Source organism: Tyto alba, unplaced genomic scaffold (genome assembly GCF_018691265.1).
Source record: "Tyto alba isolate M040663 unplaced genomic scaffold, T.alba_DEE_v4.0 Super-Scaffold_20, whole genome shotgun sequence".
Taxonomy (NCBI): domain Eukaryota; kingdom Metazoa; phylum Chordata; class Aves; order Strigiformes; family Tytonidae; genus Tyto; species Tyto alba.
Window position 1 is genome coordinate 9547083 of NW_024881283.1, and position 277112 is coordinate 9824194.

The 277112-nt window shown below is 51.9% G+C and overlaps 14 protein-coding genes and 1 long non-coding RNA gene across 34 annotated transcripts; 6 read left to right on the plus strand and 9 right to left on the minus strand.

Annotated features, from left to right (window-relative positions):
* Positions 1-9688: 9688 nt before the first annotated feature.
* LOC116960722 (gap junction beta-5 protein-like) lies at positions 9689-13439 on the plus strand. Of its 3 annotated transcripts, XM_042793952.1 has the most exons (3): positions 9689-9740; positions 9980-10217; positions 11381-13439. In XM_042793952.1, exon 3 carries the CDS (start codon positions 11405-11407, stop codon positions 12230-12232), a length of 828 nt encoding a protein of 275 aa, XP_042649886.1. In that variant the 5' UTR covers positions 9689-9740; positions 9980-10217; positions 11381-11404; the 3' UTR covers positions 12233-13439. The 3 variants fall into 3 exon arrangements, with proteins under 3 accessions (XP_042649886.1, XP_042649885.1, XP_042649887.1); XM_042793951.1 differs by lacking the exon at positions 9689-9740 and having other exon boundaries at positions 9752-10217; XM_042793953.1 differs by lacking the exons at positions 9689-9740; positions 9980-10217 and adding an exon at positions 10548-11005.
* A 2938-nt stretch (positions 13440-16377) lies between these two features.
* On the plus strand, positions 16378-22922 carry GJB3 (gap junction protein beta 3). Of its 2 annotated transcripts, none has more exons than XM_032988974.2 (4): positions 16378-17012; positions 18220-18370; positions 20686-21473; positions 21778-22922. In XM_032988974.2, the coding sequence occupies exons 3-4, from the start codon at positions 20716-20718 to the stop codon at positions 21791-21793; spliced, it is 774 nt and encodes a 257-aa protein (XP_032844865.1). In that variant the 5' UTR covers positions 16378-17012; positions 18220-18370; positions 20686-20715; the 3' UTR covers positions 21794-22922. The 2 variants fall into 2 exon arrangements, with proteins under 2 accessions (XP_032844865.1, XP_032844866.1); XM_032988975.2 differs by lacking the exon at positions 16378-17012 and adding an exon at positions 17100-17721.
* A 1165-nt stretch (positions 22923-24087) lies between these two features.
* On the plus strand, positions 24088-27702 carry GJA4 (gap junction protein alpha 4). The gene is made up of 2 exons (XM_042793926.1): positions 24088-24594; positions 25519-27702. Exon 2 carries the CDS (start codon positions 25540-25542, stop codon positions 26569-26571), a length of 1032 nt encoding a protein of 343 aa, XP_042649860.1. The 5' UTR covers positions 24088-24594; positions 25519-25539; the 3' UTR covers positions 26572-27702.
* Positions 27703-33415: 5713 nt separating this feature from the next.
* SMIM12 (small integral membrane protein 12) lies at positions 33416-34751 on the minus strand. The gene is made up of 2 exons (XM_042793947.1): positions 34708-34751; positions 33416-34445 (listed from the first exon to the last, which is right to left on the minus strand). The coding sequence occupies exon 2, from the start codon at positions 34432-34434 to the stop codon at positions 34156-34158; it is 279 nt and encodes a 92-aa protein (XP_042649881.1). The 5' UTR covers positions 34435-34445; positions 34708-34751; the 3' UTR covers positions 33416-34155.
* An 894-nt stretch (positions 34752-35645) lies between these two features.
* On the minus strand, positions 35646-64051 carry DLGAP3 (DLG associated protein 3). 5 transcript variants are annotated; one of them, XM_042793837.1, is made up of 12 exons: positions 63857-64051; positions 48321-48406; positions 44408-45491; positions 43255-43460; positions 42670-42736; positions 42310-42544; positions 41484-41824; positions 41269-41354; positions 40130-40554; positions 39711-39802; positions 39348-39491; positions 35646-37779 (listed from the first exon to the last, which is right to left on the minus strand). In XM_042793837.1, exons 3-12 carry the CDS (start codon positions 45431-45433, stop codon positions 37561-37563), a joined length of 2841 nt encoding a protein of 946 aa, XP_042649771.1. In that variant the 5' UTR covers positions 45434-45491; positions 48321-48406; positions 63857-64051; the 3' UTR covers positions 35646-37560. The 5 variants fall into 5 exon arrangements, with proteins under 5 accessions (XP_042649771.1, XP_042649767.1, XP_042649769.1 ...); XM_042793833.1 differs by having other exon boundaries at positions 42670-42784; XM_042793835.1 differs by lacking the exon at positions 63857-64051 and adding an exon at positions 60085-60241 and having other exon boundaries at positions 42670-42784.
* Positions 64052-66666: 2615 nt separating this feature from the next.
* LOC116960717 (platelet-activating factor receptor-like) lies at positions 66667-67671 on the minus strand. The gene has a single exon (XM_032988971.2). The coding sequence runs from the start codon at positions 67669-67671 to the stop codon at positions 66667-66669; it is 1005 nt and encodes a 334-aa protein (XP_032844862.2).
* A 1891-nt stretch (positions 67672-69562) lies between these two features.
* On the minus strand, positions 69563-71972 carry TMEM35B (transmembrane protein 35B). Its single transcript, XM_042793716.1, has 3 exons — positions 71847-71972; positions 70128-70308; positions 69563-70039 (listed from the first exon to the last, which is right to left on the minus strand). Exons 1-3 carry the CDS (start codon positions 71952-71954, stop codon positions 69909-69911), a joined length of 420 nt encoding a protein of 139 aa, XP_042649650.1. The 5' UTR covers positions 71955-71972; the 3' UTR covers positions 69563-69908.
* Positions 71973-74969: 2997 nt separating this feature from the next.
* On the minus strand, positions 74970-90004 carry SFPQ (splicing factor proline and glutamine rich). 4 transcript variants are annotated; one of them, XR_006165422.1, is made up of 12 exons: positions 89227-90004; positions 88671-88859; positions 88275-88576; positions 88057-88152; positions 86550-86746; positions 86170-86254; positions 85762-85879; positions 85489-85537; positions 85288-85409; positions 76245-76289; positions 75880-75954; positions 74970-75051 (listed from the first exon to the last, which is right to left on the minus strand). XR_006165422.1 is itself a non-coding variant. In XM_042793601.1 (11 exons), the coding sequence occupies exons 1-10, from the start codon at positions 89875-89877 to the stop codon at positions 76269-76271; spliced, it is 1830 nt and encodes a 609-aa protein (XP_042649535.1). In that variant the 5' UTR covers positions 89878-90004; the 3' UTR covers positions 74970-75954; positions 76245-76268. The 4 variants fall into 4 exon arrangements, 1 of the variants encoding a protein (XP_042649535.1); XR_006165421.1 differs by having other exon boundaries at positions 76245-82643; XR_006165420.1 differs by having other exon boundaries at positions 74970-75954; positions 76245-82643.
* Positions 90005-102258: 12254 nt separating this feature from the next.
* Positions 102259-145695, plus strand: ZMYM4 (zinc finger MYM-type containing 4). 6 transcript variants are annotated; one of them, XM_032988964.2, is made up of 29 exons: positions 102259-102579; positions 114694-114736; positions 115144-115674; positions 117232-117299; positions 117892-118062; positions 120846-120924; positions 121353-121605; positions 123452-123626; positions 123742-123954; positions 125579-125729; positions 126392-126507; positions 126638-126910; positions 127540-127690; positions 127934-128106; positions 128479-128629; positions 130230-130370; positions 130665-130702; positions 131912-132056; positions 133085-133206; positions 133553-133724; positions 134786-134839; positions 134958-135137; positions 135668-135762; positions 136329-136500; positions 138257-138408; positions 139747-139858; positions 141227-141475; positions 142283-142412; positions 143865-145695. In XM_032988964.2, the coding sequence occupies exons 1-29, from the start codon at positions 102538-102540 to the stop codon at positions 144070-144072; spliced, it is 4560 nt and encodes a 1519-aa protein (XP_032844855.2). In that variant the 5' UTR covers positions 102259-102537; the 3' UTR covers positions 144073-145695. The 6 variants fall into 6 exon arrangements, with proteins under 6 accessions (XP_032844855.2, XP_032844859.2, XP_032844860.2 ...); XM_032988968.2 differs by having other exon boundaries at positions 125582-125729; XM_032988969.2 differs by lacking the exon at positions 117892-118062.
* Positions 145696-150849: 5154 nt separating this feature from the next.
* Positions 150850-152915, minus strand: LOC116960719 (interferon alpha-inducible protein 27-like protein 2B). The gene is made up of 5 exons (XM_042793549.1): positions 152898-152915; positions 152746-152788; positions 152499-152540; positions 151972-152133; positions 150850-151476 (listed from the first exon to the last, which is right to left on the minus strand). The coding sequence occupies exons 1-5, from the start codon at positions 152913-152915 to the stop codon at positions 151355-151357; spliced, it is 387 nt and encodes a 128-aa protein (XP_042649483.1). The 3' UTR covers positions 150850-151354.
* Positions 152916-153076: 161 nt separating this feature from the next.
* On the minus strand, positions 153077-158450 carry LOC116960714. Of its 2 annotated transcripts, XR_006165442.1 has the most exons (6): positions 158300-158450; positions 154637-154806; positions 154299-154370; positions 154007-154048; positions 153552-153662; positions 153077-153192 (listed from the first exon to the last, which is right to left on the minus strand). It is a non-coding gene; the product is annotated as an uncharacterized LOC116960714 (long non-coding RNA). The 2 variants fall into 2 exon arrangements; XR_006165441.1 differs by lacking the exon at positions 158300-158450 and having other exon boundaries at positions 154637-155059.
* Positions 158451-163784: 5334 nt separating this feature from the next.
* KIAA0319L (KIAA0319 like) lies at positions 163785-198896 on the minus strand. 3 transcript variants are annotated; one of them, XM_032997198.2, is made up of 22 exons: positions 198790-198896; positions 197038-197204; positions 190562-191244; positions 183993-184263; positions 181751-181852; positions 180804-180901; positions 179561-179648; positions 178259-178351; positions 177440-177572; positions 176173-176401; positions 175007-175130; positions 174317-174449; positions 173260-173408; positions 172788-172939; positions 172459-172597; positions 171957-172116; positions 169667-169809; positions 168616-168738; positions 167981-168071; positions 167534-167625; positions 166309-166432; positions 165421-165528 (listed from the first exon to the last, which is right to left on the minus strand). In XM_032997198.2, the coding sequence occupies exons 1-21, from the start codon at positions 198795-198797 to the stop codon at positions 166320-166322; spliced, it is 3291 nt and encodes a 1096-aa protein (XP_032853089.2). In that variant the 5' UTR covers positions 198798-198896; the 3' UTR covers positions 165421-165528; positions 166309-166319. The 3 variants fall into 3 exon arrangements, with proteins under 3 accessions (XP_032853087.2, XP_042649542.1, XP_032853089.2); XM_032997196.2 differs by lacking the exon at positions 166309-166432 and having other exon boundaries at positions 163785-165528; XM_042793608.1 differs by lacking the exons at positions 166309-166432; positions 198790-198896 and adding an exon at positions 198319-198537 and having other exon boundaries at positions 163785-165528.
* NCDN (neurochondrin) lies at positions 198729-202503 on the plus strand. Its single transcript, XM_032997199.2, has 6 exons — positions 198729-198897; positions 199293-200279; positions 200474-200700; positions 200876-201100; positions 201321-201463; positions 201772-202503. The coding sequence occupies exons 1-6, from the start codon at positions 198796-198798 to the stop codon at positions 202206-202208; spliced, it is 2121 nt and encodes a 706-aa protein (XP_032853090.2). The 5' UTR covers positions 198729-198795; the 3' UTR covers positions 202209-202503.
* A 6170-nt stretch (positions 202504-208673) lies between these two features.
* On the plus strand, positions 208674-232384 carry TFAP2E (transcription factor AP-2 epsilon). Of its 2 annotated transcripts, XM_042793918.1 has the most exons (8): positions 208674-208823; positions 208938-209384; positions 209693-209744; positions 224437-224655; positions 227263-227491; positions 227778-227896; positions 230635-230776; positions 231174-232384. In XM_042793918.1, exons 1-8 carry the CDS (start codon positions 208797-208799, stop codon positions 231460-231462), a joined length of 1524 nt encoding a protein of 507 aa, XP_042649852.1. In that variant the 5' UTR covers positions 208674-208796; the 3' UTR covers positions 231463-232384. The 2 variants fall into 2 exon arrangements, with proteins under 2 accessions (XP_042649852.1, XP_042649853.1); XM_042793919.1 differs by lacking the exon at positions 224437-224655.
* A 12200-nt stretch (positions 232385-244584) lies between these two features.
* On the minus strand, positions 244585-255119 carry PSMB2 (proteasome 20S subunit beta 2). Its single transcript, XM_042793828.1, has 6 exons — positions 254969-255119; positions 253020-253142; positions 252360-252430; positions 247272-247434; positions 245731-245780; positions 244585-244815 (listed from the first exon to the last, which is right to left on the minus strand). The coding sequence occupies exons 1-6, from the start codon at positions 255057-255059 to the stop codon at positions 244708-244710; spliced, it is 606 nt and encodes a 201-aa protein (XP_042649762.1). The 5' UTR covers positions 255060-255119; the 3' UTR covers positions 244585-244707.
* Positions 255120-277112: the final 21993 nt, after the last annotated feature.

Consider the following 277112-nt stretch of genomic DNA (forward strand, 5'->3'; position numbering starts at 1 on the left):
TCCCTCTGCTGCCCGCCATCATCTGAGCCTCGGCATTTCCCACATCAAGCGTGAACCAAGGCTGACCTTTCTCCGCGTGCGAGAAGCGACAGAGCTGTACGTATATATATATATATATACATAAATATCAGTGTCCACGAGGCGGTCTCTGAGCTTGAAAGCCCCCTTCGCAGGGTCATGCCCCGCAGCGTGGGGCCGGGAGCGGCTCCATCCCTCGCTCGGCGCAGCCGGTCGGTTCCCCGTGCCGCCCGCGCGGTGCCGGGGCTCCGGGATTCAGTTGGAGGAGGAGGAAACGCTTCGCCTTGATCAGGAGGGAGAAGAATAGCGAGCGGCAGGCGGCCGACGGTGGGGTGCGGATGAAAGGCGGCCGGCTCTTATTCTTCCCACACCCAGGGCGATCTGCCCCTTCTTTTTTCGAATCGTAATCGCCCGCCGTGCCACAGATGAGTGTCGCACTCCACCAAAGCCGCGAGGCCAGGACTCCAGGCTCTCCGTCAATGAGCGGGGAGGCAGGGAGGATGCTTTTGATCCCGCTCTTCTTCCTCTGACGTGCTGAAGAATTATTAGGCTCTGAGGGAAGGTATTTCTCTGGCTTGAGCTTTCCCTTGCTCTGCGAAGGAGACCAACTGCCTCTCTGCCATTTCGAGAGGGCAGAGCAGCCCGCGGCGCCGGGCTGTGCCGGTGGCCTGCGCAGCACCAGCCGATCTCGCAGAAGATGCTCACTGGGCTCTGGGCCAAGGTGAGACCCAAACCCAACACCCCTGAACCCTTCACGATGGTGGACGCTCCTGGGGCCCTTCCTGACGGTGGTCACTGGCTTTTGGTGACTTCTGCTCTTGGAGGTTGTGCTGGAGACAGCCTTGTCTGGGGCACCGGGGCCCTTTGAGGTGTTGTGCCATCTCAGCACCGAGATTTCCAAAACCAGAAGCTGCAACGGGCCGCTGTGGCCTCCCACTTCCCTGTGTTTTTTCAGGTGCTTCCTCTGGCTTTGCTTTCATTAATTTAACACATGCACACAGGGCATAAGTGGGCTCGAACCTCCATCTCCAACAGCTGAAATCCAATAATTACCCAGCGTAACCCACCTGGAGAAAGCATTCGCGGCTGGTTGGCAAACTGTGAAAAAGTTCACTGTATCCTTTGGAGCAAGAAATTATCCTGGAGTATAAATTATGACTCCAGCAGCCTTACAGGTGCAAAAAGTAAAATTAAGAAGGTGGGTGGGATGAAGATTTAAATGATGCAGTAGAAAACTCGGAGCAGGTGACACCTCGGTCTGAGATAACTGTAAGTGGGGGTTTCCTCTTGGATGAAGGGTCCTGGCAGCAGTGTCTGAAGGAGATGGAAGGGAAAACCCTGACACTGGTGGTAACAACAAGTGGGGTTGGAGGTAGAAGAACAGTGGGGAAGCCTGTGTTTCCTCGGGAGGTTGCATGCAGGGGGCGATGCCCTGCAGCTCCATCCCCTTCAGCAGCGGGTCGGGGGGCTCCTGGGGGGCTGGGGGCTGGTGCTGGTCACCCCCGTGTCACCCCTGCCCACAGGTCCAGCTCACCGAGGGTTAGAGAGGTGCCGGGTGCTGTTCAAGGGGGATGCCAGGAGAGCCTGGATCCCACGGATGCGTTACACCCGCGGGTGACAGCAGGGACTGTCTTCCCCTCAAAAGCACCCTGCACCCCCGCAGGCTTCACCCTGCTCCCTTCGTTTGCCGTGCCAGCCTGTCCCTGCCTCTCCTCTGGGGACGGTGGCAGCGTGGGGAGCTCCGTGCTGCTGTGCCCCCCAGCCCGCGGGCAGGCTGACGAAGCAGCTGCATCTCCAGCTCATTAAGTGTCCCGTCGTGTCTGCCGCACGTCCCAGCCCAGCGCCTAATGCATGTCCCGGAGCCCTCCGCGTTAATGAAGAGGCAATGAGACATGGTGGGAGCCCTGGGGAGATGCCGGGAGGATGTGACAGGCATGTGGCAGTCGTGGGTGACCGCGGGAGCATCGCTTCATCTCTCCCGGGCAGGAGTCTCGCAGCTGAAGTCCTCTGACGCGTGGCTCCTCGCTGTGTTGGCGTGATGCAGTTTAGCTGAGCACAACATCATCCCTGCAGCTGGTTCGTATTTTTTGGAGGGGTATTTTTGTCCTATTTTTAGAAAATACCAATATGGATTGGGAACTTTTTTTGGGTCTGGAAGGGAAAAGGTCAGCCTGAACAAATTTCTCGACCTGAACTGAAAACACAGAGAGGGGCGAAACAGTTTGCTAGCTGTATTCCAGACAGACCCGCTCCAGCTTCAGATGGCAGCTAATTAAAGTGCTGACATTTTAAGACACGATGATGCAAAATCTCTTGCTTTGAGCCAAGTCAGGGCCCTTTTCAGAGTTCGGTTCATGCATTTGCTGCCCAAAGTCCCCAGGACCAGCATGAGCAAATTAAGAGAGGCGATGGGTTGTTTTTAATGTAGTATTTTTCTCAGAGCGTGAGCAAGTTTTTAGCCTTCGAAAGAATGCTGTAACGCAGAGATCTCCAGAAAAAAAGCTGAGCTCTGTGGCAGAGGTGCCTGTGGGGGTGTTTGGGTTTTGGCTCTGCTGTGTGTTACCCTGCTCGGGCAGGGAGAACAGGGCGGGGCACCCCCAGCCGCCCGGGATGGGAAGCAGGGGCAGGACTGCAGCCCGTGCCCCAGACCCCGTAGCATCACCCCAACAGCTCTCACCTGCACAAACAGAGCAACGCAAAGTCTGGCCGTGCCATTTTCCAGAGGGCTGGAGGGTTTGGGATTATGCCCAGGACGGGAGGAGCGGGGTGGGATGCCGCGGTGCCATGTGCCGTGCCGTCTGGTGCTGCCGGCGCAGGGGGGAAGACGCGGGCTGCGAGGCCGGGGCTGGCTGGAAGGGAGCAAGCTGCAATCAAGAGCTGTATTGTGGCTGTCGGGCTGCCTGCGCGGTGCAGCATCGAGGAGACAAAGCGCCAAAGTCGGCTCGGCTCAGCGGGGATGCGGGAGGTGGTTTGGGGGAAGGAGATGCTGTCCCTGCGGGGCGGGAGGAGGCTGGCGGGTGATGGGGAGGGGGCAAAAGGGGAAGGAGCCTGATCCTGGCTGCTGCAAACAGCTTCTGGCTCCAACCCAGTGCTGCGGGTTGGGGAGGGGGCTGAGCACGCCACCCCAATAAGAACTGTTTGTTCCCAGGAGGGTTCTGTCCACACCAGCCCTAGGGATACTGGTGCACCCAGACAAGGGGGTGAGCGAGGTGCAGAGAGGTGGACAGACACACAGATAAATAGCTCTTGGCAGGCTCATCTGGAGGGAGGGGTTGATCAAGGCAGGGGAGAAATAGCTGGTGGGAAAGGAGGGAAAGCACCCTGCTGAACAGCACGGTCCCGGGGCTGCCGCCGGGCTGACAGCGCTCCCCCTTGCTCCGGACATGAAGGGGCTTGTGTGGGTATTGCTGGGGGATGGTGACCCCCCCCAGAGTGGGTCCAGAGGTGCCAGACTGCCCTCTCCCACTGGCAGGCTGTGCCCAGGGAGGTAAAGAGACACCCCAGCCCCCGGGATGGGAGTGGGGCTGATGGACCCCTCTGGGGGGGATGATCCCCAAGGGGGGATGTGTAAGGATCAGTCCCATGGGTGAGACCGGCAGTGTTGGGGGGAGCTGGCCTGGGTGTCCCCCCCCCAAGCACAGAGGGGTGAAAGGCTCAGGTGTCGGGGTGCAGAGGCCCTATTGCTGTCAGAGCCCTGAGCTGGCTGGAGGCTACAGCTGCAAACGCTGCCCTGGGGAGAAATGCAGCACTGGGATGCAGAGCCTGTCCCTGGCAGAGACCTCTCCAGGCAAACCACCCCAGGGCCAGGCATCTCGGGGAGAGGGATGGCAGGCAGGGTCTGCCTTGTTGGTGTTCCCACGGCACCGAGCTGGGGTGCACTGGGGACATCTTAGCCCCTGTTGCTGCTTTGCCTTCTGTGTGAGCAAACCAGCCTGTTCCCTGCCCTCTCCAGGCTTAATTCTCATGTCTGATCCTTCCTGTGCCTGAAGCTTCTGCCTGGCTGTGGAGCTGCAGCCCCTAAGTCCCCACATCAGATATTTCCCTGCTCCCCCACAGATCCCTGTCTGCCAGTGGCTGGGAAAGCACGTGCCCAGTCGGCAGGAGAAAAAGCTTTTTGCTGTGAAGGGAGCTGGCAGGTTTCTGGTGTCAGCAGGGAAGGGATGGGTCAGCATCAGTGTTCAGCCTTGAACTCTCTTTAAAGCCCCGTTCCTCATAGCCACCCCTTGTGCAGGGTGGTTGGGTGCTGGCTACCCCAGACAGACAGGCACCCACAGAACCCCCAAATGGTTGTACTGGTGCTGGTGGGGACAGCTGGGCTCCAGGCAGCAGCAAGTGGTCGTGGGAGCTCCAGGCCCCAGCTCCTCATTGAAAAAGACAAATATATATATATATATATGTTGGGAGAAGCTATTTTATTAGCTCAGCAAAGAGGCTAAGCGCCGTGAGCTCTGCCACGCCACCGCACTCCCCCCCGGGAAGCCAGAGGCCACATCAGCCTCCCCGTCGCAAAGGTTGGTGCGAGGCTGAAGGTGAGCTGGCAGCCTCTTCCCAGCAGAGACATTTTCTGCTCTGTCATCCTGAGTTTTCTGCTCTGCTTTGCCAGACTGTTCCAGGGAAGGTGGCCGGCACCACGACGCGTTCTCCCAATGCCATCTAGCGTCTGCTCCAGCAGCCCCAGACAGTTATTTTAAGGCATCAAAGCTTATTTATTGCAGAATGATCTTTGAGGACCAACAGGCTGCTCAGGCTGATTATTAGCAGTGGTACCTGCAGCATGGATAGCTAACTGGTAGGTGCACAGGTTGGGTTTGATTATTTTTTCTATTGCTCCCATTTCGCACTAAAAGCCCACCCCGGCAGGATGGAGCACGAGGATGCGATGACATGTCAGGGGTGATTAAAGTCTTTCAGCCTTCAGCCACTTGTCTTGTAGCCCCGACATCACCTGAGGCTTAATCACTCAGCAAAGTGCTGTCATGTCCTATTGTCGCCGTATTGGGAGCACGACCTCTTTCCCATTTAGCTGCCATTTCAAAATAATATAACTTGCCAGGGGACAGGCATGACTCAGGCGACTGGTAATAGGATATAAAGACTTTGACCTGCGGGTCGTCTATTTGAATGGTGCCAAGGTCAACGGCAAGGGCAAAGATGTCATCTGCACAATGATTATTTGGCCAAACTACCCAATACAGGCGTAACCGGGCCCCTTCGGGGCAGTTGTCAGGGGCTGAGGGCTGGGTTGGACCCTGCTCCCACTTTGGGAGCATCCCGGGACCCCAAGCCCTCCCCGCCTGGGTTTTAGGACTGTGTGACTGCCCACGGTCCCCTCCAGCTTACGAGTTTGCCCTCCACGTTCTTCCCTTGCCATCACTGCAGGGGCATGGTCTGTACAGACTGGGACTGCGCTTATTTCTGCCTTCTTAGGGACAAAATGCCACAGCAGCACCTCCCCTCTGTGTCCCACTCGTTTGCTTCCCAGTGCAGAGAAAGGTTTCACGGGACAGACGTGCTCTGGCACGCTGCTTGCCCTGTCTCCTTCTCTGTGCCGTGACTTAGGTCCCTGCTAACCTCGTCCCCATCCTCAGCCACCACCAACCATGTGAATTTGTCTCCTCAGCAGCAAACCATCTCATCAAGTCAGTTTGATTCTGTGATTAATTAAGCTCTCCCCAGAAACGAGGTTACTCCCTGCAGTCTCACTTAGAACCGTTAGCGGATTGATGGGTGCTGGCCGTGTTAGACAGTCGCTGCCAGGCTGGGCTACGGAGGGGTTCCCTGCTCTCACCCAGCTCAGCCCTTGAACGCGGATTTGCCGTAGGAGAGTTTCTAAAAAAACCCAGCACGTCTGCAAACCACCGTCCTGGCCACGGGAAGGAAACCTGCGCCGGGGAAGCATTAATCTCAGGGGCTCTTAGGGCAGCTCGGGCTCGATGCTGACACGAGGCAGCACAAAGTCCTTTCAGCACCTCTGTGCTGGGGGGCTGGGGGGTACAGCACACGGCTGCTCCGGGCTGCAGCCCCCCCTTGCCCCGCCGTACCCGTGGGTCCAACCGCAGCAGAACCACGGTCCCAGCGCATCCGCTCGGTGATGCTGGATCCAGGCAGCACCACTCTCCCCGGGGCCGCAGCCCCCTCCTCATCGGCACGCTGCCTTCTCACCATCCTCCTTTAACCGTAGCCTCCCTCCTTCCCCAGCAGCGCTGCCCGGAGTGCTTTGGGTGAAAACCACCCCAGCGCCCTGGGGGACCTGTTAAAAACAGGGTTCGAAGCCCTCGCGCCCCTCTCCCTTCCTGCTGAGCCCCCGGCTGAGGCGCTGGGGCTGCGCTGGCTCTTCCCACACGTGCTGGGAGGCGGGAGGCCAGTCCCACGGCACGTGGCCCAGAGCCACCAGCATCTGCTGGGAGCTCCCACCACCCTTTGCTGGCACACACACACACACACACCCACACACACACCTCCCCCGGCCAGACGAGGAGGCCAAAAGGGGCTGGGAGCCTCCCCTAAGGCCTGGGGGGTTCTGCAAGTCCCTCAAGGTGTTGGCAGTGTGGGGAGGTGGGGAGCCCCAGGATGTTGGGGTGCAGCTGGGAGCACAGTGGGGGGGGGGGGGGGGGGGGGGGCCATGGGCTGGTGGCTGGGGCCAGGGAAGTGGGGTACCAGGGCCCCCGGGGCTGACCCGGGCACGGCGCAGATGCTCGCACAACTTTCCCGGTGGTTGAGCCAACATCCAGCCTGCTCTGTGCGTTTAGTTTTCCCTAAGCTGTTTGGGTTTTTTTAATTATCTGCAAACAAGGTGCCTTCTTCTTTGAATAGGGATGGTGCTGGGCAAAGGGAGCAGCGAGGGGCTGGGCTGTGCAAACAGCGCTTCCCTGCCGCTCACCACCCGCTCCGTACCTTCACACAGCACCTATTTTTCTGTATTTATCCAGCATCAATAATGGGATTCCGCCCCGCTAACCAGCATCTGCATGCAACATCACTGACAGCAGAAGCGATTCCTGCTGAGTTAGTGTATAAAAGCCTTTGCAATCATCTTGTGCTACCGACCTGAAGGAGGGTTTAAATATAAGGCTCTTTAATAAGATGAAAATAGCCCTTTCCCCACTGGTTTTCTGCATGCTCTTTCATGCTGCAGGAGCCTCAGGGTTGTGCCAGGGCCCGGCTGTCTCTCAGGTTTCCTGACTGCACCGAACAACTCCCCTCCCTGCACCATCAGCCCAATATTGGTAACGTGGCAGCAACCGGAGCAGGTGTGTTTGGGCTCCGTTCCCCAAAACTTCCTCAGATGGACTTTTAAAAAAAAAATAAAAAAATAAAAAAAATTTAAAAATCAAACTTTTCAGCAGAAACCCCAGCTGTCCCTGGTGGTTTCACCTGATTGAAAGTGAAACGGAGACCTCAGGACCTGCCCAGCCTTCGTGGGGTTTGCTGGGACCCTGCGAGTCGCTGGAGCTGGGGAAGCTCAGCAGATGGTCCCGGAGAGCAGCCACGTGCCCGTGGGGTCCTTCTCCAAAGAGAGCACCCAGCCACCTCACTCTTCACAGCACAAACGTAAAACACATATCCTTCCTTGACTATTATTTTTAATCCAAGACAATAATCCCCCCAACGCATGCTGGCCAGCCAGCACACCCCAGCCTGGCTGCTGGCATCCTCAGCAAAGGCACCCACTCCCAGAGGTGGGCTGGAAAAAGAGGGAATTCACGACCTGTGCGGCGTGGGGCAGCCGAGCCAGAGGGAGCTGCTGGTGGAGGGACAGGAGATGCTGTGAAATATCACCCAGCAATGCCCTTGGCTTCCCGGGGAGCAGAGCAGCCTCCAGCTGTGCAGGCGGGGTGAGGTGAGGTGACAAGCGCGAGGGTTGCTGTGCTTCACATCTGCGAAATGCGCCAAGGAAAGGACCAAAAGGACCGACAGAATTCTGAATATTACTCTCATTGTTGGTATTTTACAAAGTGGAAAAACTCTTCTCACAATTCCAAAACCTTCAAGGGAAAAGCAGCATGCCAGTGGCCCAAGGAAGCACTTCTGCTTTTCTACAGCAAGTTCTGTCTGACGGCAGCAAAACTCCCTGCAAGGCGGGTGGGCTGGGTGGAGATGCCCCACGCAGGGCAGGCGGCCCCGTGAGCTTTAGAGCAGTGGCACCCCTGGACGGTGGGCACTGGTGCTCTCACCCGTGACAGGCATCAGCACAAGGCACCGGTGGCCTGGAGGGAACCCTGTGCCTCAGTGTGTGGCAGCAGGAAAATGGGTATAATCCTATTTACCTGCCTCCTCCGGAGCTGGCTGTGGTGTTTGATTCATGTCAGGAGCTTGGCTGGTGACTCCTGGATGAATGACGCTATATAAATGCAAAGTGTTATTAATATTTCATGTTGTAGTGAAAATGTACTAATGGGACTCGTTCCTGGAAGATAAAGTGCTGCCATTAATACACCTCAGTGTCCCCAGCGCTGCAAACTCATGCGGGCTGGCTGGTTTGGGCTGGCGGAGGGTGCAGCCTCCGGCACCCCCCCTTCTGCCTTGGGGAAACCGGAATCTCCAGCACATTTCAGGCGGTGGGATGGCAGCTCTGGCCGCGGGAGCTCGGTGCCTGCCAGCCCAAGGGCAGAGGATGCCCCACGAGCCGCCGGCTGCAGAGCCGATGCCGTGGTTCCCGCTGCCCGGTGCCAGCCCTGGCTGCTGCTTGGGAGGGAGAGATGGTGGCAGAGCAGCCCCTGCCTCTCGCTTCACCCCACTCTGCGGTTTTTTCGCTCCCTATTTATTTGTTTTGTGCCCCCAGCGGGTATTTGCCAGGCAGACGGGGCTGATCCCCGCTCTGGCTCAGCTGGACGGTCCCAACCAGCGTTACGCAGAGTGAAGCTCCGTGGCTGCTCACCTTCCCCTCCTGCCATCAAAGCCACCCGTGCCCACACTCCCAGGAGGGCTGTAGGGTGCTGTGGAGGGGTGGGGGGGTGCTCTGCCTCGAGCCCTGGCAGAAACAGCCCATGACATTTGGCAGCTCCCCAAAAGAAGGGATTTTAACCCAGAAAGCAGCAAGCCACGAGAGCCCCTTCGGACACCCGCAAGCCTGGGGGTGCCTGGGGCAGAGCATCCCCCGCACCCACTGCTGGGTGCTGGCAGGGTGGGTGCTGCCCCGTGCCCTCCCTGCCTGCCCACGGCAGGATGCACCCCCCGGGAAGCCCCTTTCTGGCACAGCCACCGCACAGGCATGTTAAGAAAAATAAAAATGGTCTTGTTTGATTTCAAACTGCAGAACTCTTCCCTGGAGCCATCCGCAAACAGTGGTAATTTACTTTACAGCTGTTTAGATTTGTTTCTCTACATTTATTTTTTTTTTTTAAACCCAGAAGAATTGCAAATGAAATGTGTGTTTGCTCCTCAAATGACTCCAGCCGTACCTCAGCTCTTGTACCCCACACAGCAGCACCCGCTCCTCGGACCCCCACCCACCTGACCCCCACCCCTGTGCCCCTACTCCATGCTCCCTGCCGCACCCCAGAGCTGCAAACTGGGAGCTGAGCCTCAGAGGGGGTTGTCTGAACTGGGAGCTCCCAGGATCTGGTGATGGGATGATGGGGAAGACTTGCACCAGCTTGCAGGTGAAGGGAGCACAGGCAAAGCGGTTAATTAGTTCGCGGTGAAATAATCAACTGCCACCCACTTGTCAGAAGGTGGGGAGAGATAAAGGCTCTTCTTAAGTTACTGCCGTGGTGCAAAGTGTGAGTAAAAAGGGGTTATAAAGGGAGGTGGTCGGCTCAGCAGCTCCTGGTGCCTCGGGCAGGGGGTTCCAGTGCTGCGGCCACATCGTCCCTGCAGGTCTGAGTAAGGGAAGCTGGGCGCAGGGAGGGGCTGGAGGGACCCCAGGCGGTGCTGGGCACCCCGGCACCCCCCACCCCCCCCCCCGCAGCAGCTGAGGGCTGATGGTTCTGAGCACCCGCCCTTCCCCGCACGGCAGCAGGATCGGGCCCCCGCGCGCTGCGGGGCAGCCCTTCGCCCCGGGAGATCTGGCAGCCGGCGAGGACGTGTGGGGATCTGCCCCGAACCTCGTCCCTTCCCCCTGGGAATCTCCTCCTTGCTCCCAGGAGCCCCGGGATGACTCACAGGGCGCCGGCGTCTCCCGCGCCGGTGATGCGATCCTGCCGTGGGCAACCACCCACCCGCAGCAGCGCCGGCCTCGGCAGAGGGACACCCCGCAGGTAAGTGGCATGAAAACAGCCCTGTGCCGCAGCCCCCCTGCCGTGGTAATGGGGGGGGGAGGCTGGGGAAGATGCATCTGCAATAGGGTGCACGCCGCAGAGCCCGACCCAACGCCAGGGTGATGGGCACATCCCGGGCCACCGGCAAAAACGCGCACAGGGAAGGAGAAAAACTGGGGTTTGTGTGTGTTCCCCGGGGATTGACCCAGCAAAACAGGAGCTGCTGAATCCCCCGGGGGAGGTTTGTGCCCCCCGTGGCGCACAGGCTGGCTGTGCGGAGCAGAGGGGCGCGTTCACCCCCAAGAGCTCTGCCAGCGAGGGGGAATCTTGTTATTTTACCCATAGGTAAAACGTTTAAGGAGAGTTGGTGCCAAACGCAGCCCTGGGAGCCCCGCTCGCCCGCAGCCCCACGCCCCGTGGGGTGGGTTTATCTGTCATGATGTAATCCAGGGTCAAACCTTGGGGTCTTGGGGGCCGGGGCGGGCTGAGATCAGTCCGAGCTGATGAAATTTGGTTACCCTGGCTGCCCAGCCCCGGCTCAGCACCTCAGCGTTGCCTTTGGGCTGTGCAGCCCCCCTCCCTGGCTCACCCACTTGCCGTGCTGTGCCGTGCCGGGCGCGTGGGACACGGCGTGGGTCAGCGTGGGGCTCCCCCCACGCGGCCCGGGTGGGAGAACGACGGCAGATTCCAGCGCTGGGAGAGGACGCGGCGGCGGAGCCGCAGAGCTGCCGGGTGAGTCATGCCCCGGCTGCTCCTATTTGTCGTCTGCCTGGGCCAGGCCTGACAACGTAAGGAAAATTAATAACAAATACCTGGGTAACGAGGTGAGGGATGGGGCGGGCGGCGCAGGACGGCGCGGGGCTGAGCCGTGGGCCGTAGCTGATGGTGGTTGAAGGATGGTTTTGCCGCGGCAGAACCGGCCAGCTCCGTCGGGTCCCCGTGACCCCGCAGAAGGGGACGGTGCTCTGCGGAGACGCGTCGCCCGGAGCGGGTCTGTGCTGGGGCTCGCGTTGGTGCGTGTCCCCATGTGCGAGCCAAGGCCAGAGACCATCCCTGAGGCCACGCAGGCAGGAGCAGGGCTCAGTGCTTTGGGGCACACAGGTGCTCCAACGGGGACCTCTTGCTGCTTCTTCAGGGTCACTGTATTTTCTCTCTCCTCCCAGGCTAGCTAACAGGATTGGGGGACCATGAACTGGGGGGTGTTTGAAGGGCTCCTCAGTGGGGTCAACAAGTACTCCACAGCCTTCGGCCGCATCTGGCTCTCCCTCGTCTTCATCTTTCGCCTTCTGGTCTACGTGGTGGCGGCCGAGCGGGTCTGGAGTGACGACCACAAGGACTTCGACTGCAACACGAAGCAGCCGGGCTGCACCAACGTCTGCTACGACCACTTCTTCCCCGTCTCCCACATCCGCCTCTGGGCCCTGCAGCTCATCCTGGTGACCTGCCCGTCCCTCCTGGTCATCATGCACGTGGCCTACCGGGAGGCCAAGGAGCAGAGGCGCCGCGCCGCCGGCGGGGACAGCGGCCGCTGCATCTACCCCAACCCCGGCAAAAAGCGGGGGGGGTTGTGGTGGACCTACCTGCTCAGCCTCTTCTTCAAGGCCGGCGTGGACGTGGTCTTCCTCTACATCTTCTACCGCTTCTACAGGAACTACACCCTGCCCCGGCTGGTGAAGTGCGAGCTGCCCCCTTGCCCCAACGTGGTGGACTGCTTCATCTCCCGGCCCACCGAGAAGACCATCTTCACCCTCTTCATGGTGGTCACCACCTGCATCTGCGTCGTGCTGAGCCTTGTCGAGGCCGTCTACCTGATCGGCAAGCGGTGCCGCGAGTGCCTCCTGGCCGGCAGCGGGGAGTGCCGCCGGCACAGCCAGGACTGCGCGCTCTCCCACGCCGAGCCCGCGGGCACGGGGGGGCAAGTTTTCCACGGGGTGGACTACAAACCCGCCACGGCCTCCAGCCCCGCCATGGCCTCCAGCCCCAGCACGCTGCCCGAGGAGGAGGATCTTTCCTAGAGCTGCGCCAGCGGAAAGCAGGAGCTGCTCTGCACCTTCATCTCCCCTCTCCTCTTCCTCCTCCGTCTCCCCGGCGCAGGAACACTGGGGGCAGCAGCATCTCAGTGTCGGGCTGTGCCCGAGGGCAGTCTGCTTCTCCCACCCTGGGGAAGGCACGTTACATCGTTCTGCTGAATTGGGGGTAAAACCAGGTGCTGTAGGACACGGGCAGTCCCCAAGAGCAAACAGGAGCAAGCAGCTCCGTGACCCGGCAGCGGTGCCCGGAGGTCAGGCCTGTCCTAGCCAGGCTGCCTCAGCTGGTCCTGAGGGTATCCTTGCAAGGAATAACAATTTCTGTCCCTCGGAAGCGATGGCCAAGGCGGTTGTTCTCCTGCTCCTCGGGCACAGCACCCCTGGAAAGGCATCGCTCCCCCGGGCAGCTCCATGCTGCCCCCAGACCAGCCGTGGTGACAAACCACTGGCTGCCGGCTTGGCTCTGCTGCAGAAAAACCACTGAAAACTGGAGCAGCCCCTGGAGCTGGGCATGAGCGACGGCTCTGGCCGGAGATGGGGAGCATCAAGGCCAGGAGGGTGGGTTTGGGGATGTTACGAGCTCTGTGCTGCCAGGGGAAGGGCTTGTCCTTCTGCCCAGCAAGTCAACGGCAAAACTCTTGCTGCATTCAGGCACTGGATGCAAGCGAGCAAGCAGGACAGCTTAATTATCTCCCTGTAATCACAGGCTCTAAAAAAAAATGAAATAAATTCTTGATTTAATATGGGCTGCTGGGCACCGGCGGGCACACCCAGGGGTGTGAATGTCCCCAGGGACCCACGGTGGCCGTGGGCTGGCAGGGACAGGCTGGAACAAATTCGACATGTCACAAGCTTTCAAACCAGCTCGGATGTGGGGGGGCGAGGGGCTGGCCAGGACGGACACCCCAAGGAACCCCTATCCCTCGGCCTATGTAAGCTGCACCGCAGGTGTCGGGGCCAGTTCAGACGGATGTGATGGTCATTAATTACACTCATTATCCGAGTGGGGACAAGAGCACGTGCTTGGTGCGGCAGCCACCCCAGCGAAGTACAGGGGTGAGGATCCGGCCGGGCAGGCAGAGCCCAGCGTGGGCTGCCGGCTCTTCCTGCCCCGCTAGAGGAAAACACCTGAGCAAAACAGCCGAATAAAGGAGAGGAAAAACACCGCAACCATTGATTAAACAATAACATTAAATGGCAGAATATGATCTCGTTTATTGCTGTAATATGTCGTGTTCTGCTGTGACTCAGGCGGCACTGCAATTTCTAAGGCCATCAGCGGTAACTGAGCATTAGCCGGGATGAATAATTAACAATAATTTCATGGCAAATGCACTCATAAGTAACATTAACATTGAACATGCAGCTCGATCTGTTATGGGTTTCGCTTTATTTAGAGGGTGCGATTATTATTTTTCCCGTGAGCACTGACAGCCCTGGCACTCGCTGTCTCTGCTGCGAAGGGGGTGGCACGGGGAGGGGGGGATGCCATCGCCGTGTCCTTTGGGAGCAGGGCCGGTCTCGGGGGCAGCTCAGCGCAGCTACTGCCACTTTGCAGCACACCGAACCCAGTCCCACCCCAGCCCCTCACTGGGCAAAGCTGAGCTCCTTCCCGTGGCCCACCCCGGGGAAAGGGACCCCCACGGCTGCGCTGGAGGGGGAGGCAGAGGGCAGGGACCCAACCGGCCACCCCACAGGGGTGGGGGATAGTGGGGGAGCCCGAGGGGATCCCTGTCACCAGCCTGGGACCCTCTGGCAGGTCCTTGTGCTGACACTGGGGAGTTTGGAGACTTTTGAGGTAAGAGAAGCAGATGGTGAAGTACGGGTGGATTTCTGCCATCTCTTTTTAAGTGAAGCTGTGCTGATCCCTGCCTGCCTTCTGTCTGCTCTCATTGCTGTGCTTGCTGGATAATCCACCTGAATTTTTTCTTTACTGAAGCCTTTAACGTCAGACAATACACCGTGTTCTTTGTGTGCAAGCCATTGCCTCCGACTTAAAGAGCTGGGGCTGGGCTGTTTGTTTTCAAGCAAGGTTGGCTGCTCTTGATCAAGATGGCCCTTGATTAGCAAGATCCTGAGGTGTTCCCCAGCTGCAAGCCCTAATAGTGACAGAGAGGAGACCCAGAGCAACCACCCTGCCCGCTTGCCCCGCTTCCGCACATCAAAGCGGCAGCCAGAGCTGCTGCCCAGTTGGAGAGACCTGACGATCCAGTTGCCGCTTGTTGTTGTGCTGCTTTATCTCGCTCAGAGCAAGAGCAAAGCTCCGGGTGTCTTGCACCATCTGGGCTTGGGACCAGTGGCAGCTGGCTGGATGAACGGGAGCGTTCGGCTGCTTCTTTCTGCTGCGTTTCTGAGGCAGGACTGGTGTTGGTGGGAAAGAAAATAAACTGGGGGGATGTCACAATAAAAGCTGCATCTTTTCCAGACTTTGCATCATCATACAGGGGCTTGTATTTGCTTGCAGGGTGCCCAGAAAGCCCCCTGAATTCTGGGGAGAGGAGATTTAAAACAAAACCATCACTCCAGCCCAGCCAGAGATGTGGAGGGGCCCATGTGTGCAGCAGCACAGGTCGGGGGTAGCCTGTCCTTCCCAGTGGGGGCTTGTTTCTTCCCTGTCTGAAAACCGCCTGTTTGCTGGGAGTTGAAGAGAAACTCTCTGATTTATGTCCAGCGAGCCGGCTCCCAGGCTCCGGTGACTCCCAGGCGCTCGCGGGGGAGTTTCCCCCCCTGGGGACGTGGCCCTGGAGCGGGATGGCCGAGATGCTGTTGGCAGGCAGGGAGCTGGAGATAAAAGGCAGAGCTGGGTCCCAGCCAAGTGCTGCCTCCTGCAATGCCCAGTTTAAAACCCTTTTAAAGACACTTTGATGTTTTCCTGCTGGTTTGGCAGCTGCCTGCTCCGCTGCTTATGTTTTAACTTGATGGAGGACCCAAAGTTGGGCCACTGGAAGTCACTGGGTGTTTTTAGTGTTCCCATGTGGCACTGAAGCCTTTCACCCGTCACCCCACCGAGTCGAGCGGGGTGACAGCAGGGTGACGTACCCCGGGCATGTACCCAAAGTTCCTCCGAGGGCTCCCCGGTGCTGAGAGCTGCCGAAACTCGTTGTCACCTCGTCCCTGTGCCCACGCCGGAGCAGTCGGCACAAGGATGGTGGAGGGGGCCCAGGGATTTGTCCTTTGCTGGGACACCCAAATACCCAGCGCAGCACCACGAAACACTCCGAAACACAGGGTGTTTCTGTTCCCCACCCAACTGCCTTAGGGGAAATCTTCTACTTGTGCCAAAAGGCACCTGAACTTTCTCGCTGTGGCCTCTCCTGAAATTCCAAAATTGCAGGCGAGAGGCTGCTGGCGGGATCCAGCCCCACTCTTCACCAGGCCCTTACAATGTTTTACTGTGGGGCAGGGAGCTGCTGCCTTGGCAAGAAATCAGCCGGGCTGGTGGTTCTCACCATCTTCCCTCTCTCCTGGGTTTTTCACCTCGAAAGCCCCAGCCCCCAGATTCCTGCCCGAGCTCCCGCCACGCCGGCTCTCGACGACATAGCTCAAATTCCTGATCCTGCCGATAGGACCGTGCAAAGGCAGCTCCTGGGTGAGGGGAGGCTCCCGGCTGCTCCGGAGACCTCCCTTTGCTCTCATCCGGGATGCTGGTGCCTGCGGGGGCAGACACAGGCACCCCCAGGCTGTTGCAAGGGTTTGCTTTGGATTTCTTGGCTCCCACCCCCATGGCCTCTCCCCGCCGGACGAACCCCCCTCACACTTTATATTTGACCTCCTGGAGCCAAAAAGCTGCTGGGTGAGCAGCTCCTTGTCCGCCACGAATGTGGGGAGCAAACCTCTCAGAGCATCGAGCACCCGGCAGGGGCTCTTCAAACGCGTCCCCATGGGAGGGGGTGGCCCCGGCGAGGCGCCGCGTGGGGCTCCGTGGGCCAGGGAGCGGCTGGGAAAACACCGCTGCCCTGTGCTCGGCCCCTGGGGTGTGCCGGAGCGATGCCGGGAAAAGCTTTGGTGTGAAACTGTGGAACGGGGGCTGCTCCACAGGGGGAGAGGCTGAGTGGGGCATCCTGGAGCAGGGAGGGGCTGACTCGGCTCTGGGGAGAGGGACACACCCCACCTTAGGGACACATCCCAGGTCCCACTGCGTGGGGACCCTGCTGCCACGCTCTGCCACCCGGTCTGTGGCACAATTTGGGAAAGGTCCCATCCGGGACGCCCCAGCCCTGGCTGGGCGGTGGCTGCAGGTTGCTGTAGGTTGAAGATACCGATGAGGTGTTGCAAAACTATTACTAAGGTAAAACCATTTAAAAAGTAGGTTAGAATTGCGTAATTTGTGATTCTTAGCAACGACTGCTGGCTGACCCATACCTGGGGGGACGGTGTAAGCCCAGTGTTGATCCCCGGCCGCCCTGGTCTTGCGTGGGGTTTGCTGCTGGGCTCGCAGTGCCCAGAGCCACCCGTGCTGGGGTCGGAGCATCACCTGGCAGGGGCTCACCGAGAATTCCGGCTCCGTTGATCTCACTGCAGGATTTGACCCGCCTTTATTGTTCAACCTGAGCGTGTGTGTGCATGTACGCAGGCAAGAAGCTCTACAGGAGCTGTTTGCCAGACTCACCCAGTGACTGGGAACAGCACAAACTACCCTTCCCCTCCCCACACACACGCAGTGCTGCAGAGGGAGCCTGGGCACGCCGGAGGGCTGAGGACAACACAGCTGGGAAAGAGAATCCCGACTCCACAAGCTGCCCGGATCTGGCCCTTCCTGGCTGGGCAGGTACCTCTGGCGCGCCGGGGCGGAGATGTGGGGTGTTGGGGACCCGCAGGTTGTGGGGGGATGGACCCCGTGGTGCTAACGGGGTGCAGGTGGAAGCTGTGTTACTGCTGTGCCCGTGATGGCCAAAGGTGGGGACCCTGACATCGTGCAGTGCCACGCCGGGACCCCATGGGCAGTGTTGGGGTTCCTGGCCGTGGGGGCTGCGCACCCGGGGAGGGGAGTGATAAAGGAGGAAGGCACGGCGTGGCACCCCAAGAAGCAGGAGTGGCCACCCCCAGGCCCTGCTCCTCTGTCCCACAGCCCGCCCCAGGGACTGAAAGAGGCTGAGCAACGTCCCCCCACCCGAGAAAGTGCACAGCCCCACTCTGCTGCGTTTGCACCCCAGGCAGCAGCCGGGCGCTTTCGGGCCCAACACCCTGCACCCACGCAGGGCAGGACTCGGCGGTGACACAGCGGGCTGGCACGCCGGGGGCTGCCGAGGGTGCCGGGCTTCACGGAAAGCAAACCGGCGGTGCAGGCAGAGCCGAGCACGCCTGGAGTGTTGGCCCTGCTCTGCCTGGCTGCTAGCCAGCGCCAGCCGGGCTACGGGGCTCCCACGGTGCCGCACACCACAGCCCGGCACGGGGGCCACGGCCCCTTCCCCCCCGCCGCCACGGGGCCGTGGCCAGAGCTGGCACTGGGCTGAGCTGGACACGTCGGTGCCGGGCAGGTGGGTGCTGGGTTCCACTGTCCAGGGCACGGGCGTGGGGGCACGGGAGAACTGGTGGGCTGGTGAGGGGGCACTGGCCCTGGGGGTGTGCAGGGGCTCTGGGCTCCAGCCGTCGGCACCGGTTTTTGGCTGAGGAGGGGAAAGCAGCAGCTCCCCTCTCCCGGTTTTGAAGCGAAGGGACCGGGCGGGAGCGCTGGGTTTGCTCCCCACCCTGGCTGGCTGCTGCGGGTTGGCCGGGGGGGGGGGAGGATCTCCTGGGCTCCTGCAGGTCAGTGAGCGAAGCTGTGCGGGCACCGGTGCTGCCCTGGCGCTTGGCACACGCTGGCACAGGACCCCGGCTCAGCTCAGCCGCGCTTCTCGCTATGTCCCTGGTTCCAGCGGCGTGGGAGTGCAGCCGCGGCTTCAGGGCATGTTGTGGGGTGGCCCTGGCCAAGGACGGGGTCTCCGGTGGCTTCGGGAGCTCCGGGCAGTGCTCCAGGCTCTGTTCCTTCCCCGCAGCCCCAGGACGCCTCGCCGTGCCGTGCAGCCATCCCCGGACGAGGGGACCCTGATCTCCCGTGTGCCATCGTGTCCCCGGCCATGCCCCACCGTGGGCACTTCCCGCCCCACAGCCCCCAGTGAGTGGGGAAGGAGCCTGAGCCTCCTCCAGGTACGTCTCGGAGGGCACCGGGTGGTCAGTGGGCAGCAGGAAGGAAGGAAGGAAGGAAGGAAGGAAGGAAGGAAGGAAGGAAGGAAGGAAGGAAGGAAGGAAGGAAGGAAGGAAGGAAGGAAGGAAGGAAGGAAGGAAGGAAGGAAGGAAGGAAGGAAGGAATTAGCACTTAGGCTTGAACGAAGCTTTTGATCTGGCCTGAAATCGGAGCTGCCTGTGGGCTCCCGGGTTGTCCTACACTCTCCGGGCGGGCTCTTCAACAGACAGAAACTAAACATTTATCTGAAAAAAAAAAAAAAAAACAACATGTTTTTCTTACACATAAGATCTCTTTTAGAAAATACAGAAATAAAATGTTGGGGCTGGTGATATGTGCGATGCATTGCCCCTGGAAGGGTTTGCCAGCCGCGGTGCCGCCTCCCTGGCCCCGGCCACAACGTGCTGGGCCAGTGGCAGCTCCCACGGGGCTTTGGCACATTCCCTCGGCCGGAGCTGTGCAAGCACCCGGTGCTGCAGACCCGCAGCAGCCCAGCGCTGTAGTCCCGTGCAGCATGCAAGGAGCTGGCCCACGGCGTGTCCTCATTGTCAGGCACAGACCGGTGAAATTTGGCAGTGCAGTGCAAAACCGGATTAATTCTTGCAAAGGCAAAGAGGCTGCAAAAAAGTCTCCTCTGCGTGCTGCTGGTGCTCGGCTCTGCCTTTCGAGGGCTCGGCCCTCCCTGCTCACCCCGGGATCGCAGGATGCTTCACTCTGATCTTCACCCCCACACTGCAAAACCCCCCTGTGCTCGCGTCAGCGCTGTGCATTGCTCAAAGCAACTCTTAAAAGCCAACGGTGCAGGAACAGACCCAGCCCGCCGTCCTGTGAAACCCTCTGCCACCTTTACAGCACGGGGTCAACCGCTGCCAACTCACCTCTGGGTAAAAATCACCCGGGGTTTGTAAATCCAGGCGGCAGTAAAGTTCTGGATCCGGCTTAGCGTGCCGCCCTCCTCGCACCGGGGAAGCCCCAGGCTGAGCTGCGGAGCCGGTTTGGCCGGCACGGGGCCTCGGGGTGCTGGGAGCAGGGTGCTGGGAGCCAGGAGCAGGGTGCTGGGAGCCAGGAGCAGGGTGCTAGGTGCCAGGACCAGGGTGCTGGGAGCCAGGACCAGGGTGCTGGGAGCAGGGTGCTGGGAGCCAGGAGCAGGGTGCTGGAAGCGGGGTGCCGGGAGCGGGGTGCCAGGAGTGGGGTGCCAGCCAAGGTGACATGCACGGACTCTCGCTTTCAGCAGCCCCACTCTCACCCACGCGTGGGCTGCCTCAGGAGTCACCTGCAAGAGAGAGACAGCCGGTCCCTGGCGTGTTCCAGCATCCCAGCTCTGCAGCAGCTGCTTCCCCTTTGGCTCTCGGCGTCACCAGAGCGTGGCGGCTGGTTTAGCCCATTTTACCCACGTAGAAACCGAGGCTCAGGGAAGGCTGGCACCAGGGCTGAGATCCCCTGGGATCTCCCTGATGGTAAAGGTCCCCATCCATCCCCAAACCTGGTGCAGGGCGTGCAGGGGAGCGTGGCTGAGCTGCATGAAACCCTGGGGAGGAAAGAGGACGAGCCCGGGGAGCGCGAACTGTGAGCTGCACCGGTCGGGTGCAGCACCATGGGGAGCCAGCGCAGCCCTGCCCCTGCCAGGGTGCCTTCCCACGGGGTCCCACTGCCCCCCACCCCCCATCCTTCCCACCACGGCTCTGATGCATCAGGGGCACATGAAGCAACCAGTGAGGCTGCGCCTTGGCGCTGGGCAGCCAAGAGGAAGGATGGCAAGGCGCTGGGTGTCCATCCTGGTGGCCATCGGCACATGCCCCTGCGGGCTCTCAGGGCTGGAAATGCTCTGCAGGGTCCCCTCCTGCCCCCGTCCCAAGGGACGTGCCAGCTCGTGGGGCTGGTGTCCCCATAAACTTCTGCTTTGCTGACGTGCCAAGCGCCCCGCACAGCCGTCCCCGCCTGCCCCCCCGGCTTGGTCCTGCCCCGCTCCAGGAAATTGCTCAGCCAATTTACACCAACATGCGCAGTCAGGCCAGGGCCGTGGTGGCGGGGACTTGGCCGGGTGGCTCGTCCCTTACATCAGAAGGAGGTACGGAGAGGTCGAGTCACTGTCACCGGGAGAGTGAGGGGCTGGGCTTTACTGTCCACGGGTAGAACGGTCCCTCCCCACCCCAAATGAGCGTGACACGGTGGGGGAGAGAGTCTGGGGGGTCAATGAGATTAAGCGCGGCGGGAGAGGGGCTGCCCGGTGCCGTCACCCATCGCTCTTCACCCGCCGCTTCTGCTGCTGTTTCTCCAGGTCGGGTGACTCTGGTCTCCGCCGGCCGCCATGGATTGGAAAACGCTGCAGGCGCTGCTCAGCGGGGTCAACAAGTACTCCACAGCCTTCGGCCGCATCTGGCTCTCCGTGGTCTTCGTCTTCCGTGTGCTGGTCTACGTGGTGGCGGCCGAGCGCGTGTGGGGAGATGAGCAGAAGGACTTTGACTGCAACACGCGGCAGCCGGGCTGCACCAACGTCTGCTACGACCACTTCTTCCCCATCTCCCACATCCGCCTCTGGGCCCTGCAGCTCATCTTTGTCACTTGCCCTTCCCTCCTGGTCATCATGCACGTGGCCTACCGGGAGGACCGCGAGAAGAAGAACCGGCAGAAGAATGGGGAGAATTGCCCCAAGCTCTACAGCGACACGGGCAAGAAGCATGGCGGGCTGTGGTGGACCTACCTGCTCAGCCTCTTCTTCAAGCTTATCATTGAGATCCTGTTCCTCTTCCTCCTCCACAAGATGTGGGACAGCTTTGACTTGCCACGGCTGGTCAAGTGCTCCAACGTGGAGCCCTGCCCCAACACCGTAGACTGCTACATCGCCCGGCCAACCGAGAAGAGAGTCTTCACCTATTTCATGGTCGGAGCCTCCTCCATCTGCATCGTCCTCACCGTCTGCGAGATCTTCTACCTCATTTTCAAGCGGGTTGTCCGGAGTGCACGGAGGTGGAAGAAGTCCATCAAGCGCTCTGTCAGCTACAGCAAGGCCTCCACCTGCCGCTGCCACCTCAAGACGGAGGAGAAGGACAGCAAGTCCCAGACCAGGTGTGTGGCAGCCCTGCGGGCCTCGGCTCCCAGCCTGACTGCTGCCTGACGGGGTGCTGGGAGGGGAAGAGGGAGGGAGCAGTGTCCTGGAGTGTGGCCCCAGAGGTGGCCACCAGTGATGCCACCACCCGACCCTTCAGCCAGGACCTCGATGGCTGTAAAGGGAGGGGGACACACCTGTGGGAATTCTCCTGCTTGGGACCACGGGCATGTCCCCGGGTGTCCCAGCAGCAGGGGCACGCTTGGTGGCAGGTGAGTGCTGCCTGCCCGCGGGCATGCCTGAGGGTGTCTGTTCTTCCCACAGAGCAGAGGAGCTGTGAGCTCGCCCATCCCCGCCGGCTCGCCTTCCCCTTGGCCCAGCAGCTTTCCAAGCGTGCCAAGTCCCCAAACCCTCAAGAGTGGACGCGCGTGAAAAATGACTAAACCCAACAAACTCATGTCCCCCGAGAGAGGCCCGTGGGGGCCTGAGCAGACGCAGGTAAGGCGAGGGCAGCCCTGGAGCTCTGCTGGCTGCAGCGGTGCCGCGGGGCTCGGACATCCCACCGACGCACAGACACCGTGCACGACTCTGCCCAGCCTGGCCGTGAGCTCAGCCAAGGGCGGCAGGGATGGAGCCGTCAAGCTGGGAAGGCACGAGGGCCTGGGGCTGGCGGGAGGGAGCAGGGGGGCTCCCGTGTCCCAGCAGCTTCTCTTGGGTCCTCCAGCTCTGCAGCTCCCATGCTGGGTACGAAGGCATCGGTTGGTGCCTGGTCAGGGCTGGTGTCACCCAGCACAGTGACAATCCTCCCGGCTCACTGGGCCTCGCACATGCACAGTCCCAAGCTCTGTTTCATCCTCCTTTCCTTTGTACCAAGAATCCAAAGAGATGCCGGGCTCAGCGCCATGGCCAGAGCCTTCTTCACGCACCCAAAGTAATGACGGAGGAGCCGAGCTGTCGCCAAGTGCTCAGTTGGCCCAGTTTGCCCAGTTCACCAGTGCTGGGGCAGGAGCAGCTTTTCTCACTTCGCTCACGCAAGCGCTGTGCCGGTGTCCTGCCCAAACGCCCTTGCTGGCTCTGCTGCTTCCCCCCTCACCTTGGCCGGACACATCCTGCAAGACAAAAGCTGCGGATCCAAAAGGTCAATAAACGTCGTGTGGTGTATAGACGCTGGGATCTGCACACTGCAAATCAGGGGGACCGGTGAGGGCAGAAGAAATGGATTTGCAGAGGTTCCCCAGGAGCCCGTGGCCAAGTCCCCCTCACTCCCACCCACGCCGGGGCAGCACGAGTTGAGCCCCAGGGCTGGCGTGCCCAGCACCTGCCCCCTCCACCTCCTCCCCGCTTGTCATACGTCATTACACCTTAATTCACCAGAACCGCACGCTGGCCCCCAAGGAAATCAAGGAGGGATCAGCATCAATTATTTACTAAACCTTGATAAATATTACAATAAATAGGAATGATTTCCATTTAATCTCTCCTTAAGCAGCGCTACGGGGAGGGTCTGCCGGCTCTCCAGCCAGCTGTGTTCCCAGCTCTGTTTGGCCCACCCGCGGCTTCCCCACACCCACGAGTGTGTCGTGGTGGGCACTGGCACAGCCGGGGCTCGTGCTGCTGGGAGAGGCTGCGACGGTGATGCCCACGCTGCTGGGAGGGTGATGAGCCTCTGTGCTGGGACACGGAGCAAATGCTTGCAGCGTGGGCTGCTCCCGTGGGCACCCCAGCACCACGTCACCTGTGTCACCTGCAGTGCCAGCCCAGGGCACGGGGCATCCTGTGCCAGAGGAGAGATGCTCCAGGAGGTTGAATAGCCGCCCGGAGGTGATGGTTTCCTCCCATGGAGGGCTGGCAGGACACAGAGCATCACTGGGGACCAGCACAGAGGGGGGACCGTGGGCTTGGGCAGCCACAACCCAGGGGTGCTGGGAGGGGGGAGCAAGGTTCACAGTGCTGAGTGGGAGATGGGCACTGGGCTCCGCAGCACCCTGGTGCCACAGCACGGGGCGACACGTGGGTGTTACCCGAAGCATGGCAATTATTTTATATTAAACATAACGATGCTGTTCCGGCTCTGCCCTCGGCTCAACCCCGGCACTGTTTGTGAGGAGGAAATGCCACGTCTCCGCGTGGGAGAGGAGGCAGCTCCCAGTTGTGTGTGCAGACTGGCCTAGTTGCTGGTTTCAAGAGCCCAAGCCCAAGCCCGTCACGCTCGGCCGGCCCTTTGCGCTTGCTTCAGGACAGCGAGTGGGGGGCACACACGGGGGGGTTCTGCCCCCGCAGCCCGGAAACCAGCAGGACTTAAGCCGGTGCATAAAATATCACCATCCACCCACCCGCTGTCCCCCCCCGCCGCTCCTTGTCGCGGTGCCCCCGCAAACCCCCGCAACGCCCCGTTCGAGCCCCCCGACAGCAAAGCTCCGCTTCCAACCTGGGCGCGGCCCCCGGAGCCCGGAGCCCGGCTCAGCTCCGCCCGGTAGCGGCGGGGGACGCGGGGCTGGGCTCCGGTGTGGCTCCAGCACCACCCAGCGCCCGTCACGCCGCACGGACCCGCGTGGGGACGGGCCGGAGCGGGCAGGGGACGCAGCATCCCCCCGGGGACACCCCGCCGCACGCCCCGGCATCTCCCCGGCTCTGCCTCCCCCCGCGGTGCCCCCGGCCAGGGATGCGGGTACCGAAAGCGCGGTGGCTTTAGGGGAGCGCAGTGGGTTGATCGTGCCGAGGGCCCCACCCGTGGGCAGGGTCCGTACATCCCGGGTGGGTCCTTCTTTCCCCCGCTCAGCCACAAGCAGAGCATGGGCCGCCGGGCTGTCCCCGCAGCAGGGACAGCCGGGCTTCCCGCTGCCCCCCGACGGCTTCACCCGCGGTGGGGCGGGGGGGGGGAAGGGAGGGGGGAGGCCGGGCGGAGCTCCGCGGACCCACCGCCCCCCCTGCCTGCCGGGGCCGCCCCCTCGGCCGTGGGGGCAGCGGGTCGGGGCGGCCCCGCACACCTGCGGCTCGGCGCTAAGCCCCGGCCCCCAGTTTCCTGCCCGCGCTCCTCCCCCGGTTCCCCGGGGCCCCGCACGGCCTGAACCGCCCGGCCCGGCCCGGCCGCTCACACCCAGCGCGGCCCGAGCCCGACGGGACGTGCCCGGAGCGGCGGAGGTGAGTGAGGGGTCCCCGGGACCCCCCCGACGGCACCGGGCACCGCTCGGGGACACCGCGCTTGGGGACGGGGGAACCCCCCACCGCTGGCACCCGCTGGCTGCTTCGGGGCACCCACCGCTTCTGGGTGTCCCTTTAACGGTCCAGCTGGCACCTCTGCCTGTTTAATTAGCAGGGGTTAATTAGGAGCCAGGGCTGCAGCCGCTTCCTCTCTCCCAGCCGGGCTGCGGGGCTGAGCTCCTGCGGGGGGGGGGTGCGGGCTGGGCTCGGCTCGGCGGCAGCCGGGGCTGAGGTCGGGGCACCCCGGGGTCCCCGCGGCAGCACCGGGGCTGTGGATGGTGAGTGGCCTCGGGGGTCCCCGGGCCCGGGAGAGCCCTGGGCAAAGGGGAAATGCACTGGGACTGGGGTGCTGTCACCCCACAGCAAGGGAGCTGGCTGGGGACTGTCCTGTCAATTTGGGGTGAGCCCTGAATGGGTGTCGAGGTGGCTGCTGTACCCCGGGGGGTTGCAGTCCCCTCGTCGCAGCCCTGCTGCTCTCTGTTCTTTGGTAAAGCCGGGGCGGGGGGCTGCAGGAGGAGCAAATTGGGGCTCCCCCTGTGAGCCCCAGCCGTGCCCCCTCTCTGGCTGCTCCAGGCAGCCCCAACCCAGCCAGCCCAGGAGCCCTTGGCTGCGGGCTGTGTCCTGGGGGGCCAGGGCAGCCACGAGCTGGGGGTGCTGTGGGCTGGGTGCTGCTGGGGGGAGGCAAATCCCTGCGCTGCCTCTTCTCCCCATGTTTCCACACTGGGCATTGGGGTGGAGGAGGAGCGCTCCTGGGCGCAGAAATGCTGCCTGGCTCCCTCCCTCAGGTGGGGGATGCTCCTCGGTGGGTTTGCTGGGACCCTCAGCGGAGAACTGACTTGGCTCTCCTCCCCTCTCTGCTGGCAGAGGCACAAGGCTCCCTAAAAGATGGGCGACTGGGGTTTCCTGGAGAAACTGCTGGACCAAGTCCAGGAGCACTCGACTGTGATCGGGAAGATCTGGCTCACCGTGCTCTTCATCTTCCGCATCCTCATCCTGGGCTTGGCTGGGGAGTCTGTGTGGGGGGACGAGCAGTCGGATTTCGTGTGCAACACCAAGCAGCCAGGCTGCACCAACGTCTGCTATGACAAAGCCTTCCCCATCTCCCACATCCGCTACTGGGTGCTCCAGTTCCTCTTTGTCAGCACCCCAACCCTGATTTACCTCGGCCACGTTGTCTATCTCTCCCGGAAGGAGGAGAAGCTGAAGCAACAGGAGAGCGAGCTTCGGGCTATCCACAGCAAGGACCCAAAGATCGAGCAGGCCCTGGCAGCCGTGGAGAAGAAGATGTCCAAGATCTACATGACAGAGGACGGGCGACTCAAGATCCGAGGGGCGCTGATGTGGACGTACCTCATCAGTGTGATCTGCAAGAGCATCTTTGAGGCTGGCTTCCTCGTTGGCCAGTGGTACCTGTACGGCTTCTCCATGGTGCCCCGCTATGTGTGCAAGAGGGACCCTTGCCCCCATCAGGTTGACTGCTTCATCTCCCGCCCCACCGAGAAGAGCATCTTCATCATCTTCATGCTGGTGATGGGCCTGATCTCCTTAATCCTGAACCTCCTGGAGCTCTTCCACCTCTGCTGCAAGAACCTGCTTAGTAACATCAAGAAGGTGTCGGGGCCGGCTGGCCTGAGCCGGGACGCCTTTGCCGACAGCATGGTCTTGGGTCCCTACCCACCCAAGCACTACCCCTTCCTGCCCATGGCTGAGAGCCACACGCCGCCCTACCAGGCCTACAACAAGCTCTCCAGCGAGCAGAACTGGGCCAACTTCCACAACGAGGAGAACCTGGCGCTGGGCAGCGGCAGCAGGTCGCTCTCGGACCCCTACGCCCCCAGGGCTGCCGAAGCCCCCACCCCAGAGGAGAAGCTGTGCAGCCGGCCCGGGAGCTCAGCCTCCAAAAAGCAATATGTCTAGTGCTGGGCTGGCCCCGGGCGGCCGAGGGGACCTTCCTTGGTCCCTCGTGCCTGCGAAGGTGCTGGCCGTGGGCAGGCAGCTGCCTCCCGCCTGGTGCTGTGCCATACGGATGGGTCCCTGCCCGCAGGGACCTGCCTGCCCCTGGGGTGCGGCGCTCAGGAGCCTCCGCTCTCTCCCATTTTCCCCCACAGACCCTGCAAGGAAGGAAACTGCAGAAAGTTCCCCAGGACGGCGTGTGCCTCGCCGTGGGAAAGGGAGAAATCCCTGGAGCCACCGCCGCTGGGAACAGGCTGTCCCCGAGGCTGCGACCCCCTCGGGAGCCGCGGCTTGGCCGGACCCCGGGGCTCGCCGGAGCCCCCGCCGGCGTGAGAGCCGGGCGTGTGGCCGTGGGAAGCCGCTCGCCTCTGCACGGAGCAGGCTGAGCCTCGGAGGACTGGAGGGAACCGGGCTGGGGCACCGCTGCCTGAGGGGTCCTGGCCACCAGCCCCGTCCCGTTCCTGTGACCCCGGTGGGGAGCCAGTGGGGCCGGTGGCTTCTGCCCAGGGTTTGCTGGAGGAGCTGCCCCCCTTCACGTGGGACAACGAGGGGGTTAAGCTGGCGGCAGCTCGCGGTCGGGGCTCTGCAGTGATGGGCTGATCCCGATGGCTGCAGGGTCACTTCTTGGGTGCCCCAGGAGTGTGAGTCCCGCCGCTCCGCCTCCTGCCCCTGGACCCTTTCCCATGTGGTGCGTGTCTCTTAAGTTATTTTTATCCTGCTGGCCTGAGCATGGAGCTTTCTGCCTTAAAGGTGCAGCTGTGAGGGGGATTTGGGGAGCCGTGTCCAGCCTGGGCCCCGCACCCTCCAGCCCTGTGGTTTTTGGGGAGGAATTAGCCTGGCGACTGCTCGTTTGGGGGGTTATTGGTTTTATTACTTTGCACTAGTCATCTCCTGCTGTGGGCTGAGGGGCTGGGGGGGATGGAAGAACCAACAGCCCCCCATAAAAACCGTTGCCCCAACTTCCCCAGCCCAGCGACGCTGTGAAAGGGGAAGGTCCTGCCGTGACCAAAGGGCTATTGATCCTCAATGCTGTTTCCTTTCCCCCTGGCAGACTCAGTGCTGCATCTTGTTGAATAAAGCTGGATGGATGAAAAAGGTGAAGTGTGGTGTGACTGTGCTTCACGCAGCTGCTTTGGGGGGGCAGGGTAAGGGTTGGGGGCCAAGAAAGAGGGAAGGTGCTGTCTTGGGGGGGATGGGGTGAAGGGGAGCGTGGACACCCCCTGAGCTCCAGTTGTGCTGTGGGGGCACTGAAAGCACAAACCTCCCTGCTATAGTGTCCTGTCCCCTTGTACCTGGCCTCAGCAAGGTGCAGGCTCAGGGTAGCCCAAAGCAGAGCTCAGCCCCTCTCCCCCTGCCACCGATAAACCCGGCGGAGGCCAGGGAGCTGCCTGTGGCTGCATAATAGCTGGAAATGAGCTGCAGATAAAGGCACACAATGCAGCTGGGACTGTTGTTTAGTTTCTGCAGCCAAGCCAGCCCAGGGCAGAGCCTGCTCTCGGCCGAGGGCCTCTTCAGCGAGGGTGGGACGGACTAAAAATACCCTGGAGAAAATGAAATATGGGTGATAGGGGGTGATATCGCTGCCATCAGCCACTGGCGGAAGCGGAGAGGGAGGCACCCGGCTGCGGTGCCCTTGGTGCAGAGCCTGGGCTGGCAGCTGAGCCCACCCTTGGTCCCCCTCCCTGCTGGGGCTGAGGAGGGTAAAATCCCCTGGGGTGGGGGTCTGGGGCGCACCCTGCTAGCACTCAGCCCTCTCCTGCACCCTCCAGGAGGATGTAGGGGTAGGTCCCCTCCACAGGGACCCTGCCCTGCTCCCACCTTTGCCCAGTGGGGACCCCACAGAGCGCCCCAGTGCAATGGGGGGACCACAGCCCAGTGCTCACCAGGCATCAGCAGAGCTGCAAAGACCCACAGCTTTCGGGGGGGGGCCATGCTCAGCCGGGAGGAAATACCCGTGTGAAAGGTACCGGTGCAGCCGGGATGTGTGTTTACCCGCCAGCGTTGCTCCCCCGCTCGCCTCCCCTCTCCTGAGCTGATATTTTTGTTGGCACGGGGGGAGCATCACGCTTTTCCGAACGGCGCTGCAAGGTGGAAAACAAGACGGCCGAGAATCCCCCTTGCCTGGACACGGTGCCTGGCCACGGGCGCTGCGCAAACACGGCTCCGCAGCTTGCTATTGTTCCCGTGTTGTGACAAGGTGGCTCGGGGCGGCCGGCGTGACCCCACGCCGCCGGGACCTGCCCGCGGCACACGCCAACAACAACAGCGAGGGGCTCACCTGCACGGCGGGGCCGGGGAGGGGGGCAGCAGCCCCCTAAAAGGCAGGCGGGCGGCCCTTTAGGCAAATAAAAGTTTGAAGCTGATAAGGGCACGGGCTGGCCCGGCGAAGCCCTTTGGCACAGCTTGGGGCCAGAGAGTGGCCGGCCGGACGCGCACGGCCTTTCTCACACCTCCGCGCTCCCTCCTGAGTAAACAGGCCCCTCCGGCCCCTTTCTGGGAACAGCGCTCGCTGCCCCAGCGCCCGGCCCCGTACCGTGATGCTGAGCCCTGCGGTGGCACGGGCGGGCTTGGGGGCTGTGGTGAGGGGGTCCCCATGGGCACCCCTGAGACCCAGCTCTGGGGTAACGGCCAGTGAGCACAGCCCCGTGTATGTGCCGCGATGCACAGGCACCGGGACCCACCGCAGCCGCCCAGCTGGGACGGCGGAGAGCCCTGGGCATGGCCGTGGGGTGGGAGCACCGTGGGGCCTGTTCCCGTGGCCACTCAGGCTGGGACCCCTGCACTGACGTTGCCCTTGGGTTCTGGAACCCCCACCTAAAAGCCCGGTGGGGTTTATCCAAATGCAAGGCTGACTGTACTCCCCACCAACAACCCCATCCCTGCCAAATCACCCTGCCTGGAGCACCCCCTGAGTCAGAAAAGGCTTTGGGGCAGCTCTGCCAGCCCTGGGACCCCAAATCCTGCTGGGGACCTTGGCCTAACACCAGCCATGGCCCCCAGGAGCCTGCGCCAGTGACTGCCCCACAGCCATGGGTTTGCAGGGAGGGTCCTGCCAGCCCCAGTTAGGACCAGTCTGTGCTGGGCTCCCCCCGCACTATCCTGCCTTGGGCTAGGGGAGAGGAGCTGTGAGGGCTGCCACAGCGTGTCGCGCCTGCAAGGCTCTGCCGACGGCACTGGCTGAGCACCAAGGAGTTTATTTTTAACCTTTCCCAGCGTACAGAAAATAGCAAGTGTCTAAATCCAACCAGTGCACAGGAAGAGCCACAGCAGGACCAAAATTGCGGCTGAGCGGAGGCAGGGCAGAGGGCTGGGCAGGGGGATGCCAACCAGGGCCACAGCATGGTCCCACCAGGGCCCCGCGTCCCAGTGCCCCAATTCCCGCAGCCCCTCGGGGGGGGCACAGGCAGGAGCATCCTCCTAGGCCAGACACTGACCCCTCCCAGAGCCCCAGCACCCTGCACCCACAGCCCCCACCACTGAGGCACCACCAAGCCAGGTACAATCCTACCCTTACCAGCACCGCTGCCAGTGCACAACAGAGAAAAAGCAAACCCCCAAAACAGCTCCCTTCCTCCCCCCAGGCCCCGGCCCCGGGTTATATTTAGCCCTCCACGCGTGGGCACGGCAGACAATGCGGCCCAGTGTGAGAACCTCGGGCGGGAGGAAACGCGCTCAATAGCCCCGATGACTTCCCGCATCCTGACATTGTAGCTCCCCTCCGGCCACTTCCTCGCACGGAGGCAACGGGACCACAGTGCCCGGCACCCCGTGCCCACCCCGGGATGGGTCCTGCCCCTGCCAGCGGCTCAGGGCATCATCCCGGTGCAGCACCACGAGGGCAGGGGCTGCCGGGAGGGTTTTCCTGGCGTGGGGACATTGATGCGGTCTAAAAGCAAGGAGCTGCGGTGGCCCTGGGATGCTGGGGTTGGGGAGGGGATCAGCCCTGAGCTGCAAGAGGCAGTGCTGGGTGGGAAGGGGCCCTGTCCCCAGGCTGTGTCACGATGTAGGGCAGAGCTGCCCCGCTCCCCCAGCACTTCGGGGCTTTTGCTGGCTGCAGAAAGGAGCTGTCGGGCGCGGCGTGGTGGGCCTGCGCCGGGGGCCACGGCAGGAAGAGGCGAGCGAGATGGGGAGGCTGGGAAAGGACTTTGCTGCGCTCGGGAAAAGGGCAAAACCAGAGCCTGGGAAAACAGCCTGGGCTGGCTGGGGCAGGGGAGGGAGCAGATGTCCCCAGGGGCTGCGGGGGACGTGCTGGGGGGGGGACACACACACGCCATTTGCTCTCCAGCGCAGCCGGGGTGAGCACCCTCCATGTCCCAGGGCTGCAGGGACACCGCACTGTGTGCAGGTCCTGGCTGCCCCAGGGTGACCACACCACTCCAAGATGGGCCACGGGAGTTTGAGTCCCTGTGGGCCCTGGCTCCCACCCCCCAGACCCCCCCCCAGCACCCTTCCTCTCCTCCCCAAAGCATCATCACCCTGGGCCTTGTGGGAAGGGGACCGATGGCTCTGAGCAGCCCCTGTGGCAGCGCAGCGTCCCCAGCCCCGCGCAGCTGGGGCATCCCTGCTCTGATCTAACCAGCTGCCTGCTGCAGCCACCCGGCCGTGCCGAGTGGCCGGGGGGGTCTCGCTGCCCCCCCTCAGCAGCTGCCCCAGTCCCTTGGGCTGACCTCTCGCGAGCTGGGGCACAGCTCACACCTCTCCTCCATGATCCCACCTCGCTCCCTGCATCCTGCCTCTGGAAACCACCGCCTGCTCCTCTCCCAAGCTGCTCGCGATGGACCCCCAGGAGCAAATCCAGCACTGGGCAGGGCAAAGGGTCACCCCGGGAGCTGCAGCCGCCCTCGCAGCCAGCGGGGAGGAAGCAGCAAGGCAGCAGGGCCATGCCAAGAGCACAGCTTGCTGCCCCCGAGTCTGGGGCACGGCCACCACGTGCTGGGCAAGGACAGGCAGCGCTTCTGCCAGATTGGATCCCTGCTCTGTGGCACAGTACAGGGACTTCCCCAAAGCCGGACAAGCCCTGGGAGGATGCTCGTCAGCAAAACGCCGGTGGCCAGGCACGGGCCCCGCTGCAGCGCCCAGCTGTGCTGTACTGGGAACAGCTGGATTACAAACACACTGGACTGGACCAAGGACTTGCCCTTGAGCAAGTGTGCAGGCTTGGGAAGCCATTTATTCAACAAAGCTTCCTCTCGCTCTTTGTGAGCTACTGCGGCTGCTCGCCCCAGCCCCAAGTGCTTGTCGGCTCCTATTCTTGTCCAGCCGGCGCTTCCCAGGCAGCACATTGTTGGGATTCAATGGGAGGAAGGGTGGGTTTACGGCACCGAGGGTTTAGGAGAAAGGCAACCGGTCTCTGGGAAGCGACTTCACCCCTGCCCCAGCACCTGCGGGGAATCCACGGCCCCGCAGCAATGCCGGGGGGATGGACAGGAGTCCCCAGACAGATGGAAAGCAGCTGGAAACACGGCAGGACCAGCAGGGCAGGGGCTGCCCGGCCAGGTGCCATCAGTGCCCACGCGGGCTCAGCCCTGCCCGAGGACATCGCTCCAGCACCACACCGGAGCAGCCCCCCCCCCCCGACCGGCACCGCGTGGGCCCAGGGGAGGAAACGGGGCAGCGAGGCCCCGACAAAGCCCGATTGTGCCCGGCCGGCCCTGGAAACAGGCAGATCAATGGGCTGTAAACAGCCGAGGGAGCCGCTCCGGCGCGGGGTGAACAAAGACGTTTTGGAAGACGTTTCCGAGCTGGGTCCGGCTGGTCCCAGTTGGAGGAAGGGACGGGACCGTTCCCACCCCAGCACACAATAAGGAAGAGCCGTCACCCAGCATCACCCCGCAGCCAGGCTGGGAAAGCAAGCGGCCAAGGGCAGGGGCAAGCTCAGGGGACAGTGCCAGCCTGCCAGGGGGACCGAGGCGGTGACACGAGAGGTGCTGCGAGCCCCAGTGCAGGAGGCAGCAGCGGGGCAGGGCTGGCAGAGCCTTTGCATCACCCCGAGACTTCCTGCACCTCCTACCCCAGCCTCAGCTGCCCTCACGCGCCGCGATGGCAAAGGCCTGCGAGTTCCCAGCAGTGCCGGGCCCTGAGCCCAGCTGGAAGGCAGCGATCCAGCCCAAGGACAGCAGGTCAGGAGGTAAACACAGCCGGGCAGCACCAGCAGTAAAGCTGTCAGCAGCGCAGGAGCCAGCCCCGAGGAAACGGGACGGAGCGATGCAAAACGCTGAACTGGCTGCTGACCTCAGGGCTTCGCACCAGACACGACAGATTTATGGTCCCCGGGAGGGGAAGGCCGGGGCAGCAGCGAGGCCTCGCTCAGGCACCAGGGGAAAAAACAAGCCGGGAGGCAGCGATAACCCCCAGCTACAGCTCCAGCAGAGAGCAGCTGGCCCTGCCCGGGCAACCGTCACCAGGGTCTGGTCCTGCCATATTGGTGACACCAGAGGCTGGAGGGGACACCAGCCACCGGTGCTCGCTGCCTCTCCTGCCACGCTCAGCAGCCCAGCAGGAACCCGCCTGTCCTTGGGGACCCCACCCGGTGCTGCCACAGCCCTTCTTGTCTAGATAAGGAGGCCGAAGGGAAGCAGATGACGCCGCCGGGGGAGCCGGGAGGGAGGTACAACTGCAGCAGGGGCTGGGATTTCAGTGCCTTCCCCTCCTTCCTGCCCCTCACCCTGCTGCCAGGCCCTCACATCAGTGCCCGGCCAGGGACAACAACAGCATTTTTCCCGTTGTAGAAGGGGCTGCTTCTTGAAAACACGGGCAGCAGAAACACGCTCTGAGCCAGGGCTGAGGCCAGAAGACACAGAGGCCCAAGGACTGGCAGAAGTTTATTCTGACTGTTCCTGTACAGGGCAGAGATCTCCCCGCTCTCTACACACCGGTCCAAAGCCACCACCACGCTCAGAGCTCCACAAGTGGAGCTCCACAACAGAAGCAGGGCCAGGACTTCCACTTCCCCTCGTCCCCCTTCCTCGCTGCGCAGCCTGGGGATGATGCAGAGGAGTTCCCCAGGGATCCCCAGCGCCGCTCAGGCTCCCGGGGGGTGCAACGTGGCAGCATGGTCGGGGCTCACCAAGAGCCTTGGGAGAGCTGTGAGCAAGACAGCAGGTCCTCCCGCCACAGGCAGTTAGCCTGACCCCGACCCCACGTCACTCAAGTCCACGTTTCTTCTACCTTCACGCCATGGGAGGAACCGCAGCTAAAGAGACACGGGTGAAAGGAGGCCGAGGGGCTTTCGTGGTTCCAGGACAGGCCAAGAGGTGATAAGTTTCAGACACGCTCCACCTCCAAAGCGTGGCTCCCTGCCCACGCTCTCATGAAGGAGGGGGTCTGGGTGCTGTGTCTTGAGCACATCCATGGGGTGGGCAAACCCTGACCCTCCAGCGGGCCCCGGGAGGGTGAAGAGCAGCAGTGGGCACAGCATGTGGCCCAGGAGGGAGGCTGGTGAAGGATGTGGAGGTGACAGGGGTGTCCCCAGCACGGTGCTGGGGGACACAGCTCTCTGGCAGCCGAGGACAGTTGCTCCAGGGCACCGCGTTGGCCCAGACAGCTTTATTAGCTCTTTTCCGGGCGGTTCCTGTTCAGCACGGCCCGAGGGGCGAACTCAAGCTTGTCCTTCAGGCTGACCACCTTGGTCAGGTCCTTGCCCGCGATCTCCTGCAGCTTGCGGTCCTCCCGCTGCTCCGAGATGCTCTTCTCCTCCTCGGCCGCGGGCGGGGGGTCGCCACGGAGGAACCACTCCAGGTGGTAGCCCACCAGCCCCACCACGAAAGCCACCGGGAAGGTGACGTACGGGGCCTTGGAGCGCACGGCCGCCCAGACCACGGACCACATGGCGCCGGGGGCTGCGGGAGGCGGCGGTCACAAACCGGGCCCCCCACCCCCCGCCCTTCCCCGCGGAGCCCGAGGCCTGCGGGCTAGGCCGCGCCCCGGCGGGCAAGGCCGTACCAGGGCGGGAGGGGAGGGGGGGCCGCCCCGCGGCCTCAGCACTGACCCACAGGAGATGGGGACCCGACTGGGTCGCGCCGGGACACCCCGCCCGGCCCCTCCCGGGGGTCCCGGAGCCGCAGCCGGAGCCCGAGCGAGCCCCGGGGCGGCCCCGCTCACCTGGGCCCGGCCGCCACCTCCGCCGCCGCCGCCGCCGCTGTCGCCCCGCCCCTTCCGGTCCGCGGCGGCGGGCGGGAGCGCGGCCGAGAGAGGCGCCCCCGCGGCCCGGCGGGGCGGTGCTGCCCCCTGGCGGACGGCGGGGGATCGGCGGCGCTGGAGGAGCGGCGGCGGCGGAGGCGGCTCCGAGGGGAGACCCACGGGGGGAGAGACCCTCGGGGGGAGACCGAACCCACGGAGGGACCGAACCCACGGGGGGAGAGACCCACGGAGGGAGACCGAACCCACGGAGAGACCGAACCCACGGAGGGACTGAACCCACGGGGAGACCGAACCCACGGGGGGAGAGAGCCACGGAGGAGAGCCAAACTACGGGGGGAGAGCCAAAGCACGGGGGGAGAGAGCCACCGGGGGAGACCCAAACCACGGAGGAAAGAGGCACGGGGGGAGAGCCACGAGGGGAGAGAGCCACGGGGGGAGAGCCACGGGAGAAAGAGGCACAGGGGGAAATAGCCACAGGGGAAAGAGAAACGGGGCAGAGAGGCACAGAGTAGAGACCCACGGGGGAAAGAGCAATGGGGGGAGAGCCACGGAGGGAGAGAGCCACGTGGGGACCCACAGGGAGGGACCCCCAGAAAGAGTCCTGGGAAGATACCCACAGGGAGACCTGGGGGAGAGAGCTGCTTGGTGACACCCGTGATGAGACCCACGGAGGGGAGATCCACGGGGAGACACCAGTGGGCGGCACACCTGTGGGGAGAGACCCACAGGGAGATACCCACGGGGAGACCCGTGGAGTGATCCACAGGGAAAAAGCCATGGGAAGAGACAGAGGGAGATTCCCACGGGGAGACCTGCAGACACCCCCAGCTACCCTCTGGGGAGATCTCCCACCCCACGGACACCCCTCTCCCACCCCACAGACACGAAGGGGCAGTAGACAGGGGAAAGGCGAGCCCGGCGCCGGCCACATCCCCACGGGGAGGTGGCCGCTGGCCCGGAGTAACCAAAGTCATCTTTATTAATTGCGGTGGTTCATTACAATAAAAAGGGAGCCACGTGTCACGGTCACTGCACGGCGCTGGCCGGGGGGGGGCCCAGGGGGGGCCCTTCCCAGGCACATCCCTAAATCCGGGGTGCAGGGGAGGGGTGGGGAGCGGGGTGGGAAAGGCCTTTGGGTGGCTGAGTGGGCACTGCCGTCCCGGAGGTGTTTAGCACCGACAGACCCCCCCCTGGAGTGAGGGACCCCCAGCGAGGCGTCCCCCCTGCTCGGCCCCGGCCCCCCCCTGTTCCATGGGGGGCACGAGCTGGGTGCCCCCCCTCCCAGCTGCCTCTGATCCCGCCGCCCTGCCCCCAGGGCCCTGGACGAGGTTTGGCCCTGGATTTTGGGAGCTACCCGGCACCCACCGGCCCTGCCTGGGGGGGTGGCTGGTGACGCTGCGTGGGGCTGCTGGTGTGGCGGGGTGGGGGACAGGGGTGGGGTCCTCCCCTCTTCTGCCACCAAAAGGGGACACTGCAGGGGACAGGATGCTTGGAGAGGGACCGGGGATGGGGACAAGGACGGGGAAGATGCAGCCTCCTGCCCTGTCACGCTGCTCTGCCCTGGAGAGGACTTTTGGGGACGCCCCCCCCCCCCCCCCCACACACACACCCCCTGCTCCCAGCTCTGTGCGCAGCGATGGAGGAGCTGGGAGCAGCAGCATCCCGGGGTGTCCCATCCCCGCGGGGCACCGGGAGCTCGGGGAGAAGGGGTGACCCCCTTGGGGTGATCTCTAGCAGCCCCCCCACTCAAGGGGCAGCTGCTGGCCATGTCCACGCTCCCGTCCCACCCGCCGGCACCGAGCCTGGCCCGGGGCAGAGCCGCCGTGGTCCCCTACACTGCGGGTGCAAGGGGGCTGCAGGCAGGTCTCCCCCCGCTACCGCCTCGCTCGCACACCGGGGAAGCGTCAGCGAGGCACGGGGAGGAGGGGGACACACACACACCCCGTATCCCCCCCAGCCCTAGCGCCACGCCGCAGAGGTGCTCCCGGCCTCCAGGCTGGCAGGAGGGAAGGACAGACGGATGGAGGGACAGACCGGCGGGGAAGGAGGGCTGAGCGGGAAGGGGAGAAGCGCGTCGCGATGCTCCGTGCGAGGGAAGCGGGGCGGCTCGCCGTGACCGGGGGGTTTCTGCTGCTCTGGGCCGTGCCACCAGCCAGAACGCAGCGCTGGTCACGTGTAATTTCTGGTTTATTCCTCAGGTTATATTTATATATGTATAGAGGGGAAGGAGCCCTGGGTGCCCCAGGGCACCCGAGCCGGAGGCAGGTGGGGGGCAACACGGGGGAGCCCCTTGTCCCCACCGCGTCCCAAAACCACGTGCTGGCAGGGCCGGGGAGCGGGGCTGGGGGGGCTCTGACTGGGCGGGGGGGGGGCCCGTCCCCACTGGGCGATTGCACTGAGTACAGAGAGGTGGGGGGGGCCTGCCTGCAGCCCCCTCCCCTCCCCCAGCCCGGTGGGGCCGGGGGCTGGGGGTCGCCTCTCTTTTGGTTGGGATGCAGGCTGGGGGGGTGGTGCGGAAGGGCTGGGGGGGGGGGGGGGAGACAGAGAGGTGGGACACGGCCCCACAGAGGGCAGAGGGAGGGAGAGCCCCGAACCCCGGGAGAGGCTGGCAGGGGCATGCGGGCGGGGGGCGACGGGACGGGGCAGAACCGGGCTTGTGTTCACCCGCCATCGGGTCCACGAAAGGTGTAAAGATAGAAAAGAGAGAAGCTGTGAGTGGGGCCAAGGGCTGCCCCAGGGTGTCCCCCCGCGGCCCCCCATCACAGTGAGCTACGGCCGCACCGTCCAGTCCGGGTAGAAAAGCGGAGGCTGCGGTCACAGCCGGGTCTGCGCCTCGGGGATGTAGATCTCGATGCTGTCCGCGCTCTCGGTGGCCGAGCTCTGGCGGAAGGAGGCAGCTCGCTTGGCTGCCAGGAGCCGCTTGCGGGCCTCCTGCCGCTGCCGGTCCACCGAGTCCAGGGAGCGCTCCTTCACCGGGTGCACCTTGGAGCGCGGCGGCTTCTTTGGTATCGGGGGAGGCACCTTCTTCTCCTCCTGCACAGACAACGGGGGCTTCAGCGCGGGTGTGGGGCCGGGAGCTTTGTGGAACGGGCGTCCCGGTGGGCTCGGCACAGCTGGGGGGCGTGCGGGGCACGTGCACCTCCGTACACGGTGCTGCCAAAGCCACGGTGAGACGGCCCCGTGGACCCTCCTGACACTGTGAGATAGCCCCGTGGACCCTCTTGCCACAGTGAGACAGCCCCGTGGACCCTCCTGCCATGGTGAGACGGCCCCGTGGACCCTCCCATCACAGTGAGACAGCCCCGTGGACCCTCCTGCCATGGTGAGACAGCCCTGTGGACCCTCTTGCCATGGTGAGACAGCCCCGTGGACCCTCTTGCCATGGTGAGACAGCCCCGTGGACCCTCTCGCCACAGTGAGATGGCCCTGTGGACCCTCCTGACACTGTGAGACAGCCCCATGGACCCTCTTGCCACGGTGAGACAGCCCCGTGGACCCTCTCGCCACAGTGAGATGGCCCTGTGGACCCTCCTGACACTGTGAGACAGCCCCATGGACCCTCTTGCCACGGTGAGACAGCCGCGTGGACCCTCCTGCCATGGTGAGACGGCCCTGTGGACCCTCCTGACACTGAGACGGCCCCGTGGACCCTCCCATCACAGTGAGACAGCCCCGTGGACCCTCTTGCCACGGTGAGACAGCCCAGTGGACACTCCTGCCACAGTGAGATGGCCCCGTGGACCCTCTCGCCACGGTGAGACAGCCCTGTGGACCCTCCTGCCATGGTGAGACGGCCCTGTGGACCCTCCTGACACTGAGACAGCCCCGTGGACCCTCCTGCCATGGTGAGACAGCCCTGTGGACCCTCTTGCCATGGTGAGACAGCCCCGTGGACCCTCTTGCCATGGTGAGACAGCCCCGTGGACCCTCTCGCCACAGTGAGATGGCCCTGTGGACCCTCCTGACACTGTGAGACAGCCCCATGGACCCTCTTGCCACGGTGAGACAGCCGCGTGGACCCTCCTGCCATGGTGAGACGGCCCTGTGGACCCTCCTGACACTGAGACGGCCCCGTGGACCCTCCCATCACAGTGAGACAGCCCCGTGGACCCTCTTGCCACGGTGAGACAGCCCAGTGGACACTCCTGCCACAGTGAGATGGCCCCGTGGACCCTCTCGCCACGGTGAGACAGCCCTGTGGACCCTCCTGCCATGGTGAGACGGCCCTGTGGACCCTCCTGACACTGAGACGGCCCCGTGGACCCTCCCGTCACAGTGAAACAGCCCCGTGGACCCTCCTGCACCACGCCGAGCTGCGAGGGCAGGGCTCCGCGTCCTCTCGTCCATCTGCACGGGCGTGAAGGTGTCCGCGGCGCTGAGACCCTGCCCGGCCCTTTGCCAGCAGCACTGCCCCAAAACACCCAGCAAGACCGCGGCGGCGGAACAACCCCTTCTTTACCCTCCTTTTTGCCCAGCTCTGTTTTTCAAGTGTTTGCTAAAAGCAGCCACCGGCGACAGCCCGGCAGCGGCGGTTTGGGTGCGGATGTGCTTGGGGAGGAGGAGGGAGGGAGAGGTGACCAGGGACAAGTGCCAGCCCTTACCTTGGGCTCCACGATCTTCCACCCGTTGGCCTTGAGCTGCTGGAGCTCCGCGAACTTCATGCTGACGTCCTCAATGGAGAGCTGCAGGAGGTCCCAGAAGCCGGCCAGGTCTTGGAAGGTGGGCACGGGGAACGCGTTGGGATCCTGTGGGGACAGAGGGACGGAGTGTCATCCACATCTGCCCGCGGGACAACGGCTCTGCTAGCCACGTGGCCATCCCACCCCCACGCTGCTGGGGAGGGGGGGGTGTCTCTGTCCAGCTCTCCCCTATGGCATTACAAAGTCCCTTTTTCACTGGCTAAGGGTACAAGACCCCCCCGGCCCACCACGGCAGACCCCGCCGCACCGCTGCCCGGCACTGACCATGTTCTGCTGGCAGAGGCGGTAAAACTGCTGCACCTTCTGGGACATGAGGAGCTGGGCGCTGCCCACAGCGCTCCGGATCTTCTCCAGGACTGGTGGGGGGAGAGCAGACAGTCAGTGTTCCCACGGGGCGCAGAGCCTCTCCCCTGCACAGCGGGGACCTGCACCCCCTTGGCGGCAGCGGGACAGCCCGGGCAGCTCGAATCCCTCCCCAAAACCCATGTGGCATTTCCTCCCTCCCCCAGACCCCACTAGTCCCAGAGGGTCTCCCGGTGTTTCTTGCCCCCACCCAACCTCTTTAGCCTTGGCAGGGAAGATGCTCCAAGGTGGGAGCGCTGCAGGACCGTGGCTGTGCCCCCCCCCAGCTCTACAATAGCCCCAGTCCCTCCCAACCCCAGCAAAACCCCCCCCCGACTCACTCTCCTCCGGCAGGTCGTAGTCCTCAGCCTCCCTCTCCATCTGCTGACACCAGCCCTCCATCTTCTCCACCTCCGCCTGCAGCAGTTTGATGAACCATTCGCCGTCGCGGTGGCAGGGGGAGGCACGGCCGGAGTCGGGGAGGCTGCGGGAGCCCCGCTCCATCCAGGCGTCCCGCCGGGGCACCTCCACCGTGTCGTACTGCAGCTGGTAGTCCTCCCGGTACGCCCACTGCCCCTGCGTGTGCACCGTCTTGTACACGGCGTACTGCCGGCCGGACTCGGGCTCCGAGGAGTGCCGCTGGAAGGGGCGCCCGAACTGCAGGGCTTTGTCCTCGGTGGCCACGGCCAGGCCGGTGAAGCCCTCCAGCTCCAGGTCCGCCTGCACGCCCGCCGTCACGCTGTTGGAGCGCTTGAAGCGCGCTCGCCTGCGGAGAGCGAGAGCGCGTGGGGACCCTCGCAGCCAGCCAGGACAGCCCCGCTGTCCCCCTCGCGCCGGGTACCATGGCGGGCAGGGGCAGGGTGAGGGATGCCGGCGGGCAGGATGGGGCTGGGGCACCCCGCTCTGGATCCCGGAGCATTCGGGGCTTGCGAGGACAGCCCTGAGCAGCCACAACCTGCCAGTCCCTCATCTCCTCTGCTCTTAGCCCGTTTCCATGGCTACCGGCGCTGGACCGAGGATGGAGAAGAGCGTGTGCTGGGGCTGCGTGGGCACGTTGCCGGAGCTTCCCTCCCGCGGGCCATGCAGGTCCCCCGGCACATGGCACTCCCAGCCCAGCCAAAACGTCATGTTTAGCTGCAGAAAATCCCAAAGGTCTCATCTGCGCCTGGGCCAGGCTCAAAGCCCAGGGTTGAGCCCCAGCAGAGGAGACCCGAGCTCAGGGCGGGAGCAGGGGAGCCCCTTCCCCGGGCAGGCCACTTGCAGCAGCAAGGTGCGAGGGCAAAGGGAAGGCCAGATCCTGCCCCAGGTGGGGGCAGACAGCCCAGGACGGGGATGGTGCTGAGCTCTGGGGGGTTGAAGGAGAGAGGGAAAAGATGCTGCGGGGCAGTGGTGGCATGTGGAGCTCGGGGAGCCCCAGAGGGACCCAATCCCCCGTTGTAGTGAGTGTGGCAGGTCTCAGCCCAGCCCGGCTGCGCGGTACCTTTTGTCCTCCTCCACCTGCACCCCGATGGAGTGGAACTCCCTCTGGCTCCGGCTCTCCGTATCCGAGTCGGAGATGGCCTCGACCTGCCAAGGGGCAAGAGGGAAAGCGCTGGAGGGCGGCCCCGAGACGTGGCGCGGCGGCTCAGCATCGCCCACGCCGCTCAGGCAGGCTGGGAGCCGGCTCAGGAGCCCGCGGGGAGCAGCGAAGCCCACCTGGACGCCGATGGAGGGACGCCACTTGCGCTGCCGAGCCAAGCTCCTCAGCTCCTCCCGGCCAGGGATGGCCTTGATGATGAGCGTGGAGGGCTTGGGAGCGGCGCGGGGCTGGACCGGGGGCAGGTCGAGGGCCACGGCAGTCACCTTGGAGCTCTCCAGGCTCTCGGCCGAGTTGCAGCGGGCCGCGGCGTCTTTGGACCAAGCGGGGCTGCGGGCGACCTCGCCGGGCAGGTAGGTCTCGTGGGTGGACTCGGTGCTGCTCTGCGCCGTGACGGAGATGAGGGGTTTGGCTTTGGTTCCTGGAGGGATGGGAGGTGGAGCTTTTCTGTAACTGAAGGCTGTTGTGGGAGAGGCGCAGGATGAAAAGGCACGTGAAAATACAGACACTTGCTCATTTTCCGCCACGAATAGGGGGCCCCGGGGGGGTACGGTGCCCATCTCCTCCCGCAGCGCGGCCCCGCGGGGTTTGCGCCTCAGCTGGCTGAGATCTGGGCTGGAGCTCAGAGGGACTGTTTGGCCGGTTTATCCCCAGAAAGGGATTGGAAAGCACCCCAGACCCCGGTGGGACACACCGCTGCAGCACCCAGCAAGGCGCGGAGATGGGGATGGAAGTGGAGGGAAGGAAGGAATGGCAGATGGGTGCCGGGAGCACGGAGGAGCCCCGTGCCTGAGACTGAGTCACGAGCAGGATGCTCCTGCCTTGTGCCGGGGGCTGGGGGCAGGAGGGGGGGGGGGTTAGCAGTAGCCCTTGGGAAGCACCCAGACAGGGAGATGCAGGGGTCCCTCGCGCGGCCGAGCCCCCGCCACCCCCCCCGGGACTCACAAGTGCTGGGCTTCAGGATGCTGCTGGTGATGGGCGGCCCGGCGGGGGCCGACATGGAGAAGAGCGAGAGGCAGTCGTCGTCCTGGGAGCAGCCCGCCTGGATGGCCCGCAGGTAGCTGTGGCTCCGCATGCGGAAGCAGCCGGGCAGGTCCAGCGCCTCCACGGCCTGCGACTCCACCTCGCCGAAAACCGACTCGCAGACGGCCTCGAACTGGTGGTTGAGCTCGTCGTTGATCTGGGGAGAGCGGTGGGTGAGGCTGGGGTCGGCGAGGCGAGCCGGGGCCGAGCGGGGCAGGAGATGCTCAGAGGAACATCCGCCGTCCCCACCCCTGGCCCAACCTGCCCCGTGTGGAACCCTACCTGGCCGGTGGTGAAGGAACGCCCGTAGCCCTGTCCCCGTGGGAGCATTCGCGGTGGCGTGCAGCAGCTGGGACAGTTACAGATATATGAATCAGAATAGTGCCTACTTGCAAACCTAATGAGAGACAGTGGGAATAGAAGGGATCGCACCAAAAGCAACACATTCAAGCAGAGCGTTCGGAAACGCAGCCGCAGCGATGCTCCCGCTGGCCACCGCCGCTCTCCCCACTCCTGACTGCCCCAAAACGCTGGCCTGGGGGTACGGAGGGCTGGTGGAGGGGTCCATGCCCGCCTCGAGGACAAGGAGCCAGCCTGTCACCCACTGCCCCTGGGGCGCATCCCTGTTATCTCCGTCGGGACATGCCTCTTCTCCCCAACCTTCTGCGCGTGGCTGCAGCAGCGGGTCCCACCCCGAAGCCCAGCGCAGCCACGTGTCCCCCCTCCCCGGGCGCCCACCAAGGGCAGCTCCAGCGCAGGGACGGGGCTCAGCGCGACCGTGAGCCAGGACGATGCCGGGGAGCCCCAGCCCACAGCCCCGCTGCTGCCCTCCGTGCTGCCACGGGGCCAGGAGGTGACAGCCCTTACTTGGTCCTGGCCTGGTCGGCGCTGGAGGAGCGGCGGTAGCTGTCTCGCCGCGTGGCCGCCCTGGGCGATATCTTGGCGCTGGCGTCCGAGTCGGCGCTGTCCTCGTCGCCCATGGCCTTGATGTAGCTGCCGCTGCGCATCCGTCGGCAGGGGATCTCCCCGTCCTTGCCCACCGCCGGGTACCCGCTCCACTCGTCCTGCGGCACCTGGGGCAGGAGGCAAGCGTGGGAGGACGCGGTGGCCAGCGTCCCGAGCCCTGGGGGGCATGCGTGGCCCAAACCCCACACACATGCGTGCCCCGAGGCTAGCCCACGTGCTGGCGCGGCTCCCCTGCCCTCCCCACGGCACCCCAGAGCTGCAAGGACAGACCCTGGGGGCTCGGACCCGCTGGGAAAGCCCCAAAATCCAGGAGAGCTGATCCCTCCTAACAGCCACGGCTCCCCGTGTGGGGCCATTCCCCAAAACGTGGGGCAGCGCATCCGCTCTCACCTCGCAGCCCCCCCCGGCTGCTGGACCAAATCCCACCCATGCCAGCGCAGCCGCCCGGCTGATGTTGTGGCCACCAGTACCACGGGGTCCTTACCGGGATGTGGGGAGGGGACAGTGTCCCCCAAACCCCATGGGGAGGGTGGTGGGGCCAGCACCCTGCCCTGACACCCTGGCTGCGGGTGGGGAAGGGCCTTGGCCACCCCCCGCCCCCAGCCAGCGCAGCGTTGCCTCTCCCTGTCTCCTTCCTCCGGGGAAAGGGAGAGACGAGTTAATTAGTTTTTAATTGGAAGGGGCATGACTTAGAGGGGAGCCCGGTACAAGGCAGGCAGCGGCACCCAGCCAGGCACAAGCGGGATAAAAGCTGTGAGGAGGGAGCGGGGCCACCGCCAGCCCCGAGCTGACAAAGCTGGTGTGACCCCAAATCCAGCGGGAACGGGGCAGGAGGTGGCAGATGGGGCTCTGCACTGCTGGTGAGGGGACAGCGGGGACCGGCCCGGGACCCCGGGGGGTGGCACGCAGGCACTGGGGACACAGAGTGGAGCAGGACCATCCCCACAGCGCCCTGGGATGCTGGGGTGGAGGGTCCCAGCCCCGGCTCGCCCCACGGCATCACCAGCTGCAGTTCCCCGGGGTGGCAGCCCCCCCTCCCTGCCCGGCCCCTCACCTGCAGGTACTGGTACGCTCGGTCTTTGGCCTTTGCTTCCTGAAGCATCAAGGTCTTCTCGGTGCCACCGGCGCTGGGGTAGGCTTCGCGGGCCTGGCTGACGGTCATGGTGTGCCAGGCGCTCCTCTTGAGCGTCTGACCATCCAGAGACATGGACATGCCGGCACAGGCCAGGCATTTTCCTTCCCCGCCACCCTTTAGACTCTTCAAGGTCAAGTCTCTGAAGGCACTTTCGGGAGCGTCCACGCAGTACTGGGTGCCCTGGTCGGCGGCGTGCCGGCCGGACACCATGTAGCTGCTGTCGCTGTCCAGGTTGTCATCGGAGCTCCACCAGCCCATCATCTTGGACCGGTGCCGGGAGTCCACCTTGCGGTCCTTGCTCTTGCTCCGCTTGCCGTGGCGGGACTGGTGGTGGTGATGGTGGTGGTGGTGGTGGTGGTGGTGGTGGTAGCCGTCCCCGCGGCCGTCCATCTTGGCGCCGTTGTAGTCCCGCTTGGCCGGCGCCTCCAGGGAGTGGGACTTGGCGAAGAGCTTCTGGACAGAGTGGACAAGGTGACGGATGCGGCTGGGGCTCTCGCTGCGGGGCTCGGCGCCGCCGGCCCGCGGGTACTGCAGCGTGTGGAAGCCGTCGTGGTGCAGCGGCAGCTGCTTTTCGAACTGGTCCAGCAGCGTGGGGGGCAGGCGGTTGATCTTGCTGGCGGGGTGGGCGGTCGCCATGCATTCGTCGCAGGAGTCGTAGGGCTGCTGCTGCGCGTGGTGCATCCTCGGGAAGGTGCTGCTGGCGCTGGCAGAGGGCGGCTCGCTCAGGGGCCCGCCCGGGCACTCGCCGGCCGTGCCGGGGCTCCGCGCCGGGCAGTAGGGATGCTCCAGGGAACACGGCTCGCTGGGGCTGAGGAGGTACGGTGGCCGGCCCTCGGGGCCGTGCTGGACGTAGTCGGCGGGACGCTCGCAGTCCTCTGGGATGCAGCGGCAGCGGTGGCCGGAGGAGGGCTGTGCCTGGCTACGCTCCCCATGGTAGCCCTTCATGGTGTCAGCACCCACCCCGTAGCCTCGGCATCTTGCAGGGCCGTCCCTGCGGGCTCATCTGCGGGGACAGGGACAGGCACGGCGTCACGCTCCCCCTCTGCGCCCCACCGCCGGCGAAACATCGGGGCTGTCCCGTGGGAACCCAGCGAGGGGAGTGGGAAGCTCCCGGGGCAGGATCCGGCCCCGGCTGAGCCCCTTTGAAGCCGAGCTGGAGTGCCAGAAACCTGGCTCTCCATGGGGCGAGGGGGGCACGGTGCCAGGGCCGGGCATCTGGGGTCACCCCCCAGCTCGGCTGCTCGGAGGGGGCAGCGCGAAGGGGGGAGCGGGAAGGAGAAGGCACCGCCGGCAGCGATGCAGGCAGCGCAGGGCCCGCAGACGGTGAGGGAGGACACGCTGCCATCATCAGAAACTTGTTTTCTTCTCCGACACCAAATATTATGAAGTGTTTCTCCATTAGGAAAACGGTTCTGGCTGAGTTTTTCAGCCGTTGCGATTCACAGAGCCGTTAATGAGCTGCCGCGGGGTGCGGCGGGGGGGCCGCGCTCCGATGTCTCCATCCAGCCCGTCCTCCCCGCACAGCCCCAGCCGCGGAGCCCGACTGCGGATGGAGACCCACCACCGCCCACCCCGCCGGCCCCCACGGCCCTGCCGGCCCCCGGGGAGGGACAGCCGGGCAGCGGGGGTGGCTGCAGTGTGGGGGGCATCCCCACGGCAGAGCAGGACGGACGGACGGACGGCATCGAGCCGGGCTGAGCCCCGCATCGGCTGCCGGGACGCCGGAGCTGCGTGCGCCCGTGGAGGTTTGTCTTCCTTACGGTCACTCAAAGGCTCTGCCTTTGCTGTGACTGTAAATGAGGAAATTACTTATTCTCCAGTGTAGCTCAGCTAATTAACAAGCATCGTTAATGCTCTTGTTATCATATCTGGGCAGGGTGCTGCGAGCAGCCCATCGCCGGCACCGGCCGCAGGGAGAGGTGACCGCGGGACAGGCTCGGCAGCGCCCGTTGGACACGTGGGGACTGGAAACGAGGGACACGGGGAGGGCTGGGGACGCGTGGGGAGGGAGAGGGACCGCGTACCCCGAGGAGCCCGGGGAGGGGGAGAGGGGCTGGCGGCCCCCGAGGGGCGCGGGGACGGCTGGCGACGCGTGCGTTGGCGGCGAGCGGCAGACGGGGCCGCGGCAGCGCCTGGGGAATGCGTCTGCCCTAATAAAGCCTCCGCCGCCACCGTCCTTCCCGGCTTCAAGGCTGGATGGCTCAGTCCTGCGCCTCTCCCCCCCCCGCCCCCCCGCCGCCCCCCCCCGCCCTCACAATCACGCTCCTGCTCTAATGAGGCTCCCTAATTGCTGCATCTCAACAGAAGGATGCTGCAGCCTCTTACGAAGAGAAATGCCTCTTCCCCTCCCGGGAGAGCTGCTACGAGTGAGCGGGCACAGTGGTGTGGGAGGGGGCTGCCTCCCCTGCCCTGGGATCGAGCCGGCAATCGGCAGCAGGACAGACAGACAGACGGACGGACAGGCTCCCAGCTCCAGCTCTGCCTCCGCGGGCTGAGCTATCACCTCCTGCTCGGGGAGGGAAGCTCTCAGCTGATCCAAATATTGCCGCTGCGGCGGGAAGAAGGAGTCAAAATAGCTGCGCAGCCCGTCACCACGAGCCCGGTGGGCTTTTGTGCTCGGCAGGTGCGGGAATTAAAACAAAGCCGGGCCCCGTCGGCGCCGCTGCCGCAGCCATCCCGCAGGAGCGGGGGCGATGGCAGAGGATGGGGACACGCCACGATGAAGGGTGCTACGTCCCGGCCAGTGCCAGCTCCCCCAAAGCCACGCGAGCGCCTGCGCCCTTGGCCAGGGACCAGCCAGTCCCCCGCTGCGGGCACCCCGGGGATGGGGAAGGGGTTGGGGGGGTGATCCTGAGGGTCTCAGCACTGGCAGCGCGGCCCGGGGTCCCCGTCTCCATGTCCTGGCGGGGATGGCCACGTGCAGGAGAAGCCACCGAGCCGGCTCCTCGCCCCGGGCCAGGGGAAGCAGCCTGGGCAGGAGGCTGCTACACGGGGCAGGGGCAGCCGGCCGCGGCCGAGAGCCGGAGCCGTGTCCCACTGAAGGCCACTCGTGCCACGCAGCCCTAAGGGAAGGAGGGGATCCGTGCCACCAAACCCCAGGCTCAAAAAGTGGGGGGGGAAAAACCCAGCCCGTCTGAATTTTGTGCCATTTAACACCAGGGTAATTACCACCAGTGGGAACCTACCGCCCACACAATTATGTGCTAGGATAAACTGGAAGAGCATAATTACCATTACAAATAACTCACTTCTTGCCTTTATTGCATCCAAAGCCTGGAGGAACTCCCACCGGCGATTCCCCCACCGCCACCTTCCCTCTGCCGTCGGCTCCCAGCGCGTCTCTCCCCGCCGCGAGGGTCAGCGCCAGGAGGAGAGGGGCCCATAGCCCCCGGCGCTGCGGCCGCGCCGAAATTCAGCGTCCTGCTTAATTTCCCATGGGGACACTTGGCAGAGGCAGTTCTGCTTCCCGGCAGCCACCCGGTGAGATCTCTGCCTTGGAGGCAGCGCCGTGCCGAGGCCCAGGGCTGCCGGGACCTGAGGCAGCCCCGGCAGGAGCCTCAACTCCCCTGGGACCCCATGGGGTCGTCCCCCCCCCAGCTTTGCTCCGGGGCCACCGGCGGGGAGGTGACAGGACAGCAAAATCCCACCACAGTGTCAGAGTCCGGGAAATCGCCGCGGCGCAGGGCGGGATTGGGGTTTTCCAACATTTCCAGGTCAAAGCCCGAGAGCTGGGGTTGATGGCCCCGCACCCGGGGGGGCCTGGCCCCCCACCCTTCCCAAGCAGCGGGCAGCGAGCGCCGGGGTCCCGGTGAAGCCCGTCGGTGGCACTTACCGCCCGGCGCTCAGGGGGATGCTGTCCTCATGGCCCCGGCCGGCGGCAGCTCCTCCACGCTGGGTCTCCCGGGGGGGCAGCAGGCTCTGGGGGGAGTGACACGAGGGGGATGAAGCCCAGGGAGGAAGAGCAAGGGTGTTCTTCCCCAAAACCAGCCTGCCCCAACTCCCCGTGTATTTTTTCAGCAGCCCAGCCTTCCCTCCTCCCCTGAGGCCGCCCCACAGGCAGCGCTGCCCGCACCGGCAGCGACGGGGACGGCTCCGCACGGCTGCAGACACGTGTTTTGCCCAGCTTAGCCCCAAAACCATCCCCAGCCCCATCCTCTTATGCAATTCCCTGCCAGCGGGCGCCCGAGCCGGCCCAGCAGCCGCCTCGCCATCGACTTTGATTCGCTCCAGATCCGGCCATATGCTCCACAAAGCCCCCTCCCGCCACCCTGGCTTTCTGGCGCGAGCAAAAGGATTTTTTTTCCAGCCGTCGGCCCGGCAGAGGTGCGAGCGAGGCCCATCCCGCTTTGCAAATTAGCGCGAGGTTTTGCCAGCGCGGGTCCTGCTGGGGATCTTTATGGCTGGGGATGAAAGCAGGAGAGAACAAACACACAGTGTGAGCACCCGGCACCGCGCGCAAGCTGGAGCCTGGGAAAAAAAAAAAAATAAAATAAAATAAGAAATAAAGTGGTCTTCCCACTTAGGAGCTGAGCAAATTTGATCTACGGTCACTGGAAGAAAATAAATATGGAATACCGCCAGGTCGTTTCCACTGCACTTTTAATCTATTTACTTTTTCCCAACTCATTGTAAGCCAGAGAAGGATTGTAGAAAGCAAACATTTTATTTTATTACTAATTGCTCCGTTATTTTATTAGGCTGTATTAGTAAAATTTACTCAGCCTGGAAAAAAAAGAGGGGCTTAGTAAGAGATCGCCTAATTTAGTATATAATTCTGCACCGAGTCATTATTTTCTTAAAAGTTGAATGAGCTGAAAGCAGCTCACCGACGGTTCATGAGCTGTGTCAGGCAGGGAAGCGAGTGTCACTGGGGAGAGGTTTGTCACCCGGGTAAGTAGGGGCTGGCCGGGGGAAGGGGAGCAGGAAGGGGAAAGGGAGTGAGCAGGATGCAAAGATGGCAGCAAACGCACTGGAAGCAATTGGGAAATCCGAGAAAATTACTGTTAACGAAAGAAAATCGAGCGGGCTGCAGGCGGGCGCTGCCTGGCGAGGGGTGCGCGGGGCAGGAACCAACCGGGCGCTGCTGTAAAGGCGAGATTTTAAAAAAGTTGTGAAGGACAAACACCAGCTGAAGAATTGCGAATGGGAGCGGAGCGAGAAGTGTTTACCGAGGCCGCCGAGAGGGCCCGGCAGCATCGCACTGCCCAGCACGCCCTGACGGAGCCGGGCTGGGGATCCCTGGCACCCCAATGCTGGGGGGATCCCTGGCACCCCAATGCTGGGGGGTTCCCCGGCATCTCGATGCTGGGGGGCATCTCCCCTGGCTCAGCCCTGTCCCGGCACATCCCTCCTCGCCGAGCGCGGGCTCTTCCCGGGCACCAAAGCCACAGTGCCCCAGGGCTGGAGCTCCGCGTGCCGGGGGCTGAGGACAGGCCGTTCGACGGGAGGGGCAGGTTATTAAGCACATGATTAATTTTGGCACCGGCCCCGGCTGCTTGACAGCTCCTTCTCCAGGGCTGGGGAGAGCGAGCGTGAGAGGTGCTGCCTCTGCTGATGCAGCGGTTGGTGGGATGAAAAATCCTGCAATGCAGCACTGCTTCTTAATGAGCCATTTGTCTTTGAGTCTTCTTGACTCATTACCATGCCGGGAGAGGGATGGGAGTTGCCCCAAGTCCCCATCTGAGCAATTACTCCTGGAGCAGAGCGAGGAAATACGGCCGCGACGCGCCCCAGCTGCCAGGGATCCCGGCACAGCCGCCAGCACCGGGACACCCCGCCGCAACGCAGTTGCCTCTGGCTGCCGCCGCGGGGGGGAGCGGGGACCCCCCCCCCCCTGCTCTACACAGAACCCACACCACCCGCCCCGACACCCTGGTCCCCAGAGCCCATTCCCTCGGGGCAAGAGCCACACTCTTGTGCCAGGGCGCGCGAGGGAGCCAGAGCAAAGCCAGCGGAGAAGGGAGCCTGGAGCTCCATCCCTGCGGGGCCCAACCGCGGATTTTGGCAGAAGAACTGCTTCTTCAAACGCCCCGTCCAAGCGGGGAGCGGCCAGAGCTGGCAGCCAGAGCCTGCAAAGAAGTTGGCTGAGAAGGAAAGAGGTGGCCCAGGGAAGGGGCATCCCCGGGTGGGCGCAGGCAGACGCAGGGCGGGCTGCCCCCGGGCACAGGCACCGCCGGCCCCCCTCGGCCCCACAGCGATGCTCAACCTGGCCACGGGAGCCAGGACACGGGCACACAGGACTGCCGGAGGTGGGACCCCACGGGAGCCCACCCCGGAGGGACCCCCCCCAAGCCAGGCACCCCAGCCCACAGCGGCTGGCGCAGGGCTCATGGGCGCTGCGCCGCACGGACGAGCACCCATCAGCAGCCATGCCCACGGACAGCTTTGCGCCCACGGCCACCCTCGACAATCTGCCCACGCTGCAGCAGCTGGTGTGCTCCCCCGGTGCCCCTCCAGCGCGTGGCGGAAAGGGGGGACGTGCAGGTGACCCCCGGGGAGCCCGGTGGGATGCAGAGCTGACGCGAGACCAACACGCCTGATATTCACCTGCAGCAAAGGAAAGGGACGAGCAGGGTCAGCCCCCCGGCGCCACGCTCACCCTGGGATCTCTGCTCACATCCCCACCAGGCTCTAGCACCCAACGGAGCCCCAGGCGGGCGGTGGGCTCTGGGCATCCCCCAGGAGTTAGACCTGCCCCTGGCCCCAGTTAGACCAGACCCTTTCCAGGCTTCTGGGGGCCGTGGCAGCCCCCCCGGCTGGCAGCGGTGCCGGATGAACCCCATTTTCCCACTCATCCCCAGTCTGTGCCATTTCTCCCTCCCCATCCACCCGCTGCCCGCTCCCTCGGCAGGTCGGGCCGTGCTGCCTGTGGTGAAAAAGCCACTTGGCTCCCAGCCCCGGGGTGTAATGACTTAAGCCGGGGATCACTCCAAAGCTGCTGCGGTGACCTCGGGGCCGCCCGGCGTTGGCGCCGAGCGCGGCAGCGGCGATGGTGTCCCCTGCCCGTCCCCGCCGAGCCCTGGGCGGGCTGGCCCTTCCATCCCCAGCCCCGCTCCCACTGGGTGCTCAGCTGTGCCAGGGCTCTCGCCTGCCACTGGCATTTCCCTGCACCCCGCTTCCCCCAGCACCCCCCACTCCGACCTCAAACAACCACCATCCCAACCGGTTCCCTTTCCAACACTCTCCCGTCCCACGGCTCTTCCCGCAGAGGGGCCGCAGGGACCAAGGGTTTCGAGCAAGCAGGATCTGGGAATGGCGAGGATGCTCCGGGCCACCGGGCCCCATTCCCAGGCTGCAACCCCCCCCACCCTCTCGGGGTCCCTCGGGGCCACGACTGGGACGGGCACAGCGAGCCCAGGGCACGGCGCAGCCCAGCTCACCAGCGGAAGACCCGAACTTTAATGGATGGGCTTAATTTGCAAAGCTGATGAAAACCTAAATATTTAAATACATAGTTCTGCACAATGCTCTTCACGCGGGGGCGGGGGGACGGGGGGAGTACACGTCTGGTGAGCCGGGGGCACAGGGGGGATGGGGGTCACTCTGGTGGGACCGTATCGGTCACCCAGGCACTGGCATCCCCATCACACACAGCGTGTGGCTGGCGCACACCCTTGACCTCGTGGTGGTCAGCACGCGCAGGGTGGGTGCCGTGGGGTGCTCTGCCGTGGGGTGCTCTGCCGTGGGGTGCTCTGCCGTGGGCACAGGGGTCCTGCTCCGCCCCCAGCCTCTGAAGCACCCCACGGGGAGAGCGTGGGGAACGGGGAGCACGGTCCGAACTGGGGAGCTGCGAAGGGCAGCGGGACGGGCCCCTGCAGAGATTACACCACTGATATTCCCGCTACAAGATCTGAGAGATAAAAGAGATTTACAGGATTTACCAGCAATACAAATTGAATATTTAATTTTAGCTGCAGGGGAGGAGCGGGGGCTCAGTCCCAGGGGCATGCGGAGTTGTGCAGGCGGTGGGCCCAGCAGCCGCCCTGCCTCCTGGGGAGGCATTTCCAGCTCTCAGGGGAACACTGATGGCAGAGCTGTCACTGGGGACCTGGGGGGGCTGGGCAGCCCCCCACGCCCGTGGGACCAGGCACCCTCTGCCCAACCTGCCCCTAATCCCACCAGCCGCTCGCCGGCTGCCAACCGGGCGGCACAGCCACCACGTGGGACCTCCGGTGGGATCGTCCCCAGATGAACCACACGTGTGGTCCCAGTGCCGGGGATGCTCTGGGGGGGCTCGGGAGGGGTCCCGGCCCCCACATGCTGCCCATGAGCCAGCCCAGAGCTGACGCTTGGCTGCTGCCTGCTTTGCCATGCTCCCCCCCCCCCCAGCCCCAAAGAGGATGTCCCCAACAAGGCTGCCCCTGGACGAGGCCAATTGCCAACCAGGGCACGGACTGTGCCAGAGGCAGCGGGAAGGGATGATGGAGCTGAGCACCCTCTGCAACGGGGTGGAGAAACCCCAAAGGGGACCCGGTCACCCCTGCAAGGCCAGAGCAGGGGGGCAGGGGCTGGACAGCAAGAGCCCCACCCCCCACAGCCGTGGGGATGGGGCGGCCGGCTGGCCCCGAGCCCCAGCGTGGGGGTCCCCACGGTGTCACTGAACCTGGTGTGCGGTGCCAGCGCGGGTGCCAGTGCAGGGCGGGCTGGGGGAGGACAACAGAAGATGAATGAGGGAGCCGGGAGGCTAATGGCATTGTCTGGAAAGTAGGTCGTGTGCTGAGCAAAAAGATATTTATATCAAAGCTCGTTCCCCCGCAGAAGCTCCCGAGCCGGGCACAGGCAGCACCACGAGCCTGTGGCTGCAGCCCCAGCACCCTGTGATACCCCACAGGACCCCCTGCCTGGCCCCACACCCAGCTCTGCATCCTGAGCACCCACAGCCCACCAGTGCCAGGGTGGTGGCACCTGTGGGGGCCCCGTCTATGCCGCTCACGGGGTGGCAGTGCCGGAGGTGAAGTTATCCCGATGGAGCGGGAGCCGCGGCAGCTCTTCGCCTTTTGCTGACCTGGCTGCAGACGCTGGGTGACGAGTGGCACCGGGTTATTTTTATTTTAACGTAACCTCTGCCAAGGTGTAATATTCCCGCAGCACCTCTCCCCGCGCCCAGCCCTGGCGCCAGCCCCAGCCACGCTCCTCGCAGCCCGCACCACCCCTGTCCTGAGCTTCAGCCAGGTCTCAGCCTTGTTGCAAAGCTCAGCCACCTCCTTTCCTGCTGGGGGGGAAGACCCGTGCTCTGGGACCCCTCCCTCACAGCTCTGACCTTCCCAGAAAAGCCAAGAAACCACCCCAGTGAGCCCAAGCAGAGCCAGGATCTGCCAGGAGGTTTTGCCCCTTCCAGCCACGCTGGCACGACCCAGCCAGCAGCCACATGGCCACCAGCCCCGCGCTGCTGTCCCCATCCCTGTCCCCATCCCCGTCCCACACCCCGGCAGCCTCGGATCCAGCACGGGAGCAGGTTCATTTCCCATAATAGCTGTGTCGGCTGAATTTACGGCCTCGCTCCGAGTTATTAATAATAATGGCCTCACTCTTAAGTAGGGCTTTTCATCTGCCTCAGAGCCCTTTCCAGAGGATGTCTGCAGCATTATCACCATTTTATTCTCGTTTCAGCAGGCAGGAGAGTGAGACAGGGAAGGGACGGCCGTGCCTGCGGCCGGGCAGCTGAGTCGGGGTGCGCAGCGTACGGCCCCGTGGGGAGCCCGGCCACAAAAACCCCCGGGGAAGCTGGAACGTCCTGGCCCGGCGAGAGGGAACCACCGTGCCCGGTGATTTACACCGGCAGCGAGCCCACGCCCCGCCGCACGGGTAAATCCACTTCAGGCACCAATAAACTCAGCGTCACCGCATCGGTAACCCGCAGCGCTCCCACCGCGGTGAAAAATCGAGGGGCAAGGGGCTCACACGCTTGAGCTGATAAATCCCGGTCCTGTGTCAGCCTGGGTGCGGGGAAGTCTCCGGGGTGGAAATCCCTGGCAGAGCCGCCGCCGGAGGGGTGGGTGCTGCCGGGCACCCCGGGGAGATGCCAGCGAGGGAGAGAGCCGGGCAGCGGGCTGGGGATGGCCCCGGCGCAGGGGAGCAGGGACCCCCCCGAGCCGCTCGCCGCGCGTCCCCCCGCAACGCCCACCCGCCTCGGGCAGCGCCGACGTCTCCGTGCTGCGCGCCACAGCGGGGCTCCATCGGCAGATTTATTTTCCTGTAAAAGCGCTTTGATCTGAAGTTATTTTTTGTTTACTAGCAACAAGGTATTGTAAATACATCTTTGCCGATAATTATAGAGTCTGGGCGCACACCTTAATCTCCATAAAATATCAGATGCTACAATTTGCTTGATTTAATGAGATTGGAGGCTGATAAGCCGCTGAGGTAAGCTGTAAACTTGGATGGAGGGAGGAGGGAAATGATTGCAAATGTGCTAAAACGCCTTCATCCTCCTCCTCCTCCTGCCATGGCCACGTGCCCAGCCCGGGAGCGTGTGCCCGGGCCTGCAGCCCCCTGCCCAGCTCCCGGGGTGGGCCTGGGCTGCGCCGCAGCAGCTTCACGCAGGGATGGGCATTTAGGGCAAATGGAGCTTTTTATGCAATTTTACCTCATTAAAACTCCAAGAGCTGAGAGCAGCCCTGAGGCCTCGCCGAGCCACCCGCGGGGGCTCTACCTCGGCACACTCAGCACCCCGTGGGCCCCGTGCCGTGCCAGGGAGGGCGGGCAGCGTGGCACCGGGACCAGGCTGGGGTGCAGGGTGGCACCTGGGCACGGTCCTGAGCCGGCGGAGGGGGGAGGACAGGGTCTCTGGGGTGGGGGGGGCACGGCTGCGCTGCCCAGGGAGGTGGGTGCGCTGGCACCCCTTGGCTGTGCGGGGATGCACGCGTGTCCATGAGTGTCCATGTGCGTCCATGAGTCTGCAGCCCTGCCTGGCACTACCGGCCATGCCAAGGACACGCTGGGGCTGGCGGGGGGGGGTGGGGGGGTCTGTGCTGGCCCCCGGGGAGCTGCACACCCAATGCCACCCGCCGGCATGTGCGCGGCCATGTCCCTCCCCGGACACGGGGGTCTGCGTGGTCCCAAGTGCCCGGGGTTGGGGTCCCCCCCTCCCACAGTGATGGGGGGGGGGCCTTGCCTGGAAAGCAGGAGGCTCCTCCCGGTAACGAGCAGCACCGTTTCCACAGCAACCTTAAAGGCCTACAGCTGCTGCCTCACTAACGAACCTGCGCTGGTAGCGTTCCTGGGGGACACCAAGCCCCATCCCACTGCCCATCACCCTGGCCTCAGACCCCAGCACACTCTCCCCCCACCCACCAGCCCCCAATCCATCTCCCCCAGATGGCACCTGGGCTCAACCGTAGCCCCCCTCCCTGCACCGAGACCCCAAAACCACACAGACCCCCTGCACCAAGTGGCATGGGCACCCCCAAACCACCCCTGCTCCCACCTGGACGGGCACGAGGAGCTGGTGGTGACCTACAAATGTCAGGCTGATGGGTTAATTAATTTCCCTCTTCCTCAGGCCGTTATCAGGTAGAATAAGATATCACCTGAGACTGTTAATTGGGCTAATTATGCCAGCTTCAGATTTTAAATAATTAGTTACTGTTGTCTCCAGCCTCACTTGCACAATTTTCTAAAAAGGTCAGGTGGTTCCCAGATCCCAAAACCCGTGAGACAGGGCGGAGGGGCTGCGGTGGGGGCCCAAGCACACCGAGCCCCCCCCGCCACGTTGACTGGGGACAGCGTGGTCCCCACCAGTGCCGTGGTGGGAACCCGCCTCACGCTCGCACTGGAGCTGGCAGGAGGGGGACGTCCTCTGCCTCGACAGCAATGGAAGGAAACCGGGAGAAGCAAGGGGAGATGAAAGCGGAGGGTGATGGATGGGGGGCTGGGAGGAGCCCTCCCCAGCCCCCTCCACTGAAACGTGACTCCTGCTTCAGGCTGAGCTCCCCCCGCCAGACCGAGCCACAGTGAACCCCCCCCCCCCAGAGCAGCACCCCCCATTCCTCCTCGTTCGAGGTTCAGCTCCCCAAGGGGGAAATCTCAGCCTGGCGTTTGCAACGGATGCGCTTTCCCCGCGGGGATTCCCGGCTGTTCGGCACGGAGACACGCGGCGTTCGCGCAGGACGCCCCGCACCCGGGCAGCACCCGCCCTGCAAAGGGCCACGGTGCCCAAAGCGATGTCTGGTGTCCATGGGGACCCCCAGGGACCGCCGGCCACCCCAGCCGGCGTGTCAGCAGAGAGGTGGGTGCCTGCCTGGGTGGCACACGCAGGGCAGGGGGACAAGCAGAGCCAGCTCAGCCCCCCAGCCTCATCCTCTCAAGGAACGCCATGCTTTCTCACAGCCTCCTCCCCCGCTATTAATAGCCTTCACTAGCCTCCTCGGGAGCCATTTGCATATTTGATTGCAACTCCGAGGCGGGGCAGGGCCCTTCAATCAACCGCTCCCGCAGCCTCATTTGCATGGTTTGACATTTTGTTCTGGGAGCGCTGACACCGGCGCCCAGGCTGGGGACACGGTGCGGTGTCCCTGTGCCCCCCACCCCGGCCACCCTGTGCCCACCCAGCTGCACCCAGCAGAGCCGCCAGCGCCTCTCCGGCCTGCCCCGAACCCCCCAAACCTGGCAGGGAGTGACGGAGCCTTGGTGGCCCATGTCCCCGGGTGCCCTAATCCACCCTGCCCCGTTCTGCAGCCCCACTTGGGGCACCCCCATCCCCATCCGACCTGCGCAGCGGGACCATCGGCAGCACCCCGTTGGCTGCCCATCCCACCAGCCCTGTCCGGAGCTGCCACACATCAAAGGTCCAGGGACAGGCCGGGATGTCCCCAAGGGAGTGGGGGGACCCTGAGCACCATCGCGCCCATCAGCACCCCGGGGGGACCAAGGTGTTGGGCCACGGTGTCGCGACACGCTGCCGGTTCTCCCACGCAGCGCCGGGGTGACCAGCACTGCAGATAGCGCCTGCCCCACCCCACCATGGCCACCACCATGGCCACCACCATGGCCACCACCATGGCCACCACCAAGGCCATCATGGCCACCACACATGGCAAACAGCCACCCCGCGGCCCCGCCACCAGCCCCGGGCCAGGGACGCGCTGGGCGGTGGCGGGAGGAGCCGGGCGGCTCCAGGGCCCCAGGGCAGACACGGCCCGGAGCGGTGTCCAGGGACGCCCTCGCCTCCCTCCGGCTCTTGGCATCACTTGGCAGGGAAAAAACAACCCAAGGCGAGGCGTGGGATCCAGCCTGAGGATGACAGGGATTGGGAGAGGGCTCTGCTACTTCCCACCCTCCTGCCTCAGTTTCCCCTCCAAGAAAACGCACCGGAGAATACAGGTTCATTCTGTGGAGAGGCAAGGCGATGGGGGGAAAACCAAGGAGCGGTACAGAGGGACCCGACTGCCACCCTGACTGTGCCAGGGAGTGAAACCGAAGGCAGGCAGGGCTCGAAGCACAGATGTCAGCACCGGCTGTGCTGCTCCCCGGCAGCGGGGCCGTCTGGCAGGCAGAGCTGGGGCTCCCCGGCTCCATCCCCAGGCCAACACACAGACACTGCTGAGGGGACCCCGTCCCTCGCACCGCCCTGCCCCGCTCCCCACACCCCGGAACGGGCAGGCAAACGAACATCCCCACACATACACGGGGGGGGCTTGGGCAAGGCCAGTGCGTCCCCCCACCTCCGAGCACTCAGCAAAGCCTCCCCCGCACCCAGCCCGCTCCCTCCTCGCCCCCACCAGCCGGCCACGGAACCCAGTGCTGCCCAGTTTGGGGACAGCCGGCGCAGCGTGGCCCCGTGCAGAGCTGGGCCGGGAGCAATGGGGGTCCCACCTCCCTCCCCCTGAGCAAACACCCCGCAGTGAGAGCACCGCGTCCCCAGGGCTGCGCGCACGGTGTCCCCAAGGGTGCGACCCACAGCGTGCACAGCCCCAGCGCACCCAGCCCGGGGCTGAAGGGAAAAGGAGGGGAGACCTGTGGGCTGGGAGCTCCCCATCCCAGCCGGGCGAGTTTCAAGGCTGTGCCGGGGCTTGTCTGGGAGAGGGCTGGCCGGGAGCCACACGCTGCACACCGAGATGAGGAGGTGGCTGCCAGCACGGAAGCCTCGGCCAGGAAAGGGTTAGGAGCATCTCGGGGGGGGGGGGGGTGCGAGGTGCCTGGGGGGGCTCCCGCTCTGCCAGGGCTGGGGGGACTGGGCTGCACCGGCAGCGCCGGGCACAGAGAGGGGCTCTCCGGGGAGAGGGGCTCTGCGAGGCACGGACCCCCCTGCCCGGCGCCAGGCCCGCTCCCCTCCCGCCCGCAGCCCTTTCTCTTGCCCCCGCCGCCCCACTCACCCCACGGCGGCCGCTAAGCCATGAAGTTGCCCGTCTGGGCTCGGCGGGAGCCGGAGGACGGGAGCGGCACGGCGGCTGGGTTCGCTCTCTTCCCACGAAATCCCTGCGGGTCGCCCATGGCGCGGCCAGGCTGCGCGGCGAGAGGCCACCGGCCCGGCCGGAGGTGTCCCCCCCGGGGTCACAGCCACCCACGGCCACCCACGGCGGTGGCCACGCTCCCAGCGCCTGGGCCGACACCGGCACCTTCCAGCTGGCGAGAGGCGGTGGCGGAGCCGTCGCCCCCGCACACGCTTTGGGACACACCCCCGCGCGCTCCAGCCACCCCCGCGCACAGCCACGCACCCCCCCCCCCCCGGGGGAGGCGGGGGAAGGGGGCTGCCCACGCCAGCGGCACCCGCACGCCCACCCACGCACCGCCCCGCTGCGCGCTGACGGACGGACAGAAAGACAGACAGACAGCCACACAGCCGGGAAGGCGCCTGGATGGACACACAGAGCCCTGCGTGCCTGGACGGACACACAGCCCCACACGTCTGGACAGACACACAGCCCCACACATCTGGACAGAAAACAGTCCCACACATCTGGACAGACACACAGCCCTGCACGCCTGGACGGACACACAGCCCCACACACCCGGACAGACACACAGCCCCCACACACCCAGACAGACACACAGCCCCGCACACCCAGACAGACACACAGCCCCACACACCCGGACGGACACACAGCCCCCACACACCCGGACGGACACACAGCCCCCACACACCCAGACAGACACACAGCCCTGCACACCCACAGACACACAGCCCCACACGTCTGGACAGACACACAGCCCCCGCACACCCGGACAGACACACAGCCGCTCTGCACCGCTGCACCCCTGGGAACCCGGGCAGCCACGCAGCCCCCACTGCTCCCACCCCCCCCCAGCACCTCCCCCCCGCTGTGCCCCGCTGTGGGGCTGTCCCCAAGCCCCCCCCCAGCACCTGGGGGAGCGCGGAGCAGCCGCACGTTGTGCCATGAAACACCGAGACCGTCCGGCGGCACCGACCCGGGGAGCGTCACCCGCCACGGGGTCTCGCCCCGACCCACCGGCTGGGGACACCCACCCACATCCAAGACACGCACCGTTGCCCCAGTAACAACCAGTTCACCATCCCCAAACTGCAGGAGACCCCCAGTCCCACCGCAGCCCCTCCAGCCCCTGAGGGAGATGGGGGGTGCCCCGGGCCGAGGCCGCAGCGCCGGGGATGGGACCCACGCCCCGCCGGGATTCGGTACCTTCAGCTTTCTCACTCCTCTCGCTCCGAAGCGGCACCCCCACACGCCCACGGCCAGGCTGTTCTCCCGCTCCGCTCTGCCCACCAAAAACTTCAGCTCATTCCCAGCACAAACAGCCGCCGGCCCCGCCGGGGCCAGGCAGGCAGCGAGGCTCCGACCACCGCCCGCCGCCCAAAACTGCTGCTTTAAGGCCAAACAGACACCCCCCCCCCCTCCCCTCCAAGTGAAACACCGAGCGCTGGCAACCGCGCCACAAACATCTGCTCTTCCAACGGCATCATGATTCACAGGCTATTAATTGGGGCTTGGCAGCGCGGGGAAGTGTTTGCATCCCCTGGCTTCGCTCAGAGCCACAACTCGCTGCCGACGAGGGCCGGGTGCCGGGGAAGGAGCCAAACCCAGCGTCGCACCGGAGCCGCGCCAGGATGGGCACGTGGGGCACGGTGCCCGGCTCCCGGCCCCACGGGAGCAAACGCGGGATGAGCCCCAAGGCGGCAGCGGCGCTCCGGGAGCAGCCGGCACAGCACCGGCGCTTGCCGGCCCCGGGTTGTGCGCGGCGAGGAGGCCGCCTGCTTTGGCTCGCGCGCGGCAAGGTCTGGCGATGCTCTTGCAAGCGTCCGGCTCCAAAAAGCGTTGTCGTTTTGGTAGGGTCTCCTGGCTGAGGCGGGGTGCCGGCATCGCCTGCCGCCGCGGCTTCGAGGGGAACCGCTGAGCAGCACCCCTGCTCGGGGCAGCACCAGACAAAGGCTGCGAAAAGCGACGGCCGAGAGAAATCTGAATTCAGAAGCTGATTAGAAACCATGTCATGGCTCCTTCCCGCTCCAGCATTTGGGGAGGAGTGAGCTGGGGTGGGGGGGGACGACGACGACACACACACGGTAAATCTGATTTGGGTGGAGGGCAGGTTGTAGAGGCGCTGCGGGAGCAGAGCTGCTCTCAGGAAGGGGCCACCGACCGCCCGCAGCACCCCCCGGCCCCGCCGAAACGGGGGAAGTACAAATTAATTCTCCTTAATCTGACGGGCGCTTGCTCCGCTGCCACGTGCCGCCGCCGCGGCTGGTGGAGAACAGCCGGGCCTGCCCGCGCCTCAGCTCCCCGTCCCCCCAGGGACGAGCTGCTGGGCGCTGGGCAGGGGCAAGGGGAGCAGAAGGGGCCCAATCCTGCCTGGCTTGAGGGGGGAGGTGAGCACGGGGTGCTGAGCTCAGAGCCTGGCCCCCTCCTTGGCTCCCAGGGTGGTTCCCCCCGGTGCCGCTGCGCGTCCAAGGAGCGGGACATCCCAGCGCCATCGAGAGAGCCGCGGGAACGGCAGAGCCCCGAGGCCACGGTGAAGGGCGCTGGCACCGCTCCGCACATCCCCAACCCCTCTTGCCTTCCGCTGCCCCGTGGGGACGTCCTCCCCCACCTCCAGCCGCCCCACCACCGGGATGTCCCCCGGGACACCTCCAGCCACGCACCCCCCGGCCCTCCCCACGCGTCCCCCGCCTGCCGCCACGTCTCGCCTGCTATTCTTAGCTCTCCAGCGCTGCGCTCTCCCGGCAATGGCACCGTATATTACTATTATTGCTGGCTGCCAACGTCTTGAAGCAGGCAGCCAGAATCGTGGTGGGGCTTCCACACCCCTGGTGACCTGTTATTCGGTCCCTGCTGGGCTCTGGTCTTCAACAGGCTATTTCAGGAAATCCAATTTGATGGGCAGAAGGAGCACAAGCCACACGTTCAGCTCCTGAGCTGGATCCAGGCTCCTCACGGCGCCGCTCAGATCCAGATTTTAGCTTCGCCCATGATGGTAATAAGGGCCAAGAGTCACCTTTGGCTCCAGATCCAAATTTCTGGCTGGGTGGGATCCAGGGTTTCAGATCAGCTTGTCGGAGAGACGCGAGCGTCTGCAAAACCTGGATCTGGAGCCCCAGCGCCAGCCGCAGCAGCACCGCCCCGGGCACGAGACCCCAGCGTGGGGCCTGATCCTGCCCTCGCGGGTGGGCAGACCCGTGGACACTTACACCCCAGCTCCTGCACAGGTTCTGTGTCCCGCAGGTCCCAGCACGGCTCCGAGCTAGTGATGGGGAGGATGAAGGAAGGGCCCCCCACCCCAGGCTCCCTCAACCTGTGCTCCCCACCGCGCTCCGCTCCCTCCCCGTGCCTTGCCCCAGGGTGCTGGGGGCCAGGCCCAGCAGGAGGGCTGGGGAGCCTGGGTGCTGCTCCTCCAGCCCACACGGCACAAGCCCCGGCTCTCGGGAGGAAGATTTGGGCACCGAGGGCTCGGCACCAACTCACCCAGGCTGGGTGGGGATGCCACGGTTGCGTCCCCCCTTTCCCCGCAGCGGGGATGCCTGGAGCTGGTCCCGGTGCCTGGGCTCAGTGGGGTAACAACGCCCAAGGCAGCCCCAAAAACAGCTCACGCCCGCGCCGGCACCCTCACCACCCCCGCAGCCAAGGGGGGCCCCTCCACCTCAGATGCTCCACGTTCACTTTGATGGTTATTTTTTCCCCTCTCAGCCCTGCCGGCACTCGGATAATGCCCAGAAAGGGCTGACGTGCCTCCTTCCAGCCTCCCGAGCGTGGCTGTGCCCGTCTCTCGGTGGCCATCCCCCCACTCCATCCCCCAGCAGCCGGGATCCTGGAGGACTGGGAGCCACGGACGCGTGCGGGAGGACACTGGGAGCACGGAGGTGAGGAACCGAGAGAGGCGGGAGGTACCATCCATTTTCTAAAGGAGAATCTGCGCTGCTGGCCAGATCCTGCCCTGATTTACACCAAGGGAGGCCGCTTGCTCCCAGCCCGCACTCCCACGGGGGCAGTTGGTACCCAGCAGCCCGGTTCTGTCCCCTCCTGCCCACTCAGAGCTTCATGACTGGCCCTGGGGAGCAGGGAGGGACCCACTGCAGGCAGCGTGGCCCTGCGCCCCACGAGGGAGGTGACACGCAGGGCTGGATGTCACGGGATGGAGAGAGAGGAGCAGTCCCAGCACCAACTTGCTCTGCAGGTTTGGCACGGGGCGGAGGGACCAGACGGGCTCCCCCAACAAAACCCAACCACCCGGGAGAAGGAAGGCGACGGGAGGAGACAGACACCCAGACCCGGGGCCCCGAAAAGCTCCCCTTCTTGCCTGGGGGGGCTGGGCTGTGCCATGGAGCCTGGGTGCACGGTGACGGTCACAGCTCGGCTCATGCTCTGCAGCAGCTCCCAGCACCCGCCGGCAGCCCCGGACCCGCACGGGCCCGGCTGGGACACGGCTCCCGCCCCCAGCACCCACCCCCCCGCCTCGCAGGCTGCCGTGGGGGGGAGCGCACCGGGGCTGGGGAGGGGTCCTGGGCCTGCCCAGCCCTGGCCCGAGCCCTCCGCAGCGGCGGAGAGCCAGGATGGCTGGCGTCGCCTTCCAGGGAGAGGCTGGAGGGGCTCAGAGCTTCCAGCCCCCGCCCCAAAGCCTCAGGCAGCAGGAGATGGGGGACGCCCGCACCCCTTCTCCCGCAGCGCCGGGGGATGCTGAGCTGCGCGCCGCGGTGCCGGGGAGATGCCCCCAGCCATCTTGCCAGCTCCCCCCCGGCTCCCCCACCCTCCCCCGCCCCCAGCACCCTCTCGGCGGCGACGGATGGGTCCCCCGGGGCCTGTCCCGCACGGCCTCAGCGCCCCATTGGGGACACCCCCACCCCCCCCGCAGCCCCAAGCACCGCGGATCCCCCGGGACCGGCGCCCCCCGCCCGCCTGGCGATGCCCCGTCCCCCCCCGTGCCCCCCAGCCCGCTGCCCACCCCCACACCCCCCCGTGCTCTTACCGCCTACATCCTCCGGGCGCTGCCGGGCGGTTCCCCGACGGCCCGACCCGGCCGGTACCGGGGCGGTTCGGTGGGGCTGGGTTGGTCCCGGCTCGGTTGGTCCCGGCGCGGCCCGGGCCGGCGCCCCGCGCGTGGGAGCGCGGCGGGCGGCAGCATGCGAGTGGCGGCGGCCCCGCAGTGCAGCGCGGATGGGCGCGGAGCGGCGCGGAGCGGCGCGGAGCGGAGCGGGGCCGCCGCGGCGCAGCCAAGACACGGCGGTGGATTTTCCCCGGGAGTCAGAGCGGGCGGCGGCGCAAAATGGCTCCGGTGCGGCTCTGCCACGGGCACCCCGCGACCCCCCCCTCCTCCCCGGCCCCCAGCGCGGCGGGGGGCACGCGTGGGACCGGGGAGCTACCGCCGGCGGGGAGCGCTGCGTGGGCTCTGCCCCGCGGTGCTGAGCTGGCAGTGGGACGAGTGGTACCCACCCGTGGGCATCCCCCACCCCGGGGGCGGCGGGGGCACCCTGCGACCCGTCACCCACCCCTGCCCGTGACCACGCTGCCCACCCGGGACAGCCCCACGCAGGGTGAAGCCCCCAAGGGCCCAGTCTCCCCGCAGCAGAGCGGGGGCCGCCAGTCGCCGCCCGCCCGCCGAGCCCCTCGCACGGCTGCCGTGTAATTTGCTAATAATAATAATTACGGCGTGCGCGGGTTAGAAACGCAGCGGAACAATCACCTGGTTAAGGCCTTGCTGGGCGCGGTGGCGGCAGCCACGCCGCGGCACGTGCCGGGCCCTGGCACCGTGCTGGCCCTTGTGGCCACCCGCCACGCCGCGTGGGAGCCCCTGCCCAAAGCGTGGGGGGGGGACACGGCCCCAGCAAGCTCCCAGAGCGGGTTTTTAAGCAACCGTGTCCAGATATTTTGTGTCTACCTCCCTTGGCCGGGCCGGCTGTGCCACCGGGCAGGGTCACGCCATCGGTGACACCGTGGGACGGCCGGGGCTGGAGGACACGCGTGTTTCCCCGGGGTGGGGCAGCGGGATTGCAGCACGATGTGGGCCCGGATCCAGCCCTGCTCCCAGCGCTGCGGCTCTGCAGAGCCACCCCCACCTCAGGGCAGCGCTCAGCAGCCCCATGGCCCCCATCACTATCCCCCCCCCCCCCCCCGAACAGCCCCTTCCCCAGGACCCCCTGCCAGAGCCAGCGCTGGAGCTGGGCCTGCTCCAGGCCCTGGTATGCTGAGAGCCCCCCCAAAAGTCCTGCTGCCCCCCGGGGTGGGGGGTGAACCCCAGCTCCAGCCCTCGCCCAGCCCCATGGCACCCCCATTGCCGCCAGCACGGCTGCTCCTGCCCGCACGCGGGGAGCGCAGCTTCTGCCCACCTCCCCGAGCAGTTACATAAAACAATTAAAATTTAATGCGTGCTTCAAAAGGGGAACAAGGGGGTGACGGAGGGCGGCCGGGCCGGGGCTGGGTGAGGAGCAGCAGCACCCTTGGCCGTGCCGCCGGCTCTGCTGGGACGTGGCACCGTGGCACATCGACCAGCCCAGCCCACAGCCACGGCTGCACGGAGCCAGGGCGAAGCGCCGGCGCCCCACGGGCCCCCACGCATCCTGTGAGCCCGCACCCACTTAACTGTGCTGCCGTCTCCCAGAATCACAGCGGTGCACGGTTCCCATGGCACGTGGAGACACCCCCCCCCCCCCATCTCCCCCAGGGCCTGGCCACCTTCGCCTGGCCCAGCATCGCCCAGTCACCCCAGTGCCAGCTGCCACCCTGCCCACGCTGTGCCGGCGGCCCCCCGGGCACCCCATCCCCTCCTGCCCGATGCCTCACGCTTCTTTCCCAGGCACCAGTGGGTTGGAGTGTACCGGAGAGCCACCCTGTGAGACCCCTGGGTGTGTGTGTGGGGGGGGGGGGGGGGCCCAGAGGATGCACCACCCTCCCTCACCACCTTCCCCCCTGCCCCTGCGTGGCTGCGCAGCGCCGGGGAGCGGGGCCGCGGTGACGGCAGGAACCAGCCAGCGCTGGGAAAACACCATCAGCCGCCCACGCAGCCGCCCACGGCCCTGAGCCAGCTCCGCCGCCCCCGCCGCACGCCGAGGCTCGCCGGGAAAGTGGGCGGCAGGCGCGGGGCTGGGGGCTGCGCTGCGCCCACCACGACCACCCACCCGTGGGCAGGGCGGAGGATTGGAGGGGGGGGGGGAGCAGGGCTCAGCAGCCCCCCCCAGCGCAGGAGGTGCCCCGGCACAGGGTCCTGCTGCGGGAGCGGGGCTGGGGGGGGCTGGGGGCTGCCCTGCACCCAGCCCTGCCCCGGGGTGCAGGAGCAGCCGGCGCTGCTCGGTGTGGGGCACAGGCGCCCCCCCCAGCAAAGAGACCGGGGAAGCCTTTGGCTTGTTCGTTTTTAATCCCAGCCGAGATGCAGGCGCAAATCTCGGGCACGCTGCAGGACAGGACCGGCCGCGGGGCCCCAACCAGCCCCCCCCCGGGTGTCTTTGATCACACGTGTCCCAGCAGGATGGAGGGGACAGCAACCCCTGGGCGTCCCTCCCCATCCTGTCTCACCACATCCCCACGGCTCAGCCCCCCCCTCGCTGGGCGAACTGCCCTCCCAGTGCCTGTGGGCGCGGGGGGCAGGATCCGTGCCCAAACAGAAACCGCGGGCCCGTGAGCGCGTGGGAATGCGCAGAGAGCAGAGCGGGGGTGGGAGGAAGAGGAGGGGATGCATGAAGCCAGAGCTCCCCCCATGCTGCTCCCCATCCCTCGCCTGGCACCGGGGACCCCATCCCAGTGGGACTGCAGCACCGGGGCAGCTGGACCCCAGTGCCCTCCCCGCTATGAGGAGGCAAAGGAGGATGCGTGGGTGCTGGGCACGGGCCCGGGGGGGGCCGGCGGGGAGCGTGGGAGGCACCGGCTGATCTTGCGCAGGGTCCGTCCCAGGTCGGCGCGGAAGCGCCGGATGGAGAAGCAGTAGACGAGGGGGTCGAGGCAACTGTTGAGGCTGAGCAAGGCCACGCTCAGGGTGTGCAGCACGTCCAGGGCGGCGGGGGGCCCGCAGAGCGGCACGGCGGGCCGGCTGTCCACCCAGGGGGCCAGCGTGAGGTGGTAAGGGGCCACGCAGACCACGAAGACCACCAGCATCCCCAGCACCATGGCCCGTGCCTGCCGCCGGTGGGAGCCCGGCGAGGCGGCGGCGGGCACCGAGAGCGCCCGGGCGATGGAGGCGTAGGCGCCCAGCACCACCAGGAAGGCGGCGGCGAAGAAGCCCACCACGGCGTAGGCGTACGCCCGCCGCCGCCCCTGCTGCTCGAAGCAGGCGGTGGCCCCGGCGCGGGCAGGGAAGGTCTGCCGGGCGGCCAGGGTGGGCACGGCGCAGCCCAGCCCCAGTAGCCAGGCCAGGGCGCAGGCCAGCGCCGCACCCCGGCGCCCCGGCAGCGGCAGGTCCCGCCGGGCCCCCCGCACCGCGCAGAACCGGTTGAAGCTGATGAGCGCCATGAAGGTGACGGCGCTGTAGGTCGCCAGGTAGTAGGCGGCCCCGGCCAGGCGGCAAGCAGCCTCCGAGAGCAGCCAGTCCCCCCCCGCCAGGTAGTAGGGGATCCAGAAGGGCAGGGTGAGGTTGAAGAGGATGTCGGCCAGCGTGAGGTTGATGAGGTAGATACGGATGGCCTTCCTCACCTTGCCGCTCTGCAGGAAGACCAGCAAGGCCACCAGGTTGCCCGGCAGCCCCACGCACAGCACCAGGCAGTAGACGACGGGCACCAGCACAAACTGCACCGGGTCGCTGGGCACGCACTGGCCGGGGTGCCCCGCCGGCAGCGGCCCCGGCGCCGAGCCGTTCATCCCGGGCGCCTGCAAAGACGAGGGGACAGTCAGCGGCACGGCCCCACGCACAGCCCTCAGGGGACAGGGAAGGGACATTCACCCGGACACGGGATGACCTCTCCGGTTGGTGCCCTCGGGGGATGCCATTGCCTGGCAGAGGGGCTCAGCCCCCAGCAGCTCCGCGCAGGAGACAGGGGGCTTGGGGAGCCCCTCTCAGCCCAACCCCAGCCCCGGGGAGCAGCTGCAGCGTGGCACAGAGCTGTGGCCGGTGGCACCCAGAGGTTCCACACCAGCTCCAACTGGAACCTGCGGGGCTTAACGCCTCCCACGCAGCCGCCCACCTGCTGGGGCCACCGAGGCGCCCCAAATCCCCCCACAGAGCCCACCCGTGGGGAAGTCACCCACCGGCTCAGCGTGCATCGGAGGGGAGAGATACCGGGTATGGACAGGGGGGTACGAGATGGGGCTGGCAGCCCCCCACGCCGCCCCCCCCCACCCGAGCCCTGCGTGAGGCAGGTTTCCCACCCCGGCGTTTGCCGCTCCTGGCCATGGAAAACCACGTTGTGCCGCAGCGGCTGTATCCCAGGGCTGCAGCGATTTCACCTCCCATCACCGCCTGCCCACACCTCGCCGCCAGCACTGAGTCACCCCGCGGGTGTTTTCCTGCGTGGCAGCGCCGGATTCGGCACAGGCAGCACCCAGCCCCGGGCCGAGGCACGGAGGGCACGAGCTGCCGAGCCCAGGGGGGGGATTCAGGGCTCGTCCCAGTGCGCTTCAGCGGTTCTGCAGAGCCAGCGCAGACCCCCAGGATGCTCCTCCCTCCCTCCGCGGTCCCCGTTTCCCTTTCCTTCCCCCACCCCATCTCACCCAGGCCGAGCTGGTTACTTACCCCACCAGGTCGGGCTGTGTCCCCTCTGGCTGCTCCTCGCTGTCTGATCCAGCCAGGCTGGGGAAGGTTTTAAGTGCTGGGGCAGGCAGGGGCTGCCCGATCCGCCCCCCCCCCCCCCCCCCCAAGCCCCTGTGTGGGTTAGTGCCTGCGGGACAGCAGCTGGAGTGAGGAGAGCACCTGCGTGTGTATGTAATGGGGGATTCCCTGCTGGAGCCATGCTAAGACCCCCTGCGCCGGCTGACGGGGCTGGGGGTACATGGAGGGGGGGGCCCAGCCCCATCTAGGGCCATTTCCCAGGGCCGTTTTCCCACCCCTGCCAAGATGAAAGCAGCAGAGGGTCAAGTTTCTGCACCCAGCAGCTGGGGGAAAAGGGGGGATGCCCTGAAAGGGATCAAAGCTGGAATCTGCCTCCTCCCGGCTTTGTGCTTTTGTTGGCTTCAAAGCTGGATTTAAGGGGAGCAGCACCCCAGGGCCCCCCTCAAACTGTGAGCATCCAACTCACTGCTTTGCGTGGCCCTGCAACTTGTGGATGTTCCGTTGGGACACCAAAGGTGCCACCCCAAGGTGGGTCAGGTCCCACTGGGGGCACAGGGGGTGTTGTACCCCCCCCTTGTTCATCCCAAAACGGCCAGTGTCCCCCCACATGCACCCGGTTTAAACGCGATCTTGGGGCTCATCCTGAGTTGGCCATCAGGGGTGGCAAAGGGGTCCCTCTGGGTGCGGGGCCAAAAAGCATGAGCTTGCCTAGGCATGGGGTTTGGGGGGGGTCATGCTGTCACCCCCCTGGCACATTGCTGGGGGGCTCCGGGTGGCTGGGGGGCTCCCACCCCCTCTCAGACTCTCCCCACCGGCTGTCTGCCTCCGCACCAGCTGCCACCGGCTCCCGCCTGTCCCCAGACCTTGTCCCCAGCCACTGCTCCAGGGGACCAGGGCCTCCAGCCCCAGGACATCCCTTCAGCCCCTGCAGCTCAGCACTGGGGGGGGGGGGGGATGACACAGAAATGAACAGGGGAGGCAAAATGTGAAAAATAAGAGGCTTTATTCCCAAATAAAAAAGCCCCCCAGAGAGCAGAGCCAGCCCCAGCCCGGCGTGGCCGAGTGCTGGGAAGAGGCAGACACTTTCTGCGAGTTTAGCAATGGGGCTGCTGGGGCAGCGGTGGTGCCACTGCCACCGTCCCAAAGCACCAGTCTGGGTCCCGCAGCATGGGGACAACCAGCACCAGCATGGGGACAACCCCGGCAGCGGCAGGAGAGGACACAATGCGCCTGAGCAGCGAGTTACCCCACGGGAAGCAATGCCGTCCCCCAAAATAACGTAAGGGCGTGGATTCCTGCCGGCAGAGCCGTCTGTCCTTCCTGCCTCCGGTCACTCGAACTTGGGCTTGGGGGGTTCTGCGTGCCCGCGGATGTTGAGCAGCAGGAGGAGGCCGAGGCAGAGGGTGGCCGGGGCGCACATGGCCAGGGGCTCCCGCAGCACCAGCAGCGTGTAGATGGCACCTGGGCGAGGAGCAGAGCGTGGGAACTGGGGGTCCCCCGAGACCCCGCCGCAGGGTGGTGGCCGCCCCGCTCGCTCGCTCGCTCTCACCGATCATGACGACGCTGAGGACGAAGTTGCTGATCTCCTGCAGGAGCTGGGGCCCGAACGCCAGCAGCAGCCCGGCCACCACCTCCACCCAGCCCACCACCTCCAGGTACCGGCCCGGCTCCGGCACCAGCCCGAACTCTGAAAGGGGAAAGACCTCGGCGAACCGCACGAACTGCGACTTCTGGGAAGGGCAGGAGGGGAGCGGAGCTGCCCTGAGCCCGGGGCTGGGGGGGGCACAGCCCCTCCGGCGGGGTCTGCTCCGCTCCACGTCCCAACAGGCTCAGCCCTGCACCCCAAAGGATTCAGCCCCTTCCCCGGAAAGACTCAGCCCTGCACCCCAAAGGATTCAGCCCCTTCCCTGGAAAGACTCAGCCCTGCACCCCAAAGGATTCAGCCCCTTCCCTGGAAAGACTCAGCCCTGCACCCCAAAGGATTCAGCCCCTTCCCCGGAAAGACTCAGCCCTGCACCCCAAAGGATTCAGCCCCTTCCCCGGAAAGACTCAGCCCTGCACCCCAAAGGATTCAGCCCCTTCCCTGGAAAGACTCAGCCCTGCACCCCAAAGGATTCAGCCCCTTCCCTGGAAAGGCTCAGCCCTGCACCCCAAAGGATTCAGCCCCTTCCCCGGAAAGACTCAGCCCTGCACCCCAAAGGATTCAGCCCCTTCCCTGGAAAGGCTCAGCCCTGTACCCCAAAGGATTCAGCCCTTCCCTGGAAAGGCTCAGCCCTGCACCCCAGAACCCCAAAGGATTCAGCCCCTTCCCTGGAAAGGCTCAGCCCTGCACCCCAAAGGATTCAGCCCCTTCCCTGGAAAGACTCAGCCCTGCACCCCAAAGGATTCAGCCCCTTCCCTGGAAAGACTCAGCCCTGCACCCCAAAGGATTCAGCCCCTTCCCTGGAAAGGCTCAGCCCTGCACCCCAAAGGATTCAGCCCCTTCCCTGGAAAGGCTCAGCCCTGCACCCCAAAGGATTCAGCCCCTTCCCTGGAAAGGCTCAGCCCTGCACCCCAAAGGATTCAGCCCCTTCCCTGGAAAGGCTCAGCCCTGCACCCCAAAGGATTCAGCCCCTTCCCTGGAAAGGCTCAGCCCTGCACCCCAAAGGATTCAGCCCCTTCCCTGGAAAGGCTCAGCCCTGTACCCCAAAGGATTCAGCCCCTTCCCTGGAAAGGCTCAGCCCTGCACCCCAAAGGATTCAGCCCCTTCCCTGGAAAGGCTCAGCCCTGCACCCCAAGGGGCCCAGGCCTGCTTATCCCCAAAAGGCTCAGCCCAGCTCCCCAACTTGCTCATTCCCCCCGAAGGGCTCAGCCCTGCACCCCAGAACCCCAAAGGATTCAGCCCCTTCCCCGGAAAGGCTCAGCCCTCCACCCCAGCTTGCTCATTCACCCCAAAGGCTCAGTCAGCCCTGCACCCCAAAGAATTCAGCCATTTCCCTGGAAAGGCTCAGCCCAGCTCCCCAACTTGCTCCCCCCGAAGGGCTCAAGCCCTGCACCCCAGAACCCCAAAGGATTCAACCCCTTCCCCGGAAAGGCTCAGCCCTGCACCCCAAGAGGCTCAGGCTTGCTCACCCCAAAAGCGCTCAGCCCACCCTGCTCCTTCCCCCCCAAGAGCTCAGCCCTGCACCCCGGGGGGCTCGGTCCTGCACCCCCTGAACCAGCCCCGTCTTTCACCCCCCCCCCGCAGCTCGTCGCCGCGCCCCCCCCCCCCCCCGCACCCCGCGCTCACCATGTGCCGGTGCAGATCGGCCGAGAGCCGGTCCGAGAGCTTCACGGCGCCCGCCAGCAGGAAAAAAACCCCGAGCAGGCGGCGGAGGAGGGTGAAGGCCGCCGCCATGGCGGGGACGGGCGGGGCCGGGGCGGCTCAGCCCAGGCCCGCCCCCCCCCCCCCCCCCCCGTCCAGGCGGGGACAGGCAGGGCCCCCCCCCCCCCCCCCCGCCCCGTCCAGGCGGGGACAGGCAGGGCCCCCCCCCCCCCCCCGCCCCGTCCAGGCGGGGACAGGCAGGGCCCCCCCCCCCCCCCGTCCTGGAGGGAACAGGCAGGGCCCCCCCCCCACCCCGTCCTGGCGGGGACAGGCAGGGCCCCCCCCCCCCCCCCCCCCCCCGTCCTGGAGGGAACAGGCAGGGCCCCCCCCACCCCGTCCTGGCGGGGACAGGCAGGGCCCCCCCCCCCCCCCCCCGGGGTGCTGCTGGGGCAGGGGGTGCGTAAAGCTGCAGCTTCACACACACACACACCCCCCCCCGCCGCGAGGCTGTGATCCCCCAACCCCCAGCCAGCACCGCCCTCCCACCAAACCGCAACGGTGGGAAAAAAAAAAAAAAAAAACAAACAAAAAAAAACACAAACAAACAAACAAACAAACAAAACAAAAAACAAACAAAAAAACACAAAAAACAAACAAACAAACAAAACAAAAAAAAAACAAAAAACACAAAAAACAAACAAACAAACAAAACAAAACAAAAAAACCCCAAAAACCACTAAGTGGAAAAAAAATAAAACCAAAAGCCCCAAGTTGGGGTTTTGCGGGTGCTGTGAGTGGGTCGAGCTCCAGGCGAGCGCCCACCAAGCGCTGCAGGCTCGGGGTGGCCGCGGGGACCCCGGGGCCGGCGGGGAGCCCCTTACACCGCGGGGGGGGGGGGGCGGGGGGGGCCAAGGAGGCGGCTGTCACCGGCCCCACGCTCCCCGAGGCTCCCGGCAGCCCGGGCCCCCGCTGTCGTGATTCAGGGGAAAAAATATATTTTTTTTTAAAGCCCATAAATGATGAAGGAGCAGGAACTGCTTCCCAAGCGCAGGGAAGCACCGGCCAGGAGCAGCGCTGAGCCCGGCCCAGCTTTATTTATGGGGCAGCACTATTTTTACTCCTGGCAGCGAGGAGCTGCTCACGAGGATTTGGAGCGTCTCCCCGCTCCGGCTCACAAGGATAAATTGCACCAGGCCGGGGCAGGCTCCAGCCCCTCTTCCCTCGGAAAGCCCATGGTGGGGGGAAATTGAGTGTAAAAATCGATCAAACCCCTCCTGAGCGCTGGCTGGGGGGGGGGGGGCGGCGCTGCTGGGGACCCCAGTCACCGCCCAGCCGAGCCCCCCCAGGGCAGATAAACCCAACACTGGCCCTGGGGCACCTCGTACCTGCCCTCAAGCTCTTGGTTTTTTTAATAACGGGAGTTACTTAACAGAACTTTACCAGCCCAAGGGCACTACCACACTCCGAGGCGAGGCCAGGTGATGGACACAGAACCCAGGGGGCTCTTTGCCATCCTCCCACCCGCAGCCACGCCAAGGAAGCAAAGCCTGGGTTGCTCATCGAGGCAGCTGTAGGAGGTGAAGTTCAGCACGCTGAATGCTGGAATCGCATTCAGGCTGGAACACTTTCACAGAGGAAGCAGGTGATGCTGCAACAGTGGAAAAGAAATGAGGGCAAGTTACTGGAAAATAACAGAATTTGAGGGGGGAAAAAAAAAAAAGGCTGCATAAGCCTGCAGTAGCTGTGGAGACAAAGACATGGAAACCCAGCCCCTTGCAGTGCAGCTACTGAGGAAACACAAAACCTCTTCGGGCTGAAGCCTTTTCAGAATCCAGACAATCCCACAAAGCTCTCAAATCAGAGTGAAATACCCAGGACTGTCCCATTCCCAAGCGCCGGATTGCAGGAGTGAAAAACAGCTGGCAGGAGCTTTTCCCACAGCACCAACCTTCCCTACCCTCCGCCCGCCCAGCTGCTGCCACCGGTCCCCTCCCTCCGTGTCCCCCCCGCCTCCAGCCACACTTACTGCTAGAAAACACCAGGAGCCAACGGCAGAAACGGTGCTACAGCAGTTGTGACCACCTTCACTTGGTTTTGTCAGGGACAATTCCCCAGAGGGAAGTGAAGATTTAAACCAAAGCAAAACCTATTCCCGGCTGGGATTTAAAGCAGAGACGATCTGTGGTCCAGCCAGGCACTAATCCTGCTCCACTGCCCACCCAGACACGTCGCAAGTAGTTCAGGTGACTTTGCCACATTAAACCCCATTTATTTTGCCCTTCCCAGTCCAGCAAAGGAGTTCCCAGGCAAGCGTTCACAACTTCAAGCCACTGTAAAGGAAAACCCTGTTACAACACAGCTGTATGAACAGAGCCTACTGCTGGTGTATTTTAACACATTAAACTACTTGATACCTAAACAGAGGATTGTATTTAATAAATGACAGCATGAACTATGTATGTGCACAGTACAGCTGCCCAAAGAATCAAACGAAGCAGGATGAACCATGGTAATTCGTGCTGTAAGAGCTAAACCCAGCACTTTTCTGGCTTCCAGAGAACTCTAAGTTTGGCATCTCGGGCTTAACTACTACAGTCATCACTGAGAAAACTATTAAAAACCAACTGGGCACATCTAAACACTCTGAATTCTGTGATCTAAAAATACAGCAGCACACAGGACTTGAGATGGGGGAAGGAATGGGTGAGACTTCCAGAAATACTTGAAGTACCTTAGGTGCAAAAAAGTACCTTAGGTGCAAATGGAACTTACTAAAAAAAAAAAAAAATCAAGCTAATTATTTGGCAAAAGCACCTATGGCTGCTCACTGGCCAGGAATAGAGCCAGCCTGAGGACCAGAGCATTTTCACTACAAGAGGAAGCCCATGGCACAATCCCAGCAGGAGAAAATCCTGTATTACGGATTTGTCCAGTTTTTATTGGTTATGAGCGGTTAACTTTCATGTGTCTGTCGCAGAACAGCACCCCAAGCACGCTCTGCATCCCCTTCTACAGCCTCGTTTGTGGCAGTTCCTCAAATCCATCCACACGGCCTTATGCTGAACAGATTGCTTACTCACTGAATACACTGGAATAAAACACAAGTCATTCATAAAAAAAATTAACTCTTTTATTTCAAAAAATTGTATGTTCCTGGCTCCTCTTCACTGCATTCAGACTTCATCTTCTTCTGCAAGTGCAAAGCACAGTTAGCAAAAACATTAAAAAAGCCAGCAGAAATCACACATGATGACATGGAAAGGGAACCAGTGCATCAGAACAGGCCATGCAGCTGGCAAACGTTCTCTAGGATTGAAAATTCTCAACTTGGGGTTAAACGAGCAGCATTCACATTTTCACCTATTTCATCCAATAGTTCACCAATTGAATCTCGCTGGCTTCACGTCTTACAGGCTCGGTTGTGGCGTTATCTAAGCTGCTACTCACCCGTGACTCGTGAGTTAAGGTACTTTTCGTGTTGCTCCTCGCATAAGATTTTAAATATCTGAAGTCCCCCCTTTAATTTTTAGTTGTAAATTAGAGGCAAAATGTCATTAATTCCAGCTCTGCAAGTTTATTTCCCTAAATAGCTATCTGCTTGTGCTCTTACACGTGCAAATTTATATTCCAGGTTTATTTTGGAAGTTCAATGTTCATTAAAACATTTCAGAAGAATAGCTTAAGAACTTTCAGTTGGATTAACATTTGAGAAGCAGCTGCTCTATTGTTCCTTTTTCCTTGCTGACAATCACCCACCCCAATCACAGGAGCCTGAATGTAGAAATGGTTATTTCTTGTTTGACCACCTACAGCATTCGGACGACAGAGTTTATTTGATGCTGCAGGGCTGAAAAGCCTCAAACAGTGGTTATATCTTGGCTCTACAAAAGACAGATTCAGAAATTTTAGATAAAACCGAGATTAATCAATAGCAAATTTCAGACAAGAACTACATAGTGCGTCACAGGGTGATGGGCCACCAAGTTCTTACAGCAGTCTAAGGACACCATCTACTTACTTGTTCACTTGTTATCTTGGTCCCTCCACATATCACTGGGCACCATGCTGGATGTGCTCATGCTTGGCTCCTGAACTGGAAAAATATGCAGAAGTTATACCCACGGTGATTTTGAAATCCTCTGTACAATCCCACGTTTAGAAAAGTATTTTTAAACCACTGCTGTCAAGATGTGAAGCTCAGAGTCTGAGTGCTTAACCCACAGCCTGACAGCAGGTACTAAGTTCTACCCTACGCATCTCGTGTTCACTCGTACCGATTTCTCAGTATTCACCAATTCAAAAGGTACTGGGCGACTGGACATCAAGTGACCAGAAGCCATCATTATTTCACCCATTCAGAACAAGACTAGAAATTATGCTTACTTCCCATGGATGAGCACTCCGGTTTCACTCAGCTTTCATCTTCACCTAAAGGATAACAATTGAAGTTATTATAGTAATATACAGAAAATTTTGACCATTTCAAAACTAACTTAAAAATAAGGTTTTAAGATACATGGACTGATTAGTTATGAGGGGGAATTTACAAATTATTCCAAAATATTAAGTGGAAGAGTAAGGGGCAGAAATAGGCTAGCCTAAACACTTGTAAAGAGATGAAGGAATATGCAGGTAGTTGACTGAAGAACTGCACCTTGTCTGAGCACAAACCGTAAATCACCAGTCTGAGTACAATGAAGTTTGATTGCAGCCAGAGGTATACTATCCCTTATGTGAAGGCATTAACAATTTTGTCCAGCTACTTCAACTGGTTTACCCTAGTTTGTCTCCTGTAGCAATGCCCTCTTTCTTCCCCTTCATGAAGGAGTGCAATGTCCCTGGACTCCTAGAAGCCCTCAGGTTCAATAGTCCTAGAAGTGCTTCAAAAGCCAAAGGAAGACACTAGAGGTTAGCACTGTCAGTCTCTCAGCAACAGATTCTTCCCTTCTGAAGACCCACCCTTTTACTGTAGCTAAGTTGAGGGCAAAATGCAATGGTCAGCAGCTAGGGATGTAGTACAAGGTTCTGTGCACACCTCTAGTTGGGAGGCAAATCACACCATGGTCACAGTGTGATCTGACCAGGCAGGGCGAAGTTCAAGTTTAGTCTCAAACCCACCACCTGGGTTTTATCATGGCCCTCAGGAGCAGAAGTATAGTATGCACGTTTTGTTTTCTATGCCATAGCAACAAACACCATGCATAAGGGATACTATATCTTTGTGCATCCTTTTAACACTCCAGATTCACTTATAGCCACACTCCTCCCAGCCCTCCCCAGTTAGCTCTTCAGTACTGGTGTTCAGAAGCAACATTTATAGAGATGGGGTATTCACAGACCACTGCGGGATTGCACAGCCAAGTCCTAACATGTCAATCATTATCTAGCAGCAATGACAGAGGTGGGAGAAGGCCAATCCTCCCTTTTTTTTCCTTTTCCGGTAAACAGCTATTTAAGAGCCCCACTAGCTGGTATGGAGAGAAAAAAAATCTGAAGCTAATTAGCTGATTCCAAACTTACTAGTAGTAGTGGAAGAAGCCAAGTAATTACCCAGAACAGCATAGTTTTTATGCATCCTTTCCAGCATGCTTAGCCTCATTTAACACAATGGAACAAAACACTGGCCTTCCTGATCATGTCACTGCAGCTGGCAATGATTAACAGAGACATGCAACCCCATTACTGCTCGAGTCCTAAAACTACTCACAGGCCTCAGTGTTTAGCTATGGGGAAAACTGCAAGCAAATCAACACTTTGTATGCTTAATGTTACAGTAAAGCCCCCATACACGCTATGCTGTGCTCTCTCCTGACAGCACCAGTATCTGGATCTGAGGGCCTAGCAGGTACGCATATGTATTCTGACACCACACTTCTGAGCTTCAGATAAGCTTTTGAGAAAAAGTGTTTTTCACACACAGATAAAACCAAGATGAAACACAATGCAAGCACTTTAATGTCATTACTTGTACCCACTTGTTACAGACTGACTTAGAGCAGACATGACTATTTGCTTTTAAGTTAGCTACCACACCAAGTTTCATTACTGCAGACAATCAGAGCTGGTATGAGACCCATGGTTCAGTCACAAATTGTTTGCTCCAAGAGTGTCAAAAACCTGCTAGTTCAAGTACATAGAACAAGGCAGATGTGCCAATAACCCCTCCATGTCATTCCTGCAGGTCAAGTATCCAGAGCACACTGGAAAAACTAGTCAGATCTGAGCACTGGGTTTAAAGATTAATAATTCAGATTTGCTACATGACAGTACACATACTGCCAGCAGTTCCGCTACTGAATTCTAGTCACAGGTAAGAGTAAGCCATCACGAAAAGCCAAACTGACTTTGTGACAAGTGGTGTCACTGCTTGACTAGCTAGAGTTCGGCTACACTCACTGAGGTGTAACCAAAGACCTGCTGTTATGATCTTAAGGTGCAGCTGCTACTTCAAGCTTTCAATGGAACATGAGAAGGTAGCTAGAGCAGAGGGCAAGGCTGTCCAGCAGATCCCCTCCCTGTTCACCAGCCAGCAAGAGTCTTGCCTGGAAGATAACACAGAAGGGTCCAAATGTGACAATAATACCAGAAACAAGTATGCAAAGCAGAACTTTGCAGAACAAGCAGGAAAACACATTACAACACCTCTGAAATAAACTGAACATCAGACAAGAGCTAGATCACGTGCTGAAACAAGGGAGCTCGAAATTCAGGTTCAAGAGCTAATGCAAAAGAGCTGGAGATCAGCATGTCTGGATGTCTGGAAACGTAAGCATGTTAATCCTGAAACACTACATTCGGTATTTCTAGTAATGAAGAGTTTAGAATTACATCCCCAAGACGGATGAAAAATGAAATCGAGTATTACACTACCAAGATGACTCTACAAGGCAGAAATACAGAATCTCATCACTGTCAATTAAAGGCAGAGGAATGTATTATGCTTGTCAATCAAAGATTAAGACAACTGAAATGTCCAATAAGCTCTACGAAACTACTCACGGGGATATTTATTCAAGCACTCATTTGTATGTCCTCAAAAATATTCCACATCAAGTCTCAGAGCTGACTGTATTAGCAAGCTTTAAGTGATCATCGCGTAGTGCACACAAGGCTAGAGCAGTGATTACTAACGCATTTCCTACCGAGCCAAGACTCTACAGAGGGATGCACTGCAGATGGGCCGTTTTGTCACTACAGAAAGTTTAAACAGTCCTTTTCTAGGCACTGGAAGCACCTAGGTGACTAGTTAAGTGAGTGTAAGATCACGTTCCCTCTTCCCCACAATGCTCATCTGAGAGTATCTTCGTTACATCGGAACTAAGAAAAATCCACACAAGCCGAGTCATATATACAAAGGAATCGGGTCTGAAAATACTTATCTAAGAATCACAGTAAGTTGCTTATTGACTCTGAACAAGACAAAGCTTAAAACCGAAAACCACGCAGCTTTGATGCAAGCTTAACATACAGGTATGAAGAGTGCTGCACTGTAATTCCACAGTCAGAAGTGTGATGTCAGAATACCCACAGTATAAGATTACATAGAAAGTCACCAAGTTATATTATATTGCTTGTTACCTACCTGTACGCAGTCGGCAATGAGAATCTTGGAGCAAGCAGGAATACTACATCCGGGTCCTAATGTCCATTGCCATTTGTGGTACTACGTTCCTCACAGTTATGAACTGCAGAAATGCTGGCTAAGTGCAGTTATGTAGCAGGCCACTAGTTTTAAGTGTAAATTGCAGTCTCAAACTCCAGCAAAAACTTGCTGCCACAGTAAATGGTTGCCAAGGAGAAGCCAAGAGTTTTTCTACCACAAAAATACCACAAAATCTCAAAAGCAGTTTCAGTTTCTCATCAGCTGTATAAATGATTAGTGTAATGTGTCTACACCAGAAGGTAAGATTATTCTGTATTCATTTCTGAGAAAGCGTGAAGATTGTATAACGATACCAGTTTCTACATGCTGCAGTTTTTAGAGATCCAAGTGTCAAAATGGGCTCAATTTTGATAAAGTAAGCTAAATTGCAACAGCCAATGTCCTCGAAGTCCAGTACAAAAATGTGTTATGTGATACAGACCATCCAAAAACAGGTCTGACCAACAAAGCACTTTTCTAAATGTTTTTAAAGATTCAATTATATAAATCTGATTTTATGAAAAAAGTCCAAAACCTCATAGTAACAGATCAAAGGAACATAACTTTCTCACCTCCCACGTTTAGCAACTTTATCAGATTTTCAAGTTGACATGTTTGCCAGCTTTTAAGACACCACCTTTAAAAGGTCTTGAAAAGAAGTTGGCTAGTTAATTTTATGCCTGTTTAATACATGCAACTCAAAGCAGAACTTGTTTTAGAAATTCTGCTTATGCAGCTACAACAAAGCCAGATTTAACCAAACTTTCAGATGTTTTGAAAACTGCCAAATCTTTCAGTATATTTACTAATCATGGGTTTGCAACTCAGCTATTTTTAATACCTAGCAACAGTAGCTTACGTACAAAACAGGGGTACCAAAAGACCACCTCTGTAAGGTACAAGGACATCAGCATCCTTCACTCTTCCAAGTTACAGAACTACAAAAGAACATACTTTAGAATATGCACCAGCATCTCTTTAATAAAGAATGACATGTAATCTGAAAAATAAACTGAAAAAAAATTAATTTAATGTTTACGTTCAGAATTTCCCACATCGGACACCTTCACCTTTTGCGGGTGTCCCATGAACACCCTCCAGAAGACATATGCATCATTCAATACTACTTCAATAAAGCAAATTGCATCGGTACTGCTGATTTTTAAACTAAGTATCCAATACAAGTACTCCCAAATACTTGGTCTGCAGTTTAGGAACTGCCAATTCGGAATTTCCTGAAGAGCAATTCATTGTTGTAGCATGTTATCAACCCCTAAACTTTTCTGGGAAAGAAGCATTCACCAAACAAGCTGAGTCGCTATTTAGTGCGCTTAACATCCCAAGTCAGCGTTACTTGGTATCAGCATTTCACAACATGCTATTTTTTTCATTTAAGGAGTAACAGCACTTACAGTGAGTACCTCAAGAGGGAATATCTGCACTCTAAAATACTGCAATCTGACACTAAACTTTTAACCGCAGAGAAAATTTAGCATAGAATTTAGAATTAGCCAATGCTTAGCACAAGGAATGGAAAGATCTTTGGAAGATTAAAGCTACTCACAGAATGCTTGGTAGTTGGGGAATCGTGTGAAGGTACAGCCAAAATGAGTTTACCTACTTTGTGCCAAGCAGGTTGATGTATCCTGCATCAACACCAAGGTATTTTACACTGGGAAGTCATGTTCCCAGCTTATCTGGTACAGTGTAGTAATAAGCAAAGCAACTACCTTATCAATGAGTCCAGAATGCTTTGAAATTCTTCTGGGGCTTAATGAAATGAACAGCAAGCTAACGAATTCATCAAATCTTCTACAAAAGAACCTTAAAGGGAGTTTATTTGTACTGTGCAGTATTAACTATTAAGCTCCAGATTCAGATACTACTTTTGATGCATTATCTCCAAACATCAATAATAAAAGAGCGATAACCATCATGCAAGCAAGCTAATTTCTGTATTTTACATACAGGTTTTTAGGATTTGCCCACCAGCTACACGATTTAATAATAGTTCCTGCAGTGCCCGTAATACAAATGATTGTATTCTGGACTATGCAAATTAGCCCACTCAGTTAGCAGGAGGACATAAATTAACCTTAATCACTCAAGTAACACTTCTGGACTTTTTGCCAAGCAAATTCAGGTAAGTATACAATACGGAGCAAGGCCAGATCCTGTAATCTCAGAGATCTTAAGAGCATATAAATATCACATTAACAATCCTTTAGTTAGGAAGTCAGCCAATACAAGTCATTCTATGAATTTATTTTAACATAACCATTTCTAGTCTTCTGCTTAAAGTCTTTAAAAGATTCCAAGCAGTAACTGCCAAGGTGGTTAAGTGCTACCATCCCACCACCCATTATCCGTAGCTAAAATAGGAAATTCATTACATACTGCACTGCTCGCAGTGGATCTTTATTATCTTACAGCACTTGCAAGATTTCCATTTGCTTCCTTATTGCAGCACAATTAATGCTTAAAAAAAAAAAAAAAAAAAAAAATCGGCACCTACTAGAAAGTTAGGCTACTATTTGACCCAATCTTAAGTTAGAGGCATTACGGGAAGAGATCTCTCTTCACTACAGTTCCACACCCTGGTCTAGTTTGACCTCTACTCAAGACTCTTGGTTTACTGCAGAGGGTGTGGTATTTAGCCTCCTATGTTTAACCACGAATGGCAAGAAGAGTTACTACATTTAGTTTTCTATTTATTTGAAGCACAGTAAAAAAAAGTTGGTACACTTTGGGAATTCAGTGGCACAAGGTACACTGCCATCAAGTTAGGGACGTTATACATCAAAAAAACAGCTAAATTTGTTTTGAAACACTGCATTACATAATTAAATTGTACTCGCCCAAACAGACCACTTACAAATATTAGGTCAGTAAGTTTCTAACATCCATAAAAACGTAGCTTTCTTACTAAAATGCAAGAATTAAAAAGTTGGTGTCTAAACAAGACAGACAAAAACAAACTGGAATGAAACTACAGGTCACATCTAAAATCGGGGCTTTTTGTTTGGGCCTTCATATTCTTCTCTCCCTCTACCATATCCTGTTGGTGTTCCAGGCCCCATTCCTCTAGGACCCTGGCCACCCACAGGCCCCGCACCTCCCTGCCCAAAGCGTTCAGGACGCTATTGGAACAGAATTAACAGTTCATTATATGTAGTTGATGTCCATGTGTGTTAAGTATATATTTTTAGAAGGTTCCGTAGTCAAGGTTCGTCGATACAATCACCATTGAGCCGATCCACAGGTACCGGGAACATAGAAAGGAAAAAAGGGTAATTTAAAAATTAGTTTATTGTAATACATGCCTTGAGGTATGTTCCCACTTGATGCATTCTCATACATCTGTTACAAAGAACAGATCCTCCCTGCAGTGCTAGAAATGTAAGCATTAGTGCAGATGTGAATTAACAACTTTTCCAAAAGAGCTCTAGCAATTTTCAACCAAGTTAATGCAAATAGCTTGCAAACTTCTCACCTTTAGTGCAGTAAAAGCTTAGATTACATCACTGTCATTTCCAAATAAGCCTAGCCAGAGAACGAATCTTCAGTTCACTGAAGTATGAGCTGACATTCAGAAAATGTCATTGTAAACAGAATGCCTACTCACCAGTTAATGGCATGTGCTGCAATAGAGACCATGTGCTTTTCAAGATGGGGTTAAGACTACGGTCTGCTGACTAAACTGCAGAGGCCTTAGGCAGTAACCAAAACTGATTGTGAGCACTACTGGATTGCAAGAAGAAAAAAAAAATGTGAAAAAAGCTAATGACCAGTGATTTACCTAACCAACGCAATTGCTCGATCAAAAGACTTGCATTTGTTAAAATCCCACATACTCCGGAACTGCTGCTGTATAATATGCAAAACATGTTCAAAGAACTACAATTTATTCAGTGTTTCTAGTTAGAACTATGCACAAAGGGTTGTGTGCATCCAGGCAGTATCACCCTTCCCACCCCACCTTCACCACAAGCTCTTGGAAAATTCACAACTTCACAGCATTGAAAGGTTTCACACCAAGATGTAAAAGCTAAATTGCCCTGCGATAAAGCAGAGACTTCAGCTATTTTTTACTAGTACCTCTAGCTGCACGTACTTCATTCAGTTACTGTATCAGTAGGTGTGATCAGCAATCTACAGAACTGACAAATTATAAAGTCAAAGAGAGCTTTAAACTTTCATTTTAAGCAAGTTTTCCACTAACAAGTAACAGAACAATGGTAGATTGTTTGTTACAAAAAGTATCTGCAACTGAAAGTCACACCTCAAGTTCTTGACTTCTGAAAGTCAGTTTCAATTCTTCCAAGAGAGGAATTTCAGAAAGATTACCTAGGTTCTTTCTGCCTAAATCATGGCAGTTTAAGCTTAATCTCCAGTTCTGTTTAAAAGATCTCAGCCCAGTAACTGTGACAGCACTGTGTGGCAGAGATCTCCATCCTAACAAACTCGAGGCAGTTAAACCATCTTACTGTCACACCTTTTGACCACATCACGTTTTCAAGTATTACACAAGTTCAGCATGCACCTTGTACCATGATTTTTAGGAGAAAAAAATGTACACAGCATTCACCACAGACTGCCTAACTGTTCACGGGAAACTTAGAAACTGCTTAAATATCAGTAGATTATATAGATACATTAAGGCCAACGGCACTGTCTACTGAATCAATGATGTTCTTGCAAAGTTATCATTCCAAAGGATATGGTTCCCAAAAAAACCCCAGAAGATACCTAACAAGCTACTACGGTAGCTCACCACATTAAGCCAGAGGCCTAAACCCACCCAAAAATCATTTAGTGCGGCTTGTTCTACAGTGTACACCCTTCCAGGAGGGTGAAAGCACACCAATATTGCCACCTAAGTCAGCATAGATTTCCATCCTACCCATTAAGCATTTCTTTAATCTACATCCATATTGCTTCAGTGTGATAACACCAAGCAGGCTCGAAGCCCATTCACACTTATAGTGTGCCAAAAATAGTACAGTTTGGAAACATACCTCGGAACAGGAGATATGCCGTAGCTTTAACAAACTCTACCTACACAGTCATGCCCAACACAGAAAAACAAGAACAGGCTTTCATTCCTTTGTGAGATAGGAACCACAAAATGGCTACAGTCAAGGATCGCTGGAACATGCCTAAGCTAAAAAACAGCATTTCTGCTTTTGTATAGCAAACATCAGCATACAGAGTAAGTGATATGCTGTTTACCATTGATTACTTAAGTTAATCTGCTGCTTAAGTAGATGTGAGCGCAGATTTTTGAATTAACAGCATACCCATACCAACATGCATCAATCCTAACTAGGCTTGGAAGGGCAAAAATAAATGCAACGTTACACATTGAAAAGAACAACAAAAAAATCTCATCCATGAACACGGAATGTCAAATTGCTGAAAAGCTACTACATTATGTATTTTAATTATGAAATTTGTCAGATTATCTACAATTTATAAAAAAAATCCTTCCAAGCCTAACAGTGACGCAGAATTTCCGAAGTCCAATAGTCAGAATTAATTGCAAATATGCTTAAAAGCACATCTGAGTTCACTTACAGCTTCCAACTGTGTAAGCTACCATAACAGTTAAGAACTAATCTAGTACTACATACTGCCACACTAGACTTCGCATTAAATACCTGACAAGAGAAGTCAGCAGTTAACAGTGAAATTCACACAACCATCCGAACACAGGTAGAGAACTCAACCCCCAACCACAACATTTCCCTTGTGCTAAACTAAAGCCACCACAGGATACATTACCATGTCACTTCCCATCATAGAACCACTCATGGCTGCTTGGCCAACTCCTGGATTAGCTTCATAACCTATGCCGCCACCACCTCCAAGAGGTGGAAATTTCTGGGCTGCAGAAGCATAAGGATCTAAGAAAGAGAAATATATAATCATATTCTGACAATATATAAGTTAATTGCACGAAGTAATTATTTAAAAATTCTTTACCTCCCATGTTCATTGTGGTGGCACCACCCATTCTCATGTCTCTCTCCCTCTGCATAGAAGAAACAACTTTTAGCACAGATAGCCAACTACTGAAATCCACCTTTCAGGAGATAAAAGCACATGTACAGCCAGCTACTACCATTTCACCTACACAAAGACATTACATTATCTAACCTAAAGGAAGCAAAACACATCAATCTTGAAAATGCATCCAAAAATTCTTGCACATGGTAATTAATTAATGTTTCCAAAAAGCATCATAATTTCACTTACTGGATCCATGTAACCCATTCTACTATAATTCTCTTCCCTCTGTCTTCTCATTTGTTCTTCCATCTCCCGCTGACGTATCATCATTTCCTCTTCCCGCCTGCGGCGCTCCTCCTCCTGCCTGATCATCCCAAAGCAGACTGTTAAACCCCAGGAGTGTCACACGTACAACACTTATCATCAACATCACTTGCATGAGCAATTTAAAGAGCACTGAATGATCACATTTCAGCAAAGATACGGATATTCTATGATGCTCAAACACTGGTGGAAAAACTTACGCTGCAGTTCAGTTTCTCATACACAAATTGACACAATGTTGTTTCTTGAAAAATAAACACTTCCTTCTACAAGCCATTTAAAAGACCCCAAATGTAACCCTGAAAAAAATCCCATGGAATTCAAACCAACCTCAGTTGAATTTCCTTGCGTTTCTGCATTTCTTGATTATGGAGTTCTTCCATACGTCTCAGCTCTTCCTGACGCCTCATAAGGTCTGCAGAAGTTGAAGCTTGTCAGCAGCCATTTCACAAACACACATCAGACTTAAACTCAAACTTAAATTAGATCAACCTCATCTGCTCTATGGCAGACAGCTACTTTCTGAGTGTCACTATTCTTAATACTTCATTTAAATAAAAATTGAAAAATTAGCAGTTGCTCTTTTTTCAGCCTGAAATTCTCAAGTCAGCAGTAGGAAGCATGAATTTATTCAGTAAACCATTAAAACAGCCATACATTTAAGACAGCATTTAAAGCAAAAAGACGACACAGAATTCAGAGCCCATTACCTTGACGCAAGAGGTTTGCCTGATGCTCATGATAAGCATCTTCCATCTCACTTTCAAGTTTGTCCTTGGCATCTTTCATGTTTTTTGCCACTTGCTCCCTTTGCTGTTTTTCCATTTCATCTAAAGATTTCCACCTTTGGGAATATTCAAATTCAAAACTGCCAGGCTGAGCAAAACGGGGAGGAGTCTCTCTTTCCCTGCAGTGAGAAAGATGCTCATTCAGACTGGGTAAACCTAGAAACTGAAGGTCAGTATCACGAGCAGACTAGCAGAATTACCAGGGAATATCACAGGATCCCTGAAAATACTACCACAAAACTTGCTGTGAAAGAATGCTGGTAACTGTACAGCATTTTACATACTTAAACAGTAGCATGTAACGAATTCTACAACTACCATAGCAAGTATTTGAGACTCCTGGACTATCACATCCAAGCAAATCTAAATCTTCCCACTTACAGTTCTATTGTATGTTTATCTTGGTCTTAACTTCTTAAGACACTCCACTGCTGGCAACTGCCAGGTGCAAAATCCTCAAACAAGACAGGCCTCTGCCCAAGTAGATACAGCTGCTCAAAACAACTGCATATAGAGAGATGGATTTTTTTCAGTGACAACTCACCAAAGCACTATGTGTCAAAGGCAAGTAATAATCTTCACTAACTTAAAATGCCCAAGGGCCAACAGCTTATTCTGTAATATAAAGAAACTGGAGTCTAAGATTCAATAATTAATAGAATAAACCTAAGGAAGTTCAAAAGCTTTCTATACATTAGCAGTGTAAAGTATTTTAACATTTTAGGAACACTATACGAATCTACACTGTTTTCAAAGATGCTGCTTCTAAAACTGTTCATAGTTTTTGATCAAAGCAAGTAATTTTGAACACTTTCTCATACAAACAAGACTGCCTGGATCTCCCCCCCGCACTCCCTTTTGTGATCTAGAAAACACATTTCTACAACAAACATGTTTAATATACAGATCATAAGCTGAAACCACTACTTAGGAAAAGACTCCTGTAAACTCTTATCTACTCTTTTATGACTCATGGTCAGCTTCGTAAGGCAAATCCACAGACACCTAGTTTTTCTTAGCCATGGAATGAATTATGATTTTGCTTCATTTCATATCACAAATATAAGTTCATGAATTCCCCATGGGATCATCAACATGACATGTGCATTAACTGAAATGACAGTTGTCAGCAACAGGATAAGCAATTTTCAAGAGCTTTTACATATACCAAAAACCATCTGTTACTGGGCTGCTATTTAGGCTTTACTGTTTCTTTGTGATATGATATAGAAACTTGCTTATGTAGTGAATATACTGAACAAATCAGTATGTTACATTAATGAGAAACTGCTACCAAAAAAACCCAAGTGAAGCTACTAAAAATTCAAAGCCTGTTTCTGAAAACTTACTTGGATCTCCTTCAGAGACAGCGACAACACTATGTACATCATTTACATACTCTTTCTTTATACCAAAAAACAGTGCCTACTTTTGATACATTGGATTCTTCTGAGCAAGCTTTTCTGGAAGACCATCTTCATCATCCAGTTGTTCCAATGGTTCCACAATAACTGGCCTAGGAGTGCTGAACAAAAAAAAAAAAATACTCATTTCACTTTTCCACAAGCATTACTGTTCTGAAAAAACTAGACGCTGACAATTTTATTCAGTTTAAAACTAAAAATCCTAAAACAACAAAATACTTACGTTGTCAACAAAAACACTCCTTCGGTACACCGTTCAAACGCTTTTCTTGCAGCCGGCTTTGATGCAAATTCAACAATGCCCTTTCCTGTTGATCTACCTCGATCATCTACAATCACAACAGCTCTTTCCACTGGACCAAACTGGGAAAAAGCTTCCTCCAGCAACTCGTTGGACACATAGGGTGAAAGATTACGCACTGAAAGAGCAGCAGCATGTGTGGCAAACCGAACACGAAGCTGTCGACCCCTCATGGGGGTATCATCCAGTTCTGCCTTTGCAATTTCTGCAAGGGCTCTAGATTCCTGAGGAAAGTTTAAGATCCAGTTTTAGAAAACCAGGTTGTAAATTACTATTTCACGAGAATTAAACGAATGGATGTACAGTACGAAAGCCTACCAATTTAATGAATCCAAAGCCTTTCCCCTTGTTGATGAAAACCTCTCCCGGCTCCCCATATTTGGCGAACAGTCTTTTAAAGTCTTCGTCTGTTATATCAGCGGGCAAATTCCCGACAAACAAGCGGCACCGCTGAGTGTAGGTCTTCTCCCCGGGTCGCCTCAGAAGAGAGAGGTTGGCTTTAAATCCCTACGAAGAAGCAGACCAGTTCGAGCCATCACTGCGTGCGGCCCCTCCGCCCTCACCGCCGAGCTGCTGCCTTCCTCCCGCCAAGACGCCCGGGGCGTCGCGAAGGAATACAACCCCAGGCTGCCACCAGAGCCCCTCAGGCTGCAGCCGGGAGCTGCCCAGGCACCCGGGGAACACGCTCGTTATGCCCAGGAGTCCCCGCAGCCCGCCCGCGCTCGCCGCCCCTCCCCGGCTCCCCCTTCCCCCGGGCCCCCCGCGCTCCTCCCCTCAAGATGGCGGCGAGGGCGCGCGGCACCGCCGTTCCCGGCCGCAGCCGCCGCCATCTTGTGGCTGGGGGGAAGGGGGGGGGGAGGCCGCCATGACTCACCTCGTCCGAGAGCTTCTCGCCGCCGCCGCCGCCGGCCGAGCCCTGCTGCGAGGAGAGGCTCTGCTGTCCCTGGTGCTGCTGCCCGCGGCCCCGCGGCTCCCCGCCCGGTCCGCCGCGGTGCCCCGGCCCGCCCTTGTGAGGCCCGCCGGGCCCTTGCTGGGGACCGCCGGGTCCCTTGGGCCCGCCGCCGGGCGACTGTCCTTGTCCTTTCTTAGGGCCGCCGGCTGGGGTGGGGCTGGGGCTCGGCTTGGGCTGCGGCTGGCCCCCGGGGCCGGAGGGAGCCGAAGAAGGCGCCGACACCGGGGGCTGCTGCTGCGGCGGCTGCCCCGCGGGCAACGTGGACGGCGGAGGCGCTCCGGGGCCGGGCTGGCTGCCGGCGGGCCCCGCCGTGGTGGCAGCGGCCGACGAGGACGAGGAAGGGGGAGCGGAGGTCGACGCGGGCGGCTTCGGAGGCTCGGGCTTCGGGCCTCCGCCCGGCGGGCCACCCGGACCCTGCGGGCCGCCCCCCATCGGGCCGCGGTTCTGGCCCATGCCCATGCCGGGCGGCGGAGAGCGGAAATCGTGGTTGGGGCCGCCGCGGCCACCGCCGCCGCCGCGCCGGTGGAAGCCGCCTCCGCCACCGCCGCGACTACGGAACCGATCCCGCGACATGGTAGTGGTGGCGGAGAGAGGAGGAGGAGGAGGAGGAGGAGAGGTGCTCCGGCCGCAGCTGCTGCTTCTCAGAGCCCGCTGCTCAAAATGGCGGCGAGCTGATCGGCCTCGCCGCCGCCTTTGTCCGTCCCTAATATAGTTTCCCCGCCTCCGGAAACCACCCGCCCCCCTCCGCCAGCCATCCACCGGCCTCGGCGGCCATGACCGACAGGTGGAGTCACCAATAGCACGACTTCACCCCGCTCATTCTTTGAGCTCATTGGGGAGGGCCCTACCCTCCGCCGATTGGCTGGTTTGACCGCCGACGTTCGCACGGGATGAGCCGTTAGCCTCCTGTATGCTGATTGGGCAGTTTGATCGGCGGGAGGCGAAGTCCCGGCGGAAGCCCGGCTTGCGATTGGCTGCCGGAGCAGTCAGTCGGGCGGGAGCTCTCCGGCCGGCACCCCCGGCTGAGCGGCCACAGGCTTCAGCTGGAAAAATTTCAAATAAATGTATTTTCAAATAAATAGAGCTGGCTACTTTTAGCACGGCCGGCAGACCTTCGCTTCTACTTTGAAATCAGCTATAAAAAAGTGTCCTATTCATTCCAGGGTTGTAGTGGAAACCCAGCTCCAACGTGGGAGCTCACACTCACTCCATTTCGTTTGAAAAGCCGGACAGGGAAGCCCCAAAACTGAGCTCCCACTCGAGGGAACAGCAACCCGCAATTCAGAAAACTCCCTGTGGGTGCAGGATAACGGCTCTGTGCTCCATCTCCTTTTCTGACAAGAGAATAGATGTCAATTCACCGAAACGTAAAAGTGTACTCTCAGTAGAAAAATAAAGCAGCTGTAAAAAGTCATATAGTCACTATATTCCATGGTCTAATACAGAAAAAAGGCTCAAGGTCCTTTCCATCTACTTAATGTCTCTGGTTTCAGCGGTGTTGCACTGGAGACATGCTACCCTTCGAAACACATGACGTTTTCGTACTTCCACTTCATGAGAGTTCCAATCCAGCACGCCCCAGCTCCCGTTGGTGTTTCGCATTCAGTTTCAGGTCTGAAGATCCAAACCCCATGTGAAACCCAAGCGAAAGCCACATGCTTGTTTTATTTGCACAGAAACTGTAACTGGTGCATTGGCGTGATAAAATACTATATATGAAAATATAAATATTATCAATCAATCTCATAAATATTTGTGAAGCCCTGGGCAGTCAAAGGCTGACTTCATTCTTAAAATTTCTTTCCCTGTGGCTTTACACTTTTAAAATAAAAATTTGCTATAGATGGAACTCTTCCCCAAAACAATATTGCACTGGCTGTATGACTTTGACGACTTCCAAGTGCAGCAGAATGGAAGCCCCAAGATGTTTTAAAATGGATTCTTTCCGAGATGTCAGCCCCTCTCTGCAAGCAGTAAATGTTTCCACCACGAGGTGTCTCAGAGGTTAAAGCGCTGGAAGAAGAAATTTGGGACTGGCTCTGTCTGCACATGAACAACTGGCATTGCCTTGCTGTCACACCTGGTTATGTCTGTTGATGAAGCAACAACAAATACTGGGTGTGAAAGGGTTGTTTTCACCTTTGTTGTGACCTAAGTATAAGTGAACTGTAATTCAGGGAGATATTAATTTTTAGCATCCTTTGAAAGAAATGAAGAGTATAAATCTGCTCTCAGTCCTGAAAAAACTCTGTATGACTTAACTAAAGTCCACAAAGTAGCTTTAAATTTCCATGTTATCTCGTAGAGGCCAGGATACCATCATGTGTTTTGTAACTGCAGGATGAGCATTTATCCTGGGCTTGAAATCAAAGAAACATCAATGTCGCTATGAGGACTTGAAATGAAAATGACCTCTGGTAACAATCACCTATTTTGTAAATATTCACACTAGGCAGCTGCTGTTCTCATACAAAAACAAACACTGAGAAAGAAAGCTTGAGATGTTCTCCCCGGTATGTTTCACTGTAAATAAACATTGTGTCTGAGACTGGAAACTCTTGATAATAACTGCAATAACATTTGAAGCATCTTTGTAGTATTTCTCCATACTTCATACCGATCTGGTTATTGGGATGGTTAGTGTATCCATACATTAGTTTAGTTTAACAGGGGCTCTTGGGAGAAACAAAAAAGGAAGGAGAACTCAAGACCCTTTCGTCCCCAAAAATATTAATGTCTACTTAAAAGATAACACCGGCGTTACTACTTCTGAAGATTTTTCATACTGTACAACATATCTACAGAAGTGAATTAAGCCATGGTAAGAAGTGGTCCATGACTGAAGAAAGAAAAAGACCTGCAGCAGTCCTTACAGGAATATTTGAAAGAGGGAATCAGGCTGACACTGAGGTGTCTGAAGTTATGAATGTCTCAGCTGCCATCAGGAACAGAGTAATCTTCAGGTAAGAAAGGCATGGATCTCAGCAGGTGGTTGATTTAGATAATTTATCCCTAAACCGTTTCTTCCTCCTATAAACATAAACAAAAGACTGACAAGAAGAAATCTGCATCATCTCTATATTATTAATTGCAGACTGCTGGAGGAAAGAGCAGCATGTGTCCAACCTGCTAATTAAGAATAATTACCCCATGAGGTTCTGTAAGTGTCCCATGTACAAACAGTAAAATTGCATGAATCACACCAACATGTACCACTGCTAAAGAAGCAATTAAATGTGAGGAGATGCGGTGTCTGCATTCCCTGGGCATTTCTGACTTAGGGGGAAACAGTTTAATGGTGTTTGCACAAATTCAAGTATGTCACAGAACTAGAGATCCTCAGGAATTTTAAAAATCAGGAAGCAAAAGAAGGAGTGGACAAGGAGATCAGAGCAGTGAGGCACCCCGAAGGTACCGCCCAGCATTCTCACCCTGCTGCAGGCTCTGCTAGTTGTCTGTGGTGCACTCAGATAAACCCGTCTGGAACAAGCAGGGATTTCTGCAGAACAGTTTCATTATTCTAGGGCTCACCACAGTTTCACGAATAACAGTGTCACTTTTTATAGAATAAAGGAGGAAGTAAAATGCCTAGAGCAACATCTGGTACATAAAGCTGAGAGTCAGGATGAAAGGAGTGGCTAATAGCTGCTGCCGCACAGCAGAGCTCTCAGCAACTTTCCTGTGGCACTTGGTGATGAGAGTTCTCCCTCCCCTCCGTCCTGCACTGTTTTCAATCCCTCCTTGAGCACAGATTTAATCTGCTCTCTAAGAGGTTTTTCCTGTATACCATGACAAATATGCCTATAGGCCATTTTTTAACCCAGATGTGTGAAAGTCATGCAGGGCCAGATAAGAGATTACAGTGATAGTCAAGCAAATGCTGAGACTGAAAGAAGGGAAGGAGGGGTTGATTGTCTTTGCACAGTAACATCATTGATTTCAGTGGATATAATCTTGATTCCTAATGGAACAAGAGATCCAAATCAGACTCGAGAATCTACAAAAAAGGTAATACTGGATCTGCAAGGAAGTCTGCTACCTGAGCACTACTGACACCAGAAGTTCACAGTTCTGATGGAGACTCTGTTCTCTCAACCTGAGATGGTTAAAGTTCATGATTTTCCATTTCTAATTTCCCTGAACTAAATTAAGTTACTGAAATGTCTTAAGTAGGAGTAGCTTTGAGTCCTCTGTCAAAATTCAAACTAGCATCAAAGTCACATAAAGAAAGAAACCAAGTCTTCTGTGACAGAAATGTTCAGCAGACCAGTAAGGAAGTGCAACAGGAAACTTCCCCGGTCATGTCCCCTCTTTTCCCTTTCCCTTTCCCTACTTTTCCCATGATGGGCAAGGAAGGTCACAGGGGAAATTTCTACCCTGTTTACAATTACTTTGAACTGCTTAGCAGACCCAAGAACATTGCTTTACTCCTCAGTGGCCTTTCTGACACTGCTTTGTGTTCTAGTCTTTATGAGGGAGAGCTTGGTTGGTGAGACTGCCTGCGTTAAGACAAGCACTGGGCCTGAAAAAAAGAATTGGTGGAATCATTGAAACCAAGAAGGAAATGTCATACACTGTTGTTATAACCTGAGAAATGCAACTCCTTATCATTTATACTCATGCAGTTCCCACTGCTGTTGTATCTGACCACCTCATTGACACATTTAACTTCATACACTGGCTTAAAAAATAGCGAACTCTGAGATGGGGAAGTCCTGTGACTTGTCCAAGATCACACAATCCATAGAAAGGCAAGAAGTGGCATCTGCTGTCTTGAGAGGTGGAACAACTGGTCTTTCCCTCCCCTGGCTGGCCGTTTTCTGCTCTCTCAGCAGTAGCTGTGTTCTGCCAGTGGGCAGAGTGATGCTTGCACACACTGTGCATGTCTGCTGATGGCACACTTGAGCATGCCGAGTCTGTCTCCCCAGAGGCTCCGAGAGCCCTTCGCTCCCAATGAAGTCAATTGGAGTTGAGGATGCTTACTGGCTTGCAGAAGCACTCAGCACAGTTGTACTGCAAAGCCATCAATCTATACATTTCCTTGAGCTGTGGAGAGAAACAACATACGCATAACCAAAATTCATCCTGCTGCCCTACTGTTAACACTTCCATTTCTTCTATTAAGAGAATTCAAAATGTTGTCACTGACAATAAATATGCGACAAGAACGGGAGGTAGCTGTTAAAGAGAATCCTGGTTTTCATTCTTACAGATGAGACAAGCGCTCAACAGAAATCAGATACATCATCTCTGCAAAAATACCAGCAGTTCTGAACTGCAGTTCTGGTTAATGTTTGGCTATGCAAAGAATCTAAGTGGGGCAGAAAAAGTGAGTAGACTCACAATGCTGTATTTCATCAGACTGCCATGAATTTCTTAAAAATGTTAAGACTGGCAATGTCTTCTCTGTGTATTTTTCTTAACGCGCTGTTGTTTCCAAAACATAAACTCACACAAAAGAGGGAACATGGGAAACATACAGGAGATAACCATAAGAAAATTAGAAAACCATTTTTTTATAACATGAAAATGGTAGAAGTAATCAAATAAACACTTTTATGTTGCATTTGGAAAAGGTGATGTAGTCATAGCATGAAATTCAGGATGATGTTAAAAAGCAGCAACCAGAGTTTGTAAGTGGGCACTCCCACGTAACTTACTATAAAAAATCAAGAGGAGGTCTCCAAACAACAGAAATGGCCAAATAACTCCACAGATTATTCAAGTAATTTTTTAGTAGCTCTCAGAAGACAAAGATAAAACTAATACTGCTGTAGCATCAGGCAGTTAACAGACTTCCCAGAGGATTATAAATCTGACAACCTGACACCTATCCCAGGCAAAATTTGTGACCTTGAACACACTCAGATTTTGCAGAAGTTTAACAGTTCACTTTTTTCTTTTTTCTTTTTTTTTTTTTTTCCTCCACTAGTTTTGGCATCTTCTTATGGCAAATAATACTCTCTAAATGTCATTGTATCACAACGCCTAGCAGAGCCTGCAAGCAGTCTGAAACAAGGTCTCACTGAGCTCTTACTAATCACATCCCACCTTACCCTAGGTGCTCAGAGACAACACCGTGTTGCCAACACTAACTCTTCCACCCCTGACCAAAGAAGCCCAGGGCTATGTCACAGGAAGGAAGTTTACATGGGGTGGGAGTTTAGATTTTCAGCATGGAGAAGAACAGACGAAAAAACCAGACAGACACAAAAGCAAAGAGAAAATTCGCAATTCCTTTCTTGTGCCTTGACACAAGAATCTGCTATGAGCCTGGTACAAAACTGCTGTTACTCTAAACTGGATCTCCATTAGAAAAACTTGCCAATAAATCTATACTGGTAGCACAAGCAAAGTGTGAATACAGTTCACTACACTATATATATTAACTAGAAAACAATTAATTGCCATACAAATAAAATGCCTACTGCAACAAAGATGAGTTTTCTGCTTGGTCTCTATGTTAACCTTCACCCACAATCTGCTATGGACTGGATGCATCAATGTCTTGACAATATATCCAGTTCGTGGTCTATACTTAAATAAGAAACCTAGTTCTCTTCTCCCCCCAAGTTTTGTGCTTCTTCCATTGACTTTTTCACAATAGATCACCCAAGACAAAAAATAAGCTTCACAAGTTCTGCAAGAAATAGTGACTTGTGGATGGCATACTGACGATTTTTAAGGCTACAGAGTAAAAAGGACTGAGAGTCACTAATGCAGAGTGGCATCAGCTGCTTATAATACAGAATTAGGTGTAAAATTCTAGATACCACATTTGCACATGTTGGTCACTATCTGTTTAAATATTTTATGATGTATGCAATTAAGTTCCTTCATCATTGTTGACTCTGTGATTTTAGAAATCCAGTGTACTTATTATTATCTATGTTCTGGGCTTATTTTCGCATTTCCACAGAGTTGCACAGTGACAATGAATGAAAACAATTTCCTTTGTATTTATAAACAGATTCACTTTGGGGATCTGAGAACTGCCATATTTGGTGTGCAAAAACTGATGTCTGGCATGTTTGGAAACAAAAGCCTGTGTTATTTAGACCTAAAAGGAAGATGCACAATAGATTTATAATTATTGTAATTAGAATAAAATCATGATTGCACTGAACTTAAATCCTGGTCCAAATTTCATACACACCCACAAATCCATCCAAATAGAAATTAACTTTGTAATTAATACTGGATCATTCCCACTACAAAAAGACACTATTAATTATTGATGACGTTTGCATTTCTTCCTAGCTGCTTACATCTTTTCACCCTCCAGTTCATGGAGTGCTGTGGATAATGCAGAATGTACAAATCAAATCCCTCCAAGATGTGTAAGTGACTACTCCACTCTCATCCTGCCTGCACACAAGAAGACCTGCTCCTGGATGTTCTTATCAAGCAAAATACAGAGGGGCATTTGTTTGAAGGAGCAGAGCTAGAATATTCTCTTTAGAGTTCAGCTTCCTCCTTTCATCCCACCCACCACCAGACACTTCCTGACATTTCTCCTGCAGGCAGAGCAAGGGAACTGCTTTTTTTTTTTTTTTTTTTTTCCCTTTTGCAACGGCTGCTCCTTCAGTAATCTGTGGGTGGTGGGGGATGGGGATGTTATCTCAACAGCAAACACAGCCCAGCAAGTCTGGGACGCGAGGGGGAGTTTCAGGATGAAAATAGGGCCCTGTCAGCCCTCCAGCATTTGTGTATCTATGACTAAGCATGCTGAATGTGTCGCTTTTTAAAATTTGGCTTTTCTCTTTCCTTGATCTTTGTTGTTTCCAAGCTTCCTGCTCCCCTTTGTCCTCGCAGCCCGGGGACCTCGCAGAGGCAGGCCCCTGACATCACCAGTGCCAGGAAACGCAAATCCCGCCCTGCAAGCCAGCCCCATGTGCTGGGGGACAAAGCCACCTCGCTGCTGCCTGTCCCCCAGTCTGCTCAGGCACCAAGAAGAGACTCCACTAGCAATTGTTTTTCCACTTAAATATTCACTGATTTTGCTTATGTCATTATAGCCCTGTCTTGGAAGTGTCTGCAGTTCAGAGCCACCTAAAATGAAGAGGTTTTAGCAGTTCTGCCCAGCTCCAGGAGAGAAAAGACTGCTGGCTGCTCATCTCCTCCAGAGCTGTCACTACTGCTTTGCTGGGGAGGTGCCCCCAGGTTCAAGGGACCAGTAAGGAGAGAAAAAATAAAGCTGCCAGGCTCCAGTTTGTCTCACCTAGACCAGACTCAACCTTGTTCCACAATGGAGCCTCCTCTGAGCTTTAAACAGTCTTCTCTGTGCACCCAGGCCAGATGTGTTGAGGACTGGGGTTTAGGGAGGCTGTAGCTCCTGCTCCCATTAGCACTGCTAGTGCATCTCTCCACACTTGACTTAGAATTAGCTTCTCATCACATCCAGTCTCAGTCCCCCACAATGATGGGGACAAAGAAGTGCTCAAAGCACCATTTTTCAACTCCAAGCCTTCCTTTCGTTCCTCTCTCACGTTCCCTCCATTCTCCAAGTTCTGTTTCCTCAGCTTTCTCATCACTTCGTCCCTGTTCTCAGGCCACCTCATCCCACAGACCCACAGCACTGTGCTGGTTCCATCCTTGGTGTCCCATGCCAAGTGAACTGGCACACTGCTTTTAACAAGTCTTGTGCCCGTTGTCTGGACCAGCTGCTTGTCCTGGCATCCACTGGAGGCCAAACGCTGTCCTGGCAAAAGGTGGAATTTGCAGAGGGATTGAGGACAACCTGAAAGAATCTCTGGATTTTGCTCCGGAAACTCCATTGGCAATAGCACGTTGTTAGTACACAAAGCATGTTGGTACAGGAATGATGTGCCAGTATAGCTACGCCAGTCTAATCTACTCTGGTTCAACCTTTCCTAATGCAGTATCTTGGAAGTCAGGAGATAGAATGCTTTGCTAACTCCAAAGTCCCACATTTTTATACAGTACATCCTACATTGTTCTTCTGAGTCTTTCATCGGGCCCCAGATGTGGGTACAGCATATGCAACAGCCATGTTTCTCAGCCCACCTTACACAGCCTGTCCTATTTGGATGCTCACTGGAAAGGAAACAAGATTTTTCATTGTTATTAATTTGTGTTTGGCCCAAAACACACAGCAATACTGTAAGCACCTGCAACTGCAATTCTCTGAAGACAGCCTGAGCTGGAAGAGAAGAAGGAGTGCCTAGATCTCAATATGTGCAGCTGGCAGGTTTTCTGGGTGATCTATATTCAGCTGTGCATGCCCGTGGGTATGTGGAAAGATCATTCATCCAGTTCATTGAACTGCAGCCTGCATGTGAAAGGAGTTTCATGGTTTCTTTTTTAAATGTCACTGTTTCAAAGACGAATAGTCTCACGCAGAATTGTGCAGCAGATTAAAATATGGGCACTCCAGGGGTAAATTAAAAAGCAATTCAAAAACAATACTGTGGAACAATCTTATCTTTTCCCTGACTTATCTAGGCATTTATCTAGGTCTGTTCTGCACTAGTCATCACCACATTATCTACATATTATACAGTGTCTTTTTTAGCAACATTAGTACGTATACAGTTCATTTAGATTCAAAAGTAAATCAGGTCTGAACAAGCTGGAAAACATCCTGCTCTAGTTCAAATGCGCTATTCAGAGAACGGGCTGAGAGATATCTACAGGACACACCAGGGCTGATCTAGTTTTAAATGGTCTACGGTTACCGTCACGCTCTCAGCTGTCCCTAGTATCAGCTCAAGCAAACCTTCCATCAGGCACAGATTTCAACAGCATATGGTTGTATTATGATCTATTTTAATGACAGGATCTCTTTCTAACAAAATATTTTGCTTAGTGGTCTGAAAGCATTTTCAGTTGCATGTTGAAAGTTCAAGTATTTCCATCAACTCCCCAATTTACTTATGAGAACCATGCAATGAAATAAAGATGTTCATTCCCATTATCATGCTTGAACAAGTTATGTAAACATTAATTTTATAAAATACTCTGGAAATTTACAGTGTAGCCCCAAAAAGTTATAACAGTTTTGTCAAGTCTTGTGACATTACTGGAAGTCTCATGGTGTTTGAGGTTATTCTGAATGTTTGAGCCTTTGGAGTTGTGATTACATGAAAATATAGGTTTCATTAAACCAAACAAACAACTCCACACACACACACATACACTCTCTAAACTGAAGCCTGAAAATGTGAAGCCAGTGCACTGTAATGCCTCAGAAACAAGAGGTCAAAAAGAAAAAGCAAGTTTGCCATTCTTAAGGTCTTAATTCATAAGACAACCTCATCTTTTAAGGTCTTCCTCCTGACTTCTGAATACTTGAATTTCTCAACATTGTTACTAATTGTTTAAGTAATTTATAAATATTTATATTCTAAGAGGGCTACTGCCTCTTTTTTCTCTACTTTCTGCTTTCCTAGAAAATCCCGTTCAGAAATATGTGCATTTTCAGTGTTCAGATGATCTGCACATGTACAGCACATCTGTGCCTTTACACACATGCTTTTGGGAAATCTGTGTGCGCACAGTGGCCTTTTATGCACAACAACCCCATGTCCTGCCATCTCCTCAGGGCACTAGTGGATGTGTCTGAGGGAACCTCGACATGTGGCAGACCTATATTTAGACTACATTAAAATTTCTGGCTATTCAAAAAACAATACCAATATAAATATGAAGTCATATTAACATCTTTTATTGTTACTATATTTTGTGTCCATTAAAAGTATTAAAATATCCATTCATCTGTAGCTAAGCATAAAAGTACTTTTTGAATAATTATTAGAATTCATACCCAGCTCACACTTTACATATAACATCTTTTGTCATTAAAAAAATCTCAATTTTAAAAGAAATTTGAAAAAATAACTCATCAGCTATAATTATTTTATACTTGATGATGAGGATTAATGTATAAGTGAAAAGCACTATTCATAGCTTATTACATTAATTATTTCACTGTCCTTGGAATGTAGTCATTTCTAAAAAGACACTTGACAGGATTTCCTAAATGAATCCCAATATTATGTATCTAGCATTTTAGGCCAGATGAAGGACAGTGTTTATATAATGATCACTTCATTCACCATTGAAATGCAGCTGCTGCTTAATACCACCCTTTAATTGTGCAAATCAGATAAAGCTAGGAAGCGGAGATTTCTCTTTTAGACAAAGTTTTAATTAGCAGTTAGATTATTTAAGTAGTAAGGAGAAAGGGACACATTGTGCTTATCAACTGATTGTGGGTGCTGGTAATGTTTGACATTGTTCACAATAAAAAAGGCAACGATCTGTATCTTACACATAGTTTCAAATTTTTTCTTAATAGGCCTATGTCTGGCTAACGTTCCAAGTGTCTTAATTACTAGAAAGCATGAAAATGACTGGCAACATTACAAAGATTTAAATATTTAGGTTTTAACCTTGAAAGGTTACACTGATTTTTGCAATCGTATTTCAGGTATTTCAGGTTAAACAGATATGCAAATCTTCATGGGATTAAGTCCTCAGAGTCTGTAGAAACAACCTTTATATGAACTTTTGATCAACACCAGATGAGGAAAAATGTGGTCAAATATAAACCATCCACTCCAACATTAAAAACATGGCTGTTTTACAGTTGTACCAACAAATGTTAAATTAACTACAAAATTACATAATGGTTCATTCATGAGTGATACAGCAGAGGCACAACAAACAAAAACCAGATCAGTCTATATTCTCAGGCTGATTCCAATAAAGGAAACAAACCAAATGTCCTGCAAATACTCCATGCTGTCTTCAAAACCACTGTGCAGTAGATTCAGCACAGGAAGGAAATGCTTCTAGACTCCACACACAAAATTGAAAGTGAACAGACTTGGGCTGAAAGGTACGTTAAAACTTTTAATTGTTTTGGGTTTGGAATGCAATTACTTTGTTAAATTATGGTTTGTACTGTGTCGAGCATCCAGTGGAATAAACAAATACATACCCTCTCCAATAGGAAGGCCATGAGTCCAACGTGTCACCTTCTGGAGTGTTCCTGAAGGGCAGCCACAACAATCCTGGTCAACCCAGCACCGCTGGATCCATCCCACAGGGCAGCCTCACCACTGGTGCCGGGTATGAGATGGGGTGTCCTGGGGGGGCGAGCGGGACGCAGGGGAGCACTGTGTGAGCTCGCGCGGCGGAGGCGTCGTGCTGTGAGGCACTGGGGCAGGAGCACCGCGTCAAGGCCAAATGCGCCAGAGAGCCTTGGGCTGGCAAGGTGAGGCGAGGTGAGGAGTGGAGAAGAGGAGGAGAGGTGAGGAGGTGAGAAGTGAGGAGGAGAGGTGAGGAGGTGAGGTGAGGAGGTGAGGTGAGGAGGTGAGGAGGTGAGGTGAGGAGGTGAGGAGGTGAGGAGGAGAGGTGAGGAGGTGAGGAGGAGAGGTGAGGAGGTGAGGAGGAGAGGTGAGGAGAGGTGAGGAGGTGAGGTGAGGAGGTGAGGAGGAGAGGTGAGGAGGTGAGGTGAGGAGGTGAGGAGAGGAGGAGAGGTGAGGAGGAGAGGTGAGGAGGTGAGGAGGAGAAGTGAGGAGGAGAGGTGAGGAGGTGAGGTGAGGAGGTGAGGAGGAGAGGTGAGGAGGAGGTGAGGTGAGGTGAGAAGTCGAGGCGCAGCCGGCCCGCAGTGCCACAGTGCGTCATGGCTGCCCGTCACCACCACAGCCAGGGCCTGGCAGCCATGCCACGAGGTCACGGGCCCTGTGGCCACCATGGGGCCAGTCGAGGCCTGCCGGGGGCCCGACACGCCTAGTGAGGGAGCCTCGCACCTCCTGCCCCGAGCCCGCCATGGGGTGCCCGAGCCGGGGCCGCCCCCCGGCCCCCCCCGGCGCTCTGGGGGAGCCACCCAGCCAGGCCCTGAGGAGTCCTCACTGCGCCTGCGCGGAGGGGCGGGGGGGGGGTGGCCGAGCCGGGAGGCGGGGACGCGCGGTCGTGCGCAGGCGCGCGGCGCAGGCGCGCTGGGGCCCCCCGCGCTGGGCTTGTCGTTGCAGCTTTAAGAGGGCTCGCGGCCTGGCGGGTCCGACCCCCCCCCCGCCGCCCTGAGGGAGCCGCCGGGCCCCCGCGCCAGCCTCCTCCCGCCGCAGCACGGCGCGGGGCCGGTCCCGGCACCCCGCAGACCCTCCCCCCGGCGCCCCCCGAAGGGGGGGGGGGGGTACGGCTGAGAGGGAGTGACCCCCCCCCGGCCCCTCGCCCCGGGCAGGGACAGCTGAGGGGGGGCGCAACATGGCGGAGGCCAAGGAGGAGGGGCCCGGCCCCCGCGCCAGGGTGAGTGGGGGGGTGCGAGGGGAGGTCAGAGGGGAGGGGTCAGGGGGCGGGCGCAGGGCGGGTGGGGGCCAGGGCCGGGCATCGCCGGGGCGCAGCGTGCGCGGTGCGGCGGCTGCCGCCGCTGTCCAGGGCCCTGACAGACGCTCCCGCCGCACCGGGGGGCCGGCAGCCTCCCCCGGCGCCGAGCGGCCCGAGCCCGGCGTGGCGGGGGCCCCTCCAGCCCCCGGCTCCAGGCCGGCGAGCAGTGCCGTCGCCTCTGGCCTTTGAGCCACGCCGCCTCTCGAGGTTTCTGTAGTTCTTTCTTGAGAGAGTGTCCAGGCATCGTTTTCGGAAGCGTCTTGGTATCACTGAAATAATAAAGCTGTCTAGGAGCCATCATCACCGCCTGTCTCCTTGTTTAAAACACAACGTCCTTGCCCCTCTTTTAAAATTTATTTCAGTTGTCCGTGTCAAGCCATGGTGAGTCAAGATGGCAGTTCCATCCAGTACTTAGGTACTCAGGCTGTAACCATTGTGTGAGTGCCATTAGCCATGCTAATCCTGAGACTTGGTCCTTTATTGTCACAGTTTGGTCTGTAAGTACACTGGGCATACTCATCTACTTGAAGAAACATTTTGTCTTTTACACAAATGGAAGGTTCTTTGTGGCCCATGCCATGCAGCCTGAGACGTGACTGTGGAAGAATAACTTTTTAAGCAGTGCTCTAAATAACCTTGCAACAAGTCAAACTCTCATTCCTGCATGCGTGTAACTTTTGATTGAAAGCTTTCTGATAGGAATGAGGTTAAGTCACATTTGTAGTTGTGTGGAAGAGTGCATAATCCACTACAAGACTTTGAGCTGCCCAGTTCCTTTTTCCCAAAGATGAAGAAGTTTTCCCATTCTCCAGCCTTGAGAAAGACAAGAACACTACCTCAAGTTTTCCATTGCTATATGTGAAAGAAGTTTAATTTGCTGAATTTATTCCAGGGAACATGAAATGTGTGATTGCGGTGAAACTAATTGTTGGTAAATGGAACAGTTGACGTTTCAGGGTCTAACTGGAGGAGTTGCACAGACATTTGTCTACTCTGCAGTTATGGAAATGAACATAATCACTGAATTGTCTCAGACCTGTGTCTTTCAGACGCTTCCTCTTATTTATGAACAAACTCAAAAGAATTTTGTGGAATGGCTCACAGACATTACATAAATGTGTAAGTCTTGGAGGGATCAAGGTTTTCGCTATCTACAAGAAGTTTGAAGGGAAGTGGCTGCATGTAGGACAACAGCTTAAGAAACCTTAAATTAAACTTCATTCCCAGTATTTGAAATGTTGGTGGACATAAGGAAGTACTTTTACACAATGAAGACAGTCAAGCATCGGAACAGGTTGCTTAGAGATTTTGTGCAGTCTCTGTCCTGGTGTCTAGTGGTTTCTTCTCATGCTCATTGCCTCAATATGCTCAATTTATCTGTTGATTTACCTGGTATTACCAGCGGAAAAAAAGAAGATTGCCTTTTTTCTTCTCGTCTGCCAATAACCCACTAAGGAATAACAAAAAAGTATCGTCAAGTTAGTATCATCTTCACTGGTCTCAGGAAAGATAATTTCTCTATCAGTTGGCTAATTATCCACTAGGTGATAAATCCAGAATTCTCCATCAATTACTGTTCCACATGTCTCTGTACATTATGGGAAGCCTCCCATGCTGTTGGCGTTGACAATATTCTCCACTCCTGCAGAAGCAGAGAACTTGTTTGGTAAAATTTAGAGATGATTCAGGGAAGTGGAGTTGCCCCAGGCAAGTAAGTAAGGCAAGAGGAAACACAATTTGCTAGTCTAATTTGAAGGAAAATACTTTTCTCATCCCAAGTCTGACAGGGAGGTTAATCTTAATTGTGTTAGAAAGGCTCCTGTGAGATTTTAAAAATAAATTGCAGCACCAATGGGCTGCATTCTATCAGTTTGTAACATTCAGAGTCTGAGAGATGAATTTCCTCATGTCTCTTCCCCGTCCCAAAACCAGTTCATGCACCAAGATGTTCTTGAGGAACATGGGGAGAAGTGAATCCCTCCTTGCTGCTCGTATGACTGATGGAACCCTTGAAGAATTAATTAGCATATTGTAAATACAGCACACATATCTTCCATTAAAGCCATAAATAATGAGATCTTGGAAGACCTGCATATCCCATTTCTCTTGCCCATAGTGGTTCAGTTCCCATGCTACAGGAGGTCATGATGATGGACTCTTCCAAATCCTGTGCCTAAGGAATAGTGAGCAGTTCTTATAAAAAATTATTTTGCTTCATATGGAAAAAATAAAGACTAATTTAAAAATTCTTCAGAGAGGAACTTAGCAAGTGCTGGTTTATTAAGAATTGTTATTTTCAGTATTAAAATATTTCACCAATATTATTATTCCAGAAGCAGATATACTGAAACTGGTGTTTTGCAAACCCCATTGATAAGCAGTTGCCATCTTTTAGCTGAATCAATGATAATGAGCAACAAACTAAGAAAGTTTTTGCCAGTGTAAGGCTGACATAGAAGTTAGTCTAATTTTGACTTTTAATAGTATCTGGAAAGTTTTTGTGGATAAATTGTTTTAGACAAGGTTAATTTCTGCCCAAAACCAAAACTGTTGTATTTTTCTAAGGAAAATATAACAACATATTTGACTTTTCACACTTATTTAAGAACATCTAGATTAACTTCAAAAGTGCCTGCTTGTATGTTTTTTTTATTTCTTTATAAAAATATTTGAGGCAGTTCACTTTTAATTTGTATATAATATCATTGAACAGTTTATACTTTGAATAGAATGATCATTTATTTATGACTATACTCTGTCAACCCATTGAACTAGACAGGACAGTTTGGGCTGTACAGTGTGAACTACTGAAATTTGACACTTGAGTTCTTGGAAATTAATTTGGTGTGAATAGGTGAACACCTGGGTGTCTACATCAGTAAAACAGCTGTTTGCAAAAGATTTTTAATTTTGCATGGCTTTAAAAATTGAAGGAGGTGATATAATTTAGAAAGTTTTGCTACTGAACTACTCTTGACTGGTACAAAGACAATGAAAACATTTCTCCAGAAAGGTTTAGGCACTTCTCAAAGGATGCTTTGATGTCATAATCTTTGAATTCGTCTTCTAAAAATAAGCATAAGGGATCTCAATCATTTACATTAGGACTTTTCACACTGTATAAAATACAGAAAAGTTAAGTAAACTCTTTATGCCCACTTCAAGGTCCCTCGCATGGTTAGGATAGCGGAAATTAATTCTGAAATCATTCCCAATGTTCTTGAAGAGGTTATCTCAATTTTTGTCTCATTTAATGGGGATTCTATCCCATTCCTTGCAGACATTCCAATTCATGTTGGCCTTTCTCTCAACAAGTCTTGTAGCAAGTTTTATGCCGTGAGTTTTCTTCAAGGTGTTCTGTCAATGACTGACTGTTCAGATGATTTCCATCATCCATTTTATAAGTGTCATAACAGCATAAAAGCAGTACTCTTGTACTTCACTCCTGCTTTTGCTTGTAACATTTATTCTCTGTGATCATCTAAACTCTTCAAAATAAGGCTCCTCCAGCAGAGAATATTTCATCAAGGGCATGTTAGCAGAATCGTGTGTGCTCTCAGTGTCTATCATCTTAGCCTGTGTTCTGCCTTATGTTCTTTAATAGAAAAGAATTGTGTGTCCGCAGGGGCAAAAGAGGGAGATGGGTAGAGTACACCCGCAAGGTTGAGGTTTTTAATTAGTTGTCCAGTGGAGACATAAAAAAGAGAGTGAGCAAGAGTCAACCTGGGAAAATAACTTGAGGATAAAATGAACTCTGTTATTGGAAAGGTCCAGCGGAGTGTGTCATGAATGCTGTAGGTGTGAGGCTGTGATAAACTAATCCTTGCACGTTGGTGATCCCAGGAGCAGTTACTTTATTTCTGGAAGCTCATACCAGACTGAAGCAAAAGCCACATGACAGTTTGAGAGAGATTGAAATCTGCTATCACGAGCTGCTCTTGAACCTTATCAGGAAAAGGAAGACCGATTTAAATGTCGAGCAGGCTGCAGGTTGGTGCTACCCTCATGACTTAGAGTAGATGACCTGTGTTGCCATACTCTTTTCCTTTGACTCTCTGGAAGTGCTACTCAGAAATTTCAAGGGAAATAAAAGGGTTAAAAGACTGCAACTTTGCTTTATCAAGCTGGTACTGATCTAAAAATTGCATGATATATTCTGTCCTTTCTGTAAATACTGATTGGAAAATGATGGTAATGTATTTAGTTTTGGTTACCATATTTTGCTATATGCTTTAGATATATCTCTTTAATTTTAGAAGTAGCTTGAAGTAGCTTCCATATACATTAAATAGTTTTAAGGTATGTTGTATCTAATACCTTTGAAGTTTTAAGTAAAAAACGCATGATAATCAATTATCATTATAACCAAAATTTATTACATCAGATTTTTTGTAACAAAAACAAAACTTACATTTTATGTCTGGTCCATTTCCCTTTTGATAGCTGGTCCAGATCCAGAAAAGTATATGAAGTCTTCTAAGAGCTTGGAGAATTTTAGCATCAAAAATCTGAGTCTTCCAATTGAAATCTTTATGCTATAAGATGTACCCACAAATTAGTTATCAGTCTGGTCCCACCCAGGTTCTCTGGATTCTGTTTCTGCCATTGGTGTAAGAGATGGGAATCTCTGAAAAATCATATGCGCAGTCCCAGGGCAGGATGAATTGCTGCTGTAGGAGTTTCTGAATTTCCATGGGAAAGAGAGGAAACCTGAATCACTAGCCTAAGAAACTAATGTTTAGTTGTCTAAATTTGGGTGAGAAGAACCTGAGGCACAATTAGCACAACTGTATAGAGTTATTCCTACAGGAGAAATTTTGGAGTACTTGCTTTCTTTTATTATTTTTTCATATACCTTATTTGTGTAGTTTTTTGAATGTTGATATTTGTTGAAACAGTGTAAAAAGTAAGTGGAAAGATTTAATTTTTATTAAATGGTGCTATTTGCTCAAGAAAGCTTTTATGAAATACAGTTTAGTTAATGCAGACAATTAACAGGTCTTTATTATGTTTAATATTGCCTGGTAGGAGTTACAGTGCTCTGTGAAAAAAGTACACTTCTTCTGTGTCTTTTGGCAGAATTTCTGCTCTCTCAAAACCTACTAAATTGATTGGTTAAATGTGTTTTAAGAAAGTTTCATTGAGGGGAGAATGCCTCTATAAGGCAAGCTTCACCTCCGTCACTTATTTGCAGGCAGAAGTATCAAGCAGATGCGGGTCAGTATTTTTTACTATCTTGCTGTGGTAGTTGTTCATGTTCTTGCAGGCGTTTTGTGCAGACAGTCTTGTTTGTTCATGTAGCAGGGCAGTTTCGAGCGCTCCATGAAGCAATCACAGAAGCTTTGCTGAGAGCTCTGATCACACAGTACTAGTGTTTTTTCTGCCTGTTTTTACAGGTGTTCAGGCATTTCATTCTGAAGAGCCTTGGATACTTGTAATAATATTCACAAAGAGGGTGGAACATCCAACTAAGCTGCCTATTCTAAGAACCACTTCATAGGAAAAGAAAACGTGGAAGCCTACCAGGGCAACAGCTACAAATGGGACTGGAATTGTAGCCACCTGATAGAGAGAAATACCAGTTTTTATAGGAACAGGAGAGGGGAAGATCATAGTACAGGAAGGTGGAAGAGAAGTGGAACAGGCAAAAAGGAAGCCTGAGTTAGGAAGGTACTTTGAAGAATAAAGTAGATTGCACGACTGCTTTTTTTCTCTTTAAGGGCAGAAATACTGAAATAGAACTGAATATACATACAGGCTCTCCAGTTTTCAGCACCAATTGTTGTTGTTGGCACCGAACTCTTACAAGAAGGGAAAAGACTTGCAGTACCTAATGGTAGATGAGATGATTCACCAGTGTGGGCCTATTAACATATAAACCATTCTGTGAAGGAGGACTGATAATCCCTGCTGTGTTTATCAACAAGCAGAAGGTGCTACATTTGTAAATTTTCCTGATTTGCATGCAAAGCCATCTTGTAGGCTTCTTATTTGAGGACAAATTATAAAGAAAAGCAGACGACTTATGTTTTATACGTTTTACTTTCTTTAAGGATTAATTTACAAAGGTTTTCTTTGTTTGTTTGTTTTTTCCTATTAGTAACATAACTTGTATCAAGCAATTACTAATATGGTTAATTATCCTCTTGGGGGAGACATTGAGTAGAGAGATCTTTCCAAGGTTATCCTACTGGTCCTCCACCCCAGATTGTTACCCTCATTGCTTCTTAGTTGTATTTTATGGACTGGCTTTCCCTTAAAAGACACAGTGATGGCTCTCTCTTAATGAGTTACTGAGCTTCTGAGTTAAGTGGAATTAAGTGGACTGCATGCTTTGCAGAATGTAATCTCTAAATAGCTATATTTGTGAAAGCTTTGGCCAAAGCTGTTTGTAATCTGGAAAGTGCTGTCTTTCTTGTGGGATGCTAAAATACATAACTGAACTGAAATATTTGATTTGGAATAATTGCTTGCTGAGTATTACAGCAGAAACGTAACACTGTTATATGGACACTGCTCTGATTTTGGTGATTTTTACATCCATGTAACTTCAGTTTAGTTTTTCTGATTTACACGGTGAGAAATTGGAGTTTTCCTAATTCCAGCTCACAGATTTAGTGTAACCAAAATCCCAGCATTAACGGTTGTTTGTAGTGTTTTAACCAGCAATAGGAAAGTTCAGTGAGTAGCCAGGGGTGAGGTTTTGAGGGGAGAAGTTCTTTGTTTTTAAAAGAAAGCCCTTATTGTGGATGTCTTGGTTTGTTTGCTTGATGTGTGTTTTGTGTCTGCGTGTGCTGCTTAATTTGCAAAGCCCACACGTCTAGCAGGCTTCAGATCAGCACATCAAACTGGTGTCTGCAAAAACTATTGCAAGGTGAAGTCTTCTTCCTTTGTGGAGCTGCTTCCTTCTCAAATCCATGTTTTTGTGGGTGGATGGGAGAAGGACTCAGGTCACCCTCTGTTTTTTGTAGGTATAGATTAAAACCACCATCCATTCAAAAAAAGTAAGGCATGCTGTAACTTTCTGTGTGTTTGAAAGACTCATCTAGTTGGCCCCATATAGGTTGGTAACAGTGTACAGCTTGTGTGTGTGTGTGTGTTTGGTGGATATGGAAACCATAGGTCAACAGGGGCTTTGTTTGGAATTGGCCTGTGAATATTCAGAAAACTCAGGAATGTCAGAAAAAGCTGGGGACAGAAAGGGGCGAAATGCTCCCCATGATTTCTGATGAATCATTCGGAATTCTGAAAACGCACAAATGAATTGGTAGCAGTACGTGCCTAAGTCTTCTTTTCTGATACTTAAAAGTTGAAGATGCATAAGCAAGTAAGACGCAAGGTAAAACCATGTTTCTTGAAGAGAAAGATGGGGAGCCACGAGAAATAGAAAAACACCTACCTTTGACTTTTTACATGTGTAGACAATTGCTTGGGATTTGCCTTTAAAAATACCCATCATGGTATCCTTTTAATTAACCCCAGACTGGATTAAAAATAATCTTTTGAAGTTTTGAACGTGGCCCAGATGCCCAGGGAAGCCCGAAGGCCACACCTCACAAAACCTGCCAAGCCCATGCCCTCCCTCTCCCCCACGCTGGGATCTGAACCCTTTCTCCCTACGCAGAGCTGCGTGGCCCCCCCCCGCCCGCGCCCGGCAGGGGTTCCCGGGGGGCCGGGGTGGGTGCTGGGGTGGGGGCCGGGGTGGGCGGTGGGCCGGTGCGGGGCGGCTAGGGGGCTCTGCAGGCCCGGCACCGTGCGCCGAGCTCTATGGCTCGCCTGACCCCGCCGGGTTCTCTTCCTGCCGCAGCGGTTCTTTTCCTGTAGCAGGTATCTGCAGCAGGCTGGCTCTTTGTTACCCTCTGCTCTTCCCTCCCTAGGTGCTCCGAAGGTATGAATCGATAGGTCTGTCTGCGTTTCGGTGGGAAGCAGCTCTGGGAGAGACCCGCGGCTTAATTCTGTTTGTGCTGCAGAGTTTTCCCGTAGCAGAGGTGCAGCGCGGTTGGCTGGCTGCCTGGCATCCCTTCCAGGGATGTCATGTGTAAAAGGTCAGGGGATGCTTCCTGAGCTCACTGCACCTGGTTCAAGAATAGCAATTACAATTTAAATAATTACCTTTTTTTTTTTTTTTTTTTTAAACAATGGTGTCTTCCTTATCAGTTTAATGAATTTTGAAGTGAGAGGGTATGCTGTGTATGTAGGGACAAGGAAACTGCAGACGAGAAAGTGAGAATCATCTCTGAATATTTTTAATTGCAGTTTTCTTAACATCTGTTTCCTTTCCACAGTTTGCTTATGGATGCAGTAGAACCTAGGCTCAAACTTCAAAACACTTGCTAGAAAGATGTGCCTCTGTATGTGAAGTTGTTATGTTGTTTTGTTTATTTTTTCAAATAAATTATCTATTTTGCATACAAAACAAGGTTGTAGCCATAGGCAGCTTCTCTCTTTATATTGCACAAAAATAATCTATTAATTGTTTGATTTACAGATCCTGTGGCAACTTTGAATGCCGTTAAAGTACTGAACAGGTTTTTGGTTCTTTCAAATTGGCACATTGTATTAAAGTGTAAACAGTGTCCTTCTGTCACTCACTCCAAGCAAAGACAGGCTAGTGCTGAGGATGTAACACTGTTCCCCTAGAGTCTAATATAGGATTATATAAAAATAGTGTCGTACCTACTGGGATTTTTTTTTTATAATACTGTCTTTATGTAAAGAGTAGTTAATTTCAAGCAAAACATGTTGCTTCTGGGAATACCTCATTGTTTTGTCACCATTTCTATATTCTTGTTTCCTTTATTTATTTATTTATTACAACCTGAGTAGGCAGAGCATTGCTTTATGTACAATGCTAGCTAATGAGACAGAATCACTAAGAAAGATATATCCTAAAAAAATTAATTTTGCTAATATCAAACTGAAACTGTTCTGTCTTAAACTGTTAGGGATTGCTCACTACCTAAAAGCATGAAGTATCATTAGGTTATTCTCTGGCAAAATATTAGCCGAAGTGATTAAATTAAAGTGTTTTAAAATATGATATTCTTGAGTTTTGTTTTACAACTGCAAGTGTGTTTTGAGGACTGCATTGAGGAGTTGAAACCTAGAGTATTTTAACAGACTTTCTGTTCCTGGTACTTTCCATTCTGTATTATCTAGGACTTAATCTGGGATATGAGGTGCCTGTTCTTAGATCTGTTAAAAATGACCCATAGGAAATGCTGAATCGTTTTCATGTTTGCCTTTAGAGTACTTTTGTTCCACTAATTACCAAATCTTTAAAAATCTGAGCAGAAGAAATAAAGGGCATTAAGAGTGATGATGGCTAATCAAAGAAGTATAAGGACTGGTGAGAGAGGGAATTGCCTTGCAGAAATGTAATAGAATAATACAGAAATAGTAAGCTGAGCATTATTACTTACATTTCTGTGTAATACAAGACCATAATCCAGTGAAAACCAACTAACATGACTGATTAAGGTGATATATTTTAATGTAACTATTGATACACAAATTTTCCTGCTAAGATGGCAATACACAAGATTGTAATAGGATTGAGGAAGGGAATAGCAGTGTATATAATTGAGAGAATACCCCATGCTAATTCAGAAAAAAGTGTATGAGCCCTCATTTCAGTGCATAGTCCAGTTATAGACTGTTACAGAATGAGTAATTTATTGGGGATATATAAATATGTTTATGTGCATGTAGATATATATGTATCCACACACACAAGCTTCTCTTTTTTGGATTTACACCATGTGGCAGTTCTGATACGGTTCATCAGAAACTAGATGGTGGTTTATATAAGACTGCTCGTATTATCAGGTGCTGAAGGTCACGTTTTATAAATATTTCCAATGGAAGCTGTTGACCACAGACACAGATCTTCCTCTGTACCCTAAAATCTTTTAAAGAAAGAAAATATTCAAGATGATCTCTTATTTTGATAGCCTCACAAAAGAAAGAATAAAGAGGTTTTTTTTCCTAGGATGACCTTGTGATTGGGAACTGTCTTGGATTCCTTCCAGGTAGATTGTAAATGTTTTCCAACTTGTCCAAAATATTTACGATAGTCCCTAATGTGCTGTTTTATTTGAATGAAACAGTTAGAGATTTCCCGACTGCAAAATGTAGTATTTTCCTAATAACAGCATTTCTGTCACCTATTATTAAAAGATTTATTATCTCCAGAGGAGGAGGAATACCTAGGGTTTGGATGTGTAAGGTAACCAGGATTGTGGTAGAACCTAGAATACTTTCCCACTGGTACTCTGGATCTCAAAAGAGTTAAAGAACTACTTTGATATAAACCTACTTCGAGAAAAGGATGATCTAATACATCATCTCAGCTGAAAACTTCTCTCACCCTACCAGCAAATTGAGACTTTTTTTGAGAAGAAAGAGCATTACTGACAGGAAGCAAGAAAAGGATCAAGGAAGGTCAGCATAGAGAAAAGGACCTAGACTCTCAGCTTTGCCTCTCAAGCCTTCATATTCTGATATTATTATCAAATGGCAACAAGTTCCTTTTTCTGTTCTTCTATAAAAACAGTACAGCACCACTATTCATGTCCTTAGCACTAGGTATATCCAATATTCATGGGGATTTATTTTACACTAGTGTAAACTTAGTTGACTACAAGTGGACTTCTAGTTCAACATTAAACTTGCATCCCTGGAGACACTCCTAGGATCATTATAGCAGTAACAGAACTCAGGCCTTGCAAACTTTCCTGGAAGGTGTTTCCTTACTCTTTTTTCCTCTAGATAATTATAATGAATAGACTTGCATCAGCCCTGTGGAAAACTATAACTTCTTTTTTTTTTTTTTCTTTTGGTTCTGTATTTCACTTTTCCAGCCTCAACTGTCTGCTCAGGGAAGCTGGAAAGTTTTGATGCAGTATCAAATTGTCTTGATATCCACAGTGCTGGACAGGTCCTCACTATTCCATGTGTTGTCAAATTAAGCTGAAGGAGCTGACTTGTCTCTGTAGACTTGCAAGTGATATTGGAAAGAGACTGACATACTTTTTGTCATCAGACAAACCCTGGGATAATATGCTGTCATCCTTTCCTGGAGCTGGATGCTACTAAACTGATAGTTCCCATCGCAGTCCTGCGGACTATCGGATTTATCATCTAAGTGACTTGAGTTAAATGAAATTAGAGATCATCCCTTTGCTGTCAAATCCCATTACTTTCCTTAAGATGGCTTAAGAATTGAAGTGTGAGCAGGATCTACCAGAAAAGAAAGGATAGAGCTGGAGTTGTAGAGAAAGGAGGGATGACTTAAATGAATTGCTGTTATCTTCTGGGCAGAAAGGAGGGATGCTAATGAGTTGGACATTCAAAAGTAAACTTTAATTACGCTGAGTGCACATACTTCTTCAGACAGCATTCAAGCATGCCATCAACTTTAACATCTGTCAGAGAATGTTTAATGTGAACAGATGTTTTGTGCAGCACTCAGAGTCATCATCTGGTTCTTCCTTGGTTACGCTCACACTGACACGCATTGTCTCATTACTGTTAGGAAGTTAAGCATGACATGTCACTGTTCCTGGAAAGGGGACATTCCCTGTTAGAGAGATTAAACCTTTAGATCTGTGCGGCCTGCATCAATGAAAGCTGTATATTGCTGCTATATTTCCATTTATAACATTCAGAAGAGATTAAGGCTCACAGAGTGTCAAAGAGGGCAGAATCTTGAGCTGGTACAAATACCTCATGTAGAAGTGAAAATTTTGACATTCTCTTCCCTTCTTTTCCCTTCCCTCTCTCCTCCACCTTCTCTGAGAAGCAACACTAATTCTAAATTTTCATTGTGTGCTTTTTCTATGTACTTCTGAACTTGTTAGGGTAAATGTGACTTCTCAGTGATGTAAGTCTAAATTCATAGAACTTTGCTTGGGGCAAGACAGGAAGGAGGAGGAATTACAATCCTTCTTGTTGGTTTTGGTTTTGATTGGATACTTTTTAGCAAAGTACATGGCAGCTGACCAAGATAATGATATAGTGCTTTCCTTTTTACAGTTTGAAGATAAATCTGATGCGGTATTTGATATTACAGAAAAATGTAAGTATTTTTATTTATTTATATAAGGCCATAGTTTCACAGAACATTTCTCAGAAGTGTCATTGCTGCTGAAAAAGTCTATCTTGTCCTTCTCTTTGCTACTCATTCCCTTCCTGCACTGCATTCTCCAGAAGTGTTACAAATTAGATGAACTGGAGTTAATGTTTTTTCTTTCTTTGGTTAGTTTTACTCTGTTTAGTTTCTGCTTCACTGTGTGGTGAGTGTGACAGAACTGTTTCTTATGTCAGCAGTGTTTTATCAGTAATGTTGGCTCAAGAAGGCTTAGAGTATTCAAGGAATTGCAGCATCAGACAGATTATCAAAGGACACTTACACTTGTGCTTTATTACCTATAAAGTCGATTAATTTTCTGACTGTTTATGTTTGGGTTTGTTTTTTTTCCCTAGGTGGTGAAATTCTGGATGCAGAAATGTCTGAGGACACTGACCACAACTTAGAACCTGCCCTCGACAGCATATCTTACGGAATACAGAATCGAACAGGATCTGAAAACTCATTGCTGGATGATGATGATGATGATTATTTTCTGAACTCTGGGGATCTTGCAGGCATACCTGTTGTTGGGAGTGACAACGAAGATGATCAAAATTTCACTCCAAAAGACAGTCTTTCTTCAGAGATTCATGATGAAGACCATCTGGAAGAGGGCAAGAGAGTTACAGAACATGAACTGGACAGTGAAAAAGAAATTCAGATTCAGAATGCAATCCAAAAGGATCTCACTTCACCATTTGAGCAGGGCCCTGTATTTAAATCAATTCGAAAAGATTTTAGCATAACAAGAGATAATGGCAAAGAGACTTTTTCAGCAAAGGACAAGAATAGAGAAGGACATTTTCAAGAACGTGAAAAACGGTTGGAAAAAATCCCTAAAGATATGGATTCTAGATTGAAAAGCAGTTTTCTTGACAAAGCAGGTAACTGTTGACATCGTAGACCTGACTACCCACCAAAGAGGAAGAAAGAACTAGACAGAAATTAGCAATAGGGCTAGTTATTAATAACATCATCTTGTTGACAAGAACATGCATAGCTCTATGTAGGGAAGCATTTTATAAAGAACCCTGAAACAGAGTGAACTCTGTATTAGGACTAGGATTTGCAAAAGGGCCTGGCAGCATTAGGGGCGTCTCATCCTCCACACCTTGTTTCAAAGCCTCAACATGTCCCTTGTTGTGGTTTACTAAACCAAGCTGGGTGACAATTCCAGCTTCCTTCTGTTTGTTTTTTTTTTCTCACTGTTTTTTATAGACCTTGGAACTCCTTAAAAGAAAAGATGATAAAGTTTAGGTGAAGTTGATGGCCAGGAAAGATTTTTTTGAGCAAAGTACCAGTTCTTCATTAATGTATATGTATTTAAAGCAGTATGCATTTGATAGTAGCATCACTGAAAGGCTTGCTAGAAATGTGTTAGTGTCTGTAGGAAGTAAGCCAGAGAGTAACTTGAGATTTGCTTTTCCTGGGAGACTGCTCTCCTTCTTCCTCAGATACTCGTGTCTTGGACTTCGTCCAGCCAACATGGAGAGAACCAAAGATGCCTGTAATTCATTTCTCATTTGAGGGAGCTTGACAGTCACCAGTAGTCTTGCAGTCCACACACTTGTTTTTGACTTCCCAAGCTCTGAAAGTTACTGCAGAACAGTGAATGAAGGAGTTAAGAATGACCAGACCGCATGAAGAGAGGGTTGGCCAACAAGTGAGAGCCTCCTGGCTCCTTGTTCAGATTCACAGCTTACAATTATGATATTTAAACTTTGTATGTTTAATAACAGCATCTTAAAATCAGTGCTTTCAGGTTACACAAATGATAGAGAAGCAATGCAGATGTTTTTAAAATGAAGAAGAGTGAAAGATGTCTCGTTGCCTTCAGTTAGAAATCAAGTGAAGAATATTTCTATGCAAAAGATGTATTTCAGAAAGTTGTAAATACCTACATTTATAAGACTGTGGCTGAAAGTTGTGCAGCCTTCGGTAATCAGTAATTGAAACAGCAATAGTAAATGTTCATAGGCAGCATCCAGTATCCAGGCAAATCCAGAATTTTTAAAAGATACATGCTAAAAAAGCATAAGCTACTGTTTACTGAGAAAGGGAGAAAAGGCAAACGACCAGAACAGCAAAGAAAAGGATGAAAGTTGTTGCTCTGAAAAATATTTTCTGATTTAAATGTTGAAACACAGGAGAGTTCAGAACCCACTGGGGTACAGAAAATTCTGAACGAACAATTTGCCTCGGAATTTTACAACCATTTTGCTGGAATGGGAAAATAATGACCCAATAGAATAATAAAAAAAATGTCAATTGTCTTTAAGGATTGCCATCTTATTTGCAGGGAGGAGAAAGGGAGTAGTTTAAATACTTCTGAGGTGCTGTCAGACTATGGGGTTGGGGATGAGCATGAGACTCTAGATAGTTTTAAAGGAAATGCATTGGAATCTGTATTCATTTATATTTAATGTATATGTTTTCCTCAGTTCATAATCAAGTAGAAGAAACATTACGGACGCAGTTAGCGCCACAAACTCCAGAAACTAACTTCAGGGTAAGCTATAGATCTTTCAAACACTTTTGCAAGTGCAGCAATATACTGGAATAATTCAAAATACGTATTTTGTATTTGAGTGTAAATTTGAGTATCGAGAAAACTGATCTTCTGACTCTTAGACATCTTTGCTACTTAAACAGTGCATATAATTTTGTAAAATTTTGCTGACCCTCTCTTTGGATTGAGGATTCTTTTGCTAGCCACTTTCATGTTCAGCATGGTCTGAGTGACTGGTGAGCCGAATCTAGACCTGGATGCATCCATCTGACCTGCTGCCTTTTTTCTAGATGAGACAGGGAACAGCCTTATCAACAGGAGACACTGCCCAGACAACTGAATGCCCCTACTGACAGCCAGCTTAGAGAGCTGGGTGGCTTCTGCTTTGTCCAGAGGAGTGAAAAGGATTGGGGGTGGGATGACAGAGGGTGCTGCAGGGAGGTAGAGGCAGCAGCTGCCGCCCATCAGTTCTCCCACCTTCCAGTGGCAGGACCCATTTCTCTTGGTCTGCAACAGAAACTCCCCTTGGCAGCAGCCCAGCTCCAAATGGCAGATGCAGGAGGGTGAATTCTTTTTCATATTATTGTTTCAGGAGTCTAGCTACCTATTTTCTAGTAAGGAATCTATTGGACAAGAACTGGGGAATTCCTTTGCACCAAATATTAGAATTAAGGAGGAGCCTTTGGATGACGAATATGATAAAGCTATGGCCCCACAGCAGGGACTATTAGACAAAATTAAAGATGAACCTGATAATTCCGAGGTAAGTTTCCCATTGCATTTCTCATTTTGGTCTGACAGATGACCGCATAAGCTGGACGTAAATTCAGCAATTTATTTGGTTTGTTGACCGAAATTTAACATGAAGAACATAGTTTAGTAAAAGGAATTTTCCCTCTTATACTACCATTAAACCCAACCCCCCCCCCAACTTTTTGATGTCGTGTTACCATGTCACTGAAAATGTTTTGCTTTTCAGTTAGAGAGAAAGCAAACTTTCATTATTAAATCTGTGGCAATACAGACAATCTCAACTTGGTCTCACTAGGAAATAAAATCTAAATCATGGTTTACTGAATACTTTGTGAGTAATCACAGTTAGAGATGAGTAGTTGAAACAGTGCTATTCCTGCTACTTCCCTCTTAAAGGTTATCTTTGCAAGCACAGCTGTTCATTGTTTGTTCTTGTTTTAAATTAACACTTGGAGGTCTTACCTTAGCAAAATAATTAAATACATACACGTCAGTGAAGTCAATTTAAGCATGTTATTTAAGTGACTTTCTCATTTGAGACTGACATTTTTTATGATGATACAGGTAAAAATTCAATAATTGCAAAATGGAGAAAGTCTGACTTATGGATTGAGTGGTGCTGGGACAAGGATTGCTGAACTGTAATTGGTCTTTGCCACTATTTTGCCCCGTGACACCAGGGAAATGATATGTGTTGCAATTCGTGTCTCCTCACTGCTAATATCTGGGTTACGTGCCAAACCTTACATGCAGTTAAAGGTGTGCAAAGCTTCCCGAAGTGATTCATCCCACTTGCATCGGCACTGGAGTGCTGGTGTTCCTGTGCAGGCATTAGTTTTTCTGGTATCATTCTGTGTACTGCTATACCTTCTTTCCTCTCTGGGCCTGTCTTCCCAACGTTTTTTCTTCTTTTCCCGTAATATTCTTGGATTAATAAAGTAGTAAACTACATATTTAAAAATATTCAGATTTCACTGTCCTTCTGGTTTGTTCACTGTCCGTGAGATTGTTTGGTTGTGTTTTTCCTTAAGTGTGTATAATGTCAAACCATGTGTAGGTTAGTTAAATGGGTGTATTCTTTTGTCCTCCCAAGATGGCATCGTTGTGTAGATTTGTGTGGAATGTAATGCAAGATGTCTGTGGTTATCAAAGATCATATTACTAAGTAAAAGTGAAGAATGTAAATATCAAGTATCGTAGTGTTCAAAATATTAATTCCTGGAGTAAAATCCTGTAATTATCAACTCTGCCTGATATTAGAAAAGTACGAGAACTGATGAAGGCTCATTTTGCTTCGCTTTAGATTGGAATTAATGTGGTGGGTTTTGTTTTTTTCCTGCATTCTGAAAGATAAGAGCATTTCTTGATGTAACCGATAGTTGGAGCTGAAGGTTCTTGGCTTTCCACACTGTGAACACTGCTGTGAAACTATGCTCGATCATGCACAGCTGATGTCAGGATTTGCCTCCGTTTCTCTTACTAGTATTGACTAAAGATAAAACTGCAGTTAAAATGCTTAAAAAACTGTATTTCTGCAAATAACTAGTTTTTAAACTGTAGTATTAAAAAAACCATGGTGCTTTAAAACCCATCATCATGGCATGCCCATACACAGCTTAAAAGCTTCTCTTACTTGAGATTGGAATGTTTGTCTGATATTTCATGTGATGAATGAATATCGTTGCCTGTTTTCCTGGGAAACCTGTTGAGAAATAGTTTGATTGTCCTAGCATAGAAACTTGTAATTTTTCTGCAGGAGTAAGAGAAATGTTAAATTTTAGCATGTATTATGTGGATGTTAGTGTGTGATTTTAGGAGATGGCTTAAGCTGAGGGACCAGTTCACTGCCACTGAGAAGTGAGAATTTAATTTCGCTTAGTGATTTTTGAATTGGCTTACCTTGCAGCCAGACAGCAACTGTGAATTTAGCTCAGTCATAACATGACATCATGCCCTCGCTACTCTCAAATGACTGTAAGTAGGTTAAATCTTATCATCTCTCTAGTTCCAAGAGATTATGCTTTTCAGCCTATTAAGATTTACATGTGGAGTGTTACAAGCTGCTTTATGGTTCAGATTTCTAGGGAGAGCACAGGCAGGAAGCGTGGTGTCAAAGTATGAATAGCTGCTGTGGAGTAAGCTAGTAATTTATAGTATGTCAGCTATTCCACAAGTGACTGTCTGTAGGGCTTTTCTCATCCTGTAGAAAGTGTGAGGTTATTCCCCTCTCACTGAAGCCAGGCTGAGCAGGGACTGTGGTGGTCTGGCTCTAGTGATGCCAGATTTGACCTGCTGCAAAGCTTCACCTTAGGCTACTCCGAGGTACTTAACTCATGGTTAAATACAGAATGCTCCTCACCATCTAGGTCCCAATCTGTATTTAATTACTATCCTTTATAAATGTGAAGATAAAGCTTGTTTCACAGAGTAGGGGCAAAGACTACAGAGCACTTCTAGATGGAAAGTTTGTGTGAGTGGAAAGCGGAGATTTCTCATAAGCTTTGTCTGGCTGAATTTGAGGTGCCTTGGAGTACAGCTGGAAAGGGGCGTGCACCAGGCAGCCGTGCTTTTCCATTTCCACATGACACCCTCGGTTGTAGTTTGCTGTGAACCTCTGAGCAGGTTCTATGTGTGGTGTTCATACAGCAACAATTTGTAAGCCTGGCATTTGAAGCAGGCTTAGGAGACTCACTCTTCCTTAAGATTCAATACAGCATTATGAAAGAATGGAAATCATGTAACCTGTTATTACATGTGTGTATTTGTTTTCCTTTTCCTTTCCCTTTGTTTTAGGAGTACGGCCAACAGCCAAAAACTCAGGAAGGGGAGCTGAAAATCAGTGCTGTATTTTCAGTCAGTGGCAGTCCTCTTGGTAAGGAATAGGCAAGACTACCTTTATTTAAATCTTTAAAATATATCACCTTTACAAATAGTCTTGCAGTTTATTCTGCATTTCATTTGCTATGTCTGACCCCAGTAGGAAAAAAAAAAGTAGTTTTACAGACAATGAAATTCAGAGATTGAAAAATAATTGTATTTTTGAGGCAAAGGAAAATTAAATGTGAAAGGGATGTTAAAAGTGCATTCTCAGTCTTAAGAGTAGTTGAAATCTACTATGCAGAATGCTGGCACAGGGCACATATTTATGGCAAGATCATATGCTATTTAATTCTCCCTTAGACCCTGGCAACCCAAATGAAGTCATAAGCTTTGTGCTTGCCCCCTGCACACAAGTGAATTATGTGTAATACATCTATAACAGTTGCTCTATGTTTTCTCTGTGTTTTTGGTTTTTTTTAGCTCCACAGCTGTCATCAGGTTTCCAGCCTGCTGTGGCATCCTCTGGCATGAGTAAAATGCTTCCTTCAGTTCCAACCACAGCTGTTCGGGTTTCCTGTTCTGGCTGTAAAAAAATCCTGCAGAAGGGGCAAACCGCATACCAGAGGAAAGGCTCTACCCAGCTCTTCTGCTCCACACTGTGCCTCACTGGATATACTGTTCCAGCTTCTCGCCCACCAGCTTCTACCAAGAAAACCTGCTCAAGCTGCTCAAAGTAGGACAGTGTTTTAATTTGTTCTAGTAATAACTGATATTCAAGCAGAAAATGAAAGGCTTCAGTTCTCTTTTTACACAACACGCTGTTTCTGTAATGCCCGCTTCTGTTACGCTTCCCTTCAAAAAATTGTGGCTGATACTGTTGCTAGTTAATTGATCTGTCCGTTTTCAGTTCCATTTTGTTAATTGGATTTTACATACACGTAGATTTGAAAGCCTCTGTTGTGAAGCGTGCCTCTTTTGTGGCTTTTGTGACTTAAATGAGGCAAATATGAAAAACTATTTCAAAAGGTACTACATTTTCCTGCCATTTTAAAATGTCATTACACTCTCAAAATCACTAACAAGAGTACATGTTCAAAAAATACTTTATATATTATTTCTTACAGATGAAAACAGATTTACCGAATCCCTAAAATGAAATAAAATATGAGTGAATTAATATATTCGAGGCAGGATACTTCCTTAGATTCTAAAAAAAATTTAACTTTCCAGTCTGGCTCTGTTTGGTGAGCTTAGATTTCTGTAGGTCTTAGCTCTTAAAAATATGTCACTGCTGCTTTCATATGATGCAGAGAGAATAAGTTTATTAATAATTGAGTTTTTTATGTATTTGGGGTTTCAGCAGCCAAATCGGTCACTTTCTACCTAGGTCTAGCGTGGAAAGTTAAGGTTTGCTTTTGAGAGCCTACTTGGAAAAAATTCTGTAGAAAAGATCTATATTTTCCACGCTCCTGTTGGAAGCACAAGCCTGAATCTTCACCTCAAAAAAAATCTTAATTATTAAAATTTTATGTTCATTTGTATTATTATATCCAAATTATCAAAAGGAGACCTCTGTGGCTGGCTCTTTAAGCTGCCATATTACTATAAATTAACTTGAGGCAAATAAATAACTTTGCAGACTGATTGTTCTACAGTCTGCTTATAGAGGAGAATTATTTATATATATTATTTTTGGTTTTGAAAGTTACTTTGCAAGGGAATGGTGCTTTGTTCATCATTTCTTCAACAACAAATTTATTATTTTCAGTTTTACAAGGTCAACTGAACTTAAACTTGAGACTTCAATTAATTATTCTTTTCACCTGCTGTCTCGGTGTGAAAAGACCTTGTAAGAAAGTTTAGCAGTCTTGGCTGTAATTTGTATTTATTCTGTTGAAAAATGGTTTACTTGTCTCTGACAAGACAAGTGAGAAGGAGACATCCTTCCAACCAAGAAAACTATATAAATATTCCCTCCTTGTTTTTTAACTTAAGGGCTTTGAAACTTTTCTGTGAATGACTGTTTCAAAAGAGAGGATAAATAAGGAGAAAGTTCAGTTTGTTAAATCCAGCAACAAATAAAACTATAGATGGGAGATAAGAGATGGAAAATTGCAATGCTAGTCATATCATTTTGGACTGAAGTACATGGTGATTAGAAATTGTCACCTTTTGTTTTTCCCTTTTTTTTTTCCCTACCCCATTATGATTGGTATTTTCATTATCAAAGGGAAGTATTCCACATAGCCTGCTTTCTAATTTTTTTTTTTTTTGTAAAGACTGTGCAAAACAGTTATCTTTTCCCACCTCGTTTTGAAAAGATTTAATGATACAGCTTGATGTATTTATAGGCCACTCCTAAATCCAGGTACAAAATGTTTCACAAAATATCTACTTGAGAATTGTACTTCCTAAGTATTTTCCTAATAGGAAAATAAAAATTAAGTCATGTACTTAGATGAGGAGAAAGAAAAGCTTTAAATGAATCCACTTTCTTCTAGAGAATATTTAGTCTGCAAAAAAAGGACGGCAAGATGACATGATAATTATCTCTTTGTTTGTTTTCCTTTTTTCCATAGAGACATTCTAAATCCAAAGGATGTAATCACTGCCCAGTTTGACAATGCAAACTCCAGTAAGGATTTCTGCAGCCAGTCTTGTCTTTCTACCTATGAACTGAAAAGGAAACCTGTTGTTACTATTCATACTAACAGCATTTCAACCAAGTGCAGCATGTGCCAGAAGAATGCAGTGGTAATTGCAAACTTCTTTTTCATTTGAATTTCCTTTAGATCAGGACAAATTGCTATCTGAGAGATGAACATACATATTCTTTCTATTCTTGTTATATATTCTTTCTCTTCTTCAGATTAGACACGAAGTGAATTACCAGAACGTTGTACACAAGCTCTGCAGTGATGCCTGCTTCTCCAAGTTCCGCTCGGCTAACAACCTGACCATGAACTGCTGTGAGAATTGTGGAGGATACTGCTACAGTGGCTCTGGCCAATGTCACGTGCTTCAAATAGAGGGACAGTCAAAAAAGTTCTGCAGTTCCACATGTGTGACAGCATACAAGCAGGTATATTTTGACAGAATATTAAAAATATGGCTTTGATTAGATTCTGGGTGTTTCAAGAAACATCCAAGCTATTATTTGATTTCAGATACTGTCTTGGTCTAAGATAACTCCTTTTGCTATTTGCTGATTAATCTTTGCCCAGACATGTTGCTCCGTCCCCCGTACCGCCGAACTGGCCACCAGTGTTCCAGCGTGAGAGGAGACACAATGGGAGCACTCAGCAGCAGTCCACTGTGACTTTTTTCGGCCTTTGAGATGCTCTCTGAGTATTCTCCATTAAATTGTAGCATTAGAATTAAGTGGAGAGGAAAGTAATAATTAGTTGATAATTTTGACTTTCATATTTAAATTTTTATTATTTTAATTTTGATTATAATGGAGCCTCTTAAAGAGCTGAGCAGTTGAGAGAACCTTAATTTATTATAATAGCTTGGTTATTTTTGACTGACTTACTTTAATGCAATTACTTTAGGAAAAATTGCCCTCTGATAAGATAGTGTAACTTCATTTTGTGACTTGACTCTGCTATTCCTTTATTCAGGCCACTTACAACAAGAAAGGCCTAATGAATTAAAAAAAAAAAAAGTGGTTAAAGTATTTCATCCAGAAAATTACCTACAACATTAGTTGTCCTCTGAAACAAATCTGAAAATTAAATTAAATAAGCTGGAAAGGAGACAGGTTTCATGCTGCTTTTGCATCTCACATCAAACCCCATATATGTTAGTGTTCTTGAACATATAGTGCGTTCAAAGCTTATAAGGTTAAGTCTAATCTATTTTTTAATTTATTTTTAAACAGCATTCAACTCAGTTGTGAGATACATTCTGATAGTTTCTGGAGTTTTGTGGGTGTTTTAAAATCCTTAGAAACATATACTTTGTTCTGTCCTGTGAAGATCTGGAATAGCTGTTGATAGAAAAAAGTGCATTTTTAAGGCTGTCATAATAAAATGATCTGGTGCACTAGTTCTCAAAGTTTTTTCCAAACTTAAAGACCTTAAGAACCTTTCATTGATGTAAACACCAAAAAATGTGTCTATGAAAGGTAGGCTTCTTTTTGTATCTCTTTTAAAAAGTAGTCTGTAGACCATAGATTGAAAACTGTGATTATTACTAGGAGATATATCTCTTTCCCATTTTGCTTCCAAATACATCTTCAGGGAACCTGCTTCTCTCTTGCTTGTTACCTGTTAAATGGGTATACTGCTTACGTACATAGCTGATGTATTAAAAATCATAAGCAAAATGTTACTTCTCAGCAAAAATGCTGAAGTCATCTAATACAAGGTTCTTGATACATGCCCTTACAACACGTAATGTTGTTTGCAGCTGGAGGCCTTCACCCTGACAACCTGGGTACTGTATAAACTGGCCTGCAAAGCTAGCACTTACCCTGAATGAGAGAGAGCCCCAGACTCAGGTGGTCAGAGAGTGAATATAGCAAGCATACTGGAGGGCTCAAACAAGTATATCTGCATCATAAATAACACAGCTGTAAAATAAGTGCTGTTTCAAGTGCACTGGCAGTCACTTTTATAAACATTTTGTATGTTAGCAATTAATTTCCAGGTTGATAAAAATACTGAGTTTCAAATGAATGACTAATTTCTGTTTTTCCACAGAAGTCAGCTAAAATTACACCTTGCACACTGTGTAAATCTTTGAGATCTTCAGCTGAGATGATAGAGAGTGCAAATAACTTGGGAAAAACTGAACTGTTTTGCTCTGTTAACTGCTTGTCAGCGTATAGAGTAAAAATGGTTACTTCTGCAGGTAAGTTTATCCTTTTACTTCTGTAGAAGCATGATTTCACGTAGCTCATATCCAAACTTAATGTGTCTTGAAAGTTAAGGCTGATACTCTTTTTTGGGAGGGTGGAAAGTGGCTTTTTTTAAAGGGAGGAACTGAGATGGAAAGATAAGGACTTTCTACGATAGATAAACCTAACAGTGACAGTACAGCCATTTCAGCTCTGTTTTTAGAGAGCTTAAACATGATCATAAACCTTAGTCTATTTTCTGCTCTTGCAAGTGCAGCTGATGGGTTTCCCAGCTAGACAAATGGACTTCTGTGGACATGGGCCATACCACTGCTGTCACTCTTCTGCCCCTGGTTCTCCAGGGTGATTAGCTTAGTTACCTCTGCCTAATGTTGCATTGAGCTAGGCAAACATATTCTCAGCTATTTTTCTTGTAAAATAGAAAAATGCTTACTGACATCCTAGGGATACTGGGAGATTAATTAAAGGATCTGGCAAGCAACAGGCACTGCAGCTGCAGTGTCTGCTTCTGAATCTGTAGAAACTTCATCTTGGGCTTCTGTGTGTACCTTGGCTTGTCATTCAGATTCTCTGTTTTTGTATGCACAGTGCAAAACTATCTGCAATACAACTTGATGTTGCATAAATCACTTTTTCTTCTCTGTTTCACCCTCAGGTGTTCAAGTTCAGTGCAACAGCTGTAAAATTTCTTCAAACCCTCAGTATCACTTGGCTATGTCAGATGGGAGCATACGCAATTTTTGCAGCTACAGTTGTGTAGTAGCTTTTCAGGTGTGACATCTAGGATTTCTTCTTAGCTGAATTAACAGAATAATGAATTGATGGTGTAAATATCTGGGATGTTGGGTAAAGTATGTAATACTGTAAAATAAAGTCTATTCCTCAATTTGCTTTCCTGCAGAATTTGTTCAACAAGCCTGCAGGAATGAACTCCCCAGTGGTACCTCTGTCGCAAGGTCAAGTCATTGTAAGCATTCCCTCGGGGGCAACGGTATCGGCTGGTGGCACCACCTCGACTGTGTCCCCCAGCTCCATGAGCAGTTCGGCTGCAGCTGGTCTACAAAGGCTGGCTGCCCAGTCCCAGCAAGTCACTTTTGCCCGCCCTGTTGTAAAACTCAGGTGTCAGCACTGTAACAGATGGTTTGCAACCAAACCAGAACTGCTTGACTACAAGGTAATAAAGACTAGGGCTTTTCAAGCTCGTATTTCTCAACAGAAACCCAGAAAATTGTAGCTTATATGCAATGGTCTGTCAGGACTGCTCTGTTGTTTACTATGACCTGCTATGGAGGAATTTGGAACTGATTTTGGTATCATTTAACCGTTATCAAAAATAATACTGATACTAGCTCTTTGATCTTAAAAGCACACACAAAAAAAAAAAAAAACAAAAAAACAAAAAAACAAAAAACCACAAAACAAAACAAAAAAAAACAACCAAAAAAACCCCAAAACAGAACAAAAAACCCACCAAAACAAACCAAAACCCTCCAAAAAACCCAAACCCTATGATTGCCTGGCTAAGTAAGCACATTCCTGGTTGTTGGTCCCAGAGATGATACTTTTAATTCCAGGACAAAGCACACTGGTGAGGGCTGTCTGCTGAAAATTGTGCTGTGTTTTTTATATATATATATATATATATATATATATATATAAAGCCAAAGGGGGAGACTTAATTGCTAGTTCTGTCTGGTTTTGATTTCCAAGGGTATAAGTACACTTCTGAGTTTTTATTAACAATTAAATCATATTATCTGGGATGTAAAACATTGAAACCAAAACATTCTGGCCGTATTGCAGGGTAAAATGTTCCAGTTCTGTGGGAAGACCTGCTGTGATGAATATAAGAAGAGGAGCAGTGTAACAGCAGTGTGTGAATACTGCAAAATTGAGAAAATTATCAAGGAGACGGTGCGATTCTCAGGCGTAGATAAACCATTCTGTAGTGAAGGTAAGAAAGAGCAAGACTGTCTCAAACAAATCAAGTCAGAAGTGTTTTGCCAAAATTAGTGGTGATACTAAGAGAAATCTAAATATTTTTAGGTTGGAAAACTGTTATTTAGGTTTAGAAACACAGAACTTTGTTCAGACTTTACATTTTAATGGTATTATTACAGACATAACTAAATACAAGAACTAGAAGTGCTGAGCAAATATGATTTTGATACTGAAATTTGGGTTTCTCTTCTTTTAGGTTGTAAACTGCTCTACAAACATGACTTGGCTAAGCGCTGGGGAAGCCACTGTAAAATGTGCAGTTACTGTTTACAGACTTCCCCCAAACTGATCCAGCATCACTTTGGGGGGAAAATGGAGGAATTTTGCTCAGAGGAGTGCATGTCTAAATTCACAGTTTTGTTTTACCAGGTAAGCCATATTCTCACATAGCATCTTCTAGAGTATAAACGTGTTAGCAAAAGAAACTCTGTACACTAGGAGCTAAGTGAACTGCCTGTCATTGACTTCTGTGTCCATGGAATGTATTGCATTTATGTGAGGGATGAGTAAACTCTTCTTAACTTTAGGTACCAGTTTTCTATACAGAGGAAATGTAATATGGGTTGTGGAAAGACAGACACAGAATGTTCTGCTGCTTTTAGTTACACTGCAAAAATGATGCACCCTTACAGATTTCTTTACACTGCATTTGCTGAGCAGGGTACAAAGAGGTTTTTATATACATATTCTTTGTTGCTGTTTACAAGTGTGTTTAATTTCTCTCTCACTCTGTTTTCCTAGATGGCAAAGTGTGATGGTTGTAAAAGACAAGGCAAACTTAGTGAGTCCATGAAATGGCAAGGGGAGATCAAGCATTTTTGCAATCTGCTCTGTATTCTGTTGTTCTGTAATCAGCAGTGTGTTTCTGAGCCTCCATCCCCAAACAACACAGGTAAAACAGGCTGGGAGTAGTATTGCTTTTTGGTGTGCATGATAGTGATATGAAAATTTATTTGGAAATTGATTCAGTGAACTTTTTAAGATGTTTCTTCTACTGGGGGGCTTGCCCATTGCCGTTGAACGGGTTCAGTTTTAGATCTCTCTCTTACTTCAGGCAGTTTCAGACTTCAGGTATGAAATGAGATTACTTCACATACCAAACCTAGGTTTTGATTTTAAAGATGAAACAAAAGCACTTGCTTTTCCATCACTTTCATAGAACAAAGGCCCATTTATTGTGGTAAAATATACTGATATCTATTGAAGACATGTTAAAATACCTAGCTTGTCTCCTGTACTTGATAGCACATAGCCAGATATGATAGAATGATAGATAGAAAAAAAAATCAAGTGGTGAAATTAATAGACTTAGCGGTTGTAAATACAGACTTCCATATATACTTAAAATAGCCAGTTCTGTGTAGTCTGTAGGCATAGGAAGAAGTTACTATTTCTATGTCATTAAGTGTTTATTCTTGAAGCATCAATGCCAAGATTAATGTGCACTGTAGCTGTTTCCTTGTTATTTTAGCAGATGGAATGGGAAGGAGGGTGGGAATGAAGCCTACAGGAATAGGAACTGTGAGTTTCTGTAGGGAATGAAATGCAAAGGGAAGAGAGAAACAAAGGCCCACAAAGACAGGAAGAGAAAGCAAAACAAAGGGCAGAAATAGCACTGATCCTAAAGAGGGGCTTAATCTCCCACTGCGTGATGGTGACTGCAGCAGTAAGGTACCCAACAAGCAATAAAGAATATTAACAGAAAGTTTACAGCATGCACCAGGCCATATCCAACTCTTCAACTTCATGCAGAGCTGCTGCTTAAATTGGTGGGAGCTGTTTTCCCTGAATATATAAGTAACTTTGTCTTTTCAGGCTGTAATTATATGATGTGACATTCCTGGACTTGTCAGTACATTTGGTTGTTAGTCAGAATAGCAAAATGTATGGCAGGCCTGCTTCTCCAGAAGTGTGCCCGCAACTTCACCAGAGGCAAGTGCAATGCCCTTGCAAAACTGGTCTCCAGGCACCTCTCTTGTCTGGGGGCTGCCAGGATAATTGAGTGCCTCAGAACAGTATTTTTTCATGAAATGCGGTAATTCATGGTCATGTGTTAACGAAGGGTGCTTTCCAATGGAACAAACCTAAGAATTCCTCTAACTGTGAGAGCCTCATAAAATTCACCTCATTCATTCATTGTCAGGATCTCGACTGTCTCCTATACTACATATGTTTGGTACCAAGCACAGTGAGGCATCTAGTCCTCTTGTCTCCTGAGTGCTGCTGCAATACACATAGTATTATAAAGAGAAGGCTGCTTTCATGCTTTGGTGAACTTCTGAAATGTTTCAGTGACAGGGAAACAGCTTAAGTTTGCTCATGGAACCAGCTCCTATTTAAACTGAAACTGCAGTTTGACACCTACATTCCCTTCTCATACAGCAGGTTTTCTCATTTGGAGGTGAATCTGGAGGGTGGGTGTTGTTTCAGAAATGCTATTTGATAAATTAGCTTCTTGCTTCTTTTAATTTTCTTCTGTTTACTCTGTCCAGCAAACCTTTCTATGGCACCAGCTTCCTCATCAGGCCCTCCTTCTTTGAGAAAGGACTCAACCCCTGTCATAGCAAATGTGGTGTCCCTTGCAAGCACCCCTGCTGCCCAGCCTACAGTTAACTCCAACAATGTTTTACAGGGTAAGACTGCTGAATAAGATGCCTGTATTTTGAAATCTCTATTCCTGAACATTTATATTTGTTCAGGGATCTTTTCCACTGAGGGCAACAGCCACTTCTTCATTATGCTTCACATCAATGCAGATGGTTACAGTTTTGTCCTTCCTTTACCTAGGTATAAATAATGACTTAAATTTATGTACATACACCAGGGAATGAGGTTTATTGGGAATTCCTTTTTCTTGACCTTGGCAGAGTATGGGCTATGGTCCTTGATGATAAGTACACAGGGTATTGTATGTTTTTTCTTCACAGGTGCAGTCCCTACTGTGACAGCAAAAATAATAGGAGATGTAAGTTTTACGAGAGACTCTTTTTCTCACTTTCGGCTAGATTGTATCAATAACAAGTAAAGTATCCAAGAATTTTTCACCTTCATTTTGTAACTGCTTTTCCTGGTTGTGATTGAGATTTAAAATTCATCGAGCTTGCAGATGCTTTTTTAAAAACGGATAGAACTTGTATGGTATAAAAGTCTTTCTGTGTCCACTGACAGATTGATCAGATGTTGTAAGACAAAGCTTGTCAAATTGTAGCTCTTGAGATGGCTGTAGTTCTCAAGTAATTCACGTGTGGCTTCTGTACTTGAAGCTAGCTTTTGTTGCCCAGAAGTGGGATGTCATGTCTAAAAGAGTAGCAAGGGAGGAAGGGGACCAGCATGGGCTGCTGGGGCTGACGTGACCAAGCTCTTGCAGCTCAGCTTTCCTTCCCCACTCCCTAGTAGTGTGGTAACGGAGCTGTGGGGAGCCATTGTCACCACTGACCTGTGAATAACTCCTAGAGTTCCTATTCTTGAGCTCTTTGAGGTATGTGGTACACATTTTGCAACTCTCCTAAAATAGGCTCTGGAATAGGCTCTTAAGTTCTGGAAGACTGACAATCTTGCTTTTACCTGAAGTGTCATTTATGGATTAGAGAATGAATTTTCCATAATGAAATAGATCCTGTTATTTGAATTCATGGATGAAAATTGCAGTTAGCAGGACCTGAAATTAGTATGAGCACAAATAGTCAGTCTCTGTGTGTGTAGTCAGGAAGTGATACTGATACTGTCATCATTTGTGTTCATTTTTTACTTTTATTTCTTTCCAGTGGTTTCACATCAGTTTACTAAGTTTTTTGGGTGTCTGTATCAGACAGACTCTTAGTCAGCAAAAATATCTTTCTATCTTTGCCATCAGTAAGATTCCAAGGTCAAAAGTTTATAGAGGTTATTTGACTATAGAAACCAAGCATTCTTGCAGATTTGTTCACTGCACTGTTAACAAAAAAAAAAAAAAAAGACAAAAAGACCTACTGCTTGATTAAAATAAATTGAGGTAAAGACCAGAAAGTACCAAATATGTTAGCAAGCTGGTTTTGTAATAGTTTTGAAATGCTCATTTTTATCAACAAGGAGAGTTTTAAATTGTTCAACCTCCCATAGTAGAGAACAAATGATAATCTTATGATATCCTTTCAACCAATACTGACTCTGCCCTCATTTGTATTTTTCCAAACAGGCTAGTACTCAGACAGATGCCCTGAAGCTACCACCATCACAACCACCTAGGCTTCTAAAAAACAAAGCGTTATTGTGCAAGCCAATCACACAGACTAAGGCCACCTCATGCAAACCTCACACACAAAACAAAGAATGCCAGACAGGTATGTATCTAATCTCCTACCCATTATTTAAAAGTCTGTATTGCAGTTGAGAAAGTCATGCATGATTTAGGTAACAGAGAATATTTTAAAATGTATTTTAAAACCTTAAATATTTTTCAGATTTTTGCGTGGTATTCTCCAAGTAGCAGTTTGCTTTACAGATATAAAACATTTGTTCTATTCTTCAAAATCTGTAAATCCTCATGTATGATGAATCTTGAGATTTACTTTAACTCATCTTTAGCAATCATCTTAACTGTGACGAATGAAGTGCACTGGTTAAGTGACAAACAAAAGGCTGTGGAGGGACCTTGTTTTCCTGAGGACAGAATTTGTGAGTTCTTATCTGTCACAGCTCTAGCCACAAGAGCAGGCTTATTTTAATAAAGTGTATGATTTGTCTAAGTTTATTTCAGCTCTCACTTTCTTTTAGTTATTAGGTACAGATACTAAGAACCTCTAAAAATAAAGTCCCTATTTCTAAGATCACGTCATTAGATTCATATTTGCTCTAAGCTCCTGTGTGGAGGCTGTGAGGAAACAGAAGCACCTTCAGAGGCTATTACAAAGTCCAGATTGCCACAGAGGAGTGCTTTTTTCATCAGTGTTACTATAGAAGGAGTTTGGGGTATCTAGCCTTGATGTAAACCTCTCGGTGAGGAAGATGAAATTAAGTGAGAAGATTGTAGTTGTTTTTTTTTTAATGGTACCTTCTTACGGTCTTGTAGTTAGTTGTGACATAGTTGCAATACCACCATTTATTTGGATGCAGACCTAAGTATTTCATTCTTATTTCCACTCTTTTCCCTTCCAGCATTTGTGTATGTAGTCACAGTGCTGTTTATTTCCAAGCGGTAGTATTAATACTTGTTACAACAATGCTGAAGTGAAAGATGAATATGAACCAAGATGTGGTACTGTGCACACTGGGTTACAAGCAGAAGTCCAGTTATCATGGACACTCTGGAGTGTACTGGATAGTTACATGGTTACACAATTTTTGGTTTGTTCTATTTTTGGTATAACAGAAGAAGAAGAAGTAGTTCAACCCCAGATCATTGTGGTACCTGTTCCTGTACCGGTGTTTGTGCCAGTGCCCCTTCATCTCTACACTCAGTACACACCAGTTCCACTTGGGATGCCAGTACCTGTAAGTTGTACTTCAGTTCACGAGAGAAGTGGTGTGCAGTCTTGTTTCTGAACAGGACACAGAGCAGTGTCACTGGGCTTTGTGGCTAGTCATGCAAGTGGTATTTGAAGTCCTGGAAGCCATTTCTTTCCTTATCACACCCTGTTTGGTTGAGTGTCATCACACAAAACTACCAATTTGTAGGGTCATTGCAGAAATGAAACACATTGTCCAGTCTGGAGTTATTTTAAAATTAAATTCAGTAGTCCTAAAATATATGTTAGATTAAATGAGAGGAATCTCCCGCGTGTATTTGCTGTTTCCCTTCTCCCCAAAACATGCTCTAATATTTTCCCCATGTTCATAGGTACCCGTTCCCATGCTCTTCCCAACTACCCTGGATAATGCTGATAAGATCATTGAAACTATTCAGGATATCAAGGAAAAAATTCCCACAAATCCATTTGAAGCTGATCTCCTTCAGATGGCAGAAATGATTGCAGAAGATGAGGAGAAGGAAAAAGCACACTCTCATGGTGGTATGTGGTGTTTTTAAAAAGGAACTACATGCAGCGAGATGAAAGTGCTCTCACCATGGAAAGTGGAGAAATAGATGTAGGGCCTGAATTGGCTCCTTCCCAAGTATGCATGCCAAGTTTAAGGGTCCTGTTGTCTTACCAGCATTTATTTTCCACAGTGAAAGTGTTCATGAAGGTAAAGTGCCAACCCAGACAGGACTCTAAGGCTTATGACATCTCTTAGCAATTTTGATTACTTAGTTTTTTAGAATGAGGAGGCCTTCTGGGAATTCAGCTGAACAGTATATTTGGAGATAATTTTGCCTCTGTGTACAATATTCTATTCTTTGTTTGAAAAAAATACTGTCTTTTACAATTATTTTACTCTTCCTCCATAGTTCCCATCTCAGGTGCTGGTTATAGTTGCACCTTTCTGAAGCTTTTGTCATTTCACAGGGGTTTATCAGTCAGCATTCAGTAGAGCCAGGCTTAGCATAGAACCCACATTAGATACTGAGGACTGACAGTGGTTTAAATGTCTTTGCATTCCCTTTCCCTGATCCTAGGTGAGGGTTTTACTTCTGTTGGCAGTAACAGATTACTAGAAGTAGTAACCTTCAGATCAATACACCGTGCATTAGCAGAAGGAGTCAAAATCAAGAAGACAGAGCAGCTGCTTTACAAGAATATTTTCATATGAGGCTTTTTATGGTGGATTCTTGGAGGGTAATGCAGGTTAGAGTATGTTGGATAGTGATCATCCCATGTAATAGAAGTGGAACAAGCTGAAAAGAAAAGAAATGAACAAAATATCTTACTTGTCTACAGATGACTCAACTAACAAACATGGAGAGATGGAAACATTTGGAAAAGCAAACATGGGTTAGTTCTGCGTTTCTGTTTCTCCCATAACAGCATGACAAAGGTCAAAAGCTGTTAGGAGAACTGTAGTGGAGGAGAAGACGCATCATGTGTGTTAGTATTATGACCTAATACATATTGTTTTGGTATTCAAAGTATTTTGTATTAGTTGTGTAAGCTATCAGTCATTTGTAGATACAAATTTCCTTCTTTTTCTAAAGGATCGCAAACATCTGAGCACGAGCTCTTCCTGGACCCCAAGATATTTGAGAAAGGTCAGTTAGATATATTTTTTTTTTGCAAATGAATTTTGATCCTGCTCTATCTTTTCTTGCAAACTTTTTGTCTGCCCTTTCCTGTAGCACATGATGTATCTGATCACTCTCGTTACAGACCAAGGTAGTACTTATAGTGGAGATCTAGAATCAGAAGCAGTGTCCACTCCACACAGCTGGGAGGATGAGTTGAATCACTATGCCTTACGGTCAAATGCCCTGCCAGAACCAGATCCAGAACTGAAGCAGTTCTCCAAAGGTGATGTGGAACAGGACCTGGAGGCAGATTTTCCATCAGGTCGGTATAATGTGAAGTAAAATGCATTGTTGTATAAAAGTGCACACAGTTTTCTGAGTAAGCACTGTATCAGCAGCCTGCTTAGGAAGAATATGTGTTTTCATGTCGTAAAACTGGGTATTTAAAGCTGCAGTAATATATCAGGTCTACTAAAGATTACTATTTTTAAAATATTACTGGTATCTTTAAAGAGAGTGCTCTACAGAACAGGAGTAGCAGGTAGTCTTGCTTGGCTCCTTTGAATTTATCACTTCCATGTCCCTAGGTATAATCCGTGTGAGTGATGCAGAAGAAAAGTTTGTCTGAATAAGTACACCCACTGTTTGGGGGGGAGATTTTTTTCACTTCTGATAATTTACTTTCTTTATACAGAAGGTACATAAATTTCCCCACTATTCAAAGGTAAAGCATCATTTGAATATACAGATAGGATTGCCAACTGTAAGGTATTCCATAGTATCTAAGCGACACTTCTACCTGGGCTGTTAAATCATATAATTAAACTCTTGTTGTTACTGATTTGACTTCAGACTCATTTGACCCTCTCAGTAAAGGACTGGGTTTGCATTCACGTTCACGAGCAAGAAGGAGACATAGAGACGGCTTCCCACAGCCGAAAAGACGGGTAAGAAAGTACTTGTGGAACACAGGTTCCTTGCATTTGAAGTAATAACATTATGTGCATGCTTATTCTCAGAAGTAAAAAAAAATACTGCTCCAGGGTGAAAATTATAATTTGATTTAACTACTCTGTATATTTTTTCCTGTTCTGCTATGTAAGATTTTCTTCCCTCTCACTCTGCAACTAGGTAGAATAAATGTTCTTTTTGGTGCAGAACAGTTTTTAAATATGCATCATTTCAAAAAAACTCCAAATGAGGTATCTGTTAAGTAGCGTCATAATGTACAGGAAAGAATAAATTTTTGCTGGTATAGCTAGAGAGGAATATATTTCTGTGCATATTTATCACAGTGCAAATTACTGTATTTTATTGCACCTTTCCTGTAAAATGTGGTTAATATTTGTCCATATATTAAAAATACATATATATCAACTCAGATTCTGTCATGGGAGTAGGGTTTTGTTACCTTGTCAGCATAATGGCCTTTTTATGTGAGATCAAGTTAAGCAGCCGTAGATTAAGAGTTTATTAAATGTTTATTTGTTTTGATTTGTTTGTTCGCCTGTAGGGACGGAAGAAGTCTGTGGTTTCTGTAGAGCCCCGGAATCTGATGCAGGGCTCCTACCCGGGATGCTCTGTTTCTGGGATGACCCTGAAGTATATGTATGGGGTAAATGCCTGGAAAAACTGGGTCCAATGGAAAAACGCACAGGAGGAACAAGGGGACCTGAAGTTTTCAGGTAATTTTTTTTTTTGTCTCTCAGTGGAAACAGAAATACCTAGTGGAAGAGCTCTTGGCACGGTATTTTGCTCAAATAAAATTTAGGATTAGATATTACTGAATTTTAAAGTATCTGTAAGTGGAAAAAAGATTTTATGGAATACTGTCTAGTGTCTTCTGTTGCATTTAGAAATCATAGCTATTGCATTCGTAATTGACCTGTTACTTATTAAAACAGGCTCTAAGATACCAGATTTCTTTTCAGCATGAGAAATGTTAGTCTTTTAACCTCCACATCATGTAGACTTGCATGCAGTACTTCTTCACTTGTAGAAGAGATGCTTCATGCAGCTGCAGGGCCTTTACTGAGCAGTGATCAGGCCATAATTCTAAATTGACAACACCAACTTGGCCCCATCTTTTTAACTTGTAGCTAAGAGATTTGCAGAGTCTTTGTTTGTGAGCATAACTGTTTGCTGTAAAAAAATTATGTGCTACAACGGGAAAAATCTTAACACCTTATTTCTAGGCTTCACAGCTGGAAAGAAACCTTCCCAAAGTCTACCCATTCAGTGCTGCATCCTGCCTGAAACTAACTTTAAAAGGCATGAATTGTTCCTTATATCTCACTAGGGTGATAGATAATAATGACAATATAAATGTCACTTTTGTTTGGGTTTCTAATTACGGATTAGTTTATTTTTTTTACAAAAGCACAGCAGTCCTGGGATTTGGCAGTGTCTAACTCCCCTTTTCCCTCGTCTCAAATCTGTCTTATGTGCTTGCACTGTGCATTTTGTGGGCAAATTTTGAGAGTCAAGCACATAATTTGTTAGGATTATAATTGAGCTTTTTGGGCACGGTGGGGAAGAGAGCAAACCATGTTAAATACTTTTGCAGTGTAAAGAACTTAGCATGGCAGGGCTTATATAAGAAAGATTGCAAAGGGAAAATTTCTAGTTAGGACAAGATCTGCTTTTTCCTCTCTTATTTGGAATTTTTATTGTCATTACATGAGAACAGCTGTTTTTTGTTTCCCAGAAGAAGAGTAATCACATGAGTTACTGTGTTTTCTTCTTGTGGCTAAGGAAGCAAATATTACAGTCAGTTCCAGGAAACTGTCCACCCCCACCACTCCCAGAAAGGTTCCCTGCTTAGTCCCAAGCAGGCACTTTGTAAGGTGTGGAGCAGCCAAGCCTGGTAATTTCATGCAGATCCTTTGATGGATCCATTCCCTCGTTGCACTGCATCCCTTTCCGAATCCCATGCATGTACCTTTAAACTCCTCATTCCTTCTCCCTTTAAGGAGTCTAATATGCTGCACTCAACTCATGTCCAGAACTATTAGGAAATACTCAAGAACTTTCTCTCACTCAGGATTCCCCTGAGCCCAGCTATAGACGTGAAATCTATTTATCAAGCGTACGCTGCCAGCCTCAAGTACGCGCAGCCGTTGCAGTGCCACATCTTTGGGTTCAGCAGACTCCCTAACATTTAGATGTCTTAGCTTTAAATACCTGCAACCTTGTTACTGAGCTGCAGCATTTGTACTGGTTGCACATGCAGGGTTTGGTTTGGTTTTTTTTTTTGTTGGCCAAATCCTCATTTAATTGTTAGCCAACAGATAGGAAATAGTTCACAGGTTTAGTCATACAGGACACTTCATGTATGAGATAGAAGGTTTAATAGTTCTGCCTACATGAAATAATAAGGAACTGGTGAAGTTTTAATCTGTTAAATTAAGTTAATTTTTCTAATCATTTTCTTGGCCACAGTTCGTCCTCTGAAACTCAAGGAGGACATTCTCTCATGCACTTTTGCTGAGCTGAGTTTTGGCTTGTGCCAGTTTATTCAAGAGGTGCGGAGACCAAATGGAGAAAAATATGATCCTGACAGCATCTTATACTTGTGCCTTGGAATTCAGCAGGTAACTCAGAGAATTAGGGTATCGCTGAGACTATGCAAAACTCACTGTGTTTATTTATGCTTTATATAGTCCCATGTAGCTGCTTGGTTTTTGTAGAGGAGGCAAGAAGATGTCTTTTTTGTTCTGTATTCTTAGTCTGTCTTAATCCCATATTTACCTAATTTGTCTGGACCTTTTTGTGATCAGAGTGAACAGACTTATTCTGTACTTGGGAGGAATGGGGCGTGGAGGGCTAGGTGTTTCTGCTTAGACACAAATCTTTGAGTTTGGTTCCTTTTTGATCCTTTTTGATGTATAGGAAAGATTTGCTCCTCAGAAATACTTGCTTTATGATGGAATGTTTTAGATCTAAAATAGTTGCACAATGCTCTTCTAGTATACAAGCTTACAAGGAATAGGTTACCCAGCAAAGACTGAGCTTCTTCAGTGGCTAGACAGATACCTGTTGTGTTGGCAATATTTACAAAAAAAATACAATGGGAATAATTGCATTGAAATTAATGAATGCTAAGAGTAGTGCAATAAGTCCTTGCTACCTGCCTTAAAACAGTTGCAGTACAAACCTAGTATACTAACTTCTGTTTAAAACAAAAGTTCTGTGTATTTTTTAGGAGCTTTTTTTTTTTTTTTTGAGAATAACCTGCTTGTTCCATTCTTTAAACTGTCATTTGGAGATAAGGAATCCAAAGCTACTTCTAATGTAAAACCTATCATTTGACTAGGCATGGAATTATCTTAATTTTTTTTCATGGCTATGCTTGAAAAAATTGTAGAAAGAGTTAAAATTCAAAGTGCCATTGGTAAGGTCTAGGAGTATCAAGAATTTTTGTGTGTTCCAATTTTGACTTACTTATTGATACACACTCCTGACTTGTAGAAATTTTTTTTTTTTAACTGCTGCTTGACAAGAGTTTAGGAGACTTTTATCTTGATACTGTAAGGCAAACTATTTCAGCAGTCTAGCGCTGGGCCTATGTCTGTTACCAGGAGGTATAAGCATGCAAAGTTCTTTTCAACAGAAAAATACTCAGTAACTCTTCTGGTTTTTATAGGCATACTTTTTTTCAAGATTATTTAACAGTTAGAGGATGATGATTTTTCAGAAAACAGCTCTAGAGCTTGGAATATTAATAATTCTTGCCTAGATCTCTCATTTCGTACTGAGGAGGTCACAGTCCCTGCAGAAAATTTGATTTGATACCTTACTGAAGTTTTCAACAAAATGTTTTGGACCATAAGACACTGGGACATAAGAAAGGAAAAGAATCTGATGTCCTGTATCTTCTCTGCAATGTTATATAATCACAAACTGTATGTCTTCCTTTTTTTCTCTCGTAGTACCTGTTTGAGAATGGTAGAATAGATAACATTTTTACCGAGCCCTATTCCAGGTTTATGATTGAACTTACAAAACTTTTGAAAATCTGGGAACCTACAATTCTTCCAAATGGTAGGACAATTATTTTGTTTTGTGTAGCTGCATGACAAAGCCATATTATAAATTAGTATTTTCTCAATGCCATGAAGAAGAATGTGATCTGAGGCATTCACATTAGTCTCTTTCTCCACCATGTAATTGTTTGTGGTAGACTAGCGTCATGGATTTTTATGTCTGTCTCTACCAGTTACGGATTACACTTAAATATATCTTTTAAATATATCTTTGCCTCTGATCAATCTCTCAACTCCTTTGTAAGAAAGGCTTCCCATTCTGGTAGCCAACATGCTAGTTCTTCTCTTCCCTCAAGTTTTAGCTAATCTTTTTTGAAAACAGGTAGCCAGGATTGTATATAGTATTTGAGATGAGTTACAGCAAATACCATGTACAGCTGCACTGGTATTTCCTTGTTAGTGCTGGAAATACTCTCTGATAAATCCAAGGATCACATTAGCAAATCATTGGAATCTTATCTTGACTCCTCAATTCTAAGATCTTCTCACCTCAGTTGCTTCCAAATTAAGAGTTCCCAAATTCTGCAGATATTTTTAATTGGTCTTGAAGTATGATCATGCAGTTTATAAAACTGGACACAAGCCAGATTAGTACACAAGACCTTTTTCAGATCAGCAAAACCTGAGTGGTGTAGGCCACTCCACACACGTATCCATGACCGGGTTTTCATTTAGAAAATTAACTGTTTATTTAATACAGAAATAATCCAGTTACTTAAAAGCTGCTGCATACAGTGATTTTTATTTTTTTTTCTTTCACAACAAATCTCTTACAAGCTAACACATCTCCTTTTCTTAACTGACTTAATGATAATCACAATGGGGTATTTGTATATAAAAGTGGTATATTTTGACCTCATGCTCCATGTCTTAGGAATTATACATTTTTGCATTCAGCTGGCTGTGATTTAACACAGTGAAATTAGAACTTAGTGAGATTCTGCTGGTGTCTGCAATCTTCCTTTATATCCTTCTCTCCATTCTTCAGGTGTTGGAAGATCATGCTGTTCCTCAGCTTGGTTCTCCATGCTCCCTCTTACGTTCGTGCATGCGGTGTTCTTCGTTTTATTGGAATTACAATTGCTTATGATAGGTCTGAATTTGATCTGATACGCGGTTCATTAATACAGAAGGTTAACGGAAAGAGGACTTATATCCATCTCTGGCAAAATCTGCCTACTCAGTTTTGCTCATTTCTGCCTTCCCACCCTGGCCATGTATGATGTTTTCATTGCTTTGGGAAAATTCTGAAAATCTGCTAGGTTAGACACAGCCTGTAAAAACTGATCATTTGTAACTGAACATGGGGACAGCCCTAAAATTGCATGAATAACTCTCTTCTTTTTTCTCTGCCCATTGTTTCTAGGTTATATGTTCTCAAGAATTGAAGAGGAACACTTGTGGGAATGTAAACAGCTGGGTGCATATTCCCCTATTGTTTTATTGAACACACTTTTATTCTTCAACACCAAATACTTCCAACTAAAGAATGTCAGTGAGCACATGAAACTATCCTTTGCCCATGTTATGAGACGCACCCGAACTCTGAAGTATAATACTAAGATGACATATTTACGTTTTTTCCCACCCTTTCAAAAACAAGAGGTAGAATCAGGTGAGTGCTTTCAGATTGTCTGAATTTTGGCAATTATATTTTTATTGTCTAATCTTTTTTTAAAAAATGACTGGGGAGAGAAATATGTTATGCAGTAAGGAGAGCTGTGAATATGCTGTTATCCTGTACATTTTCAAAATTGTTTCACTGTAGTAAGGTTTAAAGAAAAGCTCTGCATGAGTCAAGACATCCAGTAAAAAACGTAGAAAAGAAGTGCCACATATTTGGCTGCAAATTTGTTTAATAGTCTTTTATAAAATCCTAGGCTTGAGGTCCAGACCTTGTGCCCTTTTAATTCCCAGATTGATCCTAGGTCTGTGCGGTGAGCAAACAAGGCAGCCCAAATGGAGAACAGCAGTTTAGGTGAAGCTGGGGGCTTGCCACGAGTAGAGACTATCCTCTTGACCTCAGAGGCAAAGACAGACAGATTTTTGTTTGCAGTTATTTTTTGGTATTTGGAAAAGGGATGTCTTTGATCCTCTTGGCTTCTTCAGTTAGGCAGGATTCACGTAACACACCGGAACTATTTATTAAGAAAAACTATACCCTCCATATTTTTCTGCTAGTTACTAGTTCTTGTTCATTTTCTAGAAGGGGAGTGGGCTGTAGGCAGCCTGTAGCATTTGCAATCTGTTGCTCATCCAGCAGATCGAACCAGTTGACTCGCCTCTGACAAATAATCAGTTCAAGTAGTGTGTTTGTGTGATGCACAGTCCCGTCACTAAGTGCTAGGCTAAATGACTAAGGCCTGTTCTTGAAGGTGCTGTTTTTCACTGAACTTCTGTGATGCTATTTTTGTGTATCCAGATAAATTATCTGTAGGCAAAAGGAAACGCAGTGAAGATGAGGAGATTCCGACAGCAGTGGAAATGGCTGAAAATGCAGATAATCCCCTACGATGTCCAGTCCGACTTTATGAATTTTACTTATCAAAATGGTAAGTGACAGAACTTGATTTTGGATCTTCTGTAGACTAGAACAGGCATTCGGGCAAGGATCCCACTCAGACCTTTTGTGCCTGTGCTGTGGGCTCCTCTCTCCCATTCCTGGTCCCTCAGTGTGAATGGAACCACGCTGAGAGGACTTCCAGCATCAGCACTGCTGTTAGACTCAGCAAGTAGGTAGGATTTGTTACTGGCATTGAGTCAAGAGTAGAGAGAGAAGTGTATTCTTTCAATGCCTGTTTACACATCCACAGGGTGTAAATGTAAACTGGGGCATTACTACAGCGACCGTGACATTCTTACCTCCCTTAATTCCCATACAGGACTCTTCTTTTGAGAAGATTATAACTAATACCCTGACATCATGTTCCTTGTGAAAGCGGGTAGGAAAAGTGTGAATTAGGTAAAACTGCTGCTAGCTTTTGCCTGCTGAAATGTGAGATTAACTTGTATTTAGGAGTTAGAAAGGAGACTGTATAGCAAGGACAGAGATACAAATCATTTTGTCTCTTCTGTTTCTATATAAACTTTAGTTAGATCACTGAGCAGGTGGAATATGATGTTCTCTCTTCAAAGAAAATAGGCGTGCAAAGTGAAACAGCATCTCATTAGTGTCAGCTAAAACTTAAAAAAATCACCGTCAAAAATGCACCTACTGAGCTCACTACAAATAGTGCCAGTACTTAGGCATAGGCATGGCCAGCAGCTGTCCTGACTCTTTGTCTCCCTCTCCTTACTTTCCTTCTCTTCACTTGCGTATCATTAGAAGCTTTAAGCTGTCATTGGGCTGGGAAAATATTTTCATGCTCCTCATCGCATATCATAGCTGAGTCCCTGCAGTGGTGCAAGCAGCAGTAAAAATTCACTTTGCTGTTTTAATGTGAATATTCCAAAGCCAGGTAGGAGGGGTCCTTGCTGTAGGGGCCTTTGTGTCTTCCTCCCGGGGCCTGAAAGCTGCTTCGGCATCAGACGGTCAGTCTTTCGAGCAGGTGGGCTTACCATTCTGCACCACGAGCAGGCAAGCTAGGGTTGAGTTTTGGCAGCTCTTGAACTTTGCCTGTGCCAGAGTGCACAGCAATTCTGGAATACTAGAACCGGTTTCATTCAGAGGTTGAATGTCAAATGCATCTCTCTATCATATCAAGACGCTAATACCATTCATTGGGTGATACTATGATGGAAGAACCGCATCTGTAAAGAAGTCACTTTAATTTTCTTTGTTTCGTTATAAGCAACTATTGCTGAGTGGCCTGGAAACGACTTAACTGTTCCCTAAATTGAAGGGGGGAAACGAAGTCGCTAACAAAAACATTTTAATTATGCTGTTTAAGTGACAGTGTTGTCATCTCAATGTAACTTTCATTTTCTTTGCTGTTTCTCTTTAACGTTTTTGTGAGTAGGCGCTGCCTTCTGATAATGTGCTCTTCCTTTCTTTACGTTGACAGTTCTGAAAGTGTGAAGCAGAGAAGTGATGTATTTTACCTTCAACCCGAGCGCTCCTGTGTACCCAATAGCCCCATGTGGTATTCCACATTGCCAATAGACCCAGGAACCTTGGACATCATGTTAACACGTATTCTTATGGTGAGGGAGATACACGAAGAACTTGCCAAAGTCAAATCAGAGGACTCTGATATCGAGTTATCAGACTAACTGAAGTGGGGTATTTTCCTTTGAATACACATCAGAAGCACCAAACTGTGAATACGTCCAGCCTTTGGAAAATGTGTATCAAATAAGCCAAGATAATGTCACCTACAGGCATATTTTGAACCACAGTGGATGTACAAACTGGAACTGGAAGGAAGCAAGCTGTGTAAGCTGCAAACAACAACGTCCTGTGGCACCGATAAATCCTCTGAACAAATTCAAGATGAACTAACCTGTTTGAGTGGTGCATAAATCCTTTATCTGTTTAGGATTTTTAAAAGTTGTGAGATATTTTTAAGGAAAATGGTTGTGTAAAATCTACCATAACAATGTTGGGCATGGAGAGCTAGACTGTGGCTCACGTGGCTTCTCAGCCTGATGGCTGGCAGTCCTTGCTGCCAAAGAACACGTGGAGATCCTAGAGCTCTTCACGAGGACAGGAGAGAAAGTGGTGATGTTTGGACAAACAAGACACCTTCCGTTATAAATACACGTACACATATGCTTTTATAATTTTTTTGAGGCTGGGATCAAATGTTAGGAAGGCAGAAGCTGCTGGCGTGTCTGCCAGGGAAGCTTTCTAGATGGACGACTGTCTGGCTGCTGTTCAGTGGTCACACGATGCCAGAATCTAGCTCTCGGTCCAGGCTAGTACCAGCTCGAGCTCTGTTCTGTCGTCAGCGTGGAAGAGGTGCTCTAGGTCAAACTTCAGAGCGATCCTGTTACGGGACGAACATTTCTGGGGTATGTACAGGAGAGTGACTGTCCTGGGGTATGTGCAGAGAATCCCTTACCTAGCCCAGTAGCTCTGCAGTCTGTTGATATAATCTAGCAAATACTGTGGTGCGCGGAAATTTTTTTTCCCTTAAGGCAGCTTTCCTTTCTCCTCTTTCCCTACTCCTATGGTTTTGTTTATTTTATAAGGCAAATCTGGAGGGCCTTGTCATTTCAAAAGATACATGCACTCTTTCTCTTTCCACCTTTGCAACGCGTGCAGTGTTGTACAAAGGATGCAGTATTACTTTTGACAGCAGAACTGTGGTATAAAATTACCATGTGTGTTTTTTCCCACCCCACCCAAAGAGATTTAGTCATAGTGCTGGAAATCGAAAGAGATGTTTTAAGGCTTGGCTGTTACTGTGTCTTTTTGAAGAGAAAAGCTCCCACATTGTGTTTAGAGGACAGGACATTATCAGATACTGTCTGTATCTCCGTTTTCTCAAGCTATAGATGTGTGTTTCTGATGACCAGTGGTCACAAATTCATTGGAAACCCAAACTATTTTTAAAGAAGAGAATTGTATGGTTTTTATCTAGCTCTGGTCAGTTTTCCATCTTCTGTAACAGGGGTCTGATATTTGATCTTGTCACTAAAATTTCAAGAGATGAAAATCAACAGCCTTGAATTATATTTCCTTTTTTTTTGTTTTGTTTTGTTTGTTTTTGGTTTTTAATTATTTTTTTAGCAGTAACAAAGGTAATTTAACAAAAATAAAATCAGAAAGTAGTCTATTGACGTTGTGTACTCGGTAGTCCTGTCCCTGCCTGTAACAGATTTCACTGATGTATTTTTTAATACAGAAAACTATGTGAAAAGTAAACCTGCCCCTGATTCTGTCTGATCAAAGCCCATCTGTGTCTGTCATTTCTGATCCAAGGTGCTGCTTTCTCCACGTCCTGGCCCAGCACTCCCGGGGGAGATGTTTCGGCCGTAGTACATTCCCTGCCAGGGAACCTGCCCAGGCACTTGGAGGCTCAGGGACGCTCCTGCAGGCTGATTTCTCGTTCTGTGAACCCTAATCTGTCCCTCCCCATAGTTACATTAAACAGTGAAATAGCAGGCACGGTCTGTTTGGACTGGGATGGTTGATAGAATCTATCAGGGAAAATGAAATAATTCTGGAAAGACGAGAGGGTAGGTCTGTAGGGGATAAAAAAAAGTCCGAGCTGTGTGAGTTGCACACAGGCGTGCCCAGACCCTCGATGTCAGGAGGAGAGGGGAAGGGTCCAGGGGTTTCTGTGTTTCCTGGGCACCTCCTGAAGAGCGGAGCTGTTGGCTGCCCGCTCCCCCGCTCCCTGCCCGCCGCCGGCCGTCAGCCAGGCAGCAGGGAGGAGAAGCCTTCAGGAGGGCAGGCTCCTGCTGGGGGGGGATTGTCTAAATCGTAACACCACGTCTGAGTTTTCCCCTAATAGTCATTAACAGAAATATTCCCATAGAATAAAATAGTATATTTGTCTCTCGTGAGAAACATACTCGTGTTTCCTTCTCTGAAGACCCTTTCTTGTCTGCGAGCACTTTCATATCCGTTAATTTTTTCCAGGTACTTGGAATAAAAGATATTTGCTCTTCATGTTCTCCCAGCGAGGGAAGTTAAATCACTTCAAGCGTGACTGGCTTGTTGTTAAACGTTGTGCTAACTCCTTTTACTTGGTGGCTCTGAGAGGAGAAAGGTTTCAGTGCAGTTCAGTGATACAATTAACTGAACAAGTAGATTTAGTTTCAGTTTCTCTGGTCAGATGCCTTCTTCTTGGAGGCCCTTTGGCAACGGTGTTCATTGTCCGGGGTGTGCCTGGGCTATCTTTGCCTCTCGAGGCATTTCTGGTCAGTCCAGCTGAAGTTCACACTGATTTACAAGAAGGATTACCTTGAAAGTTTAAAATATATTTATAGATCATACACACAGAATCAAGGTTCTGAACACTTAGACAAAGCTGTTTATAATAAACATATCTGAGTCATTTGCTGACTGTGCAACAATGTTTATTACTTGAAATAGGAGAGAAATCATGCTGTAGTCTCAGTGTGGACAGAGAAACAGCAAAGTGTGAGGGAAAAATAGAAGATGATGCTTCCTGCTAACAGGGTCTCTATCGCTGTGCCTTCCCTCTGCTAGACCCGTGGTTTTTAACCCCCCTTCATGCTCAGTGTGCAGGGACGGTGGCACGGCTCTTCAGACGGGTTTGAGAGCTTGGAAGTGAGTGTGTTGTGTTGTTTGTTACCGAGTGTATTCACAGCTCTGGCTGCTCACACGAGTCTTTGGATTTTGCAGAGATTTTTGTTTAACATGCTTCTGGCACGTGGCTCCTGCGCCCGTGGCGCCGGCAGTTTTGGGGCAGTTCTCGCTGCGAGAGGGGCTGGTGCAAACCTGCTGCTCTCCTGGCTTCGGTTGGCTAAGGGAAGGGACTGGGGGCACGGTGAATGCCACAGAATTAGGTGCAAGAAGAAGTTAAATTATCTTATGAATTATTCTGTCAACTACTGATCTAAAAGCAAGCCCTGGGTTTCTCTGGCAGTAGTCTCCAGCCAAGTGATGGCTCCTCAGAGACTTGAAATAAAACGGCAGCCAAGTCCCTCGTTTCACGTTTCCCCAGGGTGTGCTCCCACAGCAGCGAGGCTCCACCGGTGCCGTTTTAGTGCCAGGGTCACAGGAGTGACTCTGGAGGGGCAATAAAGCCTTTGGGTTTTGATAACAATCTCAATAACTCTTCTCAGTCCCTTGAGCAATCGTTGCCTTAAAAAAAAAGAAAACAGAACAAACGCTCGTGTACAAAATCCTTGCGGTGCTCTTCGCAAACCACCGGCACCGTGCTGGCTGTCTAGGTTGGAGTTTTGCTCCCATCAGCACAACAGGCTCCCCCCCTCTTTTTTCTTCCACGTCATCCGTTTTAAACATTCCTAACAGAGCAGAAGCAAAAGTAAAATTCGCTGTCTTCTATTAAATAGCTGCTCCTCTGCAGTACGCCCCCCCTAGCATCATCAGCCTTAGAAGATTTAAAGAAATAACAAGTTTTGAGCAGTTGAGCTGCTGAGCAGTTACCATTCCTTTCTTTTGCAAGAGAAACTGTCCAGTTTTGAGGATGGTGTTTTATACCTGAATACGAGCACCAAAAATGCATAAAAATCATAGACCGTTGCTGAGGAGAAAGTCTGGAAGGAGTTTTAGGAGCCATGAAGACGGATGGGAGCATGCTCTGCCTGTTAGAGTTGCAGGTCTGGCCTCGCTGAGGGTTGGTACGAGCGGAGCCGGCGTGAGCCACCGCTTTTATCTCATCCTTGGCAGATGAAATGGCAAGAGTAGTCCCTCCACGCTCACCTCCCTTGTCTCTCTGGTCTGCTGCTTCAGAGAAAGCTCTTTCACCAGCATGAAGGCTGCCGGTTTGTCGGGCAGGTAGGACTGACTCTGCTGTTGTGTCTTCCCTGGGAGGAAATGGTTGGCTTGAAGAGGGGGGGGGGGGGGGGTAGAGTGTTTTTACACAGTTGCTGCATTTGCTAAAAAGTTGACTCCAGCACTTTCTTAGAAGTTGGATTTTTTAAACCAAGGGGGAAAGGACTCATTTAGTCTGAGCAGTGCCATGAATAGATCCCCTCTAACTTCATCTCAGGGCTCCCTTGTCAAGCCCATAGCACCTGGCTGAGCTGTAAGATCTGGGATTTTTATCTTCAGTTTCCTCCCCTTGCCATTTCCAAGAAGCATTCAATAACTTTCCTTTTGTGTTGTGCTTTACGACGGAACTATTTTGGACATGCCAGAAAGAGCAAGTAATGCCAGAGTGAGTGGTGGCAGAGGAGCTGTTGCAGGGTGCTGGGAAGGGTGCTTTGGGCAGGTGGGCGATTGTACGTGACAAGAAACTAATATACGAGTATTTAAGTGTCTAGGTTTCATCATTTTATATTCAAAGCACCTCAACTGGGTGCTATTAAGAAAAATTAGTAAATGGGCATGGGTCATAGGTGGGAGAAACTTAGAACCTGAATTTAAAAGCGTTTCAGTTCCTGCACCTAATGTCTGCTCCAAAATCTGTAACAGCTTTTTTATTTTTCAGTTTTCAACAATAGATGCTGCTGCCGTGGAGGTCATTAGTGCTCAGCCGCTGGCACCAGTGCTAGCTCTGGTCCAGGGAGTGTTAGAGAATGGTTTTTAAACTCTTAAAGGTCCAAAGGAACTCAGACATCTTGGATTCTTCTAGCCACAGAACTTAAACTTCCATTGGACATAACGTTCACTGAGCTAATGGTTTTTCAGCAGAGATACGGTTTTTATTAAAGAAACAAAACCTGGAGTCTCTTCAATTATAACCTGCTTGGAGGGAAAGAGGGAATTTTTTACATTAAACAGTCAAGCTAAAGAAAGCATCAAACACCAAATCTCAAAAGGCATCCCGAGTGCACAATTGTCACTAACACAGCTGTCCGGCCTGACGGGTGCAGGCTGCAGTAGCCACGGTGGCCACGGCTTGGCTAATTTTGTGGTTCATAGTCACCCGTCAGGTAGGCTGACGAACAGCGTGCCTAGGGTCTCCGGTCTCTGAGTCTTGGACTTTTTATTCTCTTTTCCACATGTTCGTAACGCAAAAAGCCAGACCAATTTGAAAAGGTCGTCTTGACCTGCTGGGAACCAGGCTGCTTCCTTTAAGAGAAGGGGGTGGGCGGCGGCTCTGGACTTTCTCCCCAGTTAAGCCGCTGACTCACTGGACAGCCCAGGATCCAGCGTCCACGTCGCGTCGCTGTGGTAGCGATGGAGCCTCGTGTTTCGTCCCTTGCCAAGCTGTACCTCGGCTGTACCCACCTGTGAATTGGCCGGACCTTCCTACCTCGTTTGGGCATTATGAGGCTAAATTCTGTAGGATGCTTTGCAGCCCTGTGATGAAAGGTGCTATATAACTGCGAAATGTTACTTCAGAAGGTTTAAATAGGTCACCAGTCCATCATAACCTATATTAAAAAGACTTTTTCTTATATGAGAATTTATAGAGTTCAATGTATGGTATTAATAAGTGAATTATTGAGACCCCAAAAATAGTTTTTGTTTGAATCGTATCTGTATTCTGGAAAAGTGATTAAAACCCTTTAACCTTAATAAAAGAGTACATCCTCATTTCCTGTATGATGCCAGAATCAAAGTTTAAAAGCAGAATCGCACAGATTTTAAGGGGCAGAGGGGTTAGTTGTTTCTAAATATCTTCACAGCAAGGCTTGGTCTTTCCCACGTGGCTCTAGAGCAGCTCACATGGAGTTTCGCTCTTCGGAGCCTCTGGGCTCAGCAGCAGTTAGCTCCATCCCCAGCAGTTTGTCATCCCACCGCCAGCGCAGGGGACCCGGTGGCTGTGGGAGCGGTGCCCGACGCCGTCCGCGAGCAGGAGAGTCCTGGGGACCGGACGTCACCTTTGCTCTGTCCCTGAAATGCCAAAATTGCCCGAGAGCCATGGAAACCCCGCCGCTCCCCTCGGCCCCTCGCGTGGGCCGTGGCTCCCAGCCAGGGCAGGGAAGGGCTCACGGGTTTCCGAGTGAGGTCCCAAAGGCTCCTCGCTGTTAGGAGCTTTACTCCCTGGGGTTTTTAAGACCCCGATCATGCAGCTGGTTTACGCTTATTTTGAACTGTGCTGGTGCACCCACAGCTGGCCAAGTGCCTGTACGGCCAGCGTAGCCTTGGTGTTTGATGAGACTACTGAGAAAAGAGAGACGGTAATCACAAACAAAACAGCATTACACAAGTGCTGAACAAATGCCCCCAGCAGCCTGAAGAATGAGCAGCCAAAAGTGCGCACGCCCTAGTGCAGCCGTGCTCACCGGCCGGCGTCACGGGGGGAGCGCCGGGGGCAGCGAGGGAGAGCAGTTGTTTTAATGGAGGGTTAATATATTATTATGCAGCCGACAATTCCACACCATCATTTGGGGCAAGCTGGGGTTGCTGGTGTTCGCCTCAGGAGACAGGGAAAATTGGAAATGCGGTTAAGAACGATGGTGTGTGAAGTGCAGAAGGGGTAAAGAAATAACTGCGTCTTCTTGTTGACTAACTCTGTTGCTTATTTATTTGGGGTAATTCATTACACAGGTTATAGGAATCGAAACCCAGCTGATTGCCAGGCAGAGCCCTGTTCACCCACGCTTGGGACACAGGGTGGGACACATGCCACGGGTCAGTCCAGCCTGTCATCTGTCACCACGCACAGTGTGAATTAAACACAGCTCATAACCAGCCTACCCCCAGCCTTGCCAGCGCCCCAGCTTTCTGGGGGAGACAGCACAGGGCTGAAAAAGCTGCAAGTTCGGGTCTGTTCCCGGACCCCTGCGAATCCTGAGGTGTTTGGGGATGCCTGTGCCCCGACCACGCAACAACCACCACCACACCCCCACCTGCAAACCCCGTTTATTGGTGTCAACTCATTGCCCGAGCGGATCCGCAGCTCCTAAGAGGGTGGCTGGGTTGCTGCGGGGGTCTGCGGGGGCTTCCCAGTGCCTGCCACCCTGCCTGGCAGAAACCTCGGGCTCAGGCACCTCCTTGGCTTCACTCGGGGTTGTCTCCTGGAGTTGTCTTGCCCTTGAACAGCTCGGCACCGGCTGCCGCGCCGAGCGGCCCCGGGGTAGATGTCAGCCCGATTTTGGCACCGAGGGAGAACCCTGCAGCTCCTGCAAAGACAGAAAGAGGCGTGATGCCCTGGGAGCATTGAAGGTGCCTGCTGAGGGACCGAGCACCGGGCACAGGGAGCCAGGGACCTCTCCTGGGCAGAGACAGGCAAGGATCTCTCTGGTCTGTGCCGGGGAGCCGGCCTGGGAGCGGGCTCTGCGCCCGCAGCACAGCCAGCCCCCTCCTCCTGTCCTCTTCTGGCTCCAGCCAGCGCTGCCCACCAGTGCAGGCGTTGGTCTTGCCAGAAGAGCAGACGCCCACCTGCACGGCCCCCCCCCCCCCCCGATGTCCTCAGCCACCGTGCCCTACCCCAGCAAGCCCTGAATCTTCCTACTGCATCGCGGATTTACCCCTTCCTCCCCAGTTTTGGGTGCTTCAATCCGGTAGCGGGTTGAAGGGCTGGTTTGGCCACTGCCTATAACCCCCCCCATGCAACCCCCCCCCACCCCACCCCACCCCGGGGGATGAATCCAGCGCAGCTCAGCCCCCCCGCTCACCCATGGACTGCAGCACGGCCACGGTGCTGCCGGCAGCCCCCCCTCGGTTGTTGGCCATGGCAGCCACTGACATCATCTTGGCAGCCACGGACCCAGCGGCGACTCCGGCTGCCTTGAACCCCAGAGCAGAGACGGCCGCCGGGACCCCAAGGAGCACCAGTCCTGCAGGCCGGACACCGCGGTGTGTCAGGGTGGTCTCTGTGACCCACATCCCCCCCACACACACACACACCCCCCCACCCCATCACCACCACCAGCGTGACGGATCCGGCCTCCCAGAAAGGTGTGGGAGCTGGGGGGCTGCGGGGACGGGGGACACCCCCGCCCTCGGGGAGGAGAGGAGAGGCACGCAGGGTGCAGACAGATTTCCAGGCGCAGGCCGGCGCTGCCCCCTCCCTCACAGCAGCACCCAAAATCACCCCCCCGCACCCTCGCAGCCCCCCCCCCCCCCAGCTCCCCCACTACCAGCCCGGGAATGGGACCGGGCAGCCAAGCCGAGCGCTGCTCATGCCACGCCAGCGCCTCACCTGCTCCGACAGCGGCTCCGATGGTCGCTCCTTTGGCTTTATCTTTCATCGCCAAGAAGAAAAATAAAAAAGGCAGGCGGGCAGGCAAGCTTCGCTCGGGCGGGGCCGAGCGCCCTGTGCCCCCCCTTCCACCCCCCACCCCCCCAAGCCCCTGCAGCCCCCCGGGAAGCGGCAAATCCCCCCCCCCCCCCCCCGCCAGGGCCGGGAGGAGAGATGGGGCGCACCCCGGGGTGCCCCCCCGCCGTACCTGGCTGCCCGCTGAGTCGGAAGGGTGGGGGGCTGGGGTGGGGCTGGGGCGGGGCTGGGGTGGGGCTGGGGTGGGGCTGGGGTGGGGCTGGGGTGGGGCTGGGGCTGGTTCCGGAGCCGCCCCGTCCCGCCCCCCACCCCCCCCCCCCGGGCCGTCCCCGTTCGGCGCATCAAGACCCGGCGGGGGAGGCGGAGTTCTGTGCTGGGGCGTCTTTATTCGGGGGGGGGGGGGGGGGGCACGGGAGCTGTGCAGGGGGGGTTCCAGCGGGGGGTACGGGGCGAGGGGAGGGGGTTGTCGCAGCGGGGGTCGCGGGGGGGGGGTGGGGTGGTGTCACGGCAGACATCTGTGAGGGTCCTCCTGGGGATCGGGGAGGTGTGTGTGTGTGGGGGGGTCACAGAAAGAAAGCCCTGAGGACAGCTGACAGGACAAACATCTCTTTTGCTGTGCCTGAGGAAGAGAAGGAGAAATCAGCCCGAGCCCGCCCCCCCCCCCCCCCTCCCCCAGCCCCGGCACGGGCCCCCCACTGCACCCCCATGGCCTGGGGGGGCACCCTGAGGAGGATCAGTGGGGGGGTGTGTCCCCCCCCAGACCTCACCTCCCTGCTGCCATCGGGCATCCCCGCAGCCAGGCCAGCACAGCCACCCCGGGCACCCCAGAGCGGGTGGCACCCCGGGGGTCCCCACGGCCACCCCAGGCCCTCACCACCCCGGGGAGGCTGAAACACGGGGTGCACTGTGGTGACACCCCCACACCCACCCCCCCCACCCCCCCCGGGCACCCCGTGGCACCGTGCCGGGAGCACTCACTGAGCAACACTTCTACGCCCACCAGGATCCTCGAGGCCACCAACCGGGCTCCTTTTCTTGCCCCGGTGAAACCCAGAGCGTCCAGGGCTACCGGCACCACAGCCGCGATCCCTGCGCCACGGAGAGCAGCGGCGGTGACGCCCCCGCGGGCACGCGCCGGTCCCCAAGCTGCAAAACGGGGGTCCCAGCCCCAAAACAGAGCGGTGCGTGGAAGCAGAGCGGGCAGCCTCCCGGGGCCGAACCTCCCCCCCTAGCCAGGGCACCAGTGGGGTCCTGCTGATGGGCTTCCTGGGGCAGGCCGGGGGGTAGTGTTTTGGGGACAGGGCAGCACCCTCCCTCTTTCCCCCCCCCCCCCCCAAGAGGGGTCGGTGTGTGCAGAGCAGCAGGATGAAGCCCCAGAAAAGCCATCGATTTTTGCAGGGCGTCAGCCATCCCTGTGTCCACCAGCGTCTTACCGAGCCCTATGGCCACCCCGATGGCGCAGGCAGCAATAGTACCTGTAACAGAGGAGAGACGGGGGGGGGGGAGAGGGTGAGACGGGGCGGGGGGGCGATCAGTCTACAGGGCTGAAGGTGAAGGAGAGCTGCTGCCCTCCCTCGCTCTGGGCAGCACAGCAAGGGGCTCTTCCAGCCCCTGCCCACAGCCCCGGCCCCCTCCTGCCCACCCGAGCAGCGTGTGCCCCTTCCTGGGGGCACCTGGTGCCTCCCCACCCCACCGACCCCCCCCAAACAGCCCAGTCCAGCTTACCCATGGTGGGCTGGGCAGGAGCGAGGCAACTGCTGGAGCAAGAGCTGAGCTGGCTCCGGCCCAAGCCTGATCCTTCAGGGAGCAAGAACATGAGTTTCTTCCTCAGGCCCACAGCCACCCCCCCTCCCACCCCATCCTGCCCCCCAGGAGCCCCCAGTCACCCCACAACAGCAGAGACCCCCCCTGGACTCTGCATTTCTTCCCAGCCCAGGGCTTTCCGCTGGGCCAGTGGGGCGAGCAGCCCCCCAACCCCCAGCTTTTGGGAGTCCCCCTCCTCGGAAAAGGGGTGCTGTCCCCAAACTGCCCGTCGTAGGGCCCCAGCACCCTGTGCCACCAACCTGTCCGTCCGCCGTCGAGCAGGAGGTCAGTGCTGTGGAGCGCAGCTGCCGCTGATCACCGGGGCCCCAGATGACACCGGGAGAGCAGATTTCCAAGAAACCCCTTTGCTGAGTTTCGGTTTCCCTGAATTCTTGGTCTGCCCTGGTGTTAACCTTTGCTGCGCCTGGCCCTGCTGGTGCAGGAGGCGGCCGGGCAGCGGGACTGTGGCTTCCCTGTCCCCGGGGGTCGGACCCCAGCGTTGGTCCCCGTGGGAAGTCCTCTGCCCCCCTCGACCCCTCTCACGGTGCCGTGGCTGCAGGGGAGGTGCTCCTCACACCCGTGCCGTGGCGACTGGGGCTTTATGGAGCATTTCCCAACCAGGTTTGGGGCTGGTGGAGCTCTGCAATTTTTGACGAAGACTACAGGCCATCCAGGCACCTGCCTCCCCCTCCACTGAGCAGCCTCAAAAACCAGCCAAATCCCCGTTTTGCAAAGCCCCTCTCCCCTGCTCCCTGCACCCACTCCTCACCCCGAGCCCACCCGGCGCAGCCCCTCCAGGCCGGGGTGGCGAGGGAGCAGCGGGTGCCGTAGCTCATGCGCCGCTGCAGCTGGTTGAAGGGGACCAAATCCAGTTGCAAGTTGATCTGGTTCCTTTTTACCAGCCCCAGGGACGCACCGTCTCTCCGGACGTGCTGCCTGGGCCGGTGCTGGTGGTGGTGGGTCCCCGGCGTGGGGGTCCCAGCCCAAAAATACATACTTCTTAACATTCCATAACGCCGGCCGACTCCATATGGGCATATGAAGAAGTATGTAGGGTTGGGAGGGAGAGGTGGGCAGCGTGGGGCTGGGCATGTGGGGCACGGGATCACCATGGGTCAGGATGCACCAGCTGCACCCCCCCACACCCCAGCACCCCACGCTACTCCGGCACCCTGCAGCACTCCAGCATCCCCCCCCAGCACCCCCCCTGCACCCCACATCACCCCATCTCCCTCCCTGCTGCAGCCCCTGTGCCAGAGCAGCGGTTGCAGCTCGGTGGAGCCAGGGCCAGTGCTGGGGGGGACCCATCTCCCGCACCCCCACCCGCCCTGCCTGGCTCATTTGCAGGGCTGGGAGAAGGACTGGGGGGTCTGGGCTCTCCCCACCCCTCCCCACGCCGCAGCTCTGGGCAGGGGAGGCCAGAGATACCTTTGGCCACGGGAGGGGGGTTCAGCCCAGATCTCAGGGACTTGAGACCATAATGGGGTTGTGGGGGGACTCCCCAGCCCCGGCCCCGCATGGCCAGGGCAGGGTGACGGAGGGGGCGAGTGTCACCACAGCCCCTCTGTGCCTTGGCCCCAGTGACCTTCCTACCCCTAAATTGGTGGCTGGAGCAGAGCGATGGTGGGGGACAGGGAGCTGTCCTGGGGGGTCCCAGCCCTGCCCCCTCCCAGGACGGGGGAGCGAGGGGTGCGCGGGGGGCCGGGACGTGGGCAGGAGGGACGTGGGGCTGGCCAGGCCCGGCGCGGCCGTGACTCAGCGCCGGGAGCGGTGGCCACACGCGCTGCAGCTCTCTGCAAGGAGCCGGTGGGTGCCAAGTACCCGCTCACCCCACCGGCCCCGCTCGCCGCACCCACGGCCGGCAGAGACGTGGCTCGGTGGCCCCCAGAGCCACCAGCCATCACCGTGGGGCACAGGGCTGCTGCCAGCACGGGCTCGGTTCCCCCCAGGGTGCTCCACCAGCACCCCAGGACCTCCTGCATGGCCGGTCCCCAGGGACCCGGCGCTGGGGACCCCAGAGACGCGGCTCCCAGGACCCAAGTCCCCAGCCCGGCAGCTGCAGTGGGGCAGAGTGTGTCCGGCTGGACCAGCACCCCTGTCCCCCCAAAAAAACAAATTGAGCGGGTGTCCCGAGGCCGGAGGCTGCAGAGATGCACCCGCTTAACCCTTAAGGCTCCGCCGGGCCCGCAGTGCAGCGGGATGCTGCTGCAGAGTTTTGCTGGAGGGGTGCAGGGGATCCCAGGGACCGGTGGGGATGTCGGGGTGCAGCGGGAGCTGAAAGCCGGCGGCTGTGCCCACCCTGAACCCCCAGAGCCAGGGCGCAGGGTCAGAGCTCTCGCATCCCAGCTCAGTTCAGTTCCAGCCACCCCGGCTGACCTTGGGCAGCCTCCCAGGACTGCGGTGTTCGAGGTACCCCAGCCCGGGGGGCCCCACACAGCCCCAGCCCACACCACGGTCCCCACAGCCCTTGGCCAGGCTCTCCCAGTGACCTTGGAGGGCTGCACCCAGCACCGTGGGATGCTCACCGCATCCGGGGCACCCCATCTCCCCCAACCCCAGCCCAGGCCACCCCTGCCCGCTCCCATCACCCCTCCTTGCCCCTGCCCCACGGCCCTCTCTGTGCCCAGACGTTCCCGGTCATCAGCACAAGCCTCTCTGCAGCCCTGGGGGTGCCCCCACCTCTGCAGGCAGCCCTGAGCCCTCCCCAGCCCCAGCACTGCCCTTGCTGGCTGCAGACACATCCCTGAGCTGAAGCTCCCCGGGGAGCTCCCCCACGGCTCCCCGTGTCCCCACGGCTCCCCGTGTCCCCACGCCAGGCAGGAGCCCCCAACCCGAGCAGCCCCCACGTCCCCTCTCAAGAGCAGCTCCTTGCCCTGGGCAGGCTGGCTTGTGGGCACTGGGGGCAAGTGGCCTTGCAGGAGGGGGAGGTAGAGGAGCCGGGGGGGCTGCCGGGTCGGCCGTGGTGGCACCCACACGTTAGCAGAGCACCCAACAGACTGTCTATAAAAGGAAGAGTCTTTTTTCCCTGCTCCCCCCGGCGCCGCATGCCCGGCCGTGCTCTGCAGTCGCTGCCACGCAGGGGCCTTTCCAAGTTTTACTATTCGGCGCTGCTCCCACCCCCCCCCCCCCCCCCCAAGGCGGCTCCCCTCAGCTCATCCATCCCCAGCAAACCCACTGCAGCAGCCACTCCAGCCACCGAGCAGCTTAAAAAAATACCAAGAGGCCCAGTGAGGAGGAGGGAGGTGGGTGCAAGGGGAGAGCTGGTGGAGGGTGCCTGGGGGGGGCACCCAGGCCCCCATCTGCCGCCCCCTTTACCTGTGGGCACTGCCCGTTTCGGGGCTGCGGGCACGTGGCCCGTGGAGCCCTGGTACACCTGGTTGTGGTGGTCAGCGCTTCCCCCCCCCCCCCCCCCCCGGAGCACGTCCAAAATACGATGCCGAGGTACGCGGGAGTTGGGCTTCCCTTCCCACCCCATCCCACCTGCGTGGGGTCTCCCCGCTTCGCGTGGCTGCGGGCACCCCAGCCCCTGGGGAGGGGGCGACCTGCCCCGCTGCAGGGGGGCACCCGCAGGCAGATGGGCAGGACCCCTCCCCGGACCCAAGCACCCACCACCCAGCCACCCGGACCTCCCGGGGGTGCCCCACTGCCCCCAAAACCCCACAGAGAGTTTGCTCCTGCACCCCGCTCCTCCACCTCCACCCGGGCTGGCCCGAAGTGGCGGGGGGCCACGGTGACCCCCAGCCCCGGGGCTGCTCCCCCCCACCCCACCCACGCCGAGCGTGGGGCTGCGAGAGGCAGCAGCATCCCCAGCCCGAGCGGGGCTCGGCACCAGCCGCGCTCGCTGAAGGTTAAACGCCGGCGGTGGGGAAAGCCCCCGCCGCCCCCCGCAGACCCCGCACCCCCTGCCCCGCACGGCCACTTACGGTCCTGGGGGTGACACGGGTGGGGTGCGGGCTCGGCTGGTGGCAGCGGTGACACCCGGCACGAGCCCGCCGCTTCCCCGCTCGCCTTGACTTTGCCACAGGACTCCTCCGGCTCGTCCGCAGGAGCTTGCAGCATCCTCCAGTTCAGCGGGAGAAGTTCCTCGCCAGGGAGGGAGGGAGGGAGGGGTTTAAGGCAGCCCCTGCCTGGGCTGCGGACGCCTCCGGGCGCAGGTGGAGACCCTCCGCTCGCTGAGGCTCCCCGCAGCCCCCTCCTCACGCACCCCATCCCGGGCTCGCTGCCCCGGCACACGGTTTGCGGTTGTGCCCGGCTCCGGGGATGCTGCGGGGGTGATCTCTGCCGAGAAACCCCTCTCTCGTGGATGAGGCGGCCAGGGCTGGCACCGGCACGCAGCCAGACAGCCACCTCTGCCCCACGTCCCCCGGGGTGCCCGGCCGGGGTCCCGGAGCAACGCGGTGGGGAGGGCTGGGATGCATCGGGGGGGGGCCCAGCACCAGCCCCGGGGCAGCTCACAGGGCAAAGCGGAGCCCGTGGAGCGCTCAGGGGGGTGAAACCTGTCACCACTGCAGCCACAGGGGCTCCCCTGGGCGGGGGACCCCACGGGGACGGGGATCCCCAGGCTGCCCCAGGCCACCCACTCTGCGTGTCTCCGACCCCCACGGGGTGGCCGTTGTAGGATCCGGAGCAGCAAATCCCAGGGGTACAGGGCTGCTGTGCCCACTCCGGGACCCCGCCGCCCCCGGGGCTCCCGCCGGTCCTACCTCTGCCTGCGGAGAGCTGGCGGGGAGAGGGGGACCCCCCGCTCGGGGCTGCGGCGCAGGCAGGGCGCCGGGAGACACCTTATTGGGGTTCCCAAAGGGAAAAGCCAGAAAAACCCGCGCGGCGTCCCTCCCGCGGCGGTCCCGGCGGCTCCCCGCCTGCCACGGCGCCCTCCCCACCCCGGGTGCGCTCTGTTTGCCTGCTATTTTTGGCAGCCTCCTAAGAGCTTCTCTCGGGCTATTAATAATGAGAGTGCGAAATTCGTTTGGCCTCTCCTATATAAGGAAAGGTAGAGGCTTAGAGGCAGCTAAATATACTGGCGCGTGCGGGAGCAAGCGGGGAGGCTTTGGCACTGAGTGTGGAAAAGAGATTGTTTGAACAATGGAAAGATGGACTCACTCGGCGCACGGGGCCCCGCGCGGACAGACGGACGGACGGACGGACGGAGGGATGGGTGGATGGATGGATGGATGGATGGAGGGAGGGAGGGAGGGAGGGAGGGATGGATGGATGGATGGATGGATGGATGGATGGATGGATGGATGGATGGATGGATGGATGGATGGACAGCGGGTGACGGTGCCCGGGGGCCTGCACCGCAGCACCCGCTCCGCACCCCGATGCCCCACACGGGCCCCACTTCAGCAGGACGGGTGGCGGGAGAGGGGAGGAGATATCTGGGGCGGGGATGCCGTGCTCTCCCCCAAAACGCCCGTCGCTGAACCCACGGGGCCAGCAGCCACCCCGGGACAAACGCGAGGTGTGCGCCCGGCCGGGGGGGGGACGTGCTGGGTGCTGGCGGGGGGGAGCGGGGGGGGCTGCGGCAGGCTGACCAGGTCCCACCGGGACACAGCCAGCACAGGGTGGGTCGCTCCTGTAGCTGAGCCCCCTGCAACTCCCGGCCCCTCTCGGGGTGACTAACGGCTCCTGCCTCAGCTTTGCCACCCCGGCCCGGCCCTGGGGGGGGGCAGCTCCTGTGGTTGGGGGCCGTGCCGGGGTGTCGGCGGTGCCACAGTGTCCCCAGGAGCCACCAGCATCCCCCAGCTCGCCGGGGCTGCCCACACCCACCCTCGCAGGGATGCTGCCCTTACCGTAACCGCATCACCCCGCGGCTGCAGGAGCCCCGGGCGGGGTGGGGGGAGCTCCGGCCGGCGGGGCCAGGGAGAGCCCGGCTGGAAGAGGTAAAGCGGCAGCAATTCAGGGAATCCTAATGACAGGAAGGCGCTGGGGAGCAGTGCCAAATCCACACGGTCGGAGCAAGGACAGCACAAGCAAGAGGGGTGAGAACATGTGCGGAGAGAAAAAAAAACGTGCTCTCCCCCCAAGCTCCAGCAAAAGCCTTTTGCTTTTCTAACTCCTCCTGGCCTTGGGCGCTGCTTAGGGAGAGACAAGCGGAGCCGGGGAGCTCGGGGTTGTATTTGCAGCTACACTGAGCTCCCTGGCTCGATCCCTGGCAGCATCGCAGAGCCAGTGGCTGCATCCATGAACCTCCTTCCCTGAGGGGCCCTGGGCTTCCCCCGGGGTGCTGAGCCACCGAAATACCGGGACAGCTGGGGCAGAGGTGGGCAGAGGCCTTGAGCTGCCATCAGCGCTGCTCTGCCCATCCCTGCCCTCCCTCGGCCGGGCAGGGACCTCCTGCCACACACGTCCCCCTGCCTCAGTTTCTCAAGCTGTGAAACTTCCGCAAAAAAAAAAAAAAAACCCAACCCTGTTTCCCTGAAATTTCTCTCAAATAACGAGCCTGGGGTTGCTCTGAGGCTCCAGCCCAGCCCCAGGTCCCCCCCGGGGAGGTGATGCAGCTGTTGGCAGGAGCAGCCGTTTGCCCTCGGGGCAGTGAGAAATCCCACCTCTCTGCCCGAGCTGCCCTGGGGCTGGTGCAAACTTTCCCGCCCGCAGCAGCCGAGCCCTGAGAGCCCACAGCTGGGGGGACGTGGGGCTCCCTTGCCCGTGGCCACCACCTCCGTCCCTCGCTGCGAGCGAGCACTCGCTGGGTTTCCTCACGCCCCTCTGCAAGGAGCCAGCAACTGTTAAGTGATGCTGAGCAGAGAGCAAAGGAAAAGGGCAGCCCTTCGGAGAGCTTCCCGCACGGGCAGCGAGGGAGCAGAAGGGGAAAAATAGCAGAGCTGGCTGCCACAGAGAGCATGGGCAGAAGGGGAAGGGATCCAGCTGAGCACTGCTGGCGGAGGGCGGGCAGGCAGGAGCCTTCTGCTGCTTCAGATTTCCAGGTTTCTGTTGGGGGACAGTGAGGCCACACCGGCCCTGGTGCCAGGCAGGGGTGTGCTACGGCAGCGGGAGCTGTTTGGGGCCCGGAGAGGGTTGGGGTGGATTTATTTTGAAGGCGGCTGCTGCTGTGCCTGTGGGCACAGGGGGTGGGCTGGGGAGCCCAGCAGATTGGGCTTTTCAGGTCGTTTGGTGACAGTGAGCAGTGGGACCTCCAAGGGCCCCAGCACAACCCCGTCAGATGCGCACGGACAGAAGGGAAGCTCTGAAGGTGAGTCTCCTCCCCCCTCGGAAAAATCCATGTCCCGTGGTGCTGCCAGGTCCCTTCTGGCTGCCGTGGTGCTGAAGGGTGTTCCCTCCAGCAGCCAGCCCCAGTGACAGCCGGGCAGCCTTCAGAATCTCCTTCAAGGACTCCACTAATTAATAAATGTTCCTCTGCTGCAGTAGGAGGTACAGTTATCCCAGGTGTGGGTGCAGTTTGAGCCCCGACGCTGCTGCTGTTTTGCTTTCCAGTGAAATCAAGCAGGAACAGCCCGGGGCAGGTCAGGGGACTCGGTACCTGGTCAGCAGGAGACCACGGGCAAGAGCCCTTGGGGGGCTGAGGCTGAAAGTCAAATTCAAGTAGCAGAAGCTATTTATGGCTGTGCTAAAGCAGGGGCAGATCAACAAACGAGGGGTCAAAACGCCAGCACGGGGCCCGTAGCACGAGGCTCGGCCTCTCCTGCTCCCTACGAGAAGCAAACCCTCGACACGTGGAGGCTGCCGCGCTGGTGGCGGAGCAAGGAGGGGACTTGGCTGTCGAGGAAGCTCCTGGGGGGTGAGCCGAGGGAGCCCCCGCCGCGGTGAGAGGAAGGAAGGAGAACTTCCAGCTCTTCCACAAAAAGCACAGCGGTCTTAATCAGAACAGTCCCGCAGCTGAAACTGGAGAAAGAAGCAAGCTGAGCAGCAGCAAAACATCTTCCCTGATTATTTGCAAGAAACATTTTATTTAAAAAATTACTTTTAAGTCTTGATCCAAGTAACACTGCGATCAACAAACATTGTTAAACCAGAGTTCAGAGAGGTTGGGCAGCCCCTGCTACGCAGAAGAATGAAGAAAAGACTGAAGAGCAAACTATTTTAAAACTAGAAGGCAACATTTGCCTCAAACATCTTGACCAGTTTTTGAATACCTTAAAGAGGAAAACAAAATCAAGTGAAGCTGATGGTTCATCTAACAGATGTCTCGACTTTCAACTTCCACACATGGGTAACTTGTAGCCAGCGTGTCTAATTGTGAAATCATAATGCATAGCAATGCAGAAACCTTCCCCAGCAAGGTCAGCCCTGCTCGTGGTGCTCAGGTAACAAACCAGCAGCGGTATTCGCGATGCCACGGGGGAGGAGGAGAAGAGGGTGCCAAGGGATTCCAAAATAACGTTTGCTGTCTGTGCACACACCCCGGGAGGGGTCTGTGTTCACGGGGCAGTGAGGCAGGATGCCCGTGCCGTGCCCTGGGCCGGGGGGGTCCCACGCTGGGCCAAAAGTTACTGCCTTCAGCCTCAGAGGGTCTCCGTCAGCTCCGCAGCGGTTGCTGCCCGTCCCTGTTCCCTGCAGCCCTGCGAAGGGGAGGGCTCAGCAGCACCAAGGGTTAACACGTGGCAGAGGGAATACTAATGGGAGCCAGGAGCCCAACGGGACCTGGTGCTACCCGCCCCCCCCCCAGTCACAAACCAGCCATCCCCACCGGAACGCCACTGACCACCCCAAAGCCCGGCCTCCCCCCCCCGGCGCTGCTGCCAGCTGCCCCAAGCACCTCAGCCCCGGACGTGTTGCCCCGCTGTGAAATGGAAGGAGGAAGAAAATAACCCCGGGGGTAAAGGCAGGTGTTGGCAGGACCGGGGTTTAATTCCCTCCTCCGTTACCAGAAGCCAGGCGTGCTAAGCGCGCTGCGCTGTGCGGGGCAGGGATCCGTGCAGCAACCCCCCCGACACCCTGCAGCGGGGGCTTCCCCGGCACGGGGCTCCAAAAGCACAAGGGCCAGGAATGGGTGAGAGACCAGCAGCTCCCCTCTCACGGCACAAACCGGCCCCAGGCCCTCCAGCCTCAAAACCTCATCCGCTCGCGGCCGCCTCGTCTTGCGTCCGCACGAAGGGAAAAGCGGCTCTCGGGTGGCGTCACCCAAGAGTTCGGCGTCCGGCCACCGTGCAGCTGGGGGCCGTGCCCCTCTGAGGCACCAGCCCGGCCTCAGCGCTCCCCGTGTGTGGTCCCGGGCAGGCTGGGGGGGCAGGAGCCCTCGGGACGGGCAGGGGAGGGCTGGCTCCGAGCACCAGCGAGACCGAAGCCGGAGGGCGGCCGCGTGCCGTGCCGCCGGCAAAGCGAGAGGCAGGGCCGGGAGGGCACGGGGGGGGGTAACGCCGCGGGACTCGGGGAGCAGCAGGCTCCAGCACTGGTGCCTGAGGAAGACAGCTGATTGCCCAGAAAAATAAACTCAGCAGCAGCCATGACTACATTCAGCGAGGGGACATTCCCTCGCATTCAATAGTGTTTAATCTTCATCTAGCTCAACACAAATCAGTAGTGCAGCAATATAAATACAACCGAGGAAGTTAAAGCCTTTCGGCTTTTGTAGCTTAAAAAAAAAAAAAAAAAAAAAAAAAAAAAAGCCAATGAAACAAGTTTCCAGTTTTTAAATTAAACACAAAGAAAGGCAATAAACTTCCCACCCATCCACAGAGGAGCAGTGGCATCCTTCATGCCAGCAAGAGGCTGATTTCTGCCCGAGGACAGGGGTGCGACTGATGGAAGCAGCACAGTGAGATAAGGGAGTGGGTGTGGGGAAGGACCACCACGGACACCCCTCCCAGAGCCCAGGCAGCAGGGACACCCGTGCAGGGCCACCCAGCACAGGGCCACCCGGCCACTCACCGCGTGATGCCCCCGGGGTCCCAGTCCCCCCTTTCCAGCGCCCACCGGACACCACGCGCGTACTTCGCCCCGCGTTAGGAGCACGCAAGGGCTCCTCAGCCCGAACAACACGAGGCCACTGAAGCTGCCAGCCAGAGGGAGCAGCCGGCTGCTGGGAACTGGAGGTATCAACCCCCGTTTGCCTGGGTTGTGCAAATTTTGAGGGGAAAAATAAAAAAAAAGCACAGTATAAAGCGCTTTGTAACTGAGATATGGTTAACGTCCAGCCTCACGGACGGCTTGGCAACCAACAGAAGGTGCTGGGGCCACTGAACAACATCTCACAGCTTTGGAATTAAGTACCAAAGGGCCCCTCGCAGCTCTGGTACCCAGCAGGGAGCGTGCTGCAGGAGGGGGGCTCCTAGCCCAGCCCATTACCACAGACAGGTCAGCTTTTCACATCTGAACAGGCGCCGTGTCATCAACACTCCCAGTGAGAAAAGCCTGACAGTGATTTAGAAGAGCTCCAAAACCCTCTCCTACCTGCAAGCTGATGGAGTGTGACCAGAGTGTTTAGATTCCCCCTCGTCTACGCTCCAAAAGCAGCCAAGTGCATGTGAAAGGACAAGTCTAAATCAAAATAGTGCTTAAACCATTAGGGAAGGTGGGAGTGAAAGAGAAGAAAGCTGTTGGACAGCAAAAGTAGCCCGTGGTAGGCTACTGGAGCCTGAAGGGAGCTCAGAGCACGGCTCAAAGCACAGCCTTGACCTTCCTTCTCTGAGGAGCTCCCACAGCAAGTGAGCTGGAAGTCCACGGGTGTTTCCTCCACTGCAGTCTGAGGCGGGCTAGGAGGGTCCTGCACATTCACAGTCGCGCCAAGTGGTTCTGTCCTGCTCCTTTCCAGATGCCAGCTCTGTCTTGCGACGCTCCGCCTGGGGTTCACAGTTGCCTTCTCCTCCCTTCGATTTCCCTTGAAGTCCAAATTCAAGTACAACCAGTTTTAACTGAATGAAAAGAAACCCACAAAAACAAAAGTTATTTCCCGTGACACAAGTTAGCAGCGTTGTCCGAATCAAAGTGGCCTCCAAAGGCCCCTGTAGGACAGGGACAGGAGTGGCCTCTCCCACGGAGCTCCAGCAAGGGCCGCCCGACGGGAGCTATAGGATTTCCTCCCGCTGGTTCTTGGGTTTGAGCATCACTTGTCCATTGCGCAGGGAGCCGTTCTGGCTGCGGAGCAGTTTCCCTTTTTCACGGTCAGGCCACGTGAAGATGGCTTCATCGCTGTCCAGTTCGGACTCCGAGTGCATCAGGCTAGTGTTGAGGACCTGGGCCTTCTGTCTGCCGCCTTTGAAGGAGAGAGATTCCCAGGTTAAAAATACTTTTAATACTGGTCAACCACCTTACCTTACTCCATTCCCTCTAAGTCTCCTTCTCCTCTCATGCCAGAGGGGCAGCCTAATCAGACTTTCCTGTGTCTGTCACTTAGTCCTTCAAATACTGAAGCCAAAGTGATCCCGTTTCAGATGCTCTGGCAGGACAGAGGTCACAGCACTCCAAGACAGTGCAAAGTGCAACGAACAGGTAGGAAAGCGAATTATGTTACCAGAAGGGACTGTGAGCAGACACAGGAGCTTTGTCTGCCTGACCTTGCTCGGGGCACTGCCTAGAAAGCTGAGGGCTAACGGCCGAAGTAAAGAGAACGTGCAGGTGTGAGAGGGAAGATCGCTGTGTTCTTACTGCCCTCCCTACTCTCCTCTTGCCTGCAAGGGAAGAGAGATAAATTAGCGGGCTGAATTTAGATTAATGAGCAAGGACAGGAAAGAGACATTTACTGATATTGCCAGCAAAGAAAATATTTTAATTTAGCTTTTCCTTAATGGAGAAATGCAACATTTCCTCTGTTAGCAGAATGCTCCCTGGACATATCTAGCAGGGAAAAAGACTTTAGTCAGCAGCCAGGCTCAGAAGAAGCAAGATCAGTTTAGTTACCAGAGAGCAAACGGCTGAGGCACATTTGCTACAGACTGCAGAACAACGAGCTCTTTATTTAACAGTGGGGCTCTGCTTGCGAGGTGACAGATGGTCAGATTAAAGCAGAGTTGGGTGCTGAGGGAGGAAAACACACCCGGTTTTTCTTCAAGGGTATCCGTATTTGTGCAGTTGGGACGGCCCGGTTCTCAGAGGAATTGTCTGATCAGCTCTGTCGCTGCAGTGCCCTCCAATGCTGCTGTCAGGCACTGTTCGCTTTGCTGGAACACCATTAAATGGGATAACACTAGGATGAGCAGTTATTTTCCACTAGCAAACAAGGATCAGGGACTATTTTCCACGCACAGTTAAAATAACCCCTCCTCTAAACAAACCCAGGACACACACTCTCATTTGAAACACGTATTTTGGCAGCTGAAGTGCTCCCCAGCATTCGGTGGGGCTGAGCTTTGCACACCCTTTCCCACCTTTCCCTCCGTCCCTGGTCAGTCAGCAGGTGACCACAGCTCGGGTCAGGTATCAGATCCAAACGCAGCAAAAACGCTCCAGCCTGAAATAACTCCAGGATCTTTGCAAAGCACCTGACAAGCGCTCTCTAGGACAGCAATGAGGGCAGAAAAATGCTGGCTAAGAACACTGAAGGCCAACGACTGCCTTTGTGGAACGGGCCAAGGGGCCTGTAGCCACTGAGGACTTCATGGGTCTCCCTCCTAAGATAAGCATCTGCTTCCTGGAAAATTTAGAGGATGAGCTAAGATGTGAAACTTTCACAGCCTGAAGCTCACAAGGGCAAGAATGAATAAATTTATGAACATGTCATTTGGGGTGGGAGAGTAGCGGGGCAGAAATAAACATCGCTCTCTCCAGTCCAGGAGCATTCTCAGGTTGCTTTCAGGAGTCCCTTTGCTTACTAGCCAAGGTCGACCAGCTCAGTGAAATGCTTAGTGACACTGAATTCATGCTTTGCTGTAGAGCATGGCCAAGGAATTGGATATTGGCAAGAAGCAAACTACCAGAACCCAGTGGAAAACTTTAGAGCAAGAGAAGTTACAGTCCAGACCCGGTTTAGGGCTTCCTGGGTCCGGCCGGTCTGCCCAGCTCACACGCATCCACTTACCACTTCTGTGATACAAAGTGGAGACATCAGGACCAGGCCAGTTTCAGCCCCAATTTCTAAACCACAGAGTTAGATAACTTGACTAAATACCCTCTATACAGATCTGAAACAAGCTCTTAGATCTTCTGAGACTTGTCTGTCAGTGTCTAACACCACGTTTGTTTCACTCGGTGATTTTAAGTCCACTGAGGAAGAGTGTTCTTAGCATTCTGGAAACGCTGAGCTCCTCCCTCTCATGTTTTACCTGCTTTGGGATTTGGTTTTAACTCCAGACTTTCTTGATCCGTTGCATCCAAAATCTTGTATTTGCTTTTTCTTTTGGATTTTCCTTTTTGTCTAAAGGGGAAGAAAAGGAATTAAGAGGCAGGCCATTTCTAAAAAAGCCGGAGGAAAAAACAACTCTAATCTTCAAAAGCTAAAGTACTTGCTTATTTCAGATTATGTTCATATCACAAAGCAAAACATTAAAACCATTGCTTTAGTTGCACATTTATAGCTAATGCAAATCTTGCTTCTTAACTGAACCCAGAGTTCTAGGATTTCAATGTTTCACTTGAAACACCGACAGAAACTAACACCCCAGGGCTAAGCAGATGACCTGCTGGCACGACGGGTTTGAATCTTTCACCTCCTAATGCAGCTACTTGGCTCTGAAGCACTGATACAGTGGGGGTTACAGCCTCAGTCCCACCTCTTGCAACAGCAGATCACCATCCAGGATAAGATTCCAAAGGCAACCACAATGACGAAAGATGCAATGATCACATACAGCACACTCCACTCTGAAAGCAAAACACCCCAGAGATAAAGACGTTTTGGCACCTTATACAGCTGACAGTGTGCGCTTTAGATGACTGTTCTTGGGAAAGCAAAAGAAAGGCCTGACCCTCCGCAGAATTAGAGGCTAGCATCCATCACTGACAGCACCGCTAGCTCACCCAGGGAAGCCAGAGGCTTGAGATCCAGTGTGCAGCCTCGCTGCACGAGGGCATTTTTCAACGTGTCTTTATTTATAAAACTTACTTTCTTGCGTCAGGAAACCTCTCTGTAGGGGCAGGACAGAAAAGAGGTGTGTTTTACACACTAAAAACAGACTCAGCTCTTGGTGAGTGTTCGCCGAGAGGGTCTGAAGAGGAGTTGCTTCCCTATCAATGATCACCTGCCGAGAAGGCAGCACGTAGTGAGACCGGGGCAGGGACCATCTCCTTGAGTGAGCACCGTGTCAGAGACACTGGGAGAAAGCAGGCACCTGTTACTCTGCCCACCCCGGGTTTCAAACCCTCTTTGCTTTCCGAAGATGAACAACCCCAGGGCGGTTGCACGTACCACAGTTGCTTTCGCCGTCCCCCATCTGCACCCTGATGAAGTTCTCCATCCAGAACGGGTCGCAGACACAGCGCTTGGTGAAGGAGTCACAGCGTCCGTGCTCGGAGCAGTTCAGCTGACACGCTAGGGACCAAAACCAGCAAGGTGAGCCAAAAACGGGACAGCCAACGCCTGCAGGCTCTACCTGGGAAGTCGTCACTCTGTAGTTCACCCACAGCTCAGCCGTAATCACAAGCAGTAAGAAGTGTGAACGTAAGCACCTAGCCAGTCCCCCTTCACTCACAACCTAACACACACAACGTGCTACGAAAATGTTGCCTCATGAATCATGATTTTGATAGAAAAGTTACAGAATTTGTGTGTTTGTTAAGTGAATGTTTTAAAATAAGGTTCTGATTTTCAAATTCAAGCCCAGACTATGAGACAGACAAGAAACAAACAGATCCTTTAAAGAGACCAGACAGAACTGAAGAGTGGCTTTTGTAGGCCATAAAATCAGGAAGTCATGAAAATAATTACATAATTCTCATTTAAAATATCTGATCAGCAAATGATCCTCATAGGATGGAGCTCATAAAAGAAAAACAGTGCTAAAGTAAAATTGTCAAAAAACGACAGAAGGGAAACATTGCCTTCAGACTGATGTATGTCCTGCAGAGGAAATGAGTACGTTCACAGCTACCAAGAAGTTTTATTGTTTTCAGCATGACACTCATGTCATTGGCTGTATTCCATTAACACTATATTTTAGTTTCATAAGTATCAATCTGCTTTTGATTTTGTGAATTCTTATCTTCCCAGCAACATGACAATTAACCATTTATATGAAGTTGAATAGTGAACAGACAGAATCAGCTGGTAAGTAACTGATTCATTTATAGTCTAACAGACGTATTTTCCTGCTGCCCATTTACTAACACGAAAGCTACTGGAGCGCGTGTATGTGCGTGCACAGGAAGGGGTTTGCAGCACCCATGAAGGTCCTTATCCTGGCAGGTGTCTGAGAAGAAGCAGAGAGGTGTTAGCTTGTACCACAGCAGCTCTTACTTACTGACTGTGTTAATTTCCAGCGCCCGGAAGATGAGGAAGTCTGACTGTTGTTTCCGCAGTTCGTTTTTTAGCGTCCAGGCTACCTCTCGGCCTTTGAATATCTGATGGGGAGGCTGGTTCTGTACAAAAAACACCATCTTCGTGCTGGAAGTCAGACAAAATTGATTACCTGCTGCTTCTCCAAACATCAGCTACAGCGTCATTCTCCCCAGTCTGTCATTAGAGGGACCTATTCAGAATCCCAAACTTATTTAAGACTAGACTTCTGGCTCCATCTTGAAGAAGCAATAATGGCAGACCTGGTCATACAGCAGAAACCCCTTCAGGACACCTGATCCATCCATATTTTCAAAGCCAGGGCTGGACTGTTCTTGAGTTTGCTATCAAGCACATCTTTGCATGTTCATGCTAAGCATGCAAATCCCCAAACTTTAAGGTCCTGCCATTTTCATCATCTCCCTCCCTCACCGTGGGATCCTTAGACCTCACTACACATGGAACTTGGGGGCTCATTTAACTGCTCAGCACAGAGCTCCACCATCAGGGACAGTGAAGGTTTAGAGTCTTTTGCAAAGCTTAGTTTGAATGTGCAAAGTGTTAATAGCCAGAAAAAAAGTGCAGGTGTAGAGGATATTGTATTCTGCATCTTTTACTGCATTAACTTTATGACAGAAGAACTGGCTCCCCTAGGCTTGCGAGCTTTGCAGAACCCCGCGTGTCCTTCAGATTCACAAAAGGATGCATGGATGTTTCAGATTTATTATTACTCGTGAGCCTATGAGTCAACAGGATATTAGTGAAGCCCTCAGAGTATGTGAAAAAAACAGCAGCTGGGGGAAAAAGATCTTTTTAAAACAGTACAAGTTACTTTGATAGTTGAGGCAAAAATGGGATCTTAAAGCCATCTGTCAGAAAAAAATCCCTGCTCTTTTATAACACTTCCCACTCTTTTGTCTACTCAATAAACATATAAACAGATGAAGCATTAATTACAAGAATCCCTTCCTTGCCTTACTCAGTGAAGAACAGTGGCAATGGGCCTGGTCGTGGCAGAGACAGAAAGGTAATATTGCAACAAAGTGCTGGCTCTTCTGTTCTGAGCTCTTCAGGTTTGCACGGACAATGAATTCTGATTTTACTGCTACAGCAGGCAACGTGGGCACGAAGGAATCGATACATTACTGAACTCAGGAAAGTATAAAGTATAACTGCAGATTTATTGCTGATTTGCTGCATAACTTTAAGCATGTCCCTTAAATCTTTTTCAGTGCTTTATCTACCTTAGAACTACTCCACTTTTAGTAAAAATTAAGTGCAATATTGCACTTGTTTCAACAGATTACCACTCTGCCCTTGATAAGCTTGTTGCCATGCCACTCACATGCATGTTCAGGCATCCCCAAACACACCTACAGCAAGGATGGACTGTCGTTAGTACAGAGATATGTGTAGCTATTGCTGTGACAACGCTACAGCACCAGTTGCTGAAGCTTTCTGCAGAACAGTGAATTTCCCAGAGCAGCCATTTGTGCAGAGGTAGAAAGTTGAACTCAGTCAGGTACTTTCATGCCAAAGCAGCATGGCCAGGATCCAGCTGGGCCGAACCATCCCTTGTAGGACTTGCTGGTTACTGTACTGGAGCTGAGCAACACGGGCCAGGCAGGCAGCACGGCCCTGGCCTACAGCCCTGCCTATAAGCAAACTTCCACTTGTTTAGAAGAGACCAGCTGCAGTTTATTGTAAACTAAATAGCAATCAAACCCAACTTTTTTTTATGCCTTCAAACAAAAGCTACACTCACTCTCAACATTTTATTTTATGTTATACTGAAGCAGTGGTGTATGCAGTAAAGCTAATTTAAAGCTACAAAGTTGGCATGCAGGGCTGCTGCTAAGGGGATTGCTACACCCCCACCGCTGGTGTGGCATCAGCATTTCACCAAACTACTCCTGCACCGAGCCCCTTTAGTTCTCCAGTTATAAATCACAGATGTAGAACATCCTTCAGACAGTCTCCACAATTTTCAAAACCAAGTAAGATTAGTCCTAATTTTACAGATCTGGGGGCAGACACGGTAGCTTTTGAGGACAACGCACCATCTCCAGAGGAGAAAGATACCCAAGACCTGCTTGGCAACACACCTTCACTGACCTGAGGAAGCAGGAATATCAATTTTAAGCAACATCTGCACACGTTCCAACTGTCCCATCTGCTTCCCAAGAGAAAACAGCCCTCGGTTTACTAAACCCTCAAGCAATCCTCCTCCACGTACACTCACAGACAAACCCTACCTTTGTTCAGTGTATGGTTGGATCTTCTGCACAGTAATGTCCGAGTCGAGGACCCCCAGCAGAACGCCTATTTGTCGGATGAACATCCCCTTCTGCCTCTCAGTTAGCTGGCTGACATTAACATCCAGAATTATCTCCACAAGGTTATTTTTCCTGGGATCTAGTGAGAATGTGGATAATACAGATCTTTAGAACTTCTTTTTATGCGTCTGGGTACAAGTCAGGTTTCTAGTATCTCTCTAGAATGTTTCTGCTTTGAACACAGAATTACAGAACCTTGGTGCAGGAAGGGATACAAGTCTATGACTCACAAGTAATGGCAAACAGCAAGAGTCAGCCCCCAAGAAGACATGAAAATACAATCATATTCCCCCAAATTTGTGACTTTTACAGCTTTGAGCTGGACTGGACTACACATTTTAATCTCAATACAGTGTATCTAGACAGAGGGTTTGCTAGTGCAATGTGGGCAAATGTGGTGCAGAACAAAAGCCAGGCTCACCAGGTTTGACTTCCACCGTGGTCCTTTCCACATCACTTTCTCCTTTGGCATCTGTTACTCTGAGGTGGAATGTGTAGGTCCCTTCTACCAGATTGGACAGGAGAAGGACAGGATGATGGTCTGAATTATTTAAGACTTCCTGGAAGGCAGAGCAAAATAAGTATCAGGAAAGAAAGGATCAAACTAGCGTGATACATCATCATACTTAAGGATATCACTGCAGGGTAGCAGGCGCAACAGTGAGCTTCACATTTCCTCAGGAGCTGCCAGTGCTACCTTTCACTGACTTTTGTGATGCTGCAGACTGCTATTTAAAAAAGACACCTCACCCCAGCTGCAGGGCTCCCCTCGTCCCTGGTCCACAAGTAGCTGACAATTCCCTTATCATCAGAGGACTTGGATCCATCCAATTCAGCTGTATTTGTGGGCAAGGTGATGACAACATTTCCAGCGATCTTTGCAACTGGCGGCTTGTTTATCTCTAAGCAAACAGAAAGAAAGCAGTTGGAGAAAAATGTGGTAACACCCAATCAAAAACTACTACATTAGATCTCCACTGTAACCCGGGAATCACTATCTAACCCTGGGGGAAGGAAGGGAAATTACGTATTGTGGGATTCAGCTGAAGACACTGTTCCTCCAGAAAAGGGTAAACCCCTGACTCACATAAAACCATTTCAGTGCTTTCCACATTATTTCCCACCCATTCCTTACTCTTTATCGTGACTCTGAACACAGGTTTTGCTCAACTGCTCAGAGATAACCTGTGTCTCAGGCAGCTCTGCTCATGGCTGGACATACCTTCTTTGACAATGACGTTGACCGAGCTTTGGCTCTGCAAGTTCCTCTCATCTTTAACTGTCAGAGTAAACTCATACGTCCCAACTTGAAGGCCTGTTACAGTGGCAATGCTGCTGTTGGCATTCTCCAGCTTGACACCATCTGGGCCCCTAGTCAAAGCACAAGAGGATCAGTTTAAACTCTGCATAGGCCACGGCAGCTAGTCTCCCTCCGAACAGGATGCGCAAGCTCAAGCAGAGTTTATGGGAATGCAAACAGACAATTGCCTGGAAATACAGAGTCCATAACAAAAAGCAAAATTATTTTCTCCAGTTAGAGAAAGATAATCAAAAGAGTAAGTGCGGCATTCAAAACAAAAAGCATAATTTCTAGTGGTTTAGTGTTTTAACTATCTTTAAACTAGGGGAGCACTGATACTAGCCCTTTAGTAGGGTTTAAAGAAAAGTGGTACTTTCAGCAAAATTGGCTTGGGAACTGCACAATAAGACTTTTTTTTTTTTTTTTTAAGAAAAGGTATAGAGCAAAAATAGTTCATTCATTTATAAAAGCTTTGCACGGACTTTGCATTAGCAAACAGAAAAAGCTACTGCAAGTTGCTCATAGGCTTTTTCCTGAATTCCCAAAAGCACTTCAGGGAATTTACAGTCTGAAGGGAAGCATGACAAAGAGAAGAGCACTGCCTCATTCAAACATTCTGCGAAAGCATCAAGTTAGAAGGCCCTGCTGTTGTTTGATTAGAAGAGTCAGTCTCTTCCTAAGACCAAGACCACATTACACTGCTGTGAATCAAACACGGCTGGTCTCCTTTACAAGCCACAACCACGCCAAGAATGGGAATCAGGCCTAGAGATGAAGGCAAAGCTATTTCTAATGCTCAAACAAAACTCCACCTCTCTCCAATTAAAGATAAATCCTTGTCTCATTCTAGTCACTGGGGAAGCTTGTGAGGCCCAATGTGACTGGGATTTAACACAAGGGAGGTAATGTGGGGGCGTGTCTTGTTTTAAATTAAGGACTCAGATACTTGCACAAGAACAGTCTGGAAGATGATACACACCGTGTTTTTTCCCAGAGAAAGGAGACTATCTTCTGGTCATCTGAGCTCTTGCTGCCATCTAGAGTGGTGCTGTCCACAGGAAGAGTTAATTCTTTATCTGGTCCAGCATCCGCCTTTGGGGGCTTATTGTTCTCTGAAAAAGGATGCAATATTTTTCATACTCATGCCATAAAAGGTGCAGCTTAAAACCCCAGCATTCAGAATTTCTCCATGATCCTTAATATATTTCTTGCCCATTATCTCAACCTTGTACTCAGAGAAAGTGAGGTTAAAAGCAGTTAAGAGTTCAGATCAGTGTTTCACACATTTGCAATGAAATGAGAATGAAATCTAGGAGTTCTGATTTTTGCTCTCTTTCTTTAAGTACTGCTCCATTTTTCCTGCTCCTGTCCCAGTACATTGCACTGTGGGCAGAGACAGCTGCTTGGAAATACAATCCTGTCATTATGGTGGGATACCGTCAATGAGACTACATTGTGTAAAATAAGAGAACAGCCCAAAAAGATAATATTCCTAGAAACTTTTTTTTGTTCATTTATCAGCAATGTACCAGGCCAGAATGGTCCTAAATTAGAGCAGCTTTTCTGAAAGCAGCACAAAGCTACCATAAGACCTAGACTATGTTGACAGGCTGATGCTCGCCTCTAACCCCTGGAATGGAAGTGGCAAAAGCAGCTGAAGGCAGCTTACCTGGCTGGACGATCACAGTGACCTCTGCAGTGGACTGGTGCCCAGCAGAATCAGTCACTATCAGCTGGTAAGTGTAATCACCCTCTTGCATTGCAGAGAGCTGTAAGACTGGTGTCCTCACCCCCTTTGAGAAAACAGACTCATGTGTTAAAAAGAATCCTTACACAGATGATGACAGACCAGAAGACTGCTTCTAAAACTACTGTGGTCAGCAGATTCTAGGGGCTTATTGCTAACTCCTGCTATGGGGCCAGAAGTCTGCGCCACTTCAGCATGCAAGGCTCTCACAGCTACATTTATGCACAGCAATGTGGAACGTAACAAGAACAAGGCCATATAGGTGTTCAGACCTTCTGAGACTCAGTAGTTCACAACTCAAGCAAAACCTCTGTGCAAATCACACACACTGTGAACCTGATTCATGGACTTTCTTATTCCATAAATGTGATAGTAGTATTAATCTATAAAAGAAAAATGATGACAGGGAAACAAGTTCCAGGCTTTACTGTTTAGGACTGAGGAGTGTCTGGCCAGTATTGGCAAATTTTAGACTCCAAGGTTCAACCCAAAAGATCCAGTCCCTTGTGTTTGCCCAACTAAGGAAACGCGTGACCTGGCACAATGGGTTGTCCTGTGCATCTAAATGCCATCCTGACTGATAGTTACCTAAAAGAGCACACAGTCTGGCTTCCACACCTGCTGACAGCACCTAAGCACCCCTACTATACCATCACTGATGTTCTGAGAAGTCAGCAACTGAACAGAGAGAGATCACACCTCCCTAGCAGCCAAATACGTTAAAGTGAGATACGTGGGTGTGATCATGTTGTGTGGAGACCTGTTGCATGGGACATCAGGATCCAAAGCCAACAAGTTCCTACCTCTCTCAATCCTCCATTCTTCAGCAGTATTTAAAACTGCATTGCTCAAGAAAGGAAACAGGATGCCAGTGAAAACCTGTGGCTAGACAGGTGCACCAGCTCAGCCACTAAACCAACAGCAGCTTTATGTGGATTTAGTTTTAAGTATATATTCAATCATTACATGCTGGCGGCTCTGTAGGATTATAAGAGACCTTTGCTAACAGTCAATTAAAAATGGTTTGATTAAAGAAAAAAAGTCAGCTAGTGAGCAACCCAGGTTGAGTACCTGAGACCTGCACTGACCTGCATCTCCATCACCTTCCCTTTGCTGTTGGGGCTGAGCAGCCACTCGTAGCTGACAATGCTGTGATCATCAGTGCTCTGATTCCCGTAGAGGGTGATGGAGTTCTGAGGCAGGGTGATCACTTGGTTTGGGCCTGCATTTGCCACTGGAGGATAATCCACTGCTTTGTTCACAGTCAAGTTTGCAGTGGTAGAGCTGCTGGCACCATCTGAGTCCACTACTGTTAGACTAAAGAGGGGAAAAAAACAAAGTGGAAACAGTGAAGAGTCGTGATTGTCACAGCTGAATAACAAAACACTAGCTGGAGCTAGCTGAAATGCAAAAGAAGAGTTAGAAACTTAAGACATTTTTAAGGACAGTATAGTAATTTTTTTCAGGAGTGAAAAAAACCTACGGTTTGAGGCAACTGTGCTTTTTCTGAATAAAAACTTCTCCCAAACGCCCAATTATCAGCCTCAAAGCAATGCAAGAAATTCAATGGTCAAGTCCATCTCTCACTTGAAACTTAACTAGTTCCAAGATAAAACCATGCTAGCGAAAGATCACCAACTTGCACACACACAACCGTGATGGAGAAGACCTCCCTGAGCATGACACTGCCTCTCAACAGGAGACGCTCTTTAACATGGACACAGAAGTTCATTACTGATCCACAAACGGCCTGAACACAGTGTGCCTCCTCAGGTAGGCTGGTACCACCCACTGGAACTGCTTTTTGCTGAATCTAGATCTGAACATTGATCTGATTCGTTCATATACCAACTGCTTAAGAGGAGAAGTGTTCAGTTATAGGCACGCAGGTTTATTTTATTTTAAACAGATCTGCTGATGCAGTGCGCAGACATCACACCAACATACAAACCAAAGGGAAAACACAAACATTAAAGTAAAAACAGCTACTATCTATTACTCAGGTAGATGTGCAAAACTATTTAAAAACTGGATTTAAAGACTGCATTTCTTCCTAAGCCTTTACTCCAACAGTCTAGTTTTGACATTTCAATAGACCATTCGTTCCCTTCTGACATCATCTTAAACCAGTGCTACAACTCAAGAATAAAAAGCAGCTGGACAGCTTCTCTCTTCTGAAGTGAAAAGCTATGAAACTACCTGAAAGTGTAAGTGTGGAGAGAGTACATCACAAAACAGAGGTCTCTTCCTGTTGTTTTTGTTTGTTTGGTTTTAAACCAGACTAACCCTTCAGGAACCTTGTACATTTTACTCTTAAGGGATGAGAACTGATCAACTCTTCCAGGTGTCACCTACCTGAATGTGTAATTCCCGGGTACCAGGTTGGTCAGGGTCAGTATGGCAGTATCGCTAGAAACCTTTTCCTCCCGCAAAGGACCCTTCAGTTCCTCCCAGTGATAGCTGACAATTTTATCATCATCGGTACTTTCTGTTTCAATTACAGAAGAAAATGCACATACAGGGAGTTGGAAGATGCTGCTTCGCAAACCCCGGATGTTCAGCCCCCCTAATTCAGTCCCGGGCTTAGTGGGCAAAGGCATTTTTGGTCCAAGCCCAGAGGGCTCTATTATGCTGAGATACCCAAACTGTATGCTCTCCTGCACCCTGTTCCACAGGTATATTCAAACACCCTTAATCCCAGGTTTGCGCGTGTGCTGGGGGAAAACAGAAAAAACCCAAACCAAAACACTAACAGAATAATATTAGCTGGGGGTAAGACAACCTGAACATAATTAAAGAAACTCCTGAAAAGCTCTAGTGCAGGCCAGAATCAGTAACGGTGGTGTGTTAGCTAACTAATACGTTTGAAGCTTAACACAAGAGAACAGTAATTTTGACTGACAGTAATTTTTTTTATTCTAAGCAGCAAGCTCTAGAGCTTTTCCTTTTTTAGGAGATTGGCTCAGGCCAGTGCCCTTCAAAAGGGAACGTGGAGAGGTGCTGTCATGTGCGTATTCGCCTCTCCTGGCAAGAAAGGCTGACTGTTTTTGCTGAAGTGTGTGTGACAGTGTCACACCCAGTTCCTCTTAAACTTTACCCAAAGGGCCAGCCTAGAACCACATATACAGAAACCAGGTTTGCTAGACTACTGCATTTAAAACTGCAGGTACTCACGGCTGCCATCAATAACAGTTGAAATGGTTGGCAGTGAAATCTCCTGGAACTGTGGGGACACGATGGCAACAGGAGGCTGATTCACCCGAGGCTCTGCAACAACAACCGAGCTGTTACAATGACATCTACAGGCAGAACAGGAGAAAAAGCCCTGGCCGAGGAAGTCTGCAAAACGGCTCTGCCTTTGTGCACCAGAGTAGCGAGCAGAGCACATGCTGCACATCCTCTCCCCAGCCCTATCTACCCCCTCAGTCCTGCAGTCAGCGAGTCCAGGAGAGGCATCAGAAGTGTGGAGCTGCTGTGCCACACGGCTCCAAGACAGCCACCAACCCAAATGACTGCAGAGAACTGCACAAACAAGGACAGTGATTCGTGCTTTCAGCAAGTTATACACCAATTTGGGGAAACAGTGCTAACAAAAGGCTTTTAAGAAAGCAAGGAGGTGAGCTGCCACCACACTAGTATTCTGGAGATGGTTGCACTGCACCAGTTCTCCCACACTGTGTCAAGCATTCAAGCACAGGCCATTCTAACAGAGCAGCACCTAGAGCTTCTTGCCAAAGCTTAGCTGCTGCTCTGAAAAATGAACGATTTTGATGCATGCTGCCAGCTGCAGATTCACTGCTTATAAGGAAATGATCAGCAACATCATCTAGAAGGTCAGCCACACACTCTTGCTAATTTAGGGAGTGCAAGAGAATTTCTTTGCCCATAAAGGTAGAAAAAGTCTTGTTGAAGTGTGCAAAATAAAGGGTTTTTTTGCATAAAAGAAGATGCAGAACCTGTGGTTGCCTCTTTACAGAGGCCACTTAAAAAGTGAGACCTGGTGAGACAGTCGGCACAAGCTACTGTATCTACACCAGTTCATCTGCAAACCACGTCTCACAGTATGGAATGAGATTTGACTTAACCTGCCTGTGGTTGGGAATGATATTCTTTACTGGACAGGGAAGAAAAGAACCTCCAAAGGAGCTTCAAAGCTCTGGCTTCCCTTCATTTTTTGCTCCTGCTGCTATGAGCTTTTTACCAGGTTACAGGTAGTTTTTGTCGAAGCAGTGGCCTTCCAGCTCTTTTATTCAGTGGCTAGCCTGTATGCAGTATAGCAGAAGTAGCTATGTGTATTAGTAGTAGTTTCACATCTCGGGAAATTACTTAATACACATACATATTATAATGAGTTCACAGCACAACTAATTTTCACTGTTAAACCAGCGTCCAGTCAAATAAGCAAAACACCATGATACAGGTATCAGGGTTTGTCAGGACAGATGAACTTAAGAAAAGATACAATTCCAAACTCACTTGGATTCACTGTTACATTCACGTAACCCTCTCCATGTGCCTTTTCCCCATCAACGACGACTTTGAATTCATACAGCCCAACAGTAAGCTGGAAGTAAACACAAAAGATGATTTACCTTCAGGATGGTGGCACCCCGTCAGGAGCTATTAGAAGGTCAGGTTACCATGCTTTGGCACAGTAGCACAACAGCAGCACAAAACGCAGGCAATCATGCTTCAACCTATGCTTACACAGTGAAACATGGTTTCCACACCAAAATGGTATTACGTATCTTTTAGTTTACAACGGCTACGCAGAAACCAAAGACTAATATTTCTTTCTATCACAGATGCCACAGGATTGTCAGTCAAGCTTTGTTTTCTAGCAACAATAGGCAAACAGAAGAAAGATAACAGAGATTAGTTCAGGTTGTCTGGCCACAGGAATCTGTACTAGCAGACTGCATTTGAGATAAGAAAGGCTGCACGTAAAAGAAGAAGATCTCTTCTTGTGTGTTTTTACAAAAGAAAATTTCTTCTCTTCTTTCTAGGTGATGTGAATCAGGCAGTCACCCCCTCACCATTCACTGCTGAATCAAGATGAGAGGGCAAAGGACTAGGTGCTGGACGACAATCATAGTATCCAAAAAGCTGAAACCCTGACAGAGATAGACATGCTGCTTTCGAAGGGCTTTTCTCTGCATGGTATTGTGGCTAAAGTCTGTAGATTTTTTCCGAGTGCAGCAGAATCCAAGACGCTCAAAGGAATGTCTCATAAATACAGAACTGTATATTCACACAATATTTAAAGCTAAGAATCCCCATGTGCAGAAACTGGCAATCCTTTCACTGTTTCAGCTTGTCTAAAAGCAGCAGCCAGGGATGCGCTACAAGGTCCTCCACAGCTTTCATTAATGGAATCAGCAACTCTCTTTCCGACCTAAACAGACCACCACACTGTTTCAGTAGCAGAATTATTCACAGTCCTTTGTTAATGTTAAATTGCGCCATTTGTATGGCTTGACACACTGCTTGTAGGCAGCTTTTAGATCCTGAAATCAATTTCTTCTTTCCCTCACGCCAGATCAATCTCCTTTTTGTAAGAGACTTAGAAGAGGGCTTGCAGTCAAACATTGGCACTCTGCCCATCATGCAATTTCCTATTCATCCTGAAATCATATACAAGTCTTCCCTGGCTGCCAGGGTCCCCATCTTCTCCACCTGGCATTTAACACAACAGCACACAAAGCAGCAAAAGCTTTACCTTAGATAACTTAAGGGTCTGGGAGTGCTTCCCTTCCATTTCTCCACTGTAGTCTTTCGGATGAGTAATCAATTCCCACTCATAAGAATAAGTGGTTCCTTAAAAAAAAAGAAAGGTCGAGATATTTGTTTTTAAAAGACTGCCTTTCTGCCATGCTAAAGAAAAGCAAAGGTATTAAACATTTACAAGGCGTATTCTGCTGCACTATGGAGAGACAGCTTGGAGTTTGGGCTGCAGCTTTTTGGGAATATACCCAGGAAAAGAGACAATATGTGCTTCTAAACTAATCTACTCTGGAGCCAAAACCCATCTTTCAACCTCTAAGGCATTAAAGAGCTTGGGAACAATCACAGCTCCAGAATAGTAAGAGAGAAAAGACTTATTGTATCCTCAAATCCTGCAGATATGACATAACGCCAGTTTTTGATCAGGAATGCATCTATCCCTGTTGCTGCACATCACATAACATGCTTGCCTCTCCTCTGCAGTCCCCCACAGCCATTGTGGACAGAGCTATAGATAAGAACTTCATAAATACTTGTGAACAATTTGCATCACGAAATGAGGAGTGTATAGAGATGTGTTCCGCAGCGTGTCAACCCCCCAAATCAGATTTCAATCCACCAAATGAGAGATCACTTGCTAAGACAGCTTGTCACCTATCAGCAAATACCATGAATAGATAATGAAGGTCCACTGCTTCCGCACATACCACTCTGAGATTATGTCATCTCCCAAATCTAATGATTCTGTAGCACTTTTTTGAGTCTTGCTATTTTCTCAGAGGCAGTATGAGGTAACAGCACAGGATGAAAAATTTCTACAGGAAAGCGTTCTCTGACAAGATACGTTTTCAAGACGGGCCTTATTTAATGCCATATATATATAATGCCTATTTGACATTTCACCATCACAAGCCCTTAGCAGGATTCCCAGGGAAGCCTTACGGGGTGGTGGTTCAGGAAGCACAAACGCATTCAGCTGAACTTCATTCTTTGGCAGGGTCACTTCGACGCTGTCTCCAGCAGAAACTACCAGCTCCTTCATAACTGAGAGGGAGAAACACAGGATTGAAAGAGGAACAGGGAAAAAATTAAATACATAAAAGCCACCTTGGTTGCAGAGTCTGTGGAACAAAAATCAGCTACAAACAGCTGTATTTTGTAAACATCCCATCACTCTATAGCTCCCGTTTCAGGTTTCGCTCTCATTGTTAATGCAAAAGCACTAATGGGGTTTAACAATTTTGAGACAAGCCCAGAATTACTCAGTCATCTCTCTCTCTTTGCAGATACTGTGCAGCTCCTGCTCCTTTTCTAAAGAGCTGAAAGGTGACCCTCGGGCCCTGCACAGGGGCATCCATTCACCCAGGTCCAGCAGCATGGGAAGGGTTTTACCTGACAGGTTTTTGGCAGAGAACCCAGCTGCAGTCTCATGGCACAGCAAGACAAACACTGCTATTTACCAAAATGCAATTCCAGATCTTCACAAATATATGAAGAATCCATGGTATTTCTTTTTTGAAAAACTGCTTGGGGGCTAGCTAAGAGACTTTTTTAAGAACTGCATAGCAACCACACTGAGTATGGAAACTCAAAATACAAACGTGTTCCTTTTATTTATATTTTCTTTTCAACCCCTTCTTAAGAATTTTCTTGCCATTCCATTTCAAATAAATTCACAGGTAGTTTGTTTTTAAAGACTACAGGGTAAAGACTTGAAATCTATGGCCGGTGATATTTTTTTTGTGCTTGTTATTAGCACTAAGGTAACCAGAAAGTTGATCGCATTTCTCGAGTACCTCTCAGCCTCCTCAATCCTCCCCTTCCTATTTGCTTTATTTTTATTTTTTGATTATTGGGCCTGGGAATTATGCATAAAAGACAAGAATTAAAGTTGCTTTACCCTAGTTTGTCTCTGTCAAAGACAATGTGTCAGAGATATGAACATAAAATCCAAGCTAAAAAAGATGGGGAAAATGTCATTAAACATTTAGCCTTTCTTCCATCAGTTTATTAGCTACTGGAATTAACCAGTCAACTAAAACAAAACAAATCCATCAGAATCTTTTCTTCCCCTTTCAATGACTCCAGACCTTGGGATATCATAACTCCATCAGTATTTCAGCTGCAAAGAGTTCCAAGGCAAAAAGAAATCTGATTTCATTAGGAAAAAAAAAAGGCCCCCCCAAAAAACCAAACCAACAAACAGAAAAAAAACCTGCTTGGAAAAACTTACCCTTCACATCATCTTTGTATTATTTAGCAAAATAAGGAGCCTGTGGCTATGTTACTTTTCCAACACAAGCCACCGAAGAGTTTTAGAATGTATTTTCCCATTTTAGCTGGGGTAAGCCCTTAAAAAGAATACTGACTTGCTAGCACAAGCACCCAGTGAGCTTCCTGCCAAAAATGTCTTTGGATGCAACGTTTCCCTTACACTTTCCATTTGTTCCCTTGTAAGGGAAAGGAACCCTAAATTCAAAAGAAATTCAGCTGTGAATACTTCAGCAAACTGGATTAACTGAATTCTGAGATATCACACAACTAGTGTCCACTGTACTAGTATTCACTGTACGTACACATCCTTACAGGGTGAGCTAATGGCCTGGGTGAGTTAACAGAGCTGTCCAAAGTGCATTTTGGCTTTTATACATTTTGAATAGTTTGTTTTAAGAAATACCAGTGTGAACAGAAACATTATTTTGCTGCAAAGCAGAGCAAAGCATGGGCAGACGGCCAAGTACACTGTTCTCCATGGCTGAACTGTGCACTGACATTTCAGGGACAGAAGAGAAAAGAATCAGTTACACCCCATTCTGAGCAGACACCAAGACTTCTGCTCAACTTGATACATAGCAATGTGTCAAGACTACTGAAAGAATGCTTCATTGGACTATGCCTTGCACCACATCTCAGCTTGCGCTTTGGGAATTAAGATATCACCATTACTTTCAAGCTGTTCTTGGAAACAGATCCAATGGTCACATGCAGATTTATGGTGCCAAAGTCCCATGCTCAGACCTCAGGAGTTAATGGGGTCCAACCGGCACGTGTGCTGAAGCAGGTATCTCAGCACTTTTTCAAAGGGACCATAAATTCTGAAATTGTCTCGTATTTTTCAACGCTGCTATGGCTTGTCACCAAAACCTGACTAGATGACGTTTGCTGGAGCACTGCATGTTCTCACCTGGTGGGGTGGCAGTATTGGTCTGGATTGTAGAAACACTGCCGTTTGTGGGAGCACCACTTGGCACAGAAGTAGCCGTCTGCATCTTCGCTGTGCTTTTCGCCGGCACAGGACCGACTGTGGGCAACACATCTGAGGAGTGAGGATGGACCAAAGCACCATCTGGCTGCCCAGGCTTCTCGGTCTTCCCTGTGGCTGTCAAGCCCTGGGTTACAGGACCGGAGAACGTAGCCAACACTGCTGGTTCTGGTGCAGATGTTCCTGTGTGGATCTGTAAAGGAAAAAGTTATCTTAGTTTGACTTGAACACTGAGTGTCAGTTTTGGTTTGCTGTGTTTAAGTTGCACTTGACCTCCTCCAGCTAAGGAGGCTGAAAAGTCCCTGGATTGTTTTTGTCTCTCAAACGATTGTTTTTCAAACTGGCAACCTGTCACAAGTGGGGTCCCACCCGGGGATCGATATGGGGCCCAACGCTGTTTAATATCTTCATCTGGATGGTGGGATCAAGTGTACCCTGATGAAGTTCGCTGACCATACCAAACCGAGTGGGAAATTGGGCACTTCAGAAGCGAGAGCCAGCCTGCAGGAAGACTGGGATAGGCTGGAGGAGTGGGCTAACAAAAACCTTGTGAAGTCCAACAAGAACTAGTGTAAGGTCTTGCACCTGGGGAACCATAATCCAGGAGTGCAGCACAGACTGGGATCTGCCTGGCTGGAGAGCAGCTCTGGAAAGGGGCCTGGCGGCCAAGCAGCTCAGTATGAGTGAGCAGTGTGCTGCAGCAGCAAAGCAAGGCAACGGGGTGCTGGGCTGCAACAAGATCATCCCCAGCAGAGATAAAGAAGTCATTGTCCCACTCTACTCAGGGCTTGTCAGGCCACACTTGGAATACTGTGTTTAGTTTTGGTCCTCACTATACAAAAAAGATATAGAGAGGCTGGAGAGGGCCCAGAGAAGGGCCACAAAGATGATCAAAGGACTGGGCTGCCTGCCATGTGAGGAAAGGCTGAGAGAACTGGGTTTGCTCAGCCTTGAAAAGAGAAGGCTGAGGGGAGACCTTATCATCATGTTCCAGCATTTAAAGGGTGGCTACAAAGAAGATGAAGACTCCCTTTTTAGAGTCAAATGGAAAGGAGGAGGAGTAATGGGTACAAGATACTCCTGGGGAGATTCTGATTGGACACAAGAAGGAATTTTTTCACAATAAGAACAATCAGTCACTGCAATAATCTCCCCAGGGAAGTGCTGGATTCTCCAACACTGGACACTTTTAAGACTCAGCTGGACAGTGTGCTGGGCTACCTTGCCTAGATTGGGTCTTTGCCAAGAAAGGTTGAACCAGATGATCCCTGAGGTCCCCTCCAACACGGTGTTCTATGATTCTGTGCTTCTTCATGTTCTTCCTCCACAGCAGATAGACCACTTCTAGCTCAGTTGAACACCAGTTAAGACCACAGATTTAACTACAGCACCTGAAGTACCATGGCTGCTCATGTGGCAAACATGACAGAAGATCTAGGTTCAAAATTGCAGTGAGTGGAGCTAAAAGAATAGAGAGGTGGGATAAGACAGAAGCAAAAAACAGGAACCACAAACTGGGGTTCATTCGGGCCATTTATTTTGGCCGTGTATTCCTTTTTCTAAAGCTGTGCAGCTGGCAAGCACAAAGCAGGAGGATTGCAATGGCATTTTTATGTAATAATCGAATCATTGCAACAAGAGGAAATTTATTTCAGAATCACTCTTCAAAGCAAGGTGACCTGACACAAGCAGTTCCCTGCGTGCATGCCACAGGAGATGCTGCTGGGGCAGGGAGCCCAGCTTGCGGGCAGAAAATTTGCTCACATCCATACAGGATCAGCCACTTTATTGAAAATAATCAAAGTGGCAGGAACAATTTCCTTTCTTTCATCAGAAAATTCCTTTTACAGTACCTATCCCCATTCCAGTTCCTAGCCTGTCAGGCAATACTCTTGACAATTTACCTTCCACCATGAAGTACATGTGTGTAGCACATTTTGTTGAGGAAACTCTATTTTTAAAACATCTGCTAAATATTTAAAATGAAGCAATTTACCAACTTTGACTTGGGAAGTGTTTCAGAGCTGAATTGCCCACTACTACTCCCCACTAGAGGAGCCGATCAAAAGCTCGTATCAGAGGAAATAAGTCTCAAGCTTTTATACCACGCTGTTGGCATTCAGTCCAGGAAACAGGAACTGTAAAAACGCTCTAGACCATGGTGGGCAACATCCTGGTCAGTAAATGGGCTGGGCTTCAGAAAACATTAAATGCCAGTTGTAAAAATAAAGCCCTGCTGCAACTACTAAATAGCCAACCAAGCCAAGAGTAATAACGAAGGCTTCTCTGCAAGAAGGTTTTTTTGCAATCTTGGGCAAATCATTTCTTCTCTCCATATCTCAGCTAACTTTACAACAGTCACAGAATTTAAAACATCTCAACTCATTTCTAAGTTTGATTAATGTCTGAGCTTTATGGACCAAAGAACCAAACACTATTTCTTAGTGCTACAGCCATAAGCTGTTTTTCTCCATTTGCTTACTTGTTGATGGGTTTCCTTTAACAAAACTATGGATTCTTTGGAACAAAGACTTAGGCAAAATTTGGCATACTGCTCTGTGCTGCTCTTCATGGGTGGTCTCAGGACAGCTAGCTGCCCCAAGCACTACCAGCTTACACCCACCGATGACTCTGGTCAACCTGGGATACCGATTTCCTTTTACCAAGTATGCAAGTAAGATAAAAGTTAGAAATGCTGGCACGACAAGAGGGGAACAGCCAGACAGGAACTCAGACACTTGAAACAGACTCTTTAGGAAAGGCCCAGGAGCAGAAAGTCTCTGTGACTTCATACCACTATGGGAAACCACTTCTTGCTTAGCAAGAATCAACCCAGATGGATCACGAGAAACACTGTCACAAACAACATGCAGGAGACCAGCATCCACCCCCTAGGCACAGCAGCTGAGTCTCCACTTTGCTTGGTAATATTTTCAGTGAGCCAGATGCTTCCTTGACTCACTTTTTAATGCCTAAAAAAAACCCCACAATTTTACAGTTAAGAGAGATCCTCTTCCTCCCAGAAGCCTTCAGGATGAATTGACAGCCAAATGTCTGCAGAGATCTTGAATTAGATAAGCCTTGCCTGGGGCAACACAGTCAAAAATGCCTCTCATGCTTGCAAGCTGAGACATTTCTTATCTTTACTCCATAACCCTGAATTCTTTAAAGCAAAGAACAGAAGATTTCATTCTTGGGGATAAATGAGGAAGAGACTAGAAGTTTGCCAGCTGTCCTGTCTTATTAGCTTAGGAAACAGAGAAGTGGCATATGGGCCTGAGTGAATGTAAGAACGTCAGATGCTTGATTCCAACCCCCAACTGCCTTTGGCCTGGGACAAATGACCCGGTCTCCCTGTCCAAGAGTCCTACGTCTGTAAGACAGAACTACAGCGCCTGTGTGCATCAGACGCCACACTGAAGCTAAGCTACTTGAAAATTCCGTAACACAGGTATTTTTATTTCTTTAATGTGAATGGACTTTAGTTTGCTAAGCCTGGTTTGAATTTACAAAATAGGCTCTCTTCGGCTTAGACTGTGTCCTTAGTTGATTGTACTTGGTGCCACTCTGTGAAGACCCTTAAGATACAAAAATGTGGGTAATATCACAAACCATTACGGAGTTAGTGCTGGCTGTGAAGAGACTTTTCCTCCTTCCTCGTAGAGTAAGTGCCTGGCACTAGCAGGAACCACGACAGCAAGAGTCAAACACTGGGCTTGCTAGGGCCAAGGGTAGCCTGAATTGTGGGTGCAGGACTGAGTGCTCTGGCTCTGTTGTAATAACTCCACTTTAAAGGCTGCAGCCCTTTCCAGCCTGCTGCAGAGCTGCTGCAGTGCTGCTGCAGCCCTTCTCTTCAGCAGTGCTGCGCTTAAACACTTCTCCCGATTTGCTATTAAATGCGTTACTATATTTTAAATTGACAAGTATTTCTACAACAAGGCAGAAAAACTAGTGCCTGGAGAATGTCACTCACTAATGGAAAAGCACAAATTTATCTTCCTCAGCCAAGGGTTGATGAGCAGGATGCACTGTAGTTTATGCTGGTACACTCTCCTTCACCCATCTCTGGTTCCATAGCATGGATGCAGTAAAACCACAAATTAATGCTAGCTGCACATTAGCAGATGACATTGCAGATGTCTGTGGAGCTATCAGAACTGCAAGAGGAAAATTAAAACTCAGCAAGGCAATATTTTCCTAAAACTGTCACTTGACTTGTCCCTGAGTCTCTAGGAGCAAAGGAAAAGATTTGCCTTCACACATTCAATTCTCAACAGAAGAGGAGAATATGCACATTAACTTCTTTCTCCCTTTTTAGAGAGGAGTTAAGAGTCACTTTGACCTCAAATGTGCTTTCCCCCTTCAGATGTTTGATGCTCCCTGGTGTGAACTGCTTTGCATGCAGTAATGATCCAGTATTCTCCCCACCTTCCAGCCCACCTACCAAACCTGCTTAAAGAATACAGTTTTAAACACCCAGCATTGACCTGCTGAAGCCATGTGCTCCATGTACTGGACCAAATCTAGCCCAGGTGAAACTCTACTGATTTCACCATATGTGTAACTTTATTTTGGCCCATAACCAACCCAACTTGGAAAATTCCCTGCTTTAACATCTCCCTCCTGCAAAGGCTGGCTATGCCCCAAGTACACAGCCTTGGATGTTATATCCTTGGCCTAAATTAAGCTGCACTCAGATCAGAAATGCAAGGACAGCTGCATAGCTTGCCTTATATTTTGCAGGTGAAAGTTAGATGGTTCAATAATCAAGGAATTAGCCCAGGGCTGGGTAGAACCAGCTTCAGCTCAATACTCCTGCTAAGGTGGATTTTTTAAATTCTTTCTCCTCCTCAAAAACTCTATCCTAAACCTCAAAAAAGCGACTTCCAGGAATTCCACCACAACCAATATATTTTCGTAAGAAGTTTTTATTTTGACAAACCTGCATTTTGTCAAGAGATACAGACTTTCTTACCAGCAAAAACCAGTAAGGAAAAGAAAAACCTTTCCCCAGCATACATCCAACAGTGCAGCCTAATGACAATAGGATACTTCCTAAAGACGGGAAAACCTAGATACTCAGCAATATTCAGAAGCTGATTAATCCATGTAGTTTAGTATTTGCAACCAGTTTACCTGACAGGCACTGAACAGTAATAATATGACAACTTGGAATGCAATGCTTCAGACCGAACAAGCAGGGACATACAACAACTATTATACAAGAGCAACAGAAGACTTTTAAAACTGGCTGCAAAGAAGCCTCCTCAGATGTTGCATGCATAACAACTGAGAGAATGGGGTCACTGTGTAAGTCTCAAATATTATGAGGAAGAAAGAACAAGCAGGGTGGAAATGCTGCAATACTGCAGGGGAGAGAGAAAGCTGAGATCTTGAGTCAGTCCTAAATGCTGTGGGGTTCTAGAAAAATCAAACATTTGTGAAGTTTTAGTGCATGATTTCACGGGCCACCCGGGCTGCCCTGGAGCTCTCAGCAGTGTCCCTTGGCTGCTCTCCACATCCTGCTCTGCAGGGTGGTGGCTCAGACCAGTCACAGCCCTACCTGGAACCAAGATTTGAATACAAGGGAGAGAAACAAATTCAGTCATGTTTCCAGAACAAGAACGTAACTACAGGAAAAGGCATCAGGCTTCAACGGTGCCAAATGCTAGAAACATGGCAAAAGGTATTTAAGGAACACTTTCACAAAGAAGAATTCTTTCTATTTCACCATCACGAGTGCACGGGCTTTTTTGTATGATAAGGCTCAAAAAACTATTTGCAGATTTAAAAATACAAACGTCATTTAACAATTCAAATGAGCCAATTTCTCTCTAAGAATAGCATCTGGATTTACTCACTTAACATTGCACATATTGGGAGTAGAGACTAAACTGCTTTCATTCAACCAATGCCAACGTAAGCTTTTGTGGGTTTGAGAAACTGACGTAGTTTTCAAAAACAGAACAAAAAAGTTGGCATTAAAATGCCAACTCAAGCAAGCAGGCTGGCATGAAAGTACACTGGAAACTCAATGTGTGAGCCTATAAAATAACATATTTAACTGCCTCAATTCAGCACTCAAAGGAAGACACCTTATTTTGGTTTGTGGATCTAAAAAGGTACTTTTACATATAACAGTTTTCAACTTCCAGGCGCTTCCCACTGACATCACATCTCACCTTTCCTTCTCATCTGGCAGGCATGCTGTGTGACTGTACAAAGGATAAGCATTATCATGACCCCCAATCTCACCTCACCTTCCCACAGACAGTTTATCCCAGCTAAAGAGGGGAAAAAAACCCAACCCCCAAAGAAACAAACAAAAACCCCAACCCTTGGCCTTGCCTTGTTGCCAGGAGGCTCAAAACAGGCATCCAGAAAGGTATCACTTAAGCAGTTTTAAGTCAAAGTCTACAAAAACCCAGATTGAGCAGGAGCGTGACAGCTGTCCAAGGCAGCCGCATTTCAGCCTCAGCAATCACACTTACCTGTGGCAAGTCAACACCATCTGCATCACTTGATCTGTTCACATTATTGCTTTTAGGAGGGAACAGGCTTTTGGTTTTCTGCTCTCTTGGATTCTGTCCGTTTTTCAGCGAGTCCTTCTTTTGATTTGGGTGGCCTTCAGGAACAGGCCTGTCTGCCACTAAGCGCCTCAGAACTTGATCCTTCCAGCGCTCTGCTTCACTTCGGCTGCTTCTAGATTTGCTGCCTGATGCTCTGGCTGCAGCCTCACCACTGGATCTTGCTGCTGTGTCCCTTGTCAGAGGCTCCACCCTGTTACCTGCCAAGCTCCATATCTGGAATGACCTCCGCAGCCTTTTTTTCCTCTGGACAGGGATACCTGCATCCAACCAGGTCTTCGCGTCACCTTCCATTTGAAACTTTAAGTGCTCTGTGCTTTTTGATTTCTTTAAAAACATCAAAACAGAGTCAGAAAAGCCAGTCCTGTTTGCCTGACACATGCCAGGCATAGTGCAGTTCACCTGGATGCACATATTTTCCAAGAACCAAAAGGCATCACAGGTAGGGCTCTGGCAGCAAGCAGTCTGACAGGAGTATACAGTATGAAATCCTTCCAGAAGTTGTAAATGGTGATCTTTCCACGACCTCAAACGGCCACCAAACAGGATCTTCCCTGGCTCACATTTAGATCCGTTCCAGTTTGCATCTGAGAAAGGGGAGGGAAGACAAATAAAAACAATTCTCAATCCTTTAAAGCAGTGGGCAATAGATCCTCATCACTATTGTCAATATGAATTTCAGGCACAGAAGTAACGTGGGAGGGAGGGTACAGGACAGTAAAATGGGGCTTCTCAGCATTTATACCTGTCAGTATCCAGCACCAACACAAGATTTTAAACAACAACCTGCATCTCCTACCAAAGGGACCACCACCCTTTTTGATAGTAACAGACCTAAAGCCATCTACAACAAAAGAAGCAAAACCAGAAACGTTCCTGTTTCAGAGAAGATGGTAAGGCACGGACTGAACAGGGAGGCCGAGCTTACAAAGCAACTTAAAGAGCCAGAAATCAAACCCAGGATCCTGAGTGCAGTTTCTCACTCTGACCAGTAAACAGCATTGACTCTCTGCTCATAGTCTGCCTTGAAGGAGAACTCTGGAAACAGCGACACTGTTCATAGTACTAAGGCATTTTTTCCTCTTACATGCTGATTTTTGAGGTCAGTCACTTATTTTGACTGAAATTGCTCCACTTGAAAAGTTGTTACATCTTCTAGAACAGAGGTCCTCAAGGCTTATCCTCACCACCCACTCCACTGTAATGTTTTCTATAACAGAAATTATGTCAAACGTTTTGGTGGGATTTTATTTTTTTTCTTAAGAGTCAAGTTACTTCAGATTTCAGATGAGGGGTAAAGCAGCAACTGCTTTGCATATGGATTTTTTTTTTTCTTAACATGAAAAATTAGACTATTTGCAGGGATCAATGGATTAAAGGCTTCCAAAATTCAGAGCTCTGCAGATTAAGGACTCCCTAAAAATAGACTAATGACCTATGGGGCTGTTACACTGTGCTGTGTTCAGCATCCAAGGGATAACAGGTCACTGGAAGATTACTTTACAAACTGTGTCACTGGACTGAGTAGTGTAGCTGAAGAATATGCTTCAGATCTGGCTCCCTGCCCGTCAAGAATGGAGTTCTTGAACATAACACAAAAGGGAAACTTTTTTCACTGTTAAAATAAAGAAGTCTGAATTTGAATTATAATACCATGATCCCCATTTCTTGACATCATATAAGAAGAAGTTCAGTAACATATTACTATTCCAGTAAATCTGAATATAGACTTCATGTTACCCACATTCACTACAGCGGGAGCTAAACAAATCAATAGACATGGATGTAGAGGCTACTGATCAGTCTGTCTGCCTCCCCGAGACAGAATTCTCACTCTACTTCTGTCACTTCCAAGTTACAAACACATTAAAGATAGAATATATCGAGGCACGGGAGAAAGATCACACCGATCTGTCTCATCCACCAAATAAAAATAATTTGGTGATGGCACCACAGTGTGTTTTACAATTCTTGGAAGAAATTATGCAAGGTCCCCACTGCCTGGCACAACTCCGACAGCCCTGCTGAGCCACGGCAGGCTCACGTAGCAGGAAGCTTTCCACATGCCGACCATGACACAGACGGAAGCGTAAAGGGGGAGGTATTTTTCTGATCATGTCTGGAGCTCACAAGCAGTGGTCAACCTCAACCTCCTGAAGCATCGATCCTGGAAAACGCTCCATGAGACTAGAACAGACGGATGCAGGTGTCTTCCACTATGGCTCTTTTAGGCTACTTGAAGCATTTGACTTTGGGACTTTAAATTCTAGCCACAAAGACACATAACCTCACACTACTGACCCTCTGAATCACAGCTAATACCCAAATTAGTGATACAGAAGTGCTATGATTTTCCCCTTCCTCCAGCACCATCCCCCAGGTGCAGCACTTTCATAACCCTGTATGACCTGGATAACCTTGTATGACCAAAGAAAGCAAGTGGGGAAGACAGAAGATGTATTTCTTTGTAATTCAGTTATCCCAAACACCACAGTCGGTGCAACAGCTTTTGCACTCCTGATCAGTAAGGTATCCACCTACAATGACCTTCTCACCCAGAATGGATCAGCCATTTGTTTGAAATGAAGAACAATGGCCATATTCATGTACCTTATATGTGGAATCTCTTGCTACACCAAGAATTTAACCCAAAAAGGGAACTCACACCACAAGGGAAAGTTTGGTTTTGAGACATCAGAAAGCAGGAAGCAAAAGTGTTCTTTATAGCTTATTATGAAGCCAGCTCAGCAAAGGCAGTCTGAAGACAAAGGTCCAGAAAGCTAGCATCAGCTGCAGAATGCACTCGAGATCTGTGACCAAGTCACGGGGGACCAGAGCTCCCTGTGGGCATGCGAACCCACAACTGTGCAGAAGGTGGGGAAGCTCTTCACTCGATCAGTGTCCAACTACATGTAATTGAAACTTTGCATATGCTCAACAGAGAGGGAAGTTGACATCAGCACCTTTAAAATCATCACCATCCTTGTCACACTTCATCAACACATGGAGCACTTCCTTCGAGAGCAAGCAGACTGGCAGCCTGTCTGCCCCGGGCAACAACCGACCTCATTACACTCCCAAACGCTTGGACTGACAGTCACCCTGACACGACTGTGTGCACAGGCAGGGACAAGCACCTGGCACTAACCTGATGGGCCTGGAATTAGGACAGAGTACGAGGTGGAGGGGCTGCCTACACACAAAATGTGCATGTATGTACAAACACACTCCATACTTAAAGAAACAAATGGAAGAATAACACTATTGCTGGGAACATGAAGAGGATCTGATCCATTCAGACTCATTTTGGTCTTAAAAAAAAAAAAAATCATTATCTGGTAAAAGTGAAGCACTGTCCCAAATATATCCTGTGTAAAAGGGAAATGTGCTGCTTCCCACATCCCTAAAATCCCTCATCTTCCTTGACCAGTGCTCATCCATCTCTCCGCAGGTGTCAGCCCGGGCTCATACAGACTGCTCAGATTAAGGCTTGATACAGAACCCAGTGAAATTCAGCAGCAACTTTCTAGTAACAGGCTTAGGACTGAGGCATATTTAAGAGAAAAGTGTTCCTAGAGAAGCTATCCTCTTGTGAAAAAATCACTATGTAACACAAATATTATATTTAGTCACCTAAAATGTAAAACCTGAATATCCATAAGCACCTGCTAGGTATGCCAGAGCCATGACTTAACCCAGAATAACACAACACTATCATGCTGAGAGCATTCTGCTTCTCTTCCAACTCACTGCTAAACTAAGATGCACAGATCTGAAATTCTATTTTGGCCAGATTTCCAGATACTCTACTAATGCCCACCGAAGACACATTTATTTGAAACTAGTAAATACGGTTTCTGAATTGCTGTAAATGGATAGCTTAAAACTCAGTTAACTCTCAGGAACAATAGACGTGAACAGGCAACTCACAACACACCAGCCCAGTGTTCTAGATGTACATGTCCCACAAAACCCTACTGATTTTATCTAGCAAGTCCCATGGTCTTTGGTGGGCATCACACATTTAGACAACTCTAAGTGCCATGACAGAAAGCAGAGTTCCTCAGTCTTCTCTGGAAAGATGAAAGATCTTCTGCCAGGAAAATCTACCTGGCCTGTTCACAAAATAATTCCTTCCTGAGAGTCCTGCATTAACACGCTACGGGCCAGATGAATTGCTGTGATGAGAAGCCACACATTGCTATTGGTAGTCTTGCAAATGGGGACCTTCACAGAACCTGGTGGACACGGACCTGCACCAGATGAGAGGAGGCAGCTGTGAGTACCAGCAGTTACTACTCCTGTTTACCGAGAGCTGCCTGTCCAGTCCCTTCCAGTTCCTTCTGCTGGACCCTGTGCACACACAGCAGTCGCATACAGGAGCTCGCAGGCTGGGTCAGACCAGCAGGCCAGTAAACCCAGTCACTGACAGTGTCGGTGCCAGCAGCTTCAGAGAAAAGCATGAGAAAACCGTCAGCAGGAACGTCCCTGAAGACAAGTTCCCTCCTGAGCCCCAGCAGCCTACCCAGCCTAGCACAACACAAATCACAAGACGCCTGCACAGTGGGTGTGCTTAGTCACTTCTTAACACGGCTTTTGCAATATTTTTCTTCCCCGGTATATCAGTACAAGATCAACTGCTCTTCTCAGGAACTGGGGAGTTCCTGCCCTGGCGGTGCAGCTCACAGCTTTGCTGAGCAGCAGAGGAATGGAAGGGACAAGAAGAGTTTCTATTATAAGCTCAGGTTCACAGACTTGCTCAGGCAGTTAATCGCTCCTGATATCAGATTAATGATTAAAGACTTGACTCTGGAGACTTTTTAAAAATCCATCACATGTAATGAATTATGTCAACACAGTTCCTCTTACGTAAATTCACATGATCATACTAATTTCTAGAGAGCCATAATTCCTCTTCAGTTTAACAAACTCTGTTGCCTAAGCGACACAAACAAGACCAAGAGAACAAAAACTCTGCAGTGGAAGAAGTGTCTACATCAGGATAGCTATGTCACATATAATTATATTATTTCCGCACCTACATTAGCCTTCATGGTTTTAACTCTCCCAAGCAGAGCAGCCCTCAAACACAGCAGCACTGTCCAGATCACCCTCTAAGAGCGACGCAGGAGTCACAGCTCTAGCTCTAGACTTCTAAGATATTACTAAAGACAGGAAACACCACACAGGAAGCCCAGTCTACAAGGAAACACGCGATCCATCTGACACACCATCCAAACATGCAGTGCTGAGAACCCTTTGCTAGGACCAGGAATATGTCTTTCCAGGATCTAAATTAGCTGATTACGGTCACACAGCTCATTAGCTTAATCAAATCTGTCACTTGGTAAGTGTCCAGGAAACAATAGAGACGCTGCAGCAGCCACATAGCCAAGAAACAAAGCAAAACAATCCCCTTTTCAAATCTTGCTCCCATTAAGGTATAGCAACCTTCCAGCAAAAAGCAAGCTGCTGGCAGCTGTCACATGGGTTGATATACACTGAGGTCACCCCTGCCTCCAACCTGTGATTCACTGCAACTTTAACAAAGAGGGGGGAAAAAAGGCACATAAACTTTGTTAAATAGGATCTTGTGAACGCTACATGCACACAGGGAAATATATCACCTCTTGGTGAAGATATGGCCTCAGAACGCTTGCAGGAACTTAGCAAGTTTCTCCGAGAAGTCAGAATCCACATTTTTTCTTTTTTTTCTTTAAATAAAACAAAACCCACACAATCTATTATGTGAAAACTTCCATGCAAGCCACTAACTTGGTTATTTACTTGAGCAGGAGGTTGGTTACTCAAGTTTCAACAGGAAATAAAAAACCAAACATAACAATTGCCTGTAGGCAAATAGAGAATATTGACATACTGTGTGTAGGGAGAGTATTAAACATCTGAGGGCTAAAAAAAACCGTTCCTGCCTACCAAATTGTTTTGAGTGTTCCTTAGGTGAAATTATTTTCCAGATTATCACTTGTCTCTCTTGGAAAAAAGAAAAAAAAAAAAGATTCTCAGCTCAGAGAAAGCTGAGATACAGGCCAAGTGCCAGCACCACGTGTGAACGTGCACAACAGTAGGAGACAGACAGACACCCTGCTGCTGACCACTTGGCTATTCAAAATAGCTGCTGGTTATCAGAGAAATGCAGTGTTATAAAAAGGGACCCCCTTGTGCCCCACATCTACCCTTTTGACAGCCCGTTTAGTAACTATTAAGGGTTCAGGTTGGTTGGCTGGTTTGTTTGTTTTTAAACCAGCTACAATGTCTAGCAGCAAATAATTTCACTTTCCTCTTAGAATATTTTAAACAAGTGAGAGGGATAAATATAATAAAAAATATAGACACAGTCCCAGAGAGAACAGGAGAATCACCTGCTGAGGAGCACAAGGCACACAGGCAAGCACACAGGTAGAACAGCTGCAGACTTCTCAGCTCTCTTGCAGGTTTTCCCAGGCAGTATCGTGACAGAAATCGGGCGCTAATGCTGAACTTGGCTTCCAACCTCTTCTCCATGGCCTTTGAGGGCAGCAGCAGGGTTCTAGAAACATATAAGATATGAAACACAAAACATCCACTGGCAATTGATATGCTCTTGCACAGATCCAGTTGACATTAGGAAAAGCATGGACCATTTGCAGAGGAAAAGGAACATCTTATCTGTTGTGACTTATTCCAGCTGCTGCTAAGTAACTATCAATGCACAATACTAAAGTGAAACCCACAGTAGGAAAGTTTTCAGCGTTGAACTGCAATAGGCCACCACAATAGCCTTTCCCATCACCCCTGTGATTTCTTCCTCCAGACCCCACTATTTTCAGTGGAAAAATATCTAATATCACAGTCCACTGGATTCCAAAGACGGTTTGGGAAATTTCCGTTTCAAATATGCCACAGGGAATGGACACCTCTCTAGCACCACGAGCACAACACAGGCACTGATACACCCAGCACATCTGCCGGGCGATGTCATCGCTCGCATGTTGGTGCTGGCTGGTACCAGCCAGAAACAAAACGAAACAAGAATACAGCAGTGCTGAGAGACACAGGGCTAAAGACCTGTTTTGCCTAATATTTCGCTTTGGAGGGCAGAAATCACCAGAGCATTGATGCTCCTTCTCAGCCTTCCTAACACCAAAGGCTCTTTTACAGCCTCATATGTTACTGAAATCTAAAGCAGCACTAGGTGATGCGATATGAAAACGTTAATTATTTTGCAGGCAATAAGCATCAGCTATTGTCAAAGAGTAATGAAGCACTATTAGGCACAGGGAGATAAGCCTGCCATTTCTGAAGAATCAGAAGAAAACACTGTTACATTTCAGTGCGCTGCCTGAACACCCGTCATTTGCTAAACCTCGAGGGAATTTCACTCGACCGTCGGTCAGCGAAGAGCCCGAGCTGCCAGAGCACCGAAAGGGACGGACACGGGAGGAAAACTTCACGGCGACAGCTGTAAAACCGCGGCTGCTCTGCCAACAGGTCGTTAAGGAAACTTCCCCCCCCCTCCCCTCTCCCCTCTCCGCCAGCCCCTCGCTACCCCGAGCGCTGCCCGCGGGGGCTCGGGGCGCGGGACAAGCCAAGGGCGGAGGCCCCGGCGCGGAGCCACCCGCGGCCTCAGAGCCTCCAGGGCCGGGCGGGAGGAGGGAACGTACCAGGGGCTCATGGCGCGGCGGCGGGCTCAGGCGGGCTGCGGGGCCGGGCCGGGGGGCAGCGCGGCCTCCTGCCCCGCGGCCATGGCGGCGGCGGCGAGCCCGCTCACCCGGAAGCTGAACCGCCGCCTCTTCCCCCCACCCCCCGCAACCGGGACCGCCTCCGCGGGTGCCGCCCGGTCAGGGCCGGGGCTGCGGAGCCGGCGGGGCGGGGCGGCGGGGCCCGCCCGCAGCCAGCGGGCCGAGAGGGCCGCGCAGCCACCGGGGATTTGCCCACAGGCCGCGCGGGGGCGGCGGCTTCAGGGACCGCGCAACAAGGCGGCAGGCGGTTGGCCGGCGGCGCGCTGGCGGCGCGCGGATTGGCTGGGAGGCGGCACGGGACGCCGGTGAGGGAAGGGGGGGGGGGGGGGGAAAGGGGGGAGGCTGAGAGCCCGGCGGCGCCGGTTTTACTCCGCCGCCTGTAAACCGACAAACCTGGCCATGGCCTCGGACTCCGGAGACAGAAACTCGACGCTGAAGAGGTGCCTCGGCGTGCTCAGAGACGCGAGAAACGACAGCGAGCAGTTCGCAGCCCTGCTCCTGGTGAGGAACGGCGGCGGGCCCGCGCCGCGGGCGCCATCGCCTCAGGAACGGGCTGGGGGGGTGGAAAGGCGAAACCCGCCGCGGGAATGTGCCCGAGCGGCGTTCGCCCCCGTGCTGGCTGGCCTGGGGGGCTTCGGGACAGAGCGTTTCAGTGCCTTGGTGCTCCCAGCAGCGAAGCGAAGGGAGCCCGGCCTCGGCTTGTCTGTGCTGAGGCTTAGTCAGCATTGCCACGCTCTGGTAAAGCCCTGGATTAGCACTTAAACCAAGTGCCCAGCTCAGCGGCCTCTTCTCTGTACTCATAAAAGTTGTTCACGCTTCCTAGTTGCCTTTTCAGTCCTGTAAATTTAGCAAAGCCTCTTGCTATGCTGTGCTCTCACCCCTGGTTTGCCTTACAGGTGACCAAAGCGGTCAGAGCTGGAGATGTTGATGCTAAGACCCGTCGCCAGATTTTTGATGCAATTGGATTCACGTTTCCGAATCGCCTGCTCGTCTCCGGGCAGCCCCCGGCAGGTTGCCCCGAGCACACCTTCCGGGCACTGGGCCTTACTCTCTTGGCTTGTTTCTGCACCGATCCCGAGTTAGCTGGTCACTCCCAGATCCTGAACAAAATCCCAACCTTCAATGACATCCTGGTTTCCCCCTGCAATCCGGACAGCACGTCCATGATTGATGATGTATACCAGTGCCTGAGTGCTGTCATGGCCACTGCCAGGGGCCCCAGATTGTTGGTGACCAAAGGGACGGTGTCTGCCCTGTGCCAGGCCTACATGAATTGCAGTTATGGCTCTGACCGTGCCTTGACGCTGCTCTTGGGGCTGTTGGCCACAGCAGAGGCGAAGTGCTGGCAGAGAGACGCTCCACAACTCCTGGCTGTGCTGAGCAAGCTCTCCGATGATTTTCTCAAGACTGAAGACATGACCAAATTTGAGCTGTGTGAGGTTCTGCCTCACTTCATCCCCCTGTCGCCACCGCTCACACAGGACTCGCAGGGCTCTGAGAGCCTCCATAGACTTTACAAAGGGCTGGCTAACATCTTGGGCAGCAAGCTGAGCCAGTCGCAGCGGGACCCTGCTCTGAAGCTTGCTGCCTGCCTCGTGCAGGCCTGTGGGTCAGAGTGGATCCCAGCAGGGAGTGCTGGAAGTAAGTTCCTGGCCTTGCTGGTGAACTTGGCTTGTGTGGAGGTCCGCCTGACCCTGGAGGAGCCAGATCCCTTGGAGGCAGAGGGGAAAAAAGAAGTGATAACAGCCTGCTATGTCCTTATTGAGATGGGGATCCAGGAGTGCCTGAGAGAAGAGAAACCACTGCTAGAAGAGGTGCAGAAGATGCAGCTCATGAGGATCATGGAGGAAGCATTTGGAGCTGTAATATTCTACTTGAGACAGGTAATGCAGGGCTTTCAAGCAAAGAGCCTCGTTTTGGGGGTTTCTCTGGGAGGCTTTGGCAGCTGTTCACTGGGATGCAGTGCATGGCCAAAGCTGTGTAGAGCAAAATAAGCATCTCGACCCACTTTGGTTTTCACACCTGCAGTAGCTCGATAGGACAGTGTCATTTTCTGTGTTCTTTCTTCTTCATGTAGGTTAAACAGGAGGACCTACAAGATCCTTTCGTATTTGCCTCTGTTCGGATCCTTGGAGCCTGGCTGGCAGAAGAGACATCCTCCCTCAAGCAGGAAATCTGTGAGCTCTTGCCTTTCCTTGTTCATTATGCCAAGAAGCTTTTCAAAGAGGGCAGCTCAGCTGCAAGTCCTTCCCAGCGAGAGCTGGTCCGCACCGAGGACCCTGGCTTACCCAAGGATGCTCTGAGGTGCGTATTTAAGCACAGAGCTGATGTATTTTAGCACAAACCTACTCAAATTGTTTTCTATTTTCCATTCTCCCTGCAGTGCCAATTCTGCCTCTCTTTTCCCCCCCCCAGGTGGTTGCAAATGCAAGGCTTAGACCCATTTTACCTCACGTTCCCAATTTCTTTCCCCTTCCAGATTTCTGCTACCTGGCTTTTGCCACTTAACAGCAGAGGATGGGCCCCGGGACATCCTCATCTCAGAAGGGGCACCAGCGCTGCTGTGTGAGTACTTCCTGCATCAGTGGGAGGTGCTGACCTCCAAGCCCGGGTCTCTGGCTCCACTGACAAGCACTGAAATGAGTCTACAGACTGCGTGTGGGATTTTCCTTAACCTGGTCGTGACTGCACCAGACCTCATCAGGTAACAAAGCCACAGGAGCTTGCTTTTAAGATCATCAGTGGGAAGAAAGAGGGTGCACTGTGAAATGAGCTTGCAGGATCTTTTGAGACACTGGGCCGAAAAAGGGACATCCCTTTTTCAACACCAGTTACTTTAATTTTTGGTGCTACATTTAACCTTGACATTTTCAGGTGCTTCTGGCTCTGTTTAGAAAATGTGTCTCAGTTCACTTTCTCTCTAGGCGAGACAAAACCTTTTCCTCCCTGATGGACATGTTGCTTAAGTCTCTTCCTCTTCTGCTGCCCCAGACGGATCACCTGGTTCTGGCAGCCAACGTTGCCACTCTGGGCCTGATGATGGCCAGGATCCTTGCAAATTCAGCAGGTAAGAAGAGTTCCCACTGTCAAAGCTGCACGTTGCTATGCACAGGCAGAGACCAGGGTCTGGATGATTAGGAAATACAAGGGGAACAGGTCCAGTTTCTGCCGTCGGAAAAGTGATGAACCCAAAAACCCGGAGGAGCAAGGAATATGGAGAAAATTCAGCAGGCCGATGGGTTGGGATTAGGAGATTTCTAGGGCAGGAGGGTGGTACTGTGCGCTCCCTGAAAGCCCTGCTGCAGGCAGACCCACCGGCGGGTCCCTCCTTTGCCCAAGCAAGCTCTGTATCGAGTCATTTCCTTTTTCTTCCAGCTCTTCAGGGAACGCAGGCTGCCAAGGAGTTTTTCGGAGCCGCCATTCGCTTCCTGTCACGAGCTCACACCTCCCACACAGACCCCGGCAGCGACGGCTCCGCCGTGGCCGTGGCTCCTGCCTACGCGGGTGCCTGGGCTGACATCCGTGAGCTCTGGTTCCTGGGGATGCAAGCCTTGGCCGCCTGCGTGCCGCTTTTCCCCTGGCTGCCCCAAGCTGTCCTCCAGGCGCGGTGGCTGGAAAGCCTCTCCGAGTTACTGACCCGCCTCGCTCCGGCCTCGCTGGATTTTGAACTGGTCGCCGCTTTCCAGGGCGTGTTGGTAGAGCTGGCCAGAGCCAGCCAGTCGTGCAGGGACGTGATCCTGTCGCACCGCGGCAGGGAGTGGGCCAACCTCTACGGTATGGCGGCGCTGGAACAGTGTCTGTCTGAGCCCTGAAGAGCCGGCAGCACCCTGGTGTGGGAAATGCACACGATCTGTTCAGCATTTCTCACGCACCCTTCGGTGACAGACGGGGACAAAAAAAACCCAAACATGTAAATCTCCAAACTTCATAAAACTGGTGCGATGCAGCAGAGCTCGGCAGGATTTGCACTGTCCACAACATGACGTGCAGAACCATTGCTGCCTCGGAACATTTCAGCATGCACCTGCTTGACCTTCTGTCAGTATTTCTTCTTAGAAACAGCTTGGTTTATTATTAAAGACTTTTTCTGTTGCTTTGTTTTTCAAACTCCTGCAGTGTTGGGATTTATTTCTGCCCAGGGCCCTCAGAGGCTGCCTGCTTAACACACACTCCCAATTTTGTCACAGTAAGCCCTTCAGGATGTCACTTTATTTTATGTCAGAGGCCTGCACGTTAGTAAAGTAACTTTGCACTACATAGAGAAGCCTGCAAAAGGCAGGAACAGGAAAAGCTTTAATATTTACCAATAGCCGTGAGAATGACTGTAACTTAGCACAGACCCATCCCCTGCTGGTGTGAGGATGCCCAAAAGCCCTTCTGCCGTGTTGTGGGACAGCCCCCGTGCTCACATCCACCACTGGTACCATCAGCCCAAATTCCTGCCTAGAAAACCTTCCCAGGGCCACTTGCTGCGGCGTGTTTTTGCCCTGGGAACCACCCGCACAAGGCAGGGCCCCGGGACCCCGTGTTTGCTCAGGCTCCCGCTCGCTGCAGGGCTGGGACGGGTTTTCCACTCGCGCCGGGTTCAACCTGCAAAGTCCTGGGGCTCCCCATCGGGTAGGGATTGCGAGAGCAGAAATGCCCGAGTTACACCCCGCTGACTCCCTGCCCGTGGAGGAGTCGTTTGCTTTACAAAAGAGAAAGGCCACGGTGGGAGGAAACCACCTGTAGCACTGGCTTTGCAACCGGGGCTGCCTGCTCTTGGGTGCCCTGGGAGCCTGAGCATAAACCCCCGCTCAGCAGCGGCCGGGCCGGGGTGCCCGAGCCCGGCTTGGGGAGGCAGAGCTGCCGCTCGGGATGCAGCCGGGCCCGGGGAGAGTTTTCCACCAGGTGTCAGTCGAGGAGCTCGGTGGGAGCAGCAGCCTCACCCGCCGGCTCTCCACCCGGACCAAGCACCGACCCCGGCTGCCCTCCAAACCCACGCTGGTTCGATTGAGAGAAAAATCAAGCGAGGGGCTCTCTCAAAAGGAGGGCTGAGGCTGGGTGCATTCCTGCTTTATACCGTATTTTTAGCTCGCTGCTTTATGAAAGCAAATGCCTTACACAACCCGAGAGGAGGCGTCTGCTGTTGCTCAGGAAAAGTATCTTTCTGATCTTTCCAGCTCAGTCCTGAAAAGTTAATGCAAGTTGCAACAAAGGTGGTTGCTACCAGAAGAAAGCGATGCAAGCCAAACAAGCAAATGAGCCTCCTGGCCTTGGAAGAGAGCATAACTCTGCTTGAGCGTGGGCTGGGAGAGTCTCCCCATCCTGCCAAGAACATCTCATCCCTGCACCGCAGGGAAACATCAATGCATTGGGAGAGTCAGAAACGCATTTCACATTATCAGAAAAAAAAAAAAAAAAAAAAAAACAACATCCAAACCCTCAAATGCTTTACCTTCAACTCTTCCCAGTCCTGTGTCCTCTGTCTCTGGTCAAAAGCTGTGGGCTTCCCATTAATGAAAGGCTATCATTAGTGCTAATGAGAGATAGCTGCCCATATCAGGAGGAGGGTGCTCTCCTCTCTCCCCCAGCGCTGCACGGCTCAGCAGTGCTGCTTGGCCGTCGTTCATCCCCGCGGGCAGGGGTAGGAGCTCCCACAGCACCTGACTGGGGATCCAGCCTGGGCCTGTAGGACCCCATCCAAGACCAAGAGCGGTCCTAGACCTGGAGGCCTTTGGCTGCTCGTCTTTAGTGCCCAGGTAGGCTACCTGGGAGCAAACCAAGAGCCCAGGGAAGTCCACCAGTTTATCCTTCACCGCATCCCAGGGCAGTGGGGTTTGGCCACCAGTAGGAGACTGGAGAGGAGCACCTGGCCCTCACCCTAATTCTCTTCAGCAGAAAGTGCCATCAGGTGTGCGAAGACCCATCCACGCCTGGCCAGAGCTGCACCCTCTCGGAGACCCTGATGGCTCAGCCTGTGGTTGTGTCTTTGCCTAACACAAACCGCACTCCCCATCACGCTCCTCCTGACAGCGGACGGGGTGAGACACTGGCCTTGCCCTGGGATGTTACCAGGCTGGATGCCAGAGATGTGTTGCGTAGATGCTGGCATTGCTTGAGCAATATCACTGCTCTCTCGTGCCACGACACCACTTTCCAAACACGTTATCAGACAGAGCACCCCTAAAAGGCTGTTTTCCCTCCCCCTTGGGCTCTGACAACGGGGAGCACAGCACGTTCAGGAGGGGAGAGCACAGGAGCTGGTGGAGGCCTCTCGCCACGCGGGTGTCTCCGTTGGCTCTGCCCGTGCCGGTCTGCAGGCCCCGGCGTGCCCGGGGTGGCTCAGCCCAGCGCGAGGGAGATGCTGCCCCAGCAGCCTGGCCAAAGCTTCAAAGGCTGCAGGGTGACTCCTTGGCCACCCCGAGCTTTGCGAGCCCAACCGCAGGTTCTGCCACCGGCAGCTGGCATCTGTGGGCATCGATCCTCTCGTGCCAGAGAGGTGGATGATGGCATCACCCAACGTCCCCCGCCTGCCCCAGCGCCTTGGGATCCCAGCACGGAGTGGGATCGCGACCAGCAACACCCGGAGCAAACCGTGCTTTATCTCCCAATGCATTTTCAACACCAGGGCGAGCTCTCCAGGAACAAGATGATCATTCACCGTGGCTTGAACGAGATGGATAAGGCCCCAGAGGAGCAGATGTACATTCTCTCTCGCTTTGACAGATTAAATGTCATAATGCCATTGCAAACCCAACCGTGGCATACATTATCTTACAGTATTTATTCATATCACCCCAAAAGCACTGGCAATAAAATTAAATATTTCATGAGGTTGCTATTTGGCTGCTGCACTGCAGGAACCAAGCGCAGCCCCCTCCCACAAATCTCTTGCTACGGTTTGTAGCAGGGGTGGTGGCGGGGGGAGGCCTCAGCACTGAGGGGGGCTGCCCCGGTCCCTTCCCACCCCTTGACAGGGTTCCCATCCTTCTCTTCAAAGCCCTGCCCAGCTCTCCAGCCCCATAGCAAGGAGCTTCCTTCCCCACCTGGATTCCTGGGGAGGGGATGTGGGGAATGATAGGAACAACCCTCGTTTCTGAGGTATCAATGGGAGCCAGGCTTCTGGGGAAGAGCCGGTTCATCTTTGGCTCAGGCAGAGAGCTGTGCTCAGTACTTTTGTTTCCATGCCCTTACAGCCCTGCTCAGCAGGTTTTTTCACTGCTGACCCCCAAAGCAGAGGTTGCTGCCTCAAGCCCCTCGCACACTCCTGGAAGAGCCGACGTACACATTGATCTCCCTGGGAAGGAGCACTTGGACCTTTGTTACAAAACCAGTTTTTCTGAGATTTCTGGCCTGGATGCAAACACAGCAAGTGCTCCCTGGGGTGGAGACGTGGCCCAGACCGACAGCGAATGCTCCCCATAACTGGGGAGCGAGGGGGCAGGTCTCATGTTGAGGACCTCGGCATGACCATGTCTCTGTTAACAAACACGAAGGACGTTTGGCAGAGCAAAACACGAGCACAGTTGGATGTGCACGTGGTCCTTAAACTGGGAGGCTAAAGAGCAGGTAGCGGGGAGCTGCGTTTGAGCACCCTGTGTTCAGATCACCCCCAGCAATTGCTCTGGCCATGCTGAACCAGTAACAGCACCAAGCACCCAGTGTGACAGTCCTTGGCCCTGCCTGGGACCTCTGGACAGCAAGTTAAAGTGAATAATTGTTCATCATCACCACTGGTGGCTTAACAGCTGCCCCATGGGAGGCCCGTGGGTTTAGTTTGCCCTCATCACCAGGCAGGTGAAAATGCTCTTAGCAAAGCTGCACAGAGGGGATGGGGCAGCCAGGGACTTAGGCAGGTCTCAGGCGTCTTGCCAGGACTGTCTGGGTGCTCGTGGGGCTCTGAGCTCGTTGCTGGTCACGACCCGAGGGCTGGGAAGGTGCTGCCAGTGCTCCCAGCAGAGAGGGTGCTGGGGTGGAGGGGCTGCGGCGGGCGGCCCGGCGGAGAGGCACGGCCAGAGCTCGCCTTTGGCACGGCCACCCACGGCTCCCAGCAGCGGTCACAGCCACTAGCTCTTGTCTGCTGCAAGGTCCCTTGTCCCCTTCCTGGGCACTGTTGGGCTGAAGGGGGGAGACCCCGACCCCCTGGGCAGCCCCCCAGTCTCAGACTGCCCCTGCCCACCGCACTGCCATGAGCCCAGTTTGCCCAATGTATTTGGTGGCAGTGGGGCAGTTTTGCCTTTTGTTTTTCCTTCCCTTTGTCTGTCAGTGTTGAAGGTTTCCTCTGCTCTGTCTCATTTTTGGGTTGGAAACATGGTTTCCCGCCGAGCTGCTGCGGGGGAGCATCCTCCCACTTGCCCCACGGCCCCACACCCAGTTTGGGCCCTTCCCGCCCAGATTTTGCACAGTTTCACCTCTTTTAGATGAATAAAGACTTGACATTATACAGCCTAGAAGGGCAAGGGATGTTAAGAATGAACTGGAACATAACTACAAAATATAGCATGTCCAATCCAATTTTTGCTAGCAAATGAAACGATCTGGTGGAAAATAAATACAGAACTTTCAGGAGCAGCGTCCTTGAACAGCATTTGAGGGGGATGAAGAGATTTGAATAGATCAGCCCTTTACACCTCTGCACATCCCTCTTCCCTCCCTTAAATGCCATCTTTAATAGAAATAAATTAGAATAAATGATCAGCCGTTGCCTCCTAAAGACAGGTGGCAGGGTAATATTAAAAGAAATGAATAAAAATTCATTTAATGAGCATTGTTAATTAAACCTGGAAATCAAAGAGGTCTGAGTTGTGGGAATTCAGAGGAGAAATGAAAATGAAGGGAGCTGTAGCTCGGGGCAGGAAGAGTGGAATTAAATTAAATGCAATGTGGGATTGTGTTTGTTAATGTCGATCACACATCACGGTGTATTACAGTTGGGGGTAAAGGGTTTGTTCTCTGCTCGCACACAAATTACACGCTGCCACCAATGGAAACTCCTGCACGGCAATGGGCAGCTCCCGGAGGGTGGCACGGTGAGACCGCGGGGACCCCGTGGGGACATGGCCCCCCCCCGAGCCCGGCCACGGCGTCCATGGGCCGCGGGGGGCCGTCTGCGAGTGCGCGCGTGTGGCCGTGGGTGTCCGGGTGCCGCGCGTGTGTGGCGGGGGGTGCGGGTGTGCGTGTGCCCGCGGCGCGTCCCCGAGCCTCGCTGCGCGGGGGCATCCCTGCACCGGCGGGGGAGTGGGCGGCCGCCTGCGTGGGCGCGTTACCGGGTGGGTGGGTGTGTTTGTGTGTGGAGGGGGTCAACGGGGGTCACTCTGTGCCTCTGGCAGGGCCGCTGCGCCGTCCCCGTGCCCCGCGGGGCCTCCCCGTCCTCCCGGTTCGCCCCGTCGGTGCCCGGTGCCGTGCTCAGGGAGCCGGTGCGGCGGGCCCGCTTCGCCCTGCCCCGGAGGGAGGGCCCAAGTAGAGGGAGGGATGGAAAGGAGGAGGAGGGGGGGATGGAGAGGAAGAGAGAGGGATGGAGGAGGGCGGGATGGAGGCGGGCGGGGAGGCAGGCACGCTGCCTGTCGTTGCTCTCCGGTTTCCCTTGGCTCCGTCTCGCCCGGCGCCCGTCCTCCCGCCCGTCCCCTCGGGCAGGGAGCCAGGCCCGGAGCACCCCCCAGACACTTCCCATTCTCTCCCCAGGTCCGGGCTGGGGGTCCCCAATCCCCGTCAGGGAGGAGGGGGCAGCGCCCCGGGGGGGTGTCCCGGGCTGTCCCGGCAAGGACCATCCCCGGGCCCCCCTCCGGCCACCATCGGGCGTCTGCGCTCACGGCCGCGGTCCCCGCTCCCTGCTTGGGCTAATAAAGTCAAACCGTAGAGCACTGCAGCTGTCCCGCAGGGCCCCCGCACCCCCGGGCCCTCCCGGCCCTCGGGGCTCGGGGCTCGGTCCCCGGTGCGGCTCGGGGTGGTCCCTGACAGGGCTCTCAGGCGGCGCGGCCCGGGGCGGGGGGAGCCGAGGGTGGCACCGGGGCGGCGGGAGGTGGGGGGGGGGGGGGGGTGCGGTACCGGAGCGGTGCGGGGAGCGGCGGGAGCGGAGCCGCCCGACGGCGCGGAGAGAGGCACCGGCCGCGCTCCCGGGGGCGGCGGGCGGCCCTCGCCCCCCGCCCCGGCCGCCTCCCGCCGCCGTCCCGCCGCGCCCGCCGGTCGCCGTCGGGGCCCCGCGGGAGCGGGCGGCGCGTCCCCGGCCCCGCGCTCTGACGCGCGCTCCCGGCGCGGCGGGCGCGCCCCCGCCGCTATAACTGGCGTGCATGGAGTCGGGGCCGGCGCAGAGGAGCGGGCGGGCGATGGGAGACGCCGCTCCGGCGGGATAGAGGGGCGGAGACGGGGGCACCCCCGGGGCCCGGCCCGGCCCGCCCGGGGCTCGCCGCGGGCCCGCACAGATGCTGGTGCACAGTTACCCGGGCATGGTGAGTGCGGGCCGGGGCGCGGGCGGGCCGGGCCGCACCGGGGGAGAGGGTGGGGAGGAAATTCGGGGCCGGGGGTCTGCGCCCGCCTCACCGCCGCTGTCTCCGCCGCCGCAGGACCGCGCCGAGGGACTGCCCGGGGCACCGGCCGGGGCCCGCCTGCCGCAGCTGCCCGCGCTCAACCAGGCGCCCTACGGCTCGGCACCGCCGCTCTGCCACACGCCCGCCGCCGACTTCCAGCCGCCCTACTTCCCGCCGCCCTACCCGCAGCCGCCGCTGCCCTACCCGCAGGGCCAGGAGCCCGGTTACCCGCACCTGGGGGACCCGTACGCGGCGCTCAGCCCGCTGCACCAGCACCAGCAGCCGGCCTGGCCCCCGCAGCGGGGCCGGCAGGACGACGCGGGGTTGCTCTCGCAGACCCACCGCGCCCTGGGGCTCGACCCCCGCCGCGAATACCCCACCGTGCCCCGCCTGCTCCACGGGCTGCCCGACGGCGGACACGGCCTCGCCGACGGCCCGCTGGGCCTCCACGGTCTCGGCCACCACGGCATCGAGGACATCCAGGTACCGGGGGACGGAGGGAGGGTGCCCGGGGGGAAGGGGGGAGAGGCACGGCGGGGACCGATCCCGCCGCCGTCTGTGCGCCCGGAGCGCGGGGAGCTCCCCGGCCGGGCCGGGCCCCCGCGGCGTCCGTACCCCCGGGCAAGGAGGGCCGCCGGGCCGAGGAGACCCCTTCCCGGGGCGAACGATTCCCCCTGGCCGGGGACGGCGGGTGGGCCGGGCCCACGCCGATCTGTCCCCACGGCCCGAGCGGCCGGTGCCCGTCCGCAGCGGGAGCCGCCGGCTGACGGCTCTTGCTTCGGTGCTTTCAGGCCGTGGACGACGGCGGGATGAACCTGCTCGATCAGTCCGTGATCAAGAAAGGTAAGAGCGCGGCGGCAGCGCGGGACGCGGCACCGGGCTGGGCCCCGCGCCTCGGGGCTCCCTCGCGTCGAGTTTCCCGCCCCCACCGCCACGGTCGTCCCGCGGGGCCGCTCCCCTCCCGTCGGGAACGGCTCGCTGCTGGCCCCGGCCAGGCTGAAACGAAAACGGCAGGTCCCGGCGGGTCAGCGGGACCGTGCGGCCCCGGCCCGCTGGGCTCCCTCGGGCCGTACCGAGGCCGCCGCTCCTTGCCGGTACCGGGGACCGAGGGGCCCGGACGGGCGGACCCGGCTACCGGGGAGCCCCGAGGGCCCAGCCGGCCGGCGGCCGCGGGTGGTTTGCGTGGGAAGCCCCGGGGGTGCCCCGGTGGGGCTCGGTGGCAGCTCCCCCGGCGCTGCCGGTCCCGCCGCCCCGGAGCCCGGCGCCCGGCGGCGGGGGATGCAGCCCGGGCCGCGCACCGCTCCGCACCGCCCCGGGCAGGGAAAGCGCCGGGCCGCTCCGGAGCGGGTTCGGCGGGGCTCTTACGGGGGGGAAGGACGAGTTTAACGGGGGCAAGGAGGTGGCGCGGCCGTAGGAGCCGGTGCTGCCCGTCCCTGCCCACCCCCGTCCCGCCGCCGCGGCTCCCCCAGCCCCGTCTCGCCTCGGCAGCGACCCGGGCCGGCGAGGACTCCCCGTCTGCGGCTCCAGAAACGGGGCTTTGCCCCGGGGCCCGGCGGGGAGGGCAGCCGCTCCCTCCCGGGGCCGGAGCGGGGCAGCGGGCAGGGGCTCCGCACAGCCCCCGGTGTCTCCCGCCGCCTCTCTTCATTTACTGCCTGTTCTCCCCCACCTGCTAAACAGCCCCTCCGCTTCCAAACAAAGCCCAGTGGTTAAAACAGCTCAACTCCGCAAAATATTTTTCTAAGAAAAACTTCACCGGGGCACTGCTGGGAGCGGGGGGGGGGGGGGGGGGACGTGAGCGATTTATGCGGCTGCTCGGGGCGATAACTCGTATGCGATATTCAAGCGCCGCTTTTGGCTTCTCCCTGCGATTTTTTACAAAAAATATGGAGATGGAAAAGACGTGTTTAACTGCTGCTCCGTGGCACGGTCTCCAGCACAGGCGGGCAAACGAAACGGCAGCCGCCCGTGCGGGCTCGGCGCGGGGTTAACGCGGGCGGCCCGGGTGCCGCAGCCCAGCGGGGTTAGGGCCGGGGTTAGGTTTAGGGCCAGGGTTAGGTTTAGGGCTAGGATTAGGGTTAGGGTGAAATGCCGGGAGCCCCGGGGCGGGGGCTGGCTCCGGCCGGCCCGGGCAAAACGCCGCCGAAACCGGGAGGTTTTTGGTTGTCGGCTGCGTCCGGGGGTTCAGCGAGCTCCGGGCCCAGCCCCCGGGAACTGCCCAGCCCCGGCAATCCGGGAAAAATATCCCGGTCGTGCTGCTCTTCCCCCGCCGACACTGGTCGTTACACGGGGGAGCGGCGTCCCGGTGCGTTACCAGTCCCCTTTCCATGAAAATTGTTATCCGAAGAACGCAGCCTCATCACACGCGGCATTTCAGTGGAGCATTAACGACCGTAATTTTTGTTAGCTTTAATTAGAACACACGAGAGGCGTTTCATTAAATAACCTTGCACGAGTCGTGGTTGCAGCAAGGTGCGGGGTGCTCTCCGGTCGGGCGGGAGCGCCGGCCGTGCCTTTGCCTGGTTCGTGTGTGGCAGCAGCACTCGCGGTGCCTTCACAAACCACCCTGCAGTGAGAATATTCGTCTGGAAGTTTGGTTGAACTTATAGTGGTTTAAGGGGGTTTTCTTTTTTTTTTTTCTTTTCTTTTTTCCTTTTGTTTTAGTTTTGTTTTCTGTATTTTTCCCCCTCCTTTTTTTTTTTCAAAACGCGGGATTACTTAGAAAATTTCGTCTCCCGTCGGGAGGATTTGTTGCTGTTTAGTGCCAGATTTGTGCCTGGAGAACCTCTAGTCATATTTTGCGGGGAGAAAAAAAAAAAAAAAAAAAAAAAAAAGAAATAAAGAAGAAAAAAAAAAGAAAACAACTCTGCCTGAAAATCGGGGTGCAAGGGTCATCTGCAGCCCCTGTGACCACGGACAGTTGATCTTTCTGCTCCTGTTCTTTTTTTTTTTTTTTTTTTGTTTGTTTGCTTTTGTTTTTGTTTTGTTTTGTTTTTTTTTTTTTTTTTTCCCCTGCTGTATTTGGGATAAAGATGCGAAATATATTTTGGAGAATAATCAGGTTTCGAGCGATGTCCCCGGGTGTCCCCCAGCGTCTGCTCGGGAGCTCGAAGCCCCGAGTTTGCTGGGGTAGCTGAGAAACCGATAAATCCGAAGTAAAGCGTGTGTTTGGTGGGGGGGACGCGAGCGACTCCCCGAAGCGGCGGGGACAGCGGCGGCGCGGCCGGGCCGGGGGCACCGGGAGGTGTCCAGGAGCGGCGGCAGCACCGGGGCCGCATCCTGCACCCCTGCCCGGGGCTCGGCCCGGTTTCGATGGCCCCGCTCCCCCTCCTCTGCCCTGGAAGCGACGTCCCAAACCCGGCGAGTGCGGCTCAAAAACAAGCTGGGGGGTTATGGAAGCTGCAGCCGGGGAGGGGGGGCCCAGATCCCGCCGGTCGCCCCCCGGGGAGCGGGACCGGCCCCGGGCGGCAGCCGGCAGCGGCGGCTGGTGCTGTGCGGGTCCCCAAAATTACCGGGCGGTTTGTTCCCCGGCGGGGAAGCGCTGGGAGCTGCCGGCAAAAGCCGCTGCAAACGCTCGAACCCGGCGAGTGAATTACTTTGCAGTCTGATTTTTATTTTATTTTATTTTTTTTAATATCTAATACCGGGTGGGTTTTCCGTCGCTGGCTGTGTCTCCCGGAGCCACAACGGCGGCGAGAGGTGAGCCCAAGGCGAAGCCCCGGACCCCGCGGCCGGAATGAATTACACCCTCGGAAAAAATGATTTAAATGATGAGAGGCAAATCCCGAGCGGTTTCCAAGCAGGCAGTGAAGGCGAGGGGGTGTGCAGAGGGACAGCGGGGGGTTCCCGGCGCGCGTCTCTCCGTGGGGAGTGAGGGTAAATGTTAAAAAGCGCAGTTTTGTCATAAATCGCGCCGAGATCTCAAATACTGCACCGGGGATGATTAATCCTTGAATTCCTGACGGTATGGCCCTCGGACAGAAACCTGATATAAATCTGTGCATGTGAAAACAGATAAATCTCCCCTTAATTAGTTGCCGAGATACTGTTGTCCTGGTTCAACAAAATATTAATCACCTGCCCCAAATCCCCAAAGCCACCTTTTAACTCCCGCACTTGGAGGCGCTTTTAATTCCAGCCAAGCTCGGGGACCCCCACTCAAAACCAGCACGAAACGGGAGGGAAGCACTGTCTGTCACCCCGCTTACATGCCCGTGGGGGGGGGACTCCGGGGCCCGTCCCCATCGCGGGTGGGTGGCATCGCGGGTGTCTCCCCCCTCCTCCGCGCACGAAGGGGTCCCGCCAGCCTGGAGCGAGGTGCTGGGGTGGCCCCAGCTGCGTGTTTGCTTCTCCCCCCCCCCCCCCTTTTCCTTCTTAAACCACCTTCCGTGCGGGTCGCAGTTGATGAGCACGGGGGATTTTTTTGTGGAGGTTTGGGGGATGCAGCGTGCTGTTACACCCCGGGTGTGTTTCCCCGAGCCCCTGTTTTTGCTGCAGGTGGCCTCGAATTTAGGAAGCGGCAGAGGGAGAGGAGAAGGGGGGGATATTGCCTCGGGGGGGGCTGGGGGGGATGGCACTGGGAGGCAGATCCGGCCTGGCCATGGGCCTCCAAAACTCCATTTCCACCATTTCCCCTGGGCCTGGCGCCCGTTCGTTATCCCCGAGGGCTGGAGGTGCTGGGTGAGGTGCGGGGTCCCTGGGGGGCCGGCTCGGCTGTGGGGCTGCTCTGTGTGTGCTGGGATTTCACCTGGAGCTACAAAGAGCCCTGAAAAACCCAGGATGAGCTTCCCCCCCCCCCCCCCCCCCCCGTCTTGGCCTGACAAATCGGGGGTATATTTAGGAATGAAATGGCTAAAATCTTCGATTTTAAAGCAGAGCTTTTACGAGTATCTTTTGTATACACCTTTGTTCGTTCTCTTGCTTTTTCAAAAGTATTTCAGAAATGGTTTTCTGTGTCTTTTTGTTGTTGTTGTTTTATATGTTTTGGGTTGGTTTTTGTTTTGCCTTTTTTTTTTTTTTTTTTTTTCCCCCCACTTCCAAGCATTTATATAAGACCAGGAAGATATTTGACTTGAAAGCAGTAAAATCAACTCTGAAAAAGTTTAGTCTGAGGCTCTGGCAGCTTTAGGTTACAGCAGCTACAGGCATTTTCTGCTCTGTTCACCTGCTGCCCTGGTGTTTAGGTGCCCGGGACAGCTACTCACAGCCCAACAGGAAACCCCCGGACAAACGGCCAGAGAGGCAGCGAGCCCCAGGCAGCCGGAGCTCCTGCAGCGGGTCCTTCCCTCGGCTGGGCAAGGAGAGCTGGGTTTTCTGTTTCTGAAATCAAGCGTTACGCCATCGCTCTCGGTAGCAAAAAATCCCACGGCTTGGTCATAAAATAAGGAGGGGTCTTATGGCTGTGACATCCTTTTGGGATCAGCGGAAAGCTTCTGATAGAGCCTTTTTATTACAAAGGAAAATACAAATCTCTTTCCCTGGCACCTGGAGCCTGGGGGCACGCTGGGGTGCAGGAGCAGCCTCGGGGTCTTGCCGGGGGGAACAGCGGGAGTGGGGGGAGCCGCAGGGGCCTGTGCATCCCGCTCGTGGGCAAGCGGTTTGGCTGCAGCATTTTACAACCCGGAGTACAGCCGGAGCAGGGTGCAGCCAGCGTGGGCTCCCGCTGGCCCCCTGGCGTGCGCGGCCCACGGGCGCCGCGTGGCCGGTGGGGACTGAGCTCGCCTGGCTTCGTGTCGAGGCGGCAGGATTCGGCCGCTGCGCTCTCCCTCGTGTTTGTGACTCGTTTCAATTTCCATCCAAGGCTTTTCGGCTGCTCCGGAGCGGCAGTGCTAGCGTTTCTGCTCAGGAATGTGGACCTGTTTGGCTGGATGCTGGACAGACAGATGGAAAGCTGTGCCTCAGAGTGCTCCAAGCCCACATTTAGAAATATTGCAAGAAGTAGCTGTCACTACTAAAGAATGCAGCAGAGGAGGGAGATTAAGACCGAGATCCTTAGATCCACTTGCCACCACACGCGAGCTCCCGGTTTTGAAGCAAAATCTCCCCGTGGGCTTCGCATGCGGGGCCGCCGGTGGGACCGGGGTGCTGGCGTGGTGGCAGCGGTGCCGTTTCTCCTTTGTTTCAGCGCAGAGAGGAACTGAGCTGTAAGAAACGTCGCGTGAAGCCAGATGTGGCAGAAAAAAAAAAAAAATCCTGAAAGAACGGTAGATTAGATAAACATCATTTCCTGTGACGAGCAAGGTAATAAATGAGGTCATCCCATAAAACACCTGGGGCTGTGAAGACACGTCTTTTATAAGACTGTCCACAGACGTGGGTGGAGGTGCTTGGGCTCCCGGCAGATGCGGGGTGCTGAGCTCGGCCGGCGCAGCCCTCCTGGCTTTCTGCAGCTTTATCTGCTGCCGTAGTTTGCCTGAGTGGGAAAAGGGTCTCACCTGGAACAAGCTGGGTCTTGACTGGAGGCTTTGCTGCCTTAGCGCCGCTCACAAAGGCTTTAAAGTTTAGACAAGCCCTCGCACACACCGCAAGATACAGCGTTCATCAAAACAGAGTCACACCTCCCGATCCGGGCGCTTCTCCCTCGCGCACACAGGCGTGCGTGGCAGGAACACCTACTAATCAAACAGTGAAACTTAAAAGAAAGTTTTTACTCTGAACTGCATCCAGATCACCATTCCTCCATTAAAATTATATTTTTAATGTCCTATAATTGCACTAGGATAAAACCAGGTGTGTGTTCATGTGAGATAACACACGCGGGTACCGGGGAAGGCTCTGGGCTTTGTCTCAACCTCCCCAGTGCCTCCCAGGCATGTGTTATCTCCAAGTTTCATGTACCTTGTCACGACTTACTGTTTAATTAGATGTTTTTAAATGAATTTTTTTTTCTTTGTTAGAAGTAAAGAGCAGTTCTTAAAGGGTAGGTTCAGAAAAGCCAGCTGGGGTTGCTTTTTGGCATGTGGCTTGTGAGTCAAACTGCCAGCGCTTCCCCTCCCAGAGGTGGACCCCAGGTGAGGCTTCTCCCTGGGCCGGTGCCGCGCGAGGCACCGCAGACATGCTGGGCTGGCTCTGGAGCACCTCCTCCTCCTCCTCCTCCTCCTCCTCCTCCTCCTCCTCCTCCTCCTCCTCCTCCTCCATTTCTGGGGCTGGGAGATGTTTTTGCACCTCGGTGGTGTGGCTGCCGCTCGGCTGCTGCAGACCCTGCTCACCGTCCGTGCTCATGGGTGAAGGGGTCACCAGGGACCAGCTGTCCCCGGCCACCCCATGGGCTCCCTCTGTAATTTGAAGAGCTCTGTAAAGGCATAAAAGTTTTTGGGGAAGAGCATAGAAGACGCTCCCACCCTCCTGGGTGGCAGGTTGCTGCCACACCACGACCCTGGATCCCACGGGGGCTGCTCTGTCCACCGGTGGGTTGGCAGCGGGGCCACGGGAGCAGCCTTGGCCGAGTGACTTACACCCCATGGTGTTTGTCCCCACGTCAGCCCTGTGAAGGTGGTGTCACCAAGATTGTGTAGATGGTGCCACACAGTAGGCACATGCCCCACGGAGCACCCACTCATGGCAGCGCAGACCCACGGGGACCCGTTGATGTAGCTCCAGCCCAGGCTCACACCAACTCTGCAGGAGAGCAGAGGCAAATATAGACCATTCCTCTCTGTTTAGTAATATTCTAAGATAGGTGATGTGAGAAAAAAAAAAAGTTTTCAATCTGTCTTAATTATTTGAAGAGCCTCAACAAGGTTCTCTGAAGTCCTAGACTAGCACCCTAACCACTAAACCATCCCACCCTTTCCTGTGTGATCCTAGGGAATTACTCATTCTTGCTGTCCTTCCATTTGTTTGTTTATTTTAATTCTTAATGGAGGAACTAATTAGCAAATGTGGATATAATGCTGGGAGCTGCAGCATGCTCAGGTCTCCATGCCCTGTCCCATAGCCAGCTTTGCCATGACCGGGTATCGCTTTTGGTTTGGAGAGAAGTTAAATGTTGTGGCTTGGTGGAAAAGCACAGCGAAGCACAAGGGAGTGAGAAGGAATTGCTAGAAATGAGCCCAAGCTACCCATTGCAATTAAACATCCCAGAACACAGCGTGCCTGGGGCTCGGGAGCGGGACGAGGGGAGCTGCAAGCAGGTTCACCTTCGCAGTCTGAAACGCCGTCGCAGCTTCTGCAGCATCTGCAGCGCGTGCTTGGGATTCCAGCCGGGCTGAGTCTCCCCACCCTCTATCTCAGGCATTTATCTGGCATCAGTCACCCAAGTGCCGAGGCGCCAGGGAGCGAGGGATGGGGTCAGGCCCTATTCCCTTCGGGACTGGTCCGACAGGTCCCAGGGAGCAAGCGGTGTCCCCAGCGAGGTGGCTGTGCGGGGACGGCGCGTTCCCCAGGGCTCCCTGGGAGCCCGTGGCGGCCCCACGGGCCCGGGAAAGCGGGGCCACACTCCTGGGGCTGGTGAGGGGCGAGCAGAGGGTCTGACCAAGGGTGTTCAGGGCTGTTCAAGCACCGGATCCCGCTCAGCAGGAGATGGGGGCAGCCGCCGCAGAAACCTCACCAGAGGGTTTGTAGATGCTGCAAGAGCTGTGCTGGTGTGTGCAGATGTGCCCTGTCCTGCACAGCCGGCTGGTTTCTGACGCTGTTTCTGTGGCTGGTCAGTCGTTTTCCCCGTGGGAAGATGGGGATGTTGCTCCTTCCTGGCAGCTCCTCCCTGGCACTGGGTTTTTTTCCCCTGGTGTGTGCCCTGGCAGCCGGGGCACGGTGCTGACCGGGCTGCAACTCATCTGCTTTGCTGGACCGTACATGGGTGGTGGGAACCCAGGGCATCTGCCGAGCAAGAAGTAAAAGTGTTTTTGCTGTGACAGTGGGCGAGCAGTGCCTCTCCCCAGCGCGATCCCGCGACTCTGCAATGGCAGGTGAACTGGCAGATTTACGTTGCTGCGGTCCGAGGCTCCAAATCAGAACCCTCCTGCATGCTCTGCAGATTGGCAGCGAGTTTTATATGAAGAATATTATTTTTCTATTATTATTCACTTCTAATCTTTGCTGAAGGGTCTTTTGCCCTTCAATAATCTAAATACGTTTTAACAAATTGATAGCAACATTACCGTGGCTTACACGAGATCCGCTGCTGCTCACAAAAGACACTGCATCTTTGTTCTCTCTTTTTAGATTATGTAGATCCAAGCCACACAAATTCAGGCGCTTCTATAGGGAATACAGGGAAAACCTCTCAAGCATGTTACTGTAAAATGGATTATACTGTTTAAACACATAAAGATCCCGTAGACTGGTTGCCAAAATGTAATGGGAGTTTGTGCTGCTAAATGAATAAACCTGTGATGGTTAACGCTACAGGGCAGAGCCGGGGAGCGTGTGTGAGTCCGGCACGGCTGAACGGGCTGTGGGGACACTGGATGAAAAACTTTCCTTGGCGTCAGCGTGGAGCAGCACAGATTTCCAGCTCCTTTCGCTGAAATCCTTGGGCTTGCCAGCGTCCCGTTTCAGTTTCTTGCCTTCCCAACACCTGCATGTTTTGTGCCGTGAAGCACATGGATTCTATACAAGCAGAGACAGAGCTACATAGGTCCATCCAGAGCAATTAATAATTGAACTGAATTTTAAGTAGTGGGATTTTTTGCCAATCTAGATATGAAAGAGCTTAGCTGCAGATTCAGAAGAAAATAATTTTGAATCAGGGGAGTGAAATAATCTGAATTACTGCAGTAAACTGACTTTAAAGTTGAAGTTGCAGAGGTACGAGTGAGAAGTGCCGTGTTCAGGGAGGGGACGGGGGCACTGCTGTATCAAGAGCAGCTCTTTCAACAAATAGCAGAACCCACGTGCAGTAAATATCTGCAAACACACTTTGACATTCAAGAGCAGAATCCAAATCCCTTTTCATTCATTTCCTGTGAAGGTTCAAGCACTTGGGTTTCACTTGTCAGGAGGATATTTTAATCATTAATATTTGCTGCTTTCCAGTAGGGTATTCCTGAGGTTACTGTTCAGGCTGCTACACCAGTGGCTTCCCAGACAGCACGGCCCAGTCCATAAAATGAAGTACGGCAGGGAAATGTGTGGGAACTCACAACAAATTGTTTGCGAGCAGTTTCCAAAAAATTCACAAAATATTCTGAGCAAGCAGCACATCTGAGGCCAAGTCATTCCTAAATGGTAAAGGAGGGAAACGCATTAGCTGAAATAATTAATTGCAAACTGCTTACTAATCCCCTTCCCAGTACTGAAGGAGCACAGGGTGCTTTTGTAAAGGTCTGAGTAAATTTTGTTTTTACGTTGATTGGCCATTCTTATCACGACACAATGTCCTAAGCAGGTACCATCTTTAACTGAGATGTTGTAACCACTGGTCTCAGGGAGGCTGAAACTTCCTGGCCCATCGCTCTGTCCCAGAGGTCCCCAGGAGACACCTGCAGTGACACATGGCAGGTACTTTGCTGGGTAGAACAGAGGCACAGAAAATAAAATACAATTAATATCACATGGCACCTTAACATTTTGTTCATAACCTCATGCATGGTTTGCATTGGAAACAAAATGTTAAGTACAGGAGCTTTGCATAGGCATGGGACCTCTCCTGATTAGCTTTCTCATGGGAATAGTTTGAGGCTGCCGAGCTGTATCCCTGCTCCCTCTTTCTTCCGAGGGTCCGAGATCCATTTCCCTATCAGGACTCGGCAATCTGGAAAGCCCAGAGATAAAAACAAGATTCTTTCCATCCTTCCATTTGAAAAGGCCTTCGAGCCTATTACGACGTTTCCTAGAGAGGCTCTTTGACATGGGGACTTGGTTCAGGTTGTGCATTCAAGATAAAGAAAATACCTGTATAATCCCCTCTGGGAAGAAAGGATAATTACAGACTGTGGGTTTGAAATATAGCTGATGGCACTGACCTCCTTCCCTGGACCATCAATAAATACCTCTCTGCTGAAGCACCAGGAAATTGAAGCAGCTGAACTCTGCAGCACCTCCTCGGTGAAAAAGGGCTGTTAAAGGGATGGTAGGAGCAGTTGCCTCTGGCTCACACCCACATGCAGATACTTCTTTATATATGTATCTCTGTCTTCTAATTTACATCAGAGACATTCAAACGAAGGTTAGATTAGTTCACTGAAAGCTCTTCCTGAAAGAGGGCAGTAATCCCTCGCTTTTCTGGAGCACCTTTCATCCAGGGCTACGCACAAACATCCATCAGCCTGAGCTTCCCCCAGCTGCCTGCCCAGAGTGGGGCAGAGCCCCAGGGACCCCCCATTTACTGCAGGGAGCAAAACCGGGGGGGCTCGGGGCCATCGTCACTGGACCTGCAATCTCACAGAAGCAAAACCTCAGCAGCTGGAGCAGGTTTGCCCAGTGCAGGTGTCCCCCCCTTGCAGGGGGGCACGACTCGGCCTCCCGCAGCCTTTTTTTGGGTTGGCCTGAACCCGCAGCGATGCCTGAAGCAGCTGAGCTGGCCGGTGCACGGCCCCAGAGAGGGACAGGGAGGGGGTCTGAGATGCTTTCGGGGTGGCTGGAGACAGCACTGTGCCTGAAGATGAGAGATTGCTTTGTCCCAGGTAAAAGGATTAACTGATACCCCTTTAAAATGCAATCTAAGCTGGAGCACACTCCCACTTTTGAAAGAGATGTTGCAACAAAAGCTCCAATATCCAGGGATTCCACGTTGCTGAGGAGGAGGATTTACCTGTAACGTATCTAAGCAGAGAAGAAAACAGACTTGTAAGACGGGCAGTGATTTGCATGTTCCCTCTGGACTTGTTTTTCCTCTTGCAGCACCCCGAGCTCCAGCTGGAAATGGAACTGAACAAATAACACCACAATAAGCAATTCAATTTCCAAGTACCACAAATTTTCCGGCTCACAAAACATTTTGCAAGCAGGTAGCGCATTTCTCATATGGAAATGAGTCAGTACTTCGTCTTTTTCTTTTTGTAGGTAAAGTCTCTTTTCCCTTAGAACCAGGAGTGGATGGTGTGCAGTCAGCCCTCGAGCACGGGCACGGCAATCCCGCAGCTCCCGGCAGCACCCACATGCGGAGCTGGAGCCCAGGCTGCAGTTGCCTCTTTTGCACTGAATATTTATTTGTAAAAGTGGCCGTTTCCAGGAATCACAGTGGTAATTTCAGACACAAACGCTTGTGAATGCAGACGAGGAAGGAGAGGGAACACAGGAGCTCATCACCCTGGACCACACGGGAGAGGGATGATGAGGCAGCAGAGGCAACCCAGGGCTGCAGATCCGTCTGTGCTGAAACTCGTTGGGGAAAAGCAGGAAATTCTGAGGCTTTCTAGCTCCCTGGGTGAAAGCCTTTGAAGAATAGGATTCTTTTGCTCCTTCTTCTTTGTACCTGGAACTTAAAAGCCGAGGGACCCACCTCTGCAAACCAGAACAAAAGTGTCAGAAACTTTATGCTTTATCTTGGGACACCTAGAAGGCACAAGGCTCCATAATCCATCCACTGGATTCACAGCTGAGCAATCATCGGTTCAGTGGTTCTTCTCTTTCACCCGGCTGCCTGGTATCTCCCGAAAAGCCTCACAGACACAAGGCTGTGGCATCCCATCGCACCCGCAGCATCGCTGGAGGTATTAGGACCTCGTGCTCACGGGGAATGCCTTTCCACACCTGTCTGCCTCTCCAAGGGGCATCATCACATCTCACGCTTAGGCGCTGGACCAACTGCTCCCGGCTACATTTACCACCCAGGAACTTCTCACCTGGAGAAATCTTTCATCCAGGGATCACTCAGCAAGTTTTAATTGGGTATCACAGCATCCCTCCCAGGTAGATATTCTTATCTTCATTTTGTTGCTGGAGACAGTCAAGCCCAAGCTGGGGAGGTGACCTGCCCAGTGTCATAACATAATTCCCTGGCAGAGCAGGGAGCTGGCTGTGGCCATGCCAGCCTGTGGCTTCCCAGGACACGGGAAGGCAACTGCACACAGGCAGGATGCTCCCCAGCTCAGGAAAGTCAAGGGACAAAGGCTTTGGCGTTCTTGGAACCCAGGACTTGTTTTGAAATCACGCTCCTTCTCTCTCTAAATCAGGAGTTTGCATGCCACAGCAAGTAGAGTTGTATGAATTTCATCATCTGACAGTTACACCCAGGGTATTTTTAAAAGACAAACTAGATAGGACTCAGCACAAAAAAGGCATCTCTGATGGGAAATCACCGTCCTCATGGGTTCAAAGGCACGAACCTGCTGCGTAGCACCAGGGCAGACGACCCGTGTGGGAGTTTGTTGCTCTGCACCGCTGCTCAATGCACTCGCAAAATGGGTAACGCGTTGTGAGTGGGTCCTGCCTCGTGCCGATAAAGGAGGCAGTGAGGTGCTGAGCCTCGTGGAAACGCTTCCCGGGCCGTTACACAGACAAAACGAGGGTAGTCTCCCTTCCCACATTCAGCAAGACATCGTGCACCTATTATTGACACGGTGTTGTTCTCAGCAGCTAGCTTCAAAATACAAGAGCATCGTGAGACAAGATGATGCAGTGACAAATATTTCACAGCATTAAAAAGAACGTCTGGAGTTATAAAAGCAGAGGCTGTACTTAATCAGCTTTCTATAGCTATTGCCCAAACGTTAGGAAGTGCTGTAAAGTCTGGATTGCTTATAAAAGCATTCCCACAGACCAGAAGTGCATGCATTCAGATCATGCCCATGTGCCTTATCCTTGGTAAATCATTTAACTTGTCCTGTGCCTCAATTTTCCCTAGCTGCAATAATGAGCCAGCTCACACAGGCACTGGGAGCGAGTTAATGACTCAAGTGGCTGGTCCTGTACCAGCACTGGGCTGGGGATTAGCAACATGTGAAGCTCTTTGAGATCTGTCAGCATAACCTTATTTCAAAATCAGTTTTCCCTTTCAAATCAGATCCCTCCAACGCTCATGCTGTGCAGCCCTGCTGCTCCCTGGCTCAGCTGCAGCATCCTCAGGACTGGAGGCTCCTGGGGCAAAACGCTTCACTGGGGCTTTAGTTTGTGAAATCCACAGCCGAGCTCACCTCTACATGAGGAGCTGAGTATCAGCAACACCAGTCAAGGCCTTTTGGATTTGCTAAATATTAGAAGTAGCAGGATTAATCTGGGCTAAGCAGCCCTCCCATGGGGAAAAAAAAAACCTCTCAGGAGCACCTGGCAGCTAAAGGAAAGAGCAAAAAAACTTCAGGGGGATAAAGTGAAGCAACCAATGACTGAGGGGTTTCGAGGAGCAGACTGAGTTTTTCTGTTTTTTTGTTTTTTTTGTTTTTTTTTTAACTTTTCCCCATACACATTTGCTTTCTCTCCAGTAACTCCCAGCACCATGCCCAGGGCTTCAGTCCCTCTCCTGCCATTCCCAACTTCCCGGGTGACACTAACCCTCTTGGCCGCTCATTTTCTCAAAAGCCCCCCCGCACCCACAGCACGTCTTGCTCATACAAGTCTGCCAGTAGCACAGCACCGACGTTCACCCTCTCGCTCCCCCAGATTCAGCTGCGTCTTTGCCACGAGGCTCCCGATCAGAGGCCACCAACACCGGTGGGGCTGGCTGCAGCGAGCCCAGCTTTTGCAAACGGCCTTTCCCCAGCGCTGCCGCAGGCTCCCCAGCTCACCCTCCATTCACCCATCGATCACACAGCTTGCAGAGCTCACATGGGGCCAGTTAGGAAACAATAAGAGCAGACAGCAAAAACGGACATAAGAGAAAAAGATGTCACACTCCGCAGGTTTCTGAGTAGTTGCTAAAAGCCTGAAGTCCCCTTCTTTCCATTTCCTTGGGTGAATCAACCCAAACACAGCCTTGCAGAGGGAGAGGCGGCTTGCGTCCTGCCCTTTAGAGCTTCCTGGGGTGGGGTGACCCAGCTGAGCCCTGTTCCACTCACCAGGCAGGGCCCGGAGGGAGGGGGCCAAGCACCTGGGCACCCGGTGGTTTGGGCACCAGCATCTGACCCTTTCCTCATCAGCCTGCGTAACGCGTTGGTCCATCGCTGCCTGAACGAGCATCTCTGGGTCGTGTTTCTGCTGAAAACCCCACCCGCCACGGTCATGAGTGGGAGCTGAGCCTGCCCAAGCCCCTGCCGTGGGGACGAGCAGGGCGAGAGCCGGCTCGCTGTGGGCAAGGTGATGTCCTGTCCCCGTGCCAGGGACAGGTAACTCCTACGGCCGAACCCAGGAAGCCTCAGGAGAGGTGACCAGTGCTGTGACGCCGACGTGACGTTTCCATTCCCAGCTGCAAAGCCCCGTGCCTTGCCCACCCGCTCCTCCGCTGCCCCCACCACCACCACCCCCCCCCCCCCCCCACGTCGTGGCTGTTCAGCACCCAGAAACCTCGTTGTGAAACCCCCGTCTCTGCTCCGGCGGTTTGTTTCTCTGCCCCGTAGCTGGGATGAAGCCCCGCCGTGGGGCTGGGTGAAGCCGGCTGGGGGCACATCCCGGTGGGGCCGGGTGCCCCCAGGCACCCCCCGGGGTGCGGAAGGCGGCAGCGGCGGCAGCGGGCGCAGGGGGTCGGCGTGCTCGCAACGCTCTCATGCTTCCTTCTTGTCTGCAGGCTGGCTCAGGTGCTCCGATCACCTGCTGCTTGCGGGAGCAGGAAAGCAGCAACTGAAGATCGAGGGGGACTTTTGGTTTACTCAGATGACAAGAGACAATTTTGGTTCCCCCAAAGCCAAGGAAACAAAGCTGTCAGGCTTTAATGGTAGCTTGTCTCCCTCCTGCAGCATGTTTATGGGCAAACAAGCTGCAGATCAGACCAGGCAAACAGCAGCAGGTGAGGCCAAATAACAATAATTAATAATTAATGGCGAACGTGGCTATGTTTATTGTTGTTGTATTGAGGCAACGTTGTCTAATGGATGAAGCACTGTTACAGGACTCCAGCGACCGGCTCAGTTTCCAGCGCTGCCGCTAACCTCTGCGTGATGCTGGGCTCGTTCTGTCCCTCCCTTCGCACGCCGTGCGCCCGCGGCCGAGGGTGCACGCTCCCCCGTCCCACCCTGCACGTGCCTCGGCGCAGGAGAGCAGTGCCAGTGCTCACACTCTGTGACGGGTGCCCGGTGCCTGCATGGTGGTTTGCTCGTGGCACGGAGCCGGGCTGGCCTGGCCGCTCCGGGCGTTAACCGTCGCAGCGGTAGGCTCTGGCTTACAGCTTGCGAGGGGGGTGTGTGTGTGTGGTGGTTTGTTTCTGACAGTAGCATCATTCCGAAAAATGCCAGTACGTGTTCCGAACGTGTCGTGGTGTCTCCGTGCTGTGCATCGGCATCCCTCCGTGCCTCCCCACCGCCCTCCCCGCACGCTGCCCGGTGCGCCTGGGCCGACGCGCAGACACGCCGGGGCTGCACCGGCCCCAGATTCCCAGGGGCTCCGGTGGTCACTCGCACTGGTGCCGGCTGGGTTTGCCTCCCGCCCAGATGCCACGCGGTGCACGGACGCTTGCGGTGAGGCACGACTCCCCTCTCTCCTGCATGGCTGCTCAGTCCCTCGTGTGTCTGCAGGTCCCCAGCCACGCATGCGGCTCGAATGCACGCCACCGCATGATTTCAGGCATGCACAAATCCGCGAGTATAGAAATGATGCAGAGCCCTTCGTGGACAGACAAAGTAGATGATACTACAAGCAACGCCTGCTCTCCAGGGGGGTCTGGTTTGGGGGTGGCCCTTGCTGCAGCAGAACCCACATCCGCTGGCTGCCTGGACCTGAAGTGACACACGCCTTGGCAGCAACGCGTGGGTATTTGTAAAACATGCTCTGACTTTTTATTTTAAGGGTGTCCCCTAGAGACAAATATAACCTGTTCTGGGACCGTGGAGGAAAGCTTTGAAGTTGCTGCTTCCTGGAAATAGCTCTGGTTTCTGCCATCTCATGGTGACGTTCCTGGATTTGTTCTTCCCTGAACGTCCCTCAACCAGCCATGGTCGTGGCAAACGCCAACCCCGCAGCTGCTGACTCCGGCGGGGCACCGGTGCATCCCGCCCTTCAGTCCTCTGACTTTGTACAAGTTTCATGCTGAGAGGAAACTTAATGTACTTTAGCTCCTTTCCATTCATCTTTTAGTCTTAAAACATTAGCCATTTTTATGTAACATGTGCTACTTTTTTATTGCCGCACTAACAAGTTGTTGAGCTATATTTACAATATGCCGATTGTAAGTGCCCCCTAATAGGTCCAGTCTACGTACCCTCCCCAATTAATTTTCGGGTTTTCTGTTTCATTTTGGGCATGTTTATTTCCTTTATAAAACCCGCATCTCGCCCTGGTATTCGTTGCTGCGTTACTTGCAGGAGCCATCTGAATGTGGAACAGTCATTACTGAGGAACCACAAAGAATGCCAGGGCTGAAATGATCTGAAGCGATGGCATTTGCAGTCCTCTTTGGATTCTTTCAAAACCTGCTTTTTTTTTTTCCAGAGTTAAATTGGTTATTAATTTCAGAACATAAAAGCCAAAGAGATTTGGCACAAGTTTCAGCCACAGTTCTAACCTATAAACCTTTATTGCGTCTAAGAACGTTTCTTACTGGAATGACGTATGGGAAAACTGTGCCCACTTCACCCCGGGTGCGATGCCAGGGGCCCAATGCGATGCTGCAGTCACCGCTGCCCGACCAACCTCTTGTGTTCACGGACTCTTGCCCATTCAGGAAGAGGAAATCTGTGCTGGATTAACTGGGTTTGCTCTTCTCAAGCTTCCTTTAAGCCAGGGATGATGAAAGTTCAGGGCTGCGGCTTGCTGTGGGGCTAATCCCAAAGCTGAAGTCAAAGAAGCTCTTTCCAGCGGTTCCTGTGGGCACCTCCTGGCAAACGCGGCTCTCGGCCACCCCAGCACCTCCCAGGCTTAACGCAGGGCACGACGCCGGCGCTCTGCCCTGCGGGCCCCGGCCGGCGGGACGCAGCCCCTGCGGAGCTGGGCTGGAGCTGCCACCCCGTCCCAGGGCCCGGCCAGCGATGGCACCCGGGCCGGCGCGGCGAGCCCGCGCTTCGCCCGCCAGCCCACCTCCACCGAGTGCCCGGGGGGAGGCAGGGAGGGGAGGCTGGTCACAGGTCCAGGCAGCGAGGCTGCGGACAGTCCCCAGCCTTCCAGGAGACCAGCCCAAAGCATGGGGGGTTACTTACAGTAGAGCTGCGAGGCGTGGGAAAGCAGGCGAGAGCAGAGTTCAGGCTTCTTCCATTATTTTTTTTCCCCTTTATTTAGTTGCGTTTCATCACCCCACCTCTCTTTTATTGAGAAAAATAAGGAACTAACTAAGCGAGGCACGCTGATGTCTGCGGACGGCAGCGTGGGGGTGCTGGGATCGGACGCGGTCAGGAGTCACCAAGCAGCATCCCTGGCTCTGGAGTCTCTCAGCCACGGTCTCCTCTCTCCCTTCCTTGTCTCCCAGTGCCCATCCCCTCGAAGGCCAACGGCACCACCATTGCCACCCTGTCAATGAGCAAAGACGGCCTGATCGGAGGGGTGACGAATCCCAACGAGGTCTTCTGCTCCGTGCCTGGCCGCCTCTCTCTTCTCAGCTCCACCTCCAAGTACAAGGTGACAGTCGGGGAGGTGCAGAGGAGGCTCTCGCCCCCCGAGTGTCTCAACGCCTCTCTCCTCGGCGGAGTCCTCCGCAGGTAAGCCGCTCCAAAGAGCTCTGGGACAGCCCAGGGACGCGGGGCTGCCCCACGTGCTGAAACGCAGGTGTAAGGCCGAAGCAGCCTGTGCGTTCAGCACCAGCTCTCACCTCTCAGATTAAGGGAGATGAGAAATTCTGGGGGGGCGATGTCCTGGGGAATAGCATCTTTGTTGCTTTTTCCTCTTTCCTTTCAAACCTAAAAGCTTAAACTGGAATTAGTTATAGTAATTTTAACATTAACTACATTATATTATTTTTTTCCCCTCCTTGTTTTTGCTTTTCAGAGCAAAATCAAAAAATGGGGGTCGGTGTTTAAGGGAAAGGTTAGAGAAAATTGGGCTAAATCTGCCTGCAGGAAGGCGCAAAGCTGCCAACGTCACCCTGCTGACATCCCTCGTGGAAGGTAAGAGTCGCTGGGAGTGCCGAAACTTCAATGCCCTTCATTTGCAGCTTTCCACAAACAAGAACACTTAAACCAAAGTATGTGTAAGCCACCACCAGAAGAAATAGCCCTGTGTAAGTCTCCCTGCTGATTCAAGCATGTCTGTCTTCTGAAACTCAGACATTTCTGTCAGACCAGTCAAATCCCACGGGAAAAGGCATCCACAGCCTGAGCAGGGCTGCGCGCTTCGTCTCGGCTGCAGCTAAGTGCGCAGCTCGTTTCTGGTTCTAATAACGCTTAGCCAGGTTCACAGAAATCAAATATAAGAGAGCTCGAATAAATTTAGCAGGAGCCAGGAATTTAGCAGCTGCTCTGTAGCACTGTGTACCCAGTTTGGACCCAACTCAGGTGCTGCCGAGCCCACCGCCCCCGGGCAGCATCGACCTGTTCTGCCGAGCTCCAGTACCACGCTCAGGTCGGGGTCTTGTCTCCTGTAAGAAGGAGATGCCCCGTATCCGGGTCCTTCCCTCCTGTTCCAGGAGAGCAGGGGACAACTGAGACATCGAGGCTTCGAGTTGCTTGTTTATCTGGTCCCCTCCCACTTTTTTGGACTATGGAAATGATGAGGTCGCCACTGCATCCTGGGAGAAAGGGACACGGGGCGCAAACAAATGCGACGACAGCTCCGACTCCCTTCGAGCTTTGGAATCCATTGTGTTTGCGCCCAGCGTGTTGGAGGCAGCTGCCTGCAGTTTCTGAATAGAAAATCATCTCCATTGTTGCCAGCAAATTAAATGACCCGCTTCATTAGGCGGAGGTTGTTACTGAGGGCAGTTGGTTCGTGCTGAATGAAAGGCTGATTTCCATTAAAAGAAAAGAAAGAAAAGAATGAAAGAAAGAAAGGAAGGAAGAAATGTACATTTTGACTTCAGGTGGCTGCTGATGTTTTGGTTACTGCTTACCAGCTTATAGTAAATAGAAGAGTGGTGCCATGTGTGCTCGATGGATATAATTTCCTCCTGCACATAAGTGTGATGGTACCGGGAGAGGTTTCACCCAGAGGAAGGTGCTATTGCATTGTCCTTACTCCGGATGCAGGAACTGGCTTGTGCCCCTGAGCCCCAGGCACCCTCTTTCTTGGACATTTGCTGTCCTGGTTTGATTTGTTTTTTCCCCTCTGCCTTCCCAATGTCTGTTCATTTAAGAAAACGCACTGGGTGTTTTTTGGAGTGCTAATGATACATTTTTCCTTGCACTGACCCAGAACCATTCCTAGAGATGGGGGAGGTGGAACCGCAGCTTCCCCTGGCAGCCCTTGCCCCCCACACCGAGTACTCGCCCTCGCTCGGGTCCCTGCTCCGTTCCTAGCTCCAGCGTGGACCCCGGGGAGCAGGAGGGCTATGTTTCAGCCTCAGAAACACCCTTAGGCTCTCAGAAAGAGGTGTCCGTGTTCAGACAGGCTCCTGGGGCTCCTCTGCCTGCCGTGACCTCCTGCCCCACGAACGCTCTCCTCCAGCCTCTCTTCCCCGGGGCTCTGACTTGGTGTGGCTTTAACACCACTTTCTAAAGCCGGACTGCCTTGTCCCCTCCACTGAAACCTCTCTAAGCCAGCATCCAAATTGCCTTTAAAATGTTCAGCTGTGTAGCCACTTGCGCACACTCACGGAGGAAATAAATCCTGGCTCCAGCACTGGCTCTCACCGTGAGGTCACACAGCCCTTTTTTATTGTCACAATAACTGTTTTTCAGCGGCTATTACTTTGTGATTGTTTTTTATTGTCACAATAACTGTTTTTCAGCAGCTATTACTTTGTGATTGTTTTTTAACATACAAACAACTGCAGTTCCAATGCTCTAGGTTTACCTTATTTGATCCTTCTTTGGAGGAGCTGAAGTAGAAAGTATTATCATTATATGGGAAGCACGGACACTTTCCCCATAAGGTGGCTTCACAGACTGAGCTCTGGGAGCTGGGGAGACTGTGATAGGATCTAGGTTAATGCTATTAGGATGGATGGCCTAATACGTACGAGCAGCAGGGGGGCAAGTCAAATTAGCTCTGCCTGCCTGACCGGGATTTCGGGTGTTGGGCTTGATCAATTGCCATCAGCTCTGATTATTTCCACAGGGACGCCTGGAGATGGATCAATTCCATCAATGGGTGGGCATTTCCACGGGGTGATGGATACGCTGCCTGTGTGTCCAGCCCGAGGGCCCCTGCTCACTGCAGGAGGATGTAAACCCCTTCCTTCTGCCCGCTTCTCACATCCCCGTTTCGTCTAGCGGTCACAGGGCTAAGGTCGCTTTTTCACTCTCCAGCCCCTGTTTAAATCTCTGCTCAATTTGGAGAGACCAAGCAGGAAATTTTAGAAGTAGGGAGAGAAAGGTGCAGCAAGGGAAGTGCCCAAGAGAGAAACAAAACACCTCTTCACACCTCATCCTGCTCTAACTCCGGCACCATCTTCATGCTTTTTTAAAAGCTAGCAGGGAAAGGAACCGACTTCTGTTTAGAGTTGGCAGCGGTTCGTTTGGACGTGCGGAGGCTAATTGTCTTACAGACGAGTATAAGAAACTTATGGTGGCTCAGCACCAGCCCAAGAGCCAAAGGCGGAGAGAGCTCTCGGGTGGCAATTGAGAGAGGAAAGTGCCCCCGTCCCAGCCGAAACAAGGCACAGCAGTGAGGTGGCCAGAGCTGCTGCAGAAAGCGCTGCCCTTCCGCGCAGGTATTGACGCCGCTTGTTAATCTGTCCTGCTCCCAGGCGAAGCCGTTCACCTGGCTCGGGATTTTGGGTACGTGTGCGAAACGGAGTTCCCAGCCAAGGCGGCGGCAGAGTACCTGTGCCGACAGCACTCCGACCCCACGGAGCTGCACACCAGGAAAAACATGCTGCTGGCTACCAAGTGAGTACAGACGGCAACGAGCCACCCGTGTGTTGGCATCCGCAGCGGGGGAGGGCGGCGTTGGCCCCCCAGCGCTTACTCCTCCGCGGGGAAGGGGTGGTCTGATGCCCTGCACGCGGGGCTGAAGGGCGTGCAGCGAGGTCCCGTGTTCGCGCGGGTCGAAAGGGCTTGCTCCTGCGTGGGAGGGGGCTCGCCCAAGCCCAGGGAGCATTTCGGCACGGCCACACGCGCCCCTTCAAAGCAGCACCGGCTCCAACTCCGCGCCCCGGGGCTTTCGCCAGGCTGGAGCCAAAAACTCCAGGAGGGGAGGCTGGGGCAGGAAAAGAGACCCCAAACACACCTCTATCCCTGCGGCTTTCCAGCAGCATCTGTAGTCACACAAACCTCTCTCTTTCAGGCAAATCTGTAAAGAGTTTGCAGACTTGATAGCCCAGGATCGCTCGCCGCTGGGGAACAGCCGCCCTTCCCTCATCTTAGAGCCCGGTGTCCAGAGCTGTTTGACTCATTTCAGCTTGATAACCCACGGCTTTGGGGGCCCAGCCATCTGCGCGGCGCTCACAGCCTTCCAGAACTACCTGGTAGAGTCCCTTAAGGGGCTGGATAAAATGTTCATGAACAGCACAGGGAACGGGCACACGGCCGGAGACTCCAAAGCGTCAGAGAAAGAAGTGAAGCATCGGAAATAACGTGCTGTCTCCCTCCCTCTCCCCGGTGGGAGCTTTCCCCCATCATGATAGATAGCACTGGGTGGGAAGATGACCCAGTGCACTGTTTTCTGAACTGCTACATTTGAACTTGGGATGAAACTCGTAAAGCAAACAAAGAAAAGACAAAAAAGAAGAATTAAGGAATTTAAGAAGAAAACAACTACAGTGGACGTAGTGAGATCGAGCAAATAAGCCAGGTTGATGGCTTTTGCCTTTTTTTTTTTTTTTTTTTTTTTTTAAATCGTGGATGCAGGAAGCCAAGTCATGTGCAATTTTTTTTTTTTTTTTTTTTTTTTAAAAAAAAAACCGTAGTGAAATCCTGACATGCTCCAGGAATTTGTTTCAACTGAAAAACTGAGAGGAGAGAGCAAAAGCCTCATCAAAGCAGGAACCAGAGGCACGAGCAGCAGAGGGCAGGGAGTTGGATCGCTGGCCGTGCCTGGATTTATCAGCTGGTTTTGACAGGCAAACACACAGGAAACCTTCCTATTTCCCCACCTGCAGCCCAGTCCTAAAGCCAGGCCACGAGAAAATTGCCAGCAGGACTGCTTTGGATTGAAAGCAGTTTCAGACTTCGTTTACAGTTTTCAAACCGAGACTCAAGGCAGATCTTCCTCCTGAGTGAGGAGCCCTGAGCTGTACCGCGAGGGGAGGAACAAACCGCACACCCGCTGAGTCCCAGGGCAGGAACCGATCGAGGAAAGCCTGCTGGGGATAAGGCAGGTTAAGTTAAACCCAGGACTAATTAAAACTCCACAACCTACAGATAACAGCACACAAGTTTCTAAAATTAATAATAATTAATAAAGCACAAGGAGCAGAACTTGAACCAGGCCAAACCGAACTGTTCTAAATCTGTATATATTTATTTATGTGTAATTAAAATCTGAAAGTTTTAAAATGTCCAGTGCAAGTTATTTATATCAAATTGAGTTTTGTTTTTTTTTTTTTTGTTTTGCCTTTTTCGTTTTGTTTTTGGTTTTCTTTTTTTTTTTTTTAAAGATGAAAGTCTTTGGATTTTCTGCCATTAGAAATGGGAATGAAGTTTTGGATACACAAAACTGTAGCATGGACAAGATAGGCTGTGATGATAATGACTATAGAAGTTCTGCAGGATTTTGTACTTGCTGTTGTTTCTCTTAATGCTGCAATAGATGTACAACACCCACACCACAATGTCATTCTCATTATCTTAATAAACCTCTTTTTATTTGAAGAAAGCACCTCCATCGTCTTTGTGAACAAGGATCCTTCTGCCTCTGTGGCTCTATCTTGAAATATTATATAGATTTAAGGAACAATATCCTCCAGTTTTGTGGCTGACGTTTGACTGGTCCGTGCAGTCACAAATAGAGCCGAATGGCGGGAGCTGGTGCTGATGCTCCGCTCGCACAAGCCGTGGCAGCCGGGCCGGCCGGCGCCTCTGGTGATGCTGGAGATGAATAGTGAAATGATGTGTTTGCAGGTGTTTCACAACCACTCAGGATAGCCAAATCTAAACCTGTCTGCGAAGAGCTGCGGAAGGACCTCATGGTATCAAGACAATGAGTGATAAATTAGCAGATAAAATAACCCCACTAATCTATATGCAATGAAACTCTTCAGATTAGCTGCTACGTTTGTGGCACTGTTATAGACAGGACTAAAACCAGGCACCTTCTACTCACAGGAGCTTAGAAACAAAACGATGGGAACTGTTAAAAAAAAGATTAACAAACCAGAAAACAGATTATGCTGCTTGACATACACGCGCTTCCATGGTATTGCTCTATCTTGAATGCCACTTGCAGAGCTGGCCAGCCCAACTGGTAAAGCTGTGGAAAAAACACACCCACGGAGATCTCAGGTGGGAACTGACTTCTGTGGGAGGGAAGACCAAGGGATTAGAGCTGCACCACTTGTAAAGGACACGAGCGGAATAGGAGAGAGGTGTGGAAAACAATGGGATAAAGGAATACAAACAGGGAGTGACAACACTAAAACTAGAGGCAGGACACCAAGTGAAAGAGCCAGGAAGCAGGTTTAAATAAATGAGCAGGAGAAGTAGGAAGCCGTGGCATTTTGTGGAAGCAGACGGGTAAATGGCTTTGGAAACGATGGGAGAGGGGTGGCTTTAGGGAGCATGTTCGCAGCCTTCCCTGCACTTGCATTGCTTGTCACAGCTGGAGACTGGGCGGGAGGACGTGGGTCTGCAGCATTACAGCACTTGCTGTGTTGGGCCTTTCTCCGAGTTGTGCCCATCAGTTTTCTCCGCAGGCTGCAGAATAGGCTGATGATAATAGAGAAATAACCAAACGGTCCCAAAAGGGTCCACAGGAGGTCAGAAATACAAAACCTTCTCCCTTTCTAAAAAGCGTGAAAGGAAACATTTTATGCACTAATACAATTTGTGGGGATGGCTCAGAGTCAGAAACTTGCACCTAAGTACTCCCTTCAAAAGCTCAGAAATGCATTTAACTTGGGAATCGGATTGGAAACATCCCTTGGTATGAAGTTTGTGAAAGCAAAGACCTAAATGACGGGCTCTGCAGGTCTGGTTTTGCTCTGGCCCTTCCCAAAGGAAGAGCCAGGGAACAAGGAGGAGCCAGGGCACAGAATGGAAATACTAGAGACACATTAGAGGCTTGTTTACACTTCAAAGCTATTTTGGATAATGCAGGGTGTGAGCCGAAAGCACAAAAACTATTCCTATTTAAAATTATTCCAAAATAGGAGTGTCCTGTTCTGCATCAGCATAATCCATGTTTCAAATGGATTATGATAAAGGAGAGCAAGGTGCTTTTGTGCTACAATACAGGTTTCCCTACATGGAGTTATTTAGGATAAGTATCCTGAAATAATTCAATTTGTAGACGTCCTCTGGTGCACGGTATCGGAGAAGAACAAACTACACTCCAATACACGATGAAAGTATATGTGTGCACACTGTAATATACAAGCATGAAATATAATTTCATAATGTAATCATATTATGAAAACCTGACGTGGTAAAGGGCACTCTTTGAATATCAAGGAATTCTTAGACGTAGCAGCGATGAGCAATACAGACAAAGATTCAGGATATGCCTACAGTAATTACATGCCATGTCCATCAGGTGGAAAAATACCTCCCTCCATTTTCCTCTCCGGGTAACTGCAAGGTCTTTGAATGTTTTATGAGGAACAGCCTGGTGCCTGAAAGGCCAGGATGACACCAATTACATTTTAATTGGGAGGAAGTTTGATGATTCGGATTCACTTGTTTGTCCTGCCACAGATGCTCAAGACTGATGCTGGACATGTCATGTAGGATCAACTTTCTAAAAGCATTGAGACTTCCACTTCCCAAAATTTTGGACACCTTCCTTTCTGCAGGCCCACAGAGGTACCTGAGAAGAGCAGAGCTTTCAGAGGTTGCGCCAGGCCAGTTCTTGTTTGTAAGGAACTGGTACTAGAGTTCCCCTCCCAGCTCATCGTCAAACAAGGCCATCCCCTGGTGCATTCTTTGCCTTTCCATCCTAAGAGGAAAAAAAAAGCCATTTTACACAATTCAGGGCTCAACCCTGGTATAAATTCCCACACTGATTACAAACACTATCGTGGGAAAATACGTGGGATTGTGTCAAAGAGTAAAAATAGACTCAGGCTCATGGCTTTTATGCTTGTTATAGAACATGCTGGAATTTCAATCCTAAAGGGGAATTGAAAAAAAAAAAAAATCTTTTTTGAATTAATTTTGAATGAATGACAAGTCCAGGGAAACCACATGACAATCCTTGACAAGTGAAAAAGAACAAGAGCATTAAAAAAACCTCTTAATTCCCTAACAGTCAGCTGTCCCAAGGATAAACTGAGGTTAACATTGAACTGTGACTCTATACTGTATCATTAATGTAAACAAGCAGATGTTGGGCTGGCATTCTGCAGGGCTTTGGATAGACTAAATAATTACCTTTAAGCAGGCTACCTTAAAAGCAACAGGGTAATAATAGCTCTCTGTACTAAAACAACACAACAAACAGACTTTGCTGACCTGTAGTTAATGCATTCTTTCATATATGAGAGAGTCCTTTAAATTCCAAACTTTACAGACAGAACCCGAGGAGCCACACCATCACTGAGCAAAGGACGTTTTTCCTGTTAGTGCAACTGAATCAAAACACCAAAACCAAAAACATTTTAAATCAGGCAGTAGAACAAATGTTATTTGCAAAAGTGGCAAAATGCTTGCTTCAGAGATTATTAAGCAGCCTGGACAGATAGCACAGTGCCATGTGCAGCATACGACTACAGCCTTAATTATCCGAACAGACTTTGGAGAAACAGTCTAGACCCAGTCGTTACAGAGAATCTGAACATGCGGAGCCAGAAAGAATCACTTCTGTCTTCCTGCCTGACCTCCTTTATATTGCAAAGCATTCTCACTAGGGCCACCTGAGCATCACTGCATTTTCAACAGGACACCATAAATAGCAATAATAATTCCAGACATTAAATATACACCCAAGTTTTGACCCCATAATCACGGTGCAGAAGCATCCCAGTAACCTCTCTGAGGCAGGCAGGCAGCAAAAATGACGCCAGGGTTATTCTGGATGGCTCCTTTGTACGTTTTTATCCTGAAACCTTCAGATGCTTCTCATTCAATTCTTTTCAGCAGAGAAAAGGCTAAAATTATATCCTGGAATGCAGAAGTATTTCCCATAAGGACAGCTTCATTTTAGTAGCAAAGGTTGCAGTCAAAGAAGACTTGTTAAATGGAGACAATTCACCTGGTTTTGGGGTGTGAAATGAGTTTAGAGGAAGATCAAGCTATTGCTCCAAGTCAAGAAATTCTGCAGCATGTCATGATGTGTCTGGGTGCTACAGTCTTCTCACCCGGTGATGGGTCTGTGCCTTGGGTTGCCCTTGACTTTTTCCACTGTATTGAGCTTTAAACTGGCTAAAGAATCCCCAAGAGGTTGCATTTTCTTGGTGTGAATGACCTGCACTCGACAAAAAAAAAAACCCCAAAACAGTAACCAGGCCACCATCCTCCATCCACACCCAAAATTTCATGTGTTCCATGTGTGATCTCACAGAACAGGTAAGTTCCATCTCATACTGCAATGGCATCTTGGATTTATTTATCTTCAAGTGCCTACGATCAGAAGTAAATCACATTCTTCCCCTCAGACACTCAAGGTCTTCCATAGTCAAACTTGCAGTTTTTTTTTTTTTTTTTTACAAACCTGATTAAAGTGGATCCATGGAGTTTTTTTACTGGATGAGCTTCAGAACAACAGTGGCTGAAATACTGCACGCTTTTATTTTGGATGTCGTGAGAGTTTCATCACACCTTGGAGATTTTACTCTGACAGCTACATGGAATTGTAAACAGAGGACTTACCTGTATTTCCTGTGCAGATTGTATCATCCAGGGAAGTTTCTTTTCCAATAGGTTTACTTCTCAGCATGCAGCAAATATTTTCAAAAGAGCAGCATACCCTGTGAAACCATTTAATCCAATCCAATCAGCATATCTGACTATTTGTTTCAGGAGGGTTACATTTACATTCCCGTAGAACCTTGTGCCATCAGATTCACATTGTATTAGGCCCTGTGCAAAGAGGTCTTACCCCCAAATTACTATTTCAGTATACAAGATTACAAAGGAAATGGTTACCTGCATCTTACAGAACACAGATACGACATACAGCGTTAAAGAAATGTACAGAGGGAGACAAAGGGAATTTGGGAAAAAGCTAGGGTCCAAACCCAGATAATTCAAGTTTAGAACCATAACTACAAGAAACCTCCCCAAAATTAGTTTCAACAGTCTGTTTCAGACAACAATATAGACTATAAGTTTTTTATTTTACTTCCAATTATAAAAAATTATCTCCTTTAAGAATCTATGTTCTCCTTCGCTGTCTGGTGGTTCGTTGCAAAAACAAAGGCGGCAAAGCATTCAAACTAGGGAGGCAATACAGCAAATGTCTGCGCTGCAGGTGCCACAGGCCGGGCTGAGGAGGAGACTAGTGGAAAGGCCAGTTTGCTCAGTTCGGACAATGAGAACAGCCCTTCTTACACCCTCTTTGTAATGTGCTGCTGTTTTGACTCTTAAATGGACCCTGGCACCACAGGGAATTGCTTCAGCCCAGGCCTCCCACTCCTGACCCATTTTCATTTCATTTCCTCTCCCCCAGCCTTGTTATATGTCAGGAGCACATTACACCTTTTAGAGTTTCCTGCTAATTTGGTCATCACAGGGAGCCTCCAGAAGAACACAGTAATTACCCCGCAAAATCAGACTAGTCTTTTAGCAGAGGTAACTCAGACTCTGCCCGCTCGGGAGCTCTGTGAGAGGAAGACAGGGTTTGGCACAGCTCCCTGGAGCCAAAATGGGAGGCAGCACATCCACAGCCCTGGGTGGGACGGGGAGCCCATCACCGCCGCGTCACGGCACGGCCACGCGTGTACTGGGTAAGGAGGCAGGTTACAGGCAGCCAACTGGGAAGCGTCCATCTGTCCCCAGGAAAACGAGCAAGGCAAGAGAGGTGGGAAACCTGTCCACCCTATGGAGCATCTTTCATGACATTTGGAAGAAAGACGGACAGTTTGGAGAATCTGTACTATAGGTCTTACATGGTAAAGTTTCAAGACGTCAATGAAAAGATAGAAAATAAAGGGAAATTCCTGTTTTAAAGTAGTCTCTAAAAAAGTTGTCAGTGCCTTTGAATCTGCTGAGCTAAGGAGTAGTACAGTGAGGAAAAATAGCTCTGTTCAGTTTGGAGCAAATATTTCTTCCTCTATTAATGCTGTGTGTTAATAAGCTTTTTCACAGCTTTCGAACATAAAGAACCTTTTGGTTTAGTTCTCCACAAATTTTGGAGCCAACATGGAAACCAAAACCAAAAACGCATGGCTTTACAGCTCCTAAAAAACATCAGCAGAGGTTAACCTCAAATCTTTAACCAGCTTATGTAAACATTGGAGATGAAGGCAAGCTGACCTCTGGCAGTGTTCACACAACCAGCCTTCCTGATGTTTCATCAAAGCACGGGCAATAAACACTAAGGTAAATACTAATACACAAACTTAGGAATATCAGATGTACCAGACCAAAGCCCCAAGTGTGATGATTTGGACAGGTTTCTCATGTCTCTTTGAGTGAATGCTGTAAGACAAATGAAATTAGAACCCAGTTTTAATTGTTTTCTTCTTGAAGGTGCCCACTCAAAGCCACATGATTTTAAGGATGATTACAAAAAAAAATGTAAAGAGAAACAGGTTTGAACCTTATCACTTCAAATGAGAGAAAATAAGAAATAAGTAAACCCTGAAGATCCTTTTATATCCTGTATTTGGACTTGCTCAGTAACAGAAGTTCCAGAGATTCAAGAAACTGTTGTTCAAAGAAAAAGAAAACCACAAAATGATCTGACAGCTTAGGAAATGCCTTCTCAACTCCCAGATGTCAGAGCCTGGTTATGTACTTTAAAATTTCTGATTCCCATATACTCTAACTGTGGACATTTTAATTATACAGACAAGTGCATTTGCTGCAAAGCGCAGGACCACAATGATATCTTTCAGCTGTGGCCCCAACACACTACATGTTTGTTGGGTAAAAGCAAATGAATGTGTTATATTCCACATTCCAAAACAGTAATTTCAGACTTTTCCTGACTTTTTTTCTGAAGTATTTTTTTTTTTCTGAGAGATCACAGAAAGTTCTTTGAAAATGGTATCACACGGTATTGTAGCTTTTTCTCCCCAGCATACTGTTGCTGATAAAACACTGTGTGCATCCTCATTTCAAGCACATAGTAGTAAATATCAAGAGCACTTCTGCAAGAGAGAATAGTATTATCTTTAAAAAAAATTAAATATGTAGTTTAACTTTACCTCTCTGCTCATTAGTATAGGAGGGATTCCAATTACTCTTTTGGTTGTTTTGGTAAGTCACTAGCTATTTTAGCCTTCATTTGTGAAAACATGGATAATTATCTGTTTCATGGGACAACTCCCCGACACTTGTGAGTAACAAAACGCGCATCTTCCAAAGGAAGAAACAACCTTGTGCGTCCTATCTGCCACTGCTGGAGCAGGCATTAATCCCTTCTCCGTAAGGCTGGGTTTCTGTGGCCATCGGATGATCTGTACAGAGCCCGAGAGGCCAAAAACGTCGGTAAGGCAGCGGCGGTGGTGTGCGTGCAAGATCACTGCCCTCTGCTGAAAGGAAGAGGCTCGGGAGATGCAGAGGTTTTCCCCAAACGGATCGGCCCCAGAGCCCTGGGAGCGGGGCAATGGCATCTGCTGCTTTTCTAGTGCAACATTTAGCAAGAGGAGATCAAGCATCGCTTAAGCCCACAGGCATTTTGGTGGTACTATAGGAGGAGACTCAATAATCCTAAACATACTGACACAAAATATGATGGAGCCTGCTTTGTCTTCTGTAAATTAACTAAAGAAGAGGCACTATTTTCATGTTTGTGCATAAGCACTAGAAATATTTGACAACATCAAGGAAGACTCTACTAAGCAAAAGGTACTTTAACCAAATCAAAATACACTTAGCCAAGTCACCACTTCAGACAATGAGATTATTAGGCTGGCCCCTCCTTGTAAGCTTGCCTTAGAATTAATTTATAGATCCAAACTTATACTACATTTGCAGGTATTCAGATCTACCCACATTTTAGTTTCACTTCAATAGATGTGATAAGCAGAATTTAATTTTTCACAGATCTTGCTAACCTTTAATGCTTTACCAAATTACATGGAAAAAAGGAAAAAGAACACACTGGCATTTCTGAAACAGATCCTTTCAACCATCCTTTCTCCTCTCACCACTCCTCAACAGAACAGGGTTTTCTCTCTTCCTTCCACAGCTGTCTTGAGTTAGACTACATGAATAAGCTTATTGGATAACTACCTAATTGCACATTAGCACAGAAACAAAACACTTAAACTGTCACTTTACATTTTCAAGACAACTAACTTATTTTAACATAGTCCTCAGCAACTCAGGAGTACACAAACCAACACAGTCAAGAGCATGGAAAATAGAGAAGTTGCATGTTTTAATTCCACCGTTTCCATTTTGCTTTTTAAAAAGTCTGTTAAAACAACTTATGTCTGTTTAGTTTGATCGGTGCTCACATGAAAATTTCCTGCACTTAATTACTGTTGATGGCAGACTGATAACAACACATGGAAACTCTGTATAGGGTTAAACCTTTAAAGAAAGAGAATTAAAAATGGCTTGAAGGATAAACATTTTACGGGTAGGATACATTTATTTTTACTTACAGACAGTATGTACTGCACTTCACAGGTAGCAGTTAAAGGTTTTTCCTCCCTTAGATGTCAAGCTATTTTATACAAACAGAATATTCTGTTCCTGCTTCAGATTGAAAAATGGAATCAACCAAGTCCTAAGCACTATAAACATATGCCATAATGCCAGCCCTGGCATCTACTTCTTGCAGGAACCTGCTGTCAAAACTAGAGACAAGAGCAAATGAAAACACCTCCCTGGGAGAGTTTAGCCTGATCTCTCCCCTTTGCTCCTCCATCTTTACTCTGGAAAGTGTCAGCTCCATTTTGTTGCAAATAAAGTTTCTGCCAGTGACTATTTCATCACTTCACCAGGAACAGAAGTCAGACTCAAAGACCACTAAGAAAAATCTATAGGATTGCTCCAAACATGCTTTATTTCTCTCTGATTATTCCGCTGTGTAGTCTCTACACAGGCTCACAAATTTCTACAAGCACATCTGCTGAGGGCACTCAGGTTTACACTGAAAGAGCAGTCCCTGCCCGAGGCTTTTCACCTACCCATGGCTGAAGCATCTCTTGGCTTGTTTAACTGAACGGGGTCATGGATTTCTTGGGCTGGAGAAATCTTGGGGAAACATGTAGGTGAATTAACTTGGGGCACTCTCCCCCACCCGTAGTTTCACATAAAGGCTGGATACAGCAATAGGGGAGGTAGTTTTCACTTTTCAGCCACTGCAATTTTTTATTGCACATCTGTCCTAGGCTGCCACTTGCCATCCCGTGCAGGGAAAAGCTTCATTATTCAAGATGCCTTCAGCAAGTCTCTTTTAGGACTGCAGAACTGTCCTGACAACATTACAAACTTGCGCTAAGAACAATTATGCCAGCCAGCTGAGCACCGATGACCTCCTCTCTGCCAACGGTTCTAGCATGCAAGAAGGTCTACAACAAAATGCAGATTTTCTTCCACCAAAATGGTATAATTAACACCAAAAAAAAGACCTAGGAGCACTGCACCTACACTCACATACTTCTTCCAGCAAAGCACTCCCAACGTAATGTGGCCTTGGGCACAGAGGCTCGGTTCCCTTGTAAACTGATCTTAGAGCAAGCTCCAAGCTCTTGAAGAGATGAGCTGGTGCAATGATCTGTTACATACCCGGTGCTCAGGAAGGGACCATCTTTAAACAGGAAACCTAAACCGAGAAAAAGTGCCTTGTTAACTCTTTAGGCCCTGAGGCTTTGGTGGTAAAACATATGGTCAGAATTACCAGCCAAAGCAAAGCAGAACAGCTCACTGTGGCTACAATGCCCTAGGAATACATTACCTTGGTTTACAATGTTAATTTCTTGTAGTATGAAGAACCAAAAGATTTATTAGTAGAAAGCAGTACTTAACGTGCTCAATTCTTTCAGAGATTTCTTACGAAAGACAGGCCTCTCGATAAATACAGATGCTTTTCAAATGGAAAGGGGAGCTCTTTCCAGAAGGGATTCCTGGATTCTAGGCAAAATACAGCTCCCAAAACCTTCAAGGCTAAAATTGAAGCAGATAAGACATTTTCTTCTCCTTAAGTAATGCAAATGGAAAACGTAAAATATTGATTATTCAAATAGATTCCATTTATTTCTGTCAAAAATGAAAGTTGAATGTTTCCGAATTTGAAGATCAGCGCTGCAGACCTGTAAAACAATCCAAAGTTATACAGCGAAAGTATCACACCTTTCCTTAAAATGTATAAATTCTTGGAAAGTCCTCAAAAGACTCTACTTCATTAGAGGCTAGTCCCATCTCATTGTGGGCCAATTCTTTTGTTCTACTGGTTTGAACTAAAGGTCTGTATTTATTCATTCCTAGAGGTTGCTGCTCTGTTGGTTTCTGATGCAACCCCTTCTATCTTTCACTCAATGGGGGATTCAGATCCTGGGCCCTGCCCTCAGGCGAAACATATGCTCCACTCCAACCCGAATCCAACAAGGGTGTTTGCAAGTGAATAATTGTTTTATGTTTATTAATCACCTGCATGCAAATAGGTGCCAATAAAAACTCCAGGCAGATTCTCTGCCAGACTCGCATAATCTAATAGCACCACACCCCAGTTTTGGTGTCTGAAATAATGAATACCTCCAATAAGGAGGCATTACTACTTTGATATGCAGTGACAAAAATAGCACATCAGCTCTGCCACTCCGCAATGACAACTTTGAAAAGAGAGACAAGAAACCTGCAAAAACATTCAACATCAGTGGGAAAATAAATTAGAGATGCTGCATATTAAGCTAAACAAATACATTAATGCAACATGAAGGGGTGAGATTTCAACCACAGAACTAGAACACTCAAGACTCTACTCATGTTAAATGTGACTTGCCAAGAGAAAATAATCAGTCGAGGGACTTCTTAGTGTAAAAAAGTTTGAAAAGGTTTTTAAGACCACGTAAATTTTAGCAAAATGTTTCAGTTATATGCCATTGGCCTTAAGTTAAAGCCATTGCAGCCAAGGCTATAACAAAACCAGCCGATAATTAAACTCATTCTGGAAAGAAACTACAAAGCCTGGTGAGACTTCAGTTAAGAACTAGATTTGAGTAAGGGCAGTCTTAAGAGGCTGGATGAGTTAAGGCACTGGAGCTGAAAATTTCTTGTGACATTAAGCAAGTCTCACTCTCTAATCCAGGTCTCACCTGCTCACTAAAATGGGAATACTTGGTCTTTAAGACTGACAACTTTTGGGGGAAGACACTAACATTCTCGAACACACTGCTGAGGCAAGGGCAAAAAAGCTTTGACAAATACAGTCAGGTCTGTCACTTACCTTTCCCACCTGAGAACCTGGGTGTTGTGCCATGCCACACAAGTAATGCAGTCTGCACACAACCTTGTAGACATCCATCCTTCTATTGCCAGAGCTTCTTTTTCCAAGCTTATTCAAACATAAAATAAGGACCTAAGCAGAGCATTTTAAATGGCTAACTCATTCAATGCAAATTCAAGTAGGGAAGTAGTCTCAATGAAAATTGTTCTCAGAAAAATCACTTCTGGGCAGACTGCAAGTATCAGCCACATGATAATTATCTGAGGCTGTTCTGTGAATGGAGCTTTTATATGGAAGCATCATCTAGAGCCTAGACAGATCAGCGATTATGCTCATGGAAACAAAGCCCTGCTAGTTGAGAGTAATTCAGAGATTTATGAAAAAGTGCTGCAGTTTTCTCATTGAGCTGCTTTCATGTCCTCCTAAATGTACAGACACGTCAATTAAGAAAAATCATGCAATTGATAGATCAGTTTATATTTAAAATATTTAATGTAGTTACGAGCCTACTGTGAAGCAGTGTTCTTTCCCAATAACCATGGTCAGGTGAGTTAAAAGTGGCACTAGCACTTTAAAACCAATTCTACTTGAAAATATTTTACCTTTCACTTGGTTTAGATTGAAACAAAGTATATAAAATATTTTACCTTTCATTTGTTTAGACTGAAACAAAGTATATAAAAATCTTTGAAAGCCTGATTATTATTGTTTTAGAAAGCAAACAGTGGTAACATCTTCAGAAAAAAAGTAGATGCTGTATGTTTAGCATGAAACACTTGCCCAGTGTTTGTTGAGCTTTAATTATGAGAGTGGATGACAGCAGACTGATGACAGCACACTGTCATCTAGAAAATATAGTACCAGTTTTTCCATATGTAAGAAGACTTGGGCGGTGGGCAGGGAGTAAAATCTCCAAAGAGGAAAGAAGGTTACGTAACCCAAATGTGCACCCATTAACAGTAAATCAAGTTTCACCTTCACTGTGGAACAATTTTCTTAAATACTCTCAAGAAGGATCAGTGGAATAAAAAGATAAAACTGGCTATATAAATGTCAATCTTTATTCGGTCTCCCAGTGCAGTACATGACACGTGTGCTCCAAATGAATAGAAAAAACCAAAAGTGAACAAAAAAGAAGACTGCTGAAGAAGGATCTCAGGGGTTAGGACATCGCTTTTGGAAGGGGTATATTGTCCACTTCATGGATGCCATCTTTGTCAATGAACCGGGCATTGAAAGAAGTCAGATTTAGGATGAAGCGTTTCTGAAGCTGTTCAACAAAAGACAAAGACAAGAGAGATGAGATTCATTCAGGGCTTAAATAAAAGAGGTGAGCATAATTTAAAGGGATATACTGTTGGACATCAAAATTTCCATCCTGGTTCAAATGATCTGAAATATTAGGAACTAGAGTGTTTTTTTTCACTCAGGAATCAGTTAGTGTGAGTTTGTTCTCTGTTACAAGACTATCTATGTTAGACAAGCCTAGGCTAGAGATGCAAAATACAGAAGCCTGTTAACAAGGTCAACATATGAGCAGGAAGACTAGAGTGGGCTACAACTGAGGGCACAAAGTGTACGTAGCAAAAAGATACTTCAAACAGAACCTCTTTAGAGTACTTCTTCCTGATGTTTCCCCAGATGTTTCTTCCCAGTTACATTCAATTCAATCTCTTAAAAACAAGGATAAAGAATATTTTCCTACAATAAACGCCTTGGAGACTGAAAGCGTATGCTTATGCTAAAATTGATCATGAACTTTAAGGTCAAAGCTTTACCTCAGTCAGATATCACTTCACAAGCTGGGAGAAGAGTATGCTTAGAAGTATATACTAGTTAAGTGTCATACAAGTAACAGAAGGATGATTGAATTGTGTTCAGGAGAAAGAAAAGGAAGAAGTCAAAGACTGTCTCTACCAATATTATGCTAAGCATGGAAGAAACAGAAGAAAAGCAATTAAGCCTCAGGTTTACATTCTGGAGGTCATGAACCATGTTAAGACAATGCAAGTGCCCACAAATACTTTTCTTCAGTAGCTATTCCACATCTGGTCAATGTGCATTTATTATCCCTTCTGGCAAAGACAGCAAAAAATGCGACAAGAGGAACAGGAAAATATCAGCAAATGAATACAAACAAACATTCCTTTCTTGAGATCATAAGGGCCTAAGTTTGGCAACTCACCTCCTCTAGACATTTTTTTAGGAGCTCCACAGCTTCCTCACGTGTGATACCTGAAAGAGAAAATATCCACAGATTGATTTAATTAGAGGCCATCTCTCTCAACAGAAACTTTATTAAATTTAAACAACTTTTCAGCTGAGCACCAAAACCTCTCCTTCCCAGCTCACAGAAAACACTTTCCAGATGTACTGAGGACGCTCTGCACCAAAGCACTCACACTGCAACAAGCCATTGAGAATCGATTTGTTACACTGAACGGGAAGCATGACGGAATTTTGCCTCCCATGGCCAGGGACTGGGCTTCGGAGAAGTCCAGCCGTCTCTCTCTCCTCGAGTTTATTACAGTTTTAAATCAGCTCCATCTGTCCACAGCCGGCTGCAAGTCAGTGACAGTAGGCAGAGATTGGTTTTAGTGCTACGTTCCCTGCTGGGTATTAGTTTTAATAATGGGAAAGGCACGTGTGTGATGCCCCTGCTATTCTCACACATTAGGATAAAATCCAGCACTCTATAGGGATGACAAGCCATGACAACGTATTGTAGCTCACTATTTTTCTCTTTTCATAAGGCATGGTGAAAGTGGAGCGGTGTGATTTTCAAGGGACATGACTAGAAAACAGCTAAGGTCTGTGGATCTCACAAAACTTGTTTCTAGAGTTTGTTCCAGACCTGCATTCACCGTTCAGGAAGAAGTCCTATTAGAATAAAATTGTCAGTTTATAGATACGCTTCTTGAAGGAAATAGATGAAAGGATTACTAAGCGAACATCTCTGCTGTAAGATTAAACTCGGCTTTGCACACAGGGGTAAAGTAGTTTTGTAGCTAAAGCCAAAGATTTCAGATTAACAATATTCCAACTTCTGTATATTTCCTCATCTGTAAAGTAGGGATGGGGCCGCCTAAGAACTGGATTATGATTCTAAAAATTAAAACTTCAGACAGGTACAGACAGACACAAGAATTATGATCAACAGCTACCACATGCATAAAACCAAACCAACCAATCTTCATCACCACCACTTCAGAGTACTGAAGATAATACCGCTAGGAATATCTTTTCACTTGTATGTTTTTAATGTATCACACACAAAGCCAGTCCAAGATATGGAGCAATAGGATCTGGGACTGCCCTCTGAAGATTGATGCTCTGTGAAAGCATACACGTCATAGCCAACAGACAAGCAAGTAGAAGATAAAATTATCAAAATGCCATTTATTAAAAACAGACTACTAGCAGCTAATGGTCCAGGAAAGTCTAGTCATGTTTTAGAATAAACTGAAACTTCCTTCACTTAGTCTGTTTTGCTTTAAACAGGAAGACACACTTTAAGGAGTTGACTAGTTTCACATTACCATTGCAGCAAAACCAGAATAAATGTAGCTTTCAAGACTGCCTTCTAACAAAAAGTCAAATTCACATCTGTAGCATCACAGCAATTGCGCTGGACCACCTGCCTTGGTGAATGTCACACTCTCAGTTTAAGCCTTCAGTTTATTAACTGGTAACAGCGGAATTCTCTTCTCCATAGACTCCACTTACCTGGCTTGTAATAGCGGTCGAGGATGCTGAGGGTAAGGAATGCACCGTATCCATGTGCTGCAAAAGGAGCTTTCGCCAGAGCCGCAAGGTAATCCATGTAATAAAGGGCAGGACCTTCGTGGTCGTCGTAGCCAGCCAGGAGCAGGTTGACATGGTAAGGGGTCTACAAACAGAAAGGACTTTTTCATTAAAACAGCCACACCCAGATCTTTGAATTTTAATTCCCCATGCCACCTACAGAACAGCAACGTAGTTGGTTTCACAATTCTTTGCCATAAAATGCTACCAGCAACTACATCAATGCTGTCTGCAGGAGATTATGGGTCTCAATCTAAAAACGATTAGGTCTTTTGGTAATGTGGAATTCATAAGCAAATAAAAACATAAAACTTTGATTCTCCTGAAAACTAGTGTGGGTTTTTTTTTGTTTTTTTTTTTTTTTTTTTTTTTTAAAAAAAACCTTTCATGGCACATTCAAACTTAAGAAAACTTTAATTATGTTTTCACACCAGGTTCTTTCATCTCAACATAAAACTTGTGGATTTTTACTGTCAACATGTGAGCACAATGTGAACATTTTGCAGTTTATAAGAACTTCTTTGTTAATTTAGCATGCTCTTTTCTCAGTCACACTACTGTTAACCGTAGACCATTTTAGCACGTATGAAAGCTTACATACAGTGCAAAGTTATATACAGTGCTACGCTGTCTTGTTAATTGGCAGTTAGATTTTTATTGCACATACCAAATTTAATCTTTAATATTAGGCTAACTTCCCCAAGTGAATGAAGAAGATCCAAGGACTTGGTTTATTTCTATTCAAAACTGACTGCTAAGATACTGCAACACCATGGTAGCAGTAGCTTTTCAGTTTGGTTGGAGAGAGTCGTCTTAAACTAGGCATTTAGTCTGCCTGAGCTGCCGTCTTCCCTGATTCTTGACTTCAGTAAGTGCCTATCAAATGTGACTGAGAAACACCTACCTGTTATCCAGAAAGACCATGTAAGCACATTAATGTAACCGTGCCTTTTTATTGTGCTGTACTAGCGAGTTTAGCAATTCCTTAGCCGTTTCCTTCTTGGTTTAGGTTTAGTGTGTTCACCATAATGAACAAAGCAGATGTCCCTACGCATCTTCTTCCAAGATGTGTACTTTATAAGATCATGAAACATGCATGCACTGTTTTATTTTTAAATGCAGGCTAGAAAATTCTGGAATTGTATATATTTTTTAAAACAGCTTTTATACACTTCCAGTATTTTCATATTTACATAATGTTTCTTATTCAATTAATCATCCTAACAGGGTATCTCTTGAAATGCTGGAAAGCCTAGATCAACAAAGCAACAAAATACGAAAAAAATGATGATGAAACTAACAATTGATTAGAACAAGCAAGCACAATTTCGCCCTAAAGCCAAAACATTAACTTTATCATAGGAAAAAGTTCGTTTTGATACTAAGCACAGTGAATTTGCACTCCAAAAAAAAAAAAAAAAAAAAAACCAAAATCACAGGATACTATAATTTTACTTTCACCAGATAGTAAGAAAGAATAAAGCAGGCTACAGCTATATATATATCAAACATATCACTGTAAATTGTGTGATTTAATCTTCAAAGCATTCGAGAATATTTGGAAACAAGTTACCATGCAGCTGTATTCATTTAATTAAGTCTGTATTTCATCATTTATTTATTCTGAAACATCACACAAGTTGGTATTTAAGAGCCATGACACAAGATCACTCAAATTATTGTGTGACTTTGAATTACCAACATTGGCATATGCGAGATACTCAACCATAAATAAATGGTGTTACACAGACTTAAACAAATCTGTAAGCTGTTTTCCAGTTGCGAGTTCTCCTGATAATGGTCTGAGACAACTTCTTAAAACTCAAATGTAAATTGAGTGTCCCTCATGCTGCCTTCCTATTATTTAAGGCAGGATATAAACATTAGAAAATATACAAAATCTATTTACTACTTCCATGATTACAAATTAAATTTGCAGACTGCACCTCTTAGTCCTGTCCCAGTGAGACTAACACTTCTATGGTGGGGCTGGTACTCCTTGTACATCTCAAGCCTCTTGTCCATTCCAAAGGCAGCCCTGGCTTTTGGAACTAAATCCATGCTGACAGTTTTAAACCCTTCAGAAGGCTGGTGTGATTAAAGGGTTACCAAATGAGTGGATGACTGACACTCCAGGATAGATTAGATTTCATTTTTTTTTTCTCCCTCCAAACTTAACCTTCATATTAGAGGCAGTATTTCTCATCCCAAGTAGCTTTGCACTTTACGCTGTTTGATTTAAAATAACTACAGCAATTAAGAGATGTGTGAAATTCTTCAGAATTCACAGCTGAAGAGAACAGTTGTGATAAATAGACTAAACCAACAAGATCAGCAGCGGGAGGCTGGGCGGTGACAAGCAGCGGTGTGACATCTGGCGGAAGCCAAAGTCACAGCAAGGGGGAAAGGTGGGCGCGAGGAAGCATCCTGCCAAGCGTGGACAAGGAGAGAGGAACTGGCAGTCTTCCTTTGGACTCAGGCCAGACCCTGTCACCTATAATTAAACATAGCATCACAACAAGAAACTGAGCTTCAGCGCGTTTTAAATGTACTAAACCCCGCACTTGATTCAGCAGGTGAACCGGGTGAGATGCTGGAGTAGGTAACAGCGGAGGAGGAACTACAGCACCACTCGCCCACGTGCAAGCCAGTTGGCTCCAAAGCAGTTTCTAGGTTTCCCTCAATTGCAGCATATAAACGGAAATCAACAAAGATTCTTTTCAGATCCTACTCTGAAGCATAAGCCCCACGTTTTAAAAAGAGAAATGTCATGGAAAACCACATGTTGACCATTCAGTAAAAGAGCACAGTAATGTAATGGCCTTAAGTTACAAGCCCAGTGCCTTTACATTTGATATTTTCCACCAAAGAACAGCTTCAAGGCACTGTCTTACAAGACAGTCATCCTCAAGATATCAGGAACTCGAACTACATCAGCCACAAGGTTTATAAATTAAATCAAACTAGATAACATAGGGAGGAACCCAGATTGTGATTAACAATGCAGAGCAAGCTCTGTTTTGGGCAGGGTATACAACAGTATAATGCCCAAAAATCGACTGTTTCAGTGCTAGCCACTCCCCTTCACACACCTCCCAGCCTTCCAGAACAGACACGGCTTCACATGGTGAGTGGCAATACAAATTACCTTTCCCCCCATCAGACTTTTTACTTCTAAACTATTTTCCTCCTCCTGACAGGAGGCAGTGGCATGTTTAACCTTTTCATTTTTTATCATCCACATAATTAAATTAATAGCCTCCAGGAATGCTATATGCAATTTAAATAGATACAGAGAGCTAGTGTCAATCCTTCTGGTATCCCACATATTATGACAAAAACGTAACAAAATTCACAGGAAAAAAATTCTGATGACAAGGTTTCTATCATCAAATTCTAAACCCCATAAACAAATCATTAAGTGCCCTGTTTAAAGAAAAAGAGTCCTCCCTACAGCAGAGATCACTGTAGTGTGACAGCAGTGTCAGAGTGCGCCACTTGCTCCAGGGCATTGCCATCTGCAACAGCGCAACATTTTGTCTCCGGTAAATAAACACATCTGCCTTTGCCAGTGTCCTCCCCACTGAGCTGCCCATCTGGAGCAGGTGAGCTGGAAGACAGGCCTGGGCTCAGGAGAGAGACGGGGAGGATCAGGCCTCAAGGGACAGGGCACAGAGGAACACTAGAGTGCCACATCCTGCTGGCCACATTTACCAAAAAGCCTGTTAAATTACTCCTGTTAGTGGTACTTTAAATTGTAAGAAATGGCTGCTTCTACTTAGGTGGGCAGGACATTCAGCGTCAGCCTCACCTACTCCATCTGTGCAGCTCAGGCGCCCTTGAGACGAGCCACCAGCACCAGGCAGCCGACAGCCATCTGAGCCAGGCACCAAGCAGGATCACAGCTTCGCCTCAACCTCCAAAACTGCACAGAGCTCTACAAAACACACACAGACTTTCCGAACCACATCTGAGCAAGAACTAAAGCAAGCAGCATCACTGCCAACCACCATCTACCGACCACGCTTAATCCATGCAGTTGGCTGAAGTCATTTAAACCAGAAGAGCAGGTGAGTCTGAGGCAGGACCCTGCACTCACTTCTACTGACTCGCTCTAACTCTAGCAACTTGAAAACTTGCACCCTTCAGCTGTCATCCGTGTCAGAGATGAGAACAATGATCTTGGGTTGTTCCTGCAGGTGAATTCCTGAAGAAGGGTCTGGGCCTCACTCAGCACATGGGTAATTCTCAACAGTACAGCTCTGATGTTAATACCAGCCTCTGTTTGCTACTGTAAAACATCACTTCAGAAGGCCTGTGCACTACACTGCTAGAATAGCAACGTAATTTGTCCCGTGCCCTCTCCCTGACAGTTGTTCAACTTCATTCTCAACATCCTTTTTCTTCCTGTTTTCTTTCACATAGCATGTTGAGAAGAATGCTAATGAAATGCTTTCAAATCTTGGATCTTTAAAAGTCCATCTGCCCCTTTATGACATCATTTTCACACTTTGAAAAAATTTCTACGAGAAAAATCAGTAATTGCAGTTTAGTAACTTGGAAATACAGCTCCAACTTGGATTTGTTATTTACTGAAAGCCTCGTGTTGCTGCTTACAAAAGGCACTTGTTTTGCTAAGTACATCAAACAGCTTTGCTCTATTAAATCATTTTTCAAGAAGATTAAACGGATTCAGTGCATTTGCATGAAAACTGACAACCTTATCTCGATGTTAAAGAGGCTTAATTCACTTAGCTGTCTGCTGTGTTTGCGACAAAATGTTTACTGGGCCCAAGGCTGGAATTTTACGACCATAGTTGTATCAGTTATTGATAAATGATGTGATGTTTTTTAAATAAACAAATCAAGTTATATTTTAATAAAACATCCTTTCAGCAAAGTGAATTTGTCAGTAAAGACAGGAGCTGCCACCTTTTTCATCATTCCATTACTCAAAAATGGAAATTTTCCCCTGTAAGCCTTTGCCAAAATCTTTCAGCTATTACTCACTCGACTCCGAAGATAGTCAGCTAGGTTTCGTCGTGTAAAGTTTGCAGCTGCAGTAGGAGACAATTCATAACCTGGAGAAGAAATGTGTGTATTTGATAACAGTACAAATCCATATTCATGTTTCACTTCCTGACTTTCCAATCCTATTTTGAAATAACAAGGCATTTTTTAGTGACAAAGCGTTATGACATATGGCTAATTCCAGTTTATTCTGAATGCTACAAGCATGAAAAGGGTCCTCAAAATCCAGGTAGCTCCTATCTGTATAGATCATTAAAATACATAGCTACAAAAAATTAAAATACTGTGGGCATGTAGCCTGAATTTTTCAGTTTGTTATATCAGGAAAACTAGTAACAGTTGTCATGCAATGGACATACTAAAGAGAAATATTTTACTAACAAACCTATTATTGTGTCATTTACATTACAAATAAGTTGCTGGGCTTTGGATAAACCTCTCGGTTTATGCTATATAATCAAATCACCATTTCTTCCTCCTGCTCTCATTACCACCTTTGCTTGATACTAAAAATGCAGAAATCCTTAAAGTTAGAGAAGCTTTGAGAACAGCACTTTACACTAACTTTCAGCTGTAAACTGTACCTATCACTAACTCTGCTTGCAAACCCTCAGGGAGTAACTGTTCTCCTTCACTCACCATTTCTCATTTTGTAGAGTTGAACATTTTTCTGGATGTATTCTGCAAACTGTACAGTGTCTCCAGCCTCCCCAACACACAGGAGTAAGATCTTTTCACTCATCTTAAACATTTTGTCATGGTCTAGACAAAGAAAAATGACATTAAGAGCCATGGTCACAGGAGAGAATAAATTATTTTGCCAGTATCGTAACACATCATGACTTCATTCAGAAACATGAAAGAGACTTGGATAACTACAGTATAACCTTAAACACTACGAAAAAAGTCTTCCTGAGAAAACCCTAACACTCAGCTTCTCACAGTTGGTGGCAGAGTACACAAGATTTGTTAAACACATCACCAACAAAAACAAAGCTAAAATGCACAAAGTGCTTCCTTCTTAAAGGGAGGCATTTCATAAATACACAGTCTTTCTTCTATAGAAACAAAGACTAAAACTTCATACAGAATATTGTGTTCAGACAAAGTTTAATATTATATGTGGTGCCTCCTGGGTTCAGGAATAAGAATTTTGCTGTGACCATTCTGTTTTATCTAAACATACTGCATCAGAAGCAAATCCTTTAGTATATCAACTGAAATATCAACACAGTGAACAAAATCAATCTCAGGAAATCCAGAATCAAATTCCCTGTCAAACGATCCCCTCTTCCTGATATCCAGCACTGTTTCAAAAAATAGTAGACTGGCACTCAGATATCCAAAAGAAAAATTCCAGTAGCTGTTGGTGTGAAAGGAAGACCACTTCTCTATGAAGGCAGGTCTATGGAACAACACTAAACCTCTACCTCTGAACACCACTTCCAGTTTGGTAACTGCTGCTGAGTAACCTCTGCTGTGAGACAGGTACGAAGTGTCACAATCCTCTAATACGATTTCAAGGGTTATTAAAGTACCCAGCAGCTGCACAGCAGCTGCAGGTTTTGAGAGTTCAGGAAAGGCCACTGACACTGACCAGCCCTCGCAATCTATTTACAAATTAAATCAGGAATTAGTAAATGCCACTATTCTAAACAAATACATGAAATTTGTGGGGCTTTTTCCCTTCCAAAAGACAAATAAATCCTACATTTCAAGTACATTTTCCTTAAAGTTTATGTATAAACCTAAATTGTTTATTTGTATTTCGTGTGTGCCACCACATTTCACAGCCAACTTTCTAACGCTACTCCACTTTTACAGACCTGAAGTGAAATATTTTAGGTAAAAGCACTGGTAGCTGTAACATTCATGATTTTATGGGATGTTTGTTAATACTACAATCTATAACCTAAAAAGAAAAGCTTCTAAACCATGGTATTTAGAATACAAATATCACTACACCTCGTAAACAACCTTCAGTCTAGGTTATTGCAACAGCAGGCAGAAAAGTTCATTTTTGAGAATTTCAAAGGCTTGATAACCTTCCAGATGTTTTATCACATAAAGAATGATACAGTTTGGCTCATACGCTATGAATTTCACTTGTGCTTTTACTTCCAACATTTCATTTTTTTTTCCCACGAATTACATTTTAGCAGTGAACTAGACACAACCAGCCATTTAATCTCACCTCTCGTTATCCCCGTGCAGCTTTTTAGCGCACCTATACTGTGGTACAGAGCACGGTTCGGGTTAACAAGTCATCGCTTACCTGAGCCGGCAAATTAACGCGACAGCCCAACGCCGCGCAGTCACACCGGCTCAGGCTTGGAAACTTCTCTCGGAGCAAGCGGCCCTTTGAGACAGAGCCGGGCCAGCAGCCCCTGCAGTGACTGAAGCCCGAACTGAATCGTTCGCCAGCGCCTCCCTTCCCCCCTACCCTGTTTTAACCGCCCTTCCCCAGCCGCAGCCAGGAGCTCAGCCCCGGCCGCTGCCTGAGGGCCGGAGCCCCGGGGCGGCCGGGCCTGCCCTGCCGGGGCCAGCGGCGGGGCTGCCCCCGGCCCCGCGCGGGCCCGGCCTCTCACCGTGCTTCATCTGGACGATGCTGGAGGCTGCCACCGTGTCGGCGGCCACCAGGACGTAGTCGGGGCCCTGGATGCCGATGAGGTACTCCATGGCGGGCCGGGCCGTGACACAGCGAAGCGCCGCCGCCTCCTCCTCCTCCCCCCCCTTTCCCGCCCCCCCTCCCTCCGGCGCCGTCGCGCGGCGATGACGCCGCCGCTCGCGAGAAGCCGCCCGCGCGGGGGGCGCGGTCACGTGGCGCGGCGGCCTGGGGCCATGGCGGCGGCCGCGGCGCAGCCGCTCCCCCAACCCCAACCCCGCTTTCTCGCCCTCTTCCCCGCGCACAAGCGCCGGCCCTACCCGAGGTGCAGCTGGAGGGGGCCCGGGGGCGGCGTGAGGCGCCGGCGGGTCCGTGCACGCCGCGGGCCGGAGCTCCCTCCAGGGCCGCAGCTCCCCCCAGGGCCGGAGCTCCCCCCAGGGCCGGAGCTCCCCCCAGGGCCGGAGCTCCCCCCAGGGCCGCAGCTCCCCCCAGGGCCCCAGCTCCCCCCAGGGCCCCAGCTCCCCCCAGGGCCCCAGCTCCCCCCAGGGCCCCAGCTCCCCCCAGGGCCGCAGCTCCCCCCAGGGCCCCAGCTCCCCCCAGGGCCCCAGCTCCCCCCAGGGCCGCAGCTCCCCCCAGGGCCCCAGCTCCCCCCAGGGCCCCAGCTCCCCTCAGGGCCCCAGCTCCCCCCAGGGCCCCAGCTCCCCCCAGGGCCCCAGCTCCCCCCAGGGCCCCAGCTCCCCTCAGGGCCCCAGCTCCCCTCAGGGCCCCAGCTCCCCTCAGGGCCCCAGCTCCCCTCAGGGCCCCAGCTCCCCTCAGGGCCGCTCGCACCCTCTGGGGACGTTGTGAGTGTCGGGCGAACTCTCCTGCCAGGCAGACAGCCTGCGTTCTCGGTACGGGACAAAACCGCTGTGAGTCTGGGCCTTTGGCACCGGGCTCGGGCGGGACACGCCGTGCGTGTGCTGCTAAAGGGCACGGTTCCAAGGCAGAGCCTCGGTGCTGAAGGTGGGATGGTGATAACCGCACGTCCTGCCCCACAGTGTGGCATAAAACCGAAGGGAGTTGGCAATTTCGGAGCAAATGGCTGACAGCTCGCTGCCGGCGATCTGTGGAGCTCTAAGAGGGAACAAAAGTACACTTAAACCCTCCTTGTATGGCAGCTGTTCCTTGGGCACAAGTTCTTTTGGAAATAAACAACTGGCGCTGCTGCAGCCTCTGGTCTGTGTAGGCAAAGGGAACTGAACTGTGAAGAGACTGAAATCCCTCCAGGAGCGATGGGGTGATTTATTTGCTGCCCGTCTCTGTGTCGGGCATGGCTGGCAGTGGGGGCTGTGTGCGGGGCCAGTCGCCACATGTGCACACTCATCCCGTCCAGAGCCCCTCCTGCCACCCCAAACACCACCCCAAGAAGAATCCCTCACAGCCGAAGGGGCAAGCCCTAGCTTGACTCACCTATTGAGCCAATAAAGGACTTTTTTATCCATGCAAGCCAGCAAGGGAAAACTGAGCTGCAGGTGGGCCTGCGGATTTTCCTATCAGTTGATGGCTTCAGAGCTTGTCCGTGAGCTCAGGCAGAGAGCTTTCATCACCTGGCTAGACATGGGCTCTCATAGCTGCTGACCAGCAGATGCTGTTCTCTGCTTTTCTCTCAATCTGCTTATATTTCTCAGGGCAAAAAAAATGTCTTAAGTAGCTTGCATCTTAGAAGCTTCCAGGTGTGGCTGTAATGTAGATAATTAATAACAAGAGGAACAAAACAAATACTCTAATTGCCTGGACATTGTCTCACTGCAGGCGCCATCCTGACGAGCAGAGTAACTCCAACTGGCACTTGGTTTATTGATTAGACTCTTCCCCTGCCTGAGCCCCATCTAATATGTTCACTAAGTGCAGCTCCACAAAGACTTAGCCCCACGCTAATGAAAGGGGCCATCGAAGCATTAAACCCCCACGGCAGTTGCCGTAAAGGAGGCAGCCCCGCAAAATAAAACTCTGGATGCTGCAGCACGTGGCAAGCACCCAACTGCACCTATACCAAGGAAGTCACTATGTAATTATGAGAACTGGGCATAACCTTTGTGTGGTTTAAAAAAATACTAAACATGCCAAAAAGCAACAGCAAACTGTCTTCCGGAAACAGTATAAATGAGTGTAAGCAGCAAATTCACCATTTTGACTGTTTTCCAATTGCCTGTAGCTACACTTGTTAAATTGAGTGCTGCATGCATAAATCAAAACAGGATGTTTTCTTTTACCTAACAATGGCCAAGCTCTGTGCCAGTGCTTCAGTATTTTCTATGTGGATCCGATCTGAAGCTTTAAACACATTTTTCCCTATAGATCTCCGTGTATTGCACATGTACATACAGCCAGCCAGTCTAACTTATTTTTTGAGACCTTTTTAAGAGGAGGTTAACGAAAAATCAACAACTACCATCCTTGTTGATTTTTATTGGGCCCTAGGGTACAATTAAATGGTAAGGTTGTTATTGAATTTTCTTGACAGATTGAATTTCCCTGTTTAGGAAGCATGCATGCATCCAGTACACACCTACCTCTCTTCCCGGGGTGAAGGCGTTTCTGACATTATTACATCGGTATAAGAAGGACAGCAGGACATCTCTGCCTAGCAGGAATTGGGGAATGTTTTCCATCATTAAAGAGAAATTGTCCAGGCTGCAGTATGTCTTATTTTTGCCTATTTTATTTTCAAGACAGATACTGCAGTTCTCTGTGTTTATACACACGTGTGCTACACAACCTTAGTGGGAGTTAATCCAGTAAAAAAGCTGCGAATAGCAGAGGGACACTAAACAGTCTACATAAAACTGTCATATGTACTGAGATACCTGGTACACAGTGTACAGTTTCTGTTGCTGAGATCCGTACCCAGTATACAGAGATATCCAGAAACTCAGTGGTCCTTGGGGTATCTTTTCTCAGTAGGTCCAGGTAAGTTACGGAGCTGAAGCATCCCAGTACAAAGCAGGAGAGTGAGAGGCTGTGGCAGAGCGTGGAGCTCACCCTCCCGCCCTCCCATCACAGCTTCTAGCGAGTAAAGTATGCTTTAGCTGGAAATGTGATATCTTCTTAAAAAGGAAGACTGATCCTGTAAGGAACCCTAAATTTGAAAAACAAAACAAAACAAAACAAAACCAAAAAACCCCAAACAAACAAAAAACCCCAAACAAACATCCAAAACAAAACAAAAAAGAGATCACCCACAAAGGAGGAAGCAGCTTGAATTTATTATGTAACTTGCTGTAACTGCCTGGACTGCTCTACAAATCCATGTAAAGGTACATTGCAAGGAAGGAAACTCAGCAAGGACAGACTGCTTGAGAAAGGGAAAAATGGGAGGGCCGAGAAGCAGATAGAAAAGCTAAAGGATGAATAGCTGTCATGTTTTCTACACAGAGGCAGACAGGTAGTTAGTCACATGGGAAAACCTGTAAAAAAAGAGTCCTCAGTGCAGCCCAGAGAGTCAGCTCTGCACTGAATCTAAACCCAGCGAGCCCTGTTACAGCCACTGGAGCTGTTGGGGCTGACATCAGCTGTGGATCAGCGTGGCCATTACATATTTACGGAGGAAATCATCGCACTCTCTTTACTAGGTGCTGATTGCTCCGGCAGAGAGCCCAGAGCTGAGCAGAAAATGCAGACAAGTCATTACATCAACAGTTAGAAAGCAAGTGTCCGTGAAGACATAAGCTGGCTTTGCAAACCTTTCAGCATTTCTTTTTCATCCCTGCTGTTTTTTTACCCCTTCTTCACACATTGTCCATGAGCTATTGCAGTTGTTGCTCTTACCTTCGCACAAGCCGCTCACTTTCACCTGACCAGGCTGCACACTGCTGTGCCAGCCAGAAGGCAGCTGCCTGGCTACCTGGGCACAATAGCCAAACCTGGGCAGTGCTGGCCCGAAGCATCTGGGCTCAGCTTTCTGCTCTGTCCCCGGCTCACACGGCAGCCCAGCAGGCGTGGGGCTGTGCTATGATGCACGACTGCGGTTTAAGAGGTATTTTTCATTCTAGGGATTGTTTGACTAGTTTTTGCACTGGCTTTTGCCCTTTGCTGTCATCTGTCTCAATATGGTAGTAGTAAATATGATGTTACAGTTACTGTAATGCCTAGACAAGGTTTCCTGCTAGGAGCTCACTGCTTTCCAGAGAAGAAAAGGATCCTCGTGTTCCTCCTGCTGTTTCAGGTGCAGGAAATGAGGGCGCAGAGAGGAGAAGTGATTTAGTGGAGATCACAGGGCAGGTTAGCAGACTGGACAGGAATAGAAACGTCTTGATTCACTGAGCTCCTCTCTAGCTGCTGAAGCGTGCCGTTTGGATCACACAACCCCGGGATGAACTCTGCAAGGCTTACATGGGGCTTTGCTCTTAATCTCTCCGTCTGGGCTCCACAGAACTCCTGAAGCTGACTTTCTATGGGCTTAAACATGGTACATTTAAACAGATTCTCCTTAAGGATGGGTAGGGACAAACCTGTCATTGTTCCTCCTGTGCCCAGGCTGGTGGGCAGTCCCTGGTGCCAGTCTGTATCTGGCTCCATCCTCCCCATGAAAATGCCTCTGGGTCAGCGAAGAGCAGCTCTTGCTGAAGTTTCAGCTAGCAAAAGTTGCAGAGTCTTTCTTTCACATGTTTGTTTTGTCAGATGGGTGGTAAACACCAGCTGGGTGGAGGGGTTTTGTCAGTGGTATTTAGATGATGAGCCTGGCTCTCCTGGCACGCAGAGTGGATTCAGCATCCCCCTGCAGTGCTCGCTTTCAGGCATACAGCAGTTTTGCAGAGGAATTGCTCTGAACGTGGGGGGCCCCACTCACCTCTCCCACCATTTCCCAAGCCACTGTCAGTGTGGGGGGAGCATGTCCTCCCCACCCGCCTCCAGCGAAGCTCCTTCCTAAGAGTCGTCATTCTCACCAAACTCGTCAGGAAGTGTCGGTGTCTGGCAGTGTCGATGCTGTGGGCCCTGCATCCCACGGCAGCGGGTGAGCAGGCTGCTCTGCTCCCCTGGTCCCAGGGCCATTGCAGAGTGTTTACCCTCCACCTGTGATGGCAAGAACGGGGCATCCATTGGAGTGTGCAGGTGAAAATGGATTGTAACCTGCCGTCTGCCGTGTCAATAGAGCTGATTAGCGCTTGTATGTGTCTCTGGCAGGATTGATCTTGCAGGTGAGAACGTTTCAGAGACCAGCTGGGGCCCTGCTCCTCGGTGGGATGCTCCTTCCTGAGCAGTTCTCCAGTGGTCGTCATTGTCTCCCCGCAGTGGGCAAGAGGATATTCAGCACAAGCAGCTGGGATGGCCAGGGACAGGGAGCGTTATTTCTCAGTTTTGCCATTTCTGGAGCCTTCTCAGCAGCAAGGAGCATCACAGCTGCTTCCCACTGTGGGAACTTTTGGTCCCCTCTCCCAGTTTGATTTACTGCTCAAACCTTCTCGGTGAGGTGGGGAAGCGACAGGCACTGCAGGCTAATATTGCAAAAGCTCTGCTATGCAAAACCAGGTTGGTGATCACAATACGATATCCAGCTTTGGGTGGTGTGTGAGCCATAACTACAGTGGGTCTGACAGGATGATCTATTTCATAACTGTTGCTAATTGTAAAATTAAACTGTAAAAAGAAAAGCTGCTTCAAGTCACTGGATATTTTTTTTTTCCCCACTGAGGAGGCACAAGTCAAGAAATCAAAGAGTTTAACAAAACAGAGATTTCTGCAGTGTTGTGGGAGATTTATAGACAGCCACATCTAGTCAAAGCTCCCCCCCAGTTCCTCTAGCTGTGTGCTTCTGTTTGAACTCCTGCTGGTCACTGAATTATTACTTTTCTTACTATTTCCTGTGCTTTAAAAGTGAGGAAAGCACAATCAAATTATCGTCATGCTCATTTGGTTAATTACCCATTTAGTTACTTATTCAGTTCATTAAAAAGACGCTGGCCACTGTCAGTTTGGAGGAAATTCAGAGAGGCAGGCAGTTAGGAGACAGGATATAGAGCGAAATAGGCCATTACTCCAGCCCAGTGAATGGCAATTTATATCCCTTCTTTTTCTGCCACGTCACTTCTGTGCACAGTTTGTTAGGGATTTTAAAAAAAAAAACAAACAAAAACTCAACAACAACAAAAAAACCAAAGCAAACAAATGTAGAAAACATTCTGCTGGAGATCACCACTGCTTGTTAGAATCCATTTAGGTTTAATCCAAAACTCTGCAGAAGAACAAGCCACCTATTTTAAGACTCCTTTTTTCAGTTGAGAAAAATGTGCTGCTCCACAGGTCATAAGATGCCTGTAATTATGACCCTGAATAGATAGAAATGTTGCTTCTTGAGACAAATTCTATCTGACAGTTTTTACAGTACGTTCGTTCAGAGCAAAATGCCCTGTCCCCTGTCACCCGGATTGAAATTATTAAGAAAGACAGACATTTCACTGACAACTCTAGCCTCAGGGGGGAAAATATTCCTTCTGTTCCCCTCTGAAGGTCAGAGCTCATATAATGCACAACATTTAGAACATGCGCATACACATGCTCACACACATGCGGAATAAAACTTTCTCTTCAGCAGAGCTCTGGATAGATTTTATGGCAAACAGGAACCTGCTTCGCATGCGTCTCAAAGAATTTTGGCCAAAAAAAGATGAGCCTTACATCTCTTCAATTTTGAGTTCTTATTGTCTTGCAAATTATCTCTTTCTCCTCTGCGTGTAAAACTCATCAGTAGATGGTCATGTGTGCTCACATGTCCGTACTTCCACTCACATGACACGCACCCAGACATGGCACATCAGTCGCTGGCAATTCCTCTGACAATCTGGAATCTGTGGGAAAGTCACACTTCCCTGGCATCTGTTTAGTCTTTCAAAATATTTCCTGGCTTCTTTTCCTTACTGATAAAAGCCCATTTGCAACTTGCATGTCCCACTTATCACTTAAACCGCGTTGCCAGCTGTCATTTGGCCCAGTTTGTCACACAGAAGCGTCCCTGTGCTGGGGATGCGCAGGTCCTCGCCGTAGGAGCACTAACTCCTGTCTGTTCAAGAGCCTTTTTGTGCTGGAGGAAGGGCAAAACCTGGCCCTTCAGAGCATCTCCAGTCCCAGCTCGACGTGTTAATACAGCGGTACGGTGCCGCATATGAGCTGTCATTCACCACATCTTGCCTGTGGATCGCGGGGCTCGCTTAATCTCGGGCTGAAAATTGGACTTGAGCCAAGGTGACCGGAGGTGGGAAACCAGACTGCAGCTCATTAACCTCTTCCCCTCGCACGAGGTAAAGCAGCGGCTCCGTTTTCCCCATCTTTCCAGCACTTTGGCGTGCGCCAGGCTCGCGCCCGGTCCCTGCTGACCGCCTACGTCTCCCAGCATCATTTGCACCCAGTTTCCCTGGCTGGACCCAGCTCCCACGCACTCACCCTGCTTTTTCAGCCTGTCTTAGAAACACTTTCTAAATCGGGGTGTTAACAGGCAGTTGGTTTGCAGCTCCCCTCCCAACACCCCAAGACAGAGCCCTTCTGAGATGCTGGTCCATGCCTGTCTTCCAAAAACCACTGGATTAATGTCGCCGTCTGCCTGGGGACCTGAGGGGACCCCGACTGCACAGGCCAGCTTGTTTCTTTCTGCGACGTGCCTCAAGTCGCACACTGGCATCGGTGGCAGAGCTGGAAACAGCTCGGCAGCCTTTGTTCCATGTTTACTCACAGTAAGAGTGGAAAACCTGAGTCCTGCTCTGTACAGCCCGCTCTGACCCGCCCTGTCGCACTGTGCTCTTGCTGGGTGGGAATGGGACCCAGCCCGGATCTCGTCTCCCCATCCTTGCTCTACCCATCACCCCCAAAAGCCTTGCAGGAGCTCTCCGGGAAAACCAGTGCCTGCCAGTGCCCTCTCCCAGCACGTGTGCTGGTTTCTGTGCTTGTTTCTTGGCACCACTGTTGTTATCCCCCAAGCAGTGTCGGGGCACAGGGGCGCGGGGAGGACACAAGCAGCTCCTCCCGGGCTCGGGGTGCCGGTGGCACAGGGAGGCTGAGCGGGGAGATGCTGTGCGGGGGCTGCGGAGGGGATCGAGGGGTGCTCAAAGGTTTTCCCATGGGAAGCCAGGGCCGAGGGCAGGCTGGCGAGGAGCTGAGCGGGGAGAGAGGAGGGCTGAGCAGGCAGCGCAGCTGGGAGCACCCCGAGAGCAGAGGGGGGAAGGGGGTGCTCCGGCAGCCGCTCTCCTGCCCCGGCAAACCAGCCCGTCTCCCCGAGTGCTCTTCCCACAGGGACACCAGCTTCTGCACAGCATCTTCCCTCAGATCCGCAAGAATCTTAAAACTTTTCTTTCTTCTTTCTCTCATTCCCTCTTTTTCTAAGTTTAATTCTGAACAGCCGGCTGCGTTCAGCCTGACTGGTTTGTTATGGCTTATAATTTGTGTTAGGATTAATTAACTAATTACCGACAAATGTCCGTTGGCAAGATTCTGCTTCTGCTTGTCAACTTGAAGTATTTAATTATTTTAATCATTTACTTTCATCTTCAGAATTTATGCTCTTCCAAGAGCGTTTCTAGGCATCTTTTAATTATTATTCTGATTTTTTTTTTTTTCAGAGGGGTAGTGAGCTGGGGGGAGAGAGGTGGGGGATGGTATAATTTCTCATTAACTATTTCAGTGAGGTAACTTTCTTGGAAACTCATCCTTGGTTTTCAAACCCAGGTGCAGAGAAGGGGCAGTCTGAAATGAAGGTTGTGTGGGGATGAACAGAGAGGGCTGGGCTGGGCTTTCTCTTCCCAGCTAGAGTCCTCCCTTTCCCACAAGGATTTCGGGGATCCAGACTGGGTGATGCCACTGTACTTGTTCCTTGGTCTAGGGACTTGCACAGGCGCTGATTTACCCAGATGCTTCGCTCACCAGGAATAAGCCCCTGACTCCAGGGGAGCGCTGCGGACACCCCATTAGGCACAGAAGAGTCTCTGCAGGATCAAAGTCCAGGTGGGCTCTCAGCCTTTGTGCCAACAAGTACATAAACCCGAAGATCATGGGAAAACATCCATTCATACAGATTTTTCATCTCCGAAAGATCACGAATTGCTTAAAACCCACAAACCGAATTCTGCTTTGAGCATCCCACAGGTTTGAACAGGGAGGGCAGGAACGCATCAGGACAGATGTGGGCTGTGGGCACGCACAGGAATCCCGGCCCCTGGACGTGCTGCCAGGGCGGGAGGGCAGCGGGGACAGTGGAAAATTCAGTCAAAGACACCTTGCTTTTACAGGAAATTCCACAGGGCTGCCACAGGCAGGAGCGCGCCTGAGAGCACCCTGAATGAAGGGTTGGTTTGCTCAGTAAAACAATGGACCGCCTTAAAATATAAAATAGATAGTGCATGCATTCAATGTATGCATTTAATTCCTCCCTCCCAAACACACTGGCCCTGGCTGCTCCTTCCCAATTTTGATCTCAAGGCAGGCCAGCGTGCCACAGTACCGTGACGGTAAATGTTTTCAGTTTGCACACTTAGCACCCAGTCTGTCGTCGCACAGGCAAAGTACCCCTCTCCCAACCACAGGGTGTGCCCAGGGGAGCTTCCCTCGGCAGCCTGCACGCTCGGGGAGCTGCAATTTAATCCCAACAGCGAGAACCCAGCTCTGCCCAGGTCTGCGTGCCGCAGCCCAGAGTCCACCTGCGGGCATACTGGGCACAGTTCCACCGGGCACCCGGGTCTCCAGCAGACCGAGCTGGTTTGCAGAGCACTGGGAGATGAAGTGGCAGCTGGGCACCTCCCCGTGCCCAGGCAGATACCGGGAATACAGCCTCACACTCAGAGCTGAGCAGCCAAGGGATCTAATCTCTCTTTTTCTTTCATACATCAGAGCTGCAGCACTTCTGTGGGTTTAAAACATCAGAAAAGAAAGCGTGATAAACTGATAAAAGACAGTGAAACTCAGAGTCTTTCGCTGATACTTTCCAGCAGACTCCCAGGCTTTTTCTCTTGCCAAGTGCTTTCTGCTGCCAACAAACCAACCTCTGAGGTGTTTGCAAAAATTTTCCTTGGGTGGCCAGCTGCCCAGTTGGGCATAGCCCCACGTCTTCAAGTGGGGCACACGTACCCTACCGACTTCAGGAGAACTCTCTCTAGTAAAGATTAATGAAGGATTCAGCCCCAAGAATATTTCTTTCCTGAAACAAATGAATCCCTTGGACCAGAGCGCTGATGAGAGTGTGCTATTTAAAAGGTTTCTTGAGGGTACATAATTATATTGAAAATAATTAGGGGCAAGACAGCAGTATTATTACTACTTATCATATCACTCTAAACTTAATCCAGACTGATCTATGGGGAGGCATTGGGAATGCAGAAGATGGACCTTTTCAAGCAAGATGAGTCCATAGCATTGCCAGTTTACTGGGCTGCCAGGGGAGGCAAGAGACCAGTTTCCCTCCAGTTTCAAACCTACTGAAGCCGTTAGGCTTTACAAGAAATGGATGGCGGGGACTGGGAGGGCTGAAGCACAGTCCTGGACTCGCTGGAGTCTGAGATTCGGTGCTGATTATTTGGTCCTTTAGACAAACGTGTGTTGCAGGACCTGTCAGCCTTTAAGGTGACATCCCAGCCCCTCGCCCTGAGACACGAGAGCCCCCGGGGTGGGAGCTTTGGGGTGAGCGAAGGCTCCGAGGAGCCCAGGGAAGCAGCATTGCCCTGGTGAGTGCTTGTACAGAGATCTAAATGAGATGAGAAAGATTGTCTTAATTAACTGCAGAATCCTGTTAATTAGAAGCCTCTCTGCATTAAAAATTGCTCCAGCGACCAGACGAAGTTGCGGCTACCCATGAAGGCAGAGGTACAGGCAGGCCAGGGGTGGCTCACACCCAGGTCTTGTTTGGGGTGGTGTATCTCCATAAGCACTCGTAGCTCTCTTGTGCGGGACAACAGCAGGTTTGAGAAAGAAGAAGGGGTTATTCTGAATTGCCTAATGTTGCTGAGCAGAGACGTGGGTTTATGTGACCCCATCTCGTCCACTCCCTGGCACTGCTGAATGTCACGGTGTTAAAAATACAGCTGGACTACCAAGGCTCCTCTGGAAGCCGGGCTGAGTGCCCCCCAGTGAGGCGTGGCATGGCAGGGCAGGAGGGGAGGACTTTTCGGAGAGGCCAAGAGCTGCTGTGGGACCTCGAGAGAGAGAAGATGTGACCAAAGCCCCAGGAGAGCTGGGCTGGAGGGGCCAGGAGAGACTGCAGATAGGGAAACTGAGGCACGAGGGGAGAAGAGGGGACGGAGGAAGGCACTGCAGAGCTGTGAGCAGCCTCTGCATCCCCCCGGGTCCTGGGCCATGCGGGAGGTACCCCACCGCCCCGAGATCAGCCCTGCGGGGGGTGGGGGGGCTTGCAGGGCTCCAGGGGATCCCCCACTCGCTCCCAGCAGAAGGGAAAGAGCTCTGGGGTCACCGGGGTGCAGGAGCCGGGCTGGGTCTAAGGGTCCTTGTGGGAAGGAGAGCCTCGTCCTATTGAAGGCTGACAGAATGAACTTCAGTTTATGCCCCTGGCAGTTTTTTACAGCTCAGCTATTCCATTTAGGGTTTGGGAGCCAGTGGAAGGAAGCTCGGATCGCTTCACTGACCAGCCATAACATCTAGCCAGTACATTAACTGCCCTGCTGCCCTGATCTGATGTGGTTTTACAGACAATAGCTACTGGCTATTTAGGCAATGTATAAATTAACATATTCTGCACAAACTAGAAACATATTTAAATTAAAGGAGAGTGCCCTTTATTTGTCAATCATTCAACATTCACATTTTTACATTCCTTTAAAAAGACAGTTTCAGCCTTCTTAATCCTACCTCAAACCATGCATCTTCACGAGGGGAAAACGTCGTTTGATTGCTCAAGTGTTTCTTTGCCCCCCTTCCCCTGCCTCTCTCCTTTAATTAAAACAATCCCAATCTGCTCTCCTGGAATTTCTTTCCCAGTTCTGCTCAGTAACTTGTGACCTTTGAGTCAGAGCACCCTCGTTTCTGACCAGGCCAGATTCTGCCCGGCACGCAGGGGTCAGAGATGCGGAGATAAAGAATTCACCTCGTGAATGAGCCACCAGAATATTGGGTGCACAGCGGCGTCTGGGGCGGCCGCGCTCACACGTTGTGCAGAGATTGCCAGGGGTGTTGCAGCAGCAAACTTTATCTGCTGCTATTCTGATATTGATGCCTGATGCTGTGATAAAGCAAGAAACGGGCGTTGGAGATGTATTGAACTGATGGATTGGACAGAACGGTAGCCAAAGGGGGAAAAAAATTACCTCAGTGGTATTCTGCAGACCTGCAGCACCCTGAGTTCACTCATCTCTCAAGTGCCATTTCCAATAACTTTAAGAACTACATGATGCTGGTGCAGGAGCCAGGGAAGAGTTTCCCATTTTGTATTTCCAAGAATCTCAGTGTTTCCTGGAGCTCTACAGCTCTCGCAGACGTGAGTTGCAATAACTTAGCAAATTATCAAAGGCCTTTTCTCTTGACAGCAGCTGTTGACAATAAAGCAACTTTCCCTGCTACATGGTCTGATCAGTCAACAGCGAGATGTCTGTGGCTTTCAGGAGCACAATACTATTTGAATATTTGAACTCCATCTCAGTTACTTTTCTGTCTACAGAAAACACAAGTAAAAGGAGGAAAATGCAAAATAACCCCTGTCCTGAAACCTTCCTCACTGCCACATCCCAACTTTTGCATGGCTCCCACGCCACAATGCTGATAGAAGTGAAAATATATTGCAAACAAATGCCCGTTTGGCAAACTTTGCCTTCTCTCTGCCTGTCAGCCAGATGCTGACACCTCACTCTTCCCCGGAAAACCAAGGCCAGAGTGTTTATTTAGGACCAAAATCAGCATCAATCGGGGTCTGTCAGTCACTTTCCCGGAATAAAGCTCTGGGGCTGTGGCAGGGCTCGGAGTGTGTGTGGGGGGGGGGGGACAGTAATGGACACACGCTTGAATGAGCTTGCAGCCATTTCACTAACTGCCCGGAGCCTGGAAATCTTTTTTTTTTATTATTATTATTTAGAAAATAAACATTTTGTTTGTTAAGAAACTGCATTTAAGGTGCTGAAATGGAGCTTTCTTGAGCACCGGAGGACCCTTCCCGTAACCCTCTGCAGCCAGGCCGCTTTGGAGGGGGTTTGGAGAACCCAGCTGGGTGTGGGGCAGGGGGGCCAGGAGGAAGAGGAGGGCAGGGGGCTGCTCCGGCCGGGCAGCACGGATCCCTCACGGCTTCGTGGAGTGCCCGGGCAGCAGCAAGACGCACAGACCGACGGCACCGAGGTGCTGCCTGGGACCTGGGTGTTAATAACGTGCCTGAGAGGCGTGCACGCCGCAGCGTTCGGGAGGCTCCAAATGAGTCACAGCACGCCAAGGGAAAACCACCCCGGCTGCCCTCAAAACGGAGCTGCCTCCTCCCCGCTCCCCTCCCCTCCTCCTCCCACCTGCCTTCCATTTTTCCTCATGCATGGAAGGTATTAATTACCCAACTTGCTTTAATGGCTCGCAGGAAGTGCCCTGCAGCAGTCCTGGTGCGGAGCGAGCTTTGCCCGGTGCGGCTCCGCGGTGTGCACGGCCCCTGGGCTGCCAGCCGAGGAAGAGGAGCGTGGCGTGAAGCTGCCGGGGCACGAAGCATTTCCTGTGGCCCTGCAGAAGGGACCCCATTTTTCTGAGCCCTCTGAGCAACTCTCATTTATCTCTGGTGTCCAGCTAAAGCAGCTCCTGTGCCCTCGGGGTGGCTGTGAGGGGTTTGTTAACCTCCAGGACAGGCAAACTGCAACCTCTCACCTCCCCAGAATAAGCACGGCCGCTCGGTCCCACTCACTCACTTATTATTTGCTGCTGTTGAGCTGTGCCTAACCTCCCTGAGCTGTGCCTAACCTCCCTGAGCTGTGCGTAACCATCCCAAGCTGTGCCTAACCATCCTGAGCTGTGCCTAACCTTCCTAATCTGTGCCTAACCATCCTGAGCTGTGCCTAACCTTCCTGATCTGTGCCTAACCTTCCCAAGCTGTGCTTAACCATCCCAAGCTGTGCCTAACCTCCCTGAGCTGTGCCTAACCTCCCTGATCTGTGCCTAACCTTCCTGATCTGTGCCTAACCTCCCTGATCTGTGCCTAACCATCCTGAGCTGTGCCTAACCTCCCTGATCTGTGCCTAACCTCCCTGATCTGTGCCTAACAATCCTGAGCTGTGCCTAACCATCCTGATCTGTGCCTAACCTCCCTGATCTGTGCCTAACCATCCTGAGCTGTGCCTAACCTCCCTGATCTGTGCCTAACCTCCCTGATCTGTGCCTAACCATCCCGAGCTGTGCCTAACCTCCCTGAGCTGTGCCTAACCATCCTGAGCTGTGCCTAACCATGTGAACCTGCCGGGCAGAGCTGGGGGAGCAGGGCCAGGTAACTCGCCCCTCGCTGCAGGAGAGCAGAGGGGAGACGCGTCCCCCCTGCCTCCCCCGGGACGGGCCCCATCCTGCAGCTGGATGCGGTGTCAGGATCAGGGAGCGCTGCCGCAGCAAGGAGGGGCTGGGGCTCCCCTTTTCTGCTTCCAGCTCTGTGCTCCAGCTGTCAGAGGAGGAGTCTGGGCACCAGGCTTGTTTCTGGTGCAGAAGATGGTCACCAGCACATCTCCTCCCACTCCTTACACAGCTCATGGGAGCTGCAGGGGCCTCCTACAGAATTGCATTTGTACCAGCAATTTTAATAAAGGATCTGGAAAACAAACAGTCAGAGCAGTAGGGCACAGAGGATTTTTATCCCCAGCAATGCCAGCCTCGACACTGAAACCAGGGGTGCAACCCCCTGGGGAGCTCCTGAGCTTAAATTTGGGCTGTCTCCTGCTCCCAGACTCCACTTTCTTTGCACTAGCCCAAACTGAAGGCAATGTGCTCATCAGATTGATCTGCAAACAGGTCGATACGGGGCAGCTCCAGCCGGTCTGAGCAATGTGCCTGTGGCAGGAGCCGCGTCTGAGCCTCAGCCCTGGGATTCCTAAAACCCACTGGATCCGGACAGCACGCAGCGCTGGGATCCTCTGGGAAGAAAGGTGACAAAAAAAAAAAACCCTCTCCTGGAAATGGCTGTTAATTCATAGACCATTTCATGGCCAAGGATGAGGCCCTGGGTTACAGCCCTGGCTCTGCCCTGCCCTCTCGCTGCGCTGCCAGCTCCATCCCTGCTTTCAGCACCAGGAACACCGAGCGCCATCCCCTGCAGAGCCAATTGCCTGGTGCCCACTGGTGAGCGAGGGGAGCACAGGAACGGAGCAGCGACGCACGGGAGCAGAAGGGCATTAATCACCTCGCCGTGATTAGGGGCTGGCTGAGCACAGGCTGCCTCAGGGCCCTTCTGCTCCCTCCGAGTGCCCCAGTTTGCCGTGCTTGCAGACAGACGCAGTCCGGGCGCACGCACGAGCCCTCGGTCCAGGGAGCTGGTTTGCATTCCCACCGCCGGCTCCAGCACCTTTCCACCCCTGGCAGTTGCTATGGGAGGATGTGTCGCCGTGGTGGAAATGGCCGTTTTCTTAATTGCTTTTAGTGCTTTGCTGCACAGGAGACCAGTAAAAGCGGAGTCTGCCTCCCACGCTGCTCCAGCTCCCGGCTGTAAGTCACCTTCCCGGAGCTCCAAACTTTAGCCCAAGCCAGAGGACTGGAGCCTTCGGTCCATCCCTCGAGTGGGATCGAGGTGGTGAGGAGGGCAGGGTGGCCAAGGGCTGCCCGGAGGTGGGACCCCCGGGCAGGACCATCGAAGGATGGGCCAGGGAAGCAGAGCTGCTGGGAGAGACGGGCAGAGAGCGAGGCCGAGGGGGCACGAGGCACCACCACAGGAGAGAGCAGCCCCGGCCACGTTGTCCTGGGGAAGAGCACCCACTTCAGCAAATCAAGTGTCAAAAGATGCAGAGATGCTTTTTTTTCCATCTTGAAATACACCGATTCATTTACTCAGAGCCATCCTTTTATTGCATGGAGATGGATATATACGCACATGTTATTTTAACTTCACAGCTCTCCCATCCGTACATAAAACAGCCCAGGGAGCCAAAGTTGATTCATCTGTTTGCCACAGAAGATGGATCAGTTAGCAAATTATTTTATTGACCCGCAGCTCTGCTTAAGGTCATTTGTTTCCTGGACAAGGCAGCACGCCTGGCATGGCAAACAGGGCTAAGAAGGGAACCTCCATATGTGATAAGCATAGCCAAGCCCTGGGGAAACTGGCCTCGTCACGAAACCCTCCGCGTCACGCTGGACCCCTCACAGCCCGGCTGTGCTCGCCGGATAAGCTCAGCATTTGGGCTTTAATGCTGCAGCTTTTTCAGCTGTCTCAAGGCTTTTATCCCTGGCTGCTGCTGGGAAAGAAAATCCCTCCTTCTTCACCAAAATGTGGTTTGAAATCTTTTTGCTTTGTTCTTAAAGGACAATGAAAATAATTTCAGATGAGGAAGGGTGGAAATAGACTTAACGCAGGTCTGTAGCCCACAGGGACGAGGCATGCACAGAAAACCACACTGCGGAAAAGCCAGGTCCTTCCCAGAGCTCTTGATCTGCACCTAAAATCAGGCAGGGGGAAAAATGCAGACTTTCTTATAGCCTGCGCGTGCCCGAGGGGTTTCTCGGCAGGGGGTGGGTTTTGTGAACATCCCTGCTGCCCGTGTCCTTGCGAGGTCCCACCAACGTGCAGAAACCCCCGGCTGCCCCCGCACGTCTCCCCCTTGGCTCCCGCGCTCAGTGTCCCGCTGCCCTGCCCGTCTACCGGAGCCTTCTCTGGTTTTGCCATCCTCTCCGAGCCTCCCATCGAGCCGAGGCCTTGCTAACCTTCATTGCCTTCGCCTAAACATTTATTAATTGATCGCTGCAGGGTTACCCCAGGCTTCTGCTTGCATCTGGGGGAGATGAGGTGTCCACGGAGTATCCTCGCATGAACTCCCGCCGTACCAACATCTCCACGCGTTTGGCTCCGCATCTGCTGCTCTTGCTGCTGAGGCGGCTTTTAACCAAAGACATATGGGGCCCATTAACACGGTTTTGCTTGTTTGCAAAGCCAGATCTTAGGAAGAACTGGCTGATTTCAGCTCATAGTTAAAAATCTCAAGTCTAGATACAGCTAGGTGCAGGAGCAGAGACCAGAGGGCTGGTGCCAGCCCGGCAGCTGGCCATCACACAAGCGGTCACATCAAGCTCAGGATGAATGTGGAGGAGGTTGAATCCACGATGGACACAGACCAGATTAATTATAGCAAAGCCATCGATGTCTCCTTTTGCCCAACTGAATGCTGAGCCCTTCCTACAGTAGGTCTCATCCCACCTGCAGTCTGCTGGGATGCAGGGGAAGGGGGCGGAGAGGAATGGCTGGGTTGTGGGGACGTGCCACGTCCACCTGCCTGCAAGAAAATGATCCGGGTCAAAAGTACTTGGGCAGCCCCTCACCCCTGCTGCAAGAAGTGGATCTAAAAAGCTGGGCTTTCTCCATCTGTAGCCCCACCCCTGTCTTCACACTTTTTTTCAACTTTACAAATGTGCCAGATTAAAAAAAAAAAAAAAAAAGAAGAAAAAACAAAAAGGGAAAGTAGCACATCCCTTTGTGCAAGGCTTTCTTAAAATCCCTGTTAAGTTCCTGTACATGCTGACAGTTTTACAATTTACATGACAGCTGGCTTGCTTGGAGGAGATCTCTGTTAATTAAAATAACACAAAGGGAAAGAAGCGAAATCGTGTCAGCGGATAATTAATTCGGAGCAGGGCACCAGGCTGCACGCTGATCCCGCTAACAAAACTCTGCAGGAATTCACAGCTTTGCGGGGCCCAGCCCTGCTGAGCCTCCCGGAGCTGCCCTCGGTCCCCATCCTCCGCACCGGACGGGTCCCCTCCCGGCAGGACACGCGCCTGTGCCGGCCCCGCCGCACCCGGGGTGCGAGGTGCTGCATCCCGGGGAGCGCTGGGGTCCGGTGCTTCGCCGAGGGGTCCGGGTCCGTTCCCCCCCTGCTCCCCGAAAGAGACGCTTCCTGCTCCTGCCCCTTCGCCCCGAGCCCACGGCCATCCCTCATCCCACGTGCCGTGGGAGAGCGTCTCACCCCGCTGTGCCCCCTCCGCCGCTCGGCGCTGGGGCTTCCCAGGGCTGCGCGCAGCCGGCCCGTGGCCGGTGCTGCCGAGGCCAAATCGTTCCTGGCGGCAGCCGGGCGGGTTATCTCCCCGCTCCAGCCCCGCTCGGCCGCCCAGGCCGTCAGGAGCCGGTCCAGCCGCGGCCACGCTGCTGGGGACGAGCAAATCTGGGGCAGGCTGAGCCGTTTCGGTGCCTCCCCGGCAGGATGGGGGTCTGTGCGAGAGGCGAGGGGCGGGTGTGCGAGGGGAAAGAGGGGTGGGCAGAGGGGGCTGCAGCGATTCGGGGAGCCCAGGGGAGCGGGGAAGGATCTCCTGCGGGGAGGAACAGGATTTAGTGGGGTTGAGGGAAGCGGAGCGAGCCAAGGCCTTGGCTGCTGGCCGCGGCCCCGGGGCGCTGGCTGGGTGCAGGCTGTGCCATCACCACACTGGGGTCCCCTCCTTGCTGCCCCGGCGCTGCGGTGGGACCCCGCGGTGCCCCGATGCTCCCCGTCCCCAGGCAGTGGCCTCTGCAAAACTGGCCACTCAGCAACTCACAGTTAAAGTTATGCTTAGTTAACTATTCTGCGGCTCGCTCTCGCTGCTTTAGTGTGCTGATCAGGCGGGCTCGGAGATGGGGAAAGGGAAAAAAAAAAACACAGAAAGGAAAGAAAAAGAGCAGCCCAGGGCTCCAAAGCAGCTGAGGTGTCAAAGACAGAGATTTAATGAATGTGCCTGCGGTTCACCTGAACAGATGAGCACAAGCTAGAAGGAAAGAAGGAAGAAAATGGAAAAAAGAAAGGATCATTTTTCAGATTGGCAGCTCCCCTCCCAGACATCTTTTAACAAGAGGGGAAAAAAAAAGGCTTTAAAGGGCCAGCCAGCTGCTTCCCTCCACCGCAGCAGGGACCCGGGCACCCTGACACCCGCTGTGGGGGTCGGGCTGGATCGGTGCTGTGGTCCCCAGCCCCCCCTGTCCCCTCTTGGGGACCGGCTGCTGCCCGTGTGCTGGAGGTCCAGGACGCTGCGGGGCAGAGGAAGGGCCGGAGAGGCAACCTGCAGAAACGGCGGCGAGAGGAGGCAAACCTGTCGGCTCATCCATCACCCCGCGCCAGACCCTGTTTGAAGGCAAGCAATAAGTGTCTGCCTGCAGAATAAATCTGTGCGCTGAACATGTTAATAAACGGAGGGGGTTTGCAACAGCCAGCCTGGGTCAGCGGCTCTCCACGCTGCCCGGAGCTGCCCCGGCACACCGCAGGCCTGGGCAGAGCCCCCCTGGGGCGTCCCCGTCCCCCACCGCCCCACGGCTCCGATGACTGAGCAGCCCACCTTGCAGATTAAATGACAGGAGATTTAGGGCTTATTTTTCCCCGCGTCTCCTGCAGTTGCATGCCCAGGCACCGGTGGAAGAAGCCGCTTTAAGGTGGCCAGCACAGACCCCCTCGGGAAGTTGCACGGGGAGCCTGGGAGAGATTCAGTTCTGGAGTTTCTTTGCAGTTTACCAAAAGAAGGACTTTTTTCCCCAGTGGCTCTGGGTAGCTCCTTCTCTGCTCTCCTTTGTAACCATTTCCCATGCACAAACTTTAATCAGTACCATGTCTGAGCAGTTGGCCGTGAGTTTTATCCAATGTCTCTTTTTCAAATGTCTAGAGGGAACGATTTTAATAAAATTGTATTTAATACAGTTGAACTAGATGCAATGTGTAATGTGTCCCAAGCCAGCAGCTTCCCTTTGCTCCTTCATCCAGTGATGGAAAAATGAAAAAAACCCACACAAGACTATTCCTTAGAAAAGCCACGGCCACAAAGGGGCCAGCTGGCATAGGAGGGGGAGCGAGCAAGGACCCGCTGTCACCCCAGCAGTGTCCCCTTCTGAGGGCAGAGGAGGAACCGGGGCTCTTCCCAAAGCCCGAGCAACCTTGGGCTGAGCTGTTCAAAACTGATTAATCAGCAGCTCCTGCCTGTTCCCACCATCCCGGCTCCTGAGCGCTCCTTAACCATCGCAGGGGAGGGAGCGAGGCTGGTGCCGGGCAGGGCACGGGCAGCGCTTGGGGTGCGGGAGGCAGGCAGCCTCCTGCTCGGGGCAGAGCTGGCCCGGGTGGAAATAACTGGCCCGAGTGGAAATAACTGGCCCGAGTGGAAATAACTGGCAAAAGTGGAAATAACTGGCCTGAGTGGAAATAACTGGCCCAAGTGGAAATAACTGGCCCGAGTGGAAATAACTCGCCCAAGTGGAAATAACTGGCCCGAGTGGAAATAACTGGCAAAAGTGGAAATAACTGGCCTGAGTGGAAATAACTGGCCCAAGTGGAAATAACTGGCCCGAGTGGAAATAACTGGCCTGAGTGGAAATAACTGGCCCAAGTGGAAATAACTGGCCCGAGTGGAAATAACTGGCCCGAGCAGAACCGCTGTGCCAGCGGCCGAGCTGGGAATGCCGCCCGGCCCCGGGGCACAATGGGTGGTCGCAGGGTGGCTGTGGCCTTGCCCCACGCTGGGCTCCCTGCCGTGGGTCCCTGCCAGGGCTCTTCCACAGGACCTGATAAAATCTGGCTATTCCTCCTGCGAGCGAGCAGGGGGCTGGTTTAACACAGAGAACTCAGCGCCGCTGCACTAAAAACTGCACAAGTGGCTCTGAGGACTGAGCACCCCACCTTGCAGACTAAATGACAGGAGATTTAGGGCTTATTTTTTCGCCGCATCTCCTGCAGTTTCATGCACAGGCACACGTGGAAGAAGCTGTTTTAAAGGTGGCCAGCGCAGACCCCGCTCGCCCTCGCCCACCCTTCGCACAAGGACCACCACCACGTTTCTTCTCCTTTGCACATCGCTCCTGAGCTCCCTGGGCCTGGGGGAATGGGGACAGGAATACTCCAAAATAATAAAAAAAAAAAAAGGCAAACCCAGCACCGCCTTGGTGTTCCTGTCCCTCCCAGCTGGGTGCTGGCATCTCGGGGTCCCCTCAAACCCGTCCTCCCCTGCACGGCCGGCGCTTGCTCCCGTGCTGCGCCGAGCGCCGTGCGTGGCTGCCGCAATTAAGGCTATCTGGGTTTCTGTGTAGCTGCAGGACAACATTTCTGAAGGCAGGACTTTGATCTTGTTTCCTAAAGAGTTTCTCTTCCCCTTTTCATGTGTGTTTTCCCTGGTTTTTGTCTCATTACTCAGGTGAAGGCTGATGTTCCCCAAGGCGGCCGTGCGGGAGCCGCCGTCCCCTCTCGCCTCCCACCGTGACCCGGGGGCACGGGGACGGGGCATCATTTCGTCTTGGAGCAAGTTTGTCCGTGGGCTTTTCCTGGGCAGAGGCTGCCAATTACACTCAAGACGCCGAGCTCTGTCAGATCGGGTTCTTGTCAGGGAGAACGCTGCGCTGGGGTCCTTCTTCCCGCTTTTTTTTTTGTCTGCGGTTGCTTTTTTCTCGATGGCTTTAATGATTTTGCAAAGGAGCCCTAATGATGGAGACGAGGGGGCTGCTCGTGGGTCCCCACGTGCTGCTCTGGCTCCCGGCAGCGCCGCTGCACCCTGGGGACCGTCACCCCCCAGGCGCCGGTCATCCCCTGGCAGGCAACGGGGACAGCCCTGAAGCCCAGGGGATGGGCCACCAAAGCCTCTCGGGATGTGCTGTCAGCTCAGCCCTGAGTATCAAAGTCAGCCTGGGTAAATAAATAAGTAAATCTTGTCCCCTGAACATTAGCATTTCTTCTTAAAACAGGCCCAGCCTTCTTGTAGCCATAATCCTCCCCAATACCAATCTCTGATTAAAACTCCGGTACTGACTGAGTCGTAATCCTTGCCACCTCAGGGCCATTTTATTATTACTATTATTATTATTTTCATCCATTAAGACCTGTTTTCTCTAAATGAAATAAAATAGGGGCAGAGATAACAAAACTTATTGCTTTTTCATATATATATAAAAGAAAGAAACATTTTGCATTCAAAAAAAAAGTTAATAAATGGCCGAGCCCCAACAGATGGGGGTGTGTGCGGAATTTGCATTTTTCAGATTAACATGCACGAGCGAAGATAGAAAACGCACTTGCCCCGGG

What these genes read in the sequence shown, in the direction of transcription:
- LOC116960722 (XM_042793952.1), top strand. Translation starts at nt 11,405, where the DNA reads ATGAACTGGGGGGTGTTTGAAGGGCTCCTCAGTGGGGTCAACAAGTAC.
- GJB3 (XM_032988974.2), top strand. Translation starts at nt 20,716, where the DNA reads ATGGATTGGAAAACGCTGCAGGCGCTGCTCAGCGGGGTCAACAAGTAC.
- GJA4 (XM_042793926.1), top strand. Translation starts at nt 25,540, where the DNA reads ATGGGCGACTGGGGTTTCCTGGAGAAACTGCTGGACCAAGTCCAGGAG.
- SMIM12 (XM_042793947.1), bottom strand. Translation starts at nt 34,434, where the DNA reads ATGTGGTCCGTGGTCTGGGCGGCCGTGCGCTCCAAGGCCCCGTACGTC.
- DLGAP3 (XM_042793836.1), bottom strand. Translation starts at nt 45,433, where the DNA reads ATGAAGGGCTACCATGGGGAGCGTAGCCAGGCACAGCCCTCCTCCGGC. An exon ending in GTCCCTCCATCGGCGTCCAG is followed by an intron (nt 41,355 to 41,483) that starts GTGGGCTTCGCT and finishes GCCCCTTGGCAG; the next exon opens with GTCGAGGCCATCTCCGACTC. An exon ending in GCCTCTGCCAGCAGAACATG is followed by an intron (nt 39,492 to 39,710) that starts GTCAGTGCCGGG and finishes CTGTCCCCACAG; the next exon opens with GATCCCAACGCGTTCCCCGT.
- LOC116960717 (XM_032988971.2), bottom strand. Translation starts at nt 67,671, where the DNA reads ATGAACGGCTCGGCGCCGGGGCCGCTGCCGGCGGGGCACCCCGGCCAG.
- TMEM35B (XM_042793716.1), bottom strand. Translation starts at nt 71,954, where the DNA reads ATGGCGGCGGCCTTCACCCTCCTCCGCCGCCTGCTCGGGGTTTTTTTC. An exon ending in CCGATCTGCACCGGCACATG is followed by an intron (nt 70,309 to 71,846) that starts GTGAGCGCGGGG and finishes TGCCCTTCCCAG; the next exon opens with AAGTCGCAGTTCGTGCGGTT. An exon ending in CCTCAGCGTCGTCATGATCG is followed by an intron (nt 70,040 to 70,127) that starts GTGAGAGCGAGC and finishes CTCCTCGCCCAG; the next exon opens with GTGCCATCTACACGCTGCTG.
- SFPQ (XM_042793601.1), bottom strand. Translation starts at nt 89,877, where the DNA reads ATGTCGCGGGATCGGTTCCGTAGTCGCGGCGGTGGCGGAGGCGGCTTC. An exon ending in AAGAATCCAATGTATCAAAA is followed by an intron (nt 86,747 to 88,056) that starts GTAGGCACTGTT and finishes TTCTCACTGCAG; the next exon opens with GGAAAGAGAGACTCCTCCCC. An exon ending in GAATGGGTTACATGGATCCA is followed by an intron (nt 85,538 to 85,761) that starts GTAAGTGAAATT and finishes TCTTCTATGCAG; the next exon opens with AGGGAGAGAGACATGAGAAT.
- ZMYM4 (XM_032988964.2), top strand. Translation starts at nt 102,538, where the DNA reads ATGGCGGAGGCCAAGGAGGAGGGGCCCGGCCCCCGCGCCAGG. An exon ending in AAAAATGGTTACTTCTGCAG is followed by an intron (nt 125,730 to 126,391) that starts GTAAGTTTATCC and finishes TTTCACCCTCAG; the next exon opens with GTGTTCAAGTTCAGTGCAAC. An exon ending in ACCTACAATTCTTCCAAATG is followed by an intron (nt 139,859 to 141,226) that starts GTAGGACAATTA and finishes CATTGTTTCTAG; the next exon opens with GTTATATGTTCTCAAGAATT.
- LOC116960719 (XM_042793549.1), bottom strand. An exon ending in CCGACTCAGCGGGCAGCCAG is followed by an intron (nt 152,541 to 152,745) that starts GTACGGCGGGGG and finishes TGGCGATGAAAG; the next exon opens with ATAAAGCCAAAGGAGCGACC. An exon ending in CGGAGCCGCTGTCGGAGCAG is followed by an intron (nt 152,134 to 152,498) that starts GTGAGGCGCTGG and finishes TCCGGCCTGCAG; the next exon opens with GACTGGTGCTCCTTGGGGTC.
- NCDN (XM_032997199.2), top strand. Translation starts at nt 198,796, where the DNA reads ATGGCCTCGGACTCCGGAGACAGAAACTCGACGCTGAAGAGGTGCCTC. An exon ending in AGTTCGCAGCCCTGCTCCTG is followed by an intron (nt 198,898 to 199,292) that starts GTGAGGAACGGC and finishes TTTGCCTTACAG; the next exon opens with GTGACCAAAGCGGTCAGAGC. An exon ending in ACTGCACCAGACCTCATCAG is followed by an intron (nt 201,101 to 201,320) that starts GTAACAAAGCCA and finishes CTTTCTCTCTAG; the next exon opens with GCGAGACAAAACCTTTTCCT.
- KIAA0319L (XM_032997196.2), bottom strand. An exon ending in TGCCTTGTGCTCCTCAGCAG is followed by an intron (nt 191,245 to 197,037) that starts GTGATTCTCCTG and finishes CCCCTTTCTCAG; the next exon opens with ATGCAAACTGGAACGGATCT. An exon ending in GGAAGGTGATGGAGATGCAG is followed by an intron (nt 175,131 to 176,172) that starts GTCAGTGCAGGT and finishes GTTTTCTCAAAG; the next exon opens with GGGGTGAGGACACCAGTCTT.
- TFAP2E (XM_042793918.1), top strand. Translation starts at nt 208,797, where the DNA reads ATGCTGGTGCACAGTTACCCGGGCATG. An exon ending in TGCACAGTTACCCGGGCATG is followed by an intron (nt 208,824 to 208,937) that starts GTGAGTGCGGGC and finishes CCGCCGCCGCAG; the next exon opens with GACCGCGCCGAGGGACTGCC. An exon ending in GACCAGGCAAACAGCAGCAG is followed by an intron (nt 224,656 to 227,262) that starts GTGAGGCCAAAT and finishes CTTGTCTCCCAG; the next exon opens with TGCCCATCCCCTCGAAGGCC.
- PSMB2 (XM_042793828.1), bottom strand. Translation starts at nt 255,059, where the DNA reads ATGGAGTACCTCATCGGCATCCAGGGCCCCGACTACGTCCTGGTGGCC. An exon ending in ACTCTACAAAATGAGAAATG is followed by an intron (nt 252,431 to 253,019) that starts GTGAGTGAAGGA and finishes TTTCTTCTCCAG; the next exon opens with GTTATGAATTGTCTCCTACT. An exon ending in CTGACTATCTTCGGAGTCGA is followed by an intron (nt 247,435 to 252,359) that starts GTGAGTAATAGC and finishes TTCTGTTTGTAG; the next exon opens with ACCCCTTACCATGTCAACCT.